Source organism: Podarcis raffonei, chromosome 13 (assembly GCF_027172205.1).
Source record: "Podarcis raffonei isolate rPodRaf1 chromosome 13, rPodRaf1.pri, whole genome shotgun sequence".
In the NCBI taxonomy this organism is placed as follows: domain Eukaryota; kingdom Metazoa; phylum Chordata; class Lepidosauria; order Squamata; family Lacertidae; genus Podarcis; species Podarcis raffonei.
Window position 1 is genome coordinate 14,079,748 of NC_070614.1, and position 286,178 is coordinate 14,365,925.

Sequence of the window (286,178 nt, forward strand, 5' to 3'; positions counted from 1 at the left end):
AAGTCTCATTACTAGACCTAAAAAAATGGAAAGGTCAGAGAAGGTGTTCCCACAGATAATCTGGACTCCGACTTTTTAGGGCAGGCATGGGGGAACCTGTGACTTGTGGTGGGTGGACATGGCAATACACAGATTTCATCATGCCCTCTGGGTCGCCTTTCAACATTCAGCTGTTCAGCGAGAAGCAGCTGAACGACTCTGATGTGCAATTTCAACTTCTTCCATATGCTGATGGACTACAAATCCCATCACCCCTGAGCGTCAGCCATTCTGGCTAGGACTGATAGAATTGGCAGGCAAATAATATCTGGAGTGCCACGGTTCTGCATCCCTGCTCTACACAAAGACATAACAACAACAACAACAACAACAACAACAACAACAACAACAACAACAACAACAACAATTTATTACTTATACCCTGCCCGTCTGGCTGGGTTTCCCCAGCCACTCTGGGCAGCTTCCAACAAAATATTAAAATACAATAACCTATTAAACATTAAAAGCTTCCCTAAACAGGGCTGCCTTCAGATGTCTTCTAAAAGTCTGGTAGTTGTTTTTCTCTTTGACATCTGGTGGGAGGGCGTTCCACAGGGCGGGTGCCACCACCGAGAAGGCCCTCTGCCTGGATCCCTGTAACTTGGCTTCTTGCAGTGAGGAAACCGCCAGAAGGCCCTCGGCACTGGACCTCAGTGTTTGGGCAGAATGATGGGGGTGGAGACGCTCCTTCAGGTATACTAGACTGAGGCCATTTAGGGCTTTAAAGGTCAGCACCAACACTTTGAATTGTGCTCGGAAACTGTCCCTGCAGACTTGTGTTGCTTGCAAATCTACAAAAAGCAGTCTACGCATTTCACAACTGCATTCATGCTATCTTCAGGAGGCAATTGCATTTTGAAGCAAGGTTTTAAACAGATGTAAGGCAGAGCTTGTTCAGTTGTGTATTTACCTTATTTGCTTTCTTCTGCTGGGATCACTCAGTTTGTTTCATTTTTTTTGCAGAGTCAGGATAGATAATAGGTTCTGAGCTGCTGCTGCTGCTTCATACTTTGTACACAAAAAAAGTCTAGAGAGAAAACGGAAGGTGAAATTTGAGTGGCGTTACTAATAATTGAGCATATGACCTTGTTTCTAAGGCTGTATGCCTCTGTGCATGTGTGGTTTTGTGTATCTCTTAAGGTTGTGATTGGGACTGGGACTGGGGCAGGCCCTGTCCACTTTAGGGTCTGGCCTTGGCAAGGGTTGGACTAAATGATTTTTGGGTCCCTTCCAACTCTACGATTCTATGACTACTAGAATGCGGACCCCCACAGCTCTCCACTAGGTTAATGCAGTTCTTGGCCCGAAAAAGACTTCTCACCCCTGGTTTAGGACTTTAAAAGTTCAAGATCAACACCTTAAATTGAGCTGGAAGTTTAAAACATGCATTATACATTTGTGACAGCTTAGGCTTGTCAGCAGCTGAGCAACCATATTCTGAACCAGCTGAAGTTTCCAGAACATCTTCAAGGGCAGCTGCACATAAAGCTCATTAAAGTAATCTAATCCAGAAGTCACCAAAGCATGAATGACAGTAGCTGATCCCAGTCTTCCTGCAGCGGGAGCAGTTGCCATGCAAACTGAAGTTGAGAAAACCCATCCCAGACCACAGCCGCTACCTGGGCCTCCAGGAGCAATGTGAGCCCTCCTGGCCCCTGCAGTGCGGTGGTCCTGATCCCCAAGGGAGGGGGCATGACTGTCAAGAACGAATATTTCTCCCACCAACCACTAGTCAGCTGTGCCTCCTGACATAACCTCTGCCTTATTTGGACTAAACTAGTGTAGAATGAGAATGTTGTTCTTGTTCCAAGCATTACAAATAATGGACAAAATGGATTGTTTCAAGAAGTGGCAGAAAGATATATCTAAATTTGTCTGGCAGGGCAAGAAGCCCAGAATAAAATTTAAGATATTAACGGATTCAAAGGAAAGAGGGGGGTTTGCCCTGCCAGACTTTAAACTGTACTATGAAGCGGCAGCTTTCTGCTGGCTAAAAGATTGGCTGCTCCTTGAAAACACAGACATTTTGGATTTGGAAGGTTTTAACAATATTTTTGGGTGGCATGCATATTTGTGGTATGACAAGGTTAAAGCACATAAAAGTTTTAAAAACCATATTGTCAGAAAAGCACTATTAAATGTCTGGGTCAGATATAAAGATTTGCTGGAAAACAAAACCCCAAGGTGGCTGTCGCCAATGGAAGCTAAGGCAGTTAAAAAGTTAAATATGGAGTCGAAGTGGCCAAGATATTGGGAAATTCTAGAAAAGGAAGGGGACAAACTGAGATTGCAGAGTTTTGAGAAATTAAAAGAGAAGGTGAGAGATTGGTTGCACTATCACCAAATAAATGAAGTGTTTAAACTGGACAGTAAAATTGGCTTCCAGGTGGAAAAATCAAAATTGGAGACTGAATTGTTAGAATCCAGTACTAAGAATTTGTCAAAAATGTATAATTTGCTGCTGAAATGGAATACACAAGATGAAACGGTTAAGTCAACTATGATTAAATGGGCTCAGGACATTGGTCATAATATTTTGTTTGCTGACTGGGAAAAGTTGTGGACTACCGGGATGAAATTTACGGCATGTAATGCCTTAAGAGAAAATATTAAGAAAATGATTTATAGGTGGTACATAACCCCAGTCAAGCTTGCAAAGATTTACCATTTGCCTGATAATAAATGTTGGAAATGTAAAGAAAAGGAAGGTACATTTTTTCACCTTTGGTGGACGTGCCCGAAGATTAAGGCATTCTGGGAAATGATCTATAATGAACTTAAAAAGGTATTTAAATACACCTTCACTAAGAAACCAGAGGCCTTTCTCTTGGGCATTGTCGGCCAAGGGGTGTTAAAGACGGATATAACTTTCTTTATGTACGCTACAACAGCAGCTAGAATACTCATTGCAAAGTACTGGAAGACACAGGATCTACCCACACTGGAAGAATGGCAGATGAAGGTGATGGACTACATGGGCCTGGCAGAAATGACGAGCAGAATCCGAAACCAGGGAAGAGAAGCGGCGGAAGAAGAATGGAAAAAGTTTAAGGACTATCTAAAGAAATATTACAAAATTAATGAAAGTTAGAATGATGTTGGACTGGAAAGTAAATGGTTACTATTAGCAATGGTTAAGACAAGGAGAATAAGGAAGATTAGCTTAAATTCAAAGTAAAATAAGGGAAGATTTGCTGAGTAATTGATTAGAATTTGGAATACAGAAAAGGGAGGCATGAGGAAGGCGAGGAAGAAAGGTTTAAGAAATTAGGATATGAAATGGTACTTGTTTTTTTTTGTTTTGTTTTTGTTATTGTTTGTTTATGTATTTGTTGTTGTTATGTATTGTTTGTGTGATTATAAAAACTGTTTAATAAAAATATTTTTTTTAAAAAAATAAACTAGTGTAGAATGTGGCTTAAGACATGGGTGGTATATAAATGGAGGCCGCAAGGTTTTAGATAAGAGTTTACTAAATTGATAGAATTAAGGAGTTTCTAGGAAAAGGGTCCTAAAAGGTTTACCTTGGATTCTCGTAGTTGTGCCTGCACTGTGGAACGCCCTCCTGTCAGATGTCAAGGACATAAATACAGTGGTACCTCAGGTTAAGTACTTAATTTGTTCCGGAGGTCCGTTCTTAACCTGAAACTGTTCTTAACCTGAAGCACCACTTTAGCTAATGGGGCCTCCTGCTGCTGCTGCGCTGCTGGAGCACGATTTCTGTTCTCATTCTGAAGCAAAGTTCTTAACCTGAAGCACTATTTCTGGGTTAGCGGAGACTGTAACCTGAAGTGTATGTAACCCGAGGTACCACTGTAATTCTACAATCTTCTGTAGACATATGAAGGCAGCCCTGTATTGGGATGCTTTTGATTTGTGGCTGTTCTGCTGCTGCTGCTGCTGTTGTTGTTGTGTTTCTATATATTATGTTGGAAGCCACCCAGAGTGGCTGGGGCAACCCAGTCATCAGATGGGTGGTGTGTGGGTGTACACACACACACACACACACACACAGTGTGCTTTTTTCTGGGGTGATGCAGGGAATGCATACCCCTAAACATTTTGTGAATCTTTGTACTTTTGTCCATTTACTGTATGTATTTATTTTTCCCAATTTAAACTAAAAAATTGTGATTTTCTTGAGTCAAAATTAGAGTACCCTTAACATTTTTTTTGAAAAAAGCAACACACACACACACAGAGAGAGAGAGAGAGAGAGAGAGAGAGAGAGAGAGAGAGAGAGAGGAGTTTTTAAAATTGATAGAATAAATAGTTTTTAAGAAAAGGGTTTTATGTTACAGATCAGGGGTCAGCAAACATTTTCAGCAGGGGGCCAGTCCACTGTCCCTCAGACCTTGTGGGGGGCTGGACTATATTTTGGAAAAAATATGAATGAATTCCTATGCACCACAAATAACCCAGAGATGCATTTTAAATAAAAGCACACATTCTACTCATGTAAAAACACGCTGATTCCTGGACTGCCCATGGGTCAGATTTAGAAAGTGATTGGGCCGGATCTGGCCCCCGGGCCTTAGCTTGCCTACCCATGTTATAGACAGAAAAAACACCTGAACCCACCAACAGAGGGGGGACACAAATCAAAGGAAGAATTAAACCCTGCGCTCTGTCTCTCTCTCACTCTCTCCACATTCCCTAAGGCAGGCATGTCCAACAGGTAGATCACGATCTACTGGTAGATTGTGGGGTGTTCCTGGTGGATCCTGGTTGATCTCTGGTCCCTCAGCGATCTCCTTACAAAAAAGCAAAAAAGAAGAAAAAAAGAAAAAAGCCAACAACTTTGGCTCCACAAATTTGGGTGGATTACTGCCAGTCTTTTTACGATAATGGGTAGATCACTTCCAGTTTTAGTAGATTGCAGTCTACTGGGAGTTGGACGTTCCTGCCCTAAGGCTACAGACTTCCACACATCCTCTGTTCTCTGACATCCTTCTCCTGCTCTTCCTTTGTCCCCCTTGATCTAACTCTCAAAAGGCAAGTCACTGGCAGATAGAGCCTCTGGGTACTGGCTTGCAAAACACAAGTTCAAGGAAGGTTTTAATCCTCAACTCCACCTGGTCTTCAATGTATCCACATCTTCCAGTTTGTTCCCTCATAGGCGAAGTATGGCAAATTAAGCCCAGCAGAGATGCAAGATACTGTATTATATTTTTTCATAGCACAATACAGCTTATGAAAGCAAAGCCCATACAGCCTAGATAAGCAAAGCTCTTTTCCTTCACAAAGCCAATACTGAACAATGAGGAACCATGGCAGATACTTCCACAGTGTTGCTCATGTTGTTGTTGTTATTTATTAATTGTCTTCTACACACATCGTGTCTAAGCTGTGTGAACCTTCAGAATATATGTGAAAAAAGCAGCCGGAGGAGTAAGAGAGGACAGAGGGTGAAGAAAGAGCTGTGAGTCATGGGGGGCTATTTCCCCATCCTTTGGACCCCCAGGGAAACTCAACAAACCAGCTGTACTTGGAAATGGGTGTGCAGAGCGCAGCTGAATGGGACACAGCTATGAGCAGCCTAAAGGAAGAATAAGAAGAGTTTGGATTTGATATCCCGCCTTTCACTCCCTTTAAGAAGTCTCAAAGCGGCTAACATTCTCCTTTCCCTTCCTCCCCCACAACAAACACTCTGTGAGGTGAGTGAGGCTGAGAGACTTCAGAGAAGTGTGACTGGCCCAAGGTCACCCAGCAGCTGCATGTGGAGGAGCGGGGAAGCGAACCCGGTTCCCCAGATTACGAGACTACCGCTCTTAACCACTACACCACACTGGCTCTCTGGAAGTAGCATCCATCTTGGCCCTGCTCATAAAAAGCAAGTCTAAAGATTAGGGTGATGTCCGCTGAGACCAAAAACTATTATCGTTGTGAGACTTTTGTGGGTGAGCCGAGAGTTTGTTTGGACCCTGGGTGAGAACCTGGAGGCTGAGAGGGAGGATGTGTCAGAAAGAAAATGAATTGATATTATTTATTAATATATATTAGGCACTTTGCATTAAGGTAACATGTCTACAGTGGTACCTCGGGTTAAGTACTTAATTCGTTCCGGAGGTCTGTTCTTAACCTGAAACTGTTCTTAACCTGAAGCACCACTTTAGCTAATGGGGCCTCCCACTGCTGCCGTGCAATTTCTGTTCTCATCCTGAAGCAAAGTTCTTAACCTGAAGCACTGTTTCTGGGTTAGCGGAGTCTGTAACCTGAAACATATGTAACCTGAAGCGTATGTAACCTGAGGTACCACTGTATATGCAACTGGATATTTTTTTAAAAAGTATATGTAACTGGGTATTTTAAGTTGTTGGTTGTTTCAGTTCTTTGTACACTGCTTAGAGACATTTCTAATATATTAAGCAGTATAGAAATTAAATAACTCACTCTAATCTAATAAAACTATACAGTGGTACCTCTGGCTGCAAATGGGATCCGTTCCAGAGGCCCATTCGCAACATGAGCAGAACACAATCCGCGTCTGCGCGTCTTGATTTGCCGCTTCGGCGCATGCACGTGATGTCATTTTGCACATCTGTGCATACGTGAGCGGCAAAACCCGGAAGTAACCCTTTCCGGTACTTCTGGGTCGCCGCGGGGCGCAACGTGAAAACGCTCAACCTGAAGCAAACGTAACATTGAAGGGAGAGGGAAGGTATTCCCTGTATTTTATATTTAAGTAAATTGCTCTGCTCTGATAAATTGTTTTCTAAAGTAAATTGCTCTGATAAATTGCTTTTCTAAATTGCTCTGTTAAAATTGCATACTATCCTGCTTTGCTGAATTGGGAAGAGGCCCACTTCCTCTTTCTGCCGGCTAGTAGACAGCGAGCAGCGGCTTTGCAGAAAGGCCAGCTTCCTCTTTCTGCTGGCTAGCAGGGAAGCCCACTTCCTCTTTTTTTCTCTCAGCTAAGCAGAAACTGCAGTTGCGTTCTGCACATGCTCTCTGATGCAGTAACGCAAGAGAAGAACACACGAACAAGGGAAGGAGGGGCGTTTAGCTAGGCAGATAGCCATATGCCATATAAGGAAATAAGCTTAACCTTGCCAGCTGATTGGAGAATTTGAAGAGGTGGGAAGAGATGGGCAGACTCTCAGGTATAAAAATGCTTGTTTACTTGTATCGTTGTAGCCAGTCTTTGGAGAGGACTCCACTGGCTGCCTCTGCGCAGATCTCAATAAATCTCTTTTCTCTGACCAAGAAGTCTCTGGAATTGTTTTTCCCCTCTGGCCACGGGGTTGGCGGACCGCTGGACCTCCGGGTACTGCTAATCTAAGGCTTCATTTTGGGGGCTCGTCCGGGATGGGTCCCCACCCCACGAAAGGTGGACCGAGGGGCCAGACTCGACCGGGTGAGCAACCAGGACCAGCGCTCGCAATCTCCAGCGCGCACCCTGCCAGTTCGTAGGGGGAGATCGCCACGCTGTGCCTGAGCCGAGACACCCAGTCGGGAGAGAAAAGAGGACGGCCGAAGGAGGGGTCCGCAGCGGAACAGGTAACCCTAAGGGAAAGGGCGTGGTAGGAAGCCCGATCAGCTTCCCCTGGCCGTGAGCAGTAGAGTGCCGCCAGGAAAGGGTCTGGCTGTGAGCAGTAGAGTGCCGCCAGTAAGGTTGGGGAAAGGGGAAACAGAGGGAAAATTATTTTGGTGTGTTTTGTGTGTTGCATGTTGGAATTATATTGGGGTGTGTTTTGTGTGTTGCATGTCAGATACTCCAGTGGCTGAATTGTCAAGTGTGGGCCGGGGCTTAGCGTCCCCTTGGCCGAGCGATTGCAGGGCTGTGCATTTCTTGGCAACGAGAGTTCGCCAAGTCACAGTCTGTAGTGGTTGGTGTGTGAAAGGATCTTAAGCCCGGTTAGGAGCGGAGTATCTGAAAAAAATGGGGTCTGGGGCAAGCTAACGTAGTCCTCTGAAATGCTTTTTAACCAACTGGAAAGCAGCTACGAAGCATGATGATTGGGTTCAAATTGAGAAGAGAGAGGATGAGGACATTATGTGAGGTTGATTGGCCCACCCAAGGAACTAATTGGCCCTTGGAGGGCAGATTTAATTTGCAACTAATCAACCCACTATATCAAAATATCTTGAACGTCCACCCAGACCAGATCCCTTATATTTCTACCTGGAAAATCAATGTGGAAAAGAATCCACCGTGGCTGAAAGCCTGCCGAGGCGACGCCCCACAAAATACAATTTGTGCAATCCAACCGGCAGGGAAGTCAGAAAAGCCCCTGGTGATATCAGAGCCGGAAGGAGAGGAAGGAGAAGAGGGGGAAGTCATTAAACCGCCGCCACCCTATGCTCCACCAACTGCCCCTCTAGCGAATCCCCGAGGCCCAGGGCCCCAGGACCAGGGAGGAGCCGGCCCTCAGCCTGAACCCTCCAAGGTTGATGAATTAGAGAGCAAAGAGGAAGAGAATGATGAGGAGTTTATGAAGGGACTAATTGAGTTAGCAAAGAAAGGAAAAAGGTGGACACAGTATCAGACAATTGAGATTGCAACAGTATGTACAACCCTATGCGAAAGAAGTGGATGTTAGTTCCCATTTGTTGGCAGCAGCAGGATGTTCCCAAAACAAGGGAAGAAATGGCAGAAGGAATGGATAGAAGCAGCAACCAGGGCGTCCCTCCATAAGTCCCATAAGGCACAGAAAAAGGGTGGGACTGCAATGATGCCTCTACGCAGAGTGTATGACCCACCAGCCCCCCAGGACAGGGTGGGGAAGCACCACCATGCACTTATACAGTCCAACATGTGCCTTTTTCAAGTGCTGATGTGTGCAATTGGAGAAATTAGAACCCTACCTTTGAGGAGAACCCAGATGATATTGCCAACGCCCCATTATAAAGGCTGCCTTTGTAGCTCAGGCAGCGTCCGATATTCGCCAAAAAAAGAAAAAAAATCCAGAAGCCTGAGGGGTGCATCGACCATGGGCTGCAATGGATGTTGGAAATAGCTCAAACCACTTGCAATCAGAGAGATGAGGAGGCCCAGAGAAAAAAGGAGAAGTATCAAACAAGGAAGTTGATGGCATTACAGGCTACCACACCCACCCCTCAGGAAAGAGGAAGTGCCCGGGGAGGAGGGCGAAGCCGTCTTGGGAGGAATCAGTGCGCCATCTGCCGACAGGAAGGGCACTGGAAGAGAGAATGCCCTATTCTATTATTAGGAAGAGATTTGTTGGTAAAGTTGCAAGCCCAAATTACTTTTAAGCCATCGGGAGAAGCCACATTGTCCACTATGTCACTTGGGGAACTGGTTGTGGAGGCACCCCTGAGGGAGTACTGGCGCCTCATGATGGTAAAAGAAGAGGAGGGACCCATCCCCGCCAGTATTCTGGAACAAGTGAACCCCCTAGGAATGGCAAAGAATATCCCACCAATAATTGTGAAGCCCAAGCCATTTGTCAATCCTGTTGCAGTAAATAAGTATCCCATCCCACGAAGGGCGACTGAAGGAGTGTGGGTGCATCTAGAGCGACTGCTCCAACATAGGATCTTGAGGCAATGCCAATCACAGTGGAAGACCCCTTTGTTACCAGTGAAGAAAGGAAGCAGGCTATTATCCTGATACCAGAGCCAAAGAACTGCAGAGAACTCCGTGGCTTTCTGGGGTCTGCAGGATTTTGTAGGATATGGATATTTAATTACAGCATCATTGCCAAGCCTCTACATGAGTCAACCAGAGGAATTGAGAGAGACCCCTTTGTTTGAAGCACAGAACAACAGCAAGCCTTCGTGGATTTGAAGAGGGCACTGCAGCAAGCCCCAGCGCTTGGCATCCCAAATCCTGAGAAACCCTTTATTCTATTCGTGGATGAGGACCAAGGGACAGCGAAAGGGGTTTTGTGCCAAAAATTGGGAAGCTGGCAACAGCCAGTGGCATACCTATCTGAGCGCCTGACGCCTACAGAACAAGGCTTACCGCCGTGCATGAGAGCAGTTGTGGCAGTAGCCACCCTACTGAACAAAGCAGACAAATTTACTTTTGGCCAAGACACCATTTGTGTGACCCCGCATGCAGCCCCAGCTCTGCTTGACATGAAGGGTACCTATTTTCTCTCCCAAGCGAAGATGAGAAAGTGCCAGATGTTACTGCTGCATCCGCGTTTGAAGTTTCAGGTCACCACCGCCCTCAACCCAGCTACCCTGTTGACAGTAGGAGAAGGTGAGGAGCAGATGCACGATTGCATTGAAGTAATGGATATTTTAGCAGGCCTGACCTCAAAGAGGAGGCAAACCCCCATTGGCCTTCATGGTTTGTGGATGGAAGCAGCTTTGTTAAGGCTGGACAGCGGAAGGCAGGCTATGCAGTGGTAGCCTTGGAAGACCAAGTGATCGAAGTGCAGCCACTCCCGCCTGGAACGTCGGCCCGGCTGGCATAAATAACAGCGCTCACCAGAGCCTTGTGCTTGGCAAAGGGACAAAGGATAAACATTTATACTGATTCCAAGTATGCATTTCTGACTTTACATGCCCATGGAGCCTTCTGGAAGGAAAGAGGTTTGCTTACCTCCAGAGGTAACCAGGTGCCTGTTATAGAAGATCATTCCCCGCTATGGACTACCTAGGTCAATAGGATCTGACAATGGACCAGCCTTTGTCCACTCAGTTTTGCAATAACCCCCCATGCTAGTCAAAATGTGCAGTTTGATAATTATGTGCAGTTATTCTCCCGAGATTTTCTCTCTTTTTTTTAACAGGTGGACCCAGGCCCACTGCTGTTGAAGTTGCTGACCTCACCCCTTGGGTCCACCACACTTAAGTGAAGAAGGCTATTTTAGATTGGACAGTTACACCAAATCCTGATGATCCTCTGAAGCTAACCATCTCCAGAAGAGCGCCAGACAACCGCCCTGCTGGACAAGTGGATGGGAGGGACGCCCGCGGGCAGCGTCCCCAACGTAGAGACTTTTTCCCCCCAGCAAAGTCTGAGGCACCGCCAGGACTTTTGATATTGGGGCCAGAACTCTTTAATATAGTCACTCCGTATGTCAGGCCTCTGCAAGGGTGGATATATATATATTCCTGTGGGTATATGTTAATATATGTAGAGGGAGAAGCCCCTTTCGGATACAGTATGTTGGGAAGAAATCATGAGAGTATTAAGCATCCACAAGGACAGGTGGGAAAATTGGTTAAGATAATAGGCTCCTCCTCAGAGAGGTGGGACACAACCTCCCAAGAAGCAAGGCAGCTGATAGAGCACGAGTATCAGTGGGCCCTTCAGCAATAAAATAGATATGTCCCAGATAATAATGTCAGCATTTCAGCCACCATTGATCACATGGAAACAATGATAGCCAGGAACCCGCTGAAAACTACAGGAGGTGATCTATGGGGTTGGTTATATTCCTGGCTGCCTCATGGCAGTTGGCTCAGGCATATTGTGGTATTATTAGCAGGGCCGCTGTTAATCCTTCTGCTTCTTTGCCTCTGTATACCCTGCTTCGTGCAATGCTTACAAGGTGTGATGCAAAAAGAATCATGGCCCTTATTGCTCTTCCCCAGGATTATAAACCCGAGAGACCAGGACGAACCTAGGAGATAGGTTGTCCCAAAAGAAGAGGAGGGAATGAAGGGAGAGGGAAGGTATTCCCTGTATTTTATATTTAAGTAAATTGCTCTGCTCTGATAAATTGTTTTCTAAAGTAAATTGCTCTGATAAATTGCTTTTCTAAATTGCTCTGTTAAAATTGCATACTATCCTGCTTTGCTGAATTGGGAAGAGGCCCACTTCCTCTTTCTGCCGGCTAGCAGACAGCGAGCAGCGGCTTTGCAGAAAGGCCAGCTTCCTCTTTCTGCTGGCTAGCAGGGAAGCCCACTTCCTCTTTTTTTCTCTCAGCTAAGCAGAAACTGCAGTTGCGTTCTGCACATGCTCTCTGATGCAGTAACGCAAGAGAAGAACACACGAACAAGGGAAGGAGGGGCGTTTAGCTAGGCAGATAGCCATATGCCATATAAGGAAATAAGCTTAACCTTGCCAGCTGATTGGAGAATTTGAAGAGGTGGGAAGAGATGGGCAGACTCTCAGGTATAAAAATGCTTGTTTACTTGTATCGTTGTAGCCAGTCTTTGGAGAGGACTCCACTGGCTGCCTCTGCGCAGATCTCAATAAATCTCTTTTCTCTGACCAAGAAGTCTCTGGAATTGTTTTTCCCCTCTGGCCACGGGGTTGGCGGACCGCTGGACCTCCGGGTACTGCTAATCTAAGGCTTCAACATGAGGTATGGTCTCATGCGTACAGCTGCGCCCCGTCATTCTCACGCTTGGAGAACCGAGGGACATGTAATAATATTTTAAGACAGGATAGAAAATGTTTCATTCTACCCACAAGCCCTGCTATGTTCGGTGGGGTGAAGGCTGCAGTCCTAGCCCTGCTTAGCTTGGGAATAAGCCCCACTGAATCCAATAGGACAGTGGTGGCGAACCTATGGCACGCGTGCCAGGGAGGGCACTCAGAGCCCTCTCTGTGGGCATGCACACCGTTGCCCCAGCAGGGCCATAGCTTGCCATTCAAAGCCTGTGACACCAGGGCCTGCCAAAGAGCGAAGGCCGAGTAGGCACTGACTTTTGATGCGCCAGGGCCTCCAGCCAGTCTGTTTTTCCTACTCGAGAGTAAGCCGCCCTGAGTTCAGCAGGGCTTAACTCCCAGGTCAGTAAGCATATAAAGATGGCAACCTAAGAAGGGGCTGCTGGGTTTACATGTTTGCTGGGCTTTCCCGCGGAAGCCAACAGAGAAATTCATTCCGTGGAGGCTGCGATCAAATGGCAGCCGAAAAAACGGCTAATAATAATAATAATAATAATAATAATAATAATACAGTCATACCTCAGGTTGAAGTAGCTTCGGGATGAGTATTTTCAGGTTGCGCGCTGCAGCTGCAACGGAGCGTGTTACTTCCGGGTTTCACCGCTTGTGCATGCGCAGACGGTCAAAATGACATCACGCACATGCGTGGAAGCGGCGACTCGCGGACGCTGGTTGCGTTCGCTTTGGGATGCGAACGGGGCTACGGAACGGATCCTGTTTGCATCTAGAGGTACCACTGTAATAATAATATATAATTTATGCCCGACCCATCTGGCTGGGTTTGTTTGTTTGTTTGTTTGTTTATTTATTTATATTTATTTGTATGTGCGCACACAACCAGTGATTATTATCTCATATTAAAAATTGGGAGAGGGTGGCTCTTAGTGCAGCCCTCCAGTGTACACTAGTGGCCAAAATTGTGGTACCTTTTGGTATTTCCGAGGTTTGATGGCTCATAACACCACTTTGTTTTGGAGTAATACCAGTGCTTTTTTTCCTGTGGGGACGCAGGGGGACGCATACCCCTAAACATTTTGTGAATTTAACGGGAGAAGAAATTCACTGTATTTATTTCCCCCGATTTGAACTGTATTTATTTCCCCCCAGTGGTGATTTTCTTGAGTCAAAATGAGAGTACCCCTAAACATTTTTAAAGAAAAAAAGCACTGAGTTATAACCATAAAATTATATATCAAGGGAAAGATAATTTTATGAAGAATGCAATGCAGTAACTTTTATGAAGGATTATTTATGACAACAGCAGTCATAAAGAAGAAACGTGAAACACACAGAAAAAAATGAGATATATAGGTTAAATTGCCGTGTTGGCACTTTGCGATAAATAAGTGGATTTTGAGTTGCAGTTTGGGTACTCGGTCTCTAAAAGGTTCGCCATCACTGCAATAGGACTTACCAGGGCCAGCCCAAGACATTTTGGCGCCTGAGGAGAACCCCAAAATGGTGCCGCGCCCGCCAGGAATTTGGGCGGGAATAAAGATTGACATTGAGATGTGCTGGTTCTGTGGATCCTGCTACCTGAGGCAGTTGCCTCACCTGGCCTCATGGGTGGGCTGGACCCAGGATGAACTTCTGAGGAGACTTTGATAAAATTCCCCAGTCAAACGCACTGTCGTCTGATACCTATGGCTCCTTCTTCGAAAGAGCAGTTGAAGAGAGAGAAGGGGAGCCATCCAAATGTTTGCAGTGGCTACATGGGTGATGGTGGGGCGTGTACACAATCCTTGGGAGAAGCCAGGTGACATGTTAAGAGGGTTACTGTTAAGTTGTGGGTGAACATATCAGACGACACAGTGATTCTTCAAACAGCTTATGTTTATTCACAGGCCAGAACTGAACTGAACTGAAGGCTTCAGCCAGCCTGCTTATATAGAGCTCCAATACAACGCAACTGTAACAACTTTCTGTAACTATCCAATCACTGAACGTCACTTTCAATCCCTTATTTGCATATGCGGACCTGAGTGAAAACTATCTACAGTATCCCTCTGCTGGCCCAGGGTGAGAACTTCAGTACATAACAGTTACCTCAGGCGTTGGTTACCTGAACACACTGAGGCGTTCTGAAGGAACTCAACCAGAGGCAGAAAATGTTTATGAAGCATGGCGGTGTGACAGGGACAATGGAGAACAGAGACGCCCTTTTATATTAAAAAATCCTGTCTTCTCAATGGAGAAAGAAGAAGCCAAGACACTGTTTGATCACAGGGGTCAGCAAACTTTTTCAGCAGGGGGCCGGTCCACTGTCCCTCAGACCTTGTGGGGGGCCGGACTATATTTTGGGAAAAAATATGAACGAATTCCTATGCCCCACAAATATCCCAGAAATGCATTTTAAATAAAAGCACACATTCTACTCATGTAAAAACACACTGATTCCTGGACCGTCTGCAGGCCGGAGTTAGAAGGCGACTGGGCCGGATCCGGCCCCCGGGCCTTAGTTTGCCTACCCATGGTTTAATGTGTTGCAAGCAAATAGCAGGAAAACTGGGAATTAGGAGCTGGGCGAAAAGCCACACACACCGTCCTGGCTGTCGTGATTCTCAGGCCCGATTAGATTTCTGAAGTCTGTGGTATTGGGTTTGATTCATAGAGGGGTATATTAGAGAACTTTTTTAAAACATCAACAGCAACAGAACCTCCAGGGGTATTTTGAAGTCTCTTAAAAGAAAAAGAAATCAGATCAATGAGCTGCTCATTAAAATTATTATTATATATTGATGTATATATATTATATTTTCCCTGACAGGGACTCAAGGTGGCTTTCAGATAAAATAAGAACACCTTAGAAATATAAGGGGAGGGGGAATAATTAAAAACATATAAAACCACCTCCATCATTCTGCCTGGACACTGAGGTCCAGCGCTGAAGGCCTTCTGGCAGTTCCCTCTCTGCAAGAAGCCAAATTACAGGGAACCAGGCAGAGGGCCTTCTCGGTAGTGGCACCCGCCCTGTGGAACGCCCTCCCACCAGATATCAAAGAGAAAAACAACTACCAGACTTTTAGAAGACATCTGAAGGCAGCCCTGTTTAGCGAAGCTTTTAATGTTTAATAGGTTGTTGTATCTTGGTGTTCTGTTGGAAGCCGCCCAGAGTGCCCGGGGTATAAATAATAAATTATTATTATTATTATTATTATTATTATTATTATTATTATTAACCATAATGGAATTAAGACATACAGAAAGTTACAATAAAGACAGCATGGTGCCGGCTCTTTCATTAAAACAGTGAGTTTCCAAAAGCCTGGTGGAACAAGGTCTTCACCCACTGGCAGAAGAACAACAAGGAGGAAACCAGTCTAAGTTCTCTAGGGAAGGAGTTCCCAAGTTGTCTGGGAGCAGCCACCACCAAGAAGGCCCTCTCCTGCGTCCCCACCAAGTGTCCCTGTGATGATGGCAGGAGCGAGAGAAGGGCCTATCCCCCCCCCCGAAGTTCTCAAAACAGGTCAGGTTCATATGAAGGGAACAGTGCCTTTCAGATAGCTTGGACCCAAGCCATACTCAATTATGAATTAAACGAATGATAAAACCCAGGATTTAAGCGTAGCTACTACAACTGGGTGATTGCCTGCATCCACCCCCACCCCCCGACAAAAGGCAGCATAACTGGACATGAGTTTCCTTTCCAGCTCAAGATAAAAGGCAATTTTATGGAATTTTAAATATTAAAAAACACACACCCCTGCAATGGACGAGCGAGGTCCCAGCTAAAGAAGAATGGCAATTTAAGCTGATGGAATATGCACAGCTTGCAAACTTAACATATAGAATAAGAGAACATACGTTTAGAGAAGATTGGAAAATGTTTACAGTATTGAATATATGGGGGGAAATTGTGTACACTTGAAAACGTTGGCAGCATTAAGATAAACCCAACAGTGTAAATACGTTTTGATGGATGTAATAATGGAATACTGAATGGTTTCGTTTATGTAAAATATGCAGGGATATATGATATGCAAAATGAACCATCGAAAGAGAAGGGAAGTCATTGATATTTTAAGGATGCTTAAATGAGTATTTTAAATTGTAAAAAAATTAAAATATACAAACACCCTGCCAGTCCCAGGAAACTGCTCTATTTTTCTGTTGACGTTATAGTGCTGCAGACTGCGGGGGTTACCACAGCCCTGCAAGTCAGACCACCGCTTCTGTTGTAGGTCAGCCATGTGGGGCTGAAGCTCTTTCGGCCGGAAATCACAAAACACCCCCGAGGTTGCAGCAAAGGCCAATCTATTTAAATCCTCCTTCTCGCAGTCCAAACGCGGCATCCAGCCGCGTGCAAAAAAACAACAACTGGCGCATTGTTGACTTGTTGCCTGCTGCGCTTAAAAAAATTAAATTAAATTCCCTTACTCGGAACGAGACCCGAGTTAGAACGAGTAGTATCTCCTTTGCAGCCACTTCCACCTCCGCTCAAATCCCGGCTTGCCTCCATAGGCGGCCGAAGAGAACCCGGAAGTCGAGAGCCATCGCTAAGTCTTTTCCTCTCTGAGGCGTCTCTTGCTCTTTCTCTCTCTGCGCGCGCGCGCGCACAAAGCGAAACGAGACCCGCCGTCGGGCGGGCGCGCGCACGTCGAGCGGCGTACGGCCCCCGTTTCCTTCGTCGCAGTCTCCTGACTAAGGTAGAGGCGAACCGAGGCAAAATGGCGGACAGGTTCTCCCGCTTCAACGAGGACAGGGACTTCCAGGTAACCGATGTCCGGCGGCGGCGAGAGCGAGAGAGAGAGAGAGGGGGGGGAAGCCGGCTCTTGGCCTCTTTGAATCCCTCTTCTTCCCCTGCTCCTTGACTCCTTGGGAAGTGGCGAAGGCCCCCCCCCAATTTCCCCCTTATTACCCCCTCCCCCAGCTTAGGTTTGCTGAGGCCTCGCCCTAATAGGGGGTCCCTCATCTGCCCCCCCCCAAAAAAAAACTTGTTTGGGTGTTGAGATATGTGTGCGAATCCTACCCCTTTGCCTCTTCCCGAGTATTCCCCTGCCCCCCGCCCGCCCTTCTCCCAGCCAGGTGCGGTGGAGCTGGCTGGTGTTTCCCCCTCTCCCCAGGCTGGTTTTCCTCCGATCTGGGGCTCCTTCAAGGATTTGGGTGGGATGGCGAGGGATGCGCTCCCTTGTGTTGCTCCACCAGCAGCAGCAGCAAGGAAGGCGAGGCGACTCCCTGTTTTGCCGTTCCTATCCGTTGCCATAGGAGATCCGGGGAAGAAAACAGGTCTTTGGGGGGGCTTCGAGGGAGGATCAGCCGCGTCTTACTCCGCCGCCTTCCCCTGACTTTTAATATCGGAGGTTAACGTGAAAGTACCTATTTTGTTCCCCGCCCCCCACTCTCCAGCCCTAGGATTACCGAGTTTACGATGCTCCCGTCCTTCCCCTCCTTGTCACTCTCCGAGGACAAAAAAGGGAGTCTAGAATAATGAGCGTCTTCAGGCAGTTACTGCTCTTTATTGTGTAACTCCCTCCTGTAGATAGGGATATGGTGTGTGTGTTTGTGTGTGTGTGTGGTGCCCTAGCTCAACTATGGGAGTTTTGTTACCTTTCTGCTCACACACAAGTTTTATGTAAATATGAACATCTGTTTTTTGTCTTCGGTGAGTGCTTTGGGTGTCTTGTCTAATGGTCTCCTTTTTTATGTTGAGGAGGTGAGAATGGCAGTACAGAAAATGAAACGTTGAGATTGAGCGACACATGATAGAAAAATAAGGCCCTGGCCATATTGACTGGTCAAGTGGGGGAGGTCATATCTCTTTACATTAAGAGAACAACTCTCCTTTTTTTTTTTTACCTGACTCTTGCTTTCTTGACACAGAGGAACAATGAGGATGGGGAAGCAAGCCCCAGCTGTCAGAGCTCTGTTCAATACCATCCCTGCCCTGCAGGTATCTGGATGAAGGATTGCGTGCACCTCTTTTTATTTTGGCTGTTGTTGTTTTTTTCTGGCTAGACGATAATTGAACAGGCAATTTTGAGGTATAATTTCCAGTTGTATCCACTGAAATTGGAGAGAGTGAAGTTCTGTGGGAACTTCAGGATTCTCCTTGTGATTTTTGTCGCTCTCCTGCCAGCCCCAAAGGGGAAAGTGTGGGGACAGAGGGGTAGCTTAGATTGTCATTTACTGGACTTACTGAGGATACTGCGTTTGGTATGCATTAGTAGTAGTGGCTGATCTTTAGATGGGTGTTCCAGATGGTTATGGTCACTGAGTCTCATGGTGATGGCCTAATTTGACAAGAAAATCATAATTATGCATGTTGCATAATATTAGACAGGTGTCTTGACAGAGGCCTTCCTTGCAAATTACTTCTTGATAGGCTGCAAAAGCTTGAAGTAAACACAATCTGTTCCTTTGGAAATAAACATTCATATGCAAACTTAGGTTGTCCATTTGCACCGTTCAGATTTCTGCCTCTTAAAACTAGTTGGCATTTGCTAAGTTTGGGCATCTTTGCTATAGCATACTAGCACTGTGGAAAAGCATTGAATAATGCATAAATATTGGGGGGGTGGCTTTCTGTTATCTGGATGAAAACAAACCCTTTTGCAGCCTCAAAAGTACTGCATTACAGCTGCATATCCTGGTTAACAGAAAATTTGGGTCAGCGGATAGATTCTGACTGATGCACAATATTGTTGGTTTGTGTGTGTGTGCTTTTGTTTTGCTTTGTTAGATTTCAGCTTCTTTTTTAGTGCTATATGAAAATAGCAGTCATTCCAGCAACCCGATTAAGAGGGATTTAGGGATATTCAAGGTAACTGGGACAGTGCATGGAAAATACAGTTTAGCATAGATAATTGTGAAATAAGATGTCTGATGGGGGCTGGCATGCAGGGTCTGCCTATGCAGACGTTATTTTTGAAGTCCTTTCTGCAGCAGTAGGAGCTTCTGAACTTGTTTTAGATCTGAAGAAGCCATGTTTATCCTCAAGTTGAATGGTTATTTCTTTAACCCCACCCCCACCCCTCTTATCTGTCCTCCATAGGGGAGATGCTGCACAGGATTGTAGGATGATGGTAAGCTTTTTAAAGAAGTAGTTTCAATTAAACAGTTAACTTTTGAAAACACCATCAAGGTATAGGGTTAGTTCTTGCTAGAGGCAAACAGAGGAACTTATAAAGCACTTAATTTGGAAAGTAACAGAAGGATTGTGACTTGACAGGGTCCACATAATTAACTGCTGATTAGAAATTCGACTCTGGTCTTGTAGATCCAGTAGTCTGAGGGATTGCTCTCTTTGAAATATAGTATAGTGATGGAAGTAGTATACTTAAGGGGCTGTATACTGGACTGGAGTATACTGCATCCTCACATTAATCTTTTAGGTAGCTATTTTGCCACTTCTGTGGTATGATGTAATGGTCAAATTGTCTTGGAAGTCGCCTCAAAAAAAATTCTCTCTTGAATTGCTCTACTTGATGAGGCTGCAATGTCCTCATAATTCTAGTTGGAGCTTATTTATCCCAGGTTACTTCTAGTCATAGGGACGCGGGTGACTCTGTGGTCTAAACCACTGAGCCTAGAGCTTGCCGATCAGAAGGTCGGCGGTTTGAATCCCGTTGCTCAGTCCCTGCTCCTGCCAACCTAGCAGTTCAAAAGCATGTCAAAGTGCAAGTAGATAAATAGGTACCGTTGTGGTGGGAAGGTAAACGGCGTTTCTTTTTTAAAAAATAATAATATTAAAAGTTTAAAGATTACAGAAAGAAGAAAAAAAAGAGAAAGATTAAACAAAACAAATCAATACATTACAATACATGAAAGAAACAAAAAAAAACAATACATCAAAACAAAAGCAAAAACAATTAAAAACACATCCAATATTTCCATATCTTTGTCTTTCATTTACTTGTTTCATCGACCTCCTCACACCTCCCTTTTTTGTATTCTAGTTATTAATTATTTCAGCAAATCCTTTCCATCTTTCTCTGTTTTCTGTCATATAATTATCTTAATTTATTTTAACCTTATCTTACCATTAATACCATAAAACTTATTTGTACTTAACTCCTTATAACATTTCTACTAAAGCCATGTAATTTCATTCCAACATTTTTCTAACACTCATTAATTTTACAATATTTCTATAAATAAATTTTAAACTTTTTTCCAATCTTCTTCCACCGTCTCTTCTCCCTGGTCTCGGATTCTGCCAGTCCTTTCTATCAATTCTATATGGTCCATCAACCTGGTGATCTTCTGTCCGAGGCTCTTAACTCTTTTCCATGTCCCTTCTGCAGATCTTCTTCATATTTATACATACACTTTATTTTATCTTCTGCTGATCTTGTTCTTAATTTCCTTCCTTTGCCGCTGAGGAGTAGATCTCGGGGAAGCTCCAACCTAACAATGTCTTTATTCCTTCTCGACAGGTCAGCCCATTCTCCGTAGTCAAAACTAAAGTCCAAAAGATATTTCAGGACGTGTTTCAAAATCCCTCCAAAACTGAAGGCCCCCACAACTCCAATCTCCTCCTGACCCAAATCCAGGTCCCAAAAGCCAGAACATCCCTGCATAAGGGGATCTGTCCAACTTTCCTTCTCCAATCCAAGCGGGGCTCCAATCCTCAAAATCTGACTTTCTCTAAATTCAGTCATAGAAGGCAACAACTTATATTCATCAAATTGCCTCTGTAAGGCTGGGGCTCTCTCCACTTGTATTACTTGAGGTTCAACAACAACTTTCTCCCTCGCCTTCTCCACAACTTGCCATGTCAAAGTAGATTCCTGAGTAGTTTCTGTATAGATGTTCACTTTTTGTCCCAAATCAGTCACTTTTTGTCCCAGATTATCAATTTTAATAGTCATCACATCCGTCTTCTTATGAAGCTGTTCCAATGAAGCACTTATCTTGCAAAATGCAATCACTAAGGCTTCTTCTGTCGACATTCTTACCAGTCCAAGGTCAATCCCTGATTCTCACGGTCTTTTATCTCTGCAGCTGGAAAATTCCCCAGCTCCACTCCTGTAACAGTTTCAAAGGCTCCCTCTAGAGGAAACAATTTCTATTTGTATCAGTCCTTTTAAACGCAGATCCAGCACCAAAATTAGTTTCAATTTTCAGTTACTTTTGCTCCTTTTTAAGCGCAGAAGGAAACAATGGAAACAATATATTTCTCTTGTTTAACAATCTGTCAACATACGTTTTATTCACAGTTTTATTCACAGTCAATGAACTTTCCCAAAACGTCAATCTTACTGGCAGCCCGTTTCCAGGTTCAAAACGGTGGTAATTTATCTTTCTTCACTCTCTCTCCTGCAGGCTTAGGCGATCTAAAATTTCCCCCCTCTTCTCCTGCTTCCAAGGGGGGTTTAACGATTTTAGCCGATGGAGGTTTAATTCTTTACAGAAGACTTTCCAAGACTTTAGCTTGCAGCCTCTTTGCTTCAGTCTATTTACAAAAGGGGGAGGTGGACTTCCTGTTTAAAACCTCCCCGTTTCGGTGCCAAATTAAGACGTTTAAAAATCCAATTTTCCGTTCTACTCACGGATAGTTGTTTCAAGATCAAATTTTCCACAGGAAAAAGTCAGCGCTCTCCGGCAACAGCAATGCGGCTTCACTCCGTGAAAAAAGCAGTCGATTCAAAGCACCGCGCCACTCACCCCACGTCACTCCGGATCCCCGAAACTGGGTTTCCCCGCGAGTAGGGGAGGCGCAAAAGGTGCCAGCCGAATCCCACGTTCACAGGCTTCTCCCGCCTGTGGTTTTTATGGGTCCCCGCCTTCGCCGTGGCGGCCAGACCCTAAATTCCTCCCGATCAGAGGAATTCCGCCATTGTCCGGAGGCGCCAACCCGGAAGTCCGGTAAACGGCGTTTCCGTGCGCTGCTCTGGTTCGCCAGAAGCGGCTTAGTCATGCTGGCCACATGACCTGGAAGCTGTACGCCGGCTCCCTCGGCCAATAAAGCGAGATGACCACCGCAACCCCAGAGTCGTCTGCGACTGGACCTAACGGTCAGGGGTCCCTTTACCTTTACCTTTTTACTTCCAGTCATGCCTGCTTTTTAACTGGTTCCCTTATAGATGGGTTCTCCGTGTTTTCTCAAAAGAGAACCACAGCATTGTGTTTTTGTTTTGAGAAAGCAAAAGAAAGACCATTTAAATTTATCAAGCTGTATAAACGTAGCAAAAGATGTGTCGCTTATTCTAATAGAAGATCCCATTGTACTTAATGTGGCAAGGATTTGAGTGGGTGTGTTAAAGCATTTAATTATCTTTAGTTAGCCAGTTCTCACGAAATCTTTAAGCAGAAGCTCTGTGTGTGCAAATTCATGCTTAATGGAGAGATGGTACAGGGGCACAAGTTGTGGTGATAATAACGGAAGAGGCATCAGAGGATGACTGAGCTAAGATAATAATTTTATATAAGTTTTTAAATTCATGATGATCCTCAGTTGTTAAGGTTAGGAATGTAATATTTTTGTTGTTTAGTTGTCACCTTGCCGACAAAGGAATGTAATATACTTAAGGCATATACATTGCTCCCTTATAACTAAATTTGCAGGGTGGATTACAACAAGAATAAAAACCAAAAAACCAAAACTGTAAGGTAGACCAATGACAGTTAAAAGCAGCCCCCCAAAAGTTGCAAAGATAAAACTGACTAGAGCAGATTAAAAGGCTTATGAAAATAAAAAGGTATCTTCTTGGCACTAAAATAACATATTTAGTTTATTTAATTAATTTATAATACCACTATATCATTAAAAATATAGAGAAAGATATAGATAAACAGTGATAAGTGCCAGACAAGCCTCCCTGATGAAGGCATTCTGTAGCTGAGGTGCCACCACTGAGAAGGTCCTTTCCCCAGTATCCCCCTGTCATACCTCATCTCTTGGCAGGGCACCCTAAAAAGGTCTTCAAAAGATGATTTTATGGCCTAGGTTGGTACATAGGAACAGCCTGCTGGATCAGGCCAACTAAATGCCAGTGGGAAAACTGGTAGGCAGCACAAAAACACCCCCTTCCTGTGACTTCCAGCCACTGGTATTCAGAAGCATTACTGCCTCTGGCTATGGAGGCAGAGCAGAGCCGACTTGGCTAGTCTCCACACATTAATCTTTCAGGTACTCTGGTCTCAAGTCGTAAAAGGCTTTAAAGGTCAACAACAGCACTGTGCGTTCGGCCTCGAATGGACAGGGAGCCACTGAAGTTGGCTCATCACCAAAATGATACTGTATAGTCTAAGGTGCACAAAGCATTCGCCGAATCATCTTTATATAAGAACTGCCAGTGACCTATTGTAATATGGTTTTATCTGTTAAGCAATTTTCAGTAATACTACTACTACTACTCCCTCCCTCCCTGTTTCCTGTTAATTTCTTCTAGTGGTTACTAGAACGATTGTTCACTATAAGTAAACAGGTGGGGAGAGAATCTACCCTCAGTGACAAATTGGTTGTTTGGAATTTGGGATGTGGTATACAGTATATGTGTATATATTTGTATACTGTATATATATTTGTATACAGTATATATATTTGTATATATTTGTATACAGTATATGTGTATACAGTATACGTGCTATACAGTATACAGTATATATTTGGGATGTGGTATACAGTATACAGGGACGCAGGTGGCGCAGGGACGCGGGTGGCGCTGTGGGTAAAAGCCTCAGCGCCTAGGGCTTGCCGATCGAAAGGTCGGCGGTTCGAATCCCCGCTGCGGGGTGCGCTCCCGCTGCTCGGTCCCAGCGCCTGCCAACCTAGCAGTTCGAAAGCACCCCCGGGTGCAAGTAGATAAATAGGGACCGCTTACCACCGGGAAGGTAAACGGCGTTCCGTGTGCTGCGCTGGCTCGCCAGATGCAGCTTGTCACGCTGGCCACGTGACCCGGAAGTGTCTGCAGACAGCGCTGGCTCCCAGCCTATAGAGTGAGATGAGCGCACAACCCCAGAGTCTGTCAAGACTGGCCCGTACGAGCAGGGGTACCTTTACCTTTTTTATACAGTATATGATCAAATTTAATAAATATTGTCAGGATAAAGAAAGAGGCGTTGAAAAACTGAGTATAGTGTATTTGAAACCGAAGATTTAGGATCTTGTTTCAGTCATATTTGTTGGGTCTTCTAAGCATTGCATTTATTATGGTGAATTAGGTTTCTGATAAGGTTTTGCAATATATGTTTGTAGGGTAGGCTAATGCATAGAGAAAAAAATTAATGATTCGAACTATTTAAAGTTATTTGTATGCCTTTATAGGAAGCTTAAACTTTTCTATAGCCTGCCTCTGTCTCTTCATAGTTCTGTCCTTGACCTTCACTTTTCCACCCTAAGATACACAAAGGTCTCCTACTACCTGTCCTTTCTTCTTTACTTTTTCCTGTGTCTGGATAATCACCAGAAATTTAGTTGGTTCTGTGTTTTTCTCCTGCAAATTCTTCATGCATTGTATATGTAACAAAATTTATTAATATTCCTACCTTGTTACCCCCATCTTTATCATTTTACTTTTCCTTATATTGTGTCCGTCAGCGTTAAAATTGAGGAGGTAAGCTTCTTGTTCGAGGGGTCTACTGCTTTTGCTTATTTTATTGTTTAAAGCACCTACTATACTGATGGCGCTATATAATAACAGAAAAGCAAAATGTTAATCGTAGTGAGATTCCAGGAATATTGCTAGAATATGGCAACAGCTTGTATTAGGACCTTGCAGAAGAAAGTCTGCCCTTCTCCCATTATATTCCTACCTTAAATTCACCCTGCAACTACATAGTGTGGAAATAATGTGGTTAATTTGTCTGTTTTTGTCATGCATGCCAGATGTTTCTGCAGAGTCTGCGAGGCATTACCATCAATTCTGAATAGCTTTCTGGGTTACAGCGTTGTAATCTCTTGCAAAGTCTGTTGCCTAGTCTGAAAATGTTTACCACCTAAAAACTAACTTCTTCTAGTCTTTCTCTTCTTAAAAACATATTTGTGACCTTTACAAAAGAAGGCAACAAAACTTACTAGCCCACCTGCCCTCGTGTACCAAGTCGATGATTAGTGCCTAAAAGAGAATGGGGTATTTCATTTATATCATGAGCAAATAGCGGGTGAAAAATCCCTTTAGGCCAGCAAGTTTGGAAATTTGTTGTTGTTTAGTCATTTAGTCGTGTCCGACTCTTCGTGATCCCATGGACCAGAGCACGCCAGGCACTCCTGTCTTCCACTGCTTCCCGCAGCTTGGTCAAACTCATGCTGGTAGCTTTGAGAACACTGTCCAGCCATCTCGTCCTCTGCCGTCCCCTTCTCCTTGTGCCCTCCATCTTTCCCAACATCAGGGTCTTTTCCAGGGAGTCTTCTCGTGAGATGGCCAAAGTATTGGAGCCTCAGCTTCAGGATCTGTCCTTCTAGTGAGCACTCAGGGCTGATTTCCTTAAGAATGGACAGGTTTGATCTTCTTGCAGTCCATGGGACTCTCAAGAGTCTCCAAGTTTGGAAATATGCTGGCCCAACCCACAGATCATGTAACCTTGATTTCAGAAACTATAATCACAACATAAACTGGGTCAGTGAGTCAAAAGCATGCTAGCAAACATCCTGCAGGTGACCAGGCAAATGTGAGTTGCCTTCAACAGGGAAGCTTTACCCACAAAGGAAGTTGGTCCTTGCCTTGCATTCTCTTTTCTTCTGTAAGAGAACCAAACTCTGGAGGAGATGAATGTGACCCCATTGACTATCTGTTTAAGAACCTGTTTGGGCACTCCTGTGTGAATGCTTAAGAGTGGTTCTGGATAACACCAGATGATTAAAAGAGTTAAATGCATCTCTATGTTAAAAAAGCTGTATCCGTCCTACCTCTTTCAAGGATTCTCAAACTTGCCTCCACACAAGTCAAACTCAGCTCAGTGCAGATCCTGGGACCCTGCAAACAGGGACAAGGATTGCTGGAGGAGACTGAAGAGAGTGAGCTCGTGTCTTTTGGAGCCTGAGGGTATATGTGGCTGATTGCTATGTGGGAACACAGGATCTGACGGTGAGGAGTTACAGCTCAGAGGAAGCCAGGCTGAGGGAGGAGTTAGCAACCAGCAGCAGTCAAGCTTAGCTCACTGCAGATCCTGGGATCTTGCAAGCAGAGCTCATAAACAGGGGCGTTTGCAAGGATGTTTAGTGGGGGGAGTTTAAGGGGAAGGCCCAGAGTTCTGTTTCTTGGTGTGCAAAGGGCCAGAGACATGGAGGGCAAAGGAGCTGCTGCAGTGACCTGTAACACCTGTGCCATGTTTGTCATTCTGCCAGAGAGCAAGCAACAGTAGACTTGTAGCAAGTGCAAGCTGGTTGTCATGCCGGAAGAGAAGGTGCAGCAACTTGAGGCCCGTCTAACCAGACCTCAAGCAACAGGACAACATGCAGAGTTACTTGATACAACTGAGTTGACTGGGATTGAGCACCAAGATGCGATGGGGTGCCCCCAGGGTGGAGAAAGATTGCCCATTGCAAGAGTCTAACCCAGGGGTCAGCAAACTTTTTCAGCAGGGGCTGGTCCCCTGTCCCTCAGACTTTGTGGAAGGCTGGACTATATTTTTTTGGGGGGGGGAATTGATGCAAGAGCACCATGAGCCCCATTGGCTGCTTACCTGTGTCTTGCGAGCAGCAGTGGCTGGCAGCAGCGGAGGGACGATGAGCGGTGTGCAAAATGGCTCTGGAGAGGGGCTGCTTAAAATGGCGACCTGCTGCTGCTGGCACCAACAAAGCCCAGCCCCCTTCCTCCTCTAGGCAGGGCAGGGAGAAGCCAGGAGGATGGAGGGAGGAGGTGCTGGCGCTGCCGCCGTGGAAGGGAGAGGGGAAAGAATGTGCGTGCTGGCGATCCACATGGCGATTCCCGGACCGTCTGCAGGCTGGATCCAGAATGCAATTGGGCCTGATCCGGTCCATGGACCTTAGTTTGCTGACCCATGGTCTAACTCTTGGAGAAATGTGATGCACAGAAGTAGGACAGTCACAAAACACACTTCATTAGAGTTGCAAAATCGCTTCCATGCTCTTACCTTGGACATGGATTCTGGGCCAGAGGAGCTAGGACAGCAGTTCCAACCTCAGAAGACACGAAGGTGGCTGTGAAAGGTACAGTGCATAGGACGATTATTGCCACTCCCCAGAGGAGAAAGAGACAGGAGGAGATGGATTTGGAGGAGTCTTTTTCCATTCTTGATCTAACCCCATCAGATCCAAGGCTACTGATCGTGGATGAGTATGGTGATAACGTACTTGCTACCTTCCATGGAGACAACATTAGAGAAAGGGAATTGCAGCCCAGAGATGACAAGCTGGGAGGAAGAAGTAGGAAGTATTCAAACCATAAGTTTCCGGCCTTTGTAATTTATCCCAACAATATCAAAATAAGCTCCAGTAAACAAGAGGGGAAGACTCGAGAATGACAGAAGCAGACCTCAGAACACTCCAAGCAGCCTTTGGAAGGCACAGCCCATAGAATGATTTCTGCTACTCCCCAGAGGAGGAGGAGGAGGAGGAGGAGGAGGAGACGAGTGGTGGTGATAGGTGACTCCCTGTCTTGGAGAACAAGTGAGGTCCCTACAGACAAGGTGGGCAAATGTCCCCATCTTCAAAAAGAAGAAAAAGGAAGACCCAGGTTACTACAGTACTGACCGGTGAGCTTGACATCGACACCAGGGAAGGTCCTAGAATAGATAATTCAGCAGTTGGTCTGTGAGTATTTAGAAAATGATGCTGTGATTACTAACACCCAACATGGGTTTCTCAAAAATAAGTCATGCCAGACCAATCTGATTTCTTTTTTTGATGCAATTGCAAACGTGGTAGATCAGGGAAATGCTGTGGACATAGTGTATCTTGATTTCAGTAAAGCTTTTGACAAAGTTCCCCATAATATTCTCAGGAGGAAGCTGGTAAAATGTGGGTTGAAAGAGGTAACTGTTAGGTAGATTTGTAGCTGGTTGACTGACCGAACCCAAAGATTCCTCGTCATCCTGGAAAAAAGTGACAAGTGGGGTGTCGCAGGGTTCTGTCCTGGGTCTGTTGTTGTTTAATGTCTTTATAAATGAATTGGATGACGGAATTGAGGGGATGCTCATCAAATTTCCAGATGACACCAAACTGGGAGGGGTAGTTAATGCCACAGAAGACAGAATTAGAATTCAAAATGATCTCGATAGATTGGAGAACTGGGTGCAAGCTAACAAAATGAATTTCAATAGGGACAAATGTAAGGTTCTGCACTTAGGCAGGAAGAACCAAATGCACAGATATAGGATGGGGACACCTGGCTTACTAGCAGTACATGTGAAAAGCATCTAGGGGTCTTGATGGACCACAAGCTTAACATGAGTCAACAGTGTGATGCAGCAGCAAAAAAAAGCTAATGCTATTCTAGGCTTCATCAACAGAAGTATAGTGTCCAGATCAAGGGAAGTAATAGTACCACTCTATTCTGCCTTAGTCAGACCACACTTGGAATCCTGTGTCCAGTTCTGGGCACCACAATTTAAGAAGGATGTTGACAAGCTGGAATGTGTGCAAAGGAGGGCAACCAAGATGATCAAGGGTCTGGAAACTAAGCCTTATGAGGAGCGCTTGAAGGAGCTGGGAATGTTTAGCCTGGAAAAGAGGAGACTGAGAGCAGATATGATAAAGGTAAAGGTAAAGGTACCCCTGCCCGTACGGGCCAGTCTTGCCAGACTCTAGGGTTGTGCGCTCATCTCACTCTATAGGCTGGGAGCCAGCGCTGTCCGCAGACACTTCCGGGTCACGTGGCCAGCGTGACAAGCTGCATCTGGCGAGCCAGCGCAGCACACGGAACGCCGTTTACCTTCCCGCTGGTAAGCGGTCCCTATTTATCTACTTGCACCCGGGGGTGCTTTCGAACTGCTAGGTTGGCAGGCGCTGGGACCGAGCAGCGGGAGCGCACCCCGCAGCGGGGATTCGAACCGCCAACCTTTCGATCGGCAAGCCCTAGGCGCTGAGGCTTTTACCCACAGCGCCACCCGCGTCCCTGCAGATATGATAGCCACCTTCAAATATCTTAAGGGCTGTCACATGGAGGAGGGAGCATGCTTGTTTTCTCCTGCTTTGGAGGGTAGGACTTGAACCAATGGCTTCAAGTTGCAAGAAAGGAGATTCCGACTAAACATTTGGAAAAACTTCCTGACAGTAAGACCTGTTCAGTAGTGGAACAGACTCCCACGAGAAGTGGTGGACCCTCCTTCCTTGGAAGTTTTTAAACAGAGGTTGGATGGACATCTGTCATGGATGCTTTAGCTGAGGTTCCTGCATTGCCGGGGGTTGGACTAGATGACCCTTGGGTTCCCTTCCAACTCTAAGATTCTATGATTCTAAGTCCTTTTTTCACCTTCAGTTCAGGGCCGTTTTTCATCGTAGTTCATAAGTACACACTTGCTATCATTTGTATACTCAGGGCCTGTTTACCAATCCAGGACCTGCTATCTTCAGAACAATTCTTGCCTAAGCAAACAACAAATTCCAGGGTGCTTCAAACACACACCCTTACTAGCTTTCTTTCAGGATCCGTAGCTTCTCTAAGAGGCGCTGAGCTCCACCTACAAAAGGTACTAGCCCCACAGCTGTTCACTTTAGTCAGCAGAGTAAGATTTTTTCAGTTAATCTCCTTGCTCTGAACTTGCAGAAGCCTTGGGATGATCTCTGAATTGTTTAAAGAAACGTGAAGCCAAAAACAGTTCCGGGGTTATTGATTCAACATAAGCTCTCATATGGACAAGCCTTCAGCATCTCATCTCCACTAATAACTGGATCGAACCTTCAGCAGCAAGCTGACTTCCCCTGCCATCCAGATTCTGTCTGTATGTGGCTCTGTTGGACTTACTGAGCTTTTCCTGCCTAGACTATGATGCTTCCTCTCAGCTTTTTATGTCTCTTGCTGGGTTCCAGATCCCCCTCTGCTTTGGGGGAGGGCAGCAGTTGTCCTACACCTTTGACTATAAACATCAAAACAGTTTGCACTTTTACCTTCAGGCTGTGCATTGGGAGCGGCATCCCAAAACTGAGTTCTTGGGTTGCACAGTTTTCTCTGTGCTTGCAGGTTTTATGCACAAATGACTTGCAAGGGATTCCTCTTACTGCAGTGTCAGGCCTCATTCTGCCTTATTCCATTGATCAAACTGTAGAGACAGAATGTGTAATAACAGCAGAAAGGAAAGCTGCCTCCTGCTGCGGCCTTAAACCGAAACCTGATTGCTCATTATTTGTTTCCACCCAGATAACGTAACGGAATGAAGATTATATTCCTGAGGCTACAGTTATTTTTTTTATGCAGCGGTGTTAGACAATGGGAGGGACACACACACACACACACACACACACACACACACACGGCAGGGTAAATCTTGACAGATTTAGGATTGTAGGAGAATCTTCCTGCTTTCTTGGATATGATTTTTCCTCTATAACCCCATCTTTTAAGGGTACCCAAGCCTCGTTTTGAGTAGGTCAAGCTGCAAAACTCTTTGAAGCTCACATAATGCTGCTGTAGTGCAGATTTGAAATGTAGGGCAATCATTCCCCACTCCACCTTTATTGTATGCAAAGACAAAGAAACTGACTGAAGGGGACAGGTGCGGAGCAAGCAGATTGCCTCTCCATCAGTGATACCTCCTGCTGTAGCTCCCATGTTTCTTCTGCTATCTTATGACTGTCTCATTTGTTCCAGCTCTTTTCTTGCTGTCCACCCCCTCTTCCCTGCCTTGGTAGCTGCATTTGTGAAGCCATGTTTTAAGGGCTGTATAGAACTTAAAAACAACCAGTTCCCACTGAAGGGCTTTCAGCGCCGTTTAATAGGCAAGGCAGTAACGTTTGCAGGGAAGAGAGGCAGAGGCAGGCTTTGATTATTAAGCAGTGAGGATGGGCTAGGAGAGTGAAGTGAGGTGAGGGTGGCTTAAGAAAGGCTTTGCAAAGGAAGAAGAACTGTGTAAGCACTGTGTATAGGCACTGTGTAGGATAGTACACAGAGGTGGGCGTGGGAGAAGGAAACAAAGGGAGCCAACACAAGCTGAATTTGCACAGGCTGAAGGGAGTGGATAATGCCAGGAAAGCTTCATGAAGAATTGATGCTGCTGTAGAGCAAAATCAGAAACCCAAGTGAGGAGCACAGAGGCTAAAGATGAACCTCAAGAATAAAATAAGGAGGTACAGTACAGCTAGAAGGCAAGATGCCCATGGAAGAAGAGACTAAACAGGAGGTGATGGTCTGTTGAGGGATTCAGAGTGCAAAAATCAGCTTGTGGAGATTCTGAGAAGGAGGGAAGTTTTTGGCTTAGACTTCTTAGATGTGGGAAAGGAAGGTAGGCAGAAGCCACAGTGGTTGAGAATGGAGGAAAGGCTGCTGACAGTGGCAGGAGAGGGAGAGGTTCAGATGAAAATCTGAGTTTAGTCGCCACTGTGTAGCAGGCTGCTTCTAAAGAGATTTCTAGATGCTTTTCACAATGGTTTTGGGCAAAAGAGGAATGGTGAAACAATAGAATTTATTCCTAGAGAACTTAATGACTGAAGAGGATATAAGAGTTTTCTAATTTAACACATAACACCTTTCAAAAATTTCTAGGGTGGTTTACAACAATTCATAAAATGCAATAAGGTAGTGGTAATTAATTTTAAAAAGTTTGCAACAGTAAAAGAGGCAATACAGTAGAACCTTGACTTACCACTGCCCCCCCCCCCGCAACTCATGAACAATCCAACTCGCGACCGCGGCAAACCTGGAAGTAAATGCCAGGTTTGCCACGATTCGCGCATGCACAGAAGTGGCTTCTGCCAACTGCATATGTGCAGAAGTGGCTGCCGCTATCTGCACATGCGCAGGACAGCGCTACCGCCGAATGAGCAAGCACAGAACAGTGCTTCTCCCAGCGACCCTGTGCTGCACTGTGTTGGTTTAGCGCAGCGTGCAGGAACTCGCCGAGCAGGCGACTCGATTCAGGGGTGGCTCGTGGGCCGGTTAAACGACCCCCATGGACCGCTTGTGGCCCATGGGCCTTAGGTTGCCAACCCCTTCTGTAGAGCTTCCTCAGAGTGTGCTGTCAAGGCTGCGTCATCTGCAAACATCATCTCTCGGATAATGGCCTGCTACACTTTTGTCTTGGTGTAGAGACGTGCCAGGTTGAACAGACTCTCATTGCTCCTTTAGTGGATGTACACACTGTCTTCAGCTGAGCACCAGGGAGAAGAATATGTCAAAGAGAGTTTCACTTCGCTGTTTATAGGGAATGCATCCGAAATTATTTGCCATTTCGTTTGGCACCCACACCCTAGGTCCCAGGAGCCACATGGCTCCTAGCATTCCTGTCCCAGCTTCTAACACTGGTGTTGTGGTACTTTCCTTGACATTTGCTAAGGACACAGGAGAATCATGCTCACTGCCCTGGGCTCCGTTGAGGAACAGTAGGATAATCTTAAAAGATTTTTTTCAATTTTAAAAAACCATCCTTGCGACAAAACAGAGTCTTTCCACTTCCCAGGACCACATGCCACTGCCTTTGATTGTGCAGCCTGCATGCCTCATATTTGCTTAGAGGGGAATGTTTGTAAAATGAAGCACACCAAAGAGAAATCTATCTGCTCATGCAGTGTCACAAAGCAAGATCACTTGCTTGAAGACATAAGTGTCCAGAACACTCTGGAAGCAATGGCTAGTAGCTACAGAGCAGAACAGTGTCCTTTCATGACATGAAAAGTTAATGTCCAAGAGTTGTTAGACACATCTAAATTGTAACGTATTTGTACTGAATTTGTACCATAAGAAATATGATACATGATCTACTGCCATTTATAAAATTGAGACTTAAAAAGCCATGTTTTCTTGCCCTTTGTTCATTCTCTCACATCTCTCACTTTTGCTGTGAAAGTGAGATTTTAAGAATTTGATTTAACCGATGCCTGAATGCAGTATGCACAAATGTATTAGAAAATATTTTTAACACAGAGTATAAAGTTAAATATATTTATATTACATACAGATATCACTTAAACCAAGTTATGTTATTGTCAGTAGGCATATACTAGAACTGACATTTTAAAATAAAAAAGATGCAATTTTAATGTGATGATTCTCATCTGACTTTTGTTTCATTCTACTTAATCACTGGCTCTTGTCTACTCTGTGAAGTGTCCAAATATTGTTTGGCTGTTCTGTCAGGAAAATAATAGGTAAGTGTAAATGACAGGAGAGATGCACCAGGCTCCAATACTGGGGCAAGCATGCAAGAGTCAGAGTATCAGATGTCAGTGGCCAAACAAAGGTATTTTTGCATATTGATCACAGGCAATCTTCCACCCACAGTCTGAAGTAGTATAGTTGATTAACAGTTATACCATGTGTGGGATTTACTGGCCTGGTCAGGGAAAACCTGGATGTATGGGAATGCAATAGAAAAAGCAGTGAAAACAGCTAAAAAAGCTTAAAATCACTTTTTGAAATATGGCGTAGCCAGGATTGTTGGTTTTTTTGGGGGTAGTTTTTTGGGTGGGGGACTGAACCTCTGATTTGCATTGATTTCTACTTATTTGGGGGGCAGCTGCCCCCCTGACCCCCCTCCCCGGCTACACCCGTAGGGGGGCACAGGAAGGAAACAAGGTTGGGAGGGGGCCACAATCAGAAAAAGGTTGGGAAATTCTGGTCTAGACTAGGTTTTAGAAGTATAAATTGTCAAGAGACAGGTTGCTGAGACCCAGTGGATCATGTATCATGGTCCCTTTCCTGTGATATGAAATGAGACCCCCCCTAAAAGTGCCCTTGATGAGCATAACTCCTGCAAGGTGGTTCAGCAGCTTGCCTGCTCTTTCAGGAACAGCTTTGAGGCTTTAGGAGATGATAAACTGAACATGTTAACGGTGTGTTGCTGTTGTTCCAAAAGCTGCCTAAGAAAGCAGTGCAATATTTTGGTGGAGGCTTTCAAGAGATGTTTGCACAGATATATATCAGATACACTTGGCTTCCTTCAGCTATGCTTACATACAGGATGCTTTGATGTGGAAAAGGGATGTTGTAGACAAGATGATCCAGAGTTAAAGTTTGGTTTATTGGTTTGCTAAGTATGCAGTGTTTACTTTTCTACAAAAATGGTAATTGTTTGATGATGCCTGGGCTTCTGAGATAAAAGCAAAAAATGATTATTAAGTCTCTCCATTGTTCAGAGCAGTTTATTAACCTCGTTTATGCTGTGAACACAAGTCTCTCTTACAGTTCTACTAAATTAATGCTTGGAATATTTTGCTTTTTTTTCTTTTTCTTTGCCTTATCAAACAGGATGGCTTGATTTACAACCAGTGAAAAGGTTGCTTTAAATAAGTTTTAAATCAAGTTTAAACTGCCTGGGCATAGGAAGTAGTGCCTGCATCTTCTACCAGTCTGCTGTTTGCCTACCTGCAAATCCCTGAGCATTTGCCCACATGGTTTGATTTCATGGTGATGTCAGATTACTTGACGGTGGGCAGTCCCATGCTGCCCTGGCTTTATATGGGCCATCTGGTTCAGTATTGTCTACTCTTAGGAACATTGGTTCTCCAGGATTTCAAACAGGAATCTTTTCCAGTGCTACCTGGAGATCCCAGTATTGAACCTGCAGCCTTTTCCATGCAAAGCATATGTTTGTTTATTTGTTTTATTGTACAGTGGAACCTCAGTTTTTGAACATCTCGGCTGCCAAACGTTTCGGAAGCCGGACGCCAAAAACCCAGAAGTGAATGCTTCTGTTTTCAAACACGCCTCAGAAGCCGAACAGCTTCCGAGGCGCGTTTCTCAATTTTCTCCATTCACTTTGCTGACAGCCCTTTGATTTTCAATTTTCGAACGTTTCAGATGTCAAACAGACTTCTGGAACAGATTACATTCAGAAGCCGATGTTTCACTGTACTTGTTTCTTACCCTTCCTCACAATTGGAGTACAGAGGAGTGAACAATAGAGTATTATATATATGGCACAATTAAAAAATAATAATGTAACAGCATCATAACTTACAAAGTAGCAGTGTGAGCAAGATGATTACAGTCATACCTCATGTTATGTCCGCTTCATGTTACATTCTTTCAGGTTACATCCCGCGGCAACCCAGAAGTACCAGAAAGGGTTACTTCTGGATTTCACCACTTGTGCATGTGCAGATGTGCAAAATGACGTCACATGCACAAGCGGCAAATTGCAACCTGCGCATGCGCAGACGTGCCTCTGCGGATTGCGCTCTTTTCATGTTGCGAACGGGCCTCCGGAACGGATCCCATTCGCAACCAGAGATACCACTGTAATTACTTTCCAAAAGCCCGAGTGATGAAAGGTTTTTACATAAAGCCAACCCGGAGTTTGTGGGCACTAGAGAAGGCCCCTGTGGCCCCTCTGTATCTGCCGGTGTCATGCTGATGACCCTGCACCCTACAACAACTCAATCAGTACCTCTCTGCTAGATCTTGGTAGCAAAGATGGACATGGATTGAGAGGGCATGTGGTTGGCCTAACGCAGCAGTCAGCAAGGCTTACGGGGCATGGGCTGGATCACTCCCACGCAGATCCTCCATGGGCTGGACCGGCGCAGCGCGATGCCGGAAATAGCATCTGCACATGTCCACAGCGCCGGAAATCGCTTCTGCCCAGACACCGGAAATCACGCCTGCGCAGAAGCAATTTTCGGCGTCTGGGCATGTGCAGAAGCGATTTCTGGAGCCGCGGAAGAGACTCCCCGCATCGCGCTGTGCTGGTTTAGTGCAGTGCGCGGGGACTCGCTGAGCGGGTGGCTCAGGTCGGGGCGGGTTGTGGGCCGGTTAAACAGCCTCCATGGGTTGCTTCCGGCCCATGGGCCGCAGGTTGGGGACCCTTGGCCTAACTCCTGCAAACATCCATGCTGCATCATCAGGCCATGCTAGCTGAAACGGGTCCTAGGAATTCTGAACAAACAGTTCCTCAACACCTCCGCTAGAAGCTGTGGCATAGTGTTTGGACTGCATGTCAGAGTCTTTGCCCTCAAGGTGGTTTTACAGAACTTGGCACTGCCAAGTTTTCAGACGACCTCTCTGTGATTTAAGAAGTCCTCTCACTGCTCCAAAACTTTCTGCTGGGTGGTTCAATGAGGATGCAGTGGAGCTGGATAATTAAGCCCCCCCCCCCACTGCCAAGCTCCTTCCAGAAGATTAGCTTGCGTAACACTATTAATAACCATGTTCTGTAAAAGCAGCTGTACCTTGTCTTAAGCCACAAACGGGCATGTGGTCTTTGCAAGTATGCTAAGTTCATGTTGCTCCCACTGCAGACAAGGCTCTCTTCTCCTGTAGCAATTCGTGCTTTGTACACCACTGTTTGAGTGGTGTATGCCATGGTAAACGTGGAGGGGAGATAGGCATTCCCAAATACCCAGGAACACAAGGCATGTGTGTACTTGGCTGCCACAGTTGGCCATGAGTCTCCGGCAGCTTTCCATTGCTTGTTGGAGACACGTATCTCCTTTTTATACGATGTTCATCACAGCAATCGCTGTGAAATTTCAAATGTGAGTTAGCTCTGGGGGTGCATTGTCTAGTCATAGCTCATTTGAACTTGCTGTTTGCTTCAAGCGCAAAGCTTTCTGCTTCTAAGGGGTACAAGACGGTTCCTGTAGGAAACAACTTCTGTAGATAGGAAAGAGGGTGCCTTAAAGAATTTAGACCCCCCCACACAAAGGAGAGGGAATGGTCACTGTATATGATATACGATGTACAAAACTAGATGTATCTAATTAAAACAGTATTGCATTTCTCCCCTATCATTTACAAGTACTCTCATGTTAGAATATAATGAAGTTTTCTAAACAGAATCAAAACACTGCTGAGTTCATGAATCTTCCAGGGTTTCATTTTTTTTCTTGCTCCTTGAGGATTTTCATGTAGAGCTGGAGCCTTGGGGGGAATTCACAGCTTGATTCTCATGATTTGGTGGCAACTATTTTATTTTGCCTTAGAGATCTTTCCATGCAAGAGTCTATATTGTGGATGTACAGTGCAAACATGCATAACGTAGAGACATGTTCAGTTCTGTGGAAACTGTAATGTAATGAATGAACAAACAATTTCTTCAAATGAGGGGTGTTCCTTTGTGCAGTGGACATCTCTCTCCTGCTTTTGCCTTACTCCAGAAAAAAAAAATGAAGACCTAGGTGGAACAGCTGAGCATGCTTCCCTGTTCCAGCAGACAAAAGAAAATCTCCTGGCTTTTACAACAGCTTAATTACAATGCTGAATTCTGCCCTTGAGAGAATCTCTTCATTTGAAAACATTCTGGATCATTTTCTAATTTAAACAGTCAATGCATTTGAAAGGTAAATTATTAGCTTCTCCTAAATAAATATACATGAAAATGGGCACTTTTAAGTTGGCATTTGGCTCCCAACCTATTCGCTGAGTTGTTTTTGTTGAATTGAAGTGAGCATCTTCAAATGTTGAAGTACCCTAGAAATGTAATTGCAGTCTGAAAGTAGGGAGGCTGGCAGTGGCATTTAGAACGGCTGACTAACATCCATTTCACAGACCAGTTCTCTGGTGGGGTGGGGGGTTGGTTGGGCATGTGCTGTCAGCACTCAGAGCAGCTCAAGCCCAGGCAAGTGTTTGCTTTAGCATGGTGGAGCTTCCACCTAGATTTCTTTGAATAATTGACCCTCACACCATATCAGAAACCCATGCAGAAGTTCCAGGGGTTGTTTGAGTAGCTGCTGTTCAAGAAGAACATATGTGGAGCCTCTTTGGACCCACAGAATTAAGTTTCATGGATCTTTGGGACCAGGCAGGACTTCTGTAATGCTGTGCTGTGCTGGTAGTGGGTTGCACTCTAAGGCAGGCATAGGCAAACTCGGCCCTCCAGATGTTTTGGGACTACAACTCCCATCATCCCTAGCTAATACTGTATTGTTTTAATTAGTGTTTTTATGGAGCAGTCAAGTAATTTCGTTGTCCCCGAGAGGGGGCAATGACAATAAAGATATTATTATTATTATTATTATTATTATTATTATTATTATTATTAAACAGGACTAGTGGTCAAGGATGATGGGAGTTGTAGTCCCAAAATATCTGGAGGGCTGAGTTTGCCTATGCCTGCTCTAAGGTTAAAGAACCTGGAGGATAAGGAAGCAAGACCTCTTCTGCACTTCTTCCTCCTTACATTATTAGAGTTACATGATTAGAGATGGGTATGCTTAAGTCACGTGCCTTCACATTGCGACTTTAGAAGATACAGTGGTACCTCAGGTTAAGTACTTAATTCGTTCCGTAGGTCCGTTCTTAACCTGAAACTGTTCTTAACCTGAAGCACCACTTTAGCTAATGGGGTCTCCTGCTCCCACGCCGCTGAAGCACAGTTCCTGTTCTCATCCTGAAGCAAAGTTCTTAACCCGAGGTACTATTTCTGCATTAGCGGAGTCTGTAACCTGAAGCATATGTAACCTGAAGTGTATGTAACCCAAGGTACCACTGTAAATGGAAAATGAGTTGAGCTTTGTTGCATAGAGACACTTTATTTAGAGGACCGTTTCCATGTCCCAGCAGCATCTTAGCTTGGTTGGCTCTGATTATTCTTCATAAGCTACATGAGAAGCAAGATGCCCACTAAGGGAGCTCTCCAAATGCTAATGCAGAAACGGAGCAAATCCATTGCCCTTCATTGTAGAACTTTCTTCAATTTTCTGATCCCTCAGATTAGAAGATCAATGCAATGCACTTTAAGACTTTCTGGTCCCTATTAGCCTCCATACTCTAGTCCAGGGACCAACATATGAGCAGAGCAACATGGTCCTCCCATCTGGTTTCTCACATTTAACTACAGAAACAGAAATGGAGGAAAGAGATGCCTGCAATTTTATTGCATGGCATGCTGCGAGAAGCAGGATTGGCATAATCCCAGGTGTCTTATGTTGTTTAGACTTTTGAAAGTTTGAGTCTGGTGTCTGTAAGAATTTGAAAGTCCCTTTCTGGGGCTTTTCCTTCAAGATATGCATTACATTTTTTATGTTCTGTATGTCTTCCTGTTAATAAAATCACAGCTCTAGGCTTGACAGGGAGGTGGAAACCTTGAACAGAAGCAGAGGGGTGATGCTACTGCTGTTTGCTGCTTCTCCCCATCCCAGCCTTTGCTAATGCTTCATGTCAGAAAGGAGCTGAAAGTACCTAACTGGCATGAGGCCTGCTTCTAGGAAGGAGAAGGGTGAACTGGCATTTGTGCCAGTTCTCCATTTCCATTTTCCAGGTCTCTTGTCCCTTTGTTTTTCTGTGCATACACAGCCTTTGTGTACTAATGAGCAGACTTGTTGTGGTCAAGTATTGTACATTTTAAGTGCCTGTCCTTTCTGATATAAAGCAGGAATGATTCCATTTGTAAATTTCAGCTTTTTTGCGTGCTTGATAGTTTGGCAGCAGAGTAGATTTAATAGCCAGATGTTTATGGCTAGAGGGTTGGTCTGGTCTTGTTACTTTTGGAGCTGAACCTGCATTCAGCATGTGTGCTGCATTGCTTAAATTTGCAGAATGTATTTGCACCACAAAGCAAAAAGCCTGTTGTGCTTCATTTATTTTGGAAATAACTTCGAGGGGCCTGTCACGTAGGCTGATTCTTGCCTTTGTTGTCTGGGATTTTGGCAGTTAAACGTGATAAACAGGCCAACTGAGCCATTTAGCATGACCCTTTGTGGACAAAGATAATCTCACAGTGTGCTTGGTTACCAGTGAAAGCCTTTTTGGAGCTGTGGTGCAACATTCTGTTTTCTGTGCTGTTATTTTGCCCTAAATTTCCCTCAAATCCTAGTTCTAAGATCCAGAATTGCATGGGAGCAGCATTTATCCACAGTTACCAGACCTCCAAACTCTTCTGCATCATGAGGGTCTTGCTTACTTTTCTGGGTACGGTCATTAAGATACATGTAATAGGCTGCTGGTTCTCTTGTTTGAGTTTTTGGGAACTAGTGGAGACAGAAGATGGCCTTATGTGTTACCTGAATAGAAACTCAGGTGCTTGACTCCATCCTCAAATTTAGATTAATGTTAAAGATTATATATTACAGATTTGTCAACCATAATAATGTGTATGGGGCAAAACCTCATAGAAGCTACTGTGCTGTATTTTTTCTACCCTGCCTACCCACCTGCTGCAATGTCAAATAAACAAGTCTGGTAAAATAAAGGTTCAAGGGGTATTTATCCCTCTTTTCCCTTGGCTTGGGTTTCAGCTCCTCTTCTCTCCCATGCATGCTCAAAAGAAGGGAGGGAGATGGGATGGGCAAAGTGCCTGTAGCATTATTCTGTGTTTCCATAGAACAACACTGATAGCACCTTTGTGAGGAAGAAAACAGGTTAAACAGAGTTGCATGGTGGTGGTTGCCTAAGGAGCTACCTTTGACCTCTAATCATAAAGAACCACCAGCAGTTTAAGGCTGAAAGGATCACAGGGACTCAGTTATTGATAGGAAACTGCTGAACATCGTGTCCCCTCACCACATAGAAAATACCAGCAGGCTTGCTCAATACAGTGGACGCTCGGGTTGCGAACGTGATCTGTGTGGGATGCACGTTCACAACCTGCAGCGTTCGCAACCCACGTCTGTGCACACGTGGGTTGCAATTTGGTGCTTCTGCGCATGCGCAATCACCAAAACCTGGAAGTAATCCGTTCCGGTACTTCCGGGTTTTGGCGGTCTGTAACCCGAAAAAACGCAACCTGAATCGGCTGTAACCCGAGGTATGACTGTATTCTTTCCCACCCTAACCTCCAGTTTTTCAGATTGCCATGGTCATGGTGCACACATTTCTCCAAAGCTTTTTCTGTGTATCTAAAATACTAGGAACCTTGTTCCTTTTTTTAAAAAAAGAAAAGGTGCAAGGTTCTGTTCTTAACTTGGAATTGTAAGTTCACAGATGGTGAAATAACTCTGCTTTTTTAAAAAAGTGCATGCAGCATGGGAGTATTCAAAGAGATAATGCAAGCTTTTGGGGTTGTTTTTTTAAACTCTCTCCATCTTGGGGCTTGAACAAAAAGAAGCTTACCCATTAAAAGTGCTCAGTTTGCCTATTTTCTGGGAGAAAAATTGCCTAAAAGCATAATATAGCCTTACTATTCTGAACATATGGTACATCTTCAGCTGATATTGAGCTGTCTGTTTTGCTGTTGAGCAGCTAATATTGAAATGTCAGGTGATCTCAGGACATTTCATATCCAATAAAAGCTGCAGATGAAATGGTTTGAAATGTTGCAGCCTCTTCATTACGTCAGTATCAAGGCAAATTAGTTTAGAAGCCATGGCTGTGCTTTTTCTGAGTATCTAGAACAATTCTGAAAATGTCTGGGTGCTCTACCTTCAAGTAATCACCCCCCATCCCCACTGAAAATGATGCCCATGAATCCTTCCTTGTCCATCTCCATTGATTCCATATATGATATATATACCCTATATGGAATATATGAAAAAGGTAAAGGGACCCCTGACCATTAGGTCCAGTCGTGACCAACTCTGGGGTTGCGGTGCTCATCTCTCTTTGTTGGCCGAGGGAGCTGGCGTACAGCTTCCAGGTCATGTGGCCAGCATGACTAAGCCGCTTCTGGCGAACCAGAGCAGTGCACGGAAACACCGTTTACCTTCCTGCCGGAGCGGTACCTATTTATCTACTTGCACTTTGACGTGCTTTCGAACTGCTAGGTTGGCAGGAGCAGGGACCGAACAACGGGAGCTCACCCCGTCACAGGGATTTGAGCCGCCAACCTTCTAATTGGCAAGCCCTAGACACTGGTTTAGACCACAGCGCCACCCGCATCCCGTGAAATATATGTAACATAGAGCAAATACAGAAATATAGCATGATCAGCTAAGGAAGGAGGTTCTATATGTCTGGGCCTCGACTGATTATAAACTTTTAGCACCAAACCATGCAGAACTGTTTGTCCTTTATGCTGAAAACAACGTTTTGTTCTTCTCTTGCAGGGTAATCACTTTGATCAGTATGAAGAAGGCCACTTGGAGATTGAACAGGCGTCCTTAGACAAGCCTATAGAATCGGTAAGAAATCAGTTTTCATTCTCAAGCCCCGAGCAAGTGCAGCTCCACTAGCCAAGTTCAGATCTTACATTTAGATTAAGGAACTCAGGGATGTGTTTTAGTATATTTGCATGCCTTATGTTAACATTAAAAATGAGGCAAGTCACTAATCAATCTAATCTGAAATGAGAAGAAAAAGCTATCTCACCTCAAATTGAAATAATTTATAGCAGCTGATTGTGCTAAATGTTGAAAACACATCTTTTATGGCCCGAGTGGATATTGAGGAGTAAAATATATTTTGCTCTTCCTTAGTTCACATTTTCTTTGGCACAAGGAAGAAGACTGTAGAGCAAAGAAGCAGCATTAAGAAGAATTTAGTATAAATAGGTTGCATAGGATTCTTTTTAAAACTGCCTATGGCATTAATAAAAATGTTGGTGCAAATCTCCTTCTACCTGAACTTCCTGGTGAGAGACTACAGACAGGAAAGAGAAGAGCCACTTGGCTTGCTTTCCCTTTTAAACATGTCAGGTTTTTGAACTCTCTTAATCATACCACATTTGTGTGTTCTCCCCCCCGCACCATGGAATAGCTGTAGTTCAGCTGCCCAAATGCCCCTTTGAGCTTCATTATTTAATATTTGTGTTGGGCTGTAATGTCATTGGAGTTGCAGTTTAAAAAAAGATGTGATGGATACATATAAAGTATTATGGATAAGGCTGTGGAAATGAAAACAAAACAAATCCCCAGCATTTTCAGGGCTGGATTAAAAGAATTATGTCTGACCCCTTTACAACATTCTGTCCTGCTCCATCCTCTGAATTTTATGCCACATCCTTCCTTGGTGTTTACTCTTTGAGGATCCTGAGATGCCTTTTGCCTTCTGATCTCCTCTTCTTTTGAGCCGTCTCTAAGGCAGTGCAGAGCACGACAAGGCTCCACCTCTCTCCCCCACCTCAATTCATAATCACCCTTGCAGTTTTACCCTGTGGGATGAGCTGTAGTGTAAGCAAGCATGGTAGTTGAGACTGTTGCGCACCTGCTGGCCACCCCTAAAGTAGCAGTTCAGAAGGTGAGCAAGCCCCCTCTGAAACTTGAGTAATGTTGAACCAATCCCACATCAAGAAGCTGTGCATGAGTTGAGTAGGTTTCCTGTGCCAAACACAAACAAGGGAAACATATTGGTTGAACAATTCCTACGACCCCACATGTAAGATCATTGGGTCCTGGAATCTTCCTTAAGAGCCTTGGAACCTATGAATCCTCAGGATGTTACTCTTCTTTTGTGTTCTCCAAAGTTGCAAAGGCAGTTTGTCTAAAAACTGTTCTTTGCAGGTGTAGAATAAGGGCATATTGACATTTGTATGGTAATAATGTCAAGAATGACAAAGCAAATTGACCCCCATCAGCATTCTAGTGCTTGCAGTCGGCCCTTGTCACAACACAGCACTTGCTCCTTGCCCTTTCCTACATGTTCTTATTTTGCTCTCTTTCTACACGGTGTTGCTCTTTGCTGATCAGCCCACGCGGCTTTCACCGTGATCAGTAGGAACCTCACCTGTGAAGTTAATCCAGCCCTGTTAATGCTTTGTATACAGAGACTACTGGCTGTAGGCTCTCTGGAGTCCCAATTTAGGAGCACTAAAAACCTTATAAAAAAATAGTGTTAGGAACGAAGCAATATACATATATTTGCTTTCCTGTGTAGTAGATTGGTGTTTGTGTGTGAGTATTTGTGTGCGTGTTGAGATGTTCACAGAAATTTACACAACTTGGGGTGTTCGACGTTTTTTCTTCCACAGCAGTTGGCCCAAATTAGCTAAGCAGCCATGACCTGGTTTGTATTTGCACGGTCTGCATTTTTAATTTCTTTTCTAGGGTTTCCTCTCCTCCTTTCTCCTCTCCCCCCTCCCCCATTTCTTATTTCTGTTCTTCTGGTCCAGTGAACACTGCATTCAGTATCTACTGTCTTATTGTGCTGGCATGATGCTAGAATTAGGCATGGCGGTCACTGATGACACATGAAATAATGCTGCAGAGGTGGGTGGGAAGGATAGTGGTGATGCAGCTGCATTTGATTCTCTTGAATTATTCAGCGTTGTTTGTGTGTACATGCACACCAATTGAAATGCGAAGCCAGCTTCCCTCTTTGCAAATGTCATGGAACAGTATTGCGTGCCATGCTGGCGATGTTCGTAATAAGACAAATGACGCTGTGTTCCATAGTCATTCATGCTCACAGGGTTCCCTTCTCTGCCTATGCCAGAAAGGGACTGTGAGCCCATGAAACCCCATCCCCTTTCATAGCTAAGAAACTGGGGCTTTCCTGTTATCACCAGAGACCTGTCTCATTGATTGCATTGCAATACAGCAGCTGTAGAAAAATCTCCAGTGCCTCAATGTTTGCTTCTGGACCACAGATCTACAGAATGAACCAGTTTCTTATTTTTCTAAGCAACATGCCCCAAAGTTGTTTTTTTTAAAAAAAAATGTTCTGAGTTGAACACCCTCCCGCCCATGTTAGTGGAGAGTTTAAAATCAGCATGTGGTCCTTTCAAGGTGCAAAATGCTTTCACCTTGATGTTTTTTGTGCAACAATCTGTAATTCTCCCCCCCCCCCACCTCAGTTAGAGCCATGTTGGTTTAGTTGAACTCAGGTAGCTCTTAGAAATCAATGGGGCATGCTAGTTGTGGGTTGACTTAAAGGCCTATTGATTTCAGAGGGAACTAAGTGCCGCTCACTCAGCCTGGGTTCAGTTTGTTATCTTTAATTAAACTTAAATCAGATTTACAGGAGAAAACCTCAATAAATGGTTTAAGCGAGTTACCTGATGAGGAGCAGTTTAGATCCAGGTCATGGAAGTCACAGCCCACCTCCACTTGTTATTATCATGCTGGTGTTTTAATTCCTATCCAAACTTATTATTTTCTTTGCCCAGTTTAAATACCCAGATTTCCATTTTAGGTGTTGCATCACCTATCTCTTGGAGCAAAGCTTTTTGTCCAGTGTCATAACATGATGTGGACTCAGTTTGGCTGGGAAGGGGGGGGCCAGGGCCACCATGGAATCTTAAAGAATTCCCATGTCCACCAGGTGGAACCCCCACAAGTGCGGGAGGTGTCTTAAGGCAAACCTGTATTTCAAATAGGACTGAATGTTTGACTGGAGAGAAAAGATTTAGTCCATCATCTGGCTGTATATTGTCAAATAAGTCAAGTACCTCAAATGCATTAACTTTATTAGAACAGCAAGAAAGATTTTAGTTTTCCCGATCTCTCCATCTCCATAAGCTGATGTGCCATTGCAGCAGTCTAATGTGTCTTCAGCTCTTTCAGCAGTAACTGTTTTTGCATACGCGAATCTTATCCCTCACAAGAGTGTGGCAAAGCAGACAGCCAAGTCACCTGGAGGTGATACTTCTTGGTACTTCCAGCAAAATGGAGTCGCGGGCAGTCCTAGGTAGCAACCTTTGTCACTTATGACTGCTTGTGTTCTTGTTCTGACTTGGAGGTGCCAACAGCAGTTATAGCAGGTGGCCAATTGGAGAAGACTTGCTGTGCTGTTAGGTTTGCCCTAATAGGGGGACAGCTAGCCCTTTTCTTTCCATAAAGAAAGAAAATAGTAAGCTGTCACCTACGCAGTGACATTCTTAGTTTCATTAAATAGTTGGCAATATGTGAGCATGAGTGGCAACCCTAATTGCAAAAGGAGGCAATAAGATATGCAGTTAATTTTTTTAAATGTATTGTCCACTCACAGACTTATTCAAATAACTGAAATAGCTTTAAAATTTCCAGAGAGCCTAGATCAATAGTTCCCAAACAATTGTGGGCCACTGCCCCCTTGGTTTCATAAACTCACCCCCAGTGCCCCCTACCCCATAAAAAGCCTTATTCAGAATAGTGGTTTGCATGACCCGCTAAGGAAGATAATAACTCAGTAAAATTCAAAACAGTAACAATTACACATTTATTCAAATGCCCCCCAAAGCTGTTTTATTTAATTAATTCATCAACTTGATCTAGTGATACCAGCTTTTCATTTATACCTCCAGCGCCTTCAGCTGCCCTCTTGCCTCTTAGCGACCCCCTGGATAATCTCTCTGCTCTCTAGAGAGTGATACTAGAGAGATTCCCATTTTGGGAAGCACTGGCTTAGATTGTTGAACACTCAGGCTTTATTCAGGTTCTTGTTGTGTTGTTGTTTTTTTAAAAAAATACTGGTTAGATCAACGAAGCGGAAAGTTTTAGTCTCTCAAAGTACATGATTAGGGAAGATGTTTGTCCAATGGACTCTCAACAGCTACGGACCGTGTTTTGGGAAGTTTATTTTCCAGCATGACTAGAACAGCTGTGAGTGTATATGAGGAAAAGTGAAACACTTTGAAAGGCTTAGTGCCGGAATGTGCTCTGATAGCAGTCATTGTTGCTAACATTTAAAAACACAGTGCTTAAAGCATTTCTGCTCACCCTTGGGAAGCAATATAACACAGAACATTTCCTTTTACCATTCAATGTTGAAAACTGATTTTTTTTCTTTCCAGCAGCAAATAAAACCCAATTTTCAGCTGGAAACGTAAAGTGGATTTACCATAAGGGCTTAACGGTAGTAAGTAAAGCCTTCTAAAACATAAGTGGATTTAAGTTTCTAAAGAGCTGTTGAGATCTCTTGGTTCTGGAAGCTATATAAAGCCCAAGGGATACTCCTGGAAAACTCTGGGGAATGGCTTTGCTTGGGAACACAGCTGAATTCACATGTGGCTCTGCAGCATTATCTATTGAGGAGATCCTTACCTGTATTGCTACAACATGGAACTTGATAGTGACTGGAATAAACTTGGTTTGGGAGTCTACAGATCTTTGCATTAGTAAAGAACATGATGCTGTTTACATAATTCTTCAGCAACTGGTGGCCAGAATAGAAAATGTCAACATTCTCCCTCACTGGGGATGCTTTTCTCCCCAACTGCTCTATCTCAGGCTAGTGTTTCAGCCCCACACACTTCAACACTGCTATAGCCTCTATCATGTAGCCAGCAGGCCAAAAAATAAACTAGTTCAGGTCTTTTCTTTAACAGTTATTGCCGTGTGTAATGAATCCCTCTTTGGGGGCATTCTCATTAGAGTTTTGGGGGTTCATGGGACCTTGACTCATCTCTAAATATCTTTGGGCATGTCATTTCCATCTTCTGTTGGTACGGTATCAGGTGTCGTGACCTCAGAAGTTTGATGGCGATGATTAATTAGACAAAAACAGAAAAATAAATTGCACACTTAAATTGCTTTGAAGGACCAGGTATTGAAACATTAGAACATGTCCATCATGAATGAGAGATAGTTGATGTGGGTGGAAGAGAGTTGGCAGGTTGGAAGATGGGAGCAAGATGAAGGTGATCTGCTGCAACAGAGTCAAGTTGCTGCTTGGAGGACGTGTGTCAAGGAAGTTTCTTAAGAGTGAGACAGTACTACATACTATTCTGGCTTATCTGGTCTGGCTACTTTTCTTGAGGTTTCCTCCTGTAGTTGGAGCTGGACCCCACATAACGTTTCTCATGACATCCACAATTTTCCTGGGAGTAGTTTGCAGACATCCATAGGGTTCCTTTTGAAGATAGCCACCCAAGAGAGGAGGCTGAATTTGCCTGCACCACAATGGTGTCCTCAAATCTAGAAAGAACTACTACAGCAGTCCCTATCATCTCCCACTTTCTTGCAGAAAGCAGGGGACTGCCTCCAACCTTCCTTCCATCCCTGTCCTTAAAGTTAAAAATCTCCTGTTAAGTCCAGTAGGTGTAGCCTATCCTGGCTTACCTGCTGTCCTGCTGATGTGCCACAGGAGTTGCAGCCCAAAGGTGGTCATGTAGAAGACAACACAGTGGAGAAAACTTGATAGAATTGTCAAGACTTGTCCAAATATTTTCCTTGGCTACAGTTCCAATTTTCTGTGCACTTAATGTTTATCCAATTACAGCAATACATGCATGGGGGAGGAAGGCAGTAAGAGGCCCAGAATAATTAGACAAACCATACCTTTTCTGTCCCATTGATGTGTCACAAAAGGAAAACAGCTTCTCACCATTTTGGATGGGAAGCAAGGTTGCCTTAAGGCCTGCTTTCTTTCTAGTTCTATCCCCTTCCTCTCTACCCTCACCAACAAAGATGCCACTGTGCATATTATTAATCTGTGTCTCAGGGCTGTGTCTTGAGAGCTGCAGGCGAGTTGATGCTGGCCAAAGTTAACTTATTCCAAGCACACTCTGATGAGACTTGGTTTTTGTCACATTGTATATCTCTACCGATCTGTGGACTCCCCAGGTTCCAAAGTATGTAACTTGACACGGCTGCCAATTTGACATTTAGCAGCAGCCTGTACGTTGCTGAGCACTATAAATACTGTGCTTTCTAGAGAAGCTGAATGGTGTAGCACTACTCTTGGACTATTCTCTTTCCTTCATTGTGTCATATGCAGTAAGCTCTAGGTTTTTGTTTTGGGGGATCTTTTTCTTTTCTTTTCCTTTATCTCCTGTTTTGCATGGGATCACCCTTTGTAGCACCTAGTCTTCCTGCTTATGGGTTCTTTGATACACAGTCAGCATCCCTTATGGAGCCACTCAAGAGATAGCGATACCTGTCAGTCTTCGTCGGGTGGGACAGGGGCCTTTTGGGGACAAATTTGACATGGACTCTATTCACCTTCTCTTCTTTCTTTCCTTAAATGTCAAACTACTCATGGACACACCACTCATCACAGCCTCATTAAGCAGCTATACATACAGCCTTTTCTGAGGAAAGGGTTATGCCTCTGTTGTTACCATTCCTGAATGATCATTATATCCAATGAGGAGGAGTATGACACCCGAATGCTTGTGGATCATCTCAAAATCCCTGGCTGGTCCAGTTTGATATTTCATTGCTGCTCATTGGTTAGCCCCTGATTTACTCCTTGAACAAACCAGGGTGATCATTCTGCTATAATGGGCTTCTGGAAGGCTACCCAACCTTTCCTGTTGGTTGACCTCACACATGGCAGAAGCCCCTCCATAAATCTTAAGAGGAAGTTGCCTTCAAACCACTCCCATTGGCAGTGGCATTGAAGGAGAAAAAATGGGGAAGGTGACGGCTGAGAAGGCAGCTAGCCTCACTTTTGCTGCTTTGGTGCCTCATACGTTGAGCATTTGACATTATTTGGAAGAGAAGAGGACTACATGTTGAGCATGGGGATGATGACAGGCTCGAAGCTTTACCTTTTCATATATTGAAAGGTGCTCACCCTCTTGAGTGGCTTGGAAAGTGTGGTGCTAATGTGTATAACCCTCCTCAGGTTTTTTCCCCCTCCTCCTTCCCCATGTCCCCCTCTAACGTTTGTTTCTCCTCCCGCCCTTCACTGTGTCAGTCACAGCGCTCTTAAAACTCCCAGCTGGTCTTGTATTTATTTTATGCTTTCATTCTTCTTTAATAAGTACATTACTTGCAAGCAGTGAATTGAAAACAAAGCAAACGAATTAAAAACAAAAACAAATTACCATTAGTTGGTTGGACAGTTTCTTACTTTGTGTTACATTTAACTGTTCTTTTGACAGCCCAGTTTTTAAAGCCAGGTTCGTATGGAAATGCTTTCACTCCACCTGCACCGCTTTTGGAAATAGCATAACAGCTTCATTTGTCTGTTTCTTTTTAGTGCATTCATAACACAACACATGGAGCACAATGTCTCATCTGGGCGGTAGCTGTTTCCTTTTGCAGGAGCGGGAGTACGAGCACAGCTGTTTTTCTGTCAGAACTTCTTGCCAGCCTGATGTTGACATTTTTTATTGAATAACTTTCCCCATCTTTGCTGCATTTTTCCATATTAAAAGCCATGGAAAAGGTTTTTTTTTTAAAAAAAATTATTATCACAGCTACATATTCCACGCCACCCCGAACAATCTCAGCATCCATTTGTTGACAGAAATAGAGCCAAGCGGAGTGGTATGGGCATATTGAAGGAATCACAAGGTCTTCAGGAACACACAAAAAATCTAAAACACACTCCAAATGAGCTAACCCCTGGCCATGTAAAGCCCAATTAGGATTGAGCATGTTCAGTTGACCAAAAAATGAGTGCCAGTTGAAAAACAAATGGAAAACCAGGGAAAGAGGGGTTTTAATTTGTTTTCTCTGGCTCCTAATAGTGTATCCAGGAAAGGTGTGGCTGGCTGGAACCCTGAACAGGAGCGCTCCTGTTAGGGACGGAGGATATGCTGCAGGTCACACTGTTATTGAACAAAACCAAGTGCCCATTAACTATCACCACACTGACAGCGGAGTCCTGTACATGTCTATGTAAAAGTAAGCCCCGTGCCGTTTAGTGGGACTCTCACTCAGGTGTGCATAGGATTGCCACTTAAAATACACATGAACATACCCTCTGCACTCACGTATGAAGCTGCCTTGTGCTGGATCATATCATTGGTCCAGCTAATTAAGTATCGTCCACTCTTAACGGGCATGTGCTCGCCAAAGATTCAGGCAGAGAACTCTTTCTCAGCCCTACTGTCTGAGACCCCTGGGATCTTGTATATGCAAATCATGTGTTCGATCATTGAGCTATGGCCACCCATGGACATTGTGGTGGGGCAGCACCATTCAGCTGACTTCCTGAGTTGCTGCAGCTTACTGGGAAGGAGAGAAGCAGGGAGGTTGGGTCATGCAAATACACCAGGCCAGAATGGTTCCACTCAACTTTTTCTACTGTGCTGACCTTCTCACTGCCTCACCCATCCCTCTAGGCAGCAACTCAGTTGTCAGGAGGTCAGCTGAGTGCCACTGCCCCATCATTCTGCCTGCTATTGGTTATGGCCCCAATTCCAGGGGTTTTCATTGGCTTATGCATAAATTTAAATGGCTTGAGGATTGTAAAAGATAAGACAGTAAAATTTTGGTGGGGTTTTGTTAATACTTTTTTCCCTTTTTGTTTTTGCCTCTGCCGAAAGAGTTTTCCGTTTTTCGAGGTGCTTCACCAGACGAATTTCCCTATGGGCTTGCTTCGCAAGAAGAAAGCCCATAGGGAAATCTCCGGGGACAGCGGGCAAGCGCAGCGCGCCTTCGCCTCTGTCACCGGACCTCGTGGGGCAGCAGGCTGCTATCCGCAGCTTGGAGAGCCCTGCGGGGAACTCCTGCAGGGCTCCCCAAGCTACGGATGTCTGCCCCACGCGAGGGGCGCTCAGAAGCAGAGCGCCCCTCGTGCGGGGTAGCAGGCTGCTATCCGCAGCTTGGAGAGCCCTGCGGGGAACTCCTGCAGGGCTCCCAAAGCTACGGATGTCTGCCCCACGCGAGGGGCGCTCAGAAGCAGAGCGCCCCTCGTGCGGGGCAGCAGGCTGCTATCCGCAGCTTGGAGAGCCCTGCGGGGAACTCCTGCAGGGCTCCCCAAGCTGCGGATGTCTGCCCCGCGCGAGGGGTGCTCTGAAGCAGAGCGCCCCTCGCACCGGGCAGCAGGCTGCTATCCGCAGCCTAGGCAGCCCTGTGGGAACTCTTCTGAAGGCTGGCGGCGGGAGAAGGGCTTTTCTTCCCACCGCCAGCCTTCAGAAGGCTGTTCTGAAGGCTGGCGGTGGGGAGAAAAGTCCTTCTCCCCCCACCAGCCTTCAGAAGAGGTCCGGGGACAGACTGTCCCCGGACCTGGTCTGAAGGCGGTCTCCATAGGAACGCATTAGTTGATTTTCAATGCATTCCTATGGGAAACCGTGCTTCGCAAGACAAAAAACTCGCAAGAAGAAAAAACTCGCGGAACGAATTAATTTCGTCTTGTGAGGTACCACTGTAGCTCCATAATATGAAACAAAGGAGGGCTTCTCATCCTTTCAGAAAAGGTTTGAGCCATTGTGCTCAAATCTGTTTTAAGAATTGCAGTGAAACAGTAAACTTCCACAAGACTTCACAAGACACTTTTGGTGACTACAAAGGAGCCATTTTCTAAAGTGCTCTGAAAATCACTTCATCGATGTGCCCTATTTTTCCTGTAAGAATTTTGTAAGTCCTGAGCGCTGAATTTGAACAATTGGCTCAGCTCCATAATGAATGAAGCAGGTTATCTGGAAAGTTTCTTCTGGAAAAAGAGGCAAATTTCATTGCCTAAGTTTGAGCTGAAACTTTGAAGGTGGAGCTAAATGTTACCTCAGCATGTGGATATTCCCAAATCTGTGTCAGGAGATGATGGTGAGGGTGAAGAGGGGTGCTTGGTCTGTGCCCTCCCCTCTCTGTTCCTTCATATAGCCATTTTTCTCTTAGCTGGGTTTGCTTCTAGTTTTGGAGCCTAGCTGGGGGAAACTCGGTAATTAACTAGCAAAGGAGTCTTGCCTTGGAAGGGTTAAACACCCACAAATTGTTCCCTTCAAGCCCCTCTCCCTCATATTGACATTACGTAGGATTGGGAATCCTCTGTTTCCCTTGGTACGTCTAGCCACCTTAATTATGTATATCCTAGATCAGGGGTGAGGAACCTTTCTGGCTTCATGGATCAGATCCTCATCAGGATCATTCTCAGTGACCATATTTGACAGATGGGCAACGCTGTCCATCTGTCAGTCCTGTGATGTCATTGTGACGACATGTGATGGACAGGGAGACAGCCTTGCCCACCTGTAAAAAAAATCCCTTGTGCAGTTCTGCAAGCCTCCTCCCACCCATTTAAACACTCAGTTAGGAGTTTTAAAGAGGAGCATGCAAAGACTTTGAAAGGGTCTCCCCACTCTCCCCCCATAAGCGCCTGAAAGGGGAGTGTGAGGAGACTTAACAGAGGCTTCAAGACATCCCTATGCTCTCATTCTGAACTCTCAAGGCTGAAATGTGAGCCTTCCTCAAGCTAAGGTTACCAGATGTTCCCGTTTCCCGGGGACAGTCCCTGGATTTAAATATCAATCCCCATACAAAATCCATTAAAGTTGAAAAGTGTCCCCAGATTCATGGGGGGGGGGCTGCCTTTAAATGTGACGACTTCGTTAAAGCGCTTTTAAAAGTGCTGTTTGAAACAGCTTAAAGGAGAACTGTGAACTGTTTCAAACAGCACTTCTGCAAAGAGCTTTAATTCCTGCTCATCGGCTGAGTGGGGATTCAGTCCTGCTGCCTCGGCTGCTCCCTGCTGATAGCGGGTGGGCATGTCTTGAGGGAAATGGCTTCGCAGGCCATATTGGACACCCTGGTCAGCCAGGATTGGCCCAATGGCGAGAGGGTTCCCACCCCTGCCCTAGATTATGTGGGATTCGTGTGATTTTAATTCTACTGCTGTTGGAATAGCTCTGGACATATGATGAATGCAGCTTCCTCTCAACTTTGCTTCTAAAGTAATCCCCCAGGTATCCAAGCAAACTCCTTCGATACGCCTGGGCCCCAGGGCTTTCCTTGTTATAAATGCAGCACTTATCCGCAGGAGAAAACCTTTTTATTTTCTTTAACCGTTGTGCAAATAGCTGACACTGAATTGCTGCGGTACTTTCCCCTCCACCTACATTAATTTTTGACCATTTTGATTTTCTTTTCAAAAGATGAGACATTATGCTTGTTGTGTTTTCTCCCTACATGCACTAATGGTTCCTTGCTGTTTTAACCTGTTGCTAGGCCTGTTCCATTCTAACATCTTAGTACTTCTGTTAGCTTACATGTGAAATGCATCACCCAGTTTGTGCTTGAGCTCATCTTATTTTATATTTTAAATTCCTTTTAATCGGTTAATATTTTCAATTTGTTTTGTATTTTTTTTTTACTAACCTCACTGTATATTTTCAGTTTAACAATTGGCTGCATGCTAATATATATATCTATATACACATATATGTATATTATATATCTCTTGTTATATAATATATATATTATAGTTGATTTATTTTTATTTTTAAAGAAAACCCAATCAAGTCTAGCCTGGATTTTGCTCTGATTGTGTTTTGGTTTCTAGTGGTGGGGGCAAGTCTGACACTTAACAACTTAACTTGGTCTCTTTAAAGTCTGACACACAAACAAGTTTAAAAAAAAAGAAAAAAAGCAGACTAAGCACATCCGTTAGTTTTTCTTTGCACAAATCAAGTGGTGCTCTCTAGGTGATGGATATGATTGTATAAAGTAGCTTGATTTTATGCTTTTTAAATGTCATTTTTTTATTTTCTCCCCCATTGCTTCCCCTCCCCTTGTTATGCACAAAAGTTGCCCAGCACACCATCAGAAAGTGTGATGACCCTCCCTGAAACCCTGTTCCTGTGGAAAAATCTTGCCAGCAGGTGTTTTTTGTTTTTGTTTTTTTTGTTAATTATTTTTTATTATGTAAATATCTTTTCCCTTTTACTGGGCATATATTGCTCGTAAGTAGTTTTTATTTTATTTCTTTTGCATGCATATATGTAGAAAAATGTCTTGTTCATAATGTGTTTCTGTGGAAGAGAAGAATATATTATTGGAATATTTTTGGTTTGTTTCTCTGTTCTGTCTGTCAGGATAATATTGGACACCGCTTGCTACAGAAGCATGGCTGGAAGCTGGGCCAGGGCTTGGGGAAATCTCTCCAGGGTAAGTAAGAAATCTGATTTGTTTAAAATGCTCATTTTACTTCTGCTTACATTTCTAGATTTCTCCCCTTCCCTCAGCCCTCTGATTGTACCCATTGAGTTTTATGTTTCTCATATTGCACTCAGTTTCTCTTAATACACACAGGTCTAGTATTGGGTTTATTCTGTGAAATGTAGTTTTTATTTAACGCAGACTGAAAGCAAGGAGGACAGTACAGTTGGAGTCAACTTAGAGAAATTTGTATGCTGTCCTCTTGATAGCTGACCATAGTACCACCATGATTTTGGTTTGCAGATGAAGGCACAACCAAAAAACAAAGAAAGAAGAAGATATGAACTGTCTCAACTAGCCAGAAAATGGTTCTTTTGCTGAGATGGTATGTGTGTGTGTCCCAGAACAATGTGATTTGAAACTTGAGACAAAGAGGATGTAAAAGACATTAGCCTTAATTTAGTCAGGTTGCTTGTTGAGAGGTTAAATATCTTGATTTGACTAGTGTTTGACAGTTTCTAATTCCTTCCTTTTCCTGTTGTAACCTTTTAATTTGGACTTTAAAAAGATTCATATGAGAGAATAACTGATATGAGAGTTTTACCGCATTTGAGCTCTGGGGTGCTGTGTTGGGTAACCAACTTTTCAATTCCAAATTGGAGACTCAGTGAGTCATTTGCAGAGTGTGATATAGGCAGCCAGAGGAATAAAGAGACAAGTTTTGTTTTCTTCCTGGAAGCAGAATCCAGGCAGCTGTTGGTACCTAAGAATTACTGCATTGTCATACTGGTTATTTGGTTTAGCTCACTGTTAGGAGTTCTCTTTTGGTAAGTTGCATGATGGGAGTATTGCCATCAAACTCCTGATGCTCACTGCCTGGCTAGCGTGTGTGTATTTGTTTGTTCATTTTACGTGGAATCACTATGTGGAATGCACCACAGAGGGTAATGCAGGAATACACTTGTATTCATTTAATTGATCCTTCTATGCAAGCTGATACTCCAGGTCGAGTACATGAACAGTCCAAACAAAGTATTCAGTGCTGTCCTTTATACTGTTTTCTGCAAGCCAAGCCGTGAGAACTTTCAATATTCATTTGATGACACCCACAGTGAAAGGGCCCCTATTCAGATAAAAATGGGGGGGGAGCAGTTCTCCCTGTAGTCCAGTTTACAAGTAAAGTTTAAATTGTGTAAAATGTTAAATGGGGTGTGAAGGGCATAATATGATTTGAGAGGGATGTACATGCTAATTTTCTTGAGTTCTGGGGAGACTGGCTCCGGTTTCAAAATATGTTTGACTTTCATCTGCAGAGCTACAGTTTGATTTAACCTTGTGTTCCTCAGTAGGGTTCACAGGGCACCATGAGACCCCCAGCCCCTGCTGCCCGGCAAGCTCTTGCGTCTCTTCCAGTTTTTTTCATAACAGTTGGTTGTCAGGGATGTTGGCTGTGGTTTCTTTTTGTCTTTTGTTTTAGTTGGGTGTTTTTTTTTGGTATAGATATTCCGCTTGGTTTCTTTGCTGGGGGTGCGGGGATGGGAGCAGATTCTAAGCCATGGGTAGGCAAACTAAGGCCCGGGGTCCGGATGCGGCCCAATTGCCTTCTCAATCCAGCCTGCGGACGGTTCGGGAATCAGCGTGTTTTTACATGAGTAGAATGTGTCCTTTTATTTAAAGTGCATCTCTGGGTTATTTGTGGAGCATAGGAATTAGTTCATTATTTTTTCCTCCCAAAATATAGTCTGGCCCCCCACAAGGTTTGAGAGACAGTAGATTGGCCCCTGCAGAAAAAGTTTGCTGACCCCTGTTCTAAGCATCAACAGTTTATCTTTTCTGAAATGGGTATTTTTATGGTGACATGATGTCCTCATGTGCCCCCAGGCCCAGAAAGACTGGGGACCCCTGATTTAAGCTATTTTCCCACCAAACATTTTCAGCATGGCCTCTTTCTGGACTGCTGCATGCTAAGATGCAGAATCTTCACATACACGCTTACTATATTGCAACCAGCTGTGATGTGCGTGGACTGGATGGGAGGTTGCCTGCTCTTGATGGGGTTACACTCCCTCTGAAGGAGCGGGGACATAGCTTGGGGGTATGCCTGGATCCTTTGTTGTTGCTTGAGGCTCAAGTGGCCTCAGTGGTGCAGAGCACCTTCCTGCAGCATTGGCTGGTGGCCCAGCTGTGCCCACCTGGACAGAGATAGTGGTTGTCTATGCTCCAGTAACCTCTAATTAGATTACTGCAACACATACGTAGGGCTGCCTCTGAAGATGGATCAGAAACTTCAGCTGGTGCAGGATTCAGCAGCCAGGTTGCTCACCAGAGCAAGACGGTTTGAGCATTATTACATTGGTCCTGGACCGACTGCACTGGCTGCAAAATGGTTTCTGGGTCCATTTTGACCTGTTGGTTTTGACCTGTAAAGCCCTAAACAGCTCAGGACTGCAAAATACCTCCCTCCATTTGAACCTACCTAAACCCTGCAACCATCATCTGGCACGCGGGTGGCGCTGTGGGTTAAACCACAGAGCCTAGGACTTGCCAATCAGAAGGTCGGCGGTTCGAATCCCCATGACTGGGTGAGCTCCTGTTGCTCAGTCCCTGCTCCTGCCAACCTAGCAGTTCAAAAGCACGTCAAAGTGCAAGTAGATAAATAGGTACAGCTCCAGCAAGAAGGTAAACGGCGTTTCCATGTGCTGCTCTGGTTCGCCAGAAGCGGCTTAGTCATGCTGGCCACATGACCCGGAAGCTGTACGCCAGCTCCCTCAGCTAATAAAGCAAGATGAGTACCGCAACCCCAGAGTCGGCCACGACTGGACCTAATGGTCAGGGGTCCCTTTACCTTTACCTAAACCCTGCAACCATCATCTGAGGCCTTTTCTGCTGTGCTCCCCATTAGTGGAATGCTTTTCCCAGGGTATCTTGCCTGGCACCTTCATTGCATATTTTTATGTGCCAGGTAAAACACAACTTTGGCTGGTTAACTAACATTATGTGCCTTTTTAAATGTGTTTTTAGGAGGAGCGTTATTGGTTTGTTGTTTGTTTCGTTACATATTTTTTATTCTTATTTTTCTGTTGTGAACCGCCCTGTGATCTTCGGGTGAAGGGTGGTATACAAATTTAATAAATAATAACAATAATCCTGTGTTGGTATTGCAAGAGAACCAAAATAGGGTATTCCAGATTTCATTCTGAAACCTCCAGGGAAGAAGGCAAGAGGCAGAAGACTGTTGTGGTCGTTGTGGTCAAAAGCTGTCACGTATTCAGTCCCTCTGTACCTTCCATGTTTGTAAATGCTAAGCTAGGAGAGATGTCCCTCTGGTATTTTTTTGTATAGGATCTTCTTCTGTGCATGCATACCCACAAACACACACACATACACACATGTGTCATGGAAGGCACCCCACAGTGTGAGAACTGCTGGTTTGCACCATTCTCTCTGCATCATCAAGGGATGCGGGTGGCGCTGTGGGTTAAACCACAGAGCTGTGGGTTAAACCACAGAGCCTAGAGCTAGGTCGGCGGTTTGAATCCCCTCGACGGGGTGAGCTTCCGTTGCTCGGTCCCTGCTCCTGCCAACCTAGCAGTTTGAAAGCACGTCAAAGTGCAAGTAGATAAATAGGTACCGCTCTGGTGGGAAGGTAAACGGTGTTTCCGTGCGCTGCTCTGGTTCACCAGAAGCGGCTTAGTCATGCTGGCCACATGACCCGGAAGCTGTACGCCGGCTCCCTCGGCCAATAAAGTGAGATGAGCACCACAACCCCAGAGTCGTCCGCGACTGGACCTAATGGTCAGGAGTCCCTTTACCTTTACCTCTACATCATCAAACAAATGAATTTTTTTCCAGATTTCAGTTTTGAAATCTGGAGCCAGTGTGGTGTAGTGGTTAAGAGCGGTAGTCTCGTAATCTGGGGAACCGGGTTCGAGTCTCCGCTCCTCCACATGCAGCTGCTGGGTGACCTTGGGCTAGTCACACTTCTTTGAAGTCTCTCAGCCTCACTCACCTCACAGAGTGTTTGTTGTGGGGGAGGAAGGGAAAGGAGAATGTTAGCCGCTTTGAGACTCCTGAAGGGGAGTGAAAGGCGGGATATCAAATCCAAAAACTACTTGTGCCTTTCCTCCTGCTATTGAAAGCTCCAGTTCAAAGCTATTCTGTTAACTTCCACTATTTATACATCATTAGAGGTGTGAACTGCAGCTCCCTTTGTCATGAAAAGAATATTCTGAGCTCCTGCTGCTGGAGCTGTGCCTAGAAGGCATATTTAAAATTCTGGCATAATGAGGATCAATTGAACTTAGTCCTCTTATCACCACACCCAGCCTCTTGTGGAATGTTGAAAAAGTGAAGAGCACTCCGATGGATTCCAGTTCTTGTATGGCCAAGGAATAGTGTCCTGGCCATTCAAGAGGTGAGGGGAAGGGGGTTGCTGCCCGCAGACATTTTTTCCCTCCACCGGTGCATTCTGGGAACTTTCTGCCATTTCCTGCAAGGCTTTGAACAATCTCCTTGTGTGTTTTTTGAATGGCCACTTGTATGAGAAGAATACTCTTGCTGCCTGCTTGTTCATTCAGTCGGCCTGTTCAGCCCAGTCTGTCTCCAAGGCCTGTGTGTAGAGAGGCTTTATAATGGTCAGTAAACAGCACACTGCAGCATCTTTGGTCTGCAGCGTAGCTGCAGCACCACAACCCCCAGCAAATGGGAGCTAGTTGAGTGGAATGATTGTTAATATTGGTTTGAAATACTGGTTTGAATAATCTATAGACATGCTCTTGAAATAATTACATTCTGTGTCAGCTTCCTACGGTACAATGTATACAGCAGAGCCATTTTATCAAGATGTCTAAAGAGAGACAGCTCTGACTGAAGAATCAAATAGCTTTTCTAAATTCCTTTTGTAAAACAAAACATCGCCGCACTGGTGTCTTACGTAAATACAGAGGGTGAGGGGAATCAAACTGGTTTAATCGTAATTATTGTGGCCCCCACTGTCCTCACCTAGAGTGGTTGGCCGAGAAGTGCTGTCATAGATGCAGCTGGACTGTCTCTTGTCAACTTCCTCCTTCCAGCTCACCCGTATAGCTAGGCCTTCCTGGGTGCAGGTATTTGAGAGTGTGGGATTGTGCTGAATAGGTGTGTCCAGGGAACACTCTGTACATTCCAGAGCACACTTGCAGGATCAGCATGGGTGGTACATTGCCAATTGCACCAAAGCCCCACATTAGAAATGTTGGTGTAGTTCCTGAAATCTAGTGCATGGTTTGGGTTTTGAAATGAACAAGAGAGGCAGGCTGCAGTTCAGGGTAGCTTGAATCCCCGCCCCCCACCCCCCAAAAAACCTGTGCATGTTTGCTGGCTTTACACAATCTCCTAGTTAAAGGCAGAGAGCTGAGATGGATGACTATTCAGAGGTTGCCATGGGTATGGCGGTCTTGCAACTCTCATTGGGATTTAGCAGCAGCTACCAATTCTCTGCTAACACAGTATAAACTCTACTTAGATGCACTCCACTGACTTTGATTCTCCTATCTACACATCTGGTTGTCAGAATATCAAGGCATTTGATACTGATGCCAGAGGAATTTAAATGTATTCAGTCCTGTGCGGAGAGCTAGGAGGTAAAAATGTAACATTGGCAGCAAAGGACATCCATGAGATCTCCATTTCTCCCTCTCCCAAATTAAAATTTAATTCTCGCACACCTCTCTTCTTGTTAAGATTCTGTATATTTTCTGAGTGCTGAGGCTGAAACAAAATCACCTATTAATCAGGAACAGAGGGAGAGAATCTGCACTTCCTATTCAAATACCAGTCTTCTCCTTCCACCTTCATTTTAGCAATTAAATACTCCTCCTGCTCACTGTGTGTAGGTTGTCACTTGAGTGAAGATTAAATTAATGTTCCTCTCTGCTCCATGTTGAGCAGACAATGAATTACTATCCCATATTCCTCTGCATTGAATGGGAAATGTCCCCAGTTGAAAAGTGCATTTTGAAGAGCCGTATCTGTTCTAGAGGACCAAACTCTCAACTCCAAGGCTGTCCATGCTTGCTTCTTTACCAGTTGCTTCTGGAAAGCTCAAAATGATTGCTGGATTCAGCTGCTACTAGTCAAGTATACAAACTCATACAATAAACTTGCCAGTGATACTCAGTAATTATTGGTCTGAAGGCTCCCACAAGTTAGTTAGAGACAGGAAGCCTTCCTACCATTAATGGTGAGGAAATGCTTTATGTTCTGCAGACGTGCTTGGGAATGCCCAGGCTTCTGGTAGCATCTGTACACCCCTCAAATCTAAAGCAGGTGTAGTACACATCAAGGTGTTACCCTACATTCCTTTTTAGCAGCCTTAGTGTGTGCATTTGAAATGGTGATGGTAGCCTGGAAAACTAAGCTGCTGTTGTCTACTGAGTGTACCAACAGAAAGAATGCTTCCTATTCCTGTGTGTTTTTCTTAAGGGTGGTACTCCAGATGCATTTTCCTTCCTTTAAATGGAAAGTCTCCTTTTCTCTTTTCGTGTTTGGTTATATGTAATGCAATCTTAATTTTGGCTCACTTGCTTCAGGAAATAGCCATAGCAGCTATTTCTGTATTAGTGTGGTGCACTCTATGTGGGGATGCCCTGGAGTCTGATCTGGGAGCTTCAGCTAGTGCAGAATGTTGTGGCTAGACCGGTGCTGGGAGCGGGCTACTGCCAACACATGAAACTGGTGTTAAAACTCTTGCACTGGCTTCCCATCTGCAACCAGGCCAGGTTCAAGGTTTTTCTACCAGTGTACAGAGCCCTGAATAACTTAGGCCCAGAATGCCTTTCCCTGTATATGCCAAATTGATCACTGAGATCATCTGATGGAGCTTGGTGGTCATCCATGGACCAGAAGTGCAACTCATATGAACGAGATTATGACTTCAGTGTTGTGGGCCCAACTCTGGAACTCCCACCAGAACTCAGGCACTGTCCCTCCTGAGTTTCAGATGACTGGTTAAAATCACTTTACAATATTTCAGGAAGCCTTTGCATCATGAATGCTTCTCTGATGTTGTACAATTTTCTGATGTTCTTTGTTTAAATTTATGGGGTTTAATTTATTCTAAATTTTGCATATTTTTATTGTTGTAAGCTGCTTTGAGACCTAGATGCTGAAATGCAGGATATAAATTTTAACAGCAACAATGTTTATAGGATGGACTTTTAATCATGGGTCATTTTAAAAGGCTCCGTGAGTTAGGTCAAGAGGGATTTCATCACTGTTTTCACACATGGTCTGGTGAGGAAAAGGAACACTGTTGAACTGCCTCTTGAGAAAATATTTGTTCTTCATCCTATCCCAGTTAAAGGCTGCATCTGATAATAACAAAGTTTGTTTTATTGTTACGTGAACAAGCCATGGGCATAGCCACATGGAGGAGAGAACAAGCTTTTGCTGCAATTAACCATGGTTTAGTGTTTATCTGAAACTGGGCAAACTGTGACTAGTCTTAACTATGGATTACTGAAACAAGCCAACTTAATAAACCATGGCTTAAAATCGGTTTGTTTCAGAAAAATGCTTTTTCTGGGTTTAGATGATAAACTGTGATCATTATAGCTGACCATTATATTCAACTGCAGCCACTGATTTTGGTCAGTGTTAAGCTAAAATACTCAGTTCTGCTCCTGTAACAGTGTAATGGCAAGTGCAAAACTGTGCTTAAAAAGTTATTGAATTGCATTAGAGTGGGTGAAACAGTGCTAAGCAAGCATTGTTTCCAGACCAGTTTCCCCAGATCACTCCACCGTTTCCAATGATGGTGGGCAGCTTGGGTAGGCATTGTAAGAGGATGGGTACATTTTTCCTCCAAGCATATTTCAGAGTGGCTTCTTTGTCCTCTTGTGTTATAGTGTTCTATACAAGAACAGTGATTCAGCCTTTTCTGAAAAGCAGAATGGAGCCACTTCAGCTGCTTAGCAACACTTTGTCCTTGTTAGTGAAGATGTAGCAAAATGGTTATCTAGAGAGCATAGTACCTTGATTTTGTACAAGTTTAATAGGCAGCTTATTCCCACCCCAGAGCAGAAAGTGTTGATTAGATGAACTGTATAAGGGCATGGCTCAACCAGAAGTGTTGCTTGTGGTTGAGAATGTGCTATGGGTGCCTGAAGTTGCATTCCTAAAGGGCAGGTCTTTGCAAAAGGCTGAACACAGATCCTGCTTAAGGTCGTCCTCTGCCAAGGACCACCACTGAAATGACATGGCACTTCAAAGCTAGACCCATTAGAGGGGTCAGGCTTCTTGGCACCAGAAAGGATGGTTAAGTCAGGTCATGTTCCATTGCTTGGCTACCTCTGGGCTACTGACCTAGGTTTGCTTGGGGATCACATGGCCCCTTCAGAGTCTTCCCACAAGGAAGGTGTTTGGTTTCTTTAGAAGGGGCAGATAAATTAACCCTTATTTTCAGCTGGTTGGCTGGGAGGTACAAGTGAGGTCTCTTCTGAAATCATTTGTCTTTGAGTTGCTACCCAGTCTCTGCTTCTTCCCATCCTACTATAGTGGCTTTCATTATTTCCCTAAAATGTCCCTTGTCTATGCTTGACTTGTGTCTACAGCATGAAAGTCCACTTAGATAATCTGGTTGGTCTGCCTTTTGATAGTGCTACAGACAGGCCAGATAAGATTGGCCCAAACCTGCTCTCTACAACCTTCCAACCTCCAGTGATATAGTTTATTACCAATTAACTCATGTATGAGAGGTACCCAACCTGTTCTGGGGACAGTTGCACTTCTGCTAAAGGACCTGGTTCATAGCTTGGGGGCTCTCCTGGGTCCATTATGTCACAGAAGCTACAAATGTCCTTGGTGCTATGTGTCTTTTACAAGCTTTAAGACATATCTGGGGGACTAACCTATCTTGATGTAGATAACCTGGCTTTTGTGGTCTGTGGTCTAGTAAACGTCTGCCTGGAATTCGTGCAATGTGTTATTGTGTGTGGAGCTGCTTTTGAACACAGTTTAGAAACTTCAGTTGCCGCAGAATGTAGTGATGAGGTTATTAATAGGGACAGGGCATTCTGACCATATTATGCCAATCCTTGCCTGCTTGTGCTGGCTTCCAGTTTGTTTCCAGGCCCAGTCTGAGTGCTGGTATTAACATCTAAACCAGGGTGGTCCAATTTGCGGCCCTCAATATCCTTCCCAAATAACAACAACAACAACAACAACAACAAATTATTATTTTTACCCTGCCCATCTGGCTGGGTTTCCCCAGCCACTCTGAGCGGCTTCCACAAAAACCAAAAATACACTAAGATGTCACACATTAAAAACTTCCCTGAACAGGGCTGCCTTCAGATGTCTTCTGAATGTCAGGTAGTTGTTTATCTCTTTGACATCTGATGGGAGGGCGTTCCACAGGGCGGGCGCCACTACCGAGAAGGCCTTCTGCCTGCTTCCCTGTAGCTTTGCTTCTTGCAATGAGGGAACCACCAGAAGGCCCTGGCGCTGGACCTCAGCGTCCGGGCAGAACGATGGGGGTGGAGACGCTCCTTCAGGTATACTGGGCTGAGGAAAGTGTAGTGTTGGGCTTCAGGAAGGAGGCATGAGGGCTCTGACAGGGACCCAGAGTCCTCCTACCTCCTTCCCAAAGCCTACCTAGCACTTTCCCAGCTTTGGGAAGGAGGTGGGGGGGGTCTAGGATTCTTTCAGATCTTCATGTCTCCTTCCCAAAGTCCAGCACCTTGTTTAGCCGGCTTTGGGAAGCCAGTGGGGGGGGGCTGGAGGGTCTTCAAATTTTGGCCTCACTCCTCACCCCCAATCAACAAGGCAGTGTGTGGCCCGTGAGTTCTGTATCAAAGTATTCTTGCAGCCCACTTGATGTGAAAATTTGGGCTGCCCTGTTATAAACTAAAGCTTACACAGCTTAGGGCCCTGTTACCTGATGTAACACCTCTTTTCACAAGGAACTACCCAGGTCTTAAGATCATGTACAGAAGCCCTCCTCCTTCTGAGGTGCAAAGGGTGGCAGTGAGAGGGTTGTCAGTGATGACCCACTGCTTTGTGGAATGCGTTCCCCAACTCATCTGGCTCCTGCATTAATGCCATTCTGACACCAGGTGAAGATCTTTATTTTCTCCCAGGCTAATAACAATAACATAATAATCAATCTGTTTCAATATATGTTATTATCTTGTTCCCTATAAATGGACAGTTGGCTTTCATTTGCATTTACTGATTATTAGGTGTATTATAATCACCTACCGTATAATCAAGATTACGTTGACTTGTGTTAACTTTTTATCGTACATCACCTACAGTTTACAGTGTTAGGCAACTGTCAAGTTGAAAATTATTATATATCATATATCATATCATATTATATATCAATAATATGGATGGAACTTTCCTTCCTGTCAAGATGAATGTGGCACAGCGAATAACAATGTATATGCTGCCATATTTTAAATATAGGAAGAAATCTAGATGTTTTAGGCCAGGTATTGTTTGAGACGTGTACACCTCAAGGTGAAAGTCCTTTGTGAAAAAGGAGAAGGATTCCATTCCTGAAGAGCAAAGAGCTACTTGTGAGGAGCCTGCTATAAGTCAGCCTGATATTTTGTTGTACCTCTTGGCTTATAAAACCAGTTGTGCAGAAAGGAGCGTGACTGGCATATGCTTTCATATCTGGGACCAGATGTTGGAAGACAGCAAGGAGGAGGTAAATTATTCATAGTGAAACCAATGCATGCAATAATAGTTGTACTGGTACAGGAAAGGAAGGTGGCAGGAACAGACAATGAAAGCAAAAGATCACATGAATATATTCAACAGGAGAACAAAGCAGAAAGAAAGAAACTAAAAATGAAGCTAGCTGCATAAATGAGGATACCAGTATGACCAAGTACTTGTAGCATTTTATTGCCAGCAAGAGAAGGCAGAGATTGCCACACTGGAAGTCAAATTATAGCTTTCATCATAATTGTTCAGGGTTGAGGAACCTTGGCCACCCCCATCCATGTTTTTATCTGCCCTTTTGTGACTTCCCCATTGTCCTTATAAATATTGATTCTCTGCTGCTTCTGGAAAAGCTGTGCCTGCATTGGTACGGGCCATTGTTAACATGGGGGGAATGTTTATGAAAAATTACACTTTTGCCCATACACTTTTGTGTCTGTGTGCATGGGAAAAGAGGTGACAGGCCATATTCAGGCTGAGCTATATAACCTGGAAAGTACAGTGGTACCTCAGGTTACAAACACCTCGGGTTACAGACTCCGCTAACCCAGAAGTAGTACCTCGGGTTAAGAACCATACCTCAGGATGAGAACAGAAATTGTGCGCCGGTGGCACGGCCACAGCGGGAGACCCCATTAACTAAAGTGGTACTGCAGGTTAAGAACGGTTTCAGGTTAAGAACGGACACCCGGAACAAATTAAGTTCATAACCAGAGGCACCACTGTATATGTGAAGCATCCAAGGACAATGTCTCACTTTTTTTTCTGAGATCCAGTGCCAAGGGCCTTCTGGCAGTTCCTTCATTGTGAGAAGTGAGGTTACAGGGAACCAGACAGAGGGCCTTGTCGGTAGTGGCGCCCGCCCTGTGAAAAGCCCTCCCATCAGATGTCAAGGAAATAAGCAGCTATCTTATTTTTAAAAGACATCTGAAGGCAGTCTTCTTAGGGAAGTTTTTAATATTTAATGCTATATTGTTTTTAACACTCGATTGGGAGCCGCCCAGAGTGGCTGGGGAAACTCAGCCAGATGTTGTTGTTGTTTAGTCGTTTAGTTGTGTCCGACTCTTTGTGACCCCATGGACCAGAGAACGCCAGGCACTCCTGTCTTCCACTGCCTCGCGCAGTTTGGTCAAACTCATGCTGGTACCTTCAAGAACACTATCCAACCATCTCGTCCTCTGTCATCCCCTTCTCCTTGTGCCCTCCATCTTTCCCAACATCAGGGTCTTTTCCAGGGAGTCTTCTCTTCTCATGAGGTGGCCAAAGTATTGGAGCCTCAGCTTCAGGATCTGTCCTTCCAGTGAGCACTCAGGGCTGATTTCCTTAAGAATGGAGAGGTTTGATCTTCTTGCAGTCCATGGGACTCTCAAGAGTCTCCTCCAGCACCATAATTCAGAAGCATCAATTCTTCGGCGATCAGCCTTCTTTATGGTCCAGCTCTCACTTCCATACACCACTACTGGGAAAACCATGGCTTTAACTATACGGACCTTTGTTGGCAAGGTGATGTCTCTGCTTTTTAAGATGCTGTCTAGGTTTGTCATTGCTTTTCTCCCAAGAAGCAGGCGTCTTTTAATTTCGTGGCTGCTGTCACCATCTGCAGTGATCATGGAGCCCAAGAAAGTAAAATCTCTCACTGCCTCCATTTCTTCCCCTTCTATTTGCCAGGAGGTGATGGGCCCAGTCGCCATGATCTTCCTTTTTTTGATGTTGAGCTTCAGACCATATTTTGCGCTCTCCTCTTTCACCCTCAATTTCAGCCAGATGGGTGGAGCATAAATAATAAATTATTATTATTATTATTATTATTATTATTATTATTGTTGTTGTTGTTGTTGTTGTTGTTATTATTATTATCATTATCATTATCATCATCGTCATCATCATCATCATCATCATCTAGTTACAACCCCTGGAGATTGAACGTCTCCCTTGAAAAGACTTTGCTACACTGCAAGAAAAGTCACCCTTTTCAGAAGTTTGAAAGAAGCCCAAGAGGACACTGTTAACACCTTTTTGTTGAAGATAGGTGTACAAGCAGTGGGTTCAGCTAAGGCAAGATGGAGCTGGTGTAGCATGATAGCTAAAGGGTATGAGCTGAGGATTCCCTGAATCACCTTGACCATAAGCTCACCCGACTGCCATCTGTAATCCTCCATAACTCTGACTTGGCAGTGTGGGTGTGACTTAGCCCTAATTCACTTGGCGCCTTTGTTGCATAATTTTAGGCACCAAGTAAAAATATCTTCTCCCAGGGTGTATTTTGTGTGTGTTTGAATGTTATATATTTTTGTGTTTCCATATTGTAAAACACCCTGTGATCCTTGGATGAAGAGCAGTATAGAAATTTAATTAATAATATTAGTTATTATAATTATTTCTACAGCTCTCTATTCAAAGCATGGGTGCCATCCTGATATTGCTGGACTAGATCTCCTATTATCACTGACCATTGGCTATGCTATCTGGGGCTGATAGAAGTTAGAGTACAACAACATCTGGAGGAAACCAGGATAGCTATCCCTGCAATTAAAAGCATTGTAGAAATGCGGAATGTGACTTTTGGGTAGATTTAGTGAAACTTTGTAACTAGTGTTCTAGCAGTTGGAGCAAGTTTCCTTGGTTCCGTAAAAAGTTGGCAGACGCTAACAGGGCTTGCTTTAGAATCAGTTCAGCAGGATGCACATATTCACAGACTCTGGATAACCGGTTCCCAAATATTCCCATAAGAGGCTCTTGCTCATATGGCTTGTTTGTTTTTTAAATAAAGTATTTTAAATCTGCGATATGCTCATACGTCACTGAAGCAGTTCTGAAACAGTCTGTCTGCACACATCTTTCTGTGCATGCTCATGGCTGAACATCCAGCTTAGTTGCTGTTGAAGGACCATCTAGCACAGGGGTCAGCAACCTGCGGCTCCGGAGCTGCATGTGGCTCTTTTACACCTTTGCCGCGGCTCCGGGGCGGATACTAGCGAGGCGAGGAGACGCATTGTGCGCCCCGACACTCCCCACTGTGGCGGGCGCTGTACTGGCTGTGACGTCACATGGGGGCGGTGCGTGCATTACTCACGCACCGTCCCGACGCCACCTTCCCGCCCACTGTCAGATCGCGGCTCCGGAGATATATTTGTTTTAAATGTCGCAATGGTTTTGCGGCTCCCAGTTTTTTTTCCTTCGGAAACGGTTCCAAGTGGCTCTTTTTGTCTTAAAGGTTGCAGACCCCTGATCTAGCAAGACATGTGGAGGTGGAGAAAGAAAGCAGGCTGTGTGAAGCCTCTGGGTCAGTCCCAGCAGGTGTCCTTTCTCTGAGTTCTCACATTTCCTTGGGATTTAAAGAAACAGAAGTCACGAAGAGTCGGACACGACTAAACGACTAAACAACAACATAGTTTGGGTTTGCACATAATGCTAAAAAAGGTAAAGGGACCCCGACCGTTAAGTCCAGTCACGGATGACTCTGGGTTTGCAGTGCTCATCTCACTTTACTGGCCGAGGGAGCCGACATTTGTCCGCAGACAGTTTTTCTGGGTCATGTGACCAGTATGACTAAGCCACTTTTGGCACAACGGAACACCGAAACCAGAGCAGCGCATGGAAACGCCGTTCACCTTCCCACCGGAGCGGTACCTATTTATCTACTTGCACTGGTGTGCTTTCGAACTGCTAGGTGGGCAGGAGCTGGGACCGAACAACGGGAGCTCACTCCGTCGCGGGGATTCAAATTGCCAACCTTCTGATCGGCAAGCCCTAGGCTCAGTGGTTTAGACCACAGCGCCACCCGCGTCCCTGCACATAATGCTAAACTGTGATTAATCTATTAAACTATTAGCACATGCTTCCCTCCCTTTCTCATAGCCATGACAAAGCCAGAGCAAGAGAGGGAGGGCAGAGTATGTGAGCTTGGAGCATACATTGGCTCATCCTTGTAACACTAAACCTGGGCCATTAATCCTCTGAGATCTCCCTCCCATTAATCATGAGATCACAAATGTTACCCTTCTCCAGTGCTTTCTTTTTTTGGGGGGTACACAGGGATATGCGTACCCCTAAACATTTTGTGAATCTTTGTATTTTTGTCCATTTACTGTATTTATTTCCCCCGATTTGAACTATAAAATGTTGATTTTCTTGCGTCAAAATGAGAGTACCCCCTAAACATTTTTTAGGGGGGGAAAGCACTGCCCTTCTCCCTGAAAAGTACCTAACAGCTGAAGCAGGAAATCAAACTACTCCTTTCTGCTCCTTTTACAGCTCTGTGTAAGTCTCAGAGCTCTTGAACAGAAAGTGGAGAAGCCAAGAGCATGGAAAGGAAAGAGCTCTGGGAGACTGTGCGGAGGAAAACAGAGAAACTAAGGGAAGAAAGTGTGCTGCTGCAAGAGTCAGGAGAGAGAAGGTGTGCAGGTGCACACACATGTTGGATCCAGTACAATACACACACCCATTTTTTTTGAAATTGCACCCCCACTGGCTATCTCCTTTCAGAGCCCCTTCCAACACTCATGCTGCCAGCAAAAATGGTTTTTTATTATTTGTAAGCCAAGATGCATATCTTGATATATGCATGTATTTTCTATATTAGCACTCCCCCCCCCAAACAACCTGCAGCAGGAAGGGGCTTTTGTCAGGCTCAGACATCCATTCCCAGCTCTTTATCCCCTGACTAAGAATTATAGTATCCTGCAGGATCAGTGCCTTAGACTCCTTCACTTGGTGCTCAGGCCAGTGCTGGGCAAATCATAGTGTCCCTGGACCTCAGGTGTTTGCATGATGTCACTGGTCTTCCTGGAACAAATAGAGAGAGGGATTTCTGCAACTCAGGGCTTTGCTACAGAGCATACAGTGCATTGGTCCTTGCTGCACAGCAACTGAAAACATAGGCCTTGGGTTGATCTTATTGACATCCAACACCCTTTTAGTAAAGGTAAAGGTACCCCTGCCGATACGGGCCGGTCTTGACAGACTCTGGGGTTGTGCGCCCATCTCACTTAAGAGGCCAGGGGCCAGCGCTGTCCGGAGACACTTCCGGGTCACGTGGCCAGCGTGACAAAGCTGCATCTGGCGAGCCAGCGCAGCACACGGAAACGCCGTTTACCTTCCCACCAGTAAGCGGTCCCTATTTATCTACTTGCACCCGGGGGTGCTTTCGAACTGCTAGGTTGGCAGGCGCTGGGACCGAGCAACGGGAGTGCACCCCGCCGCGGGGATTCGAACCGCCGACCTTTCGATCGGCAAGCCCTAGGCGCTGAGGCTTTTACCCACAGCGCCACCCGCGTCCCATAACACCCTTTTAGAATGTGGCTTTGGGGGGGGTATTGCCTTCGGTTTGATTTTATATGTTGTGGACTTGTTGTGAACCGCCCCGAGACCTCCAGGTTTAGGGCAGTGTATGAGTTGAATGAATAAATATAGCCCTGCTCCTTTTTTCTAATGCAAAGTTTTAATGTTCAAAAAGCACTTCTGTTTCTTTAAATCCCAAGGAAATGTGAGAGCTCAGAGAACGGACACCTGCTGGGACTGACCCAGAGGCTTCACACAGCCTGCTTTCTTTCTCCACCTCCACATGTCTTGCTAGATTATCTTTCAGATATTTGCAAAGCTTAAGGCAGGTGCTGTATAAGGAATGCAACTTGGAGTTCCTCCTTTAAAAAAAAAAAGGTTAAGCATGTGTTTCTGTCACGGGTGTGCAGATGGCATGGGGTGTATGTGGAGTATTTAAGCTGTAGAATATCAAGCCGTAAAGATACCATGTACATTGTTTAAAAAGCTATCTCGGTTTTCATCTTAAAAGGGGTTGATGTTTGGACAGGAGCAACTTCTTCTGCAGGCTAGTAGTTTCCCTTCTTGCCCTAAGAATCAGTAATCCCCTTCCCTTCTCCCAAGCTCTGCTATGTCAGAACTGCCAAACAACTTGACTAAAGAGAGGAGAACATGACAGAATCTTCTATAGTCTTTGATTTCCCCCCACCCCAGAAGAGAAATAAGGAAGAGAGGGAGGGAGAGGAATGCAATATAGATGGTAGTAGCTTATTTAGTCAGTAGAAAATAAAATTTAATGTGTTTTTATTTCAGCTGCTTTGGGGACCCTTTTTAAGGCCCCCAAAGTGACGCACACATATTTATTCAAATGAATTTTATTTATAGAACTTGGATGATGTGGAAATTTGTTGGCAAGATACTTGAAGGGATTTTGAGGCTTAAGTAATGGCAAATGGGGAAGGGGCTTAGACGATAAAGGGGGAGTTGACAAGGGAAGATTGGTGCTAGTGCTGTTGAAAGGATTTTGGCAGGCAGTACGTGGAAATATTGCTTGAATGATGAGGGCTGGGATATTTCTAAACACACTCTCTGCTATTGGTGATGCAAAAATATGTGTGTTGCCTCTGGACATATTTATTAAGTGAGCATTTTGACCTTCTGGCTCATCTGAAATTTAACATCTCTAGCCTAAAGGCAACTCATTGTCTGGCCAGCACCTTGAGGGGAAAGGAAGACAGCCTGGGTATTTCATTATATGCAGCTCTGAGCTCCTTGGAAAAATGTCTCCCCAAAGAAGGCATGAACGCACCATCTGCTTTCCTCCCCCCTTCCATTTTGCTAAGTGAGATTTCGCCAAGCATTGCTCACATCTTAGAAGTCAAGCATTTTGAAGAACAACTTATTCTTCTTACAAATAAGACTGAAATGGTCTCTTTCACACATAAACGGAAGAAGTTGTTAACAGCTTTTAACTATTAATTGCTTTGCCTGAATCAATCAATGAACGTGCTGTATTGGAGAGCTTGCTGTTAGTGATGGGGTCAGTCTGCATCATCCTTTCCTAATGAAGCAATACGAATCTCCTTCCAGGTGGTACCTGTTAGAATCAGGTGCTCCCTGTCATAGAAGTTGGAATGGATTCTGAGGATCACCCAGTCCAACCCAAATATGCAGCTGTACCATACAGGGATCGGAACTGCAACCTTAGTGTTATCAGCACCACACTCCAACCAACTGAGCTATCCTTAGGACGTGAAGCATCACTCTATTTCTTAACACTGCATCCCTGGAAATACTTTGCCTCACTATACCAAGAAGTATAGTTTCTGCTTTTTCAGAAAGGTGATTCTGGAACCAGGGGGAAACAAACCATTCAACTGTGTGCTAATTAGGCAAAGGCAGATAAAAGTTATTAGATGATACAGATCACGTTGAGACATCTCATTCTGGTTTCTGGGCCCAGAGACTGAGACTGCATTGGTGGACAGCCTATGCTGGACTAGGGAGTACACCTATGTTCTCTTGGACCTTTCAGGCCATCAGCCATGGTATTTTTTGGGATTACCTGGCCAGTCAGGTGCTGGGGAGGGCAGTGATTTGTGCTGTTTCTGGTCCTTCTTGGAGTGCAGGTTTCAGAAGGTGGTCCTTGGCCATTGGGTTGTCATGTTCCCCGTCTTCCATCCTGTTTGTCATTGGAATGGAACAACGGGGAGGGGGATTGTCCAGAGAATTAGAGTGTGGGGTTGTTTGTATGTGGATGACATGTAACTCAAACACTGGGATCTTCTATGAAGGCAGTTGAAACCCTAAACTGGTGCCTGGGAGCAGGGTGTAGTCTAACAACCTGAAAAACCAAACAAGACAAAATTATCTTGGTCAGCGAGAAAGATTGTGTGTTTGACCTGTTTTTGGAGGGGAAGCACTCTCTTCGAAGGGCTCAGGTTTGCAGTTTGAAAGTGCTTCTGAGCCTGGCTTTTTTCCTTGGCTCCTTTTAGCAATAGTCAGAAGTGCTTCTGCATAGCTTAAGACAGTGTACCATCATTGCCTTTTCCTGGAGAAGGCAGATACAGCCACTGTCACACATTTGCTCATGTTCAGCTTAGACAACTGAAGTTTGTCTCAGAACTGGCAGCTGATGCAGAATGTTGCTCCTAAGGTGCTGATGAGGCCTCCCATTCAGAGCATGATATTTTAGCACTCTTTGATCTATACTGGTTCCTGGTTTATTTCTGAGCCCAATTTTTAAAGTGCTGGTTATCACCTTCAAAGCTAATAAATGGTTTGGGTCCAGGGTGCATTGAAGGACATACTCCCTTATTATCTGGCTTTTTGTTGCAGATGCTTGATGTCTCTTCTGTAATTTATTTCTATTTATTTTTTGCAGCTTATTTCATTCAGTTTCTTGTCTTAAAATAACTTAAAATAATAATGATGTAAGCAGCTCTTGGGTGACATTTTTTTTGGCCCCCAAAACACCACATAAATTTTAATGTAATTGAATAAATTGTGCTTCAGTTTGGCAGTGTAATTAATACATTTAGAGACAGGTGTGTAGAGTTGACAGCCTTTGCCCTTATATTTGAATTCTGGAAAGGAAAGGATGACTTTACATTGGGGTCTGGAGTAGGGGCCATGGTGGAAGTTGTCAAACGTTCTTACAAGGAAACTGCTACAGCTAGCTGTGTTCTTGTTTTGTGACACATGTTCCGAGTCTATCCAGATTCTCAAGTTGCCATAGCGGCTAACTAGAGAATTGGATCAGTTTAATTTCTTCTCTCATGCATTGTTTTCCCAGTATAAATGAACCACCTCTCCCTGCCTGACCTGCTGGTCCTGCTGGGAAATGCATACAATCGATTGTGATATGGGTGTGGGTGGCGGGAAAATTTAACCCCCCCCCCACTCTGTCCGTCGTTTGTCATTCTTATGAAGTGTCCCACACTCTCCTGGCTGAACAACTTAACATAGAGCACAAGTTGGAAAATTAGATCTTCCACCTCTCATTTAACTTGCCCCTTAAGTGGCAAATGTCATCCAGGTGGAAACATGTGATTGAATGCTTCAAACCCCCCCCCCCCAAACATGCCCTCACCATAGAAAACTAACATGTCAGGGGAAATAAGTTGCAACATATAATCTTTTCACTGACATACTAGTTTTTCTTTTGTGAAGTAATAGTTTGTCCCCTTTTCTGTGAGACTTCATGCAGGGGGGCACGAAGCCAGGCCCCCTCTTCTTCCAGCACCAGTCTAGATACTAAATGGCGCCATCCCATAGATTAAGAGGCCCCATGTATCAGACCTTCACCCTAAAGCTCATGGGGGATCTAGATTAGCCTTTCTCAACCTTTGATGCCCAGATGATTGTGGACTACAGCTCCTATCATCCCTAGCCAGCAGGACCAGTGCTCAGGGATGATGGGAATTGTAGTCGAACAACATCCCGGGACATGTTCTCGTTGTCAATTTACAAAAAACCACACCTTTGTAAACCAGAGTTGCAGCTTGTTCCCAGTTTCAAGAAGGGTGGGGCGGGCGGGCAGGAAGTCTTAGGCGCCACTTTCATTCCTTCCCCCTATACATCCCCCCTGCCCCATAGGCCTGTTTTCTGTCCCTGACAGTTTCCTGCCTAACAAATGGTGTTTCTTTTTTACAGCATAATGATCCGGGACTTGTTGTGGTGATGGTAAACTTAGTGGTAATTTTTAATTTTCAGACTGAATTTACTTCTTTTTTTGTCATCAGAGCACCAAATATGTTAGGCTTACTTTTCTCTGTTGTAGCCTTCATCTTTTCTGCTTGGTCTTTTCATTTCCCTTTTTTTCCTTTCCATTTCTTCATGCACTCTTTCGTGTCTGATCCTTGTTCATTGAGGGGTTAATGCTCAGAAGGGATGTTTGTGTTAGAGCTGCCAAAAATTTGTGGAGAATCACTTCAAATATCAAATTTCTAATATTGTCCAAACTTGATTTCCCGCCTCCCTTCTCCCAACATGTGGTGGGTGTTGTTAGCAGTTGCTACGGCAATTTTCTAGCTAATTGAAAAACTAAAAACTTTGACTGCCTTAGAAAGCAAAAGTACTGATGCATTCTTCATATTATGAAGGAGCCCGCCACAATCACAAACTTGGATACAACAATCACAACTCTTGAAGAAAACAAAACAAACATTTTTGGGGGGTAGGGAAATGTGTATAGTTTTTTAATAAGCTATCATGAATTTGGTCCTTTTGCTCAAAATTGCAGTCACTGCTTCTTATACCATTGGGCATAAAATCCCCTCCCCACCCCCCTTTTTACTGAAAATGTGCATATCCCTATATAAAAGCTACATTGGTGGAAAATGCTATTGGAGAGACCAGTTTTTCCAGATTTGAATCTTTCAGCCCCACATTCCAAATTATAAATATATTGAAAATGGTTCTTCTGTGTAAGACACTTGTTTGGTTTGGAACCATGCTGATATTCATTCCCAAGTTAAATTTATGTCTGGGAGAGTCTGGAATTGGTTTGTCTTTGTTTTGATGGCACTTCAAGTGCAAAGAACTCTTCAATAAAAAACCCCTCACAATGATCTTGTGAGGAAGGCCACAATTCATACTGCAGAGATAAGGAGCAGAGGCAAGGCCACCCGAGTCCTTTGACAGAGGTGAGATCTGAACCCAGGTCTCTTAAGTGTAGCCCTCTGTCAGCTGGACTACACTAGCTCTAAAAAGTCAAAAGGTGTTGATAGCCAACTTTTTGAGACATGGGTTCTCTAAAGCAATACCTCTTGTGCCATGTGGATTGGTTTTGACAATCTGGTCTCCTTATTTTGGCACAACTCGAGCTTGGACATCTTTTGGCCCAAGGGTATAATAATATGTGTATTTGTGTGTATAACAAAGAGAGTATATTATTGACACCGATCCCCCCAAGACAGATAATAAGGGAAGTAAACGTTCTGTTTTTTCACTCAAGGTATGCACCGGATAAGGTAAGTAACTCCTTTTTTCCAGTGGCCTTACATCACAACTCACAGCGCATGTTGTGATGTAAAAATAAACACCCCCCCCAAAGGCTGTGATAGTCAAAGTGCTCGTCTGCCCCATTTTGCTTTGTTTGGCTGGTTATGAGTGAATTAAAAATACGTACGGAATCTTCAGCATAGTTTGATTAGTTTCAAAGTCAGTTTTCTTCGCAACTAGTCCTTTTCACAGCTTACAAGTAAAGGATAGGACACCCAGAGTGGCAGAATCCAGGAGGCCCATTTTTTGGTTGAAAGTCTTAAAGCTTAACATTGCAGAGGGAAGAATTCTATCTTCCTATTCAGTATTTTGTTTGTAAAGCTAGACTTGCTGGGCATTAATGCATTTTTATTAACTAGAACATTTCTGATCTTCAGCCAAGATCATTCAGGAATACCTAGTATTCTGTTTCATCACCTGAATCTCTCTTTTGTGGTCTTCCTCCATGCCCATAATTATTTTATCTTCCAGTGTGAGGGTGTTTGATCTCACTGTAAAGTTGCTAGAATATCTGGGCTGAGAGCTGCGGCAGCAAGGGCTAAAAGCAGAACAGGTCTGGCACCCGAAATGTGCGGGCTTGTGATTGTAAGCTGTGAGAATGGCTTGTGTTTGGTTCTCTGTAGCTTTCTGGTCTCTGCACTCCAAGGCAAGATCTCTAACCAACCCAAACCCAATGTGTACAAAGCGACTCACCAGAGGCTGATCATTCTCCCCACCCCACCCAACACACCCCTAACCGGTTTTCTTCTCTTGCAGGAAGGACAGATCCCATCCCGATTGTCGTCAAATATGATGTCATGGGTATGGGACGGATGGAAATGGAGGTAAGTGATCTACCATTCAGTGTACAGTATGTGTTGTTGTTGTTGTTTAGTCGTTTAGCCGTGTCCGACTCTTCGTGACCCCATGGACCAGAGCACGCCAGGCACTCCTGTCTTCCACTTCCTCCCGTAGCTTGGTCAAACTCATGCTGGTAGCTTCGAGAACACTGTCCAACCATCTCGTCCTCTGTCGTCCCCTTCTCCTTGTGCCCTCCATGTTTCCCAACATCAGGGTCTTTTCCAGCGAGTCTTCTCTTCTCGTGAGGTGGCCAAAGTATTGGAGCCTCAGCTTCAGGATCTGTCCTTCCAGTGAGCACTCAGGGCTGATTTCCTTCAGAATGGATAGGTTTAGTCCATGGGACTCTCAAGAGTCTCCTCCAGCACCATAATTCAAAAGCATCAGTTCTTTGGCGATCAGCCTCCTTTATGGTCCAGCTCTCACTTCCATACATCACTACTGGGAAAACCATAGCTTTAACTACACAGACCTTTGTCGGCAAGGAGGGCTATAGAGATGCTTTATACAATAATAAAAATGCAGTGCTTCTGTACATATGGAGCTCCTTGGGGGAGGGGGGTGCTTTTTGAAGATTTTGAATATCTTGAATGACTTGACATTGAGAACACAGACTCCTCTCTCCTCCTCCTCCACTTTTCTTTTCCTGGAAAGAAAGTTGTATATTAGCCTTCAATCAGCAGATTAAAATTTAATTGAACATTTAACAAACATATTAATTGGGTCTGTTACTATTCTTGTGCACAAACGTTCACCTATCCCCTAAAAACTTCCCCACACTTGTGCCATGGGAAAGGTTACTCAGTTAACGCTGTTGATGATGTGAGCAAAACTCGCCAAATTTAGGAAAGTAAACTAATGAACTGATGGACTACAATCATGTCGGAAGAATGCAGCATATTTTGATTGCTGAGCAGACTGGAGAAGTAGTGGTGACTTCTCTGCTTTGTAGCTGATGCCAAACATCCTACCCCAGAAATTCCCAAACTGTGGTCCGCAAGCTTCACTCTGGTAGTCCATGACATGTGTGTAAAACTATAATTAAAAATCATACAGTCTCTAGCACAGTGCCTTACAATTGCTACAGTTGTCTTCTCAAAACATGAGCCGGGGCCATCCATTGGAATTGCCGGCAGATTCATGGAAATTCAGAAGTACGTGGCATCAATTTCTGCTAGGTGTGGTGAATGCTGTTCATTTAGAAGGCTTTAAAAGGGACCAGACAGATGGATGGTGGTTTCATGCTGCTATTGTTAGTAGCTATCAGTTATAAAAATTAAATTTGGGGTTTCCAAAAGTTCAGAGTCAGTATAGTCAAGAAGGGACTCTAGCTTTGTGTGCTGAAGTTTCCAGGTTCTCTTCTTGGCACCTCCAGTTAAAAGGCTCCCCAGGACTAGGAAAAATTTCTGCCTGAGACCTCGGAGAGTCTCTGTCAGCCAGAGTAGACAGAATTGGCTCTGAATAAGACAATGCAGTCATTTATTAGACTGGGTTGGCATAAATTTTGAATGCTGCTTTCTTTTTTAGGGATTAAGCTTTGAAGTATTGTGGGGGGAACTGTCCTCCTTTTCTTTTTCTTTCTTTCTTTTTGATCCTATTGAAACCTTAATGTCAGGCTCCTAGTTTTGTGCATAGGTAAAGGTAAAGGGACCCCTGACCATTAGGTCCAGTCGTGACTGACTCTGGGTTGCGGCGCTCATCTCGCTTTATTGGCCAAGGGAGCCGGCATACAGCTTCCGGGTTATGTGGCCAGCATAACTAAGCCGCTTCTGGCGAACCAGAGCAGTGCATGGAAATGCTGTTTACCTTCCTGCCGGAGCGGTACCTATTTATCTACTTGCACTTTGACGTGCTTTTGAACTGCTAGGTTGCCAAGAGCAGGGACTGAGCAACAGGAGCTCACCCAGTCATGGGGATTCGAACCGCCGACCTTCTGATTGGCAAGCCATAGGCTCTGTGGTTTAACCTACAGCGCCACCCGCGTGATGATTGCAGGGTTTAGGTAGGTTCAAATGGAGAGAGGTATTTTGCAGTCCTGAGCTGTTTAGGGCTTTACAGGTCAAAACCAGCACTTTGAAATGGACCCAGAAACTATTTTGCAGCCAGTGCAGGACCAATGTAATATGCTCAAACCGTCTTGCTCTGGTGAGCAACCTGGCTGCTGAATCCTGCACCAGCTGAAGTTTCTGATCCATCTTCAGAGGCAGCCCTACGTATGTGTTGCAGTAATCTAATTAGAGGTTACGTGCTTTTGAACTGCTAGTTTGGCAGGAGCAGGGACCAAGCAACGGGAGCTCACCCCGTCGCAGGGATTCAAACCGCCAACCTTCTGATCAGCAAGCCCTAGGCTCTGTGGTTTAACCCACAGCGCCACCCGCACCCCAAGTTTTGTTCATAAATCTTGCTAAATCAAATAAATAAAACTAATTTCCTTGAAACAAAAATCTATTACTTAGCATCTGGTGTCCCTACTGGGGGTTCGCCAGCATGGAAATATTAGCTAATTGTTTTGTGTTTTGTTCTCACTGTGGGGACGAGCAGACTCACATTGGAGAGGAATCAGTGGCATGTTTGCTACATGTGACGTTTTCTTGACTGGTTGGGAAACGCTCGATGTGCATGCATGGCTGACTGATCTCTCTCTCTGCTTTTGTTGATTAGCTTGATTATGCCGAAGACGCCACAGAACGGAGGCGGGTCTTGGAAGTGGAGAAGGAAGACACCGAAGAACTGAGACAGAAGTACAAGGTACCCCAATGAATTCCCTCTGCTGTGGATGAAACGTCTTTGTGCAGACTCATTTGGTCACACATGCACAAGACATGAACTTTATAAACCAGTCAAGGGACAGGATCCATCAGTGGACTATAGACCGGTTGCTGGAATTCTTGCAAAGGCACTGTACTAGCAGAATGCGTTTCAAGTCCACCCAGTTTCAGTTATTAAACTTAATAGCCAGTTCCTTCTGAGAAGCCTTCCACTGGCCCTAGATCACATGGCTGATGGCAGAGGCCAGAGCCTGTGCTTCCCTTCAGTTCTTCAGTCGCAGGTAACTGACAGATTGGGAAGGGAACAAACTCCCTGCAGCTGCTCCTTCTTTGGCCAATAAATGGGGCCGGGTTGGTCTCCCTCTTGCCATGATGATCGTTCCTGGTAGCAAGAGGTGCAGCCTCAGGGACCCTTTGTGCCTGGCCAGTGGCAGAGGCCTCTTGGATTCTGCATTCCTATGGCAACTCGCGGCTTAAAAAACCAGTACAATGGTACCTCCGGTAGCGGACGGGATCTGTTTCGGAGGTCCGGTCGGATCCAGAGGTTTCCGCAACCTGAGGACCGCTTCTGTGCATGTGCGTGCGGCAAAACCCAGTAAAATACTTCTGGGTTTGCCGATTTCGCATCCCGAAGTTTATGCATCCAGAGAGTTACGTAACCGGAAGTACTGCTGTATACCCTAAGCAGTGAGTTGAAAAGTAGCGGCTAAATAGACTGTTGCCAGTAGGCTTTTTTAATGCTTTCTAGACCTTTCCTGACCATTTTGTTGTTGTTGCGCTAGTTAAACAAAGTGTAATAGACTCTGTCTGCTGTTACAGGATTATGTGGACAAAGAAAAGGCGATTGCCAAGGCCCTTGAGGACCTTCGAGCAAATTTTTACTGTGAGCTCTGTGATAAGCAGTACCAGAAGCATCAAGAGTTTGACAACCACATCAATTCCTATGACCACGCCCACAAACAGGTAAATGGGCAGCCTATTGTCTGATGTGGTTTGATCATCTTCTTGTGGGGAGAGGCAGTAGTTTTATCCATACAGTGACTTTATTTTCTGTTGTCTGCTTTGCCGTCATCTTCCCCACAGTCTGCCTTGATGCCCCATGGTTTAGTGAATGATTGCAGCTGAACTTAATCCTAGCATCAAGTGTTAATTTTTTTTCCTGACTTGGAAGGAAATTTAGACAGCACCTGTTTTGGACTTTGGTAGTAGGTTATTAGCTTAAAGTTGGGGGGGGGAGTATTTAGTGTTATGGAAATTGATATAGTTATAAATAGTTATAGATTTTGTGTAAATATGTCAGGCTCGAAGGCTTTCACATCTAATGTAGGAGGTAAACAGTTGGAAGCTTTTGATAATGTAGAATGGACAACATTACACAATAGAAAGAAAGCTCATTAGATCATTAGTGCCATTTTGATATTTTTGGCAAACTGTAACAGGCAGAATGATCCTCATTTACTGGCCAAGTCTTTTAAATCATGTTTGCCTGATTTTTGCAGTAGATAAAAAGTGTAAAAAGCAGGTGAAGGGGCTCAAGTTTCCTTTGAAGCTCCTCTGACCTGTGTAAACCTAAATGTGAGACTGTAGAAGACTGTGATCTCACTTTGTGGAGTGATCTGAATTCTGGGCATGCTCAGAAGCATTCATGTTCTAAGGCTAGGATTATCAACATGAGGCCCATGAGATCACGGACACCCTTGAGAGCTTGACCTGGTGCCCATGAGGCCTCTGAAAGTCTTTCCTATTTCCTCTTTCAACTCCTTGTGTTTTTCAAAGTTCAGTTTGGCATTTGAGCAGCAGAGAGCAGAGCAACAGAGATGTTAGAAGGGAAAGGAGGAAGAAAATAGAGGCGCAAGGAAAGATAAGGTGCCAAGGAGGGTGGATGGGGGGGGGGAGAATAAATTTGTGCGAGAGGAGGCATGTGCAGGCATTCACACATGCCTGTGTCAGATTCAGAAAAACGGGTCTTCTTAGAATTGCGTGTTTTCTTCATGTTTCCTCTTCCCCCCAACAATCATCAAATTGCAGGTCATACCTGCCTCCATTGACTAAACTGTGAAAATCATACATTCAGTTCTTTTTACTGTGCAGTTTGCTACGGTGCAGTTTGCTACTGGAAGCTTCAATTTAGTGGGGTTTAAGGGGACGCTGTGTAAAATCAGACATACTCAAGTGGATCTGTTTTTAATTCTGTTAGATCTCATACTTACCCGGACACCTTGGAATAGTAGAGAGACCCACATGCATGTACTTTTGCTCTTTCTGTTTGTCTAGCAGAGGGAAAGGGATGGAGAGGTGGCAGGATGGTGCTCACAGCACTCTCTCACATGGGCCCAAAAAGGTTGGCAACCCCTACTTATGTCAATGCAATCAAGTCCCAAAACTGAGGCTTGGGGAGTGCGGTGATACTTCAGTCAATCTGACCTCGTTGCTTTTATTGTTTTGTTGTTTTCTGTGGTTTTGAAGTGTTATAGCTTTAATTCAATATTGATTTTGCCTAGGCTTTAACTTCTGTTTGCTGCTTTGAATTTCAATAAAGGAGGGGGATAATATTCATAAAATAGGTGCTTCAGGTTTGAAAATTTAGATTTTTTTTTAAAAAACATAATCAATAGTTCATGGGAATAGACGGGCATTGGAGGAAACAGCTAAGATTGCAAAATAAGGTTGGAGCCTGCAAGTACTTTGTGTGTATTGGTAGGAAACCTTGTAAAGTTTTGAAGACAACGTCACCCCACTGGATATTAAGCTTCTTGCTGATTTTTGAGTTTATATTAAAAATTGCTAGATTATCTTCCAGGTGACACACACAAAGGCTAGAAAATTTGTTGAGCAGAAATCTACTTTTTTAAAAAAGCTGAGATTGCCAAAATGTCAAGTTTGTAATATGCCATTTTTTTCTGGGGCGTACTGCCTGGTATATGAACCTTAAGCAGGCTGAAATTGTAAAGTCTTGTCAGTGATAGAAGATTATTTGCAAAAAAATAAAAAGCGCAGCTATTTAAGAAGGGGATCTAGACTGTGATCTCTATGGAGAAACTGGAAATTTTGGTTGATGGGACAGCAACATTCTCTCTTTTAGGAGTTAAATCAATGAATTATACAACTTACATTTTTCTTATTTCCAGATAAGGAATTTTCTGTCTGTGCTAGTTAGAAAACATTCACTTCTCAAAAAATCGGGAGGATTTTGAAAAACTGTGTTCAGGCACAACTCCTTGTCCTCTAAAATAGCTGTATCCTAATATGCATTAATACTGCAAGTGTAAAATATTACCAACAGAAATGGGGAAAGTCTCTGCAAAGGCAAATTCCTCCAGAAGTTTGATCTTTCCGCTTTGAATGTGGAAATCAATTTGCCATGAGCTCCATGTTGAGAGCTGCTTGAACTGTATCCATACAGCAATGCAATGACATCTGACGTCTCAGAACTTAGGCAAGATCTATGAAGTTGGCATTCATAATTGCTTGTGCTGTGCCAGACATGAAGCAGATTTCTTCCACTTGAGGTAGACATGTTATAGAAGCTCACACATTTTGGAAAATGGTTGCCCATCATCCCTTATTAATGTACCTATGGATCTTAATTTTATGCCAGATTTAGCCTCCAGAAAGAAACACAATGTACGTAGTATTAAATGTTCTGGTAGTACTTGCGAGACTGGTTTCGTCTCATCATTAGAAAGTAAGGTGATACCTTCAAAACAAGAATGGCTGCAAAAAATTGTAGCATTCCATTTCAAATTCATTAAAACATGTTAATAAAATAAAGAGCCCAGGAGTCATTTTTATAAATAACTGTCATTGGGCTATGACTAATTTGGATGATTAAACCCTATATAGAGGGGATAATCTTTCTATTGTAAAAGTATTTTCTCTTATGGAAAGGTGACTTTTGTGTGGAGTGTATGTTTTGATATTTTTGTACATTTTGATACTTGTCTCAGAATTCCTGGAACATGGTGAGAGTAGGACACAGTTCTGTTTAATCACCTCATATTGGTCCTAGTGGCAGCATCACCCTTCTCTTGTGGAGTGAGAGAGAAGCCCCTCAGTCATTTGGGGCAAAATTATACGGATGTCACAATGAAAAGAAAACAGGAAATCATATTGTAAATGTATTTTGCCAACAAATATGCTAACTGCTGAAAGCACACTTTGAGTTGTATCAGAATTCTTGAAGCTTAGGAGTACAGAGCATAACCATTAAAAAATGAGATCATGGTGGTTATGTATGCTAATATAAGCCTAATCTTTAGAGCACCAGAAAGTGTTCCAACTCGGGGCTGTTCATTGGAGAGATTGTGTCTAGAAATCAGGAAACTCAGTGTCTACCTTTTGCTTTTTTTCACAGTTCAAGAAGGAAAGCATTTGTGCTTCAAGGCATTTTTGCTTCACACCTTTCTTAAAATAGAGCAGGGATGAGGAACCTCAAGCCCACAGGCTTAATGAGGACTGCCAGGCCGTCCCTGCCATTCACCTGATATCATATAAAACGTCAGGTGTGGAGCAGGGAAATGCCTGGCTCAGCCAAAAGGTGAAGGGGCTAAGCCCTTTTTCAAATCATTGGCTCAAGATCATGCTTCAAAATGAGTTTCTGAAGGCCCTTGTGAATTGAAGTCACCTAATATAATAGTGATGTCAGTTGATAGGCAAGTGGGTGACTTAACCCACCCATCAGACATGGACTGTGAGGAAGGTGGAAGCTACTGATTTGGCCCTCCTGCCTGATCCAGTTCCCACCCCTGAAATAGAGAGAAGCAGCTTCACTTGTCCTTTAGTTAGCTGAGCTGAAGATTGGTTTGAAAGCATGCTAGGTCAAAAGGTAAATTCAGGTCAGTGAGAGGATTTGTTAATTCACTCCATCTCTAAGTTGCTCATGGCTTACATTTTTCATCTCTTCCTCCAGCCATGTGCATCCTCCCCCTCTTCCCCCACCATGATCTGTGCCAAGATTTAATTTGGACTGCAGCATTTCACCAGCGTTCAGTTGGAGATCTGCTGCAGCAGAACCTTTTTTTCCTGACCCTGCAAGTAGTCCACTTTGCAGTGGATGTCAGCCAACAACCTCTTAGCTTCACCTTCGCCTGTGGAAGGAATGCATGCTCACTTATATATACACACTTAACTTTGGGATTCATTGTTGATGAATCTGTCAAGGAAGCCAAGTCGAGCACCTGAGCAAATCCCCTCTTGGAACATGAAGAAATGACTTGGTTATTAGTGAGTTAAGCTGACCTTGTGTTTGAAATAAATCAAGCACAGGCAATTTAGATGTTGGTCCTATGTGGCTTGCTAGCTTGCCTTCACAACAACACTGCAAAAAAAAGGAATCTACATTAATATACCTTGAATGGGGAAGCTTATAACATGTTAGAAAGCTTCCCTCTTGATGTATTTCCTCCTTCTACTTCCCTTAGCTGCTTTTCCTTCTCTAGTCCCCTGTGGCTCTTGAGATTCTTTTTTTAGAATAATTTTTATTAGATAGGGGCTTTTGAAAAATTGTCAATTTACTTGCAGTCCTTTTGCTCTAACTGCATTCCTGCCAGCTCAATTGGATTTTCACCCTCAGCTTTCCTCTCCATTCCCACCCTGCTATTCTTCCCATGTCCCTTGAACCCACACCACCCTACTTCATTGCTCCTTCCCCTAAACGTGGCATCGTTATCCATGTCACTGTCAACCCCACCCCCCGAAAAGTCATGACCAGGTAGAGAAGACATGGTTGTTACTCTTCAGGAAGGAATTAAACTTCAGGAATGGCATCTTCAGCTATTTGAGCTGTTCAGCACTAGTACAAGCTGCCCAAGGAGACCTTGGAATTTTCTTTATTTGAAGTTTAAAGAAAGGAATGAGTGTGGTAAAAGGTGGTTAAAGACAGGACCCTCTAGTGATGAGGATTGCGTATTGGAACCACCTGGTCCCAGTTTGCTGTTCTCATGGTGACAGGCTGGGAGCCAGATTGTGGTGCATTTTTTTCCTGTGGTCTTTCAAAATAATGGGGCATAAAAAGAACTACACTTTGCACCTACTTATTCACCACTGAATCGCTGTTATTTAAAATTAACTCAAGCTGTAGGTTGGGATCCTTCCTTTTGGAGGAGCATAGGACAGTTTTAGGAGAGTCCTAGGTGCTGGGACTGTAAGAAAGATCTGATGGAGCAGGAAGTTGAGTAGAACTGGGGTTCCTCTTTCTGTGTTGCACCCCTACAATGGGAAAACACTGCATGTTACCACTGGGGAAAGAAACTACTTCATTTTACTCATTCAGGTCAGCGTCCAGAGCATCCAGACCTCTTGCTCGAGGGAGTGGGGGTTTTGGGAAGGAAATAGGAGCAATCCTGCTCAAAGAATCTTTCATTCACCCATTTTTAAACCATATTGATAAGAAGACTCTACAGTACCAAAAAGGTATGCTGGCTTGGTACCAGTTCTGGACTGTCAACACCTTCATTCATTCCTGTAAGTTTTGGGTAGCCTCTCATGCCAGAATCCCCCTCCTTCTCCACATCACCATGTAGTTTGCTTGCTTTCATATCTCAGTCCGCCCACTTTGCTGCTAGTTCCTTCAGTTCACCATCAGACCTCACTGCTATCAAAACTGAATGCTGCCCTTTGATATTTTCTTGGTGCCAAGGGTTTTTACAAATTACATGACAATTATTGCTGCTCAGTTGGTGCCGTAAAGGTTTCTAATTTCTCCCTCAGTACATTTGGGTGACTGAGTCATATTAGGGAAACTAAATCAGTCACGAACCAAGGGCTCAGTGTCACTCCAAATCAGTGTTCAAATGGGAACAGTGAGGAGGAGAAGGTAGAGAGGCCCTTAATTCAATGCAAAGGTCCCACCTCCTGCTCCCTACAATTTTAACCAAATTGTGGCTCCACTGTAGTCTTCTTAAAACATGCTATGAAAGCCCTATGATTCAAGCACCAATCTCAGCCTTTTAGATGATCTCTGCCTAAGCATCAACAGACACCCATTTCAGCAGTGGAGAACAAAACAAATAACTTTTCATCAGTTTAGTCCTCAGCTCCTTTCTCGGCAGGATCACTCTACATTGAGACTGAGCCTTATGTATTGTGTCAGACCAGCAATAGGTGAATTGCAGACTTCGTAGCTGGCCCTGAAACCTTATGCTGCTTTAAACCTGCTGAAACAGGTTTGTTTATTAATCAAATGAAATTTATTATAAAAAATAAAGCACATATATCTGCTCGGTCATCAAAGTTTTGTGTGTTAGCATGGGGGGTCAGGTTTCATAATACAGTAATACAGTAGCTACCTTTAGCTTTTATTGTAGGAGAATTTCTTGTCAAGTGTCTGCAGGCTCTGATTCTCACTTCCTTTTGAAACAAGGCTCAGTAAGAGAACAAAGATGGGAATGTAGCTTCCCCACATTTTCCTCTCTAGTCCTCAAATAACACCCTAAACTTGAAAGCAGAGCAGTCTGAGAAGATTAGAAACTGCATTCCACATGTTTCTGATTCTCCGTTAGATTTTGTGGGCCAGATCGTCCTTGCTAGCATGCTATAATGAGCAGAAATATTTTTGCAAGTGGAAGTTTCCCCCCGCATCATATGGCTGCGCATACAGGCTTGCTTTTGAGCAGAACTCTTGCACCTCCAACACATTTTGTGTTCATGGTTTTGCTCCTCTGTTGCTTTGATAGCTCTTCCTTAGACATAAAATGCTACCCAGTGTCACCTTTGGTGTTGTTCGGGGTCACTTCTTACAGCAATTGATTCAGAAATTGCTTAAGTGCCCACGCAGTGCATTGCCACAGAGAGCAGCACTGCCAGAGGAAGGAAATGGAAGCCAGCAGACCTCTGAAAGAGCCCCTTCATCCGCAGGCTTTCCGATTCTGTGCTCACATCACTACAAGTGTGTGCATTCATGTGACTTAGGCATGCTCCGCCAGGCACTCCCACATACAAAGCCAAACCATGGAACTCCCTCGAGTAAGGAGGAGGAAGAAATGCGTCTCAGCATGCATCATGTCAGCCTTCAAATATGCTGAGGCCACTGCTCAAGGCAGGGAATGTCAACAACGTTGCTGGATCAAACAATTGGGAAGGTTCTGTGAAGAAATGCCAAGGCTGCTTTGGTCACTGCTGAGAAGCTAAAGATTATCTGTAGTCCCTTTGTGCCTGTATTGAGGGTGAGCAGGGTGGGGCCAGGCATGATCTTTAGCCAAATGTGCCAAGAGGGATGAGGTGGTGCCCCCCCTTTGGCTTACCCAACATGTGATATGCAATGCTTAGTGGGAAACAGGCTGTTGATGCTGCTAGATAATGTGTACAACAAAGTTTATAATGCCTACTTAGCAATGAAACTCCCTGGTTTGCATGCCTTATATTAGTGGGCTGTTGTGAAGAGCAGATGAGGGAACTTGCATACCTTGGAGGAAGGCTGGGTATAAATGAGACAACTATTTAAGGACTCTGCTTCCTGATGTGTAGGAGCGCCCTATATTTCACTTGAGACGCACAACTCACTTGTGGAAATATAATTTAAAAAATTGTCTGGTAGCACCTTAAAGACCAACTACTGTATTTTTTGCTCTATAACTCACTTTTTCCCTCCTAAAAAGTAAGGGGGAATGTGTGTGCATCTTATGGAGCGAATGCAGGCTGCGCAGCTATCCCAGAAGCCAGAACAGCAAGAGGGATTGCTGCTTTCACTGCGCAGCGATCCCTCTTGTTGTTCTGGCTACTGAGATTCAGAATATTTTTTTCTTGTTTTCCTCCTCCAAAAACTAGGTGCGTCTTATGGTCTGGTGCGTCTTATAGAGCAAAAATACGGTAAGTTTGTTCTTGGTATGAACTTCTGAGTGCATGCATACTTCTTCAGATGACTTCAGATAACTCACTTGTGGTTAATAATGAGCTAGCTACCGTCAGGGTTTCACAATTTCAGCTTGGGTCCAGCAGTTGTCCTTCTGCCAGTCAACTCTGGCAGAACTCAACATTTTCAAAGCAGATACCAGTTTAATCAGAATGAGAGCATGTGTTATTAATTTCGTGTTATCTTCTGCACTAAACATATGAAATCAGGTTTCCACAAATTGTGGCTAAACTTCCCAGATAATCATCGTCCGAGGGTTAGCTCCAAAGCCCAATCTTACCATAATTTTAGTGGGTCTTCCTTCGGCAGAAATAGGATTACATCCTAAATGGTTTGTGAGTTGTATTGAGATGCATAATAAATCCAGGTTTATTTGAAATTTAGTAGCACTCAGCTCAGTAGGGCTTATTCTCCAGTAAGTGTACGTAGACTAGTAGTCCAAGTAGCCAAGTAAATTACTTTCCTTTTGTGTGCAAACTAAGCCATTTTACAGTTTTTACCAAGCAGAAGTTAAAAATACTTTTTCCTTTGTTTGGTTTCCTATAAAGCACATGGTCTCTTAGTTTAATTAAACCTCCAGAAAATACATTATGACTTTAAGAGCACACAGCAGCTGACATGGTTGTGAAGTTTCTCTAAAAAGCTCTCGCAACGACCAATTGGATATGTATGGCTTTGAGGAGCTCAGTTTGGCCCATCTGCATGGGCTGAGGCAAGCAGGAGCCATAAATGGCATGTGAAGTGGCTCTTCTTCTACTTCAGCAAATGGGGGGGGGGGAGAGAGAGAGAGAGAGATGTGTCTGCCCAGTTCACGAGAATCTGGGATAGGGATGAAAAGCAAACTCCCATCTTGGCTGCAGAGAGCATTCACTGCTAAGCCTCTGGCTTGCTCTGCAGGGGAAGAAAAGGCAGCACAGTATGCTTTGCATGTCACTTGTGTCTTTGTCTAATGGGTCCAACAGGCCCCTTTGCTTGCCAGCAAATCTCTGTCTGCCCATTTACTGCCTGAATCTATGCTTCTTTACTCAACAGCATGTCCTCCTGAGTTCAGTGGAGCTTCCTCTTCAGTAAGCTTGCATGCTGCCACAGCCTAGACATCCAAATTAGCAGCTATGGTTACATCTACAAAGCTTTCGCCCTGAGCAGCCTTGGAGCACCATATTTTTAAGCTGTGTGTGTGTGTGTGTGTGTGTGTGTGTGAGAGAGAGAGAGAGAGAGAGAGAGAGAGAGAGAGAGAGAGAGAGAGCATTCACTGCTTTTGGGAGTTTGCAAAAGCAGTCCTTTCTCTTAGTTTCAGGCAGCAAATTGTTTATACAGTAATTACCACACTTAACCCCCCCCCCCCAGGTAGCTTATACAGTCATACCTCGGGTTACAGATGCTTCAGGTTGAGTTTTTTTGGGTTGCGGACCGCCAAAACCCGGAAGTACCGGAACGGGTTACTTCTGGGTTTCGGCAGTCGCGCATGCGCAGAAGCGCTAAATTGCGCTTTGCACAGGCACACCGAATCGCAACCTGCGCAGGCACGCTGCTGCGGGTTGCGGACGTGCATCCCGCACGGATCACATTCGCAACCCGAGCGTCCACTGTAAAAGAAAACCATGAATATAGCAATAAATAACAAGACTAAAGAGTGAAACACAAAAGCGTTAAAAAGAAGATAGTCGAAAACATTACAAATCACTTATAAATTGGATGCTGAGAACTCCATTTTTAAATTCCATCAAAATGCTAAGAAAGAGAAAGCTTAGTGGTGGATTGGTGGGGCAGGGAGAGAATCGCTACCCATCAGCAACACCCAACTCCCTGAAGGTTGGGAGAATAATGCCTCACACATATTTCTACTTTCTCTGCCCCTTCTTCCTAGAAGGTCGGCTTCTGTGGGAATTGAGTGAGCTTTTTAAAAATTGAGAGCCAAGTAAGATTTTTGTAATTTGTTATTCCCGGCTTCTGAGATTCCCTGGAGCAGGGGATGATGATAGCTCCATTTTCTGATCTGATCCTCGAACAAACAATTTAACAAGCTAAACAGGCCATTAGGCCTGCTTGAAAGGAATCCTCTTGCCCTAGGTCTGCTTGTTTTGCTTATCTGGCAAGTCTCAGAAAAGCCCTTAGGTGCAGACTGAATTGGCAGGCAAATCTCCCTGCAGTCCTCTACTCCCTCTACTGGGACTCAGCTATTCCTGTGCATTTGCTGCTAAAGCATTTTAGAGGCCTCCTGAACAGTACATTTTGCGAAGGGGAGGGAAGACGCACACCCCTACCTTTGCATGCTTCAGCGGAAGCTGGGGTGGTGGAGGGAACTTGCCAGAGCAAAGGGGAACACAAGCTCTCTCTGTCCGTGTGCCAGTGCAATTTATATTCAGCTGAAGCAAAAAGACCTGGATGCCTTACTCAGCCTGCCTCCAAGTGTACTTATATTCCATGCCTATTGTTGGTCTTGCTTTCTGCAATTTGTTTTAAAGGTAAACGAACCCCTGACCATTAGGTCCAGTCGTAGCCGACTCTGGGGTTGCAGCGCTCATCTCGCTTTATTGGCCAAGGGAGCCGGCGTACAGCTTCCGGGTCATGTGGCCAGCAGGACTAAGCCGCTTCTGGTGAACCAGAGCAGCGCACGGAAACGCCCTTTACCTTCCCACCAGAGCGGCACCTATTTATCTACTTGCACTTTGATGTGTTTTCGAACTGCTAGGTTGGCAGCGAGGACCTAGCAACGGGAGCTCACCCCGTCGCGGGGATTCGAACCGCTGACCTTCTGATAGGCAAGCCCTAGGCTCTGTGGTTTAACCCACAGCGCCACCCACATCCCGCAATTTGTTTTACGTTTGCAAATAAAACAAAAGAGCTGGAAGTTAGAGCATGATAGTATTCAGAGCTGATGTTGTGGGGTGTGGGGGGAGGCCAGGATGAAAAAAGCTCCGTTGGGGTCTAGAACTTGAAGGAGCAGGAAGCTTCTGTATTTTAAATAGGGAAACATCACAGGCTAACTCACCCTCTCTTATTAACTATTCATACTGTTTTGAAACAAGTTTTTCCACCTGAGCGGATATTTTTTTTATAGTTGTTTTAAACTGCTTCCTTTAATTATGGCACAAGCTAAATATGTTGGTTTCAGATGCCTTGTTATTCATCCTGCACTTTACCTGCCTTATTGCACTACTCAGAACAGGAACTTGTCTGGGAAAGTTCCTCACTTCCGAAAGTTAGGGAAGGCAGCAAGGGAAATAAAACCAGTGGTGAAGACTATTGTAAAGTGCAATAGCTTTTAACCACCATGGGTGACTTCCCTCATATTTAATGGCTGGCGGCAATTCTTTATTTAATGCATAATTCCAGATTAAGGTGGAGTGCAGATGTAAAATTTTAAGCATATAGATGTTTCTGCTGCAGGGTGCCCTGGCAGCAGAAGCAATGGTGTCTGAGCCAGAATTCAGAATGGTGTCTGAGCCAGGGATCAGGTAGCAGAAGCTCCATGGCTGAGTTCCTGCCCTTTTCACTGACTAGCAGGACATAATAAATGCAGGTTTCTAAAATCGGCTTTCTTGGTGCAGTTACTTTGGTGCAAATTGCAAGGCGTTCACTGAGAATGTGCATGCCTCTGCTAACTCTACTACCCTCTTGCATGTATTAAAAGTGCACTATGCCAAGGGATGTAAATTTGTGTCTTACGGTACTCTGCTCCTGCAAATTCGAAACACAAAGCAAGCCTCTGCAAAAACAAAACAAACGAGCAAAAACCCCACCTTTCCTGTCATCCAGTCTAATAAATGCAGCGCTATAATCATATCGCAGCTCATGCCAAACCGCTACAGATGAGCCCAACTTGTCGCACTCTTTGTTCTCCACACTTGTCAAAGTGCTAAGCAAGAGGCATCCTTACGGCCCATCGTTAAAGTGGGCTATAATTTTCTTTAATAGCAGAGCTCTATCATGCACACGGGGCTTGCTGCAAGAGCCTTCCCGCTGCTGGGGGAATCTGTGAATTTTAGTGCTGTCTTCCCACGCTGCTGGTGCTTTTGTTCATTCTTGTGAAGACTTGGTTTTCCCAGCTGTGTGTATTCTTAAGATGGGCATGAACAGGATTTGACCCATCTGTGGGTCCTGTGGCTGCAACAGGGGAAGGTAAATCTAGAGGTCTTTTGCATACTCACTCATTTAGAGGTTTTTGCATATGCTATTTATATACCACCCTTACGTTGAACATTTTCAACTGAACATTACAAGAGTGGTTCATGCGAGGGGTTGAAGGAGACCAGTGTTTCATGCAGGATTCATTCCAAAATGAAACTGGTTCCATGAATGCTTCCAAAGAACCTTGGAAATGGTTCTTTATGGAGGGATCCGGTTTATGAAATGTCAGACTTTCATAGATGTACCGGTACTTGAAAGCCATTTGGTTCTCTCAAGGCTTCTCCTCCAGCTTCACCTTTCCTGTAAATCAGGGCTGGGGAACCTATGGCCTGTCAGATGTTGTTGGACTACCAAGCTCCATCAGTCCCAGCCGCATGGCCAGCAACTATAGGAATTGTGCTCTAACATAAATACCATTAAAAGCAACATCTGGAGGGCCCCAGATTCCATGTCCCAGCTATAAATGCTGCTCCTTTCACATTCCAGGGATGCTTACTTGTTTTGTGTTTCCTCTCCTCCGCTCAAGGCAGCCTCGTAGAACCAGTGTTTGACTATGTAGTGACCCACCCCAGCTTATTTGTCCTGGCAAAGTTATTAGTCTTATCCTACTTGATGAGAGTCCTGTTCCTCTGTGCCTTCTTAGCTGTGAACCAGTTCCATATCCAATAGAATAAGCTTGCAGATATTCTGAGCGTTGATGTTAGTAATGGTTGCCCTTTTTTTCTTTCTCTCTCTCTTCTGCTCTCATGTATTTTTTTTTACCTCCCCCCCCCCCACTCATGATATGATATTGTCAACTGATATAATGAAAGCATATTATGGAGGCCAGATCATAAGAGTGAGTTTTTTTTCCTACTAGTGTCTGTAGCTCTGTCTTTCTGTGTGCATGTCTGAGAACGTAGCTATGCATTCCGCTCCTCTTCTTCCACTCTCAGTTCGGTGAAACCATAACCCCATTCAATGATGTCTTACTAGTTTTGGAGAACCCATCACCTCCCCTCCCCGCATCATCTCATCTCATTCAAAGTGGTGTCCATTTTCAGCGGAGTAATGCTAGACTTTAGTCTGCTCTGGGCTAGGGGCAAAAACTCGAGAGATCTGTGCCAAAGCCACAGCTTCCATATTGTGGCCGGGGACAAGTCCATATAAGCCGATTCTTTCTAAGGGCGTATTCTTCACCTGATGCATTTAGTTGCTGGGGCAAAACTTTCTTCCTGCTTTCTGCTATGGATGGATGCGTGTGGGAGGGGATGGGTAGCTGTGGCTGCAAAGAGCACAATTTGAGATATGCTAAGCCTAAAAACAATTGCAATATTTGAACAATTGCTGTGTCACCAGACACAATTAGATGGGTTTCAATGCTTGCTGTAGCAAGAGCACCCCACTCCCAGTCTTTGTTCAGTCACTGGGATTTCGCAGCAAGGTTGGTTAACAAATTTAGCCCTTAAGCCTTTTCCGCCAGTTTTCCTCTGAAAAGGAACCTGCAATTCTAAGCATCCTGGATTGTATAGGGAGATAGAACTGTTCCTCCCTACTGCTCTTGAATACCTAAATATAGTATCTTCTTCCTCTCTTAATCCTTTCTCAGAAGTGCTTCAATGCTTCTTGCTTATACTCTAAAATGGCTACTCTTTGGAGACTTTTAGTGAGCCCACCCTGTGACTATATGGTCTGCTATTAAGTCAGGCCACTGAACTATCTAGCTCAGTATTGTCTACTTAGAGTGTTCAGGGTCTTGGGCAGAGATCTTTCCGAGCCCTCTTATCCGGAGATGCCAGGGACTGCATCTGGGACCTTCTACATGGAAAGGATGTGCTCTATATCAGTGAGTTCAGGGAGCACCTCTAAATTCTCTAGTGCACAGGTGGGAAACCTATGGCTCTCCAGGTGCTGCTGGATTACAGCTCCCATCATCCCCGATGGCCATGCTGGCTGGGGCTGGTGTGAGTTGGAATTCCAACAAGATTAGGAGAGCTGCTGGTTACTCACCCCTGGTCAAATGGCGCAGAATGGGTTAAGGATGGCCAGCTGGGAAACTCTAGCAAAACTTGAAAAGGTTCACAGTTCCATCTTACTCCCTTCTATTTTCCTTTTCTCTTGCTTTGCTACAGAGGTTGAAGGATCTCAAGCAAAGGGAGTTTGCTCGCAATGTTTCCTCGAGATCCCGGAAAGATGAGAGGAAGCAGGAGAAAGCCCTCCGTCGTCTCCACGAGTTGGCTGAGCAGAGGAAGCAACCTGAATGGTAAGTGAATGGGCTCCTTGTGCCAGCAAGTTAGTTAACTTAAACATACAGTTGACTTCCCCTTTTAGTCAGGCTGTTTTTAAAGGACTGGATAGCAAGTTGTTCTTCAGATTTTTGTAAAACATAATTTATTCTCTCTCCCTCCCTCCCCCCCCCCAAATGAGGAATGCTTAGCTCACCAGTGGCCAGTCTGCAAGTTCAATTCCTCATTCCCCCTCTTCACCAGGAACAGATTTTGGAAGGGCAGTGTATGTGTCATGTGAGTGGAGGGAGACAGATTTAATTGAACTAACTGCTCTAGTGAACAGGATCTGAGTTGGGAAAAGCTTCAGGCCTGAAATGGATGAGGCAGCCCTTACTTGTGTGCATCAAAACCTTGCGATGTTTTCGTCTTGATTCTTCTATATAACCAGGAAGGCTTGAATCTTAAGACACCTTTTTTTAAAAAAAATAATCACAAATACTTGAATTCTGTCAAGGATGTGCTGGTTGGAGCACATGAATTATTCCGCGTACAATACAGTTGAATAGGCATGGGTAAAAGATAAAGGTGAAGATGTTAATGTTAAGCAGTATCTAACTATTGTTTCTCCCTCCCCTTTACCCCTGTCCCATTTCAATCCCCCAGTGCTCCAGGAAGCGGGCCGATGTTTAGAACCACTACTGTGGCAGTAGACGAGGAAGGAGGAGAGGACGACGTCGATTCAGCAGCTCCCAGCAGTTGCTGCTCTTTTTCACCAGCTCCTGGGCCAGTTGCCAGTATGACCACAGACAAGGGTGTTGTTTGTGCCACTGGGCAAACTAGTAGCAACATCGGGCTTGGGCAGGTGCCAGTCCAGGTACCGCAAGCCATCAGCTCAGGGGTTAACCCTCTGAAGATAGGCGTGTCTTTCTCATTTGCCAAAAAAGCCCCAGTGAAACTAGAGTCAATTGCCTCCGTCTTCAAAGACCATGTTGATGAGTCCAGTTCTCCCGATGATGAAGTCAAAGCGGATGAGAAAGCCCAGCCCGATCCTGGAGCCTTGGGGAAATTTGGGGAGGTCGAGGGGACAAACAGCCCTGACAGCAAAGGCGACGAAGAGGAGCAAGCGCACGAGAAGGAAGGTCTAAACACCACCCTGTCGAAGCTGAAAAAGATGAAGCGAGAAGACGGCCCCATGGCACTAGAGCCAGAGTATTACCACTACATCCCACCTGCTCACTGCAAGGTGAAGCCGAACTTCCAGTTCCTGCTGTTTATGAAGGCCACGGAGCAAGTCGAAGCAGAAGCCATGAGCAAGAAAATGGCTCGCGAAAGGAAGCGGAGCAACTCCCCAAAACCCAAAGCGGCAAAGAATGGTGAGAAGGTTTCGGCAGCAGAGTGTGCCACCCACCAGAAGGAACCGAGTCCTTCCAGCAAAGGCAGCAAAACTGAAGTTAAAGACCCTCCAGAAGAGGCAGGCGGGCAGGAAGGCAAGCCACTCAAGGGAAGCGGTTCTGCGGAGTCTGAGGTCGCCAAAGAGCTTCCCCAGCTTGCGTCAACCAGTAAAGAAGGCACAGACGGGCCTAAGCATTTGACAGGACCTTTCTTCCCAGTGCTCAGTAAAGATGAGAGCACCACCCTCCAGTGGCCTTCCGAACTGCTGATCTTCACCAAAGCAGAGCCCTCTGTGTCGTACAGCTGCAATCCCTTGTATTTTGACTTTAAGCTGTCTCGCAACAAAGACATTAAAGCGAAAGGGGCGGAGAAACAGAAAGCTGCAAGCAGCCTTCCCAAGGAGAAAGCACCATCTGCTGAAGAGGGCAGCAAGAGCAAAGAGGTGGGCGCTCCTGCGGGCACCTCCACAGCAGCGCCGGAGAGCAAGTCCCTGTCTGTCTGCAGCAAGCAGGAGTCCAATCCCGTGTCGGCTGGCAAGGGCGAGGGGCCAGAAGACAGCAGCAAAGGCAGCCTTGTTGGCCGCAAGGACAAAGTGGGGAAATCCCACAAGCACAAGAAGAAGAAGAAGCACAAGAAGTCCACAAAACACAAACGCAGGCGCAAAGGCGAGGCAGAAGACAAAAGCAGGGATGGGGACCTGGCAGAAGAGAAATCCAAGAAGCGGAAGAAACACAAACACAAAAAGAGCAAGCCGTCCTTTGCCACGGAGCTGGAGCGGACGCAAGGGGCCGACGAAACTGGCCACCTCAAGAAAAGAAAGTGGTGCGCTCAAGACTCTCAGCGGAAGTCTCTTTCCACCGAAGAAAGCGGCAACAAGAAAGAGGACGGCGGCACCTCTTCCCAAGATCACGGTGGTAAAAAACCCAAAGGGGACCCGCAGCAGGCGTCATCCACCACCAAGAGACGGGCCTCCACCTCCGCCCACTCCAGCCACAGAGGCCGGCAGAGCAGCGGTGGCTACGAGAGCGACGAGGACTCCTGCCACAAGCACTTCCGGCAGAAGTCCGCTTCGCAATACAGTGACGATTACGACTCTGGCAGCAACTGTTCCCGAAGCCGCTCCCGGTCAGGGCGTCGGCATTCCTCCCGAAGGTCATCCCAGAGGTCCTACTCAACGAGTTCGTATGCCTCCTCTGACAACAGCCGGTACAGCCGGCGGCGCAGCTACTCGGAAGACAGCTACAGTGACTACAGCGACCGCTCTCGGAGCCGCACCAAGCGCTCCCACGACTCGGAGGACGATTCTGACTACGCCAGTTCCAAGCGCAGGTCGAAACGGCACAAATACTCCTCTTCGGAAGACGACTACAGCCTGAGCAGGAGCAGATCCCGGAGCCGCAGCCGAACCCACACCAGGGGGAGGTCGAGGACGAGAAGCAGGGGCAGGACGCGCAGCAGCAGCTGTAGCCACAGCCGGGGCAAGCGGCGGAGCCGCAGCCGGACCGGGCACAGCTGGAAACGGAGCAGAAGCTACAGCCGGGAGCGCAGCCGGAGTGCCAGGAGCCTCTCCCAGCGGTCTCTCTCCAGGAAGGGGTCCCGTGGCCACGAAAGCCCTGGGGAGAGGAGATCCGCACGGCGAGACTTTATCCGCTCAAAGATCTACCGCTCCCAGTCCCCCCACTACTTCAGAGGCAGACCAGGGGAAGGGCCTGCAAGGAAGGAGGAAGCGAGAAGTGATGAAGCGACAGGGACCACTGCCAGCCTCTCCCAAAACAGCGGCAACTCCAGCCTGGGGAGCAACTGCAGCTCCGAGGAGAAGAACTCCGCCACGGCTAAGCTCCTCCTGGAAAAAGTTCAGTCCAGGAAGGTGGAGAAGAAGCCCAGCGGCAGCGAGGACTCCCCCTCAGGGTCTCACAAGGTTGGGATCAAGCTGAAAGATCCCCCGCAAGGCTACTTTGGCCCTAAGCTCCCTCCCTCCCTAGGCAACAAGCCAGTCCTTCCCTTGATCGGGAAGCTGCCCACAGTCCGAAAACCCAACGCCAAGCAGTGTGAGGAGTCTGGGTTAGGATTGGGGACTGGGGAGGAGCTGGAGCTGTCTGAGCTCGACGAAACCCCCCATGATGGCGGGGAGGCAGCTGCAGCAAGCCAACCCACGGTGGACGAAACCCTGGTGATGGAGACCCAGGAGAGCCTCCTGGGAGATCAGAAGCCAGAAGAAGCGGGCGTGGAGATGGCTCCCATGCCCCTGGAGCCGCCAGCCCTCCCGGAACACTTTGGATCCGGCGACCTGCCCGTGCTGCACCCGTTCCCTGCCCCTACAGAAAGCGAAGCCGCCGAGCCTCTGGACGGCAGCGCCCAGCCCGTCTCCCTCGAAGGCAGGATGGTGCCCCTGGCCCCCGAAGTGGAGCCCTTCCCCAGCTACGTCCCACACAGCGCAGAACCGAGCATCAGCGGGGAGCCGGAAGGCAGCGAAGACTCTTCCCTGGCACCACTGGAAAGCCAGCCCATCACCTTCACCCCGGAGGAGATGGAGAAGTACAGCAAGCTCCAGCAGGCCGCCCAGCAGCACATCCAGCAGCAGCTCCTGGCCAAGCAGGTCAAGGCATTCCCAGCCTCGGCCGCCCTGGCTCCAGCCACGGCTCCTGCCTTGCAGCCCATCCACATCCAGCAGCCAGCCGCAGCCGCAGCCACCTCCATCACCACCGTGCAGCACGCCATTCTGCAGCACCACGCTGCCGCCGCGGCCGCAGCCATTGGCATCCACCCCCACCCTCACCCGCAGCCTCTTGCGCAAGTGCACCATATCCCTCAGCCCCACCTGACCCCCATCTCCTTGTCCCACTTGACCCACTCCATCATCCCTGGGCACCCCGCCACCTTCCTGGCCAGCCACCCCATCCATATCATCCCCGCTTCTGCCATCCACCCGGGTCCTTTCACTTTCCACCCCGTCCACCACGCTGCCCTCTACCCGACCCTCCTGGCACCCCGGCCAGCGACAGCGGCTGCCACGGCGTTGCACCTCCACCCTCTCCTGCACCCCATTTTCTCAGGACAGGATTTGCAGCACCCTCCCAGCCACGGCACATGAAAGAACGAGAGAGGCAGCCTCTATCGGGGAGGGGAGGGTTAGGGGAAAGAGAGGACAGGGGCATGTCTGTCTGTCTCTGTGCGTGTGCATCAGTCTCTCTCGTTCTCGGGAAGGCGGCGGCGGCTGTCTCTGGACCTGAGAACAGCCCAGGAAGGGGGAGGATTGGGCAGAGGCAGGGAGGCTCGAGGGAACAGGCCTGTGAAAGATGGGAGAGCTGTGCTGCTGGTGGTTTGCTTGTAAGGCTATTCAAGGGCTCGTGCGCCCAGGGAGGTGGCTTCTTCAGGGATGTGCAGTCCTTTAGCAAATGCAGCCCTTTTTTATTTCCAAGTCACGTATTAGAAATCATTTACTACCCACTCTGAAGACCTAAAGTGGGTATACACATCTATCTTATTTGGGCATCGATATCAAGTATAAAGCGTGAAAGTTAGTGATTTGAATCCACCTTAAAGCTTAACCCGAGCAACAGAACCAAGGAATACTCAGCCCTTGATCCATCTCCTCTTGTTGCCCTCTCCCCTCTCTCCAGCTCCTATTCGGGGAACCATGTTCAGCAGCCCCCACTGAGCACCACAAACTGGGAAGTTGCTTTTCAGTGACCAGTTTCCACCCCCAGACCAGCTTGGCAGTGCTCTCCTTTCTACACACCCTTTACGGCGCTGCTAAGAGAGCAGAGAGCAATTCCTTGATCAGTCCTTGAAGCAATATGTTGTACTGGAGTCCTGTGAACATCCTGAACATGACTCTGTAACTTGTACTCTTTTCCTCTGTAATATTGATGGTTCCTTATTAACTTATGATTTTTTTTTTCAGAAGAAGAAAAAAAAAGAATTTAAGAAATTGCACTGAACTCTGTACATGTCAATGCTGCTTTTTGTAGCTCCTCTGACAAATGTTCCATATTGATAGTATACCGCAATAACATTTTTTACAGCCCGTTCATTGAGTGGTACTCGTTCAGGTGGCTTTAGTTATCTATACATTTTAACGTAGTTGGAAAGGAAATTCTTGTCAAAGGTTCAATGCTTCTAGTTATGGCTAGGGCACAAAATGATTTCAAGCATGTATATTTTAATTGAGCTCATTTTTTTTAAATGTACCATAAAAAAGAAGACTTTCATTTTATAGGAGAAAATGTCACAGGGTTTGGAAATAAACAAAGGAGCAGTGATCTGGACTCCTTTGTCCCATAACTAACAAAGTCCATCCTGTGTAATGACATCTCTTGTAATTTCTGTGAAAAGGCAGGTTTGTGAGGCAGCTGAGGTGTCATTCACTGTGTGCTTCAGTCGGTAGCCAGGCCCCTTAAGTTTGAGAGGAACAGTCCGTTCGTTTGGCAAAGCAAACAGTCGCTTTCTGGTCGCAGGAATAGACAGGACCCACCAAAAAAAAACAACACCTGAGAGCCCAGCTATTTTCCCTGGGATTCAACCACTTGTTTTGAGTCATTGCAGCAACAACATAGCTTCTAGGTGTGGATGGGTGTGTGTGTGTTAAGGCTCTTTGTTTTCAAATATGTGCCTTTTTTATGTTTTGGAGAGGTTTTGAGTGGTGTGTTTTCGTTCCGAATCCCTTTCTTCCCCCCCCCCCTTGGGGTTTTCTTTTATGGGATGCCCTTTCCTCACAGCTGCCCCTTGAAAAGTCATCACCCAGTTGCCACTCCCCAGGGTGCGGCCCCAAAGTGAACTAGGAAGCAGGGGCTCCCGGTATCTCACGGTTCTTTTGCTGAGTGCAAAAGGAGGCCGAGATCCTGCAAAGCAGCGGCTGTTTTGGGACACATGTCCAGACCCAAAGGGCGCGCTACTTGCTTGTATATCCTGAGATGCGGCCTCCGTTTTCAGAAATTCAGAAATAACCACTGCTGGCTGCTGCCCTGAAATGGCAAGACTATGGACTGCTTTTAAGCTTCCTTACCCTTGGCTACGACGAGACAAGCACTGGAAACTGCTGCTGTGACAAAGGGACTCGGTTCTTAGTAGTGGCTGTAGATAATTCAAGAAGTAACAGTATTAATTTCTCAGTGCTTCATTCCCTTGAGGTTCAGATGGGAGACACGGCGCCCCAGCAGGGAGGAGGAGACTGGACTTCCACAAGAGTGCTTACCACAAAAGAGAACGCACTATTACTTCAGTATCGGCAGGCTATATTTAACTTTTGTCACATAAAAAGTATATATATAAATATATATACATGCTGTAAAAATGAGGAAAATAAACTTTCTAATAAACTAGTAATTTGGGGGAAAGCGTGTGTGTACTTGTTTCCCAAAGGGTCAGTTTGTTAGTCCTCATGTTGTGACTCTTCCCACTGCCGTCACCCCTATTTATGGCCCCGCATTTATTCGCTGTTTGCACAGAGCACCGACTGATCTTCCCACCCCCTTTGTTCTCTTTGATCCTCCTAGCTTCATGCCATGTACAGTGGCCCCTTGGTTTAAGAACAGCTTAGTTTATCAACAACTTGGATTAAGAACACTGTAAACCCGGAAGTAGGTGTTTTGGTTTGTGAATTTTGCCTTGGAAGCAGAACATGTTCCGCTTCCTGTTGAGTGTGTTCCATTTGTAAACTGAAAGCCCCGCTGCTATGGGAAAGCACGCCTTGGTTTAAGAACGCTTTGGTTTAAGAACGGACTTCCGGAACGGATTAAGTTCGTAAACTAAGGTACCACTTTATCATGTTTCTTTTGCTGGGGGGAAAACATCCCTATCTGTCTTCAACCCTTTTAAGATTCCCTTGTTGCTGTGATCCATCTTCCCTCAATTTGCCACTCCCAAGATTGGACCATGTTCAAGCGAGCAATTAGCTCATTGAATTGATGCAGCCCAAGTCCACATTTCTGAGATTCTGGAACCCTCGTCTCCTGATCCTCGCTGAATGCTTGCAGGATAATGATCATCACATTCAGTAACATTGGTATGACCCTGTGTGTGTTAGCTGAGGTAGTCTTGGAAGCCGGAAAAGAGTTAAGTCGCAAAGAACATAATCCTGATTTGCACATTGGTATTCAAGATGAATCGTGTCCCAGCAATGAGGCAAGATCTTCCTGTCCTCATGGTCCCTCTTGCCCACCAGCTCAAATGTTTTATTAAATACACTTACACACTTGCCCTTCAATATACGAATTAAAAATCATATATAATAAAAAATATTTAATAAAATACAAAATAATGAAGTATGCATCAATTTATATTTCAGTATTTATTCTTTTTAAACTTAGGAAAATGAGGCCTTTTGCTTGCCATCAGATGGACATTATGTAGCAGGCATCAGGCAAGCTTCCCTGGGGAGTGTTCCACAGATGGGAGTGCCACCACGAAGAAGGCCTTCCTTGAGTGCCGCCTGCTGCTTCACCGGAGTAGCAGTTTGAGAAGAGCCTGTGAAGTTGAGCTCAGGGCAGGGAAGCAGAGACAAGAACCAGGCAGTTTTTCAAGCACTTTCCAAACTTGTTCAAATCCCAAGCATGAAGGGCATCAGCTGCACTTTGAATTCAGCCTGGAAACTGGTAAGGAGCCGTGGCAGCTGCTTAAGGACAAGTGAGAGATTCCACCAGCAAAGCTGTCTTCCTATAAGGGCTTGAAATTGCCTGCCAGCTAGTAGAAGGCAGTCCATTCCATGGAAGCCACCTGAGCCTTCTACGGCAAAGCAGAATCATTGAGTGCTCCTGGGCTGCAAATCTGATTATTCCATCTGTAGCAGGTGGACACCACTGGGAATAAAAGAACCACACGTAGCACTTCTATCTTGTCTGCATCGAGCCTTAATTCATTGGTCTTATGGAGCCCAGATAATGGTTCAGCACTTCCATTGCCTCAACTGAATTTGATGTATAGGAGAAACAGGAGCTGTGTGCCATCATAGCTGGTAGCACAGTGCAGGAAGCAAAGCCAGGAAGTGTGTGCATTGGAGAACATTACAAACTGAGCCTAGTTTTGCTGGCGAATTAAGAAATTGGTTCAAAGGATGAACTCACCCCTGTGGCCATGTCACCCATTCTCACTTTTCCCTCTAAACAACCACCATGCGGGGTTTTTTTGCTTATGTTTCCTGATAAGGCCTTTGCTGGTTTCCCCTGCGGTCAGGGAGGGGTGACTGTGCTTGGCTGATAAAACATTCCTACATGCGAGTGGGATAGAAAATAGGATGTCCTGAATGCTTCAGTGCTGGGGTAGGCAACCTTCTCAATCCGGCCCACGGACGGTCCGGGAATCAGCATGTTTTTACATGAGTAGAATGTGTCCTTTTATTTAAAATGCATCTCTGGGTTTGTGGGGCCTGCCTGGTGTTTTTACACAAGTAGAATGTGTGCTTTTATTTAAAATGCATCTCTGGGGCATAGGAATTCGTTCATTCCCCCCGCCCCAAATATAGTCCAGCCCACCATATGGTCTGAGGGATGGTGGACCGGCCCACGGCTGAAAAAGGTTGCTGACCCCTGCTCCAGTGCATCCAGTGGGAAAAAGGCTTTACAAGCTGGGTCTTTGTAGCCTTCATGCCCTGTAAACTTAAAACATTTCAGAATGTTTAATGGTGGTGGGAGGATTTGCTGTACACTCTGAACTGGTCTCTTGCAAGTTTCTGGGTTGCCCCCACTCTTTGAAAATGCTTTCCTAGAACCCAACTCTCAAAGCTCCACATACGTTTCTAATCATATGTTGCAACGCATTGAGCCCTGGTGCTTGAAAACGGCTCTGACTCATAACTGCACTTTAAGAACCCTGCAGGATCCAGTAAAAATGCTTACCCTTACCACTGTGTGACTGTAGCTAATCTCAAAGCATTCCAGACTAGGAACAGGAGCTTTCAGAGCACTTCCTGAGGGTCCGTCTCATCTCATGTGTTTCTGATCTCTATGCCCCAAGGACAGATGGGGTTGGGAGTTGTGTATGGAAGACCACAGCTCATACTTGTGCACACTAGCCTGGAAATGGCAGTGGTGGTTCCCCAGAGGTGTCTTGTCAATGGTTGATCCTGCCTGTTACTGCTGCCAAACATCACTGTTCCAAGTGGTCATCGCTGCGCACACCCAGGGAGTTCCTGTTGGGAAATTCCTGAGAGACTTCTGATAAATGTTATCATCTTCAGCTGAAGAGGCTTCAGCTGGGGAGGAAAAGCGTGAGGAAATGTGTCATGTCTGTGGTCACTATTATGAGCACAGAAGAGACAGCGTTAATGGGAACACTCAGCATTTGGAGTGGGAAGAGGAGGGAGATGCTGGTGATGGCAAGAGGAGGTCATTCCTTGGGCCTGCTTGCCCCCCTCTTGCGCTGGCTGGTGGGGTTCTTGCTCCTCTGTTCCTCAGTATGGAGCCTGAACTTGGATGCAAGTTCACCAACAGTGTACTCTGGGCCCAACGGAAGCTATTTTGGGTTTGCCTTGGATTTCTACCGGGACAGCAAAGGCAGGTAGGACAGCACTGGGCATGGCGGGAGGGAATGGTGCACTCCTCAGGAGGTGGACAACGGGGACTTGGAAGTTGACAACAGATGTCTTGGGAAAGGCCAACAGCCTATTTGGCTGGCAAGATGCACGACAGCAGTGCATGAGGCTTTTATCTATTGAACCTTGACGGTGCAGGCACCATGCAGATGTTCATACTTACCGTATTTTTCGCTCTGTAGGACGCACCCGCCCATAGGACGCACCTTGTTTTAGAGGGGGAGAACAAGAAAAAAAAATATCTCCCCCTCTCTCCTCCCGCTTGGCTGAAGGGGTGCTGCACAGCCCTCTCTGCTGAAGCCAGGAGAGTCTTGCTTCAGCAAAAGGAACCTGAAGCCTTCAGAGTGCAGTGGGAACTCACGCTGCGCTCCAAAGGCTTCAGGCGGCTATCCCCTCTCGCTCTCCAGGCTTCAGCGAAAGCAACGCAAAGCCTCCAGAGCACGGAGGGAGCGCTCCCTCTGCGCTTCGGAGGCTTCGCGTAGCTATCGCTGAAGCCAAGGAGCCTGCATTCGCTCCATAGGACGCACACACATTTCCCCTTCATTTTTGGAGAGCGAAAAATACGGTAAATGGTATATTAGACAAGGTCTACAGAGCTCTATAGCAGGAGTCTAAACAAAGGCCCGGGGCAGGGGTTGTACTAGTTCAAGAGTGCCAGGGCTGTGTCAATGCTGGACGGGGGGGAGAGGGCGCAATAAATTCACTATTCCCAGATGCAGCACAATACTCATCCAAATATTAACATCTGGCAGCCAGAGGTACCCCGTCTTCAAACAGATGCATCAGGAGCAGTATGGAAAGGGTGAAAAGGGAAGGGCTGGTCATTCTTAAAATGCAGTAATTGGGGGGAGGGAATTAGCAGTTTGCCCAAGATGAGGCAATAGGAACAGCATTTGTTCAATCATAATTTGCAAGCTGGCATGACCATTGATCAGGGATGATGGGAGTTGTAGTCCCAGAACAACTGAAGGAGCCATAGGTTCCTCATCTCTGCCACAGAATGTTAATAACGGCTGCTGGTATGTGTGGCTTTTTAAATACAGCAGATCTGGTGCATGTTGATGGCAACAAGTTATTTCCTTGCGAAATAAAAGCCTTTCCTAAGTGAGATGTAAGTTCAGTTTCGGAAGGTTGAACCAGGTTATTTTTCGATCAGAAATTCACATATCCAGTTACTTTAAAAAAATTGGCGGGTTGGAGCTAGATTTGTGGTTCTGTAAGCATACATGCCCAAGCAAAGGACTAGTGCAAGACCCTGGTGGTCCAGCTGGGCTGAGCAGCCAGGGCTACTGCAGAGGCTTGTAAAACATTCCTAGCAGGGAGATTCTTCCAGCTGGTGGTTTGCCACATGAGGCTGCTGTGCACAAACATTTGTGATTCTGTCCCTAGTAGGGAAGGTGAATAGGGCCAGAGATAGGAAACTGGAAGCAGGGATGAGGTGTACTGGCTCCCTGCCTTGTATCCTACCAGTCCCAGACTGACCTTTTTCCCCACCCTAGCATGAATGTGGTGGTTGGTGCCCCACAGGCCAACAGCTCGCAGGCTGGTGTGATGGAGGCGGGTGCTGTCTATCTGTGTCCCTGGGCGCCTGGTGGCAGTGCCTGCACCCCCATTCCGTTTGATACCAAAGGTGAGTGATCCCCCGTGATTTTGGTGTCATTATAGGGTCTATACAAGCACGAAAGGGCAGTCTCACTCAAAATGTCAACAGGTGAAGATATGCCCATAATTGTGTATCTATAGTAGAAATGTTACCTTGTTTAATTTGTGCCATCCGCAATGGTGCGAGGCATCATTCACTTTGTTTCTTTACCTGTATTTCTTGTTGCAAGCTGCTCCTGTCAAAAAAAGAACTAATCTGTTCAGCAGGGATTGGGAAGATCCTTCTGATTACTTGGCAGCAGTGTTAAATGCCTAAGCATCCTTTTTTAAAAAATAAAATATTATTGGATAATAACAAAATTTATTTTGTTATTTATTTAAATTTATTGGATAATAACAAAAACCACAAAGCAGAATAACACACAAAAACAGAAAGGGGGGGGGAGAAAATACATCAATGAACAAAAGAAAAAAAAGGAACAATAAACAGATAAAAAATAACAACAAACTTAATTCTTTACAAATCCAACCTTTGAAACATCTTGGTTGACTTCCTCTAGTCCCTCCCTTCTGAGTTTCCTTGTAGTTGAAAGTAACAGCTTTCCAATATCATTATTGAACTAAAACAATTTCCAATTATAGTCCATCTTATTCACATTTCTTAATCTAAATCCCATTTATTTAATTATAACTTAGTTTAATGCTAGGCCTATTTGTTTCTTTCAAGTAATTTCTAATTTTTTATATTACAATATTTATTCAAATAGTCCTTAAATTTCCTGCCTAAGTATCCTTAACAAGAGCAGTGCCTCTGTATGTGCCTAATAAGCCTTAGACTGTTGCTTCCATGCTTTGGCTATCCAACTTTCTTAATAGATCTCTGATTGATTTACTTTTTTACGTGAAAGCTAAGAGTCCAGGTGCCCTTTTATTTATGGGGGTGGCTGAGCAGGAATGAAGATGGACTACGAGTCATTACCCAAAATGAACTTAATTCACCTGGCAACCATTTTCAGAGATTTCTTGCATTTCAGTGATGTTCAACTGAACATTCCAAGCACTGGTCTCACTGCCAGCATCAGTAGCACTTGTAGGGCATGGGCATGTGTGAGCCAGTCCCAAGATCAAAAGGAAACTCTTCATGGAATCACTGTATGTGTGGATGTGGCTAACATCTGCAACTGCAACCTCAGTTTAAACTGAGGCAGGTAGGAGTTGTGATCACAGATAAAGGCAATGTTGTCATGTACAGGGATGGTGTGCACGACCAATTCACACAGCTTTCATGAGATCAGCGAGCAACCCCAGTGACAGTGCATCATGCATGCCTGTCTTACACATGTGTGGCTACTGCCGCCACTCTGAACTTGCCCTGCAAGGTCCATCTCCTACAAACCTTCATGGCTTAGGACCCTTGTACCTACGGGACCACCTCTCCCGGTATGCCCCACAGAGAGCCTCAAGCGCCATAAATAGCAACACCCTAGTGGTCCCGGGCCCTAAGGAAGTTAGATTGGCTTCAACCAGAGCCAGGGCCTTTTCAACTCTGGCTCCGGCTTGGTAGAACGCTCTGTCTCATGAGACCAGGGCCCTGCAGGATCTGATTTCTTTCCGCAGGGCCTGTAAGACAGAGTTGTTCTGCCTGGCCTTTGGCTTGGAGCCAATTTGATTCCCTTCCCCTCTTTCTTTTTTCTTTTTCCTTTCTCCTCCTGTGATGAGGCTGCATTTTAATATTTTAATGTTTCAATATTTTAATGTTGTATTTTAATCTTGTTTTTAAGTTGTATTCATTCAACTTGTTTTTATTATTGCTAGTTAGCCGCCCTGAGCCCGGCCTTGGCTGGGGAGGGCGGGGTATAAATAAAAATTATTATTATTATTATTATTATTATTATTATTATTATTATTATTATCCCAAAAGGAGATGGAAAATGATGCTTGTGGTGGGGAGCCATGTGAAATTTGGGGGTGCGAAAATTGGGGGCTGAGGATGAGATCCCGGCTGAGTCATGAACCTGAGGTGGGCCTGGGAGAAATAGGAGTTACTTGGAGGTGGGCATCTAATGGGATGTGAGGAAAGAGCTAATGGAATCCTGTCTGCATGTACAAACCTGCAGTCAGACTGACTACTCATGAATGGCATGGGGCTGAGGGAGGGTGATATGGTGGGTCAGTAGCTTCGGCCTTCAAATCTGACTCCTCTCTTCCTTCTCCTATGCTGCTGCTGGCCAGGTGATGAGGTTGAGCAGCTGCACAGTGTGGTTCTGAAAACCTTCAAGACTAAACAATGGTTTGGAGCTTCTGTGAGCACCTGGAAAGACACCATCGTGGTGGGTACAATAAACAGACCGTCTCAGAGAAACTTCAGAAGCAGAGAGGGGTGGAATTAAACCGAGCCTCGCTGCAAACAAACCAGAAGGAACACTCAATAAATTTTAGATGTTGTACAGCCTCCCCACAAACTTTGTGCAGGCAAATCGGGACGAATACTCAATAAACGGGTCGCCTGGAAGCAGCTTATAATTGTTGGAAGAGCAACAGCAGGGCTCTTCCTATTAATAAACGAAGGGTTAAAACTGGCTAATTATGTTAAGAGTTAGTCAACTAGCCAAGGGGTGGGAGGAGGTGTTGCTTAGCAACCAGGCAGAGTGGCATGATCTTCACTGAGGGAGCACAGGCTCTGATTGGCTGGTTAGTTCTGAGGCAATTTGGCCTGACCTAAGAAAGTCAAATCGTCTCTGCTCCTTTCTCCTCAAATTATGCACCGTTCTTTAATTCAGTTTTGCTTAGTGTAGTGTTAACAAGACTTTTTCTCCCTGGACGCATTATTTAAGCGACTTGGCTAATGATAATTTCAACAGACGTAATACATCTCACTATAGTGAGGAAGACTTGTGACCAGAAAAACCTGTCTGCTTTGTTCAGTCTGCTGCCCAGATGTTAAGTGTTGTTGGGCAGCTTAAAGGCCCCTGCTCTCCCTCCATAATATTTTTCAGCCTTAAACAGCAGCCCTTCAGAGGACACCTTCAAAAGTCAGAGAGTCATTTGATAGCCATATAAATATAAATATAGGTAGGGTGAACAGCCACCCATCCTCTGCAATTACGAGGTTGTCCCTCCTGGAGGGGTGTGATTGTCAATGATACAACATCCTGCTCACCCCAGTTTTTCACCCTACCAGGCTTGCGCCCCTCTCCAGCACTGGAATGCCATTTCTGGCCAAGAGGAGGCCACAAAGACCCCCACGGGCAGCTGTTTCTTAGCCACAAGTGGCCTGCAGCGCTTTGTTGAATTCTCGCCATGCCGCAAAATCCAAATGGAATCATTTTACAAGTTGGTAAGATATGGTGAGTGCAATATGCAGGTGGCACGGAATTTTTGCCCAGAAACTTTGCCTTTGAATGAATGGCACCCTTGTTTTGCTTTTCAGACCACTCTAGTCTGCTCAGATTCCATGTCTGGCCTCGTGTAAACGGCTGCTGAGTGGTTTGCCCCATGCTCCTACATGCTCAATTGCAAACAAACAGCATGTGTGGCTTCACTCAAGCCACAATGGTGACAACAATCCCTCCCCATTCTAGAAGAAAGTTGTTTGGGTCCTTCTGAAAAACCAGAGCCTTGCAATGTCAAGTGGAGGCTATTCCATTAGGGATACCTACCTACAACCAGCACAGTTTGTCCTCAGGGGCACTAGGAATATAAGCCGTTAAAAACTGTTTTACAAATCATTTGTGCAAATTTCAATAATAAAGCATATAAGCCCAACTTAACATGTCAATTTTTATCAAATGGGGGGGGGGGATGTTTTGGAAAAGGCTGGCCAGATTATTTATACTAAATTAATAATATGAAATTATTTTGATATGAAACATGGATAAGTAATTGGTGATGTGAATGTATATTTAACTTAGGTTTTCTGATTACAGTTCATGTTTTGGTAAGTTAAATATACATGTACATAACCAATACCAATGCTAAGAAAATAAATGTGGTAAGAAGACCATGTTTAGGCAGCCCAGTCTGAAGTTGAAGGAGGAACGGAGTTTGGGTATGGTGTCCTGGTATGTGCACAAAGGGGAGTTGTGGGGCTCCAAAGGCCGCTGGACTACAATTCCCATCATCCTTGACCTCTGGAAATGCTTGCAGGGGCTGATGGGAGTTGAAGTCCAGAGGGCGCAGGCTCCCCATCCTTGATGTGAGGAGTCTTCCCCACACTGTCGCCCAATTGATTTACATGGCTTTTCTGTTTCTTTGCCTTCAATCAGGAAACGACCACCGCTACTGTGAGGTTGGATTCAGCTCTGCCATCTCTGAGGTGAGTTTTGGGAGAGAGAAGGGCATGGCCCCAAGAAACATGGCTCCCCACACCTGAGACACAATTTCCAGAGTGATTTAACAATCAATCCCTCTACACAGAGAACTCTGGGAACTGGAGCTCTGTGAAGGGAATAGGGGCCTCCCAAAAACTCCCAGCATCCTTAACAAACACCAAGTCCCAGAATTATTTTGGGGAAGCCATGACTCTTTAAAGTGGTACCATAGTGCTTTAAATGTATGGTGTTGTTAACGGAGAAATCTGAGGACTCCCTTGGACAAAAAAACAAGGACACCAGCCAGGAATACCAGAGCAAAACAGCAGCCAGTAGGCTTGGTCTTTATTGAAGACTGTCGCGACAGGACTCCCACCTGCCACAAAGTGGAACAAGATGGAAGTCCCGGACAAAAGAGCCCCCAAACTTTTATTAGTTGCCAATCCCCATGTTAGACCCCCCCAAACTACATAGAATCATAGAATCATAGAATCATAGAATCATAGAATCATAGAGTTGGAAGAGACCACAAGGGCCATCGAGTCCAACCCCCTGCCAAGCAGGAAACACCATCAGAGCACTCCTGACATATGGTTGTCAAGCCTCTGCTTAAAGACCTCCAAAGAAGGAGACTCCACCACACTCCTTGGCAGCAAATTCCACTGTCGAACAGCTCTTACTGTCAGGAAGTTCTTCCTAATGTTTAGGTGGAATCTTCTTTCTTGTAGTTTGGATCCATTGCTCCGTGTCCGCTTCTCTGGAGCAGCAGAAAACAACCTTTCTCCCTCCTCTATGTGACATCCTTTTATATATTTGAACATGGCTATCATATCACCCCTTAACCTCCTCTTCTCCAGGCTAAACATGCCCAGCTCCCTTAGCCGTTCCTCATAAGGCATCGTTTCCAGGCCTTTGACCATTTTGGTTGCCCTCCTCTGGACACGTTCCAGTTTGTCAATGTCCTTCTTGAACTGTGGTGCCCAGAACTGGACACAGTACTCCAGGTGAGGTCTGACCAGAGCAGAATACAGTGGCACTATTACTTCCCTTGATCTAGATGCTATACTCCTATTGATGCAGCCCAGAATTGCATTGGCTTTTTTAGCTGCCGCGTCACACTGTTGGCTCATGTCAAGTTTGTGGTCAACCAAGACTCCTAGATCCTTTTCACATGTAGTGCTCTCAAGCCAGGTGTCACCCATCTTGTATTTGTGCCTCTCATTTTTTTTGCCCAAGTGCAATACTTTACATTTCTCCCTGTTAAAATTCATCTTGTTTGTTTTGGCCCAGTTCTCTAATCTGTCAAGGTCGTTTTGAAGTGTGTTCCTGTCCTCTGGGGTGTTAGCCACCTCTGGGGTGTTAGCCACCCCTCCCAGTTTGGTGTCATCTGCAAATTTGATCAGGATGCCCTTGAGTCCATCATCCAAGTCGTTGATAAAGATGTTGAATAAGACCGGGCCCAAGACAGAACCCTGTGGCACCCCACTAGTCACTCTTCTCCAGGATGAAGAGGAACCATTGATGAGCACCCTTTGGGTTCGGTCAGTCAGCCAGTTACAAATCCACTGAGTGGTAGCATAGTCAAGACCGCATTTTACCAGCTTCTTTACAATCACTTCTTTACATCACTCATACATCACGGTTACATCATGAAAGGGGAGGTCTGGTGGCAGTAATCTGAGCATCCTGGACCCTGCCCCATGGTTCTCCTTGCCCTATCTAACCAAACACCTATCAAGTGCAACAAAAAAGATATTTACATTTCCCTGTTTCCCAGCCAAGTTAATCAGACCCTTTTGTCTTCATCTGGGTTTGTTATTTCTGGAATGGTTACCTGTCTGGCACTCAGGTATCAGGATGCCAGGGATTATCACTCAGGCAGAGGGGCTGCTGAGTAGCTGAGCTCACATGTCTATATGAATGAAGTTTTCCAGTGAGCCAGTACATAGATACATTTATCAGTGAATTCTTACATTTGGTATCGTGCAGCAAAGGCCCTTTGAATAGATAGGAAGAAACTGTGATGAAGTGTTTTGTGGGGACAAATCACAAAAGTCACAGAAGTGATTGTGCTGGTTTTGGTAGTGGGCTGCATGTGCATGATATCTGCTGGAGGGGCAACCCTATACATAAATTCCTGCAACCTATACATAAATTCCTGCAACAGTGTGAACGGGGACCTTAGTCATCACTGGAATTGCCAACATTGCTCAGTGGGGGGGAAACAAGCTGTAAAGAGGCTATGCCTATTGTTTTAGGTTAGCGGGTAATTGCTGATGTCTTCTGAGTTGCAAGTAGGTGGTGTGTTCAACACACATCAGGCTGTGCCTTTTTTTGTGAAGCAATCAGCTGCCAAAATGCTGGCCACAAGCTTTGGTGTCACACATAAGTCATCCTTGGGTGTGCAGAGCAAAGCAAAAACTGTTTTCTGCATGGCAGATGGAGGCAGATGTTTGCTTCTCTGGTTTTGTAGAAGTGTGTGTGGAGCTGGCATGACACCCTCTAGGTCTCGTGGGCGGTGGGCAGCTGTTCACAGGGTTTCTTCTAGTCTTGTGTGGCTGCTGTTTTGTGACTCTGACCTCCTCTCTTCTCCCCACAGTCTGGGAGACTTTTACTTGGGGCTCCTGGTGGACATTACTTTGGAGGTAAGTGCTTTCATTCCCTTCCCCGCAGCAGACAAAGGACTCTCCAGTTGTTGTTGGACTATACCTCCCATCTTCGCTGACCCTTGGCCATGTTGGCTGGAGGTTGATGGGAAGCATCTGTAGCGCCACAGGCTCCCTGCCACTGCTGTAGGCCGAGAGCTCCAGGAATATGGGGATGCCAGTTAAGGCCATCAGTAGCTACGATCCCTGATGGATATGTTCTTCCTCTTTTTATATAAAGGGATAGAAAGATTATTATCTATTATATTTTTATCAAGACGTTTAAATAAAAAGAAAGCAAAGAAAGGGGATAGAGCAATAGAGAAAGGATAAAGGGGAGAAAGAAAGAAAGAAAGAAAGAAAGAAAGAAAGAAAGAAAATACAAAACTTCCCATTCTTCATCTGTTCGCTACATATAAATGTTATTCAACTCAGTCACTCCAACATAGGTAAAGGTAAAGGGACCCCTGACCATTAGGTCCAGTTGTGGCCGACTCTGGGGTTGCAGCGCTCATCTCGCTTTATTGGCCGAGGGAGTCGGCGTACAGCTTCCGGGTCATGTGGCCAGCATGACTAAGCCGCTTCTGGCGAACCAGAGCAGCGCATGGAAACGCCGTTTACCTTCCTGCTGGAGCGGTACCTATTTATCTACTTGCACTTTGACGTGCTTTCAAACTGCTAGGTTGGCAGGAGCAGGGACCGAGCAACGGGAGCTCACCCCGTCGTGGGGATTCGAACTGCCAACCTTCTGATTGGCAAGTCCTAGGCTTGCGCCTAGCGCCACCCATTTTCTATAAACCAACATTATCTTCAATCCTCCAACCCAAATGTCATTAGTTCATTTTGTTTTTCACGCAAAGCGTCTATGAGAGGTTTCCTATCTTCAGTAAATGTTAGCAATGACTTTTCTCTGATTAAGCAGGTCGGTTTCGCCATCTCGGCTAAGTCCACTAATTTTAACAACCATTCCTCCATGGTTGGTAACGAAGAGTCCTTCCATCTTTGTGCATATAAAAGTCTCACCGCCATAATCACATATTTAACAAAGCTCCTTAGTCCTTTCCTAATTGTATGGATATGTCCTTCCTCCACTGTCAGAGGCAGCATGCTTCTGAATACCAGTTTCTGGAAACAGCAGGAGGGGAGAGTGGTGTTGCACCAGGTCCCACTTATGGGTTTCCCTTGGGGACCCCTGGCTGACCTCTGAAAACACAGGATGCCAGACTAGATGGGCCACTTGCCTGACCCAGCAGGCACTTCTTATTGGAGAGTGTGAGAAATCCATATTTAGCCTTTGCTTGCTCCTCATTCACTACTATTCAGCAGGGTGAGGCAGACCCTGTTCAGTTGACCGCTGTCCTTGTGGGAACAAATGAGGGGACGCAGGTGGCGCTGTGGGTTAAACCACAGAGCCTAGGACTTGCCGATCAGAAGGTCGGCGGTTTGAATCCCCACAATGCGGTGAGCTCCCATTGCTCGGTCCCTGCTCCTGCCAACCTAGCAGTTTGAAAGCACGTCAAAGTGCAAGTAGATAAATAGGTACCGCTCCGGCGGGAAGATAAACGGTGTTTCCGTGCGCTGCTCTGGTTCGCCAGAAGCGGCTTGGTCATGCTGGCCACATGACCCGGAAGCTGTACGCCGGCTCCCTCAGCCAATAAAGCAAGATGAGTGCTGCAACCCCAGAGTCGGCCACAACTGGACCTAATGGTAAGGGGTCCCTTTACCTTTACCCTGTGGGAACAAGAGCACAAATTGTCCGTCCTGCTGCCTCTGCTGCCTCACGTAGGTGGTCCCAGCCTTGCCGAGGGACTGATGCCTCTGCCTTGCTCCTCTTCCAGGGCTGATCTATTCATCCAATTTGTCCACGATCCTAGCAAATGCTCCTCTCAAACATACCCTTTTGTGGTCACTGAATGAGCTGCAACTCACAGATTTCACCGCCTTATACTACGATGAATATCGAGGTAAGGGGACATGCATCTTCATCTGCAAACGCTGGAGGGAGAGGCAGAGCTTATAAGAGGAGTTAAAAGGAGTTTGGGAATAGACTAAGGAAAGAATGCAAGGAAGCCTTTTACCCCCCCAAAGCCACATCCCCTTGGGGAGAAATCTTTTGTGGGCTGCACACCAAAAGTGGGTGAGACCCCGAGGGACCTCCCTCTTCCCCTGCCCCATACATCTCCTGCCCATCTCTTTCATTGGACTTTATCTCCAAGTTGACAAAGACTGTTCTAAGGCCTCAGCAAGGGGGAGAATGCCTGTACCTTCCCCCTTTTGATGCTACTGTTATTGAGGTTATGAATACTGCACATGTGGTAGCCGCTGCATGAAAAAAAATATGACTCTCATTTGAAATAAAAATTAACCAGTCCAAAAACAGGGTTCAAAAGCTATACATACAGAACTTAACTCCAAAACAAGTTGAAACAAATAAAGCTACTTCCAAGTAGATGCATAGTTTCTTATACTTGTCCTAAAGTAAGGCATAATATCTTAGATTGCATATAGCTTGCATCCTGAGCTAAAAATTAAAGCTCTGTCTCTTCCCCAAACAGCCTCCAGTGGCCCGAGGCTCTTTACTGGAGGACAGAGGTAAACACGTCCATTCTCTTCAGTAGCTTAGAACAAATTACTCGCTCTACCCAAGATGGATGCCTGCAGATTAGCATATGCTAATTAGACCTTTAATAGGATCTCTTTCATGTGACTGATCCCGGGGAGATACAGTCCCATGATAGATCCCCACTAATGAGTAACCTGTTTGGCTGTTCTTCAGCTTCAATTGAATTTTACAGTCTTGCTTCACAGTATTTAATATAGGCACATTCTATATTTATTTTGCATTTCAATGTACATTAAACAATCATACTTAACAACTGTTCCTTTTTCCAGGACTGCAGCTAATAAATGGTACCCAAGCATACTGGCTCCCAGCAGCACCCCTTCTTCCCCAGTGACTGACCCTGTTCCAAGTGGTTTGGGGGGAAGGTCATCTAGATGGGACAGAAAACACATTTTGGGAAGGGGATGGGAATATAACTCAATCAAGTTAAAAACAAAACAAAGCCTGGTGCGAAGATGCTGCACTGGTTGTGCTTCTCGTCCTCTCGTCATTGCCCTCCCCATTCTGGCTTGGCCCTTTGGTCCAGAACTAGTCCTTGTGGAAGGAATTGTCTATAGATGAGCCTCTAAGGAAGGGCTTCCAGTGTGCCCTAGAAAAGATGAACTTTCTATCCAAGGGGGGAAAGAAATCTAAACTATGTCAGTCATGCAAACTAAGCAGACTTGCATATATTAACACATACTATATTAATACATACTTTTCATACTTGGTTCTACTTCTGCTGCTCATGGGTAGGAGCACAGCGAGTCCTTCTTAGCTTTGGAGATTTTGCCAGATGACTAAATCTTCTCATCCTTCCATCCCCGCAGGGTATTCAGTGGCTTTTGGGGAGTTTAATGAGGACCCTGAGTCGCCAGGTAAGGGAATGAGTCTTTGCCAGGGGTGGTTTTTCGGGGTGGAGTAGGGTGGGGTCTGGAGCTGAGCAAAAGTCATCTCCTGAAATTCTCCATCCTTATAACGAATGGCAAAATTGGAGAGGGAAAGGAAGCCATTAAGTCAAATATTCTCAGGGGGAGTAGAAATTCTCTGATAGTTCCTCGGAGGTGGGGGATCACCATTAGCAGTGGCACGGCTACTTCCTTCCCCCCTCCTAATTCTCTCTAGCTACCCTAGCTTCTGAAAGTGGCAATTGCATGTTGGCATCCTCAACATCATGGGTCGGCAAACTTAAGGCCCGCGGGCCAGATCAGGCCCAATTGCCTTCTAAATCTGGCCCCCGGACGGTCCAGGAATCGCCAGCGTATCCGTTCTTTCCCTCTCCCTCCCTCTCCCACAGCGGCAGTGCCTCCTCCCTCCCTCCTCCTGGCTTCCCCCTGCCCTGCCTAGAGGAGGAAGGGGGCAGGGCTTTGTTAGTGCCAGCCCCTCTCTGGAGCCATTTCACGCGCCACTCATCGTACCTCCGCCACCGCCAGCCCCTGCCGCTTGCAAGACACAGGAGCCACAGTTGGCTGAGTGACCCTCTCAAGTGACTGCCATTTAAAGCAGCCTCTCTCTGGAGCCCTTTTGCATGCCGCTCATTGTCCCTCGTTCATAGTCCAGCCCCCCACAAGGTCTGAGGGGCAGTGGACCAGGCCCCTGCTGAAAAAGTTTGAGGACCCCTGCTCAACATCCTAGCATTGTTTGGGTATTGTGGGGAAAACCTGAGAGCTTCCGTTTTCATAATAGGGGAAGTAATTGGAGGACAGTCAGCAGAACTGCCCCCCTTTAACTCTTTTCAGAAATGTTGGCTCAGCTCTAGGGTCAACAGGGGTACAGTAGGTACCCCTGGCTTTGTGGCTTGGTTAAGCTTAACTTTGCTCAACATAAACGACTGGCTCTTATTGCTAGGCATTTGAATTGCCGCTGCATAGCGCAGACAACAGTATACATTTAAAACACATTTAAAGCACAGTTCCCTACCCTCCCTCCCTAAAAGAATCCTGGGAACTGTAGTTTGCTAAGGGCACTGGGAATTGTAGGTATGTGAGGGTTAAACCCAGAACTATTTGTCTGGGGGAGTGCCTTATGGGGTGTACCCAAGCCTTAGTCATGGACTGACTTTGTGACTTTAGTCCAATCAGTGTCTCCCAGCCCCAGCTTTCCCATCTGTAAAATGGGAATTATACAATTAATGTACTTTGCCAGGCTGCTGTACGGAGCAACAGAACAACATACTGCTGCTGTTCCTTGCCTACAGTGTGGGGCAGGGGCCTTTTATCTTTTATAATATAATAATAATAATAATTTATTATTTATACCCCGCCCATCTGGCTGAGTTTCCCCAGCCACTCTGGGCGGCTCCCAATCAAGTGTTAAAAACAGTACAGCGTTAAATATTAAAAACTTCCCTGAACAGGGCTGCCTTAAGATGTCTTCTGAATGTCAGGTAGTTGTTTATCTCTTTTACATCTGATGGGAGGGCGTTCCACAGGGCGGGCGCCACTACCGAGAAGGCCCTCTGCCTGGTTCCCTGTAGCCTCACTTCTCGCAATGAGGGAACCGCCAGAAGGCCCTTGGCGCTGGATCTCAGTGTCTGGGCTGAAAGATGGGGGTGGAGACGCTCCTTCAGGACCTTTTAACATTATCAGTAAGATTTTATGAGGTTGCTAGGGCCATCCCTTCTCGGCCACAGTGTTCCAAACTAAGAAAGCGCTTCCCAAGTCTCCAAGCTCAGTCTTCAGGACGTTTTAGCACAAACCTCATGTCTGGCATGTTGTGAACTTAGCCTACTGGGTGATTCACAACCTCTGAGACGGCTCTTCTCTTTGCAGAGTATGTTGTGGGCGTTCCTAACAAGAGCCTGACAAAAGGAGCGGTGAGTCCTGTGCAGGAGACCTACATTTTTTCTTCTGCGCATCTGGAAAGAAGTGCACAGGCTGTGCTGAATTCCAAACACAAGGTTCCAGGGGCGTCAGGCCTGTATGCTTGTGTTGTGCCCTCCATCTAATCCGAAACAAAAGAGCCATGCATGCTCAGAGACACCCTTGTCTTTACTGTCGTTTCAGTATACAGTGGTACCTCTGGTTGCGAACAGGATCCGTTCTGGAGGCCCGTTCGCAACCTGAAAAGAACGCAACCCGCGTCTGCATGTCTGCACACGCGTGGGCCATGATTCGCCGCTTCTGCACATGCGCGTGACGCCATTTTGCGCGTCTGCGCATGCGTGAGCGGCGAAACCCGGAAGTAACCCTTTCTGGTACTTCTGGGTCACCGCGGGATGCAACCTGAAAACGCGCAACCTGAAGCAAACCTAACATGAGGTATGACTGTATGTTCTAGGGCTGAGAGCAGTGGCACCTAGCTTCAGAGGACGGGGTGTGTGCTAATAATGTGCCAAAATAAACCCTGTGCCACTCTGCCATTATTATTTTGCATATTGCCTTGCATTGAAAGCAGGTTCTGGGGGTCTTGGGAGGAGTTATGACACAACCATGTAGGCTTTGCTTGCCACTGCCCCAATGCCACCCTGATTTGGGGCTCCATCTTTGCTATTCTTACCCTGCCCTGTGAAGCACACTGTGGTCACTCTCAGCAATGGAGGGCGGTGGTTGCTTTCTTACCTCCACCTTCTTGAGAAATATGAAGGGTGGGATTCACTAACCCTTGAAATCTCCCTGACTCTCTTATCCCTGTTCCCCATCCTAGGTGCAAATTTTCACCTTCAAGCATGCCTTCCGTCTTCTGAGGTCCCTCCCCAGTGAGCAGGTAACGAAGCCTTGAGCAACATGGTTCCCTTCCCTCCTGCCTCTTCCCTGGCATGCTTTTCTCAGCCAGACATAATGCCAAAGGGGTATTATGAAACCTGACACAGGGCCTTCTCAGTGGCTGCACCCAAACTTGGGCGCTCCCTACTGAGAGAGGCTCAGCTGGCCCTTGATGACCTTCTGCTGGCCAGCAACCCATCCTTTTTATTTATAAAGACAGTTGGCCTCTTGAGATTATTTGTTTTTCACTGTATTTAATCTGTCATTTTTAAATTGAATTGTGTGTCGAAATGGATGCCTCTTGCTTTTATTTGGTTTTTATCTGCACTTATTTGATTCTAATATGGTCTCATTTCAGTATTGCTTATTAAGATATATGGATTGGCTATTTTGTATTGTTGCCTTTACTATTACTGGCTGCCAGGATGATGATGATGATGATTTATTATTTTAGTAATATAAAAAGTGGGAGGTGCACACTGTTTTTCACCCTCTTACCTCTTGCAGGTGGCATCCTATTTTGGGCACACAGTTGCGGTTGCAGATATCAATGGCGATGGGTAAGGCCACAGGAGTTAGCATTGCAGTTGGCAGTTGGTTTGGATTTGGAACAGCTCTGGTCAAACTAAGGACCGCAACATTAGTAAAGAAAAAGCGTTTTATATGTGTTATAATACTGTGACACCAGATGGCGCTGTGCAGTCCTGTTTTTCACTAATGTGATTTCTTGCTATGAGGTTTACAACACATTTTCCTAAATCTCCTTTTTGGTGTGTCTAGATCTAGCCAGAGTTTTAATCTATCTCCCCCCTGCTATAAATATGGCTTCAGGTTGAAGGCCTCATCCCCCTGCACTCAGATCCGAACCCTAACATTAGGGCTTAAATTACAACCCAGTGCACTGGGAGGGATATTAATTATTGTTCCAGATATTAATAGTGCACAGTTTGAAGGTATTGGAATCATAAGAACAAGCTCCTTTTGGAAGAAATAATCATCCAGGCCCATAAAAATATTATTAAAACTTTTGCTTGCAGAACTCTTTAAAAACATAACATAAGCATCAAAGATACACCCCAAATACAGTGGTACCTCGGGTTACAGATGCTTCAGGTTACAGACTCCGCTAACCCAGAAATAGTACCTCAAGTTAAGAACTTTGCTTCAGGATAAGAACAGAAATTGCACGGTGGTGGCGCGGCGGCAACAGGAGGCCCCATTAGCTAAAGTGGTACCTCAGGTTAAGAACAGTTTCAGGTTAAGAACGGACCTCCAGAACGAATTAAGTTCTTAACCCGAGGTACCACTGTATCCATACGATGTCTTGTGCTCTCTGGAACAGGCTCAGCATCTTGGAAATAAAAGATATTGGCAACTCCCAAAATCAAAATGGTGTCTCTCTCCCCAATTCCAGCCTGCCTTAGCCTGCCTAAGGCTATGCAACTCTTTTTGGAGAGTCATTATCACATCCTTTTGTTCTCTGCTGTTCTGAGAAAGACTAAATAGGCAACTCCCTTAAAAACCGGAGATTTGCAACTCAACACCTTCATCACATGATCAAAGGTTCACTCTCAGCACAGAGAAACAATCAACAGGTGATCATTAACTAGTTACAGCTCAGAGTCCTTTAGAAACTTACTGTAGAAAATGTTAACCCAACGTTAGCTGTAGAATTTAGGCATTTTAAAACTTCATTAATACACATACATTTTTCATTTCCGTGCCAATTAAACCAATTTATACTTAACAGGGATGTGGATGCTTTAGAACAGACATCATCTGGCGGCTCATGGGACCAGACCTGGGCCCCTTAGAAGTACCATGTGCTAAAGCAAAGGCGAGAGTGGGGGGCTGGAGTGGCTATCCCAAACGGCCCTTCCCTCCAGTTTAAATGGTCACACAGTAAAACTGCTACTGATCACAATTTAAAAATAATTCAGAAGCATACATCCTCCCCAGTGAGCCCTCTGATTAAGAGTGCTGTTTTAATCTAGAAGCTTGCACATCCCCACACCCCCCAAAAAAGTTAATTGAAGGACAATGCTTTACCTCTGTTTCCTTTCCTTTCCCGGTGAGATCTAGGTCCCCACTTTTGGAGTCTGCTGCCATCTCTTGTCAGTTGGCTGCTCCTGCAGCCTTGGCAAAAACAAGCTTAAGTTTTACCCTGATATAAGTAAAAAAACTGATCCTTTTCTCTTATGGGGTGCCCATATAAAGTTCTTCTGCAGTTGTGATGTTCTATTATGCTATTGCTATATATAGTTTGCAAGCCGCTTTGGGATTCATTTGAATGAAAAGCGGCATAGAAATTCTATCAATTGGTTCCTACTGCCTGGGTCACTGAGCCCTGTGAGTACATTTGGGTGAACTCCAAAATCGTAGAACTGCAGACTTGCGAGGGACCCCTTGAATGTCATCTAGCCCAACCCCCTGTGATGCAGGAATCTCAACTAGTTCATCCATGGCAGATGGTCTCCAACTTCTGCTTAGAAACCTGGCAGGTCTGCAAATCTATTATGAAGCAGCCTGCCTGAGTTGGTTAAAAGAATGGATTGCATTGGATAACCCTGGACCTAGAAGCAGCAGCACCTCTCGCTGGAGTCTGACATGAGCAGAGCTCTAAGGGAACTTTTCTGTTCTCCCCCCTGAACCAGAAAAGATGACATCCTGGTGGGGGCCCCTCTCTTCATGGAGCGCCACTCCGACCGCAAACTCTATGAAGTGGGAAGAGTTTACTTATACCTGCAGCAGAAGACCCCCACAGCTTACAGCACCCCCTGGCAGAGACTGACGGGCACAGATGTCTACGGTCGCTTTGGCATGGCCATTGCTTCCCTGGGCGACATAGACCAGGATGGATGCACTGGTAAGGATGCGATGGAAGGCCACCCCCCTTTTTCTCCCTCTCTTAACCCCCAATTTCCTATTCTCCATTCCCTCACCCCACAATCAAGTGCTCAAGGTTGACCGCCAGAGCTTCACTTACAATCACAACCCGTTCCTCACCATAGCATGGGCGGAGAGTGTTTCAACCCGAGGGCCGCAGTCCTTTTCAGGGGCCACATGCCAACAGAGGACAAGGGCCAGAGGTGAAATTGAGCGGAGCAATGGATATTGATTTTGCCTTTGTATGGCAGACTTGTATTCTGTTAATGATAAGTTTGTGTTGAAGAAGTTTGCCCTCAGCAGGCCCCGGCAGTTAAGGGGGGAGATGGGAGGAGGATAGCAAAATAGGAGAGAGGGAGAGACAGAGAGAGATAATGTGAGGAATGCAAATGGATGTGATTAATAAAAAAAATCTCCTTAAGAGTCACTGAAATGTATTACTCATAGATATTACACATTTTGTGTTTTGATATTGTGATTTTATGTGGTAATTGCCGAGAGACCTGTTGGGTATAGGGTGGTGTACTAAGGGCGTAGATACAAAACCTTGTTCCTACTCATACTTACACATCCCTCTTTATCCTCCATGGAGGCAAGCAAGAAACATTTTCAGAAGCATTCTGAAAACTGGAAGAAATTTAAAGACTATTTGAATAGATAGTGTAACATTAAAAATTAGAAGTTACCTGAAAGCATCAATTAGGCCTGGATTAAATTAGGATTTAATTATTAAATGAGATTTAGAAGGTTAAGAAAAGTTAAGAAACTTGACTATAATTGGAATATTGTTTTTGAATAATGATATTGGAAAACTGCTACCTTTAGTTACAAGGAAATTCAGATGGGAGCGACTAGAGGAAGTCAAGTAATATGTTTATAAGGTTGGAAGTTTAATTAATTATTAATTTGTACTGTATTTGTGTCTTTGTTGTTTTATCTTTTGTTGTTATTTGTTTTATTTCTCTTTCTATTTTTTCTTTTTCCTTTATTGGTTTTTTTTAGTTTGTGTTATATTTGTAAGAAGCTTAATAAACATTTTTTGGGGGGGAAATAACGTTTTCAGAAGCATTCTAGCCAAGCAAAAATGCCCAAGGATGGTTAGACAAAGAGACCCAGAGAGCCGTGTTAGAATTCACAGCCTTCCCAGAGCCAAATGTGGGAGTACCCAGAAAACCCTCAATTTAAGCCTCAGGTCCTCCTTCTGGTATTTGAATCCTGCCTTTTCTGGGAGTGGGGGAGACCTTTGCCTTCCCCACCACACAGACGCCTTTTCTGCCTGACCTGTTTCTGCGTCATGGGCTTTTCCTCTGCCTCTCTCTGTTTCCCCGCCATCTTTTCTGACCAAATGGGTGACTTCACCTTATCGATTTGGTTCCGTCGCGTTTACATCCCCATCCTTTCTTTCCTTCCACAGACATAGCCATCGGAGCCCCCTTCGCCGGCCAAGATGGAGGTGGCCGTGTTTACATCTACCGAGGGCACCGTGAGGGCTTGAGTTCATCGCCATCCCAGATCCTTGAGAGTCCCTTCTCTGGGCCGGCTGGGTTTGGCTTCGCCATACGCGGGGCTGTGGACATTGATGCAAATGGCTACCCTGGTAACGTACAACGGGAGTAGGCAGCCACTGGGTTTTAGCACTGCCTGCGCAGGCAATTGCCATTTTAGGCATGTCCAACAGATGCACGATCGCTGTCACACAGATCCTTTCAGTCCCAGAAGCAGGAGGAATGAAGGTGGGGCACAGCAGAGTGCAGCACACTTATGTTTGTGGGGGCTGGGAATGAGACCCCTATGCAAATAGGTTGCCGCCTGTATGGGTTTATCCATACTTAAACTTTGCCCCGCTCTTTCCCCTCTCTTTAGTATTTGTTGTTGTTGTTTAGTCGTTTAGTCGTGTCTGATTCTTCGTGACTCCATGGACCAGGGCACGCCAGGCACTCCTGTCTTCCACTGCCTCCCACAGTTTGGTCAAACTCATGCTGGTAGCTTCGAGAACACTGCCCAACCATCTCGTCCTCTGTCATCCCCTTCTCCTTGTGCCCTCCATCTTTCCCAACTTCAGGGTCTTTTCCAGGGAGTCTTCTCATCTCGTGAGGTGGCCAAAGTATTGGAGCCTCAGCTTCAGGATCTGTCCTTCCAGTGAGCATTCAGGGCTGATTTCCTTATGAATGGAGAGGTTTGATCTTCTTGCAGTGCATGGGACTCTCAAGAGTCTCCTCCAGCACCATAATTCAAAAGCATCAATTCTTCGGCGATCAGCCTTCTTATAGTCCAGCTCTCACTTCCATACATCACTACTGGGAAAACCATAGCTTTAACTATACAGACCTTTGTTGGCATTTAGATCGGAGCAAACATCAATTTGGGTTTCCCGTAGATTTCCATTTGCTCCAATTGAGCTTCAAAGAGCAGGTTTTCACAAGAAAAGGTTTGTAGCAAGGAAAGGGGGGGGGGCTTGGACACTAAGCTTTAAAAGCAAGGACCGTAACTGGAAACAAGTAAGGGCTTATCCACACTTTCCTCCACACTTTCCAGGTACGGAAAGAATTTTGACTCTTTCAAAAGGCTATGCTAGATGTCCTGTACCTAGAAGAAAAGAATGAGACATATAATTATTTACGTTTATTAATTGCCTTGGCGTTCATGGAATCCACTGTCATGACACAAAGCTTCTCTTTTATATTTGCTTCTTTCTTTGGGTGATCCTATCTGGATAGCATAACATATATTAGCTGAAAATCATTTTATTTTTTAAATAAAAAAAGTCTAGATTTTGCAAGGGTTGGTTTAATTATTAGCTGGTTTCAAAATTTGCTTGGGTTTTGTAGAACTTAATTCCTAAATGCATCAGTGGAGTGAGCAGAACTGGGAACCCGAGGCTGCTTGGGGAGATGCTACAACACTGAATATAGTAGAATAATGGAAGTGTAGAGTTGATAGGGACCCTGAGGATCATCTAGTCCAACCCCTGCAATGCTGGAATATTCATCTGTCCCTTAGAAGGATCAAACCTGCAGCCTTGACATTATCAGCACCGTGCTCTAACCAACTGAGCTATTGGTAGACTGCTAACTTTCTTTGCTTGTCTTGTTCCCTTCACAGATGTGCTGGTTGGAGCTTTCAGAGCCAGCAAAGTGACTGTGTACAGGTAGGTCAAAGGAGCCCCAGACCAGAGGAACGAGATTTCCCTGGAGACCTTGTTGTCTATAAATGCTCCCCCACACCTCCCAGTTTAGGCCCCTGCTTTTTGGAGCAACACCCCTGTGCTTCCATTCCAGGCTCTTCAGCCAACCAGCACTGAAAGGGTTAGGAGGGAACCACGATCGTTCCCCTAGTTTGGTAGAGGTGGGGGAAGATGGTTGTAAGAAGAAAGATCTTTATGCCTGCGTCACCGTGAGGATTCACTCGATGCCCTCCTTCGCGTGCCTCCTCCTTGAGAGGTTCATAGGGTGGCAACTCAAGAACGGGGCCTTCTCTGCAGTGGCTCCCCGTCTGTGGAATGCTCTCCCCAGGGAAGTTCGCCTGGCGCCTTCATTATACAGCCGTACCTTGGATCTTAAACGCCTTGGCTCCCAAGCAAATCAGCTCCTGAACAATTGAAACCCAGAAGTGAGTGTTCCCGTTTTCAATTTTCTGAAGCTGAACATCCGGCGCAGCTTCTGTGACTTCTGATTGGCTGCAGGATGCTCCTGCAGCCAATCGGAAGCCACGCCTTGGTTTCCGGGAGTCGAAGACCAAGCTAAAACTGTACACCTTTAGGCACCAGGCAAAAAAGTTCCTTGTTAACCAGGTCTTTGGTTAATCCGATTTACATCCTATGCCCTTTTAAAATGTGTTTTTTGTGTGGGTATTGGGTTGCTGTTTTTATTTTTATTAGGTATTTTGTGCTTTTATATCTTGATTTTATTCCGTGAACAGCCCTGAGACCCCCAGATATAGGGCAGTATATAAATTCAATTAATAATAATAATAATAATAATAATAATTAATAATAATGCCTTGACATCTGCAGAAGTGACCATATTTTATCTACCATGTGGACAGAAAGAAGGGGAGTTGGTGACAGTCACTAGCTCATTTTCAGTTGCATATATCAGATGCTGTTGAACTGCAACTCTAATGCTGACAGAGGGTGATGGGAAATGGGGCCCAACATCTGGAGAGCTAGAGCAGTGACATTTCTCGTAGAGGAACATTTAGGGCCAGAGGCACCAGCAATTGGGGGGCGTGTGTGAGCATCACGCCTCCCTTCCTAAGTCGGGCGGAAGCTTTCCAGGCTTTGGGAAGGAGGGGACTAGCCTAGTCTCCCTAGTCTAATAATAATAATAATAATAATAATAATAATAATAATAATAATAATAATGTATTTATACATCGCCCATCTGGCTGGGTTTCCCCAGCCACTCTGGGCAGCTCCCAACAGAATATTATTATTAATAATAATAAAGCGATAAAATATCAAACATTAAAAACTTCCCTAAACAGGGCTGCCTTCAGATGTCTACTAAAAGTCAGATAGTTGTTTATTTCCTTGACATCTGATAGGAGGGCGTTCCACAAGGCAGGCGCCACCACTGAGAAGGCCCTCTGCCTGGTTCCCTGTAGCTTCACTTCTCACAGTGAGGGAACCGCCAGAAGGCCCTCAGAGCTGGACCTCAGTGTCCGGGCTGAATGATTGAGGTGGAGATGCTCCTTCAGGTCTAATGGGCCAAGGCCTTTAAAGGTCAGCACCAACACTAACTGCGCACCACAGAGCTACAGGTTCCTCAGCCCTGTTGTTGCGTACTGAATCCACCTCCTCAGCCGACCAAAGGTTTCCTTCTCCCTGAAATGAGCCACCTCATTCTCGCTTGCTGCCCTATATACATGGCACCATCTCTCAGGACACCTGTTTGACCAAGCTGGGCATCTAGCAGGCCGCAAGGTGACCGACCCTTATGTACAAGGATGCATTTCAAGTTAGGGTAATTGCTTTAAAGGCAGGATGAGCTTTGACGTGATAAGGTGTTCTAAGCCCCTCGGAAGCTGTAGATTTTGCCGCACGGAGGTCTCGTGCATTCGTCACCAACACTTTGCCAGTGCTGTTTGACTAAGGAATCAGCAAATGTTGCTGTCACTCTTGGAACTTACTGCCTGCTTACCCTTGTTCACTATGTTTTTGTTTTTGGTCCTTCTCAGAGCTCAACCGGTCATGTTTCTCAAAGCCCAGATGGTCCTGCCGGGTGCGCTGAACCCAGAGGAGAAATCATGTACGGTAGCAGGAGTACAAGTCAACTGGTGAGCCGGGTGGGAAGGGCATTGAATCCAGATCCTTTTGTAGCCTAGGAGATTCAGGTTCTGTGCTCAAAATCAATGAGACATGTCAAAAACAATCAAGGTATGCCATTGGTTTTCCTGTTTGCAGGATTTAGTTTGTTTTTGGAAATTGGTTTTGGGGATCTTCTTGGAACCTTAATAAAATGATAATTGAAATTACCCCTAATTTAAAAATCTTCTTCTTTGACGATCACTCGTGGCCGAGTAAGACTGTCTTCCTTAACACAGTTTTAACAGTGAGTCCGTAAGTGACTGTGGAGGCCAATTCTGGATCCACACGTCCTTCCACAGTGGGGACATTGGTTTCCGGGAGGGAGTTGATCATGGTGTGGATTTGCCAAGCGTGCCTTCCTCTTAACACGTTTCTCCCTTGCGTCCTGAGTTCGAGTGTCTTCAAAGCCCATGACACCTTTGGTAAAGGCTGTTCTCCAACTGGGTAACTAGTAATAACCATCTTCTCTAGAAAGAAAAAGTTCAGAACACAACTGGGCATGGGTGGGGAGAGGACATATAGCATAAGAGGAACCTGTTTAAACCAGCAGAGGGGGAAATCACAAATTACTTGTTTCTGGGTCCATCGAAAAAAGTGTAAAGTGTGGCCAGCACATGTTTGCAAACAAACAAGGATCATTCAGGGAGGCAGAGTTGGTTGCCGGCTCCCAGTCGATTGTACACTCAGCAGCCACATCATGTGTGAAACAGTCCTCATTAACTTCCTTCTCTTCAATGCAGCTTCACAATCCAGATATGTGCCGAAGTGTCAGCAAAGAGGATTCCTCAGAAAGTCGGTGAGTGTTGCATTGACTGTGGGAAGAGGTGGAGGTCTTGTAGTCAAGCTGCCGCAGTACTGGGGAAAATGAGATTGGCAGAATGGACTAAACTTATAGATAATAGCCATCTTTCTGTCGGAGGCTGGCTTGCCTCTGTTTATGAATGATAGGTTTTACAGAGGTGGAGGCAGTGGTCAGGCATCACATGACGGTGTATGTTTTGACTCCACAGAGTGGGAAGTGACGGAGACAGGATGTTTGTGTTACTGTGTTCCGTGAAGTGGGGCTATTGTCCTTTGTTCTTTTTCTCTTTGCTGTCTGATGCTAGAGAAAGAGGGAGCCATGTTGCAGAGCTCCGTGTGTGTTTATATGTAAATAAAGTAGATTAGCCAAAATGCTGAGTTGCTGAGGTCTGTTACGCAACTACGCAAACTCTGCAGATCCCTAAGTGTGCTGGTGTCTGTTGGCATCGGTCGCTGTGATGTTCGGGCTGAAGAAAGCTTATGAAGCTCCCGAACGATCGACCAGGAGGGAGGGAACATGTCAGTCGGGCATGTGTCTCTGCCAGGGTCCTACTCGAGTGTAGGCTGAACTCCTGACATTGATATCCAGCTAGTAGGAAAGGTGTTATTTTGCTATCCCAGCTAAGGGTGCAAAATTAGCACGGGTTGTGTTTGTTTATTTTATTTTCCATTTTTTAATTTATAAACTGCTTAATTTTTTTTTAAAAAGTATCTGAAAGGTGTACACGAGACAGTAAGAAATTATCAACAATACACAGACGAGATCAGCAAAAATGTAACAGCAAATGCTAAATTAGATAGGATGGTTTAAATATAAAAACTGCATTTAGCAGACCCCTAAAACAATATAAATATAAAACAAAAGGGACCCAGCTGGCGCTGTGGGTAAAACCACAGAGCCTAGGGCTTGCCCATCAGAAGGTCGGCGGTTTGAAACCCTGCGACGGGGTGAGCTCCCGTTGTTCGGCCCCTGCTCCTGCCAACCTAGCAGTTCGAAAGCACATCAAAGTGCAAGTAGATAAATAGGTACCGCTCTGGCGGGAAGGTAAACAGCGTTTCCGTGCGCTGCTCTGGTTTCCCAGAAGCGGCTTAGTCATGCTGGCCACATGACCTGGAAGCTGTACGCCAGCTCCCTCGGCCAATAAAGCAAGATGAGCGCCGCAACCCCAGAGTCGTCCGCGACTGGACCTAAGGTCAGGGGTCCCTTTACCTTTACCTAAAACAATATAACAAGCGTGTCTGCCTAATGTTACCATTTCTCGCTCTCGATCACCCCCCACTGTGTTTGCTTTCTGCTAATTCCCTCCCCACCACCATTCTGCTAGACCTGAATGCCGAACTGCAGCTGGACCGCATGAAGCAGAAATACGGGCGGCGGGTTTTGCTGCAGCAGACCAGCCAATCGAGCCAAACGTTCCTGCTGAAACTGTCAAGAGCGAAACCCAAAACCTGCCAGGATGTCGATGCCTACCTGCGGGTATGAGACATGGGCAAAGCATGGCACTTCATATATTTTTGGAGGTGTGCAGGGGGAAGCCTTAGGAGTAGTAGATTTATACTGGACGGTTCTCACCTCGTTCTGCTTTGTTCTGAGAGCCAGTGTGGTATAGTGGTTAAGAGCGGTGGACTCGTAATCTGGTGAACCGGGTTCGCGTCTCTGCTCCTCCACATGCAGCTGCTGGGTGACCTTGGGCTAGTCACACTTCTTGGAAGTCTCTCAGCCCCACTCACCTCACAGAGTGTTTGTTGTGGGGGAGGAAGGGAAAGGAGAATGTTAGCCGCTTTGAGACTCCTTAGGGTAGTGATAAAGCAGGATATCAAATCCAAACTCCTCCTCTTCTTGTTCGTTGTTCTGTGACACTTCCCCCATGTTACTGCCTTATTGCCATCTGGAGGGGCGCTCTTTGCCCTATAGCGCAACAAAGCAGGACAAAAGACGAACTGGAACATTTGCGGTATAAAAAGTGACCGGTTTTCAGCAGGAAGTTGTGGGACGTGTGTTAATTGGAAGGGAAGCATGCACTGATTGGGAACTTTGGCAGGCACAAACAGTATGGAAAGGGAGGTCATGTATAAACGCCCCAATGCCGCCATGAGTGCAATTCACCATGAATGAAGAACAGGTCCCCCATAAATGCAGAGGAAGCATAATGAAAGATGCTTCTGAGTACATACAGAGTGCATTGCTCCCCCTCCTCTGTATTGCGAGATCAGCCACAACCTATACTGGGACCTGCTGGCAAGGTGATCTCAAACCTACCACTTTTTGCAAATCTGGCTTGTGAAACTAAATGGGAACACTCATTGGCTTTTCCTGTTTAGGGAAGCTTTTAATGTTTGATGTATTACAGTATTTTAATATTTTTTTGGAAGCCGCCCAGAGTGGCTGGGGAAGCCCAGCCAGATGGGAGGGGTATAAATAATAAATTATTATTATTATTATTATTATTTCCTTGTTTTGGGGGCAAGAGATCCTTCCTGAGCATTCCTGCCACCTTTGCTTCTGGCAAGGCTCCTCTAAGACACCCCAAAATCTCTCCCCATCTTTGGAGCTCCATGCTTGCTCTTGTTACAGTGATGCCACGGGGAAAGGGAAGGAACTTGGGAGATGGAATGTGTGTGAGTGAGGTCATTGTTCCTGGTGCTGGTGCTGGATGAGCATCACTTGTCAAACTGGCAGCTTTCTAATAGGCTGTTCACCAATAGGATGCATTAGTGAAGATAATAATAATAATAATAATAATAATAATAATATTTATGCCCCACCCATCTGGCTGAGTTTCCCCAGCCACTCTGGGCGGCTCCCAATCGAGTGTTAAAAACAATATAGCATTAAATATTAAAAACTTCCCTAAACAGGGCTGCCTTCAGATGGGCAATTCACCTGCATGGCGTCGTGTAAGAATATGACGTAGTTCTGCAGTTTGAAATTGAGACAGCCAGTCAGAGGGTAGAGAGCAGTGGCTTCAGCTGGGCTGGCAGCCGTCTGGGTGAGTTGCTGGGGTCCAAGCAATTGCTTTCCCGGGATTTGACGTAGGGTAAGTGGCTGCGATACCTATTGAAGGAGGCTGCACACTATACATTCAAAGCACATCCACCCTACCTCAAAGAATTCTGGGAACTGTGGTTTGTCAAGGGTTGCTGAGATTGTAACTCCCTGAGAGGCAAACTACGGTGCCCAGAATTCTTTGCGGTGGGAAATAAGTTTCAAAGACTGCTTTAAAGGTATAATGTGAATGTATTTGCCTCCGTGGGGTAAATAAATATTGCAAAGGCCAGGGCCAGCTCAGGGTGCTTTGCTGCAAATGCGCGCTTCCCTGCTGAAGTCAAAGCAAACTCACAGATTACAGCCAAACTCTGGAAATCTTGATTTTCTGGGTAAGCATGAAAGGGCATTAAGGCTGCCCAAGTAATTTTTGCTGCAAATTGCAGAAGTGCCTCTTCCTGGCAGGAAAAATGCAACCCTAAGAAATCAAACAACTAGCCATTTGCTGCCCTTTCAAAACAGCCGAGACCAGCTGCCTTGAGTCAGTTGTCTCTTATTTAAAGGTAGACTTCACGGTGTGTCCTCAGCTAAAATGAAACCAGACCCTTGTGAAACTGCCGTTCGAAAGACATATTGGCACCACACACACAAAGCGTGAGAGAGATGGCTGTTTTATGTTAGTTTTTTGTTACTTCAGATGTTGCTGGAACCAGCCCCGCAACTTCTAGGTGAGCGTTGGAGAGATATTTTTAAAACATCCAAATTTTAAAATAAAAATTCCCTAGTGTGTTTTCTTCCAACACACCCACGAAGGAGGGCATCATGCATGCTATCGTCGAGTGTATGCCTGCATATTCAAACCATTTCACAGACCCCAGGTAGGGATGACATTCCAGGTCATAGCTGTCAACTTACAGATTTGAAAATAAGGGACCAGCAGCCTCGAAAATAAGGGATCAGCAGCCAAAATAAGGGATTTTGCTTATCTTATACATAAATCCGGCACTGATGGAGCCATGCTGCTCTTGCATTTATGAAAGAGTTATGAAAGGGATGTAGAGGGGGACATCACTACATTAAGATGCTGCACTGGTTGGAGGGTATGCTAAGCAGCACGTCGGGGCTGCCGTCGTCCTGGCGCGAGGAGTTCCATCGGCCCTTCCCCGCCTGAGAGAGGGGGAGGGAGAGAGACTCTCGCCCATGCCGCCTGCGAGCCCGGCATGAGGTGATTGTGGCGCTGCCGCGGCCGCTGAAGCGCCGCCCTTCTGCGTCCCTCCCCATCTCCTCCTCTTCCTCCTCCCTCAGGCTGCCTCCTCAGCCGCCACTGCTGCTGCCGCCTCAGGCTTCCCCTGGCAGGGCGGCGGAAGTCTCGCAAGAGAGGGGCTGCCTGCCCGTCCTCTGCCACCCGTCTCCTCACGACGTGCTCCTGAGGGGGGAAAAGGAGAGACGGAGACGCGGCAGCTCGTGTGCACGCTCTCTCTCGCGGCGGAGGACCCTGAGCCACTGCTTCCCTCTTGAGCTGGGGGAGCATGAAACCCAGGAAATTTAAGGGACATCATCAATAAGGGACAGCAGCGGGACATGGCGCTGGGATAAGGGATTTTCCTGCCAAATAAGGGACGGTTGACAGCTATGTTCCAGGTGTGGCCACTGGCGTTTCCACCTTTTAATTCTGGCAGGTGCCTTGCCATTTCTATAATCGTGCGGCATGACACGCAGTAGTTCCAGCGAGCTCCGTTTCTGCATCTGGGCAAACTGCGGAGATTTTATCCCTGTTAATGCCAAGCTGTTGTGCTTTGAACAATTGAAGTGAAAAGATGAGCTAGCCTTAGGGGGAATCTCTGAGCCACTTCTCTGCCTCCCACAGGATGAGGCCGATTTCAAGGACAAACTGAGTCCCATTGTCGTGAGTTTCAACTTCAGTTTGGCATCCGCATCTGCAGACGGGGAGATGCAGCCTGTGCTGTCTGGCCAAACAATGGTCCAGGATCAGGTGAGATACCTCAGCAGCCTCAAAGCTTTGGCATTGTATGACTTTGATTCCACTGTTTCAAAGCGGCTGACTGCTTCTGTATTTCTTTTGTGTTCTGCTATTTTGATTTTCTTCCTTTGCTTTTTTGGGGGGTAATTTTAAGCCACCTTGGGAGCCTATTGAAGCTGAAATAAGCTAGCAAACAGAATCATAGAATTGCAGAGATGGAAGGGACCCTGAGATCATCTAGTCCAACCCCCTGCAATTCGCAGCTGCCCCAAATACATAAACAAAATGGTCACTTAGTCAAGTGCTAAAATGCTTAAATTTGAATCGCATCCTCTGAGCCAGAAACCAAGCTTCCTGATTCCAGGAATATGAGCCTGGTTGTGTGTATGAAATTGTAAGGAATTGCCCTTTGCACATGCTCAGGGAGCCCTCTCCCTCACAATGCTGAAGACTGAATCTGAGCTTTGAAAGCATGATAGCCAGAACCAGGAGGGGTGGGTGTGGGGGGTGGATATAAGCACTGACATTTAGATTTTCTGGATTCTATCCCCGCTAAGCACTCTCAACGGTTAATGCTGTTAGACAATTATAGAGAGATCGAATTGTTTACAGTGGTACCTCAGGTTAAGTACTTAATTCATTCTGAAGGTCCGTACTTAACCTGAAACTGTTCTTAACCTGAAGCACCACTTTAGCTAATGGGGCCTCCTGCTGCCGCTGCGCCACCGCTGCACAATTTCTGTTCTCATCCTGAAGCAAGGTTCTTAACCTGAAGCACCATTTCTGGGTTAGCGGAGTCTGTAACCTGAAGTGTATGCAACCTGAAGCGTATGTAACCTGAAGTGTATGTAACCTGAGGTACCAATGTATCTGAATGACAGATAACCACGTTGATTTCCAATCTGCGCTGGAGGGCCATGGGATCCTTCTGCAATCTTTCATGTTGAGCTTGAACACATCACTCCCAACCCACATCAGGGCTCTTCCACACTTCCTTCCTGCCCCATGTTTTCTAGGCGCTTTAAGGCTCTGTATCTGAGCCCCGTTTTCCCCAGTAAAACCCACTCTTTAATGCTGAATTGGAACAAACCACGTTTCAGATTTTCCGTGGACTGCTGTTTGTTCCAATTCTGTGGTAAAGAGCAGGGAAAGCGGTGAGGCTCCAGACTGGGATTGCTCATTACTCAGTCAAAGCTCTGCCTGTTTGTTGCATTCCACAGACCCGTATCATTGTGGATTGTGGAGAAGACAACATCTGCATCCCAGACCTCCGACTCTCCGCTCACACGTAAGGACCTGCTCCTTGCAGCACCAACAGCTGTCTCTTCTTGAGTCTCAAGAGTGCTAGTCCTGGTGATCTAACCTAGGACTGTCATCCAAAACGAGAAAGTTCAGGGTTCAGATCTCCCTTGAATCTGGAATCCCAGTCCTTTTAATTATAGAAGTGTGGTATGTGAGAGGCTGTGGTGGCCCAGGGCAGTGGGAGGGCAAAATGCTCTGGACATTATTTTATTTATTTTATTTATACTACCTTTATCTTCCAAGGATCTCAAGATGGTGCACATGGTTTTACTTTAAAGGCCCATTTAAAAGACAGAACTGACGGGACCAAATGTATGTCCCTTGGAAGAGAGATCTACAGTTATGGGGCCACCACTGAGAAGGCCCTGTCTCTTGTGCCCACCACTCTAGCTGACCTTAATGGGAAACAGAAGAATAGGAGTTGATACTGATCTGAAGGGCTGGGCAAATTTATATGGTGTGATACAAACTACAGCTACATTCACCGTGTTTCATTTTGGGCTCCTTCAAACCACCTGCTTATTTAGCAGTCATCACACTCCTCTTACACAAAGCATATGCAATGGTTAGACTGTGTCCAGTGAGCAGTCGCTTTCGTTTGTCTGCAGGACAGTTATATGAAAATGATTTGCTTCACCCTGATTTGCTTGCGGGGCGGTTTGCACATCTTCCTACTCATCGTTCGCTCATCATCCCACACTTCTCAGACAATTTCCCCATTACTTTCCTAACTGCAGAAAGCCTCTCTCTGTGTCTGTTTCTTGTGGATTTGCTGCACCAGGCCAAGAGAGCGTTTAATCTGCTTTAACTTTGCAAACCTAAAGATCCCTCCTGCAAGATGGTGACAGCCTGGAGGCACACGGGGTGAGCTGTCACAATTGCTCAGCTGAAACAATAAAATATAACCTGAATCTTGCAGCTCCCTCTTTTTCATACAGTGATTTCCTAATGCACAGCAAAAGGCATTTCTTATAACTTTAGCTCTGTCTCTCTCCCCACATCCCATCCCTGCTATGCGGTTGTGTCTCAGGAATGAAGGCTCCCTGCTAATTGGGGCAGAGAATGTGCTTCTCCTCCAGACCACGGCGATGAATTCTGGTGAAGGAGCCTATGAGGCAGAGCTGGTGGTGGAGCTGCCACACGGAACTTACTTCCAGACAGCTAACAGCGACGGGCAGGTAAGACCTTTCACTCGTAGCTGGTCCACACTGCTGAGTTATAGTTGTTGGGAAACTGTGTACGTGCAGCTACTCACACAGAGTCAGTTAAGGTTTGGCAGACAGCCAGAAGGCAATCTGAAGGAGTAAGTCTGCCTGGTGATAACAGAGACACGGAGACAACTCCCTGATTGGTCAGTGTTCAGTATTCAGAGGTTCAGAGTTCTGTGTGTCAGTGTAGGAGTTGTGAGTCGTGTCAGAGAGAGCTAGCTAAAGATCTGTGTTCTGTTCCTGTAAATAGTCCACTGTATATAATAAACACCTAACTACAAGTTCCTGGTTCCTGCTTCGTCTATCCTGCCTGCAGCCAAGTCGCCAATTGCTTCCGTGGATTCTGTGTGTACTCTGCTAGGTCTTGCTAAAGTCCTGCAACTAGTCGGAAAGTTGCGAAACACCAATAGGTTTTGCCAGTAGTCCTTTTATTGAGCCAAGCCACAAAATACAGCGTACATATTTTCATCTTCTCAGTCACCCCCTTCACAGAAGCGTCCTTAAGATATTATTAAGGTACTTCATATTTCCTCTATTCCTGCAAATTCTGGGGAGGAGTCTAGGCTGCCTGGCAGCTTCCTGCTTGCCAAACTTATCTCTTTTAACTTCCAAAGAAGGAGGAAAGAGGTCCGAAAGGACAAAGTGGTCCTCTGCAGAATGGTACAGCCCTTTCAGAACTCAAAATTCTGACTGAGCGGGTTAGAAAAAGCTCCAATACCCTTGTTTTGTAGCTTGGCTGTGGTCATGAATATACCGATTGGTGGCCCAGGTGTAATTCTTCTATTTGCAACAATAGGAACGCTCTCCAGGTCATTGCCAGCCTTTCATATTGCTCATTCACCTGGCTGACAGTGAAGTCACCTGTGCTCTCTCTCCCTCTCTCTGTCTCTGCAGAAGTTGATTTGCAACACCCGTAAGGAGAACGAGACCCGCTTGGTGGCCTGTGAAATTGGCAACCCCATGAAATCCAACACCATGGTATGTGGCTGATTTCTTAACCAGGGCAGTGCCATACTCAGGCTTACAGTTTTCTTGGAAGCAACAAGTATCCAACCTCTCCCCCTGTCTGTCACCTTTTTTACAGATCCAGGTAGATGTGGAGCTAAGTGTCAGCCAGCTGGAAGAGGCCAGTGATAACATAACTTTGATGCTGCAGCTAAGAAGGTAACAGTCAACGCTGCTCCACTCTCCTGGACCCTTGAAGCCAAGTCCTCCTACCAGGAAACTCACAGCCCCATCTCTGGCACAGCCAGCAACCTTCCAGTACTGTATATTGTTTTGGGGTTCTTTTGAAAACCAAACCAATTGAGAAGCTTTCTAAATAAATAGCAGGTGAAATAAATAAGCAGGCACCTTCCCTGTTTAGCTATTCTCTCCCTACCCCCAAAAAAGATATAATAATAATAATAATAATAATAATAATAATAATAATAATAATAATAAAAACAAACAAACAAACAAACATTTTATTTATACCCCGCCCATCTGGCAGGGTATATAAGGGGAGCTGTCTTGTATATGTGAAGTTGCCAACTTTTTCCCCAAGTCAGGGCTCCTCCCGTCTGATGTCAAGGAAATAAACAACTACAGTGGTACCTCAGGTTAAGTACTTAATTCGTTCTGGAAGTCCGTTCTTAACCTGAAACTGTTCTTAACCTGAAGCACTACTTTAGCTAATGGGACCTCCTGCTGCCGCCGTGCTGCCGGAGCATGATTTCTGTTCTCATCCTGAAGCAAAGTTCTTAACCTGAGGTACTGTTTCTGGGTTAGCGGAGTCTGTAACCTGAAGCGTATGTAACCTGAAGCATATGTAACCCGAGGTACCACTGTATCTGACTTTTAGGAGACGTCTGAAGGCAGCCCTGTTTAGGGAAGTTTTAAATGTTTGATGTTATATCGTGTTTTTACTATTCTGCTGGGAGCTGCCCAGCATGGCTGGGGCAACCCAGTCAGATGGGAGGCATACAAATAAAGTTGTTGTTGTTGTTAGCCACCCATCTGATGAGGTTTCCCCAGCCACTATGGGCGGCTCCCAACAAAATATCCAAAACACAATAAAACATCAAACATTAAAAAATTCTCTATACAGGGCTGCCTTCAGATGTCTTCTAAAAGTCAGATAGTTGTTTATTTCCTTGACATCTGATGGGAGGGCGTTCCACAGGGCGGGTGCCACTACCGAGAAGGCCCTCTGCCTGGTTCCCTGTAACCTCACTTCTCGCAGTGAGGGAGCTGCCTGAAGGCCCTCGGAGTTGGACCTCAGTGTCCTGGCTGAATAATGGGAGTGGAGACACTCCTTCAGGTATACAAGGTCAAGGCCGTTTAGGGTTTTAAGGGTCAGCACCAACACTTTAAACTGCTGCCAGGCAGAAAACTACAGGCAGCTTTCCCAAATTGCTGCATCTCTGTTCCTCTGTTCCTCTTCCATATCAAGACTTTTCATGTCCAAAGCCTGGACTCCAGGCTTTGAGAAAACACTATTGTGGCACTCACTCAATAACTCCCACCTTCTCCTGCAGCAAGAACAGCAACAACCCCAATAGCGCCGTGGAACAATTGCAGGTGCCCGTCAAGGTTGCTGCAAGAATGGAACTGCTGGGGTGAGTAAGTCACATGGATGAGGGGAGATTTGCAGATAGATGGATTTCTGTCAGTATTAACTTATATGTGTATATGTTTATATATTGTTGCACGCTTGTATATATGTGTAAATAGACCACATATCATAAAAGACACCCCAGTCTCTGAGCGGTGTGAGATTCCAGGGGTTCCAGGCGCTTACACAGGGCCTGTGTTTCCTTTTTGGAAATGAAGCACAGCACAGCCCGTGGTGTCTTTATGATAGATGGTTTATTTACACATATATTCAACCTGAGCCTACAATGGAGGGGTTCACAGCATTTCTCCCATTGCTGCAGTCCTGGATCTAAAAAGAAATCAAACACGGCCCTCTGTCCCTCTGCTGAGCTTGCCGCGTTTTACAGACTGCAACTATTTTATCTCTCGGCTCACATCTTAAGCAACTGAAATTCTAAAGACAACTCCTTCCAGCTCTAAAACTCTACTTCTTGTCTTTCTAACTAATTCTGAGTTGATGGTGCATTTGCCCTCCCCATTTGCCCTCTGGCAAAGAGCCATTCCAGTACCAGGCTGGCTCCTGGCTTGCATTTTAACATGCTAAATCCAGTGTCTGGCACCCAGGAATTAGAAGGGGGATCTGTGCACTCCACAAACTCATAACAATGTGTGTGTGTGTACACAAACACACACACACACACACACACAGAGAGAGAGAGAGAGAGAGAGAGAGAGAGAGAGAGAGAGAGAGATGCATATATATGTAAGCCAATGGAGGCTGACCTATAAGGATAAATGGGGTATTGCCCCACTAACCTCATTCCTCCCCCAGCCAGCCTGCACTTGCCTGCCTTCATATTTACAACCAGACCAGCGATATCAACTTTCTCTTCCTTAGTCTCAGGGCTCATCCACACTTCTGCTCGTCCCACCACTTTTCATCGGGAAAACCCGCTCTTTGCTGCTGAATAGGAGCAAACATCTGTTGGGTTTTCTGTGGATTGACATTTGCTCCAATTCAGTGTCAAAGAGTGGGTTTTCCCAGGGAAAGTGGCAGGGCAAACAGAAAACCACTTAGATCCGTGCACAGAAAACATAGGGCATGCAGGAAACCTCTTGGATTTGTGCTTTCTATGCGCAGGACAAATGTGGACGAGCCCTCAGTGTTGCCCTTGTGGAACTCAACAGGGAGAAGGCCAGGGACAAAACTTGAAAGAGTTGGCTGCCTGTTGTTGGCTCTGGCACCACCTGCTGTTAGGCTCCTCGCCTTCTACCCAGTGGCCACCAGCTGCTACAGACATACAAACCCAGCCTGATGCGATAATAGTGGGGGGAAAGCTTTCCCACCTGATTCTGCTGGTCCTACAAGGTCAATCCGGCTGCTTTGGCCTTGTGGGCAGGAGGTGTGGAGTGGAGCTGCTGGGAATATCAGTTGGGAAGGACATTTTGCTTCAGGAGGAAGCGTGTATGTGTCCCATGACAAGAGGGGGCGATCACTTTCATCCTTGCTCTCTCCATGCTCTCCTCCCCAGGAGGTCTGCCCCAGATGTCGTTGTGGTCCCACTGGCCTTTGGGGACTATAAGAACACAAGCAAGGACATAAATGACTATGGACCAAGAGTTGAACATGTTTACCAGGTACAAAGAAACTCAGGTTGGAACTGGATGCACGTGGGGGTGTAGAGACAACACGCCAACCCACTGCATTCCCTCCAATATTCCTCAGATGAAAATAGGGACATATTCTTCATCAGAGTGTCCCCCAAACCTGGACACCTCCCCTTAGCGACTGGGGCAGAGATGCAGATGCCGTGGCTGAACAAAGCAAGCCAGAGTCAAGTGACTGTCATGGCTGCTCTTTGGCACTCACTGAGGGCCAGGAGGTCAGCTGGCTAGCCCCTGCTGGGCCGTTCCCTTCCAGCCGTCCCGCTGCGAAGACCATCACCTCTGCTCCGACGTAAATCAGTGACCTGGGCTTCTGAGCCAGGGCACACTATCAGCAGATCGAACTCCGCACACAGAATAGGCGTGAGGCTTGTGGAAGCATACTATAACTACAGATTTATTAAGCATAAATCAGGACAAAGAAACATGTCGTCTCTTTCTCAGGTCGTCTCAGAGAGAACAGCAAAAAGCAAAAGCTATACACAATGGAAGTTCCCAGCAAGCTGTGCTGGAATGTAAACAGACATGTGACACGTAACAATCCCATGTCTGTTCCTAAGGTGGAATAGAAATGTCAACATTCACAACCCCTTGGTGCGCCCTTGCGGACAGGCCATACCCCCTTCGCTCCCCCAACGCCCCACTTTCTTTAGGGGAGACCGACGGACTGGGGAGCGGGGAAACAGTGAAAATCTTTCTATGGGGCATTAAAGTGAATTGGATCTTGTTTTCATAAAAACACGCCATATTGAATGGGGAGGAAGGGAGCAGGGTGGGAGGCATAAATCTAAGAAATGTGTTAGAGGGATGCACAGATCTGAACTTCCGGTAACACGTTGAAATGCGGTACTGAAGGGAAAAGGCCCCTTCGGAATTCGGAACACTGTGAAAAAGTGAGAGGCCGTGATGGCTTCAGGGTTTTTGTGGTGATCCCAGTATTTTGTGGGGGGCAGTTGGAAGGCATGCCACTGTGAATATGTCTGTTGTGGAATTCTACTCATTATTGATCCAGAGCCGATTCCAGCGTATAGTTAGCAGAGTAAAAACTTAAACAGGTTGCAGAATTCCCCCCAAAATAGACCAAAAGCGATTAATATTTCATCCAGCAGAGCTTTACTGCTACTGAAGGCAAATGAGCATAATGGTCACAAATCCAATACATTCAGGATTGGCCCTGCCCATAAGAAATCCTGTTGCAGCAGACATAACTTAAACTTACAATAACTTATAAGTCTAAACCTCAACACTAAGCATACTATGTACAGAACACCACACCGGAAGGAAGATAGATGGAAAGAGAAAGTGAAACCCAGGCTCCTTCTGGCCTATTTTTGTAGTCAGCATGACTTGACAGAAAGAGATAACAGAACCAGTTTAAGCCAGCTGCAGTCAGCTTCTCTGAAGGAATAACCCAAACATCATGAACCTTCTGTTTGCTTCTTTCACACAGAGAAGCTTCTAGAACCCTCTTGAAATAATTAGAATAGGAAAGATCTCTACACATCAGATCAATACTTTCTGTACTAAAAATGCAAACCGACAACGTCTTCCCCATTGCTGACCCCTCTTCCTTCCTTGTCCTTCTCTAAGTTGCAGAATGCTGGCCCTAGCACTGTATCTGGGGCTGAGCTTCTTGTGGACTTCCCCAGCCACTTCCGGGAAGGCTTCCTGCTTTACATCGCAAGGGTGAGCACGGAAGGCAACATTGCCTGTTCACCCACGAACGACACCAACCCTCTGAAGGTAGGAGCAGCCTCTGGGAAGGGGAGAGCAAAGTATGGAGGGCCTGAGAACACCTCTATCAAATCTTCTCTTTTTTTTTAGTTTAAAGTCCCAAACGCTGCAACCTTTCCTCCTAGGAGAGTTGCCCCATCCCCTTTATCTTATCAGTTGCCTTTTTTCCTGGTCTGTTTCTGCCTTAATAATAATATAATAATAATAATTTACAGTGGTACCTCGGGTTAAGTACTTAATTCATTCCGGAGGTCCATTCTTAACCTGAAACTGTTCTTAACCTGAAGCACCACTTTAGCTAATGGGGCCTCCTGCTGCCACCGCGCCGCCGGAGCACAATTTCTGTTCTCATCCTGAAGCAAAGTTCTTAACCCGAGGTAATATTTCTGGGTTAGCGGAGTCTGTAACCTGAAGCGTATGTAACCTGAAGCGTATGTAACCCGAGGTACCACTGTATTATTTGTACCCCACCCATCTGGCTGGGTTTCCCCAGCCACTCTGGGCGGCTTCCAGCAAAGATTAAAAATACATTAAAATGTCACACATTAAAAACTTCCCTTCAATATGGCTGCCTGCTTTTCACCTGAACGCTATTTCTTTCCTCGTAGCTGAAAGTCCAGGAGCCCACAACTGCTCCCAGCTATAATACGACTGCCCAACCACGGCGCTTGCGTGAGAGGCGGGATGTGAACTCAGCAGCGCCGCAGGAACCCATTGTGGTGGTGAGACTTGTTGGGAAATGGGACGGACTTCATAGTGTCATTTAAAGCACTTGTCACCGGATCTGGGTTCATATATCCCTGCTGCTCATTACTTGGGCTAATCCGCAGTTGTCCAATCTGTAAACTTGGAATGAGTGACTTACCGCGCAAAATTGTTTTGAAAATGAATGAGGCAAGCATTCTGCTCATGTAGAAGCCCCCATGTAGTAGGAGTTCAGCATAGTGTGATTGAAACAGCTAGCTGAAAACCTCCTCTGCACTCAAGAGATCTAGGAACTTGATTGTTTTTAATTTCAATACTTAAGATGTCATAGTTACTAAATTTACACTTTCAGCTTGAGCTGAACAATTATATGGTCCCACTATGCCATTGGGGCACTTATTTCCATACATTTAAACCTCACGAGTTCCCCCAAGAATCTTGGGAACTGTAGTTTATCCCAACAAAGCTGACATTCCTAGCACCTTAAACTACAGTTCCCAAGAGTCTTCTGGGAGAATCATGCGCTTTAACTGTATGGTGTGTACGCAGCCTAAGTGTGCATAATGTGATGCCAGAATAGTTTAGCCACATGCTACACACCCTGTGGCATCCAACCTATGGTCTCCCTGCCAGAGGTGTCTATATTGCTAATAGTTTCTGTTAGTTGGTGCAGAATTATCCTATGATCTGTCATGGCCGAGTGGGCAGTTTTCTTTCCCCCTGTTCCTCTCCACTGAGTTAAATGGGTGGTTTCTGGCATGTACCACCTCTGCAATATCCATGGCTCTGAATTTCCCCCGGCAGAGGCATATCATTTGACATGGGATGGGCCAAAAATATGATTCGGTTCGCATTTTAAAGGCAAACCTACCTAATTTTCCCTTTCCAAGACAAGACATGAACTGAAGCACAATCATCCTTTGGAATTCCCCCTTCCCCAGATTTTTCAGTGCAGTTCTCCAGCCGAGCAAAGTTTACCGAAATGCAAACATCAGAGGTAAAGTGTGCATAGAAATGCGTATATAAATGACATACAAGCATCCAGTATATTAGGGGAACTTGCTTTGCAAATAATAATAATAATAATAATAATAATAATAATAATAATAATAATGTATACTAGGTCAACGTGCCTGCAAAAAATGTGTATATTAGCAGAAATTCGCTTTGAAAGCTAATGAATCTTCATTAAGACTGAAACCAGTTCAAAAACTGATGTGAAAACGTAGAAGACTGAGCAATGAAGAAATGGGAAACAGAATTCCATAACTTCACACACATACAAACACCCACACATACACATAGTTTGTATCTGGAGGTTAGGATTGCACCCTGTGTTTATCCACAGGTTATATACATCCTGCAGTCTGAATAACTCCCTCAGTTTAAATTAACTCAACTCTCTTGATCCAACCTGCCTGCAGAACTGTAGTAGCCAAGACTGTGCCGTCATCTGCTGCCAAGTGGGGACTCTGGAGAAAGGGCAAGGAGCCATGGTGACCATCCATGCAGTGCTGTGGCTGCAGACTTTCCTGGAGGTAAGGAAGGAGCTTCTGTGCAAGGGATGGGGAGGCGGAGAGTTCCCTTCCTAGAAAACAAGACTGCCTTGATTTTGGAATATCCCGTCTCTGGAGAGGCTTGCCTGGCTCCAACATTGCAAGCACTTCAGTGCCTTTGGGAAATTTTAATTGTTCTCATTTTACACTTTGCTTTGAAATATTCTATTTGTTTTGGGGGGGCATGTTTTTAATATATATGTATTTTTATGCATGTGTGTATATCTATATCTATATATCTATATCTGTATCTCTATATCTCTATCTCTATCTCTATCTCTATCTCTATCTCTATCTCTATCTCTATATCTATATCTATATCTATATCTATCTATATCTATCAGTGCACAACTTCCTGTAATCCAGACAAGATGAAGGGTAGCATACATTTTTACAAGATCACAAGATGCAGTTATGATTAAGAAGTGGCAAACAGTTTGTGATTTATTTATTTGTTTATATGGCACCATCCATATGAATGGAGCTTGCTTGCTTGCTTTATTTAATTTCTATACAGCTTTATATTTTTAATAAAAACCTCAAAGCGGTTTACAGCATATTAAATCAATAAATCAATAAAACATTAGCTGGGCGATGTTCCTCCAGCCTCAAGAACCCCTTGCCCTGAGGAGCTTCTAATCTCACATTCTCCATGGAGGAAACAAGACATGAAGGGAAAGGGGAGCCGAGGATACGCAGGGAACGGCGATGTGATTGTTTCAGTGATACAGTGGACGCTTGGGTTGCGAACGTGATCTGTGTGGGATGCACATTCGCAACCTGCAGCGTTTGCAACCTGCAGTGGCGCATCTGCACACGTGAGGGTTGCAATTCGGCATTTCGGCACATGCACAAAGCGCGATTTAGCGCTTCAGCGCATGCACAACCGCCGAAACCCGGAAGTAACCAGTTCCGGTACTTCCAGGTTTCGGCGGTCCATAACCCAAAAAAACGCAACCTGAAGCATCTGTAACCCGAGGTATGACTGTAATGTACTTAGGCTGAGTTACAGCAGGGCATGGTAACTGGAGAGAGAGGAGCCAAAGATTTCGTGACCAAAGGTGGATCTGGAGGAGGGATTTGAAGGTCGTAAGAGAGGTAGTCTGTGGCAACATTCACTCTGTATGTTTAAAGTGCTATGATACCGCTTTAAACAGTCTTCCCCCAAAGAATTATGGGAGCTGTAGTTGTCAGTTTTCATTTCTTAGTACAGAAAGTATTGATCTGATGTGTTCTGCTTAGTTCAGGAGGGTTCTGGAAGGTTTCTTTCTATGTGAAAGAAACAGGCAGAAGGTTTCTGATGTTTGGGTTATTCCTTCAGAGAAGCTGAGTACAGCTGGTTTAAATTGGTTCTATTATCTTTCTGTCCAGGTCCTGCTGAATATAATAGTCAGGCCAGAAGGAGCCTGGGTTTCACTTACTTTCTCTTTCTAGCTCATTGTTCTGGTGTGGTGTTCTGTTCTGTATGCTCTAGTGTTGAGGTTAAGTCTTATTATAAGTTCTTGTTAGTTTAAGATAAGTCTGCTGCAACTGCATCTTTTATGGACTGTGCCAATCCTGAATGTATTGAATTTGTGACCAATATGCTCATTTTCCTTCAGTAGCAGTAAAGCTCTGCTGGATGAAATATTAATTGCCACTGGTCTATTTTTGGGAACTCTGCAATGTGTTTAAGTTTTTCCTTCACATGCAGCGCGTCAGTAGTTTGTGCCCCCCCCCCGTTGCTATAATTTCAAGATTTCTCTATGGAGAGGGATTGACTGTTAAATCACTCTGGGAACTCTATCTTTGTGTGTGGAATAGGGATCTCCTTACAACTCTCAGCACCCTTAACAAACTAGGATTATTTAAGGGAAACTGTGGTTGTTTAAAGTGGTATCATAGCAGTTTATATGTAGCGTGTGAATAATAATAATAATAATAATAATAATAATAATAATAATAATAATAAATTTTATTTATACCCCGTCCTCCCCAGCCAAGACCGAGCTCAGGGCGGCAAACACCCGATATAAAACAATTGATGGAAATACAACTTAAAAAACAAGATTAAAATACAACATTAAAACATCAAAATGCAGCCTCCTTTCAGTGGAAACTCAAATCAAAAACTTCTTTGGGGATAAAATGTGGCCCGGGTGTCACGGTTGAGCAAGGAAAGAAGTCTAGAATAAACCCCTTCATCTAGCAAGCATAGTCTGAGTCCAGGTTCTTATTTCTAAGAGTTGCAGACCTCTAAACACCACCCAACCCAGAAGCCAGCGCCATTTGGGGGCGCCAAGTTTTGGCCTTGCACAGGGCATTTCAAAAGGCCACCCAAGCTCGCCCTTGATGGCAGGTCCATAAGAAGGGCTCAGGTAATTCATGATGGTCTCTTCTACCACAGCACCCCATGAAGGAGCAACTCCTCATCCAGTCTCAGGCCCGATTCAACACTTCAGGGATGCCGTACCGCATTCAGCCGGAAGTTCTGCCAAGCGGATCCTCTCTGGTACGTCAGTGAATCATTGCAGCCGAAACTCAACTTTGCATAAGAATGTCAGGCCTGCTGGATCAGGCTAATGGCCCCTCTAGACCGGCATCCTGTTCTCAAGCAAAACCTGAGCACAATAATAATAATAATAATAATAATAATAATAATAAATTTTATTTATATCCTGCCCTCCCCAGCCGAAGCTGGGCTCAGGGCGGCTAACAACAATAAAACAATACAAAAGTACAACACAAACAACACTCTAAAATCATTCATTATAAAATTAATTAAATTCAAGCCACTGGCCACTATTGGGCCAGAGCTCCGCGAAGATTGCCGAGGGAGGGAGTCAGGCTGTGCCCTGGCCAAAGGCCTGGCGGAACAGCTCTGTCTTGCAGGCCCTGCGGAAAGATGTCAAGTCCTGCAGGGCCCTAGTCTCTTGTGACAGAGTGTTTCACCAGGTCGGAGCCACAGCCGAAAAAGCCCTGGCTCTAGTTGAGGCCAGCCTAACTTCTCTGTGGCCTGGGACCTTCAAGATATTTTTATTTGAAGACCGTAAGTTTCTCTGTGGGGCATACCAGGAGAGGCGGTCCCGTAGGTACGAGGGTCCAAGGCCGTATAGGGCTTTAAAGGTTAAAACCAGCACCTTAAACCTGATCCTGTACTCCACCGGGAGCCAGTGCAGTTGATATAGCACCGGATGAATGTGATCTCGCAGCGAAGACCCCGTAAGGAGTCTCGCTGCAGCATTCTGCACCCGCTGGAGTTTCTGGGTCAGTCTTAAGGGCAGCCCCACGTAGAGCGAGTTACAATAATCCAGTCTGGAGGTGACCGTCGCGTGGATCACAGTGGCTAGGTCAGGGCGAGAGAGGTAAGGAGCCAACTGCTTAGCTTGGCGGAGATGGAAAAATGCACTTTCCCCTTCTGTGGTTTTCTGTGGCTCAAGAATAGGTAAAGGTAAAGGGACCCCTGACCATTAGGTCCAGTCGTGGCCGACTCTGGGGTTGCGGCGTTCATCTTGCTTTATTGGCCGAGGGAGCCGGCATACAGCTTCCGGGTCATGTGGCCAGCATGACTAAGCCGCTTCTGGTGAACCAGAGCAGCGCACGGAAACGGCGTTTACCTTCCCGCCGGAGCGGTATGTATTTATCTACTTGCACTTTGATGTGCTTTTGAACTGCTAGGTTGGCAGGAGCAGGGACCGAGCAACAGGAGCTCACCCCGTCACAGGGATTCAAACCACCGACCTTCTGATTGGCAAGCCCAAGAGGTTCAGTGGTTTAACCCACAGCGCCACCCGCTCAATAAGATTTCGGCTTATTGAGATGAACAGGGCCTCGTTGATGTTTTAACTAAGGCGTACCCAGGAAGCAAAAATAGGGACAATGATTCACCAGGGACAAGGCCCAGAAGACTGTGTCTGTCCCTCCTACCCAGGGACAGTTGAAGTATAGGGACATGAGGGTATATTATGGGTTTTGGCAAGTCATAAAGCCAAGTGGGTTGCGTGTGAGGTGGATCCACAGGGCTCACTATCTGGGATTCCCCATTATGGTTTCTGAAAATACCTGATCATTTGGTGAAGTCAGTAGCTGGAGCCTGATGGGGTTTTTTTTTGGTGGAACAGAGGTGAGACTGCAATAAGAATTCTTAGGTCTCAAATATAGAATAAATGTTCATGAATGCACAAGGTAAACACATATGCATAAGTATACAAACCACATGCCTGAAATAGTACACAAGAGCAATCCTGAAGCCATCTTGACTTGTATGTATGATGCATTTTGGGGTTAAGGGGTTGGGCAATTGTCTTGCAAGGGGCTTGCAGACCTCTGCAAGGAGAAGGGGAACTCAGTCGCAACAGAAAATAAAGATCTTCCTTCTTTTCACTGGATCTTAAGGTAAAGGTAAAGGGACCCCTGAGCATTAGGTCCAGTCGTGGCCGACTCTGGGGTTGCGGTGCTCATCTCGCTTTATTGGCTGAGGGAGCCGGCGTACAGCTTCCGGGTCATGTGGCCAGCATGACTAAGCTGCTTCTGGTGAACCAGAGCAGTGCACGGAAATGCCGTTTACCTTCCCACTGGAGCGGTACCTATTTATCTACTTGCACTCTGACGTCCTTTCGAACTGCTAGGTTGGCAGGAGCAGGGACTGAGCAGCGGGAGCTCACCCCGTCGCGGGGATTCGAACCGCCGACCTTCTGATCGGCAAGTCCTAGGCTCTGTGGTTTAACCCACAGTGCCACCCGTGTCCCTTCACTGGATCTTACCTGCATCCAAAATGGGCTCAAAATGCTAGTTAAATTCGCAAAGTGTCCAGTTCCAAACTTTAAGGCCGAAGCCTGAAAGGCAGTTAAATAACTGGTGTTTGACAGCCCTACAAGAATCACCTGGATCTGGTGCCAAGGTAGAGGAGCTCAGCCATTTTGTTATCTGCGTTGGGGATAAAAGACTTGCTTGGGCATGAAAACCCCTCCATTATTTCAATCGCATCAGGGAGAGGAGGGTTCAGCTCACATTGGCTTTCTCTTTCCTATCCCTCCCCCCTGCCCCACCCAGACGAAGACACTGGTGGAGTGGGTCGACCCGGCTGCCGAGAGGGATATTCCTGTGTGGTGGATCATAGCAGCTATAGTGGTCGGACTTTTCCTCCTTGCAATCTTCATTATCGTTCTTTGGAAGGTAAGCGAAACCTTGGAGCGGGCAATTCTGGGCCTACAGGCAAAGTGGACCAACCACATGGAGTGCCAAGATTCCAGTGGTTTTGGCTTCAGCTGGGGCTTAACAAAAATAGGAGTGCCTCCGTCCCCTGCAGAAAATGAGCCTTCATGGGAGGTCTGATGTCGCAGTAACTAACATGCCTCATTGGGGGGGCAGTGGTATAAAGAATCATAGAATTATAAACTGGAAGCGACTTCCAAGTGTCTAGTCCAACCCCCTGAAATGCAGGAATCTCAACTAAAACTTCCATGACAGCTAATAATAATAATAATAATAATAATAATAATAATAATAATAATAATTTATTTATACCCCGCCCTCCCCAGCCAAGACCGGGCTCAGGGCGGCTAACACCAGGTATAAAAACAATTGATTAAAATACAACTTAAAAACAAGATTAAAGTACAACATTAAAATGCAGCCACATTTCAGTAGAAACTCAAATCAAAAACTTTTGGGGGATGAAAACGTCAAATCTTCACCAAGGCCAACTATCCAGACTGGTCCTACATGGGCCAGAAAAAAGCCAGGGAAGTCCCCAAATAGGAGTTGTTGTTGTTGTTTTGATCAGATCAGCCAACCGCAGCTTGCTTCTGGGTGCCTTATGTGTTTATTTTGAGAACAGCAGCCCAATCAAGGCTTTCACCAGTTCAAAGAAGCCTATTTCTTTTTTTTTAATAGACGGGCTTTTTCAAGAGGAAGCGACCACCCACAGAGGAAGAGGAACAATTGTCCCAATGACCCTGGGGCAAAAACATCTGGGAAGGAGCAGTAGTGGGTGATCCTCACACAAACACACGCCCGCCAATGTGATCTCATTTCTGCCTGGATCCATCCCTCCCTGTTCCCAAGGAGATGTCAGCTAGACCCTTTTTCTGAGCTAGACCCTCTTTGCTCTGCAATTTAATACCCTTCCTCAGCTATACTTCTGCACGCATCCCATTCTCTTGCTAAATAGATGCCCGCAGTAGGCAGTATCCACATTCATGGTTAGCGCCATAGAAGAGTGATTCCTTCACCCTTAAAAACAAGGTCCTGACTGGAAGACACGGGCCATCCGTGAAATTAAAAACAAAACAAAAGCTCACTAATTCTTAAGTGGAAAAAATAGGGCTTGGAGAAAGAAGTAGGGAGGGAAAAAACCCAGCATTCTTTTTAAAAGTGCAGAATTAATTCCATTAATATACATAAAGGTAAAGGTAAAAGGACCCCTGACCACCAGGTCCAGTCATGACCGACTTTGAGGTTGCGGTGCTCATCTCGCTTTATTGGCCGAGGGAGCTGCGTACAGCTTCCGGGTCATGTGGCCAGCATGACTAATCCGCTTCTGGCGAACGGAAATGCCGTTTACCTTCCCGCCGGAGTGGTACCTATTTATCTACTTGCACCTTGAAGTGCTTTCGAACTGCAGGGGCAAGGACTGAACAATGGGAGCTCACCCCGTCGTGGGGATTCGATACACCGACCTTCTGATCGGCAAGTCCTAGGCTCTGTGGTTTAACCCACAGCGCCACCCGGATTCCTATTAATATACATAAAACATGCCAAATAGACTCGATGCATCATGAAAGCAGTCAGAAGAAGGATGCCATTGCCGCCTATACTCTGTTCAAAATTTGGTAATGTCCATTCCACTCATCATGTGCCACATTTCCCTGTCATTCTACAAGAGGCTGCTCCGTTCAGGCGCTTCCGAGTTATTCTTTAGGAGTGAATCTTAACAGGGGTGTTAACTCTCCTAGAGATGATCGGTAGATTCCATATGATCAAGGAGCAGTGCCCATTCCTGATCGATGCCCCTCAGCTCCCCAGTTGTGACCATTTCCTCCAAGACACAAAGATGATCTTGGAATTGTCCCTCTTGCACTAGCAACGTTGCCTTTCATCTCCTCTTTGTGGCCTCAAACAAGTCCAAATCTTCAGCAGGAGGGGAGAACCATTTTGGGCTGATTCCCAAAGCTGGGGAGCTGGAGGGGCAGAAAAGGCTGCTGGTGATTCTATTCCTCCATGCAGTGCCACACCCTGGGATCTGCTGAGCTCATACGGAGGCTAATGAAGGCATGGGACATATTACATTGAGTGTAAAATGCATTTTGCTGTTTAATAAATGAAAGATACCATTTAATCCTCGGGGTTTTACTTTTACCATGTTTTTCCACCAGCTTTGTGTCAGGAAATACTTTCAATTACTGTAACATGGGAGCTATAATTGCCTCACCAGTAGTTGGAAAAACAAAAGTACAGTGGTACCTCAGGTTACATACGCTTCAGGTTACAGACTCCGCTAACCCAGATATAGTACCTCGGGTTAAGAACTTTGCTTCAGGATAAGAACAGAAATTGTGCGGCGGCAGTGGGAGGCCCCATTAGCTAAAGTGGTGCTTCAGGTTAAGAACAGACCTCCAAAACGAATTAAGTACTTAACCCGAGGTACCACTGTATTGTGTAGGATCCAGGTTTAAAGGATTCATTTATTTATTTATTTCAAACACTTGTATACCACCCTTCATCCAATAGATTCCAGAGCTGTGAACAAGGTGTGTGTGTGTGTGTGTGTTTGTGTGTGTGTGAACAACTTCATGGTGATTACTGGCACCTTTCCCCCCTATATATAAAAAAGCACTGCATTTATACACAATTAAAGAACCAAAAAAAAATTAACAATGTTATGAAGCAGCAGCTAAAACCAGATGCATGAGCAATGAAGGCAATCACTTCACCTGCCTGTTGTTCTTCATTGTTAGAAGAAAGAGAAGAAACCCACCATAGTTTCAATGCAGAAGCCAATTGTCTGCTAGCTTCGGATGTACAGTAAATTGAACGACAAATCAGTCTGGGCCCTTCAAGATTTCCGAGTCTCCTGCTTGTTACTTCCTAACAACCCCTGTATATTTTGGGAGTGGGGGAAGCTGCTAATCTGGGATTAAGCCTTTCTTTATTTGTTGTGCCAATTAGCTGATTAAAGCTCGAAGCCTTTGTTTGAATGGGCAAGAGAACATGGACCTGTTGTTGTCCTTGTTGTTAATTCTGGGAGACATGGCATCCTCAGGTGTGGGGAGGCATATAGAACATTTCTTGCATGTAGCAGACAGACCAGGTTTGCTGGGATTTGTTAATATTTTGAGTAGGACATATGAAAGCAAGATGATATGACTTCTGCTCATAAAACAAATAAAAACACAGGGACAGCTTTGAACCATCAAAGAATTGTAATTTTGAGATTTTTTCCCCCTGGTCATGCATGTTCAATACGTTGGCTCCACATGCCCCAATATCTGAAAAGGGGGTGGGGGGCTGTTGACTCTCCTTCCTTGGGGGCTTTTCAGCAGAGGTTGGATGGAAATCTGTCATGGATGCTTTAGCTGAGATTCCTGCATTGCAGGGGGTTGGACTGGATGACCTTTGGGGTCCCTTCCAATTCTACAATAATGTACACATTGGCATCGTAAAGGTAAAGGGACCCCTGACCATTAGGTCCAGTCATGGCCGACTCTGGGGTTGTGGTGCTCATCTCGCTTCCGGGTCAGCTTCCGGGTCATGTGGCCAGCATGACTAAGCCGCTTCTGGCAAACCAGAGCAGTGCACAGAAATGCCATTTACCTTCCTGCCGGAGCGGTACCTATTTATCTACTTGCACTTTGATGTGCTTTCGAACAGCTAGGTTGGCAGGAGCAGGGACTGAACAACGGGAGCTCACCCCGCCGTGGGGGATTCAAACCGCCGACCTTCTGATCGGCAAGTCCTAGGCTCTGTGGTTTAACCCCCAGCACCACCCGCGTCCCTTATTGGCATCTTATTGCTGTTTAGTCGTTTAGTCGTGTCCGACTCTTCGTGACCCCATGGACCAGAGCAAGCCAGGCACTCCTGTCTTCCACTGCCTCCCGCAGTTTGGTCAAACTCATGCTGGTAGCTTTGAGAACACTGTCCAACCATCTCGTCCTCTGTCGTCCCCTTCTCCTTGTGCCCTCCATCTTTCCCAACTTCAGGGTCTTTTCCAGAGAGTCTTCTCTTCTCATGAGGTGGCCAAAATATTGGAGACTCAGTGTCAGGATCTGTCCTTCCAGTGAGCACTCAGGGCTGATTTCCTTAAGAATGGATAGGTCTGATCTTCTTGCAGTCCATGGGACTCTCAAGAGTCTCCTCCAGCACCATAATTCAAAAGCATCAATCTTAGAAAGCTGCTAAGTCCCGCTACCCACCAACCCTCCGCATTTGAAGACGCGTTGAACATCCAGAAAATAGCCTTGGAGAGGAAACGGAAGAGGGGAAAGCCAATCCACAGATAGGGACCTTTGAGCCCTCCGGAGAGGGCGAGGCTTACTTGGAACCATCTTCACGTTCTGCACATGCTCAGAGGCACAGTGCACCCCTCCCTTCCCCTGAACTTTTTAATCCCCCTCCCCTTGTCCAGGACTATTCCCTGGCATTGGACACAGTTTCTAGGTGAGGTAAGCTAAAGGCGGAGCACCCGGGAAGAAGGAGGTGGAGGAAGAAGAAGAAGAGGAGACCGAGGGGGCGGCGGCGGTGCTGGCTTGTTCCAGCAGGTGGAGCCGTCGCAGCTTCTCCCCGCCGGGCAGGAGGGGGCTGCCGGGGACGAGGAGACACAATCGCCGCCGCCGCCGCCGCCGCGTAACCGGATCCCGCACAGCCCAGTGCGCCCGACTTGCCGCCGAGGCTCCTCCGGGCGCGCCATGGCCGGGTAGCGGGGAGCCGGTGGGGGCGGCCACAATGCTGCGGGCGCCGGCCCTGGCGATGCGCTTCGCCCTCCTGCTGCCGCTGCTGGTCGGCCCCGGCTGGCCGGCTCGCGGCAAGGCGCAGCCCGGGGAGCCTCCCAGCCCGCAGGGTGAGTGGGCGCGCGGGGGGCGCCGGAGAGGAAGGAAAGGGCTGCGGGGGTCTTGCATGCAGAAGGCGGGTAGTGGCGGGGCGGGGGGTGGGGGTGAATCGAGGGAGCCCCCCCTCCTGCGGTGGGAACCGGGGATCTGGCTGGGTGGGTGGGGCAGTTTGGGGTGGGGTGGGGGCTATTGCTCCGTGCCATTTATGCGGGTGCGAGAGCTGTTGGCGCGCGGTGGCGCATTTCCAGAAAAAGTGGGGTGGATGGGTGGGAAACGGAGGCATATCTTTAGCTGGATTTCAAACCCCCCCACCTCCAGTTTTTGTGTATTGTGTGTGTATGTGGCTGCTTCTCCCGCCTCCGCCTTTCTGGATCGGGTGATGGTCGGGGGTGGGTTTGGATGGGTTTCCCCCTCGGCTCTGGTCTGCTGGTTCCCCAAAAGGAGATGGGCGAGACCTTTTGAGGACGGCGGCGAAAGAGATGCGCCGTGGGGCAGCGGGAATTGGGGAGGGGGTGCGCGGTGGGTGGGTCCGCGCCGATTCCTTCCACTCGATCACGCACACAACCCCCCCCCTAAATATTGCGCCCCTCTCTCGATATTGGTTCTGGGATGGGACCCCCCAAGGCTCCATCCCTCCTTTTCATAGACAGGGAAGAGGTGGGGAAAGGAGGGTTTTGGAGATGGGGGCGCGGGGGGCGCGCAGGGTTTTTGTCTATTCTTACGCCCGTTCCCAGCCCCCTTGAGCTCCCTCCACCTTCCATCTGCCAGCCCCCTGCTCGCACCATCTCTTTCTCCTCCCATCCCTTTGGCTGGCCATCTCCTTACATGGCAATCTGTTTATTTCAGGGTCTTTTCTTCTACTGCTGCCCACCCTGAACCTTTTGTCTGCCTCTCTGCGGTCCCCATCCTTGAGCCACCGTCTCTCCCCCCCCCCTGTTTCACCCCCTCTGCCTCTGTCTGTATACCATCTGACTGGAATATTGCCTCTCTCGGTCCACACCCATTTCTCCCCCTGCACATCCTTTTTGACCTCTGTCGGGTGTACCTGTTGTCTGACTGCCTTGCATTCTGCTTGTTGATCTCATGCATTTCATAAAGACACACACCTCTGCTCCTACACGCATGCACAGTGCTTGTGAGCTGTGGTGTGTGTGTGTGACCTGCCCGCCTTGCGCGGCATTGTGTCTGAAACAGCCAGAAATCTCCCCATTTGTGGTGTTTGATCTGACATGACGTGTGTGGACAGGGCCTATCAGAGGTACATAATTCTTCCTTTAACACATTCCGTCTACCTGTTCCTTATGCAGTGCCCTTTTCTGTTTATCGGTTTCACTCTGCCCCCCCCCACTTAGATGTATTTTCCCAAGTGCCACCATGCGACTTAATTCCCCATCCCCACCCCCGGCTTGGCGCCATACCTTCCCTTAGGGTATCCTTGCTGGGAACATGGCGTTTGCCTTGGAGACCTTGATTCTGAGCTGTTGCTGCGACGGAGCGCTGTATCCTTGGGGGGGCACCTCCCTCCTGGACCCTGGAGATGGGCTGGGTGGGGGTGAGGGGGAAGCAAGGGTGCACAGGGACCTCTCCCCATCTGTGGCTTGAGGGGTAGCCAAGTGAATCCCACACTCCACGCTCTTCTTGTTTAGTGTCTTGGGTCCATATGGCAGCGTGGAGACAGAGGGCCTGTTTGTTTGTTCTGGATGATGGAGCTGGAGAATTGGGTGGTGCAAGCATATTAGCAATTTAATATTCATGTTGTGCTTTAATTGTTGTGACCAGCTCTGGGACCTTAGGGTGAAGGATGGGTAATAAATTGTAACGCGCAATAATAATGATAGTCCTTCTTTCCCAGGTTTTGTGTGTGTGTTGGGTGGTGGTAAAGAGAAATGGCAACCCCTCCCTGTGCACTGTGCTGAGAGATCTGCCATTTCAGCTTTATTCCGTTATAGACCTAATAGACTCTGACGTTTCCAGAAAACTGCTTGTCTTCCCTGGAACTGTCATTGCATATTGGGAGTGGGAGTGGGGGGGAAAGGACTCCACCCTTTCACCTGCTGCTTGCCCCATGCACCAATTAATATGTCAGCAGCATCTCTGGCAAGTTTGACCAATGAGCTCTGCCTCTTCAAACCTGAACTCGAATCACATCATGCCTCTTTGTGTGTGTGGAGCACAGGGAAGAAGGTACCTGGGCAAGATGTTGTGGCCCAGCCCTGTTTAAAAGGGAAATGCTCACCTGTGCATACACATGCTAATGTCCTTGATTTGGTGACTTTGCCAGTCCTTTGCTTTCACCACTTTTGTTTTGCCCCCCCCCAAAAAAAAGACCAATGAGCAGAGTTCTGTGCTCCCTTTGCATTTGGCAAGTTCCTGCTAACATTTTTAGATTAGTTTTTAATATGTGTGATGCTTTTCCAAAAACAGTTGTGCTCAAAGCAAGTGGCAATTCACAAATAGCAATGATTCAGCAACAACAATCCCTTTTTGTATTTATGTTTATTAAATTACAGCTTTTCACATAATTATTGCAAGACCCAGTTTTAAATATTTTTCCTTGCATTTGACTAATTCCCTTTATATCTATCTATATCTATCATCTATCTATCATCATATTTTAATCATTCTGGCTTTTGCATAAATTCCTCGTTAAAAATTTAGGCTGTTTTACTTTCTGACACAGCTTCTTACTTTTAGGCTAAACTGTGTTGCTGCTTTTAAAAATGAATATGTCCGTTTGGCACATGCCAGCCTAACTTCCATGGCTTTGAGCCTACAGTTCTACCTACCTGCTAACAAAATTACTCCTGGCAGTGCCAGTCCTGGCTGCCAGTTTCTTTTCTCTGATATCTTCCAGACAAGTTTTTTAGACCCAGCACCTCTTTTATCATGAACAAACTGATCCTGCTTCATTTTTTTTTTATTTACTGTGTGGTATTCAACTAAGTCCAACTCAGAGTATACCCATTGATATTGATGAACCTAAGTTAGTCATGTCTGTTTACTTCAGGGGTCAATGCCTGAATTTTTGTTGGAAGCTGCCCAGAGCGGCTGAGGTAACGCAGTCAGATGGGTGGGGTATAAGAAACAAACTATTATTATTATCATCCCCCTCCTCCTCCTCCTCCTCCTCCTCAGTTTCCCCCCACTAAGGAGCCTAGAGCCAGGGGATCCTGACTGACCTCCCTACTTAGGCAGTGTCTGGACTCAGACACGCTTAACTTTATAAGGCAGCTTCAAAATAACTCTGGTTTCACCATCACTTTTTAAAATCAGCTTTCCCTTGGTTTCCGATAAACGAAAAACAGATTTTTCTCTCGTCTGCCTAATTTTTGAGCTCTGGAACAGAAAGAGCCTAAAAACACCCTGAAATCTATTTCAGGAGACCTTTGTGCCTCTTGGTTTCCACTAGCAGACTCTGTATTCTTATTCTTATTATTGAAGAGTGTTTTATACTATTTGCTATTGTCAGACAGTTTGGTAATGAAAGAGATATGGGTGACGATCAAGGTCACCCAAGAAGGCATAGAGTTGCCCAGTCACTATCCTCTTGAGTACCTTTTCCTGGAAAGGGTATACAGTGGTACCTCAGGTTAAGAACTTAATTCGTTCTGGAGGTCCATTCTTTTATATATATATATATATATATATATATATATATATATATATATATATAATATTTTTATTCATTTTCCACACAAAAAACAAAAAAACAAAAAACCATTTTTTATACAATCACTTCACATTTTATCACACCTTCATCTGTTTTTTGACTTCCCTCAGCTCCTCTGCCGATCTTCCGTTTTCATCAATATTATTAACGCATTTCTTTACTTAGTATTGCCATTAAATATCTCCTTTCCTCATCTTATTTACTTTTTAACAATATTCCTCTGTTTTTCACAGAGTCTCTTGAAAACCCACAAGCGTTATCTGTTCATCACATATGCCTTTCAGATAATCTGTAAATCTTCCCCAGTCCTCGATAAACTTTTGGTCTCGTTGATACCGAATCTTCCCTGTTAGTTTGTCCAATTCTGGAGGTCCATTCTTAACCTGAAAATGTTCTTAACCTGAGGTCCCACTTTAGCTTATGGGGCCTCATGCCGCTGCCGCGCGATTTCTGTTCTCATCCTGAAGCAAAGTTCTTAATCCAAGGTACTATTTCTGGGTTAGCAGAGTCTGTAACCTGAAGCGCATGTAACCTGAAGTGTCTGTAACCCGAGGTACCACTGTATTGGTGACTGGTATCCTGCAGTTTGGTCAAACTCATGCTGGTAGCTTCAAGAACACTATCCAACCATCTCATCCTCTGTCGTCCCCTTCTCCTTGTGCCCTCCATCTTTCCCAACATCAGGGGCTTTCCCAGGGAGTCTTCTCTTCTCATGAGGTGGCCAAAGTATTGGAGCCTCAGCTTCACGATCTGTCCTTCCAGTGAGAACTCAGGGCTGATTTCCTTAAGAATGGAGAGGTTTGATCTTCTTGCAGTCCATGGGACTCTCAAGAGTCTCCTCCAGCACCATAATTTAAAGCCATCACTGCCACTGCTAAATACCCTAAACCACGATGGGCAAAGGCTGAAAGCAGACAGGGTAGGATGAACTTTGTCGACATCCCCAAGACTGAAATTCACCCAGTGATTCCTGATCAGACAGTACTCTGGGTGTATTGAGAGACTGCGAAAGCTGCAAAGTACAGTGGTACCTCAGGTTAAGTACATATTTTTTGCTCTATAAGACTCACTTTTTCCCTCCTAAAAAGTAAGGGGAAATGTGTGTGCGTCTTATGGAGCGAATGCAGGCTGCGCAGCTATCCCAGAAGCCAGAACAGCAAGGGGGATTGCTGCTTTCACTGCATAGCGATCCCTCTTGCTGTTCTAGCTTCTGAGATTCAGAATATATTTTTTTCTTCTTTTCCTCCTCCAAAAACTAGGTGCGTCTTGTGGTCTGGTGCGTCTTATAGAGCGAAAAATACGGTACTTAATTTGTTCCAGAGGTCCATTCTTAACCTGAAACTGTTCTTAACCTGAAGCACCACTTTAGCTAATGGGGCCTCCTGCTGCTGCTGCGCTACCGGAGCACGATTTCTGTTCTCATCCTGAAGCAAAGTTCTTAACCCGAGGTACTCTTTCTGGGTTAGCGGAGTCTGTAACCTGAAGCGTCTGTAACCTGAAGCATATGTAACCCGAGGTACCACTGTAGTTGTAGAGGCAAGCAATGCTATCCTGAAAAGCAAATTGGAAACCACGAACCTATGAAGATTCCTTGACAACATCCTGCTAACTCTGATATGAGCTGTTCCTTTCAAGGCTTGTGCTGCAGATCCCAAGTTGCAGAGGTGATAAGGACTTGCCAGGAGCTCGGTTTTGTTTTGCAGTTTTATAAATTTCTATAGGACGCCGCAGGGAAGACATAAACATTTGGAGCCTTTCGGATGGAATGGAGCACAAGAGGAGCAAATGGCTGCAGAGGTTGAAAAGAAGTGGGGACATGCATTAAGCTTAAGTAGAATAGGTAGAGACCAAATCAAATTATGTGAACATCCTCCTTCCTCCCCCCACCCCAAAAAAATATCCACGTCTGGAGAAGCCTGCCATGGATGCTGATCCAGTTTTGAGGGAAGCAGTCATGGCTAAGGGAAGCAAACCTAGCAGAGGGTCCTTGATCCTTCAGCCAGATAAAGCCAACCAGGAACTGGATAGGAAACTTTGGTCTGTGCTGTATCCGGATTCTTGACCGGCAAGCGAATTTGGCAGGATTTCCTCTGGCGGATGAGGCAGCTAGGATGGGGAAACAGGGTATGTGATGGTCATAGGATGCTTGCTGTCTGCTTGCCTGGAGTGTGGCTGTGCTCATTTCTGAAAATCTCCAATTTTTGTGCGGAATAACCGCTTGGTCTTCTCCATCTCCAAAGATCTCACATCTGAAAAAGCCGGAGGCAGGAGAATTGTGCCTGGATCCTCTCAGGAGGTCACACAACCAAAAGCAGATTAAAAGGACACATTTTGAAGGCCCCACAGCTGTGTTGACCTCTCTCCTTGCCTGGTTTTGGCAGACCTCTTGAGCGGGGTTTCCCGGTGGGCTGATTTGTGGGTCACAAATTGTGCAGGCCTGCTCCAGACCGTTCTTCTGCTTCTGCTGTGGTGAATGACGAGCGGCTTTGTGGACGTAGCTTTTGTGCGGTCCGGCCAAGAAGACCCCCGTTCCTGCCAAGCACAGACCAGGCCTGATGGACAGTGCCAAGTTTTGAACCTGCAGGACAGCAGCTGCTGCAATGCTAGTGTGTGTTAATGCAACGCTTGGCTGTTTCTCCTCTCCCAGCCTGTCTTGGCTCTTTTGCACCCCACTCTCTTCCTTGAATGTGTGTGGGAAGGTCAGGGTCCCCCAACCCTTCGCTGGATTTGGCTTCTCTAGAGCCTGTCCTGGAAAAGGACATCAGGCTATGCACCAGCGTTGGCCAACAATATTTTGCTTATAGTTGTGGAAAAATGGGACATCTGGAAAACATCTGGATCCAACAGCATTCCTCAGCTGCAAAAATCCAACTGCTGCATAGTTGGGGGTGGGGGTGCTCCTGGATTTAATAATACTCTTTTTTTACCTCAGGGACTATTGCAGCCTGCAATGTATTACGTATTTGTCCTAGACGCAAATGACTTGTAGAAACTACAAGCTCATTTGATGGCAATTACTTCCTCTTGAGGAACTTTGACGATAGCTGTCTTGAGAGAGGGCACAGTGCTGTCTTGGCCTCTCACACCAAACACTCTATTATTACTAAGAATCCCGGGCCGGCGTCTGGGAATGCGCTGCGACATTTTGTTGTTGGTCCCTGCTTGTTAGCGTCATATTAGCAAAAGCCAAGGGGTTGGAAGCCACCCAAAAGTATGAGAAGGGGTTTGTATCCTCTGCGGTCTCTCTCAGAAGTATTCAGCATTGTAAATTAAAAGAAAAAGAACTTTTTAAATTAAAAAATGCAGTAACAACAAAATCCTGACAAGGCCACAGAATGCTGGTTGCAGCTGAGGAAGGGGCGGATGGGGGTTGAGATCTAAATAAATCAGGTCAGGCAGAGGCAGATTGTGTGAGTTCATCAGATAAAGTAGGCAGTGGTGGAAAAATAGAATATTGCCCACCCACCCCCCCCAAAATTGCTAGAGAAAAGAAGGAATTGACCTGCTCAAGTCCATGACAGCTTGTCGTAAGTATGGAGCAGGGTGGGGTGGGGGAATAAGGTTAGCGAGTTACCTTCTGTGAGGTTTAAAAAAACCCTTCCCAGCTATGCTATAAAGGGATGTTTCAGGACAAAGGAAAGACAAAGTACAGTTTTCTCTCCTTTTTAGTGCTCCAGGAGTCCTGCCTGCTATAGCAGTGCAAGAAGTTCAGGTGTGTTTTGGCCAAAGAATTGATGCTTTTGAATTCTGGTGCTGGAGGAGACTCTTGAGAGTCCCATGGACTGCAAGAAGATCAAACCTCTCCATTCTGAAGGAAATCAGCCCTGAGTGCTCACTGGAAGGACAGATCCTGAAGCTGAGACTCCAATACTTTGGCCACCTCATGAGAAGAGAAGACTCCCTGGAAAAGACCCTGATGTTGGGAAAGATGGAGGGCACAAGGAGAAGGGGACGACAGAGGACGAGATGGTTGGACAGTGTTCTCAAAGCTACCAGCATGAGTTTGACCAAACTGCGGGAGGCAGTGGAAGGCAGAAGTGCCTGGCGTGCTCTGGTCCAGGGGGTCACGAAGAGTCGGACACGACTAAACGATTAAACAACAACAACTACAGTGGTACCTCGAGTTACATACACTTCAGGTTACAGACTCTGCTAACCCAGAAATAGTACCTCGGGTTAAGAACTTTGCTTCAGGATGAGAACAGAAATGCGGCAGCGGGAGGCCCCATTAGCTAAAGTGGTGCTTCAGGTTAAGAACAGTTTCAGGTTAAGAACGGACCTCCGGAACGAATTAAGTATGTAACCAGAGGTACCACTGTATATAGCTCAGGAGGGGAAGATTGGGGTAGTTGTGTGTGTGGGGGGGGGGCAAGGTGCCCTTTATCCCCTCCCCGCTCTTTATAAAGTCTCCACTTCCTTGATCGGAGCTCTCAGGTGGTTGGGGGCACGCTGCACCATTTTGTTGCAGCAGGTCCCATTTCTTCCCTCTTACTCCCTGGCCTGTTCTGTAGGAACATTTCTCCAACTGCTATATAACAGTCGTGTACAGCACAGCAAAGGGATATTTAGGAACAAACTGGGGGATGCAACAAACATTGCCACATATCCCCAGTCTCAGTGAACTGGTACAGCCAGACTGGAAAAGGAGCTTTGTTCTGCTTTGAGGGAATGTCCGCCCTTTCAAAAGCCCTCAAGGAAGCCCTGGAACAGCAAAACAAGGTTTCATTTCCAGGTTGGCTGGGCCCCAGAGCAGAAGATTGATTGTTGAGGGCTAAAGATACACAGCAAGATTTTTGTTGCATGTCCCCACTTGTTGTTCTTAATCGTTCTGATCTATAGAGCACAGTGAGTTTGCCAAGTTGCTTGAAGTCTTTACCCCCCCGTTTATTTTCACCCCGTCCTCCTTGAAGTGGGTCAGTTTCATTCACACACACACAAACACACACACACATTTTTATTAATTTTTTAACATATCAGTTCCAACAGTCATATAATATAACTTCTCATCTTATACAATATTTTTAGACTTCCGTCAACACCTCTGATGATTTTCGTTTTTTATCACTTATTATGCATTTCTTAATTTCATATTACCCTTAATTATCCTTAACTGATAATTCTCATTATCTTTCTTGCAATATTTCAAATAATTCACCTTACAAAACTTCTTGCAAACACAATTGCTTTTCAAATAGTTCGTAAATTTACTCCAGTCTTCTGAGAATCTCTGGTCCCGCAGGTTTCGAATCCTTCCTGTTAATTTATCTAATTCTGCATAATCCACCAGTTCCATCCTCCATTCTTCCTTCGTCGGTAGTTCTTCTTGCTTGAAGTGGGTCTGTTTCCATGCTTCTTTGGGACCTGCTAAGCTAGTGTATGATCATAGTATATGAAAATGCCCAAACTGTCATCATAAACAGAGAACAGTGATGTAAGTGCCTGAGGTAATGTTGGGAGTATAGAGCCATCAGCCTTTTCATTCCTGGTGCTCCTCCTCTATCTGGAGTGACTCCCATCTAAACTTTTTTTGCATTTTCTTCCCAGCCTTTGAAACCGTGGTTGGTAGCTAAATGCTCTCACCAAGAACCCCTCCTTTCTTAATCCCACACATGTATGCAGATAGCAGGGAATTGTCTCTTGTGTACTTAGTGGGGATGGACAGTGGCACTCTGCACATCCTTAGAGGCAACCTTGCAACACACATGGTGTACCAGCTCTGGCGTTCAAAATAGGCCCGAGAGCTCCACCTTGGCTCAGATTATGTCCTCATTGTATGGCCTTGGGAAAGTCCAGAGAACATTTTCTCTTTCCGGTCTTGTTTGGTCACAAGAATAAACAAAAGCTCCACTTTCTTGGCAAAGCGTTGGCTTCCGTAACAAAAGGATTGTTGGATTCAGACCGGAGTAGAACTCTTGACATGCAAGTTACATACATACTATACCAGGGGTCAGCAAACTTTTTCAGCAGGGGGCCAGTCCACTGTCCCTCAGACCTTGTGGGGGGCTGGACTATATTTTGGAAAAAATAAAAATGGACAAATTCCTATGCCCCACAAATAACCCAGAGATGCGTTTTAAATAAAAGCACACATTCTACTCATGTAAAAACACCAGGCAGGCCCCACAAATAACCCAGAGATGCATTTTAAATAAAAGGACACATTCCACTCATGTGAAAACACGCTCATTCCTGGACTGTCCACAGGCCGGATTTAGAAGACGATTGGGCCAGATCCAGCCTCCGGGCCTTAGTTTGCCTACCCATGTGCTATACCTTTAAAGCACACTCAAAATACATTCCCCCCCCCAAAAAAAGAATTCTGTGAGCTGTAGTTTATTGATGATTGCTAGGAATTGTAAGTCTCTGAGGGGTAAACCATTGTTAGCCAGACTCCAGGCATGTTTTGCAACTGGCGCAGTTCCAATTGTGACCGCACAGATCTCTGGATCTGGCGACGGGGGGAAACAAAATGTCACTTAGAGAAGAATCTGAAATACTTTTCTCAAAAGCTTGAATTTGTTTTATTTTGGATTGTTTGATGTTTTAATTTGTTGTAAACTGCTTTGAGCTTTCTTCTTTAAAATATAAAATGGTATAGAAATGAGATGATGATGATGATGATGATGATGATGATGATAATCCACTGCAAAAAGGCATCTAGACATTCCATTGTGGTGACCATCATATCTAGGTTTAAGGTGCCATTTGGCAATTAGATTATATATCCGAGCTGCAAACACAGGCATAAACTACAGTGCCCAGAATTCTTTGAGGGAAAGAATGTGCATTGAATGTGCTTTAAAGGTATAGTATTGCATGCAATGTCTTCCAGAGGTGACTTTCTATAGCAATGTCTTCCAGAGGTGACTTTCTCTTCATCATTATCAGTCTATTGAAGCATCATAAGGTGTAATAATACACTGAACTAGCAACTGACATGGGCTTAGGGTCTGAGGAAAGCTATTTGTCTCTGTGGACCTGGAACACAATGCAGACCATGTGGGGACGGAGGGTTAGGAGAAGCAGGTGCAGGATTGGGCGAATCAGAGAGAAAATCGATGTCCTGCCTGGAGGGAAAACACAGGAGAGGTTGGCAGCTTGGCAATAATGGACAGGGAATGTGTCAGGAGGTGACCTGAATTTGGGTGGCTGCGTGACGCAGCACTGCCCGTTTGAGAGAGGAGACAATTTATAGACTTTAAAGAGAGTTGAAAGTGGGGTCACTGCTCTTGCTGGGCTTGGCTCCGCCTTCTTTGGCTTTGAATAAACAATATTTTTCGGAGTTTAAAATTACACAGAAACCTTCAAGACTTGATTGGCCAGAGGCGACAAGGAAAGAGAAGAAATGCTTCTACTTTCCGGGGAGCAAAACCTCCCTCAAACCACTTCGGACTCTTTTTGAAACTGGGAAGGACCATGGTTCAGATGCAGAGTACATGGTTTGCATGCAGAAAGGTCTAGGTTCAATCCTTGAGCATCTCCAGGTCAAAATGGGATTGTCCCCTGTCTGAAATCCTGGAGGGCCGCTGCAATGCTGACAGCAAAACTGTGCTGGATGAACTAATGGCAGCAATAAGGCATATATAAAACCAGATTCCTATGTTCCATGGGCTTGTCTGCACTGGAGTTTAATGTGGATTTGAAGCTGGCTGGTCTTCCTTTGTGGCATCCACACATCCTCATCCAAATGGTAGCCGCTTCCCTCCCTCCCACTAAATTTAGATTGTCCCAATCCACTGATAATCCAATAAAGGAAGAAAATCCAATATAAAATCACACGTTACCTGACTGCAGACACACTGAAGCGCATTCTGTGTGTTGTTTTTGTTTTTAACGTGTGGTGACATTTCGCTGGGTGCTCTACAATTGCAATCTCTCCTGACTTCCATTTTGTTTCCATCAGTCCCTTTTAGCCTGCCTTTTCCCACCCCTTGTTTCTGAAGGACCATTCGTGTTATTTTTAAAATCACTACTATTGTTTTATTTCATAAAATTTATACACCAACCCCCCCCCCAAAAAAACCTCAAAGCGATTTGCAAAAAGATACAGCCATAAAATTGGGAGTGGGGAATTACAAACACAAGACGTTAAAATACTAAACAGACTGAAATTCACACCATCTTTTCTAAGCCTCTGAGTAGCCTTGACTAAACAAGGCACCGAAAATAATACAATGAAGGCACCTGCTTGATATCAATAGGGTGGGAGCTGCAAATTGTAGGTGCTGCCACACTTAAACGATTGCGTTCCTACAAATGCGGAATGCGTATTATGTGACACCCTTTAGTAGTATCAATTCTGCCAATCAAAGCGGTCAAGTTGGGCACATGTGGGGTAAGGTGATCTCGGAAATACACTGGTCAAAAGCTGCCAAGGGCTTTAAATGCCAACCATAACACCTTGAACCTGGCCCAGTAGCAAATCGGCAACCAGTACAGCTCTCTGAGCACAGGTATTATATGCTGACAAGGCCTCACTCCTGTCAGCAGTCGTGTTACACACTAACTGCAGCTTCTGGGTCAAGTGTGAGGGAAGCCCCACATAGAGCACATTGCAGTAATCCAGTCTTGAATTAACCAATGCATGAACTACTTTGGCAAGGCTTTCCTGGTCTAGGAATGGCCATAGTTGTTGAACCAATTGTGGTTGTTGCTCTAGTGTGTGTGTGGGTTTTTTTTTTAAAGAAACTTGTATAGAACAATAGTATTGAAATTAAAAATAAAATTTGCTCTTGCAGGGAAAAGGAACAGAAGTGGCATTCTTTCATGCAAGCGTCTCCAAATCCTTCACTGGCTTGGAGCTTACACCTTTTTCTAAAAAAAACAAAACAATTGCTCTGGTATATTGAAAAACTTGTGTTTAAAAAAATACAATAAAATTTTTAAAAAGCATGTGCACACAGGTAAACAAATGCCCATAACAGACCTCAGGTTTCTGGAATTCAAGGAGGGTAATGAAGGACTAACTGAAGGGAGGCAGCGACCGCACAAATATATCCCACGAAGCACTTTCTCGGTGTGGTTGGGAAATGTCAAGGTAGATATTGGAGGCATTAAACTGAAAGTGCTCATGTGTGGATGAAGGTGCACAAAGACACACAGAAGATGCAGCAACCCGTTAGCAACATAATGTGGATATAATCCTAGTCCCTCATCTTCAGTATGCAGCATTCTGCGTGCACGGACCAGGGCTTGTCCCCCGTGGTTAATTTCTAGTGAGAGAGATCCAGGAACTCAAACCTGCCTGGAAGCCATACCTGAAAGCTCTGCCATAAACAAACAAACAAACCCTCATATGAAAGTTAAGAAGAAGAAGAAGCCTGGATAGGCCTTTTTAGTGGTCAGAGAAACAATTCTGTGCATGCTCAGAGACATTATTATTTTGTATGATACATGCCCAGTCCTGTCATTAATTTTACACATGTCCAGAGGAAAAAACCATTTCTCTCTGCCTTAGTTGAAGCAGTGGTTTGTGAGTTACGCATATCCCAGTGCCCAACCACCCCAGCATTGAAAATAGATTCTATCTAGGACTATAGGAAGGGTTTTTGTATAATTTAAGAGGACAGCGGAGAGAGGCTTTGACTCCCAAATGTTCTTTTTTATTCATGTATCTATATGCATTCACTTAATTAGAAAGCCTTGAGGTGTCAGTATTGTGCATTGTAAAGAGAGAACCTTTTCGCTCGTCTGTGTGCAATAAAAGCACAGCGAGGGAGCATGGTGGAATTGTGTCCTTTTGCCACCATCAGCGCTACCCTGGTTTGGAGCACAACAAGATGGTTAAAAGTGTGTGAAAGGGCAAGCCGAGCATTTGTTGGGAGGGGGCACTGTTCTGGCACCAGCGCCATGGTAACCCATGGGCCTGCTGAAGGATGCGGGCCTAGGCCTTGCTCTGTGCAATGGTCCCCATGGCAACAAACTCCAGTGATGGGAAGGAGGTTATTCACATCACTTTGCTTTCTAGGCCTCAGTGGAGCTTGGAGGGAGGGGGTACTTTGTAGGACAAATGAGGCCGTTGCCACGGTGACAGGACCGCAATCCAAAAAGGGGGAGGTTGGTTTGACTGCTGAGGGCACAGGCCTTTGGACGGCAGGAAATAATCATGGTGTTTTTTTAGTTGGGGGGTGGCATGGGACCCCAGTGTCTGTACTATGGGTAAAAAAACAAACCCCACAGCTTTTTCTCAGAGATGCATGGCAGGCAACTTGCTACAGGCTGCTGTATGAACCATGGCTGGTCAGTTTTAAACAGAATTCATGTTTGGAGTTTTCCAGGGGCTCCATTTCCATAAACATGGGCTACGCAGAGGGCCTTCTTGGTAGCAGCACCCGTCTGATGTCAAGGAAATAAACAACTACAGTGGTACCTCGGGTTACAAACACTTGGGGTTACAGACTCCGCTAACTCAGAAATAGTACCTCGGGTTAAGAACTTTCCTTCAGGATGAGAACAGAAATCGCTCAGCGGCAGCGGGAGGCCCCATTAGCTAAAGTGGTACCTCAGGTTAAGAACGGTTTCAGGTTAAGAACGGACCTCCAGAACGAATTAAGTTCTTAATCCGAGGTACCACTGTATCTGACATCTGAAGGCAGCCCCACAGAGGGAAGTTTTTAATGTTTGATGTCTTACTGTGATTTAATTTGTTGGAAGCCGCCCAGAGTGGTTGGGGCAACCTAGTCAAATGGGCAGCATATAAGTTGTTATTATTATTACTATTACATTTATTATTATTCCTGTCTATTGCACCCTCCCTTCACACTGGCACTCCCAGTGCGGACAGCAGCAGAATGGACTTTGGCTTTTACAGCCTTTCCTTTAGGCACCTCAACCTACTCCGTTCCATTCCTTTGTGTCTTCTACATAGCAGTGAGCAGCTGAGGTGCCTAAAAGGGGAATATTTTACAGAACTTCTGTTGCCGCTCACACTGGGGGATTTGGGCCTCCAGAGCCCTTTGTCTCCTTTTGAAAGTTGGGTTGCTCACTGATCACAAAAGAAAACCAAACAACATTCCTCCTCCCAGCCAGCCTGTTTTCAGGTCAGATGCCAGAACAGTAAGGGGAAAGGAGAGCTGCTGTGTGTTTTGTTTGTAGGTGAAGGGGCTGTGGGGTTGTGGGGTTTTTTTACCATTTGTCTTAGGTGATTAGTCTGATTTTACATTGCCAAAAACTACTGGGAGTGCAGCTGCTTGAGTCTGTCCCCTGATCTGCCCTGTGTTCTAGTCCTCCGGACCAGAGGCCTGTACATCTGTGCCCTGTCCAATAAGTTGGTTTTTCCCCAAGGGTGGTATCTTGTAGCTCAAAATGTTTTAAGTCAAAAATAGCTTTGTTTTGGTGGGGTCTTTTTACACAATGGCCTTTGATTTTTCCAAATCACACGGTAACAGGAAGTGCAAAGGAGTCGCGCTCCGTATTTCAAATGTTATTCTAGCTGTGCAAATTGAGGGGTGCTAGCTCTGCTTCCTCTTCCCCTGCAAGCAGCTACTCTCTGAATGCACTTTGTGAGCAATGACTGACCCCAGCTCCACCTTGATTTTGCGTGGAATCGTACCCCCAGCCCTTCTTTCAGGCAGCCCGTTGATGGAGAGAGGAAGCAGCCATGGCCTCCCTCCAGTTGGAGCTTCCTGGTCACCAGGGAGCTTACATCCAAAGCCAAGTGGAGTTGAATCAGCCCCTCTGTCCGGAGGTCTCCTTCTGTTTGCACGCAGGGTGAGGAGAATATGTCAGGCAGCCAGCCAGCAGAGGAGATCTTTGCCATGTGTGACCAATCCTCAAGTTTGCACATTGTTGGAATGGACTGGGGTGATGGGAGCCAGCTCCGCTTGAGCTGCAGGGAATTGCACAGCGGGAAATACAGTGAGACAAACCTTTTGCTGGGGTTTAGTATTCTTGAACGGCTCAGTGAGGTATCCCATTTTTACTTCCCCTTCTTGCTAGCACTACTCCACTTTCACTGTTCTTCTGTGTCTAAAGTACGTTTCCCATCACTGTGGAGTGATCTTTCATTTATTTGGGATAAACAGATGGCTATAAGAATGCATGTTAATGTCTGCCTGTTATTCCCCCCCCCCCTTTTTTGGTCTTTTGAGTTGCATCATTCTGCTATGGGAATATAACTTGCATAAGGAATTCTACATATTTCAACTAGATTTCAAACTAGAATTCCTGCATTGCAGGGGGCTGAACTAGATTGCCCTCAGGGTCCCTTCCAACTTTATGATTCTATGATTTACCAGCCTGCTTTGAATTGTGGTCACACAGAGGACTTGGGGGAGAACTGAGGTCTTATTTGTTCCTGAGCAGTGTGAGAGAGTCAGGGGTGGCAACTTGAATAAAATAAAATATTGGGGTGCACAAGATGTGATGTGCACACAACATTTGAATGGCAATGCCCATCAACTTCGGTGGGGCAGCCTCATAACATGAAGGGATCTTGGCCCTTAGGAGTTGGTTCCACAGGATACCCTGCTGGTTTTTCCATTCTTCAAATCTAGGAAAAAATAAAGACCACAGCCCTCTCCTAAGCCTTCCTCAATTTGCAGATAACTCAGGGGAGAAGATTCTGTGCGGGCATCAAGGAGGGGAGTTACCAGAGGAGGAGGAGGAGGAGAGACAGTTGCCATTGGCAACTAGATGTGTGGAATCCTGATGCCCACAACATTGCTTTTCACTTGTGTGACTCACATATACACAAACCATTACCTGAGTGGTTGTGATGTTCCTGTGCATTCACAGGCTAGCAAAGAGCGCATGCCAGACACAGAGTGTTGAAACTGGGGCAGCTGCAGTGAGGGAAGCGAGGAGTTGGATTGCCGGAGAGGAAATCCTCACACGCAAAGGAACAGCGGGAGGGGTTCTGTGTTGGGAGCAGAAATGAGCGAAAGATGATACGCTGGGTAGCCAAATAGGAAGAGGGCTGAGGAGACAATACATCTTAAGGACAATGGACCAAATAGGGTGGCTACAGGAAGGTCATGGAGGCCTTAGAGGTGGAAAGGAAACTGAATGGCCCTTGTTGTTCAAATGAACTGGCAACACGAATGCCAACTAAGGAGGGGAAAGGCCACTGGGAAACCATACAAGTTACTTTTGAGTTGGGGAAAACATTGGGGGCGAGCTTGCTGTCCTCACACACCCTTTCTGTATTCTCTCTCTTCCCTCCAGAGGTGGTCATCAAGGTCCAGGTGTATGAGAACGGCGACCTGTCCCCACTGCCTCAGGCAGCCGTGGAAGTGTATGGCAACCAGACATCTCTGGCTTCAGGCGCCACCGACCATGAGGGTGTCAGCATGCTCCCCATCAGCTACCGCCTGGGCACCTGGGTCATCGTCACAGCCTCCAAGCGTGGTTTTGTTACAAACTCTGTTCCTTGGCGCGTCAACAAGCTGCCACGTGAGTTGCGGTGTCCAATGGCTAGGAGAGAGTCTGGGTGGCTAGAAGACCACTGATTTTTTTGGGGGGGGCCCTGTCAGTGCATGATGGGCAGTTCATGGGTGGGGGGGTCACAAAGGATGCAAACTTTTATCAGCTTTCACCAATGTAACTTCTGTAGGAATAAAGGAATATGTGCTGCTTTGGTAGGTAGAAGGAGGTCACTCCTTCTCGGTGGAATGGTGGTGTTTCTCAATATTTTCATTTCACTTGGATGATGGCACGAACCCAGCATCTCAGTGTCATATGGCTAGATTCCACTCAGCATGTACGAATCTCATATCATAGTGTGTGTTCAGTACACAAGAACATATACAAGAGCACTGCTGGATCTAACCAAAGGTTAATCTCAGTGCTGGAAATTTGCCAGGCATGTTGTGTGACTGGGGCGGGTCCAGTTGCGACCACGTGGAGATCTCTGGATGCTAGGTTGGCGACTGACATCTCCATCAGGCTGGCCCTTCCAGCTTTCTTAAGCAGGCCAGCAGAAGAGCTTATTTATTGCATGTATAAAGGTAAAGGGACCCCTGACCATTAGGTCCAGTCGTGAATGACTCTGGGGTTGCGGCGCTCATCTCGCTTTATTGGCCGAGGGAGCCGGCGTACAGCTTCCGGGTCATGTGGCCAGCATGACGAAGCCGCTTCTGGCGAACCAGAGCAGCGCATGGAAACGCTGTTTACCTTCCTGCTGGAGTGGTACCTATTTATCTACTTGCACTTTGACGTGCTTTCGAACTGCTAGGTTGGCAGGAGCAGGGACCGAACAATGGGAGCTCACCCCGTCACGGGGATTCGAATCGGCGACCTTCTGGCAAGTCCTAGGCTCTGTGGTTTAACCCACAGCGCCACCCGTGTCCCTAGATTGCATGTATAGATCACTTTTTTCTCCATGTACTTGGTTCACACACCCCCAATCATCCTACAACGACCCTGTGTGGTAGGTTAAGAGGCTGTGACTTGACTCCAAGGTCACCCATTGAGCTTCATGACTGAGTGGGGATTTGAACCCTGATCTCCCAGACCAACAGTTTAAGCACTACACAACACTGCCTTCCTAGCATACTTCTGCTATGGGGTAGCTTATTTCGGGGGGGGGGAAGATAATTTATAGTGAAATAATTAAACCATTTGGGGTGTGCAGAATAAGATGGAGAGCCCTCACCCCCTTGCAAATGAAGCAAAGCGCACATATTATGTGTGAACCCTTAGTGTGCACTGGCAAAGACTAACTGGCGCTGGAAATAAGGTCACCTCATTGACCCACCCTGGGGGTTGGAAGCGAAAGTCACAGCTGGCGTATAACACTATCAATAATTTCTGCCTGTAGGCAGGAAATGGGAGGCAACCAACACACACATGCATAAAAATATAGATGTCTTGTGTTTACTTACCTATTTGGACACAGGAGACGGCCAGAACAGGATTTTGAATTAAAGTGCATGCACACTGTGTTTCGGAAGCAGGTTGGATTAGCTTCCAGTTCACATATCTCAGTCCCTCCAAGCGGCCTTATTTTCCAGGGACAGTCCCGGATTTACAGAAGTCGTCCTGGTTTCTGATTTGATCCCGGAATGTCCTGCTTTTCCTTAGGACATCCCTATTTTCCTCGGAGAAATGTTGGCGGGTATGGAGTTAGGTGATCACCGAGCCAAGGAGATAAGTAACACTGCAATCTTTAGAAGACATCTGAAGGCAGCCCTGTATAGGGATTTCTTTTTAAAAAATGTTTAATGTTTTTATATGGGACGCGGGTGGCGCTCTGGTCTAAACCACTGAGCCTCTTGGGCTTGCCGATCAGAAGGTTGGCGGTTCAAATCCCTGCGATGAGGTGAGCTCCCGTTCCTCGGTCCCTGCTCCTGCCAACCTAGCAGTTCGAAAGCACGTCAAAGTGCAAGTAGATAAATGGGTGGGAAGCTAAACAGCGTTTCCTTGCGCTCCTCTGGTTCGCCAGAAGCGGCTTAGTAATGCTGGCCACATGACCCAGAAGCTGTCTGCGGACAAACGCCGGCTCCCTCAGCCAGTAAAGTGAGATGAGCGCCGCAACCCCAGAGTCGTTCACGACTAGTCTTAACTGTCAGGGGTCCTTTACCTTTATGTTTTTATATATGTTGGAAGCCGCCCAGAATGGCAGGGGCAACCCAGGTTTAGAGAGAGCCTAATAGTACCTATCATGTCAAGATGTTAAATCTTAATCACTGGTGTTAGACTGTCACATACATGCTCACAGTTGTTGTCCTGTCTTTAGGCAGGTCCTGTCTTTAGACAGAGCAAGCTGGAGGGTGGCAGAAGCTGGTCTCCTGGCCACTCCCATCCTCCTGAACCAGTGTGGTGTAGTGGTTAAGAGCGGTAGACTCGTAATCTGGTGAACCGGGTTCGCTTCCCCACTCCTCCACATGCAGCTGCTGGGTGACCTTGGGCTAGTCACACTTCTCTGAAGTCTCTCAGCCTCACTCACCTCACAGTGTTTGTTGCGGTGGAGGAAGGGAAAGGAGAATGTTAGCCGCTTTGAGACTCCTTCGGGTAGTGATAAAACGGAATATCAAATCCAAACTCTTCTCTTCTCCTGAGCTTCCACTCGGGTGGCAGTGATGCATCCTTGTGGCTGGTCTGAGCTGCCTCACCTGGTTGCTTTCTCCTGATGCGTCACTTATAGTATGGTTGGGGATGGCTGTGACTGAGCGGGCAGACAGAGGGGGAGCCAGCCAAGGCCACGCGCCCCAGCAGACATTGCACTCGCACACATGTTGTGGTGATGCTGCACTGCGGCATATGTTGGCACAGGTAACAAGCAATGCCAGGTGGAGTGGTGAGTAAGGTCAGAGCTTTGGGTCCCATATGGGACCTGCCCCACATCTCCTAAGCTAGCCTGCTGCCCTTAGGTGTTGTGGTGCAGGATCCTGCCCTGTCCCCCGCATTGGAGTAAGACTCTAGTGTTAGTGCAGCTGGCTTCTGCATTTGGAATAGCAGCAATCCTTTGATACAGGCAGCAAAATGCCTTTGGCTGGCCCTACTATGAGCATGATATGGCAATCTCCCTGCAGCCAGTGTGTCATTGTTGCACAAAGGTTTTGTGGTGCATATTTCAAGTTTAGTTTTTCCCCCCAAATTTTTTTATTGGTTTTTCCAAAAAAAAATAATTGAACAAACAAACATAAATCTCCACTATATTTAAATCAAACTTAATAACATTGTAAATGACTTCCTCATATCTCCCTAGTTGAATTTCAGTGTATATCATTTTAACCATTTTCCAACACCAATATTCTTTATAAAATTAACTTATTCACTTTACATCTTTCTTTCTTTTCAATTCAGCATTACAACATGTTTATTCATCATATTTCAAGTTTTTAACCAGAGGGTCAACCTCCCAGAGATTTCTTTTCTTTCTTTTATTTAAGGTTTTGGGGCACTTGGCAGAGGCTTATTCTCCAAGCAGAAAGTGAGGAGGAAGATTCAGGTGTTCACTTACACGAGTGAACACCAGAGCCTTCCCTCCTCCTCCCTTTTTCTTTTTTTCATTTGATGTTCTTTCCCGACCACCGTTTTTCATTCTCCCCAGGGTTCTAGTTCCTGTTGCTCATCAACATACCATGCCAGAGATGCCGACCGTGATTCAGGGAATATTTCAGGGAAGCAATTCAGATTGCTCAAGCCACATGCCAAAGGGGAATGCAGCTCCCAGCCCTCTCGGAAACCACTAGCCAGTCAGCCCTGTGAAAATTCCTTCTTGCCATCAAATTTGGAAACTTTAAGTAAACATCCACTCATGAGTTTACAGGCCAAACCTCTTATTGGCCTGTAACATCTTTAAAACTAGATATTTATGTATGTACCCTTCAGGAGAAAAGGCTGAGGAGTAAACCCTACACAAATCCGAAGTGGAGTCCCTAAGATGGTTGGAGGGTATCTTGTATGCCTCCTTCCAGCAACTCAAGCAAGATGGGAGGCGGCAGTTATGAGTTACTGGTCTCTACAGCCACAGCAAGAGCTGTGGTTCTCCAGCCGTTTGACTTTGCCCCTGGAGACACACTCCTGAGACAAACAGATGTCTGAAGGAGTGTCTCCACCCATCGTCCAGCCTGCACACTGAGGTTCAGCTCCGAGGGCCTTCTGGTGGTTCCCTCACTGCGAGAAGCCAAGTTACAGGGAACCAGGCAGAGGGCCTTCTCGGTAGTGGCGCCCACCCTGTGGAACACCCTCCCTTCAGATGTGAAGGAAATAAACATCTGACTTTTAGAAGACATCTGAAGGCTGCCCTGTTTAGGGAAGTTTTTAACTTTTGATGTTTTATTGTGTTTTTAATATTCTGTTGGGAGCCGCCCAGAGTGGCTGGGGAAACCCAGCCAGATGGGCGGGGTATAAATAATAAATTATTATTATAATATTATTATTATTATAACAACCCTTCAGAGTTCTGTGGGGGAGGGTGGGAATACACATACTTATTTTACATGTAGGAAATACGAGGCTCATGGTATTATAATTAGCAAGCCATAAGTGTTATTTTCCCCCGGAGTCTGGTTTATTGCTTCATCAACATTTTATAATTTAGTTCAAAATAGTTTTCTACAGCCCAGAATGAACAGTGTAAAATAATGATGCCAGAAAAATCTATTTTTTTTATTGTTGCTATACATTTTGCTTCTGAACTGCATCCCCACACCTTAACATTTCAAAACTGTTTGCACCAGACCAGCTTTCTTGGATCCAGTTTCCATGCAAGCTACTCCCTCCTCACTCTATCTTATATAGGCTAACAACAAACTTGCTCTCAGAATGCAGTGCCTTATGTATCCAAAATGGTACTATCCATGCTCCGCCCCACAGGAAGGCATTAACAGGGCTCATAGGAAACCCTCGTGGGATTGGTAGAAGTACGGGAAACTCCAAATCAGGCTGTTGACAACTGTGCATCCAGTGACCACAGAGCAATGACTGATGGTTGAAGTGGGAGGGAACAAAAAACCCAGGCGGGTTGAGTATGGAGTGGGATAGCTTATCCTGGAAAAAGAGACAGCAAGCTCTTCAAACTCCTGTGTCTCAGATTGTGCGTGAGTCGTAAATTGGGATGCATTGGGGTTCCAAGAAGCCATGTTAGGGACCAGTTAGGTCTGTCTCCCCTGGAGAGTGAGGAAATCGGAGTTATTTCAGAGTTATTTCTACTTCTCATGTTTTAGGGTTGAACTCTCAGATTGAAACAGATTGTAAGGCTGAGCCTGGGCTCAAATTATGCTCTAGCTGCCATCCTTGGTGAGAAGGGGAGAGGGCGGGCTGTGACAAGCCTTGCCAGATGTGCCTGACAGAGCCATCTGTCTAGCACCCTCCAAGTTTTCCTCGGTTTCGGCCATTTGTCTTGGCTCTGGAGGCCTTGGCTGCTCCAGGATGCAGTTGTGGAAACACTTGTTAGAGCTGGTTGACAGATTTATTGAAGGTGAACAGGTTGAAATCCTGCCTTCTAGGAATCTTAAAAAACAAGGAAACTCGGTTTCCACGAGGTCCACCATCAAACTTGTCATAGAATTGTAGAGTTGGAAGGGACCACGAGGGTCATCTAGTCCAACCCCCTGCAGTGCAGGAAACTTTCACCCAACATGGGTCTTGAACCCACAACCCTGAGAGTAAGTCTTGTGCTCTAGTAAAGGTAAAGGGACCCCTGACCATTAGGTCCAGTCGTGGCCGACTCTGGGGTTGCGGCGCTCATCTCGCTTTACTGGCCGAGGGAGCCAGCATACAGCTTCCGGGTCATGTGGCCAGCATGACTAAGCCGCTTCTGGCGAACCAGAGCAGCGCACGGAAACGCCGTTTACCTTCCCGCTGGAGCGGTACCTATTTATCTACTTGCACTTTGATGTTCTTTCAAACTGCTAGGTTGGCAGGAGCAGGGACTGAGCAACGGGTGCTCACCCCGTTGTGGGGATTCGAACTGCCAACCTTCTGATCGCAAAGTCCTAGGCTCTGTGGTTTAACCCCCAGCGCCACCCGCATCCCCTTGTGCTCTACCGAGCTGGTAAACGTATCTCTCCCTTCCTGATCACTGCTACTTGACCCACAATAAAAGCCATGAAAACTGTGAATAATATAATAATATTTACTTTAGTTCAGATCCTATTCCTGCAACTGTGATTTTTTAAAATACAAAAATCAAGCTTTCTAAAATTGCCGTGCTATAAGGCTGAATGAACCACGTAGACTTAAAAAGTTTTTACTCTGCTTTGCTATGTGGACTTGCAAATTTACTCTTCGCTTGCAACGAGATTCAGTTCAATCTAACAGCTTCAGTGGTTGTTAGCAATAATTTCCAGAGGATAAGAGGACTTTCTCCTGCCCAAAGGGCTTAACAATCTTGTAATTCAACACAGGGGAAACCACAGAGGAATGGCTGGGAAATCCAGACAGAATGAATGGGAAGAGCATGTGTTTATATATCAATTACATGCGGTTATGATTAGTTACAGCACAGTATTGCATCTAGAAAAGGTGGGTTTTGAGAAAGGATTTGAAGGAAGGAGGAGCTGGCATTGCAGACATGCTCTGGGAGGCTCTTCCAGACATAAGGGGCAGCAAGGAAGAAAGGGAGATAAGCAGGAGCTGGATGAGCAAAGATCACAGGTAGGGTGGGATGCATTGAAATGTAAGAGCAAAGAGATAAGTTGTTGTTGTTTAGTCGTGTCCGACTCTTCGTGACCCCATGGACCAGAGCACGCCAGGCACTCTTGTCTTCCACTGCCTCCCGCAGTTTGGTCAAACTCATGCTGGTAGCTTCGAGAACACTGTCCAACCATCTCGTCCTCTGTCGTCCCCTTCTCCTTGTGCCCTCCATCTTTCCCAACATCAGGTCTTTTCCAGGGAGTCTTCTCTTCTCATGAGGTGGCCAAAGTATTGGAGCCTCAACTTCAGGATCTGTCCTTCCAGTGAGCGCTCAGGGCTGATTTCCTTCAGAATGGAGAGGTTTGATCTTTTTGCAGTCCATGGGACTCTCAAGAGTCTCCTCCAGCACCATAATCCAAAAGCATCTATTCTTCGGCGATCAGCCTTCTTATGTGGGGGCAAAGCCACGGGGGGTGGGGGTTTTGAATAAAGAGCCTGCACTGGGGCCAGAAACAGCAAGGCAGCCAAGTGTAGGGGTATAAGGTGGGATGCCTTGTGGTCATGTGGGACACAGGTGGTGCTGTGGTCCAAACCACTGAGCCTCTTGGGCTTGCCGATCAGAAGGTCGGGGGTTCAAATCCCCATGACGGATGCCTGTGCAAAAATCTTTTTGTCCATCTACAAGAAACTTTCTACTGGGGCGCAGGCCCTCCTTCCCCAATCTTTCCCACCCAAGTTATAACTGTTGAGATGCTGCACTTCCAGACAGCCACTGGGAAGAGGCAGATTGCTTGGATAACATGGTGCCCAGGGATGGGGCAGTGGTGGCGCTGTGGTCTAAACCACGGAGCCTCTTGGGCTTGCCGATCGGAAGGTCAGCAGTTTGAATCCCCGTGACGTGGTGAGCTCTTGTTGCTCTGTCCCAGCTCCTGCCAGCCTAGCAGTTCAAAAGCACGCCAGTGCAAGTAGATAAATAGGTACCGCTGTGGTGGGAAGGTAAACGGCGTTTCCGTGCGCTCCAGTTTCCGTCACAGTGTCCCGTTGCGGTTTAGTCTTGCTTGGCCACATGACCTGGAAAGCTGTCTGTGGACAAACACCAGCTCCCTCGGCCTGAAAGCGAGATGATCACTGCAACCCCATAGTCACATTTGACTGGACTTAACCGTCCAGGGGTCCTTTACCATGTGGTCAGAGCAGCAAGAGGGGTGAATTATTTTGGCCCCAGAACACTTTGTAAAGGTGAAGGGGGACCAAGATAAGATAATGCAAGGCTAGAGAGGAAAATGGAGTAGCCAGGTGAGAGATGACTAGGGGGTGAACCGGGATGGAGAGAGACAGGTACAGTGGTACCTCGGGTTACATACGCTTCAGGTTACAGACTCTGATAACCCAGAAATAGTGCCTTGGGTTAAGAACTTTGCTTCAGGATGAGAACAGAAATCGCGCGGCGTCAGCGGGAGGCCCCATTAGCTAAAGTGGTGCCTCAGATTAAGAACAGTTTCAGGTTAAGAATGGACCTCCAGAACGAATTAAGTACTTAACCCGAGGTACCACTGTACATTTCCCCCAGTGTAAAGGAGGAAGAGGCAGGGCATGGCAACAGACTGAATAAAGAGAGAGAGAGGAGGATTTGTATCTATCCACCGACGTGAGTGGTGATGCCATCAGTGTCTAAGGAGAGTGTACAAGGAGGAAAGATGAGAAGTCTTGTCTTGAGCATACGAAATTACGACCAAGTATTCAAGTGGAAAGATTGGCTAGGATAGCATAAGCAGCTGGAGATGCAGGTTTGGAGGTGAGGGAGGCCGCTCTAGTCTAGAAAGAAAGTGCTGGGTTTCCTCAGTGTACAAGTCAGAGGCAGGGAGCCTGTGGTCCCCCAGCTCTTGTTGTACTCTGACTCCCATCAGCCCCAACAGCATGGCCTGTGGGCAGACATGATGGGAGTTGTAGTCCAGCTACGGTTTCCCCACCCCTGGTCTTGATGGTACCAAAAGCCGTGGGACTTAATGAGGTCCTTCAGAGACAGTGGGGGGGGGGGGAGAGCAGAGGTCCAAGAATAAGAGCCCCAAAAGACCCCAGTGGAGAAGGGGAACGTGGAAGAAAAGCTTCTCCTTGTGAAAACATAAAAGGAGCATTTAGGTAGGAAGAGAACCATGGTTAAGAGATGAGGGGTGCCTTATACATGCCTTCCCCCTCCTCCTCCTCCTCCTCTTCCTCTCCACCTTCCATTTCTCAGTTCTCTTTTGTGGGGCAGCATTATATCTCCACTGAGGTTATTCACAGCATGTTTAGATTTAATCAGGGTTTGCAAATCCATCTTTAAATTATGGTCCGGAGATGAGCAGATTTTGCAGCTGCGCTGACTCATGATGGAATTGCTATCTTGGGATAGGATAATCAGAAATCATTGCGTATACTATCAGTATTCCCGCTCCACCATTAGTATCTCCATTAAACTCCCCACCCCTCTTTATGATGGACCAGTACTAATAATAAATTAGCGGGGGGGGGGGGAGCAAGCAAACTCCTCTAATGAGTGGCTCTTAAGAGAAAACAAGCAAAATGGTTCAGTTCAGACATCACACCAAGCCTTGATTAATGAAGCTAAATAATAGTTTGATGTGATGTCTGAATAGTTTGTGTTTGGCTAGCAAATCACAATTGGAGACCACTTTCTAGAATGGGTTTGGAAACAATGGTTTGTGTTAACAGTAAATCACCATGAAAGGCAGGATGCTGATTTAACTAACTAAGGGCTCACCCAAACTTGCCCTTGCCCCCTGCTTTCCCCCAGGGAAACCCAATCTTTACTGCTGAATTGGAGCAAATATCAATTGGGTTTTCTCTGATTTATCACTAAAGAGTGGGTTTTCCCGGGGAAAGCAAGGGCAAAACCGTTCGGACTCTTGTCTGCAAGCACGGGACAAGCAGAAAATAACCCATGCTTTCTAGGTATGCGGCAAGCGGAAGTGTAGATGAGCCCTCGGGTTTGGTGTGATGTTTAAATTAATAAACAATACCTATGACTAGTACTTTGGAAGCTATTCTGCCTTGAGACTGGAGTACTGAGCAGACAGATAACCAAAGAAGAAAACCAGTTCTAAACTATGGTTTGCCAGTTGTACACCTGGAAGCTCAAGTGTTTGAGTTCGAAACTAGGATTAGTGCAAGCCATAGACAGACTACCGTATTTTTCGCTCTATAGGACGCACTTTCCCCCCTCCAAAAATTAAGTGGAAATGTGTGTACGTCTTATGGAGCGAATGCAGGCTCCTTGGCTTCAGCGATAGTAACGCGAAACCTCTGAAGCGCAGAGGGAGCGCTCCCTCCGCACTCCAGAGGCTTCGCGTTGCTTTCGCTGAAGCCTGGAAAATGAGACGGGTCAGTGCGCACCGACCCCCTCGCTCCCAAGGCTTCAGGGATAGACTCTCCTGGCATCAGCGAAAGGAACCTGAAGCCTCCGGAGCGCAGCGTGAGGTCCTGCGGTGCTCCAAAGGCTTTGGGTTGCTTTCGCTGAAGCCAGGAAAGCAAGACTCTCCTGGCTTCAGCAGAGAGGGAGAGCTGCGCAGCGCCCCTTCAGCGAAGCAGGAGGAGAAATGGAAGGGGCTCTGTTTCTCCTGCCGCTTCGCTGAAGGGGCGCTGAGCAGAGAGGGGGAGGTTTTTTTTTCTTGTTCTCCCCCTCTAAACAAGGTGCATCCTATGGTCGGGTTCATCCTATAGAGCGAAAAATACGGTACATCGTGAAGTTATCAGGAAACTTGCTGCTAGGCGCAGAAAGACTTTGAGTAAGTCTGATTATTTTTTTCTCTCTTCCCTCCCACAATTTCCCTTTGCAGTCTATGCCTCCGTCAGCCTCTATCTGCTCCCTGAGCGCCCTGCAACACTCATCCTCTATGATGACCTGGTACAGATCCTCCTTGGCTCTCCAGGTAAGTCCTCAGTTCCATTAGCCAGAAAGTGAAGGGCATGTGGCCGGCACCCAGGGAGCCAGCTTGGCTGTCTGGGGATTGGGGATCCCACACAATCGCTAGTGCCATCTTCTGGGCTGCAGGGGATGCTGGTCCCTGTTTAAGATTGCAGAGCACATTACTACCCTCTGTGCACAGTACTGGGAAGTAAGTGGTGGTCAGGGGAGACAAAGGGAAACGTTGGCTTGCTCTGTGCAAACTCTGCACCTCCTCCAAGGCCTCTGGCAGTCTGTGCCTGCAGGGGGAGGCAGTCTTCAGCACCATGCCAGTTCGCAGGGGGCATTTGGGAGAGACGTCTGCAGCCCAAGGGTCTTTTTGAGCTGGGCTGGATGATGGGAGGAGGGAAGTAGGAAGGTCAGTGTTCTGGGCCTTTGCTAGAACCGTATAAGCCAGGGATGTCCAACAGGTCAATCGTGATCTACTGGTCGATCCACGGGAGGTTTTGGTAGATCGCTGGCTGCTCCATCCAACCCCATCCTCTAGATTGCTAGTGCGGAAGTTGGAGTTTTTGCAGCAAGGCTGACTGTCTCATTTGCCATCTCTTGGTGGGGACTTTTTATAATTTACTTGACCTAATCCCCAAAATTAAAGCTTAAGAACTTTGACCTGAGCCCCCCCCCCCCCAAAACGGGATGTACTTCCCTAATAAAAGCTCAACAGCTTTGACCTGGACCCCTTAAAAAATGGGACGTTCCTCCCAAATAAAGCTCAAGAACTATGACCTGAACCCCCCCCCCCAATGGGAGGTTCTTCCCTTAAAAAAGCCCAACAATTTTGACCTGAACCACCCACCAAAAAGGTGTCGATCACTGCCAGATTTTAACTGTGTGAGTAGATCGCAGTCTCTTGGAAGTTGGGTGTCCCTGGTATAAGCGAGTGAGCTGAGGAAGTGACCCTGGGTCTGGTGTGAGCTGGTCAGGAGTCTGCGGGATCGAGATGGGTTGCTGTGCTGTGAAGTGGTGAATGAGAGAATTAGGGTGGTGGGTGCTCTCGGTCCCTGGAGGGAGATGGTCAGTGACCTCTGCTCTGATTTAATGGGCTCAGAAAGAGAGATGCCTCCATAAACTTGCCAAATGAGGCAAGTCACACTCATATTGCTCACCTTTCATAATTTCTTGCCTTCCTGTTATCCATGAGGAGGAGCCGAGCATGGTTTGCTCAGCATACTGAATCCTCTTATGAAGGGCTAAATTCCAAGGGCTAAATACGTTTTAAAAAGGTGAATTACAGTCAATATAAACTCACAAAAACTGGCATACATACAGAGCAACGCAACAGGATTCAAATTCCACGGGTTGTCATGAATTTGAGCAGCCCTAAGCTATACAGAGCATAGCTGAGTACAGTGGTACCTCAGTTTTCTAATGTAATCCGTTCTGGAAGACCGTTTGAGTTCTGAAACGTTTGAAAACCAAGGCGTGCTTTTCCAGCCGACAGGACTCAACAGCCGAGAGGCTCTTGCACTCAGCAGTAGCCACCTCAGAAATTTGACTTCCGAGGCATGTTCGAAAACTGAAGCATTTACTTCTGAGTTTACGGCGTTCAAAAACCGAAACATTCGTCAACAGAGACGTTCGAAAACCGAGATACCACTGTATATTGCTGACAGCGGCTCTTGTTTCCTGAATGGTGAGCAGAAAGCACTCTGCGCATGCTCAGGGATGCTTCCTTGCATTTACCAGGCCGCATGTCCACAATAATCTCAGGTTGCAAACTGCGAGATCGGGCCGAGCTGCACCCCACGGTTTTCTGTGTGAGTGCTGCCTCGGTAGGCCGGCAGCTGAAATGGTTGATTCTTACAGGGGCCAAGAGCCAGCCGTGGGCTCAGTTCCAGCGCAAATCCGCCCGCCTGCCCCGCAGCTCCACCTACAGCCAGCTCTCGGCCTCCCTGACCGCCGCCAGCAGTGGGCCGGATATGAGGGGCTTCCCATCTTTCATCGGGGCTGAAAGCAACGGCAGCGGTAAGGGGACTGGGCCCAGATCCTGGGTGAAAAATGGTGAGGATGCGATACGGAATGTTGAAGGCTGTGGAACCAGCCCTTTGATTGCTCAGAGGGATAGTTGTCTGCCTTAAAGCAGTGGATTTGGGGGGCAGCAAACAGATTGCAGCCGCCAGATTTCTGGCTGGGGTTCTGTTTAGATCTCATAGTGTCCCTTTTTTTAAAAAAAGCAGCAGCTGCATCAGTGGCCAGTTCATTTCCAGACCCAGTTCAAGGTGCTCACATGAGTGTGTAAAGCTCTAAAAATTATCTAGGCCCTCAATACCTCAAAGACCACCTCCTTCGCTGCAGACCCTTTTGGGTGCTGAGATGGACGAAGGGGCCCTCATGGTAGTTCCTCTGCCCTCAGAGGCCTGGGAGAGGGCCTTACCTGTGGCGGCCCCTAAGCTGTGGAACTCAGAAGTTCATCCTTCACTTTTATTATACAGCTTCTGGCAAGTGCTGAAGGTACACACCTCTTTACCCTGGATTTTGTGACACGAGGTGCGTGTTTTTCTGACCCACCTTATTTTTCTGATCGTTAAGTTGTTTCAAACTGTTTTTAATACTGTTGTGTTTTGCAACTTGCCCTTAGGGTGAAGGGTGAGTAATTAACAACAACAAGAAGTTTGTTAGTACAGTCATACCTTGGAAGTCGAACGGAATCCATTCCAGAAGTCAGTTTGACATCCAAAACGGTCAGAAACCAAAGCGCGGCTTCTGATTGGCTGCAGGAAGCTCCTGCAGCCAATCGGAAGCCCCGTCGAACTTTCGGCTTAAAAGAATAGTTCGCAAACCGGAACTGTCGCTTCTGGGTTTGTGGTGTTAGGGAGCCAAAATGTTTGAGGACTAAGCTGTTCAAAAACCAAGGTACGACTGTATAGCTTTATCAGCTGGACAGCTCAGTTGGTTAGAGCGTACTGCTGTTGACACCAAAGTCGCAGGTTCGATCCCTGTATGGGACTGCTGAATATTCTTGCATTGCAGGGGGTTGGACTAGATGATGCGCGGGGTCTCTTCCAACTCTGCAATTCTGCGATCATTGGGGGGGGGGCTGCATGGGGGGGGTGCTTTAGTTTTTTCTGCCTTGGGAACCAAAGTATCTTGGGATGTCTCTTGAGGCGGAAGCAGCTCTTTTCCCTAACCCTTTTGTCCCCTTGCAGCCAACAGCACATGGCTGGAGCTGGTGCCCATCGTCGCTGTCAGCGTCCACCTCTTCACTGGCAACGGGACAGAAATCCAGCTCTCTGGCTCCGTCCACCTCTCTATCCCGCTGCCGCCCGACACTGCCGCTGCAGCAGCCACCAGCGTGCCGGCCTGGCGCTTTGACCTCAAGAGCGGTGAGAGCGGGCAAGATGCTCCTGGTCTGCAGTCACATTCGAACTGCTCAGTTCTTGCCACATTCCCCAGGCACACAAGGCAGGGAGCAATGTTGCTTCCGTCGGAGAAAGCACCCTGCATATGTATACAAGGGTCTTATGGCGGGGGGTGCGCCAGCCTCTTTCCAGACCCCAAACAACTCCCCTGTCACCCATGGCTGTGTGGTGCCATAAAACCACCTAAGTGCTTATAAAAGTCCCATTAGCGGGACTCCAGGGGTAGGGAAGGAATCAGGCCACATCTGTAAATGGAAGCCTGGTTGGGAGGGGGCCATGCTCTTATAAGGGGGCTATTATTGCTGGTGTTGAAAGTATTTTGAGTTGACGGCTGGCTTTCTGCTCCCACTTTATGATTCCAGTTTGGGACCACCCGTCATTTGTGGCTGAAAGGAAGGGGATTATATGGACATTGTTTCTACGGTGCCCTGCTTGCTCCAATTTGCCTGGGTCTTCTTGGCTCATCTAATGAATGAGCTCTATTGAAACCTCTGTAGCAGCGCATAGTGGGTTCATGAGGAGCCACTGGCCTGTCTGAAATTGGGGGGAAAGTTCCTGAGGTGCCCAATTGGGGCTGGGGGAGCCATAGAATCAAGAACTATGCCTGGGACCACATTGGTTCTCTAGGTTGCCTCTTCCTCCTTCGCATTTCTTCTGCACAACAGAATATGTGGCCTGCTGTGCTATCTACACACTCTCTCTCTCTCTCTCTCTCTCTCTCTCTCTCTCTCTCTCTCACACACACACACACACACACACACACACACACCTGCTAGCCTAGCTGTATAGCTCTGTCCTAGCTTATGCCAACCTAGCAGTTTGAAAGCACACCAGTGCAAGTAGATAAATAGGTACCGCTGTGGCAGGAATGTAAACAGCGTTTCCATGCGCTCTGGTTTCCATCACAGTGTTCCAATGTGCTAGAAGCGGTTTAGTCCTGTTGGCAACATGAACCAGAAAGCTGTCTGTGGACAAACGCCGGCTCCCTCAGCCTGAAGTGAGATGAGCGCCACAACCCCATAGTTGCCTTTGACTGGACTTAACTATCCAGGGGTCCTTTACCTTTTACCTTTTATAGGTTTTGCAGGTTAGGGATGGGGCTGGTGAGTGGCCAGTCCTTCGTCTGGGAAAGGGCTTGGTCCAGATGTCCTTTCAGGTTCCTTCTGATTCAGCAGTTCTTCTTTCTCTCAGGTCTGTGGATTCGGAATGGGACGGGCCTCATCCGCAAGGAAGGGAACCAGCTTTACTGGACGTTTGTCTCCCCACAGCTGGGCTATTGGGCGGCTGCCATGCTGTCTTCAACAACAGGTAAAGTATCACCACCAAATTCTTAATTACTTTGCTGAGGAACCAGCCAGGAAGGTGCTAGCAGATCTCTTGTGTTAGCAGGAGTGCACATTCTCTGCACACCTGTGGGAATTTGCTTGGAATGTGGTATCTTGTGGATTACGAGTTCCTGAAAAACGAGTGCCTCTCAGTTTGCACGGAGTGGTTGCCACACAAGCACTGAATAAATGCAACCAGGGCTGGGGTGGGAGACATGCTCAGAAAAGCATGATAAAAACTGGAAAAAATGCAATAGAAATAAGTCTGGGATTAAGGGAAAGGGCATCTAAGGAGAACCAAAATGAATATGGGGAATAAATCCCTCCCTGCATAAATCTGCTCATATTTATATTTGTAGATATCCAGTGCTATTTTTCTAGAAAAGAGGTGCTGGAACTCACCATGAACACCTCCCTTGTTCTCTTGCAATTTCAATGGCACCGTTCTGGGAGGTCCCAGCGAGTTCCTGCTGGAAAAAAGCCCCGTATATAAATCTGCTTGAAATTATATTCTGCTCATCTGAGCATTTTTAATCAGTCCCATCTTTTGATGTTTTAATAAAAAGAAAGCCACGCACGAAATGTTTAGTAATTAGAAAAAAATGCCTTAAAATTATAGGCATGACTTTAAATCAAGCTTTTAAAGAGCCCCTGTGCCTGGTTTGGAAATATATATATAAAGTTGGGATTAGATTAAAACACACACACACAAATTAGCTACATCTTTATGCCCTGCTGGATCAGATCCATGGTAACCCCATTTAGTACGTCACCCCATTTCCAACATAGATGCTTTAGGGAAACCTTCAAGTCAGCCCATAAAGAGGTCTCTTCGTTGCAGGGCTGGCCAGTGCAGTTGGAGGCATAAAGGACATTGCCACCTACCACACAATTTTCTTGCTCACCATCCTGGGTGCCCTGGCATTGCTGGTCCTCATCCTGCTCTGCCTGCTTATCTACTACTGCAGGTGAGTGCTGCTTGCCCAACTTCCCACTTCCAGCCTTGTCTTCTCAAACCCTCTTTCCGTCACACATTAATTTTTCTAAAGCTCGCCCTCCCTATCGCTGCAAGGGCTTATTTGCTGTATTTTTGCTTTCATTTCATCTGGGTATTGTGGGGGTTGGGAACTGGCAGCCCGCAGGCTGGATCTGAGCCAATGGGCCATTTGAACCGGGCGCCAGTTGAGGGACCGTTCTTTCTCGAATGGAACCGCAAAAGGACTTCAGCTACTGGCACTCTGAGTGGTAGCTGAAGAGGGAGGCAGATGGAAACGTTTCAGGCATCAGAGGAGATGAAGGACAAATCCCTTTTCTCCCCAGTGACCCCTTTAGATACAGCTCACAGCTGCAGTTTCTGAAGGTTTCTCTTTTCCCCTTCCCTCTCTCACCTGGAAGGGTGAGGGAATTCAGCGAAGTTGGGAGTCAGTGCCTCAAGTCGCCAAGAGTGTCACGAAGCAGGTTTTGTTGTAGGTGATAAACATATACATATACGTATAAATACACACACACACACACACACACACACACAAACATACATACCTACACATACACACAGTGGTACCTCTGGATGTGAATGGGATCCGTTCGTTCACATCATGAGCAGAATGCAACCCGCATCTGCGCGGGTCGCGATTCGCCACGTCTGCGCATGTGCGTGACGTCATTCTGAGCGTCTGTGCATACACGAGCGGCGAAACCCGTTCCGTTACTTCCGGCTCACCGCGGGACGCAACCTGAAAAGATTTAACCCGATGTGACTTTAACCCAAGGTATGACTGTACATATGTACATGCACACACACACACACACACACACACACACACACACACACACACTTATCCTTGGAATGCTTCAGAGGTCTTGGATCTGGGAGACCCGAGTTCAAGTCTACCGCTAACATAATCTGGCTCTGTTCCCCATCAGTAAAATTGGAGTTATAGAACCTTGCGCCCCAACATTATTATTCGCGGGAAGGAACCACACTTTGCAAATCGAAGCCCTCTTGCAAATGATCTGTTCTAGTAGGGCCCAGGCACGAGGAAAGGCAGCTGAGCTGAGGATTGCAGGAATAGTCCTAAGGAATTTGACAGCTGTTGCAAGCACTTTGTTGCAAAATGTCAGGCAGCCTCTGGCCGATTAGTCATGGCTCCATTCCTTTCCCCTCCCACTCTCCCAAGGTTCTGCTCCTTTGCTCTTTGTCACCCAGCCCTATGCCCTAGCGAACACTTCTGTGTAGTAAAAGAGGACAGCAGAACCAGAGAACAGGCATCCAGACACACATTGACCTGGGAATGGGGAAGAGGGAAATTTCAGCCAGAGGTACCAGCAAGCACCTTTCACTTTAGAAATTAAGTGCTTTGCATTACTACTGGTGGGTCTCAAACCCAGCTTGCTTGTGTCCCGGGGAAGAGGGTTCATTTCCTTCAGCCCCGAATGCCTTGACATTTAAAATTCTTTAACAGTCCATTCACTCTTTTACTTTTATAGAATTATACAGGCAGAAAGAGCTGAGAGATCATCTGGGAAATTCTCTTCTCACACCCCCACAGCACACAACCCTACGTCCAAAAGGCAGGAGCATCCAATTATTAGTATCTAAATTTGTATACTGCCCTTCATCTGAAGATCACAATGTGGTTCATTGCGAGGTTACAGGGAACCAGGCAGAGGGCCTTCTCAGAAGCTGCGCCTGCCCTGCCGAACACCCTCCCATCAGATGCCAAACAGATAAACAGCTATGCGATTTTTAAAAGACATCTGAAGGCAGCCCTGCTCAGGGAAGTTTTTAGAGTTTGATGTTGCCCTGTGCAAGGCACATGGCTCTCCCCTGAGCTAGAGCACTTCTGCTATGGCTACCTGTGAATTTATCTGCACCTACATTATCTTCTTCTTCCCCCCCTCCTCCTCCTCCTCCAGTGACAGTGTGGTGTAGTGGTTAAGAACGGTAGACTCATAATCTGGGGAACTGGGTTCGCGTCTCTGCTCCTCCACATGCAGCTGCTGGGTGACCTTGGGCTAGTCACACTTCTCTGAAGCCTCTCAGCCCCACTCACCTCACAGGGTGTTTGTTGTGGGGGAAGAAGGGAAAGGAGAATGTGAGCCGCTTTGAGACTCCTTTGGGTAGTAATAAAGCGGGATATCAAATCCAAACTCTTCTCCTTCTTCCCCCTTTCCAGGAGGCTGTGCCTGAAGCCACGTCAGCAACACAGAAAGCTCCAGCTCTCTGGGGCTCTGGATGCCTCCAAGAAAGACCAGGCCACCTCCATGTCCCAGATCAACCTCATCTGCACCAGCCACCTGGAGACGGCCTCTTCCAACGGGGACACGGACGTGCACACACCCATCCTCAAGTCGGCCTTCTCCTCCTCCCGGGAGTTCGAGAGCTCCCGGGAAGAGTTCTTCAAGCAGGTGTCCAACCAGAAAGCCCGCCACGCCAGCAAGGCCTCCATGGCGGACACTCTGAGCCAGCGGGGGGCCCTTAAGGACAGCTACGCTCAAGTGGCGGAGGGCTACTCCCTCAAGGCAGCCCGCTCCATGGATGTTCCTGGTGCCCTGGAGCCCCCTCTCCACGAGGATTACAAGCGCGGCTATTCCCACCAGCGCCCAGAGGACAAGAGCAAGCAGGCGCGCCACGACAGCAAGGGCTACTCGCAGGAGCCCCCGTCACCGCCGCCTCTCCCACCTCCCTTTGACCATTACGGGGGCCACAAAGGGGAGCCCAAGCCGCCCGAGTTCATGATGTCGCAGTCCGTGGACCACCTGGCCCGCCCCACCTCCCTGAGCCAGCCCGGCCAGCTCATCTTCTGCGGCTCCATCGACCACATGAAGGATTCCATGTACCGGAACGTGATGCCGACGCTGGTCATCCCGGCCCACTACATGCGCCTGGCTCCCTCGGACCAGCCTGCGGGGGGTTCCGAGAGCCAGCCGGACCTGGACCCGGGCGGCATGGGGATCCCTCACCAGTTCGTGTCCGGGGAGCAGCAGCAGAGGCAGCAGCAGCCCTTCCTGCAGCAGCAGCTGCAGCACCCGCAGTTCCAGCTGCAGCAGCACCCGGGGGAAGAGGCCGAGGGGAAGGGCTGGGGCCCCCACACACAGTCCGTCAGCGGCTCCGTCACCATCCCGGTGCTGCTGAATGAGTCCACCATGGCCCAGCTGAACGGGGAGCTGCAAGCCCTGACGGAGAAGAAGCTGCTAGAACTTGGTGTGAAACAGCACCCTCGCGCCTGGTTTGTGTCCCTGGACGGGCGGTCCTCCCAAGTCCGCCACTCGTACATCGACCTCCAGGGCAACGAGAGGAGCCGCAGCAACGACGCCAGCCTGGACTCCGGGGTGGACGTCAACGAGGCCAAGCCCCCCAAGAGGCTGAAGGAGGAGCGCTTGGCGCCGCCCGCTATGGGCCCCGCTTACTCCAAGCTGGTCTTCGCCGACGCCGACACGGAGCCCAGCAGCAGCGAGAGCCGCACCGCCATCTGCTCCCCCGAGGACAACTCCCTGACGCCCCTCCTGGACGAGAACGCCGACCACCGGGCGGCCACCATCCCCCGGCGCGGGCGCAGCCGCGGAAACAGCTCCCGCAGCAGCAACAGCAACAGCGAGCTGCGCCGCGACTCCATGACCAGCCCGGAGGACGACAGCAACGAGCCCTCAGAAGGGACGGACGACCAGGGGGACAAGAAGAGCCCCTGGCAGAAACGTGAAGAGCGCCCGCTCATGGTCTTCAACGTGAAGTAGCGGGCGGAGGTGTGTGGGCGAGGAGGCGGGCGGGGGGGTCGCTCTCGTTGCACAGTTGGGGGAGGGGAGCGGAGATCGCGCGGACCACAGAGGTCAGGCTTCCCGCACGCAATCTTGGCGCCACTTCCTGCCCTCTCCATCTCGTCAAATGCTTGGTGGAACAGGAGCCGCCCGGACTTTTGACAGGACAGACTGATGGCGCGAGAGGCGGCTTGCGGCCAAGCTGTACTCTGTGTTCTTTTTCCCAGCATGCCCCGCGACCACCCGATAATTTTGCCTTGCCCAAGGCAGGTTAAGAAGTGCTGCATCAACGGGCTGAGCGAGTTGGGCCTCTTATCCTTTTCCACCGACACCAGCCACTGTGAGCCAGGCAGCAACGTGGGGCACAGGAACTGCCGTGTGTGTGTGTGTGTGTGCCCACTTCTGGGACAAAGCAAGTTTCGCTGCTCTAAGAGACCTTCTGCCAAATCCCAGGAGGTGGACATGGCCTTGTTCTGTGTGGCTCCAGTTCCAAGAGCCCCTTATCGCCACCCAGCCTTGGCACGGCTAGAACTAGCAGTGGCTCCTTGCCCTGACATTATTGGGAGTGGAGGTGAACCGGAAGGCGTTACTGGGGCTCTTCATCCCCCCCTTTTCCTTGGGGGCGGGGTGGGCAAGTCGTACATTTCCTTAAAAAAAAATTGTCCTGTGGATTTTCCAAGCCGTAGCATGGTTTGGTTGGGAGGGGGGGTCGGTCAAGTGCCCAAAAGCTCTAGGCTGATGCCCATCATTGCCTGTCGTGCCTCAGTGCCCCCAACAACCTGGGCGACAGTACCACGGACAAGTGCGGTGGGTTTGGGGAGTGGGGGCACCCGTGTGGCAACTGTACATATGTGTGTGCATGCGTGTATGTCAGGGGGCGGGTGGGAGCCTGAGCCACGGCGTGCGTGTGGGTAAGCATGTCAGTGGTGGCCGACCTCGCTGCCAAACAAACTCCCTTGAGGAGTCACTTTTGTGCCCCCCATCTCCCCACCCCACCCCTTTGTGCCTGCAACTCCTTGGTCTCCTCCAAGTGCCTTCTGGCCCCAAACGTCTCCCCACCACCACCGCGTCCCCTCCCCACCCAGGCAGCTGTGAATGAAACCTTGGGTGTCCACAGAAGGGTACTGCAGACGGACCATCTGCTCAAATCTTCCTTTCACTCTAATCCCTCTTCTCTCCTGCCAGGGAGCGCTTGGGGATGGGGAGGGGCGGGGGGGGGAGCGCAGAAGGAAAAAGTCACCCTCGGCCTCTCTCGCAAGCCCAGCTGCCAACTGACTTAAGCCGTCAGCGGAGACAGCCTAGGCAGCTGCCCCATCCAGCAACATGGCAGCATCAGTGACCAATCTCCCAGATGAAAGGGCAGGACCAAATCGGGGTGTTTGTGTGTACCGATGGAGGGGTGTGTGTGTATGTGTGTGTGTGTCTTACATCGTCGATGGAGGGGAGTGTTTGTATCATGCTTTATATATTTGGAGGGGGGGATACGTAGCGTGTGCCTCCTCAGCAGCCCCCAGCAGCGCATCGGTGGAGGCCTCGTAGACCACTGAGGGGATACGGGATGGTTTTATTTGGGGAAGGGATAGAGGAACCACTAGCCTGAGGCTTTGTCAGCGAAACGGGGGGTGGGGGGAGCAAATGGGGAGGGGTGGGGTGGTTGGCTGCAAACCTAAAAGTGTCTTGTGGGGGGGGGAGCTTCTTTTGAAACCAATGAGTCGGGCCTGACCCCTTCTGAAGCGGTAGAGGGCCGCCGGAGAAGTCAACAGGTCAGAAACCATTTGGGAGGAGAGAGGGGAAAGGTTGTTGTTTCTGACGCACCTCAGCACCCACTGAAGAGAGTTAATAAAGCTTCACAATTCCAGCTGCAGACCCTGTCCTTCTGGAGCCCCTTCCCCACAACACCAGGGCTTGCTTGCCATGTCTTAGAAGCTGCTGAAACCCCTGGGGAGGAGTTTTTGGGGGGACAGGCGATGAGTCGCTCCATGGTCGAGATAGCGAGGCCCTTTACATACACTCAGAAATACTTTGTTCTCCGTTCACCTGTTCCAGGGCTGAGCCTTAGCAATGAAAACAGGTTCTGGGGCTGAGCCCTAGCTCAATGAAACCCTTCTCCCACCTGAGTCAGGCTTTTCAGTTTGACTGTTTCCCTGGAGGCGATTTCTACTTTTATCTTCTTTTATCTATGTTTGTAGGATTTCTCTCCTCCCACCCGCTTTTGCCGGTCCACCGCATTAGAGATAACTGTCACCTGTGGAACTCCCTGTTCCTTGATGTGGCTGTTGGCAAAGACTCTCCAGAGAGGGGACCAGCAGCCACCGGGAGCTGTTTTGCATGAGATGAAGATTTCTGCATGGAAGTCTGCATTGAAAACTGCAGAAATCCAATGTGTCATGCATATGTCTCTTTCCCAACTTGTGCACATTAATACCTTCCGTGTGTGGGGGGGGAATAATCTTCTGTGAATCAGCTCCACACCCCAGCTACTACTGTCTTTGACAATATCTATGAGTATTGGTGGAGCATCTTGGACTGGTGAGTAGCCCAGCCCAGCAGAAGAAAGCCAGCAGTGTTTTTTGCAGGCTGTAGGTGCTTAATGCACAGAGAATCCATTGAGCCATAACGGATTTCCCCGCCCTCCCCACTTTGTGGAACCCCCCCCCTTTTAAAAAACTTTTAGCCTCATGGCCAGTCAAAGAGCTGTTTCAAATGAGCATACATTGCTGCAAGTGCATTGCATATTTCAAGTGTCAACTGTCACAGTTTTCAAGGGGGTTGTGTCTGTTCCATCTCCTAGATCACGCCTTGCTCAGCCTGATCAGTACCAGCAAACCTGTCTCCAAGGTGGCTGGTCCTAAGCTACCGTTGCCATGCCGTTGAGGTATCTCTCAGATCAATGCACATCTTGTAGGAATGTAGCCCTATACAAAGATGGTGGCACTGTAGTCAAACCCACAGGAAGTTATATATAGTTAAATGCAGTGGCAGAGCCACACCCCACAAACTATCAGGACCCCCCAGAACCAGATACCTCTTACTCCTTCATGGTCCAGTGCTGTTTTCTACTACCTTTTTATAGTTGGAAATAAAAATACCTTGCACGTAAAGGGAGCTGGGTAAGTGAGGGTGGTCTCTGACACTGATGCATCTTTAACTGTGGGGAATGCCTTTGCTTTCTCTTGTGACTCTGAACTCTCTTGTTGAAAAACCTTTTTTGGAGTTTTTTTTTTAAAAAAAATTATTATTATTATATAAATATATTAAAAAGTTGGGCAAACTTGGCAAAACTGGAGACTCGGTGGCAGCTGCTGGTGAAACCTCATACTTGTTCTTTAGGATGGTATTAATATATAAACCCTCTGAATTTATCAAGGTTTCATTGCATGGTGGTTGTTTCCTTTCCTAGGCAGCAAATCCTTCCCCCACTAAGCTCGGCTGAGTCTAGAAGCGAGCTGGTTTAGACTTAATTCAAAAGCAGCCGCATACAAACGGGTGGGGGACGGGACAATGTGGATTTACTGATGGGCTTGCAAGACTCTGCTCTTACATTTTATATTGAGCTCCTTCCCTGTTGGCTGAGAGAACTTCACCTGTTGAATTTGCTGGGAGCTATGCAGCATTTTAGGGGACGCGAGTGGTCCACAGAGCCTAGGACTTGCCGATCAGAAGGTCGGCGGTTCGAATCCCCGTGACGGGGTGAGTTCCCGTTGCTTGGTCCCTGCTCCTGCCCACCTAGCAGTTCAAAAGCACATCAAAGTGCAAGTAGATAAATAGGTACCACTCCGGTGGGAAGGTAAACGGCGTTTCCGTGCGCTGCTCTGGTTTGCCAGAAGCGGCTTAGTCATGCTGGCCACATGACCCGGAAGCTGTCTGCGGACAAACGCCGGCTCCTCGGGCTATAGAGCGAGATGAGCGCTGCAACCCCAGAATCGGTCACGACTGGACCTAATGGTCAGGAGTCCCTTTACCTTTACGCAGCATTTTGGGGACCAAGCACCCACTGAGGGGGAAAAAGAATATGGCAACCTCATGTGGGATGTAAGTAGAAAGAAAGTGGGCACTGTTCAGTGTGGAAAAGTATAAATGTTTTGGCCTGTACAAGAGTGTTTTTTGTACTGCAGAATACAGTCTTTGCGAGCTACCATTTTATGAGAAGACTGGTGATAGCAAAAGTGGGTTGCGTCAGGCTCTCTCTTGGACTCCCTACCAAGCCATTTTTGCCTGAGCGGCTGTGAAGAAAGAGTGTGCTCAAGCATTTGGACCGCCTTTCCGTGCGTTGGGGAGGGAGGACAAAGGACCGTTCCCAATACAGCATGAGGGAAATGGAAAATTGGTTTGCCCAAGAGAGAGAAGATCAGAGGAACTGCAAGCAAGCTGGAAGCAAAGAAGCTGGATAAGGAAAAGAGTTTGCCCAGGGCTTGAGGCGGGACTAGGCCACAGGCCTTTGCTAAAGTAGTTGTATCATTCGGCAAGGGCAGCTGAGGTTTCCCTGTTTCAAAACAGCAAGCAGCCACATCTCTGGTCGCAGGGCTTGAACTCAAATGCTTGCAAATGCGACCACTGGAATGTTCTACCACCTCAGCATGCATGAATTCATGAAGCCACAATAGATGCAAAGGGAAATTCAGACCCCCACCCCACAGCAAACTGGTGCTGAGTGCTGACAGAAATCGGAGTCAATCACTGAAAAATGAGGCGGGTATCAATGGGCTTGGGAAAGGAACTTGGAGGTTTGCAAAAGAATGACAAACCTAAGGGAGCAGCAACAACAAGACCCTGCCCAAATGAGGACCGAGTAATGTCAGTAGCTATGAAATACTGAGAGGCAGTTTTTGGGGGTGGCCGGTGGGTGGAATAGCCTACTGACGAAGGAAATGGCTGGCCATTGGAAGTTGAGACTGCATTGCGCTTTTTTGTCCCTTCTGATAAACTCTGGTAGCCCCAATGCCTATGAGCTTGGCAAGAATTGAGCCATGCTCATTGAGCTGGTGGTCGCTGCTTAAAGGAACATCCTGGGTATACCAAATACCTAGTTTTTTTAAAAAAAAATTAAAGGGCCAGCAAAGGAAGCTGCTTTCTACCAAGTATCTAACTCTGCATTCCCAATGACGACTGACAACTGGCTCTTCCAAGGTTTTGGGCAATTCAATTCAGATGGCTTCAAAAGAGGATTAGACAGGTATGTGGAGGGCAAGATTATGGCTATATTCTGCCCCCCACTGTTGGAGGTGGTACACCACAAAATGCCCGTTGCTGGGATTCACAAGTGGGGAAGGGTGCTGTAGCACTGAGGTCCTGTTTGCTGGGACCCCAGAAGCATCTTAGCCACCATGAGAACACAATGATGGACCCACTGGCTTAATCCAGTAGGCTCTTAAGTTCTTGCCTGCCCTCTTGGAGTTGCCAGTGGTGGCTTCTAGGACCTACCAGTTGTTGAAGACAGCAGACATGGGGGTATGCCATGAAATTAGGTACCTCCCCTCCCTACGCAATATAGTGGGGTGTTTTGACAGGGCGAGAAGAGATGCTTTCTCATGCTGACTCCCCCAAAACCTTTCCTCCCATATTGCAACACAACAAGCCCCTGAGCATGAGCTCTTTATATAACACATGTAAGTTTACAGAGGATGGAAAAGAAAGCTTAAGGCAAACAAGAAGAACCTTTCCTCACAAGCCCTAAACTCCTCTTGTGAGGAGCTGGGGTCTGGGATGCAGTGCAACATTGAAATTCAAGCTAAATATTAAACAGACCCAGCTGATGTCGGATGGCAACTCCCGTCATCGCAGGTCCTGTTGTGTTTCTCAGGAAGGGAAGATGAGGATTTTGAGTCGTTGGCAGGTAAGGAGGCTGGTAGTTCTTCTGCTAGTCCACTTTTGGAACTTTAGCTGCACACTTGACGTTGCCCCATATGCCCTGGCTCCTGCTCCTCAAGCAGCCCCAGTTGCACCCCTGATCTGACACACACACACACACGGCATTCCAGGTTCTGCCTGCTGCATCTGATTGCTGGGAGATTATATTAATGCTGAGATTTTACTTGGTCAGTTTCTGGTTCCTGCAGACTTCCCCCAACCGCTGCCTTCCAGAGTGGAATTGAGAGATGTCCATAACAGTATATAGATATTATTATTATTATTATTATTATTATTATTATTATTATTATTATGCCCATCTGAGTGGGTTACTCCAGCCACTCTGGGCGGCTTCCAACAAATTAAGACATCAAACATTTAAAACTTCCATATACAGGGCTGCCTTCAGGAGTCTTGTGTAGTCAGATAGTTGTTTATTTCCTTGACATCTGATGGGAGAGCATTCCACAGGGCAGGCGTGACTACCAAAAAGGCCCTCTACCTAGTTCCCTGTAGCTTCACTTCTTGCAGTGAGGGAACCGCCAGAAGGCCCTCGGACCTGGACCTCAGTGTCCGGGCTGAACGATGAGGGTGGAAACGCTCCTTCAGGTATACTGGGTTGAGGCCGTTTAGGGCTTTAAAGGTCAGCACCAACCCTTGGAATTGTGCTTGGAAATGAGCCAATGTAGGTCTTTCAGGACCGGTGTTATATGGTCCCGGGGGCCGCTTCCAGTCACCCATCTGGCAGCCACATTCAGGATTAGCTGTAGTTTCTGAGTCACCTTCAAAGGTAGCCCCACGTAGAGCGCATTGCAGTAGTCCAAGCGGATTAAGGGTTTCAATGAGTTGTCACCAGTGTGTTTGCAAAAATTAAAAGGGGGGCGGGAGTACATAGTGGAGCTTCTAAAACTGGCCATATTTCATGTTGTGAAATACAGCAGAAAGGTTCTGCTTTCAACTGTGCAATTCCATCTGTGCTGTGGGGAACAATGTAAGAAGATTGACCTTTGATGTTACTGTAGGGAAACTTTTTTTTTTGGCCGGGTTAGCTGTGGCTTGAGATCCACACCTCTAATCTGCAACATTAACAGTGGATTACACTGTTGGACTATCATAAGCCACTGTCTCTCAACCAAAGGGTTGGCAGGTGGTGTGGGGGTGAGGGTGTGAGATACTACCTCAGGTTAAGAATGGCTTACAACAGCCCTGTAATGTTGTTCTCTGTTAATGCTGCAGATGGATTGTATGCCCTGCAGAATTTACACTGGCTGGACTTTTTTCTTAAATGAAGTTTGAAAACGGTTTAAAAAATGCCCACAAAATAAGACTGAAGTTAGAGAAAGCACCTCCTCCTCTCTCTACTGCTACATTTTGTTGTAGTGTGGACATCCTGGTAATTGACGGCAGCTGGAATTCTCTGTTGATTTCTCTGGGTAGCTCTCACTGCCATCCCTGTGGAGATTTAAAAAAGGCTTATAAATGAAAACATGGGAATTATCTACCCAGACATTGAGATGTGCTATGGTGCTCTAGAGACCTGGTACCCCCAGCCAGCAGGCTAAGCACATTGGGGAGCTGGGCCGATGGAAGTATAGCTCATTTATTGCTCATTCCCTAATTATACAATCATAAAACACAGCATGCAAAGAGTCATTAAAAGGGGGGAATCACCCACAAAATGCACTCTCAAAATGGGCATGAAAGCTGCTCTGAGCTGTTCAGAAATGACATTGACTCAGAACCCCTTTACAGCATTTCCCCTTTTAAAATTATTTGCAAAGTAAACTGCAATCTCTTCGTCCTCTAACTGCACCCACTTAAAGTTGCATAAAACACCAAGCTTCACAAAGGCACAGAACTGCTTGCAATAATAGCCAGATCTGTAGGGGTAAAGAGCCTAAACTAAGCAAAAGGGAAATTCAGATAGAACTCTCTCATCCACGCCTTTCTAATTTTTAACATTACCCCGTAGATTTCACTGTTTAGTCATTTTAGGGCTAAACCCTCAGGTGGAATGGAAGGGTACTAATTCCTAACATAATAATTAAAAAATGCATTACAGTCTGGGACTGGGGCGGTTTACTGATACTCTTTCTGCCCTTCTCAAAATAAAAATAAGCTATATCCAACTCAGCTAAGCTGAGACTCCATGAGATGGATTGCTCCACCATAGTACATTGCAATAAAATACAAATCCCCTCCGCGTAGAACATTAGCAGGGGTCAGGGAGAAGGCGGCTGCTAGCCCAGAATACCATCGATAACTCTTGTTAAGGGTGCAGGTTTATGTGAAAAACCTCTATATGTAACGGGAACACGCTGCTGATATAGCCCGATTACAGGAATTTGAGTGAAGCAGCGTCTTCACGCGCCCTCTAGAGGCCCTGCAGTTGCGCGCTCACCTATTGACTTTAAATGGCGACTTCAGAAGTTCTTTGTTAGAAGCGAGGAAAAGAACAGGAAAAGAGAGCAAAAAAATTAGTTTGCCCCCCCAAACCTGCCAGGAATATATTTAAAGATCTGCGGAGCAGCTGAACCCCAGGGATTCCAATGCTCGCTTGAAAATTGAATTAGGGAATTGCCTAATAATTGTCCAAAGGGTGTTTCATTAATCTGGATTCTTGCGCGAGGACCCAAAAGCTCTTCCCTACAAGTAATACTTTTGAAACGGCGGCTTATTCAGTCAGCACTGTATTACAGAAGCGAAACATAACTTACAAAAATAATACGTAGCATACTTGCCAATGCCAAGCAGCTGGTTATAACGCCTGTGCATGATAGAACATGAATTACACCACTGGTAACAATGTACTGCAAACAGCATGTAGGATTAAACAGACCCTTAGGAAGACTTAGTGAGGCCCAATCTTTTTATGATCCTAATAAACTTTATGATCCTAAAGCCTAATTTACACGTGTTTCACGGCAGTAACGCTGCCGTTGTGCATATGCCATACAGACATCAACAACTAGATGGGAAAGCAGAGCAGCAATCGGCACGCTCTCAGAGGCACTCTTTCTTGGTTACCACTTCCGGGGCTGAGCCCCGGCGTGGTAAACCAGAAGTTCCGGCGAGCCCGAGCCGGTGTTCAGGCTGCAAAAATGAAATTTTAAAAAAATGTTTTTTAAAAAAGCCACCCCTTCCCTTCCCTGCCTCGTCACGTGCGCAACAAAGCGCATTCGAACTGCCGGGGTCATGTGCGCGTTTTGCAAATCGACTTAAGCAACAGATCATATGACTGCCTCCCAATCTGCGGGGGGGGGGGGGGGCAAGGCCCGCGATAGCAAAGCAGCCAACCAAAAAGGGGGAAAGGAAGGAAAAGCGGCCAAACAGATTGCAGGGACAGCGGCTCGGCCAATTCCATGGAGAGCCGGAGGCGTGGCCTTGCACCCGGGGTTTTGCTTTTGGGGCTGGAAGGAACCAGCTAGCGAAGGTCCTGCCGCGCCAGTCTTATTGCGGGGCGAAGCTGGTGCAAAGGGTGAGTTGATTTGGAAAGCCCCCGGTGCCTTGGGGGAATCCTACTGCAACAGCAGAAGGGTCCCCACCCCAGGGTTATTATCAGTTGCGCATGCAAGAGGTTGGGGAGTGAGTATACAGGAAGGGAGAGCTGGCTGTTTCAGCATTGCTTCCTGAGAGCAGGCTGACCCTGTTGAAGACGGAATACTAGGCTCAATGCAAGCTTTGGTCTCATCTCAAACAGCGGAACTCCTTTGCGTTTGTTGCATTGTTGTTCTCTCTCTCCCCCCCTCCCTTTCACCTCCCCCCAGATTAATGGGAAACTGAGCATTTCTCTCTGTCGTGCGCCTTCTTTCTCGCCTTGCAGGATATATTGCAGAGAAGCTCACCAGGTGCCCTCATTACATATATTTAGGCTCCAGGAAGAAACATTCCTCTTCTCCCAGGCCTCTGGCTAATTAAAGAGTCTATGGGCTTTTAAACTGGGGGGAATTAGGCTTGGTCTGTTACTAAGTTACCTTATGTATTTTTGTGTTTTTCTATTGTAAACCGCCCTGTGATCCTCGGGTGACGAGCAGTATAGAAAATGTAATAAATAATAATAAAAAACACAGTCAGGATTTGACCCTGGGATCTCACTTTGGTGCCAAGTGCTGTCGATAATTAAGTCCTGCATTGTCAGCTCTGACAACAGCTTTAAAAGCCAGGGGTCAGCCCCAGAGGATGGTTTTTTTCTGCTAAATAAATAGCAGCAGCAATCATTCTGAGCTGTGTCAGGTGGGGCTGGTTGCTAGGCCTGGTTCTTACACTCATAGTGGTTACAAACAGCTGCACTATGCTCTGTAGAGCTGGGCAAGAGTGGCCTTTTCTGTGCAGCTGTGCACATTATTCCTGCGTTACAGAGGGTTGGACTAGATGACCCTCGGGGATCCCTTCCAACTCTACAATTCTGTGATTCTATATAAGTTGACCTCAATACCTACACCCTGAAGGTTGCTGTCCTGTCTCTGTTTATGGCTTCTTGTGGTTATTGTACAAGAGACTACGTTGCACTTCCTTTTCACAACTCGGTTTTTACTTCCTCACAAACTGAACCCAAAAATCAGTGTGTGTGCTCTCTTCTGGTTGAAGTCAACGTGTGTTGAGTTTGGATCATTGTAAGTTCTGTGTTCCGCCTCTTGTTCTGTAGGTGTGTCTGTGCTGAGATCTCAAGCAGACAGGGCAAGGCCAGAGCGTTGCAGTCTGGCATCAGTCTTCAGTTTTGCATGCAGACGTTTCCAGGTTGAATCCCCAGCTCTGGCAGGGAGACGTCTATTGTGAACCCCTGGAAAGCTGCTGTTGCTTGGTGTAGGCACTGTGGTTTAACCCACAGTACCACCCGCGTTCCCCATTTTGCAGTAGGGTGGCTCTAAAGTCTTTATTTTTCCAAACGATGGACTGCCTGTGACTGATTCTCAATTAAACACCTGGCTAGTTCAGATAACAACCATGAGCTAGGTTAAGAGCTTTGAAAACTTAAAAGAAGTTGCGACCTTTTTTTTCTTAAAGGCGACTGCTCCTGCTCAGGCAGGTTCCAGAAATTCATTCCGATTGTGCAGGTAAAATGTAACTGATAGAATTCTACAGGATGTGTTGTGAAAACAGTCCAGATCCAATGATCTCCAGACAGGCACCTTCAGATGATGGAGACGTTAGACGTCTTCCTGGAGCCTGGTCGCAAGTGGTCGAAAGCCAGGAGCAAAATGCTCTTGGCTAATTCTTAACACTGTTTAAACCTTCTTTGGCTTGGGGCCAGCGGACTTTAAAGACCATTTCCTTCTGCATGGATATGTCCAGTTGTTGAGATCTTCCCCAGAGCCTCACCTTATCTGTACTTGGTCTCCCTGCTGGTGGAGGCAAAGTAGGGGAGGGTCTGCAATTGCTGTTTTTTCACTCCTTTTGCTCACCTTCTCAGGGATAAAACTTGGACTTTGTTATCTCTTTGGCTCCAGGTGGAGACCTTTTTGTTTGCCCAGGATTTTTTTTGGATGTTGTTCACTTAAGTCCCGGCTGGCTGTAGAGTTAACATTTTAATTTTTTTATTTTTACTGTTCTGTTGTTTTATGAATCTTGGGGGAGACCAGTAGTTGTCATTCTTAGGCCTGTTAGCCAGGAATGCTTTGGGGTTGAAGAACGAGTCAAAAATGAATGAGCTGCAACCAATCCGAACTTCTTGGCTTGGTGTACCTGCATGATACATGTTTCTTAAGTGTAACGTTCCGATACTTAGGAGTGATTGTAACAAGGCATATGATCTGGTTATGCCAGCGGCACTTTAGCTCCATATATTATGATTTATTTACAGTAATTTCTTAGTCACTTTATCTTGCCCAGGGCAACTCAGAGTGACTTAAAACCAAATAGATTTTTTTGGGGGGGGGGTTCCAAATAGATTCATTAAAACCAAGGGGGAAAATAAATACATTAAAAGCATCCCACTCACTTCTAAAAGGCCACAGATGGTTAAAGACCCAGTTATGGAGGAAAGTTTTTGCCTGGCACCTAAAAATATCTAATGATGGTGCCAGGTCAGCTTTCACAAATGTGGAGACAGTCTCCGGACCTCTTGTGGAGGAGGCACACAAAGAAGGGCCTCAGGTGATGATCTCACGGTCTGTGTCGCTTCATATGGGGAGAGGCCGACCTTGAGCTACAGTGGTACCTCGCAATACGAAATTAATTCGTTCTGCGAGTTTTTTCGCCTTGCGAATTTTTCGTCTTGCGAAGCACGGAACTGCAGCTCTTCAAGCAATGCACCCTGGGTATTAACGGTTTTAAGCAAAAGGAAACAAACTTGCAAGACGTTTTCGTCTTGCGAAGCAAGCCCATAGGGAAATTCGTCTTGCGAAGCAACTCAAAAAACGTAAAACTCTTTCATCTTGCGAGTTTTTCGTCTTACGAGGCATTCGTCTCGCGAGGTACCACTGTATTGTGGTCCTGGCACTATCTTAAAGGAGCTGCATAGCTGGGAGTGCCTGAACCTTTCCTGGCTTGGCAAGATTACGGCAGCAAAAATGTCCGTCTGAGTTTCTCTTTCATTTTCCAAGTCTTTCCTGTAACAGCCCCAGAAATGCAATGTGCTAAGTGGCAAAGAAATCATTTTGCTATGAAAGAGAAATGGTGTTGCTTGGCTACTGACATGCTGTACAGAGTTAATACCCAAGGGGGCTTGGTATGCCTAATTTAAGGGTACACTGCCATGCCTTTTAATTGAAACAATTATTACTTATGAATATGTCCCCTGGCTTCAACTGTGAGTAGGGACTGCAGTGCCTTCACTTTGAGCACTGCTGCTTTTACACCTCTCATGGGGTATAATAATAATAAAAACCACCAGAGAATCCATTTTTTAGAACAACCTTGGTGATCTGAAGGTGTTGGCATAATAAATTGGCCCACAAGAGAATCTCCCACTTTGCCATTTCTTGATCACCCTCTTTTTAGACATGGAGACAAGTTTACTCAACAGGAGGGGTGAGTACCTAGAGAACAAGGGATTTGGTGGAAAAACCAACACATAAAACAAACAGATATTTGATCCATCCGTGTACATTGCTTCGACATGTCTTGCGAGATCACATTGCCTGCACAAAACTACTGCAGTTGGTGTAGATCCATACTCTAGTTGGATCATCTTTCTGTTGTGATTTCTGAGAAGTAAGAAAGTTTGGCTCCGTAAGGGATTGGCTTTTTCTTGTGTTGCAAGGAGGGGGGGCAGCAGACAGGAGAAAGAGGCACATCAGGTTCGGAAAGGAGGGCTGTTTCTCTACTGTTTCCTAGTAATATTTAGGAGCGCCAGCTCTCTGTGCTTTGCAAGAGAAGCCTAGGGCTATATAGCAGGAGGGAGTGTGTCTTTTCACAGTTGTGCAGGTCAACAAGCCACCTGTAAGCCTGAATTTCCTCCCATTTTTCAACTGCACCCCACCAGCACTGCCACAGGTTTCCATGACTCCTTCTTTTTCAGGGTCTGATTCTGTGAGTGTGTGATGGCCAAAAAAAAAAGTACGAGTTAGATCAACAGGACATCTTTTTGAAGAAGCTGTGACCTGCACACTCCTGCTCATATTTATTTGCACATAAAAGTTAAGGGACCCCTGGATGGTTGTTGTTGTTGCTTAGTCGTTTAGTCGTGTCCGACTCTTTGTGACCCCATGGACCAGAGCACGCCAGGCATTTCTGCCTTCCACTGTCTCCCGCAGTTTGGTCAGACTCATGTTTGTAGCTTCAAGAACACTGTCCAACCATCTCGTCCTCTGTCGTCCCCTTCTCCTTGTGCCCTCCATCTTTCCCAACATCAGGGTCTTTTCCAGGCAGTCTTCTCTTCTCATGAGGTGGCCAAAGTATTGGAGCCTCAGCTTCAGGATCTGTCCTTCCAGTGAGCACTCAGGGCTGATTTCCTTCAGAATGGAGAGGTTTGATCTTCTTGCAGTCCATGGGACTCTCAAGAGCCTCCTCCAGCACCATAATTCAAAAGCATCAATTCTTCGGCGATCAGCCTTCTTTATGGTCCAGCTCTCAGTTCCATACATCACTACCTGGACAGTTAAGTCCAGTCAAAGGTGACTCTGGGGTTGCAGCGCTCATCTCGCTTTCAGGCCAAGGGAACCGGCGTTTGTCCACAGACAGCTTTCCGGGTCATGTGGCCAGCATGACTAAACTGCTTCTGGCACAACAGAACATCGTGACGGAAACCAGAGCGCATGGAAACGCTGTTTGCCTTCCCGCCATAGCAGTACCTATTTATCTACTTGCACTGGCGTGCTTTCGAACTGCTAGGTTGGCATAAGCTAGGACAGAGCAACAGGGGCTCACCACCGTTGAGCGGATTCGAACCGCCGACCTTCCGATCGGCAAGCCCAAGAGGCTCAGTGGTTTAGACCACTGCGCCATCACTGCCCCATCCCTGGGCATCATGTTATCCAAGCAATCTGACTCTTCCCAGTGGCTGTTTGGAAGTGCAGCATCCCAACAGCTTTCATTTGTCGTTATAACTTGGGTGGAATAGATTGGGGAAGGAGGGCCTGCGCCACAGTTGCAAGTTTCTTGCAGATGGAGAAAAAGATTTTTGCACAGGCATTCACAGAGGATGGTTTTCACATGATGTGGATATTTGATTTTGGTTACCCTGTTTCAGGGTGCCACATGATGAACATGCATTTAAAACCATTCATCAACACCTGCAGGTGAATTGGGGAACTAGTAATTGCAAAGAAGGAACTAGGTTCAGCCTTGTCAAGGTCAGCTGGTTCTCTCATCCTTTCTGTTCCTCTATAGCTGGGACAGAGGGGAAAACCCTAGACCTCCAGCTGTTATGGAACTTGGCTGATGGGAGTTACGACTCCTATCCTTACATCATGACTCCTTTATGGAGCAACTGCTGAAGAAACCAGGCTTCCTTGCAAACCCCATCAGATTTCTGAAGCCAAGAGATTGGGGTGTCCCACCATGATGAGTATGAAGTTTAGCTGGTCTGGACTGGCTACTCCAGATTGAAGTGCATATTTCTCCCAAGCCGCTGTTGCTCAAATCTACGTCTTGCATTGTGCACACTTTAGATACTAGCTGTCCTCAGGTTTAGCAAAGTACCCTAGTTGTCCCTTTGGCTAATTGACTCCTCCTGCTAGCAAGCTGATCTGAGAAATCTTTAGATCTGTAAATCGCAGACTTAACACCTAATTCTACAATTCCTAAACTACTGTTTCTGGAGAAAGGAATGGTCTTCCTGCTTTATTGCGGTTAACTGCTTTTTGTGGGTAAATGAAGTTGGCATCAGGTGAATCGGAGGATAGAGGTAGGAATTGTGATTTTGTATTCCTGGCGGCTAAGTTCATTTTATAGGCTGGAAAGGGTAGAAGTTGACTTTGGAACTGGAGTGCAGAGCAGGCTTAAGTTCAGGTGAAACCCATGTCAATTCAGATGCTGTGCTTTCTAACTTGAACGTTAGTGCCTTGATTTCTCTCTAGCTCATGCATTTTATGGAATCTGCTTGTTCTGCCTCCTCTTCTTCCTCCCTGAAAGTTTCGTTTCATGAAAGTTTCGTTTCAAGTCTCTCTCTCTCTCTCTCTCTCTCTCTCTCTCTCTGTGTGTGTGTGTGTGTGTGTGTCAGTCAGTCACAGAAGCTGCAGACCAAAAGTTTCCATTTCGGTTGCAGGGACACATAAATTTCAGTTCCTGATTGCGGCTGCCAATTTGGCTCTATTTTGGACTTCTGTGGCAATAAAGAGTTGAGAAACAAGGGCAGCAGCAGACCCACCTGCGCACCCACCCTCAAACCCCCTAACCTGGCCAGCGACCTCTTTACAAGAGGCACTTGCTTCAGGCAGGCAGAGCCTTTCTAAAACTCAGTATGGGTAGATATTGCATATTATGTCATAGAATTCTAAAGTTTGGAAGGGGCCCTAAAGTTCATCTAGTCTAACCCCCTGCAGTCATGCTACCTTTCAGCCAAGGATCCCCTCGGGGTTGGACTGCAAATACAGAATTCAAAAAATACAAAGTTTTTTATTTTGTTTTTAAATTAAAACAGCAACATAGCAATGCTTTTTTCTGAAGAGGGACTGGGGACGGGATTCATATTTTCTCATGCTAGGCCTGGTGGTAGTTGTGGCTACTGGTCTAGCCCAATGTATTTTGCTGCCTGAGGTGAAGGGTAAGCAGACATCCCCATGCCCTGCGCCATTCCAGTGTGGCGTGGTGGTCAGACTGTTGGACTCAGGTCTGGGAGACCAGGGTTCAAATCCACACTCGGCCATGAAGCTCATCGGGTGACCTTGGGCCAGTCACTCTTCCTCAGCCAACCTACCTCTCAGGGTTGTTGTGAGGGGAAAGTGGGGAGACCAAGTAGGCCACCTTGAGCTCCTTGGTGGGAGAAGGTAAAAGGTAAAGGGACCCCTGACCATTAGGTCCAGTCGTGGCCGACTCTGGGGTTGCGGCGCTCATCTTGCTTTAGTGGCCAAGGGAGCCGGCGTACAGCTTCCAGGTCATGTGGCCAGCATGACTAAGCCGCTTCTGGCGAACCAGAGCAGCGCACGGAAACGCCGTTTACCTTCCCGCTGGAGCGATACCTATTTATCTACTTGGACTTTGACGTGCTTTCGAACTGCTAGGGTGGCAGGAGCAGGGATTGAGCAACGGGAGCTCACCCTGTCGTGGGGATTCGAACCACTGACCTTCTGATCAGCAAGTCCTAGGCTCTGTGGTTTAACCCACAGCGCCACCCGCGTCCCTTCCTTGGTGGGATATAAATGTAATAAATTTAATCTGTGTGCAGTAGGTAGCTGGACTGGTAGTTACCTCAACACTGGAATGGAGCAAAATCCTGCTTCTCACCTGAGGGCACTCGGCTAGCTCAGGAGGTACAGCGCTGGCCATGGGGTACACACAGCTCTGTACGCCAAACCAGGGTGGATTTGATTTAAATCAAATCGATTTAAATCACAATATAAAGCACTAGTCAGTAAGACTTGATTTAAATCATCTTTTTACAGAAAGACTCATTCTTGCTGGTATAATCTTAATTTTTACAACCAGATAAAGGTTTCATTTTTGGAATAATAAATTTTCAGAGTAGTTTTTACAGCTATAAAAGTTACTGATTTGGTTATACTATTAGAAATACATAGATAATTATGAAATTATTGTGAGGTTTAATAAGTTAACTGTTTATATTTGGACAACTTTTCTGCTGTATTGGAAGGAGAAAAATAATCATTTCCTCAATAACAATTTATTTAACTAAAACAATAACATTATAGCATATGTTTCCATGTTTGTTAACTGATGTGGTTAAACAATTTTTTAAAAATTAGACCGAGTTTTAGCACATGAAAAACTTAAAACAAATCCTTATTTCCTGATGAATAGCCTTTGGACTATAATGTAACTTAAATAGAAAACTATCTTTAGAAAGGTTTTTCCTCCAAAAACATTTAATTTTTAAAAAATCATTGATTTTTTTTAATCCACACTGCTCCCAACACCTCATCGCTGCACCCTGCCCCTCGGCATCTGCTGTCTGAGGTCATCACCTCATTCTGCCTAATGGTAGGGTTGGCCTTGCTTGCTTTGAAGACTTCTTGGGCAGCGGTGGGAGCTCAGTGACAACCACCCAGGCCTTTCCTTCCAGCCTGCAGCCGGCAACTCTTTGGCCCAATGCAGCGTTGACTAGAACTTCCCGTTACCGTCTCTGTTCACACCCAGAGCTTCCTCACATGATGTTGTACAAAATGCCTGAGTCACACGAGGGTCAGTTAAGTCAGCTGATGACCCAGCTGAGTCATGTGATACTCCAGTAGGTCAGAGTTCTGGGTCACGTTTTTGATGCACATGTTCTCGTTTATGTTTGGGTCTGCTTCTTGGCATTTATTATTATTATTAATTAAATTTGTCAGTCACTTTATCTTGCCCAGGCAACCCAGATATCATGGACTTCCCCCAGGGGAAGAAGGCTCAGAGCCTGGGGGTGGGTGGTGGGAGGACCATGAGTGGTAAGAGGTTGAAGACGGGGAGGAGGAGGTGTCGGAAGCTGAAGAGACAACAGGGTTTAGGAAGCGGGGGGAGTCTGTGGCAGAGAGAAGTCCAGACTCGGGGCAGAAGCTGAAGCAGTGGAGGGCAAGAGGCAGAGATAAGTCAGGCTGGTGAGAAAGCTGGGCTGTTGTCATTGTCCCCCCTTGCTGCTGTGACCCCCCCTCCCCTGCTCCCTGGTCTCCCAGGACCAGAAGAGGTATGAAGAGGGAGAAGCAAGGACATGCAAGATGAAGGCGCCTCCGATTGCTTGGATTCAGGGGAGGAGGAGATTTAGGCAACAGTGGGAAGTCAGAGACCTTCAGACTCCCCACAACTGCCTCACAGGAGCAAGATCTACCAGGATGAGTCACTGTGCCCACTAGGCCGGTCCTCCTGAGTCCACCTTGTTTCCTTGAATATAGACTTAACTTCACTGACGCCCTGTGATTTATTGCCAACCTGCTTTCTCACCAAAACAACTTACAACCAAACAGACAGTAATCCCCCGTAGATACATTAAAAACAAGAGGAAAGAGGAATACATTAGAAACATCCCACCCACTTCAAAAAAGCCACAGATAGTTAAAGGCCCAAAGGCCTGGTTGTATTTCACAGTGGTGTAGCAGGAAGACATTGACTTGCCTGTAATTAACCAACACCTGTCCTTTTCTCCATCTTTCTCTTCTCAGGTTCTTGGCCAAGATGCGGTGGGTACAGCTGTTTGTGTGCCTGGTGCTCGGAGGGTCAGCTTCTTCTCTGCAGTGCCCCGATGGCCATAGCTGTAAGGGAACCTCCGTTTGTTGCAAGCTCTCTGGAGAAGATGGATATTCCTGCTGTGACCAGCCTCAGGTGAGAACCAGATTTGCACCTTCCACAAGTAGGTGAAAAGCCAAGTCTTTGTCCCTCTCCCAACTTCGTAAAGGCAGAGCTGTTTCCTCCCTTCCATTAAATGCACTGTTAGAAACTCAGATATAATCTAGGCACCAAATAGCTCCTTAAACCAAGGCTGCAGACGCCAAACAGAATGTCCAGTTGCCATTTTGGGGCTCTAAAGTCTCATTTTTTCAAACAATGGTCTGACTGATTGATTTTCAGTTAAACATCTGGCTAGTTCAGATGACAACCTTGAGCTTAGGTTAAGAACTTTGAGAACTTAAAGAAGGAAAGTCACTTGATCCCAGGGGACAGTTCTCATATATATTGGCCTATTCCAACTAGACATTCCGATTTGATGACCGCAACCTTCATTTAAGGAGCCATTTGGCGCCAAGCTTATATATCTGAGTTTCTAACACGGAGTAGAACCCTAGAATCATGGGATCATAGATTTGGAAGGGACCTCAATAGTTATCTGGTCCAACCCCCTGCAATGCAGGAATCTTATGCCCCCTGTGGGGCTCAAACCCACAACCCTGAGATTAAGAGTCTCGCGTCCTACTGACTGAGCTACGTGACACCTCCCCGCCCCCCACAGCTCTGGATCAGCTGTTTCTTCCAGGGAGGTCTTGGGTCTGTGTGGGTATCTGCACAGGGCCAGTTCTGCTTCCCCCTTTCCACTTCTTCTTTCTGTTTTCAGTTCACAGCTGCCTCCCTGCGCATGTTCCCTCCGCAAGACAACTCTCTCCACCAGGTGGCGGAGCCCTCTGGTGTTGCGTGCTTAGACGGCCGTGTGTGCCCGGCGGAATACTCCTGCCTGCGTACTCCAGACGATGACTTGGCCTGCTGCCCCTGGAAAGAGGTGAGACACAGAAGAGAACAGGGGAGGGTGTTCCTGCAAGGTGCAGGTCTTTCTCCAGGACTGTTTCGGGATAGCCGAAAGGGACAGTTTCAGCCTCCATGTCCCACACCTTGTAGTCTCAGCCTGCCTTCTTCCCTTTTGTGCTCCGTGCTGAAATAAATCTCAGAACAGATGTTCTAACACTTAATAGATCTCTGTTTCCATTTGGACCCTGCTCCTAACTGGGTGAGGGATGCGGGCGGCGCTGTGGGTTAAACCACAGAGCCTAGGACTTGCCGATCAGAAGGTCGGCGGTTTGAATCCCCATGACGGGGTGAGCGCCCGTTGCTCAGTCCCTGCTCCTGCCAACCTAGCAGTTCAAAAGCACGTCAAAGTGCAAGTAGATAAATAGGTACCGCTCCAGCGGGAAGGTAAACGGCGTTTCCGTGCGCTCCTCTGGTTCTCCAGAAGCGGCTTAGTCATGCTGGCCACATGACCCGGAAGCTGTACGCCGGCTCCCTCGGCCAATAAAGCAAGATGAGCGCCGCAACCCCAGAGTCGGCCACGACTGGACCTAATGGTCAGGGCTCCCTTTACCTTTACCTAACTGGGTGATTAAAAAGGAGAAGAAATATGATTTTCATATTGAGCATCTCAGAAAGGTCTGTGCCAGAGTTTGTGGGTAGGGTGCTTTTTAGTTGTGAAGGCAGCAGAAACCTCTCTGAAATCTCTTCCTGTCCCCAGCCACGACTGCAAGATTTTTCAGTCAATCTCTCCTTTGAGTAGGTGAGCCACCAACCTTCTGAATCGACCTCATGATCTCCGCTTAACCTGAGCACTGTGGAGCAATGAGCACAGAAGGAGGGGATGGCAACTGACTGTAGTCCTGGAAAGGGGTGGAAGGAAGGCATCCCACTGAGTGACTTCAGCCAGCTACATGGCTGCCATGCCTCCCTGTCTAGTTCATGAGCAGACTGGAGTCCCCAACACCTCTGCGTAGAAAATACTCGCCCTGCGTGGTCCAGGCAAAGGCAGGTTCCTTCTGAGCCTGCAGTCACCACCCCCATCTCTTGTGCTGAATGTCTTTTCCCCTGACATTCCCCTCCTCTCCATAGCTGTCAACCGTCCCTTATTTGGTGGGAAAGTCCCTTATCCCAGTGCCGTATTCCGCTGCTGTCCCTTATTGATGATGTCCCTTAAATTTCCCAGGTTTCAAAGGAAGCAGCTCCTCTCCCTCCCTCCCTGCCGGCCAGGAAGGAGGGAGGCTCCAAATGTGTTGCTTGGCTGCCCGGCCCGCCCCCCTCCGGCCTCCTCTCACCAGCCTCAGCCCCCGGGAGCCCCTTCCCGCCGGGACTGGTGGGAACCTCGGGCCCTGCCGCCAAACTGAGCGTCTCTGCCTGGGGTAGCATCTTTGTAGCTTGGACTTTGTTTTGCGCCAGAAGTGGTTGCTGCTTGTAGTTCTTTAATTGCAGTGTTTCATCAACTTGAGCAGCAACCTCTGGAAATGAAGGGCTAAAAACCGGCGCTGTTCTCCAAAATTATCTGGTCCCTTTTAACTTTGTATTTCAGCTGGTTGACTAAAATCCCTCATTTTGGCTGCTGGTCCCTTATTTTCGAATCTGTAAGTTGACAGCTATGCTCCTCTCTTACAGGGCATCTCCTGTGCTGGCGGTCACTATTGCTGCCCTCTTGGCTCCCGCTGCAGTCCTGATGGGAAATCCTGCTCTAAGAGTGAAGGTACCTTGGGGCAGGGTGATGGAAAGGAGAGAGGGGTGGTCACAGCCGGAACAATGAACTGCGAAACCTGGCAAGAAGAATTATCTAACTATCCCAGTGGCTTCCTCTGAATGCCAGGCTTTTCGAAAATCGTCTAGAACTTACTTTTAACATGGATTTTCTCTTGCTTTTGGCTTCTAGTTCCAACCTTTCCTGCCAGAGTCGGTGCTGTTCAGTGTCCAGATGGGGAATCGGAATGTCCAAACGAGTCTACTTGTTGTATGATGCCCGATGGAGTCTGGGGGTGTTGCCCGATGCCCGAGGTATGGGGGCCCGGCAGATGGAATCGTACAGTTGGAAGGGACCCCCAAAGGTCATCTGTTCTAACCCCCTGCAATGCAGGAATCTCGGCTCAATACACACCAGAATTGCCCGGTTACGTAAAACATGTTCAGAACACCACAACACACATGTAACTGGCTGTAAAGCAACATACATTACATATAATAAAACCGTAATCGTCATGTCAAAAATTTGCAAAGCACAGTTCCTGGTGGCAATAACATATCATATCACTGTTAACCTTCTATATGTTTTTATTGTCATAAAGTCCAAGGATAGTCAAGTCCAAAGATTATCAAGTCCAACGATTACACGATTACAATGGACAGTTCCTGTTGGCAATGCCATTTCATACTGATATCTTCCTTCTGCATCACTAGCCTATAAAAATCAGTGCCAAAGAAGCTTAATTCTGCAGTCTATAAATGATACAAGCATCTTTCATTTGCATAATTTGTCCTTTTGTGGGTGTATATATATATATATATATATATATATATATATATACACTTCACTTGTTAGCACTTTGTGTCATTTTTATTTTCTCCTAATTGCAAGCCACACTGAAGGCCTAGCACCCCACTCAGCCACCTTTCTTCCTTCTGAGATTTTAACATGTTTCTTGTGCGCTTTCAGCCATATATGTACAGCCCAAGACTAGAAACTTGGTTTTAAAGTGAAGAGAGATCTGGATTCCCCACCCAGTGTTCCCTTCTGTGCTTTCCCTGCAGATGCTTCCGCAACTCACAAAACACTTAGTATAAGCAAAAGCTGCAGAGAACAGTGGGTTTTTTCCCCTAAAGTTAAGGTATTAATTGATTTGATGTCTAGTCTTTGGGTGACTAACAATCTGAAAACATGTCGTAAATTATTAAATCTTTAGCTTGCCTTTTTCCTGACCGCTAAAAGCCAATCTGATGGAAAAGCAGAGGCTTCTGAAGGGCACCTGCAGTTGTCTTGAGACCTTGCGGGAGCCACAGCACCATGACTGAGCACTTACTGCTGTCTTCTCAGAGTAGACAAAGTGGTCGAGATCAGAGGCGGGTGGACTTCAGGCTCCCACGTTCTGCTTTGCTATTGATTAGAACCCAAAGATCTGCCAGCCAGAACCAGACACAAAAGGCCAGCACTTAACAATTAAATAATTCTGAGCCCATGAATGTGAGTAGCTGAACCGAACTGAGTCCCAGTCCTTCCGCACACATAAAATTCAGTGGTGGCTGGTGCATGTTTGGGACTGGTAGAGCAGGAGACAAGGAGCCCAACAGCAGGTGGCGCCAGAGCCAACGCCAAGCGAAGCCAACTCAATCTCCTTCTGTCACCATCTTGCTCTCTGGCGAGTTCTGCAAGGGCAGCATTGAGACTGAGGAGTAGAAAGCAGATAAACCAGAGCTGCCCTCTGGAAGAGCGAGGTTGGTGGGGCAGTGCCCCTTCTACCGTAATGGGGTTCCCCTCCACAGAATACAATCCTCGTCACCCGCCCCAACTTCCTGCACTTCAGCAGTTGTACTGGGTGTGTAGTTTGGTTGATGCTGTTATTAAACAACAGAGTAGGAAATCCCTGTTGATCTTCCAGGTTGCCCCAAGATCCGCCTTTGGATCCCTCACTGCTTGGGTCTGACTTGGTTTTAAGTTCATGTATTGAACAGGAGGTTGTGGAGCAACTTCTGGGTCACACCTTGTACCGTTGATACCAAGTGTATCTGTGCAGCTTGAATCCCTGAAGATTCCCAGAGGGGAGAGTGGGTGTTACGGGGTAACAAGACCCATTGACTAGCTGGGGGGTGGGGAGGAGTCTGTGCAAGAGAGCAGGTGCACTATAGAACGGCTCCAGGTCATGCAAAAAGAAAAGAAAAACTCGAAAAGAACCAGGGGGCAAATTCGTGAGAGAATGCAAAAAGCAGAAATGGGTTCTCCAAAGTCCACATCTGTGAGAGTTTCATTATAGCTGAATGCAGTATTATAGCTGGATGTGTTTCAGAACTGAAGCTCCTCCTTAAGTAATTATGCTGGGATGCAACTTGACACCTCTTAAAAAACCTAACTAAATATTTAAAAATGTAAAAAAAAAACCTCAAGAGAAAGCCATTACGAACTCAACATCTCAAAGACACAAGTGCTCTTGAACTTTCTGATGCCATTGGCAAAAGAGTCTGTGTAATATAGCTGCTAACAAGCTTGAGGTGGTGCTTCTTGAAGGAAAAATAATGTGTTTGTTGATGTACTTGTGAGCAGATAACTTAGAATTAGGGCCAGGTAATTGAGGTGTGTGTGTGAAGCAAGCAGCAAATCAAATCAGGCAGGGATGGGAAGCCTGTGGCTGTTATCTGTGGTCATTGGACTACACCTCCCATCATCCATGCTAGACTAGAAACTTGTTTGGGTATAAAAGGCAATAATAAAAGCACAATCTTTGGGATACATGATCAGGGTGGCTTACAATTAAATATTGAAAGAACCATGAACCCCTAAGCTAACAGCAACATGAAAATTAAAATAAAATCAGTTGAAATAATGGATTTTGGGCTTGCTGTCACATTCCTCGCCTCTTTTTCTCCCAAGGCATTGTGCTGTGAAGACAAGATCCACTGCTGCCCACACAACACAACTTGCGACCTGCCACACGCGCGGTGCTTTGCAGCCTCCGGGGAGCACCCTCTTCGGAAGAAGTTCCCAGCGACCAGGCGAGCAGTTCTGTTGGGTACGGAACGGGGAGTGAAGGATGGGATGGACCTGGAGTTGCTGCCCATTCAGTGCAGCAGTTCTTCATTCCCCTTCTGACAAGGCAGCGCATCCTACCCTCTTAAATTCCTGTCTCTGAACCTCCTCTGCAGATTCACCTCGGAACAGTCTCTGCCCAGGTAATCAGTCCAGCTGCCCGGATACAGACACCTGCTGCATTCTCCCGACGGGCCAATATGGCTGCTGCCACCTACCCAATGTAAGCATCAAATTCAGAAAGACAACTGGATGGGATTGGGTGGGTCCAGTGGAAGGGGCCAGTGTTGCTGTGTCTGCGGCTCTCGCTAAATTCAAATTGTGGCAGCTTTGTTTTTTGACCAACATACAGTGGAACCTTGGTTCTTGAACTCAATCTGTTCCAGAAGTCCGTTTGACTCTTGAAACTGTTCGAAAACCAAGGCGTTGCGGAGTCGATTTGTTCGTCAACTAAGCTGTTCGAGAACCAAAGTTCCACTGTACATTGGATTTTGGCTGTGGGGGTGAAGCAAGAAATCACCTCCCTCTTTCATTTGCCCACTTCCCTGAGGCTTGTACTCCACTCTAGCGCTGGGCGATGCCTGGTTTTCGACATCGCAATTTATCACAAGCTGAACTTTGCGAGATACCAATATACAGTGGACACTCGGGTTGCGAACGTGATCTGTGCGGGATGCACATTCACAACCCGCAGCATTCACAAACCGCATCTGCGCATGCGCAGATTGCGATCCAGCACTTCTGCGCATGCGTGACTGCCGAAACCCAGAAGTAACCCATTCTAGTACTTCTAGGTTTCAGCGGTCCGCAACCCAAAAAAACGCAACCTGAAGCGGCTGTAACCCAAAGTATGACTGTATCACAATGTCTGAAATAAGGACAGAGCATTGTAGAGGCATTGGCTGGCTTCACGGTTTCCCCCACATTGTGACTTTTGCACAGAGCATACACACACACACATCGTGATTCGCGATACATTTCCAGGTCAAAAATTATGAAACCAATATCATGATATGGACTTCAAACTGATTTTGGACGATATATTGCCCAGTCTTACTCTCAGCAACACAGATCCACCAGTGCAGCTTCTTCTGAGGACCTTGACTCCCCAACACTTGATTCATTTTAGGGGAGCTTTGGGGTGTCTGTTGGCCCTCTTTTCCGTGAAGCCTTGCTGTAAATTAGCACTTGTCCTCTGGGCTTGCTTGCCCGTACCAGCAAGATATGGAAAAGATGCAGCCCTCAAAACAGAAGCATGGGTTGCAATGTTTGGCATGAACTGGTGCCCTCCAGCCCACCCTGCGTCCCAAGCTAGGCAGATGCAGGCAGTGCTGTTGTGGATCTAATGCCCACAACCTTTCCTCGCCTCCTGCCAGGCTGTCTGCTGCAGGGACCACCTTCACTGCTGCCCACAGGGCACCACGTGCGACCTGGAGCACTCGCGATGCACTATGACCCCGCAGAGGTCATGGCCCATCTTGCACCTCGCTGCGGACCTCCGCCAAACAGGTGAGGCAGGACTCGGTGTGTGGGGGGTGGTATTCTGCAAAGCAGCAAGGGAGGCGAAAATTGACGCCTGCGCACATTATGTTGAATGGGGATAGCTAGCATCATGGTGTCAGAAGTGGTTGGGAGGTGTAGGTCAGCTGCTTCAGAAAGGCACCAGGTTGGCTCCCCATGATGTAGACTTTTGGAGAGGGGCTGCTGCTTATTGGAGGAGCATCTGCCTTGCAAGCAGAAGGTCCCAGGTTCAATTTCTGGCATCTCCTGCAAGAAGGGCCTTTACACTCACCAGAAGCTCGGCCCTGCCCTTGCTGGTCCTGGAAGGAGCCTTGAAAAAAGTCCCATACACTGAGACTTTGCGCCTCTTCATTGGGGGAGATAGGAAGCCCAGAGCACTTGTTCTTTAGATGCCCCTTTTATGAAGAGGCACGTAGTTAAGACCATTGATCCCCTACTGGTGAGGCTCGCTGACCTCTCAGAAAAGCAAAAATTCGACCTATTCCTGTTAGGCAAAGATCAGAAGACGACCCGGATGGTCGCCAGATTCTGTGTACAGATCTGTAGGCACAGACCATCTCCCAACTAGTTCGTTAAGAAAATCCCCAAACTCGGTTCTATGGGTGACTCTGGGTCAGCTCGGTGCGGTGGTTTATTGTTGTGCATTGTTTCAATTGTTTGTTTTCCTTCTGTGACTGTACCCCCAAGTGTGTTTTATAAGCTGGTCTCCGACCGTAATAAATTATCTATCATCTATCTATCTATCTATCTATCTATCTATCTATCTATATCTATCTATCTGGCATCCCCAGGTTAGGGCTGGGAGAGATCTGTGTCTGAAACAGTGACGAGACACTCCCAGTCAGTGTAGACAGTCCTCAGCTAGATGGGCCAATGCTCTAGCGCGGTATAATGCAGCTTCCTCTGCTCCTAAGGGAGTGAGACCAAAACTTGATACTCCTCACCCCTCATGCTGCCTTCCCCATACCAGCTAAGCAACACACCAGGCTTCGGGAAGGAGGTGTAAGGCTCTGGCAGTCCTAGAGCCCTCCCACCTCCTTCCTAAAGCTAGGAAAGCACTACTAGGCTTTGGAAAGGAGGCAGGACGCTATGACTGCCAGAACACCATACCTTCTTCCCAAAGCCCAGCACCTCACTTACCCGGCCTTGGCAAGACAGTGGGGGGGGGTTCAGGGGGGGAGTTAATTGTTGCCAAGGGCTGCCCAAAACAGCCTTGAGGTAGGGCATTCTTGGTTCCCATTCCGATGAGCCTCCCTCTCCTTCCTGTAGTCGGTGTTGTCCAGTGCGACGATGAGCACACCTGCCCAGATGGGAACACCTGCTGCCTGCGAAGCCCAGGCGAATGGGGGTGCTGCCCATTGGAGGAGGTAAGAGGAGCGATGGATGAGGGGACAGGGGTGCAGGTGGTCCAAGACTCAGTCTCTGGCGCCTACAGGGTCCCTTCTGAAATCCCACCAGTCCGTCCTGAACTTGGTGGACCAAGACAACTTCCTTTCTTCCTTCTGTGGGGCAAGGGTTTTGACTCAAGTCAGGAAGTGGCCATAGTGGGGGGGACGGGACAGGACAAATCCTATAGTTTAAGGTTACCAGTTCCCCCCCCCCCCCAATGAATCCGGGGACACTTTTCAACTTCCTGCTAAATAGATGGATTTTGTCAGGGGACTGATATGTAAATCCGGGGGCTGTCCCCAAGAAACGGGGACGTCTGGTAACCTTACTATAGTTTTGCCTGTGGAGGGTACCAGGCCTTGTCACCGGTACCTGCTGTTAAAAACGTGGTTTCGAAAGGGGGCATTACTGCCCCCTGGTGTTAGGGGGCACTAAGAGGCAAGGGGGTGGCAGGGGGCGCTGGAGGTGTAAATGACTATCAGACTTGGATGAACCTGATACCCAATGACACCAGCTTCTCCATTTTTGTTGAACTAATTGAACGAAGTTCAATTTTGGATTTTGAACAAATGTGTAGCAGATGGTTACTGCTTTCAATTTTACTGTGTTGCTTATTATGTTCCTTAGTGAGTAGCCACTATTCTGCATGTTTTTATATGGCAGGGGTAACTGGGAATAATCATCATTATCATTATTTATTATTAATTTATACCCCAGCCATCTGGCTGGGTTTCCCCAGCCACCTGGCTGGGTTTCCCCAGCCACTCTGGGCAGCTTACAGCACATAAAAAATTGTGAAACATTAGACATTTAAAATTTCCCTATACAGGGCTGCCTTCAGATGTCTTTTAAAAGTCTGGTAGTTGTTTATCTCCTTGACATCTGATGGGAGGGCGTTCCACAGGACAGGCGCCACTACCAAGAAGGCCCTCTGCCTGGATCCCTGTAACCTCACTTCCCGCAGTGAGGGAACCACCAGAAGGCCCTTGGAGCTAGATCTTAGTGTGTGGACTGAAAAATGGGGGTGGAGATGCTCCTTCAGGTACACTGGGCCGAAGCCGTTTAGGGCTTTAAAGGTCATTACCAACACTTTAAATTGTGCTCAGAAACATACTGGGAGCCACTGAAGATCCTTTAGGACTAGTTACAGTGGTACCTTGGGTTAAGAACTTAATTTGTTCTGGAGGTCCGTTCTTAACCTGAAACTGTTCTTAACCTGAAGCAGCACTTTAGCTAATGGGGCCTTCTGCTCCCGCCACGCCGCCGGAGCACGATTTATGTTCCCATCCTGAAGCAAAGTTCTTAACCCAAGGTACTATTTCTGGGTTAGCAGAGTCTGTAACCTGAAGCGTATGTAACCCGAGGTACCACTGTATATGGTCCCAGCGGCTGCTCCCAGTCACAAGCCTGGCAGCTGCATTCTGAGTCTCCGTGAGACCCAGGGGATGGTGGCCTGAAAATGTTCAGGTACCTCTATGTCGAAAAGGATCTCTGCTAGCTGGGCTGGTGGGGAGGGTCTTTCTTCCATGGCTAGGTGGCAGCTCCTTGTGCCCTCTCTGTGTCGACTGCTCCACAAATGAACCTGAGAGCCTTCCTTGTCCTTTTCCAGGCTGTCTGCTGCTCAGACCACGTCCACTGCTGCCCAAAGGGCTACACATGCAACGTGACCGCTGGGACCTGCGACGAAGGCGGCAGAAGCATCCCGTGGCTGGCAAAAGCAGAGCCACGCTCCCCGCCTGCGAGCTCTGCGGGCATGGCAGTGCCATGCGATGCCCACACGGAATGCCCAGAAGGGCACACCTGCTGCCGTCTGTCATCGGGTGCGTGGGGCTGCTGCCCCTTGCCAGAGGTAAGAGGAGGGTGGGGCAGGTTCCATCTCTTCCTCCCTGCCCCGAAAATTGGGTATTCTGCCAGGGCCGGCCAAATCAACACTCACTGCCAAATGCCACAGTGGCCTGTGCGCTCCAAGTGTCTTGGCTGTGGAACGGAAAGGGGGGGAAGTGGGTTCAAGCCTGGCTGTGCTGGGAGTGTGCTCATGGCCAGAGTTTTGCTGTCTGTAAAATGGGAACAAGCAGAGCCCATTTGTGGGGTGAACAGCAGATTGCATAATGCCGTTACCCAGCAAGGAAGTGCATCTTGACAACTAGAAACCAGTGGCTTTTGCTCGGTGAAATTCAGTCTCCCCCTCGCCAATCGCATGCACACGAAAGCTCATACCAATAACAAACTTAGATGGTCTCTTAAGGTGCTACTGGAAGGAATTTTTTATTTTTGTTTGACTACGGCAGGCCAACACGGCTACCTACCTGTAACCTGCCCTATGGTTTGTGTTGTGGTCAGTGATATTTCTAGGCCCCTTCTTTCCTTTTCTTGGGCTCCTTTCCCTCTCTGCTTTCCCAAGCCTTTTCAGTGTCGAAGCCCAAAGCGCCTGGAGAGAGGGATATGCGGGGAAGTAAAATATGGGCTGGCAAGTTTTCAGCCCGGCTGTCTCCCCTGCGTTTCCCATTTAAATTGGTTCTCCCACTTTTTGCAGGATGGCAGCAGCTCCCTAACCTGATGCAATCCCATCTAATTTGGTTCTGGCTTTGCATTTGGCAGCTGGGGGTGCCCAGTGATTTGCCAGATTAGTAATAATTTCATTACTTTGTCCCGATGGATCGGGAAGGGACTCTTCTGCCCTTACATGCCATCTAGCACTTCCCCTGCACAACTGCTCTGTCCCTGGGGCTTCCAACACATTTGGAAGAAAAATGTGAGGTTTCATTAGCAATGAAGGAAAAACTCATCTGGTCAGGGCCTCCCCCCCAGCATATAATGCCGTTCCCCCACCCCATGTATTCTTTTGAAAAACCTACAAAATCAGCCTGTAATTTGAAGCTGACTAGGAACAGGAGTGGGATGCGGGTGGCGCTGTGGGTAAAACCTCAGTGCCTAAGACTTGCTGATCGTATGGTTGGCGGTTCGAATCCCCGCGGCGGGGTGAGCTCCCGTCGTTCGGTCCCAGCTCCTGCCCACCTAGCAGTTCGAAAGCACTCTTAAGTGCAAGTAGATGAATAGGTACCGCTTTATAGCAGGAAGGTAAACGGCGTTTCCGTGTGCTGCGCTGGTGCTGGCTCGCCAGCTGCAGCTTCGTCACGCTGGCCACGTGACCTGGAAGTGTCTTCGGACAACGCCGGCTCCCGGCCTCTTAAGCGAGATGAGCACGCAACCCTAGAGTCGGACACGACTGGCCCGTACGGGCAGGGGTACCTTTACCTTTAGGAACAGGAGTAGGCTATTCCGTTGATTCCCGTAGCATCGTTGACTTGGGTCTCCAAACAAAATCCCATTGAAGACTTGGTGAGACCAGAGACCCTGCCACCATTCAGAGTCAGGGATTGTAAATCCTGTCCCCGATTCCTTCCAGGCTCACGAGTTCCTTCCCCCCCCCTCTGCTCCCCCCCCCCCCAGGCCATCTGCTGCAAGGACGGCTCCCACTGCTGCCCTGCCAACTACCAGTGCAACTTGTCGGAAGGCACTTGCACCAAGAACGGAAGCAGCATCCCTTGGCTGGAGAAGAAGCCGGCCGTCGTTGGCTTCGCCTCTTTGAGCAGGAACGTGAAATGCAACGACGAGTTCAGCTGCGCAGATGGGCAGACGTGCTGCACGGCCGGAGCGCTGGGCTGGGCGTGCTGCCCTTTCCCACAGGTATGTCGAGCGGGCGGGTTTATCCCCAAAATGTGTGTGGGTATGTCATGGCGGCAGCGGTTTCTTTACAGGTAAAGAGTGGTTGATTTGGGGAGCTGCCTATAGGCCCCTGATGAGGGGCGAGTCCTCACCCTCCCTTCCTTTCCTCTGCAGGCCGTCTGCTGCTCTGACCAAAAGCATTGCTGCCCTGGGGGCTACACCTGTGACGAGGAACACGGCTCCTGCGTCCAAAGCAGACGGCCTTCCCGGCAGGTCTCGATGGCTCTCATTCAGCCGAGGGAGGTGAATGACATCAGGTGTGACGACAAGGCGAGCTGCCCAGACGGGCACACCTGCTGCCGGATGCCCTCGGGCGAGTGGGGGTGCTGCCCCTTCCCAGAGGTAAGCTGGGGTGGCGGAAGAGTCCCCAACAAGTTGCTATCAAGTGTGAAACTAAAGTGACGGTGCTGTTCTGTGCAGTTCAAGAAAAACCTAACTTGAACTCTCTTTTTAAACAAAGGGGAATCCTTCCCCTGCTGTAATATGCCTTTGTGGCAGGCAATGGTTCTCAAAAGAGGAACCTCTTTGGTGGCTCACCTTCTCCCCATTGGCCAATCCAGCTGGGAAAACGGTTCCTGGGGTTCAGCCCTTGTAGTCATCGTCTCCTAAAGAGCTGGTGCAGCATAAGGGACTGAGCTCTGACCCCAGGAAGTCCCAGATTCAAATCCTGCTCCTCTTTCTTGGCCTCTTGTGAATTCACAGCGATGCCCGAGGCCAGTGGTTCTCAGACTTTTTTTGTCGTTTTGGTCTCTGATCTGTTAAATCTTGCCAGCTCCTATTCTTGTATCTCTCTCCTGCCTCCCCTGCAGGCTGTCTGTTGCCCAGACCGTGTCCACTGCTGCCCCAAAGACTACACTTGCGATCCAGGTCAGAAAACCTGCCAGTCGCCGCAGCACTCTCTACCTTGGGCTCCCAAGCATCCTGCCGGTGTGACTCAGAACCGTGGCATCCAGTGCAACGACACAACCAGCTGCGAGGAAGGGCAGACCTGCTGCAGGGATGTCTCGGGCGGGTGGAGCTGCTGCCAGCTACCCAACGTGAGTGCAGCCGGGGCTTTGCATAAACTTAACGTGGGTGGCGCTGTGGGTTAAAACACAGAGCCTAGGACTTGCCGATCAGAAGGTCGGCGGTTCAAATCCCCGCGACGGGGTGAGCTCCTGTTGCTCGGTCCCTGATCCTGCCAACCTAGCAGTTCGAAAGCACATCAAAGTGCAAGTAGATAAGTAGGTACCGCTCCGGCGGGAAGGTAAACGGTGTTTCTGTGCGCTGTTCTAGTTCGCCAGAAGCGGCCTAGTCATACTGGTCACATGACCCGGAAGCTGTCTGCAGACAAACGCCGGCTCCCTCGGCCAATAAAGCGAGATGAGCGCTGCAACCCCAGAGTCGGTCACGACTGGGCCTAATGGTCAGGGCTCCCTTTACCTTCTGCCCAGGTGCCAGCACAGAACGCTGAAGCGAAAGCATGCCAGGGCACTGGGCGACTGATTTGACATGCGGGAGGCAGCCTTGCACTGTGTGATGCTGGAATAGACTGTGATCTATTAGGAAATGGGGCAAGCGGCTTGGGCAGAGGCAGCGAGCAGGGCAAAGCACAGAAAAAGATGGAGCAGGTGGCAGGAGGCAGAGCTGGAGGGTGCTGGTCAGAGAAGCAGCAGCTTGGTTTCTGCAGGGTGTTGGGTGCTATTCAGGCACCCTTTGTGAACTCTGAGGTATGTGCAACTAACCTGAATGCTGTTCTGGGAAAAATAGTTTTGGCAGTCAATAAATAAATGTGTGATTCACTAGCCAAGGGAGATGGCCCCAGCCCCCTTGACTCCTGCTCACCCCCCCCCCAGTAACCTGAGAACACGCCCAAGGTTTTTCGAGCCAGTGTGGTGTAGTGGTTAAGAGCGATAGACTTGTAATCTGGTGAACCGGGTTCGCTTCCCCGCTCCTCTACATGCAGCTGCTGGGTGACCTAGGGCTAGTCACACTTCTTTGATGTCTCTCAGCCTCACTCACCTCACAGAGTGTTCTGGGGGAGGAAGGGAAAGGAGAATGTTAGCCACTTCGAGACTCCTTTAGGTAGCGATAAAGCGGGATATCAAATCCAAACTCCTCCTCTTCTTCTTCTTCAACGCTGTCTCCACAGCTTTAAGGTCTAAAAACTTGAGTTCGTGTAAAACGAAAGCGGAGATTTCTCAGGGTGCAAGTACCGTATTTTTTGCTCTATAAGACTCACTTTTTCCCTCTTAGAAAGTAAGGGGAAATGTGTGTGCGTCTTACGGAGCGAATGCAGACTGCGCAGCTATCCCAGAAGCCAGAACAGCAAGAGGGATTGCTGCTTTCACTGCGCAGCGATCCCTCTTGCTGTTCTGGCTTCTGAGATTCAGAATATTTTTTTTCTTGTTTTCCTCCTCCAAAAACTAGGTGCGTCTTGTGGTCTGGTGCGTCTTATAGAGCGAAAAATACGGTAATTCTTAAAAAGAGGCGCACATTTCAGTTTGTCAGCCATTCCCTTTTTTCCACCCCCTTGTTTTTGTTCATTGCACAGCATTTGGCCATGTCTTCTCCACTGGGGAGACGTTGGTTTATAACAGAAACTTGTATCCTTTTTAGCAGTTAAAAGCAAACCCCCTTTCACGTATGGGCAACGCTTTGGCTAGGTCATCGAGTGTTGCGGCATCAGGACAGACGCTGAGGACAAAAAGCTTTTCTCTCTCTGCTTCTGCAGGCTGTTTGCTGCGAGGATCACAAACACTGCTGCCCCTTGGGCTACACCTGCAACGTGGCAGCTCGGACATGCGAGAAGCAGTTCTGGCCCAGGCTCCTGCCTGCAGGAGCTCTGCTGAGTTCCTCGCGCGCCGCCACGTCCGGCCGGGATGTGTCGTGCGGTGATCAGCACTACTGTCACGACCACCAGACCTGCTGCAAGTCCAGCTCAGGCGGATGGGCCTGTTGCCCTTACGACAAGGTCAGTGGCTGTGCTGGGGGGCAGGGGCGGGGTTGGTTGCAGGTTCGAACTGGTTAGCAGGGAGGACTTGTGTGTTTGGCGGGGTGCCGACTGGATAAGATTTTGAGCAGAGGTCATGGGAGGGTGGCTATCTTAGTTTGAAAGATCCTGAGAAGCAGGATCGATGGCTTAAAGGGAGTGAAACACGGAGGTAGAAAGCAGGAGGGGATTGTGGCCATTGCTGGACTACAACTGGGAAGTCTTGTATCTCATCATCAGCCATGTGAGTTTTCTGGGAAATTCTGAACAAAAGAAAAATTCCTGTGCAAATTTATTTTTATTTTGCTTGTGTTTACTAAACAAAGCTACAAAAAACCCAAACCGGCCACCTTTGAAACAGCCAATATCACATTTCCAATTGGCATCCAATCACTGTTACCAGTGAAGTTAGATGAATTACTGGAAAAATTTCCACTCTGCAGCACCAGTAATGACGATCGTGCTTTCTTATGGATGATGCGATTTGAGTCTTGCCTTGCTTCTTGTTGGTGTGGCATTTCTCCCTCCCATCCTCATGAAGCTCCTCCTGTTCCGAGGGGAAGGGGGTATTACTTTGTAATAATCTCAACAAAAGTATAAATATAAAATAAAAAAGGCAAGAGAATAGGTCGTACCTTGGAAGTCGAACGGGATCCATTCCAGAAGTCCGTTCGACTTCCAAAATGTTCGGAAATCAAAGCACGGCTTCTGATTGGCTGCTGGAAACTCCTGCAGCCAATCAGAAGCCCCGCTGGACGTTAAGCTTCCAAAAATAGTTTGCAAACTAGTACAGTCACTTCCAGGTTTGCAACATTCAGGAGACAAAACGAGCATTAAGCTGTTTGAAAACCAAGGTATGACTGTACATTAAAAAACCCTTTTAAGAAGTACCGTATTTTTCGCTCTCTAGGATGCACTTTTCCCCCTCCAAAAATTAAGGGGAAATGTGTGTGCGAATGCAGGCTCCTTGGCTTCAGCGATAGCAGTCTGAAGTCTTCGGAGCGCAGCGCGAGTTCCCACTGCGTTCAGGAGGCTTCAGGTTCCTTTCGCTGAAGCCAGGAGAGTTTGGTCTTTGAGGCTGGCAGTGGGGGAAAGCCGCGCTCCCGTGCGCGGCTCCCGTGCGCGGCTCCTGTGGGCTTTTGCGGGAGGTGGGGGAATTCCCCCACCTCCCGCAAAAGCAGGGAGAAGGTCTGCGAGAAGCGCATAGGCTGTGTGCAGCCTGTCCGCTGCTCCCAGAGCTGGGGGGGAGGGGAGAATAATATTTTCCCCCTTGATTTCCCCCTCTGAAAACTAGGTGCGCCCTATGGAGCGAAAAATACGGTAGTTCAATAATATATACTATAGTTTTTTGTAGTCTTAAGTATATGTTAATCCATGTGTTACTATGGTTTTGACAAATATTAAATTCTCAATGCGTAATCTTTGTCTGAGGCTATCTGTACATGGGCTGCAAGAGTTATTACTTGTCTCTACTGCTATCCTGTCACGGGGGGTCCAAGTGGAGGCTGGCCCATGGGGGTAAATGGGGCTGCCCCACCAACCTCTGTCTTGAGTCCTTTATCCCTCCTCCTTTCTTACTTGCAGCTAATCCAGGGGTGGCTCTGAACCTGCTTCCTCCATGGACTTGTTGGTGCTGGGTTGTCACTCCTTTTTCCACCAATCTTGATGGGTTTTTCAAATTCACCAGCCTCCTCGAGGGTCCAAGTAAGGCCTCTTGAGACAGAGCAGAAACATGAATAAACATCCTAGTACCGTCTTTTCAGTGCCTTGCAATCTTTTAAACAGGAAGTTGTCTAGATTTTCTAAGTCTTGAGTACTCCTTTCCGACAGGAAGTATCACCCCATCATTTTTGCCTCTCTCTTTGTCTCCCCCTGCAGGGCTCCTGCTGCTCTGACAAACGCCACTGCTGTCCGTCTGGCTTCCGTTGTTCCTGGAGGGGCACTGAATGCATTAAACAGAAGCCACTCCGCTGGGACACAGGTGCCTTCACCCATCGCTCTACCCAAGCCCATGCGTTGCTCTGAATTGCCTTTTCGTGTCTGGGCTCTCCCAATACTTGGGCACTGGAGCGAGCTCTGCTTTTTTTCAGGGAGGGACATTTGTAAGCGTGTGCAGGAGAGCTGGGCGACTTCTGCCAGTTTGCTGTTCTGATCATGAAGGGGGTTCCTGCTGCCTTACGCTTGCCCCCTACGTGGAGGGAATACTCTCTTCTTTTGAGGCATTGCCAGAGAGAATAAATCCACTCTCTCCCCCATCCTCCAATGCCCACCCGGGACCCCTGGCTTCACTGCCATGCCCCAGTCGTAGCTGCAGCCTGGAAGGGTTGCCATCTTTGGCTTCTTGTCCTGGGCCAAGATTTATGCAAGCTTGGGGGTCTTGCTCTGTTCCTGCAGTCCTCTTTACCAAAATTGTTTTTGATTACTTTTGTGCTGTTTCTTTAAAAAAAAGAAGAATAAATCTTGACACTGGATTGGCAGTTGTTTGCTGCTGTGCTTACCAACCATGGGTGTCTACTGTCTCATTTTGGGTTTCTTTGCAGCCATTGTGTGTGTTGCCCCTTCTCTCCTTCTGTATCCTGTATAGAAATGAAATAAATAATAATAAGCACAGCCAGAATTTGACCCTGGGATCTAGCTTCGATGCAAAGTGCTGTTGATAACGGGAGGCCTGTGTCGTCAGCCGAAACAATGGCTTTAAAAGCCGGGAATCGGCCCCAGTGGATGTCTCTTCTGCTAAATAACGGAAGCGACTACTCAAGTTAGGACTAGTTGCTAGGCCAGGTTCTCAAAAGTGGTTAAAAACCACTGCACTGCGTTCTGTATAGCTGGGATGAGTGGCCTTTTACTGGCCGACTGTTGGAAGAGTTTTGTGATGTGCAAAATCCCACACATTATTCTTTCACTGCAGGGGGCTGGACTAGAAGACTCTCAGGGTCCCTTCTAACTCTATGATTGTAAAAGCATCCCTTCCTCTTTGCAGCGATTGTATATTTTACTCTAGGAGACTTAGTTTGGTCGGAATCTAGTCTACCCTGTCAGAGTTAACACTAAAGACATTACTTCTGGTAAGCTGAGCCACGGTGGCCACTAGAGGGCCATAACTTTTTGTCTCTGGTTTTTTAGATTTGTTTACCCATGTACTGGAAGGGACGTGGGTGGCGCTGTGGGTTAAACCACAGAGCCTAGGACTTGCCGATCAGAAGGTTGGCGGTTCGAGTGACGGGGTGAGCTCCTGTTGCTCGGTCCCTGCTCCTGCCAACCTAGCAGTTCAAAAGCATGTCAAAGTGCAAGTAGATAAATAGGTACCGCTCCGGCGGAAAGGTAAACAGTGTTTCCGTGCGCTGTTCTGGTTTGCCAGAAGCAGCTTAGTCATGCTGGCCACATGACCCGGAAGCTGTACGCCGGCTCCCTCGGCCAATAAAGCGAGATGAGTGCCGCAACCCCAGAGTCGGACATGACTGGACCTAATGGTCAGGGGTACCTTTACCTTTACCCATGTACTATCTGAAACCAAAGGGGTGCATTGGCTGCATATATTGGCATTATTTTCAGCTCTCCCACCCCCAGTATTTGTTAATTTTAAGTCAGCGCACTGAGCAAGAAGAGTTCTGTGGAAGATGTGTGTTCATCAACCCCGTTTCCCACCATCTGCCTATAAGAAACCTCCTTTCTCCAGTGATTACTGAAAAACCGTAAAACCAATCCTTGCAATGTTCCAGTTTGAGATTACAAATGTTGATTTTCAGCTGACAGAAACTCTGACCAACTTTGATATTGTTCAATCTTGGAAATGTAAAAATCCACCAACATTTGCAGAACAACCAAAGAAAAACTTGGGAAACGGCCTTGCAAATAAAGACAACGTATAACAGAAAAACACTATTTATCGAAGGATGGCCCATGGTTCTACATTTCTGGAATGACAAAGAGCAGACACCTCACAATATATATTTTCTCTACTTTCCCTTCTGTTTTCCTAATCCTTTTGTATCCATATTTTGTCCTCGTTTTATTACTGTGCGTTAATATTAAAATTCAATTAATTTTAAAGTTGGGGAGGTTTCCGTAGCTACGACGCCAGGGATTGAACCTGGAGCCTTCCAAATTGCAAAGTGGGCTGTCTTAATCCTGTGCTCTAGCCATCTCTAAACCCATGAGGTGCGAGTTACCTACTGCATTTAGGAGGTTGGGAATGGTGCTGAAGGAATCTTGATTCGTGAAAAATGGAGCTACGAAAGTGAAGAGGGATGCTTCAGCAAGCACAATTCAAGAAGAGTGCCAAAGCAGGTGGGTTGTCAAGGTAACAGTGACCTGCCCACCTTTATGACATCTTTTGCGGCTGCTTTAAAAGTCACCAACCAGGTGTCCAGGGTGGGAATGAAGAGAGTAAATTTTGATTATGGGAGAACGAGTTTGTACATGTAGAAGTGGAGGTTTTGTGTTTTGGTTTGCTCTGTTACTTATATTTTTTTTACCTATATTTTTTTTCTATTTAATATTTATCTTGTAGCTTTATACCTTCGTATTTCATGTTTTATTAGATAGCTAGGGGTAGGATTGGGAGTTGAGGCAGCTTAAGTCGGATATTTAGGTAGGTGAAAGAAGAGTTCTACTTATTTTTTTTAAGAGCGGCTCTTGCGAGAAGACAAGCTTCGTAATCTTAAAAAAGGCAAGGAGGATTTATTCTGCTTCTACTTGTATCCTGGGGTTAAGAGCCCAGGATTCCCCCCTGGCCCTTGGCGGCTGCCAGGCCAGTTGCTCTGCTGAGTCCAGTACCTACTGACCAAGAGATCTGTAGGACTCTCTCTCTATAGCAGGCACCCCCAAACTCGGCCCTCCAGCTGTTTTGGGACTACAATTCCCACCATCCCTGACCATTGGGTCCTGTTAGCTAAGGATGATGGGAGTTGTAGTCCCAAAACAGCTGGAGGGCTGAGTTTGGGGGTGCCTGCTCTATAGCCTTTATTTGGGAGACATGGAGTGAGGGACGAACCACACCCTCCGAACTACACAGGTCAAGTCACTGCCCCAACTCTCCACCCAAAGCAAAAATGGGCTGGAAGCGTGCAATAATCCCACAAGTACCCCATTAATTGGATTACCGACGCCAGGATGTCTGTGTTAGCAGTGCCTGATTGTTCCGACTGGCCATTATAAACTGGACATGTTAATCACAATGCTGTACTTTTCTGACCTTGCTTTCACCATTCTGCCCAACCAGGTATCCACCCACCCATCCATATCTGCAAATAGATCTATGTTATCTATCTATCTATCTATCTATCTATCTATCTATCTATCTAAACTTATGATAACATTCCATGCAACCGAAGAAGTAAATTTATGGATGCCATAATTAAATTGACTAGTCTTTAAGGCACTACCAGCCTTTTGAGGTGTCTTTCCACTCCACCCACCCAATCAAAAAAGGCCCACTAAGAAAATTAACACCCCTTCGAAGTACCACTAAGTTTTTTGTTTCAGTTTTTTATAAATTGTATAATTTACCATTCTTATGCAAGGTAATTTACTCCCACCAAGGATAAGCCCATCTACAATTTTCAGATCCTTTAATTCTGAAAGAAGCACGAGTCAAAAGAGAAAGGAAAAGTTAAAAAGGATGTAGAATACCAGTAAGCTTGGCCCATCATCCCTGCCCCATCAGCTATGCTGGCTGGAGCGGATGGGAACTGGGAGTACAATGGCATCTGAATGGGCACAGTTCTCCAACCCCTGTGCCCAGCTTGCCTCCCAGACATTATGACCTGTTATGTAAGATGGGGAGGGGTCTAGGTAGCAATGCAGAAGATGGCCATGAAGGCCAGACCTGGGCCTCTTGAGGATGGATGCAAAGACCCCAAAAAGCATTAGCCTGCAAGACTAGCATCACACCCAGTACTGACTGCCTCTCTTTACCAGCTTAGGCAGGAGCAGTGCACTAGCAGAATTCTGAACACCTCATTTTTAAGTGCATCCAAACACATTGAATCATCCTAGCATTGTAGAGTTGGAAGGGACCCCAAGGGTTATCTAGTTCAACCACTGCAATGCAGGTAAAGGGTAAAGGGACCCCTGACCATTGGGTCCAGTCGTGGATGACTCTGGGGTTGCGGTGCTCATCTCGCTTTATTGGCCGAGGGAGCCGGCGTACAGCTTCCGGGTCATGTGGCCAGCATGACTAAGCTGCTTCTGGCGAACCAGAGCAGCGCACGGAAAAACCGTCTACCTTCTCACCTGAGCGGTACCTATTTATCTACTTGCACTGGCATGCTTTCAAACTGCTAGGTTGGCAGGAGCAGGGACCGAGCAATGGGAGCTCACCCCGTCACGGGGATTCGAACCGCCGACATTCTGATCGGCAAGCCCTAGGCTCTGTGGTTTAACCCATAGCGCCACCCGCGTCCCCTGAAATGCAGTTATCTCAGCCAAAGCATCCATGACAGATGGACATCCAACCTCTGCTTTAAAATCTCCAAGGAAGGAGAGTCCACAACCTCTAGAGGGAGACCGATCCTTTTTCGAACAGAAAGTGTTTTCCCTGATGTTTAGTCAGAATCTCCTTTCCTGTAACGTGAAGCCATTGGTTCAAGTCCTCCCCCTCCAGAGCTGGACAAAACAAGCTTGTTCCCTCTTCCATGGGACAGCCCCTGATATTTTGGCGACCATATGGCAATTACTGGCAGGATCCATAGGGTGCATTTCTCCCCTATCTTCTCACTAAAGGTCCTTTATTCTGCTCCTATTGCTGCAGAAAACATCAGCCTGCAAAGACAAATCCTCAAATTCTCCAGCAGCTGCTTGCTTTTGTGTGCCCTCCCATGGTGAGCTAAAGGTACTACCATGGAAAAAAATCAGACACAAAACTGACAACTAAAATAAATTCTGTGGTCACGTCTGTATTCCATCACAAGGCATCTAAAGAGGCAGTAATCAGGTGTCCCCAGCGGGACTTCTCACCTCTTCGTAGGGCTTTCCCCTTTCTAAAAAAAGAGTGAGGTAAACCTACCTGGAGATTTAGAGCAGTAAATTAAAATAGAATGACAAAAAGGAAACAATGGGTTGGTACCAAAGCAAGTTGATTTGTTATGTGGCCTTAGTGCACCGATAGGTGCAACACTATTTATTTTTAATTTCAAGCTGTAGTGAGTTGCCGTCTGGATGCAAATGGGAAACCTGCTTAAAACTGGTTCAGTTGGGAATTGTGGGTAGGAAGGTGGAAATATCTAAATTAATGGTTCTTATTAGCCTGAGTAACACAGAGTTAGAAACAAAAGAGGAATGTAAATGGGTAAAATTGATGGTAATTGCAGCCAGACAGGTTATAGCGAGTAATTGGAAAAATGCAGAAGAGCTAGGGGTGAACCAATGGAAGGAAAAATTGAAAAATATTATAATCTTAGAATATCTTAACTGTGAAGATACATAACATGAAAGGGTTTAAGGTCAGTGAGAAGGAGGAGGCTTGGTTTGAGAATAAATTGAATTATTTGGGCAGGTTTGAACAATTTGGGGCAATTAAAATGTTAAAAGTTAAATAAACCTTGTGGAGGGAGAAGTGTTAAGGTATATAGAATTGTACATATGGTTGTTCTGAATATGTTATTATTGATTATGTAAACCCAATGTATCAGCCGCCTGGGGGTTTTCACTGTTTGTGTTCACTGTTTGTTTTTTTACCAACAACCAAAACACAACCAAACTGGTTCAGCGCCCCCCAAATCTAATAAAAATTATAGTGTGTGTTGTCCCTTTTCCCAATAGAGCATCTCAGACTAAGGACCAGAAACAGGAAGCCAGCCTGAGCAGTGGCCCATCAGAAAAAAGGTAACCGAAGATAAAATCACACTGCGGTTAAAAGAGGGTTCTTCACTCCTCCTGGTAACCCTCCCCACCTATATAATATATACATTCTTATATTCCCTGCAGGCCAGGGTGCACACATACATCTTTCTAGATATGCAGTTGGCTAGCAGCTCCCTGGCAGCCACCGAATTCTTGGTTGCCTAGGAGGCCCAGGCAAGTCCTCAAATGCAAGGTTTTCCAGCTTACCTCTCGGTCGTGGCCATTTGCGTGTGCTTTCAGCCTGGGCTTTCCCGTTTTGCCTCTCCTGAAAAGCAAGTGCAGATCACTTCATTACTTTCCTCCATTGCTGTATTTTGAGGGGGGTGGGAGCGAAATCTGAACACTGGAAAAACAGCAGCAAAACTGACCAGCTGCAGTGTTTTGAAATACCGTATTTTTCACTCTATAGGACGCACCTGACCATAGGATGCACCTTGTTTTAGAGGGGGAGAACAAGAAAAAAAAATCCCCCTCTCTGCTCGGTGCCCCTTCAGCGAAGCGGCAGGAGAAACAGAGCCCCTTCCATTTCTCCTCCCGCTTGGCTGAAGGGGCGCTGCACAGCTCTCCCTCTCTGCTGAAGCCGGGAGAGTCTTGCTCCGACCCCTCTCGCTCTCCAGGCTTCAGCAAAAGCAACGCGAAGCCTTTGGAGCGCGGCACGAGCGCTCCCACTGCGCTTCGGAGGCTTCCTGTTGCTATCGCTGAAGCCAAGGAGCCTGCATTTGCTCCATAAGACGCACACACATTATTTCCCCTTCATTTTTGGAGGGGGGGAAGTGCGTCCTATAGAGCGAAAAATACAGTACGTTGGGTGAATGACAGGTGCCCCACCACACCTGGTTGGTCCTTGCTGTGCTGGAAAGTTTCAGGATTCCACCCCTTCCTGCCACCCCGCTCTGCCCCCCAACGTAAGAAAGCACAGATGTCTTAAAGGCAGCAAGAACCCTTTGGAATCTCTCCTGCTACATTTAAGGGCCTTCTCAGTGGTGGCTCCGACCTGGTGGAATGCTCTGTCCCATGAGACTAGGACCCTTCAGGATTTAACCTCCTTCCATTGAGCCTGTAAGACAGAGCTATTCCGCCTGGCCTTTAATTTGAATTCAGCCTGATCTTTTATTTCCCTTCTCTTCCTTCCCCCCTCCCCTTTTATGAAGCTCACCCGCTCTGAGACCCCACAGCTTATTCTCCCCTGGCCTCCTCGCTGGCCCAAGTAGGACCAATTCAGCCAGCTAGCCCTGAGGATTATCTAATTGATTTTTTATTTTTATTGTCATTCATGTTTTTATACTGTATTTTATGCTGCTTTTATAATTGTTTTAAAGTGTTTTAAATTTGTTGTTAGCCGCCCTGAGCCCGGTTTTTGAACTGGGAAAGGCGGGGTATAAAAATTTATTATTATTAATTATTATTATTAAAATGTTTCATCCCATCTTTACCCCACACTGTCAGTGTGTCCTTCTGATCTTCCAAAGGGTCCATCATTCTTCCTTATTAACACAATGATCTTCCTCTCTTTTCTCTATCCCTTCAGCCCTTCATCTTTGGCCCAGGGACTGAGCTGACTTTGCAAAACGGTTCTGAAGATAAGGGGTGATGAGGGACACAGAGACCGGGGTTTCTGAAGTTGCTGTTAAGAGAAAGAAAATTTCCCACGTACAATACGATGCTTGCAGCTTAGAAGATGAGACACAAATAGTCAGAGAACTGAAGATGGCAGGGGAAAGATCTGGATTACATGCTACAGAGATCTGTACAACCCTGTTATCGTGCTATGTTTTAATTTCAGAATCTGCCACTTGCTATTTATAAAAGTGCCCTGGAAACAGCTGAAAACGATGCACCTTTAAAAACCACAAAAACTATAACAAGCAGTGAACCAATCTAATTGGTCCCATCCTTTTGTCAGAAACAGACCTACTTCACACAAACTTTAATTCCTTCTGAACGGCCACAATAATACAGTGGTACCTCGGGTTACATATGCTTCAGGTTACATACGCTTCAGGTTACAGACTCCGCTAACCCAGAAATAGTACCTCAGGTTAAGAACTTTGCTTCAGGATGAGAACAGAAATCGTGCGGCAGCAGCAGGAGGCCCCATTAGCTAAAGTGGTGCTTCAGGTTAAGAAGTGTTTCAGGTTAAGAACAGACCTCCGGAACAAATTAAGTACGTAACCAGAGGTAGCACTGTACATTGATTTTCAGTATTCTTTAGACACATTAACAAACACACAATACATTTATTAGTGGATGACATCTTACCGATTCTTTCCAACCTGGCAGAAGCAACCCTGTGTTGAAGACTATACTAGCAGAGTTTGAAAACATTGCAAATCTAGGAACTGATGACATTAAATCTGAGATAAGGTGCCTCAATATCCCCCATGATCTGGCAAAGGCACCTTCAGAATATGTTTTACATTGAAAATAAATAGCTTTGAATATTCAGGTTTACAAGTTCCCTGAAGGAATTCTGGGTGTTGAGTCATGTTCCTGGAATTTAAATATTTGCTGGCTAGATGCAAGGACCATTGTAAAGATGGCGGTTCTCCCGAATTTCTCTTGCCCGCTCCCAGTATTACCAATAAGGAACCACTAACTTATTCTCCTAAAATGGCAGAAAATGTTGGAAGTCTTCTGCAGTGAGGATAAGGGATCGGGAAGTGGCAAAGGTTCCTTATGCAGGAAGTGGAAGGATTTAACTTGCTAGGCCTTAGAAAGTGAGTGTTCCCAGTCAGCTGACGGAACAAAAAGGTTTCTGCTTACTTTTGGACTCGCGTGGCAACGCCAACAGATTGAGAACAAACCTAGGGTTTTGGTTTCAAAGAGTCTGAATGGAAGACAATGTGATCTTCCATACCTTCATTGCAATTTGCAAAATGCCTTTGAAATTAATACACAGAGGGCAATCCTAGCCCTGTTCATTATAAAAACCCGGTGCTGAGGTTTCTGTACCACAGTCTTGTGCTGCTGAAAAACCTTTTAAGGGGCTTTTGGTTATGCTGAGCAGTTTGGTATTGGTTTGTTTTTTTAAAAGCCAAGCTACCAAAATCCCTTTCTGTTCTGCATTTGTCCCTAACTACTATGTGCTTCTGACGCTGGGAGCTGTTGCAAACCCAAGAGTACCACAAACTGCTCTCCAACCATGCTGGTTTGCATTACTTACCGTCTCCCGACGCCTGCAAGTTTTGGCTTCCAACCAGCAAATTTCCCTTCTGTCTCGAATGCCTTTCTGTTAGCATCACATTGACCTTCTGTTTTTCCGTCATAAAAGCACAATGCATCTGTATATTTCCAGGGTTTAAATGTGAGCACAGGGCTCCCTAAGCTTTGGAACATGGTTTGCGGAATGCCCACTCAGCCCTGGAAGGAACGAAAGTGATTGATAAAATGAGTGTTTTTAGAGCACATGCAGAAAGCCTCAGGATAAAGAGTGCAAGTCTGCATCACATGACGTAAAAGTAAAATGAGCTAGGGTAGTGTAATGGCTGGAAGAGGAAGTTGCAGATCAGTGAGTTCCAGGTTCGAATCTTGCCTCTGCCAGGAACTCACTAGGGTGGCCTTAGGCAAAGCTACTTTCTCTCATGCTTCATTCTGCCCCTTCCATCTGCAAAATAGGGGAGCATAACTTACCTCTCAAGGCTGTTGCAAGCATTACAACATCCAGATATTGCACATGAAACACACGGAACACTTGAAATGTTTACAGGTGTTATGTCGTATAAAAATTATATTTAACACAAGTCTTTAAACTTGCTTGTGACAAGGAAGGAGGCTTCTATTTTTAAAAATCAAATTTTGACTCCCTTTTTTCCGCTGTAGGGCATCAGTGACTGATAATAGTATATATAGCCAATGGTTTGTTTTTTAAAAAGACAATAAAATGCTGAGGACTAGTAACTTTTCTGGATTTATTTGCAAGCTGACAGGAAGCCCTAGCACCCACTTCTGCACTGGCCATGCCTGAGGACGCGGCTCTCTCATTGTCCTCAGAGCAGACTCTCCAGTTCCGCAACCACAAGAGTGGCTTCTGAAAAATTCATCATGAAACGGAAGCATGCAAATCTATCAGATTCCGATGCATCTTGTACCTCTAGCCAATAGCAAGCGGCCTACTATGTCGCAGGAGTTATTGCATCTGTGTTCAATACCTGCAAAAACTCACAGCCTGCCAACAAAAGAATAGCAAGTATTAGGCGTATTTTATTCCAAGGCCCTTCCTGGAAGCCACATACTACCCTATGAGAGGATAGCCTGTCCCATAATATTAAACTTGATAAGCTATAATTATTCAGCAGCGAGGGGAAATGTATTCTGCACATGCTTAGGGACACTCGAGCACTGTTGCTTGACGTTTTCCTAAGCTGACAATGACAAGGAGCTCCAGGGCAAAAGCCCGGCTTCAATAGAAAAAATCATCTAGTCCTTTTCCTCCCCAACAAAGAGGTTTTGAGAACTTGCCGTGTGACGGCTCGTCGGCATAAAAGAAACATCCACTTCACTGGAAGCCACACATGCTCCATTTCAAAGTAAGATGAACTCTCCTTCTTGCAGCTAAAATGAATATGAAACAGCTATGGAAACAAGGATTTGGAGCTCAAGTCACTTTGCATTTGGGGGGAGAAGTTTAACTGCTGGCAGCAAAAGTTTGCCTCTTTTCCTGCGCAAGTGCAAAGGAATGCAAATGATTGTCACAGAGAGAAGCAAGCGGAAGCAAGCCCAAGAAACTACTGTCATAAAAAGGTAAAGGGACCCCTGACCATTAGGTCCAGTCGTGGCCGACTCTGGGGTTGCGGCGCTCATCTCGCTTTATTGGCCGCTTCTGACTAAGCCGCTTTTGGCGAACCAGAGCAACGCACGGAAACGCCGTTTACCTTCCCACCGGAGTGGTACCTATTTATCTACTTGCACTTTGACGTGCTTTCAAACTGCTAGGTTGGCAGGAGCAGGGACCGAGCAATGGGAGCTCACCCCATTGCGGGGATTTGAACCGCCGACCTTCTGATCGGCAAGCCCTAGGCTCTGTGGTTTAACCCACAGCGCCACCCGCGTCCCATACCTTGGGTTAAATATGCTTCAGGTTGAGAGTTTTCAAGTTACTGCTGGGTTTTGCAGGTCGCGCATGCGCTCAAAATGACATCACGCGCATGCGCGGAAACGGCGAATCACGACCCGCACAGATGCGGGTTGCATTCGCTTTAGGATGCAAACGGAGCTCCAGAACGGATCCTGTTTGCATCCAGAGGTACCACTGTACGTGGACACATGCAAAAGTGGTTTTCCAACTTCCTGCCTTTAGGGATTCCCTTCCTGCCAAGTAATTTCTCTGCATCCTCAGTAGAGGCAAAGGAGGCACTGCCCCACCAACTTCCCTGCCCTCAGCCAGGTTGCCCCTGCCTTCTTACAACTGGTCAGGGGGTGGGACCTGCCTGCCGTTCGCTCTGGCTCCCCCTACTGTTGGCCTCCCTGGTATCCACCCTACCATTGGACACCAGCAACCACAGTGTGTCGCAGAAGATTCTGCGGCTTGTCCTACAATGAACCAAGCAGGGCATAGGCCAGGCCTTCTGGCCTTTACATGGCTTCAGGGGGACTGCGGGCACACTCTAGTATGCAAACACCCACATCCCAATGCATACTGGGAATAATGGGCAAGTTGTCTCTCCAACTCTTTACTTTACTGGTCCTTCTGGGTTGTTCAGAGGTTTTGAAAGCTGCCGTTTTCAGCTTGTCAAGGGATGTGCCCCATTCCGCCCATCGCTTTGCCTGTGCAAATGGGCTGTGCACACACAACAGCTGTTGCACACACCCCTATCTTGCGCTGGGTGCCGATACATCTGGGCAAAAAGGTAGAATTCAAGACCCGTTTCTGTAGTCTGAAGGCAAGCACTGGACATACCAGCATCCACGTCAGGAAAAGGCAATTCTTGGCACCTCAAATGGGTCTGCCTGTGCAGCTGCCATCCATTTTTCAAAGCAAATGGAAACAGGCACCCATGTATACTCTTCCTGGTGCCACTGTTGGCAGGCTTCCCATCCGCAGTGCTGGTCAGGTATCATTCTGCATCTACGTCTAGAGAAGGGTCACAAAAGGGAGATGGACAGTTTACAGGCTCCTTCCTCCTGCTCCTCTTTCACCTGCCCCCTCCCAATTGCAGCTTTTAAGGCATCCGATAACCTTACGTCTCAAGAGCCATTTCCGATCAAAGAGTCAAGGAATAGTCAGATAAGCCAACTTGCTTCAGCTCAGATGGGTTAATGATCAAAACTCATTCTAAGGTTAATGAAGATATCCACAGATAAGGTTTTTCGAACTTCCCATCGCGGACAGAAACCATCCTCAGGGGAATTTAGACATCCAGCATGTTTTTTCAGCCCTCTTCAAGGTTATAACAACAACAACAAACAGATAGGTGCTGCCTTTTAAAAACCAGAACCATGTATTTATCTAAAGTTGGTCCAGAAAGGTTGGTAAAGATTATGACTATCTTCTTAAAACTTTCGGGACAGTCTCTTTTGCATTCGAGTCAGCTACTTTACTAAGATCTTCAGAGAAGTCACTGATCCACATACAGTCGTACCTCATGTTACGGAAGCTTCAGGTTACGTGTTTTCGCGTTATGGACCGCAGGAAACCCGGAAGTACATGAATGAGTTACTTCCGGGTTTCACCGCTCGCACATGCACAGAAGCACTAAATTGCACTCTGCGCAGAAGCACCCGGCGCAGATGCAGCACTTCAGGATGCGAACGCTGTGGGTGTGCCTCCATCACGGATTACGTCCGCAACCCGAGGTTCCACTGTACTCAATTATTCTCCTCTGTTATACACCCAAGTCCTATCCTTTAGACGCCTTTAAAAGGCAGCGCAGGCATGTATTTCCAAGGAAGCTGTGAAGTAATGGATCCGAACTTCCAGAATGTAGTTTATATGGGTTGGATACCCTGCTTAAGAGTAGTCAGGATGACTAACTTAAGTCTTGTGATTTCAAAGGATCTACCCTAAGCATGACTAACTCTGGAGGCAGTCCTATCCCTCCGCCAAGATTTGCATACTTTGAGTTGCCTTGAGGGGTTTTTTGGGGGGGGGGAGTTGAGAGAGAAAGATGGAAAGCTGGACGTTTCGGAATACATCCAAGTAGGTTTCAGCCTGGCCACCCCTGACTTCCATACCTTGGGAAGAAATCATAGAGCAGTTCCACGAAGAATAGCCCCATACCACCAGAAGACAGGGAGCAGAACAGAACAGCACGGCCCTGGATGTGTAATACATTATTAGTTGAAAGTAGTGTACACTGCACATCAACCTCTCATCTCTGTTCTCCCTTGCCCTTGCCAAAAAGGCATCACCGAAGGCACTAAACATTGCCTTCTCTGTTGTCTAATTATAAACCTAAGACAAATGCCAAAATCCGACTGGTCTCTTGAGCAAAACAAACTCTGAACACATCTCTCCCCTCCGCCCCTAGAATTCGTATTGCTCTGAGCAATGAGAAAAATGGGAAGCCATTTAATCAGAACAGCCCTGTCATTTAGCAACAATGAAGAACCCTTCAAACAAGGCTGTATGCAAAGGATCCTTTTTCGGAGATTTGGAGGCGAAATTATTTTGCTATACTTGCCTCCCAAATATCCATGTGCATGAATTCCGCACCTCAAATGACTATGGTTCTCTGGTTTAAGCAGCTATTTCAGTTCTCACAGCACTTCCAAAAGCTCAGAAAAATCTGTTTGTCCAGTGATGAAGGCGGTACAGCCTGGAGTTGGTTAGTGAGTGGGTGTTGATAATGCCAAGGTTGGAGGTTTGATTCCCATATGGGACAGCTACGTTATTCTTGCATCGCAAGGGTTTGAACGAGAAGATCCTCAGAGTCCCAACGCCACAATTCTGCGGAGAATTACCGTATTTTTTGCACCATAACACTCACTTTTTTCCTCCTAGAAAGTAAGGGGAAATGTCTGTGCGTGTTATGGAGCGAATGCCTGCGGGTGGCGGGGGGGATCTGCTGCAGTCGTGAGCAGAGGATCCATGGTTCCCCTTCCTTCCCTCCTCCATGGTTACAAAGCATGGATCCACATGGATCCTCAGGATTTTTGCATTGGGCTACTCCAAACTCACTGTCAGATCACATGTCTGTGGCCACAGCATGAACCACAAAAATCATATATCCACTATTTCGTTTAGAATATTTTTTTTCTTGTTTTCCTCCTCTAAAAACTATGTGCGTGTTATGGTCTGGTGCGTGTTATAGAGCGAAAAAATTGGTATATTAGAAAGCTTCATAGCCTACCCCCTTTAATTCTCTGAAAAGCTATCACTTCTCTACCATTTCAGTTCCTCCCATGTTTGAAAAACTAGTGTAGAAAAAAATAAGCACACATCGGAAGTTAAAGAAATGATAAGCTAAATATCCAGATTGTGACACTCCAGGCAAGCGCTAAATACACGGCTGGTGTAAGGCTTTCTTACTGCTGCCAAGCCACAGTCCCTCCCTCTCTCTTAGTTAAGCAGTCGCTGAAGAATTGTGCTAGGCATCACACTTTTGACACTTTTAAAAAAATAGTCCAATATTCTCATCCCTGTTCATGAGCTTCTCTAACTTTTTTTTTGGGGGGGGGAAGCACCTCATTGTCAAAATTCAGGAAAATCTAGGGTGAATTTTTTTAGATCTGCAGGCCTAAGGGGAGAAAAACACCTTACAAAAACACCCAGAATTACCAACTTTGTTTCCTTTTAATATAAAAAGTATAACTGAGATATCCAATGTACAAATACCAAAAATTGTGCATAATAAAATGTACCATAATGCTGTACACACAGTGTAAACCGTTCCAACGAGAATGATTGGGTTTTTAAAAAATAAAAAAATAAACCCGGGTCTTCTCCTGACCTGGAAGAAACAAGAAATAAATGTTCTGGAAACAGTGGAATGTGAGCACAAACGCTTCTTCTCCCCCCCGCCCCCGCCCCTTTGGAGAGTGTCCTTTGGCAGCCCCAAACACCCCTGAACTTAAACAAAGCCAAACATTTTATTTATGGGAATTCCTTCGGCAGCGAGTCTGCTGGTCGGCGTAAGCAGCGCAGCGTTAATTCCCAGGCGGGGCAGTGTCAAATCCAGACCGAGGTTTTCCCATCCCCCGACTTGCTGCTGCCGCTGCTTTTATTTGAGCTGCCCTTTGGCTTCTTCTCCTTGGAGCAGGTTGGGTTGTTCTGGTTGTTGTAGGCTTGGATGGCGAGGTCTAAGCGTTCCTGGGCGACTTTGATTTCCCGCTGGAGGGTCTCCAACTCGGTGGGGATGTTCTCCTCGTTGCTGCCGTATTGCTGCTCTTGGGCGATGTTCGCCTTGTTCTGCTTGTAGGCCATTTTGGCGTTGGACAGTTCCGTGTACTGGATCTGGTCGGGCTTCACCGCGATGTTGTAGCCCGGAGGCGCGGACGGCGTGTTCCAAGTGAACGGGTAGTTGTAAGTCCCCGAGTCCTCCAGCTCTTTCTGCTTATTGTTCAGCGTGTCCCGGATGGTGCCGAACCCCAAGTGGAGCATTTCCCACACGTTCAGAAGTAGACACAGGCAGCTCACGCCGTACATGATGAGCAGGAAGATGGTTTTTTCCGTAGGCCGCGAAATGAAGCAGTCTATCGTGTGCGGACACGGCTTCCGGCTGCAGAGGAATCTCGGGCTCACCTCGAACCCGTAGAGGAAATACTGGCCGACCAGGAAGCCAATTTCAAAAACAGTCCTGCTCAGGAGTTGCAGTATATAAATCTTCATAAGGCCGTCCTCTCGGATGCGCCTCCTGCCGTCGTGCTTCACTTTGGTCGGAGGCGGGTTTTCCTTGTTCTCGCTCTCCAGCTCGATCTCTGGGTACATCATCGGGTCCTCTTCGTGGTCGTCCTCGGCCTCTTCCAAGCCCCGGTGCTGTTTCCAGCGCATGGGGAAGGGCTTGCTTCGGAACTTTCTCTCCGTCTCGCCGTGCTCCACCATCCGGGCGATTTTGTGAATGGCGTAGGCCAGGTACATCACCGAGGGAGTGGAGACGAGGATGATCTGGAAAACCCAAAAGCGGACGTGGGAGAGCGGGGCAAAAGCGTCGTAGCAAACGTTCTCGCAGCCCGGCTGTTCCGTGTTGCACACGAATTTGCTCTGCTCATCGTAGTAGATGGACTCCCCTCCCACGGCGGTGAGGACGATGCGGAAGACGATCAGCAGCGTCAACCAGATCTTCCCAACGAACGTGGAGTGGTTGTGGATTTCTTCGAGGAGACGTGTCAGGAAACTCCAACTCATGGTGGTCAAAGGCTGTTAGCTAAGAACAAAAAAAAAAGGGGGGGGGGAGAAGAGAACATGGCTATTAATATCTCGATATAAACAAAGCAAAAGCCCTCTTAATCCCGAAGCCACTTTGCAAGAGTGCAAGGAATCTGAAGCAGAAATACCGCAAGACTGGTTAACGTGCAAATAGTGCAAGGAAATAAGGTTTGTCCTGTTGTGCAGTGAAATATACTACGAAAATGCACCTAAGAATAAATTTCTGGCTCTGCGAAACTTTTGTCTACCAACATTTTGCATATACTTGTTTCTACCATTGCATGTTATCCTGTACTTATATACTTGAATATTTTAACCATTTCTACATTTCCAAAGACCAGCATAAAAAACCCCACATTACACCCCAACTAAGGAAAAGGCCGGTTCACACAACGGAAAGGAAAATTATTGCCAAGTGGTATTTTGAAATTAGCTGCTGCTGCTATGCTTTATCTATTTCACTTTGTGTTTTTAAACTATGTACAAATGTGGATTTGAGTGTGTGTATTTACTCACAAGCAGGGCATTTATATAAATCACAGACTGATTTAAATTATTACAGTGCTACCTCAGGTTACAGACGCTTCAGGTTACAGACTCCACTAACCCAGAAATAGTACCTTAGGTTAAGAACTTTACCTCAGGATAAGAACAGAAATCACGTGCTGGTGGCGCGGCAGCAGCGGGAGGCCCCGTTAGCTAAAGTGGTACCTCAGGTTAAGGACAGTTTCAGTTTAAGAACGGACCTCCAGAACGAATTAAGTTCTTAACCCGAGGTACCACTGTATTCAAATTATTATTTAAATCAAGAAGGAGGCTGAAGCCTCCAACATTCCAATTAACGTATTTCCTAAGTAAGCACGTTTAACTAATTGGTAGTGTAACCATTAAAACGTATCTGCTTATTAAAGCATTTGTACTCCTGGGCTCCAGGCTCATGCAGCTGAGGGCCAGATCTCAAGGGGATCCATGAGGCTTTGGGTCCAGTGGATCCAAACGGCTTAGCAAAGCGTACTCCTTGGCTTAAGGTTCTAAGTGAACAAAGCAGTCTATATCTGAACTGCCCTTAAGGAAATGCTGCCTGGGTGTCAAGAGTTTAAAAAGTCGTAACTTATAACCCCAAAAGGCATGTTATTTAACATGTGATAACTCAGTTTAAAGCAGGAATGGGGAACTGCAGGACCAGGGGGCCAAATGTGCTTCTATCTGGCCCTGAAAACTCTCTCCAGGCAATGCGCACCCCATCCTGTTCTGCACCCTTCTCAAGTAGTTCTTCCTGGTTGGAAAACATCCTTGAGCAGTGATGCCGCTTGCTTAGATGGAAAATGCAGAGAATAGTCTTGGTGTTGTGGGGTGTGTGTGTGTGTGTGTGTGTGTGTGTGTGTGTGAAGAAAATTAATTTTGCATGGCTAGAATTTAGCCTACTGCAGGAGTTCCCAAAGTGCAGGGCGCACCAATGTTCCACAGACTTCATTCAGGTGGTCTGCACTGGTAACTCTGCATAGTCATGTGCTTGGGAAGCTGTGTACAGCAACTGCCCCATTGTTCTGACAATCAACAGAGCCATTAAAAAAAGATCCTATTTAAAATTTTAAAGTCTGGTTTTAAAATGCAACTTTTAAAATCATTGGGTTGTATTGTTTTTTTTAACCCACCCTGGAACAGGATGTCCTACTGCTGTATCCCATCCTCTGGTTTTCAAGAATCTCCCCAGCTGGGAAGTGTTCAACATGGTTTGAAGGTGGTTAGGGTAAAGAGACCTCTGACTGTTAGGTCCAGTCGTGGACGACTCTGGGGTTGCGGCGCTCATCTCGCTTTATTGGCCGAGGGAGCCGGCGTACAGCTTCCGGGTCATGTGGCCAGCATGACTAAGCCGCTTCTGGCGAACCAGAGCAGTGCACAGAAATGCTGTTTAGCTTCCCGCAGGAGCGGCACCTATTTATCTACTTGCACTCTGACGTGCTTTCGAACTGCTAGGTTGGCAGGAGCTGGGACCAAGCAACGGGAACTCACCCTCTTGCAGGGATTCGAACCGCCGACCTTCCAATCAGCAAGCCCTAGGCTCTGTGGTTCTGTGCCCCTAAAGAATCGTGTTCACAGTTTGGACCCTGCACTGTTGCATGAGGCAAAGGCGGCATTGGTAGCTCAGAGTGCCGTTAGGGCTGGGCGATATATTGTCCAAAAACAGTTTGAAGTCCATATCATGATATCAGTTTCATGCATTTTGAGCTGGAACTATACTGCAAATCATGGTGTCTGGGGGTGTGCTATGCAAAAATCACAATGTGGGGGAAACCGTGAAGCCAGCCAATGTCTCCATCCTTATTTTAGACATCGTGATATATTGGTGCATAGCAATGTTTGGCTGGTGATATAATTGCGATGTTGAAAAGCAGATTATTACCCAGCCCTAAGGGCCGTTTATCAGCACAGAAGCACAGCCAACAAATAAAGGAAGTGTATTAGTGCTCTTCATGGAAATTCCACCTAGCCAAGTGGGTCAAAAGTCAGTCTGGTGTAAGTACGCAAACTCTTAATCTAGGGAGACTTGGTTTCAAACACCCATTCAGCCATGAAGTCTATTGGATAACTTCAGATTGAACCCAACGCTCCCTCACAGACTTGTTAGGTATAAAACAGGCCTGAGAAAACTGTATGTCTTCCACCTTGAACTCTGTGAAGTTACAGATGAGCTAAAAATAATAAATAAACAAGAGCTGTGAAGCTGTCCAATCCTTCTCTTTAAAAGAAAAGGGGAAAAAAGGCTTAACATGTATGTACCGTGTAGGGAAAACATTACAGTGGTACTTCAGATTAAGAACTTACTTCGTTCTGGAGGTCCATTCTTAACCTGAAACTGTTCTTAACCTGAGGTACCACTTTAGTTAATGGGGCCTCCCGCTGCGAGTGCGCAATTTCTGTTCTCATCCTGAAGCAAAGTTCTTAACCCGAGGTACTATTTCTAGGTTAGCGGAGTCTGTAACCTGAAGCGTCTGTATCCCAAGGTACCACTGTAAGGCCAAGAGGCAATCCAAACATGGATATGGGCAAGTTAACCTTCTCCAATCCTAGGCCCTTATCTCCCATAGAGTATTATTGCTTCAGAGCTCAGAGAAAGTCCAATGACTCTTTTTTTAAAAAAAGACAGAGAGACAGAAATATCTTTCAGGAGACAGGCCAACACGCCTTATTAGGAAAAAGATTATATTTATGGGAGAAACCCTTCCCACTTCTAAGGCTGTTTCAGCAGAGGAAGAAGCTGCCTAGGGAGACTGCAGAGTCAGTCTCCTTCCTCTGGCATTCACCCCAACCCTCAAGGCCTCACGCTCTCCTTACCATTTTAAGGTGTCCGCATACATGGAGATTAAAACAGTCTTTTTTCCGTAATGGGAGGCTGTAAAACCTACAACCAGGGTTGAGTTTCCGTTCCGCATTTTATCCCAAATGAGCTATGTTCACATGCGCTGCTAAAAAAATAATCTTGTGTGTGCATGCATATCTCATGTGAAAGGTGTCAGGCAGAACAGTCGTAATGGAGGCAGAAAGAGCCAGCATTCCTCTATGCCCACAGAAGCTGGTGCAGAGGCGAATTGCCCACCATCCTAGGTAAAGGGACCCCTGACCATTAGGTCCAGTCGTGACCGACTCTTGCGGCGCTCATCTCGCTTTATTGGCCAAGGGAGCCTGCGTACAGCTTCCGGGTCATGTGGCCAGCAGGACTAAGCCGCTTCTGGCCAACCAGAGCAGTGCACGGAAACGCCGTTTACCCTCCCGCCGGAGTGGTACCTATTTATCTACTTGCACTGAGTGCTTTCGAACTGCTAGGTTGGCAGGAGCAGCGACCGAGCAACGGGAGCTCACCCCGTCATGGGGATTTGAACCGCCGACCTTCTGATCGGCAAGCCCTAGGCTCTGTGGTTTAACCCACAGCGCCACCCGCGTCCCTTGCCTACCATCCTAGCCACCCCCAAAACCAGAAAGGAAAGGAAGTGGGGGGGGGGGCTAGAACTGCAATCCTCGCCATTTAGATCGGCCTCTGGGAGAGGGTCTCCTCTGAATCCCATCATCAGATGGTTGTACTCTCATGTTTTGTTTTTTTGTCTCTCGGAGAAACGAACAAGCCGTTTATTCAGCATGCATCCTGACTTACACAACCCTTACACAACCCTTAAAACTACGTCTGGTTTCCGTACTGTTACAGGCCACCCCAATTTCTGCTGAGCGGTAGCAGAAGATTCCAGGGGTCTTGGCACACAACCACAGTTTCTGTTTCCTTGGGGGAAATTGAGATGCAGCAGAGACTAGTGGCTTTAAGAAATATGGTTCGTTTGCAGAGTTTTATGGAGACAGAGAACACCATGTTTACATCCCAAGAGGGGCTTGTACTTCGCAGCAGCCCAGCAATGGATATAGAGGCATCCTAAGCACCATCCACCTCTCTCTTTGCAACAGCCTGCTGCCCCTTAGTCCCCGCATGGAGTTCTGCCCACTTCCTGTTCCTTCTTCCCAGAAACCCCTGCTCCCCACACCTCCATTGTACAAGGACACCCTCTCTTCCTGTGGTGACATCACACACTCCTGTTACCCTGGCAACCTCCCAATGGGCCTTCTGCCGGGTTGATTACATCCATTGAGGGGCTAATGGAAACCAATGTTTCTTCAACGACCCATCATCACCAGGTTGGCCTCATGGGGAAGATAGCTGGTGTTATTCCCAGCCCTCGCTAAATTCACGAATGCAAAGAGTTTGCTCAAATTCTGAACCTTCACTGAATGTGGAGATTATGGGGAGTCACACCTCCAATTCATAACAGTACATACCATTTATTCTGATTTGTTTACAGGGCAGTTACATGACAGTGAGAATTGCTTGCAGGGAAGGAGCAGAACAGCTCTGCAATCCCCATGGATCATCTTAGTTGTAAGATCACCTTAAGGCTGCTTTCTCATGGTTTTGACAAGTGCAGTGATACTTCAGGCAACTGAGTCCACACTTCGGAATGATCACCGCCATTTTAGCAGTATGTCAATCCCCTCCCAGCCGCATTCAATTTTTAAAGTTGTGGTCAAACACGTAGGGCCCATATCAAAAGCACGTATATTCACGCAGCAATGCTTTAAGTTTTTAGAAACGTGCCTCAGTGCAAATGTAGAAATCGATTAGAAAAATGAAACACACTGCAAAAAATGGCACACTCATGAAGCTTTGTCACACCCAATAGTCTAAATGGAACACAAAAAGATGTACACCCAAAAGAGTGTGGACAGTCAGCGGAAATTTCAATTCCCTCTGTGCCACCTCCAAGAGAAGGCTGGAAGGATGTGACAATGGTGAAAATGGGGGGCCCCAGCCTGTGGAACACATAACAGTCTCCCCAGGGAAGTTTGCCAGGCACCAACGCTATAATCTTGCAACACCAAGTAAAGATGTTCCTATTCTCCTGGGTTCTGGGGCACTGCCATATTGGTTTTTGCAGCCATGTTTTTTTATGCTAGCAGCTGGGTTGGAAAAGATTTTTTCTTTTTTCATTTTACATGTTTGTATTGTGTACCGATATATACAGTGGTACCTCGGGTTACATACGCTCCAGGTTACATAAGCTTTAGGTTACAGACTCTGTTAACCCAGAAATATTACCTCGGGTTAAGAACTTTGCTTCAGGATGAGAACAGAAATTGTGCTCCGGCGGCACGGCGGCAGCAGGAGGCCCCATTAGCTAAAGTGGTGCTTCAGGTTAAGAACAGTTTCAGCTTAAGAACGGACCTCCAGAACGAATTAGGTACTTAACCTGAGGTGCCACTGTATTTCATTCTGCCCATAAACAGCTTCAATACTTCTTTGTAAGAAGCAACTCAGAAATTGAACAATAACAACAGCAACAGAGAGTGGAAAAAGCGGTGATTGCACAGTGCTAGAAGTTGCCAGCCTGGATAGCGAGTTCATTGTGGATTCATATCAGGGATTTCCCGATTTGTAACTCAGCCAGGTATTGTACACTAAAGGGAAGCTACAGGACGGAACTTCACTCCCTGTAGTTGTCATAATTTTGCATTACCGCTGAGAATGGCAAAGGCTTTTCTGAGGACAAAGGGGAAGTCAGAGCAAAAAGTATTATTCTTCCATTTTTATCTGTTTTCTGGCTCAGCTGCGTGGTGTGTGTTTTGTTTTTTTTAAAGCAACGTTCTGCAGCCTTGCTGTTCAGAGGTCACCCGTCCCCAGAGAAAAATGAAAGCTGCTAATTTATACAATTATCGGAAACAAGGGTGAAGCCTCTCCTGAACAGCATCATTCAAATGGTATAAGGGATGGGGGGTGGGGAGGGGGAATCATATCTGAAGAAGTCCCTGCATCCAAAAAGCTAGCATGTCAGGGAGAAGAGCCCAGCCTGGTCTCCTCTTCTGACAAACTATTTTCCTAGTTCTGGCTCCATGTTCAGCCACGGACGTGCAGAACACACACACACGTTCAATGTCTACGTCTGGGTACGGCTGCCCAAAGGCACGGACGGTGTGCAAGAAATGCACTGCCATTGCCAGGATTGTGTTTAACATTCCACCACAAACCACAGCAGTGAAACGGGAAGCTCCATTACAGTAGTAGTAGCAGTGGCGACTTAAAAAAAATCAAGCAAACCGTATGCCTATGTAAGAGGCAAGAAAAGAGCAGGGGAATATATCAAACAGATGGTGATGATGATGATGATGATGATGATGATAACAACAACAACAACAACAACAACAACAACAACAACAATAGTAATAATTTATTATTTATACCCCGCCCATCTGGCTGGGTTTCCCCAGCCACTCTGGGCGGTTTCCAACAGAATATTAAAATACAATAGTGCACCAAACATTAAAAGCTTCCCTAAACAGGGCTGCCGTTAGATGTCTTCTAAAAGTTTGGTAGTTATTTTTCTCTTTGACATCTGATGGGAGGGCATTCTACAGGGCGGGTGCCACAACCGAGAAGGCCCTCTGCCTGGTTCCCTGTAACTTGGCTTCTCGCAGCAAGGGAACCGCCAGAAGGCCCTCAGCACTCGACCTCAAGCAATGGCAAGCAAATTGTCACAAAATTTACCTAAGTATGAGACTCATTCCTGGGACTAGCCCAAGGTCACCCAGCAGCTGCATGTGGAGGAGCGGGAAGCGAACCCAGTTCACCAGATTACCGCTCTTAACCACTACACCACACTGGCTCTCATAGAATTGGAAAGGCCCACAACAGCCATCTATCTGGTCCAACCCCTGCAATGCAGGAATATTTTACCCAACATGGGGCTTGAACCCACAACCCTTAAGAGTCTCATGTTCTAGGGACTGAGCTATTGTCCTCCCAGCGTTTTGTCTGCAGCATGTGATACCAGCGGCAAGGCAAGGCAAGGCAAGGCGTATGCAACAGGAAAGGTCCACGTGGAGGCTAACCCCCTCCCCAGCTCAACCCCTGTTCTCACCTGCTGAAAAACATTCCAGCAGGATTCTTTTCGAGCCTTTAGGTACAGGCAGGTTATAAACCGAAAACGAACACATTCCTTGTTAGGGAAGGGGTAGAAAGACAGTGGAGAAGCGGGTATGTGCATTTTACAGAGCTAATAAACGAGCAATTACTAAGGATGGATGCACTCAAGGGAGAAATTCCAGCAGCGGCCACATCTGATTATGTCTCCTAAATTCAATTAGAGTCATTCATCTTTCAGGCTGCGTACGGATGCCAACTACACCGCCATCCATTTCCATGTCCTACAAAACTGGTCTGGTTTCGGGGGCAGAGATAGGGGGCCACATTTTGGTAGATTTAATTAGCAACCTAGGTTTTCCAGAACTTTTCCCTGAGAACCAGTAACACTGAACAATTCATTCAGCTCTCACTGGAAGGACAGATTGTGAAGCTGAGGCTCCAATACTTTGGCCACCTCATGAGAAGAGAAGACTCCCTGGGATAGACCCTGATGTTGGGAAAGATGGAGGGCACAAGGAGAAGGGGGCGACAGAGGATGAGATGGTTGGACAGCGTTCTCGAAGCTACGAATATGAGTTTGACCAAACTGCGGGAAGCAATGGAAGACAGGAGTGCCTGGCGTGCTCTGGTCCATGGGGTCACGAAGAGCCGAACATGACTAAACGACTAAACAACAACAAAAATAATCTGACCAGAGAAACACACACACACACACACACACACACACACACACACACAAAAGGACCCCTAACTAGTTTTTTGAGGGTGTAGAGCATGGCCAACTAGGGTAAAACTAGACATTACATGGGAGACTCTTGATCGCATCTCCCAATTTACCGGTATTTGCTTAAAGGCAGCTTGCATGAGATGCAGAGCTAATTGCCTCCCCTATCCCTCATCCCATAAGTACGGTATCTCTCTCACACACTTATTTGGAAATGGGCTTCAGAATTCAATGGGGCGTCTAAGGGAAACTGTTTAAGTGTAGGCAAGGGCGATATATCAATATATCACCCAGGACAGGTATGAGGAGCAGACTGCGATGTCAGCTTCACTATATCACTGGTGAAACCGCCACCGCTCCTAAGTCCCTCTGCTGGCGACTTCCTCCAGCGAGAAGAGGGACTCAGGAGCGGTGGCGGTTTCACCAGCAATATATCGCTGGGTGAAACCGCCATCCCAGTCTGCCCTCATACTGCACAGAGGGAGAAAGAAACTGCATCTGCAAGGCACCGATACAGCTTGTTCCTCCCTGTGCATCTTTTAACTGCTCGGCTGAGGAGCGTGCGGTTGCTGCTCCCCTCTAAGCAGGTAAGGATCCCCCAGCCCGGCACTGGCTCCCCCGAAAGTGGGGGGAGCACTGGGGATAGCCCTGCCAGGGATGTGGTCCGGGGATGCTGAAAAGCTGATGTTACCCAGCCCTACTTAGGCGTAGATTGAAAAACAGGTACAGTGGTACCTCGGGTTAAGAACTTAATTTGTTCTGGAGATCCATTCTTAACCTGAAACTGTTCTTCACCTGAGGTACCACTTTAGCTAATGGGGCCTCCTGCTGCTGCCGCGCTGCTGCTGCGCGATTTCTGTTCTCATCTTGAAGCAAAGTTCTTAACCCGAGGTATTATTTCTGGGTTAGCGGAGTCTGTAACCTGAAGCGTCTGTAACCTGAAGTGTCTGTAACCTGAGGTACCACTGTAATTCCTCACAAGTATCTACGAATGAGTTTTCTAGCCAACAACATTTCCTAAGTGCATCTCTGAAGACTCACCACTGCAGCTGCAAAGAAACTACAGTCCTGACCCTGGCTAGAGAACCGTTTTCCAGAGTAAGTGCCCCTTCCGGGAGCACCGCACATTTTAAACAGAACTGTTCGTATTTATCTGATGGAGTCCAGATTACCTGTATACAATAGAACCTCTGCTTACATTACCCCCGGGTAACGTAAACTTCAGGTTGCGAAAGCTGCAAACCCGGAAGTATTTTTCTGGGTTCCGCCACGCACGCATGTGCAGAAGCGCTCGATCATGCTGCGCGCATGCGCAGAACAGGCACCTCCGGTTGTGGAAACCTCGGGATCCGACCAAAGCTCCCAAACGGATCCCGTCGCAACCAGAGGTACCACTGTATATAGAGCATCCATCCTGATTTGCTTGTACAAAGAATGTGGGAAGGTTAAGATATTCTCGGCTATTTACTGATCATTCATTCTGATTTGCTTACAGGATGTTAGAAGGTGTTGTAGCAAATAAACGTTACCCTGTGCTTTCTAGTGCATTTTCCTTATGGCAAAAGTCTCATTCAGGGGGAACAAGCAGATTTGCTGCAGGAGAGCTCCAAATGAACTGTAATTAAGCAGCCTGGGTTTGCAGGTATGTGACTGGGTCCCACCCCAAAATAGCGACAGTCTGGAGGTGCTCTGGGAAAGCCCAGGTAATAGCCAGTTCACACCACAAAACTTGTGCCTCCAGGTCTGTGTGCCTGAATCCTAATTCAAAAATTCTATGCAAGTTTTAAAAACAAAATCTCTCATCTCTGTGCGTTGCAGGGGGTTGGGCTAGATGACCCTTTAAGGTCCCTTCGCAAGTCTATAAATTCTATGGTTCTATGGCTCTTATATAACTGCTGAGTAAGAATTCTGATACATCCCGCCCCCCCCCCTTTGCAAATGTTTTCCAAATAACGGGGGTTATTCAAAGCATGCCTTACCCATCTCATGTGACATGTTGAAAACAGAAGACGAGTTCAAAAAAAGCCACTAATGTCAATGTTGATTTGAAAACGTCTTCTCAAGAGACGTTTTGTTTGACAAGAAGCTTTTGCTCTGTTGCCTAGTCTGGGCATTTTAACAAGGCATGGCTGATCCCCAGCCCCCACATCCTTTTCCCGAAGAATCTAAAAACCACTTGTGAAATTATTAGACCTTAGATCTTTGTTCTATGCATAAAACCAAGATGTCAAAATATCTGGGGGAAGAAATCTGGGGGGAGGAGCGCAGCTATAGATCCACGGGATGTTTTTCTGCAGTCAAAAAAATTTAATATGTCAACTTAGCTGCCTTTGCTCTTTCAACAAATCCAGGCACATAAGATTGTTGGAAGACACAGAAAATTGCATGTCCTGTACTGAAAATTCAAAAGAAGCTTTCCATGCTCTCTTGCATGCTCCTACTAGCGTGGAAAGGGGAAAGGTACCAAGGAAGGGGGGAAAGCAGCCCAAATCACATTTAGCACATCCCATCCGATGTCAAGGAAATAAGTGACTATCTGACTTTTAGAAGACATCTGAAGGCAGCCCTCTTTAAGGAAGTTTTTAACGTTTGGTGTTTTATTGTGTTTTTAACATTCTGCTGGGAGCCGCCCTGAGTGGCTGGGGCAACCCAGTCAAATGAGCAGCACATAAATAATAAAATTGTTATTATTATTATTATTAGTAGTAGTAGTAATAGTCGTTTGGGAACACTTTTTAGTTACATTGCAGGAGCTACATTGCTATCAACAGCAATTGTGACTTAAACAAGGCTGGTGTGTTAGGCTTTGCACACAAATAAAATACGTTCTCTGACCTAAAACCTAACCTCTGGACAGTAATAACTGAGGATAAATCACCTGTAAATGTAAAGGTAAAGGATGGTTAAGTCCAGTCAAAGGCGACTATGGGGTTGTGGCGCTCATCTCGCTTTCAGGCCGAGGGAACTGGCCTTTGTCCACAGACAGCTTTCCGGGTCATGTGGCCAGCATGGCTAAACCACTTCTGGCGCAACACAACACCGTGATGGAAGACAGAGTGCACGGAAACGCCGTTTACCTTCCCGCCACAGCGGTACCCTTTTATCTACTTGCACTGGTGTGCTTTCAAACTGCTAGGTTGACAGGAGCTGGGACAATGCCATCCCAGCTTTGCAACTTAAGAATCACAGAATTGTAGATTTGGAAGGGATCGATCCTGAGGGTCATCTAGTCCAACCCCCTGCAAAGGCAGGAATCTCAACTGGATCACCCATGACAGATGGCCATCCAACCTCTGCTTAAAAAACTCCAAAGAAGGAGAGCTCATGGCCTCCCAGGGGAGTCTGTTCAAACAGCTTTTACAGTCAGAAAGTTCTTCCTGTTTAGTCAGAATCTCCTTTCTTTTAACTTGGTTCCATTGGATTGGGTCCTACCCTCCGGAGCAGGAGAAAAATACCCAGGCGGGCATGTGTCTCTACCAGGGTCCTACTCGTGTGTAGGCTGAACTCATGACAACAACAAGCTTGCTCCATCCTCCCTGGGACAGCCCTTTAGATTTTTGAAGATGGCTATCATATCTCCTCTGTCTCCTCTTTAACAGGCTAAACATGCCCAAATTCCCTCAACCATTCCTTATAAGGTTTGGTTTCCAGACCCCTGATCATCTTGGTTGCCCCCCCCCGCAGTAGGATGCTGACTCAGCCATGCTGCTTCCCCAAAAACATTAAACGTTGCAGCGTATCACTGCACTCTCTCTTTATCTTATCAAATTAAATTTGCAAAAGCAGCTGCAAAAACTGCTCCAGGAATGGTTGCAAAGGTGTTGGTGGGTTTTAGGTAAGAGGTGTCCTTCACAGCCAGCTATTCTCCAGTTTAAGCTAAACCGCACTGAAAACGTGCCCAAATCCTTTCATCATAGTTTATCCTGGGGCAGAATAAGGTATGTTTATATGGAGATCAGCAGGGGAACTTTCAAAGTGGCTCCACTGCTCTCAAATTGGTACATCTGTCTGCACTCTTTAAAAGAAGAAACACAGTTTAAGAACAAACGACAAACAAACAAACAGCGGGATTGGGTTGGCTCAGGACTTTTTTGGGGGGGCTAAACCTGCTTTCTTTTGCTCAAGTGAAACTGCTTTCGGAAACAGTTCTGCTCAAAGCCCACTCCTTGGGGGAAAAATCAATAACCTTGCACAAAAGAGCACGTTTCACCTATGATTAAATGTGAAGTGTGAATGGGCATGACAGTAGCAGAGGCAAGGCACGCAAACACACCCCCTGCAGGCTTTTTTGAGAGGTCACGCACCCAGGGCTTGGAGTACGCATCCAGACAGCTCCGATGTCAGCAGTGGCTGCTTCTGAAAACCATGAGCCATGACAAAGACCACTGTGACAGACTGGCACACAAACCCACAAAATTTATTCATCTCCTTACTAGTGTGCCTTTGACACACACCTATGTTACATCATTCGCAACACACCCGTGTTCCAAAAGGAAAACTAGGCACTGCCTTAGCGTCTGATTCCCTCCCTCCCCCCCCATTGTGCTAATTAAGTACCAACCGTGCATGTACACAAATGCGCACACACTTTGTTTTTCAAATATTTTCCATGCCCTGAAGTGCAGAAAAGCATAGACTCAGGCCAGGCAACTGTAAATTCTCAGCGCACTCTTTTTAATGTGGGCTGCTTGCAGAGTTTTCCTTTTTTCTTTGCAAATCTGAGGAATCACAAGGGGGGGTGTGTGGATCCGTTCAGGAGTGTGCCAGAAATAGTTACGAGCACAGCCAGAAAATAAAGAAAGCATCAAGGAAGTTCTGAGCGTGGGAAGGGGAACAGCACCAAGTCAAGAGTTGATTCACCCATCCCAAAACCAAACCACTTTTTGCAAGCCCAAATGGAGTGTTTTGAAGGCTAATGTCTCCCCTTATTGGATCATCCTTGGATCAGACAAAGCCAAATTTACAGGTGGGGAAGCATTGAGACTGGTGTCGTTTAAGCAGACTTCCTCAAACTCTGCCCTCCAGATGTTTTAAGACTACTATCCCCATCATCCCAGACCACTGGTCCTGCTAGCTGGGGATCATAGGAGTTGTAGGCCAAAAACATCTGGAGGGCCAAGGTTGAGGAAGCCTGCATTTAAGGGTAACATCATGCGGACTACTCAAATTTAACAGAAATGCAACAGCTGCAAAAGTACAGCAAACTCCAGTGTGGATAAGTCCCAAGAGTGATATATTGATCAGCTGCTTGATTTGGTGGGGTGGCAATACTGAAAAACATACAAAGGCCCTTAGGCCCCCTATAGCGTTAACCGCACAACTACGCCCCCAACTAAAAACACACAGGGCAGAAAAGAAACAGCAAACTTTTGACAAAAAGGCATTGCACAAGATCTCAACCTCTGCTTTCTTTTAAAAGCCTCGTGTTTCTACAGTGGTATCTTGGGTTACAGACGCTTCAGGTTACAGACTCCGCTAACCCAGAAATAGTACCTCGGGTTAAGAACTTTGCTTCAGGATGAGAACAGAAATTGCGTGGCGGTGGCGCGGGAAACCCCATTAACTAAAGTGGTACCTCAGGTTAAGAACAGTTTCAGGTTAAGAACGGACCTCCGGAACGAATTAAGTTCTTAACCTGAGGTACCACTGTACTGCAATACCCCCCTGAGAGGTAATTCCCTGCATTGACAGCATGCAGATCTTGGAAGAATGGGTCATCTGAACCGGGCTGTTTATATTCAGACATTCTTTAGCAACTGGTGGAAATAGGTGCCTTTCCGCTGCTATCTAGGAAACCGAGTAAGACCTATTGCACTCCACTGGGGATCAAAGAGGTGCAGACAGATCTCCAACTAAGCATGACAAACTGACCACTAAAACTGCCCAAGGAAAGATGAAATCTGGATTAAATACCTTATCAAAAGTTACAGGCTGGCATTTGGAATGGCAGTGGGTGGGCTTGGCAATCAACGCAGTGACGAATTTCTATAAAGAAAGGTGTTGGGGGAATCAGGCATGCCTCAAAAGCAGCACCCTCTATCTTGGGCACTCTGCCTTCTAAACCCAGGCAGAGGGGAGCAAGCAAGCGGCAAACATTCGGACACAAGGGTAAAGACTAAGGCATGGGTAGGCAAACTAAGGCCCGGGGGCCAGATCTGGCCCAATTGCCTTCTAAACCCGGCCCGCAGATGATCCAGGAATCAGCGTGTTTTTACATGAGTAGAATGTGTGCTTTTATTTAAAATGCATCTCTGGGTTCTTTGTGGGGCATAGGAATTCGTTCATTTCACCTAAACATTAGGAAGAACTTCCTGACAGTAAGAGCTGTTCGACAGTGGAATTTGCTGCCAAGGAGTGTGGTGGAGTCTCCTTCTTTGGAGGTCTTTAAGCAAAGGCTTGACAACCATATGTCAGGAGTGCTCTGATGGTGTTTCCTGCTTGGCAGGGGGTTGGACTCAATGGCCCTTGTGGTCTCTTCCAACTCTATGATTCTATTATTTCCTCCCCCCTCCCAAAAAAAAAATATAGTCCGGCCCCCCACAAGGTCTGAGGGACAGTGGACCGGCCCCCTGCTGAAAAAGTTTGCTGACCCCTGGACTAAGGAATCAAACCCACATCACTGGTAGCAGGCATGCAACCACTCGCTTATCCACTGAAAAGCACCTTATGTGGGGCAGGAGTAAAGTGAAGTTTCTATTGCAAACTGAACACGTGTCTTGGTGTGAGAGGCAAGCCACTTTGGGAAGGGGGTATAACCAGGCTTAAGATGTTTGCTGGGCAACACTTTTCAGCCTTTGGAAAAGCAGGTGCACTTCTCTTCATTGCTAAATGTCAGGCCTGAGCCAGAGATACTGATAGTTTGCTGAAATTGTAGAACCATCAGATTGCAGAGATGGGAAGTACTGAGAGGGTCATCTAGCCCAACCCACTGCAGGAATCTTTTGCCCAATGCGGGGCCCGAACTCACAACCCTGAGATGAAGAGTCTCATGTTTTACTGACTAAGATAAGACTGTGGCCACTTAGTGCCTCCTCTGGTCTACCACATTGCTGTAGGGTTAGTGTTGCGTATGAACCCAATACGTTTATCTCCCACAGGCAAACCACAAGCGGTTAACCATGGAACAAATCTTAGCTATACAGCTTGTGGTTTTGTTTAGAGTGAGATAAATCGCAAACCCAGCTTCTGGTGTGATGGTAAGCCAGTCTATAGCTTAGATCACATAGTGGGGTAGGAGACCTGAAAATAATGCAAACATATTTCACACCTGGCAACCAATGTGCCCCTTTGGTTTCAGATAGTACATGGGTTGTGGGACGCGGGTGGCGCTGTAGTCTAAACCACTGAGCCTCTTGGGCTTGCCAATCAGAAGGCTGGCAGTTTGAATCCCTATGACGGAATGAGCTCCTGTTGCTCTGTCCCAGCTCCTGCCAACCTAGCAGTTCGAAAGCATGCCAGTAGATAAATAGGTACCACTACAGCGGGAAGGTAAACAGTGTTTCCGTGCGCTCTGGTTTCCGTCACAGTGCTCCGTTGCACCAGAAGGTTAGTCCCAGAAAACTGCCTGTGGACAAACGCCGGCTCCCTCGGCTTCAAGTGAGATGAGCGCCGCAACCCCATAGTCACCTGTGACTGGACTTAACCATCCAGGGGTCCTTTACCTTTTTTTACCTAGTACATGGGTAGACAAGTCTAAAAAACCTGGGACACAAATGTTCATGGGCCTTCTAACAGCTATGGTGGCTCATCTACTAGAAGTAATGTATTTAGCATTAACTCTGGAAGAATATACTCAATTCTGACTGAACTAAGCCTGTTAGAGCAAAAACCTCCCACACCTGCCCCCCAGAAACAATACTTTCATATTGTCAGGATTCAACCTCAATCAGTTAGCCACAATCCACCCCCCACAACCACCTTCAGACACCCAAACAGGACATTTAGCGCCCTCACTTGTTCCGATTTAAAGGAGAGGTAGAACTGGGTATCATCCGCATACCGGTGAACATCCAGCCTAGACCCCTGATGATCTCTTCCAGCGGCTTCATATAGATGTCAAAAAGCAGGGGGGAGAAGATGGAGCCCTGAGGCACCCCACAAGTGAGCGCCCATTGGTCTGAAAACTTACCCCTCAGCCAGTGTTAGAAACTGAGATATGAAAGCTAGGAGCTGAATGGCACCTTAAACCTAGGCTATGAGCGCAACAATAGAATGTCTAGGTGTGCTTTAATAACAAGAATACAAAGCTGAAAATAAATGAACTGCAGCTAAAATATTATGTTCATTTTTCACATGGGTCTAGTCCTTCCCCTGCCCACCCTCCTAATATTCTTAAGAGGGTCTCTTCTCCAGTCTTCAGAGAGTAGCTAGAAGTTGGGAGGCTGAAAAATGTCCTCCTTTGCTTCCACTCTACAGTTTTAATCTGAATTATTAGGCACAGTACTGCGCCCAGAGCTCAGAAACTGCTCACGCGAATGAAATTCCCTGTCGCAAAATGTGCCTAGAACAATGGGAGTTTGAACACTGCCCCCAACACCACTTTCTGGACACGACCCAGGAGGAAGGAGCGGAACCACTGCATAACAGTGCCCTCAGCTCCCAGCCCCACTAGAAAAGTCCTGAAGAATACTATGGTCAAAAGCCACTGCGAGATGCAGCAGGACCAGAAACAGCTTTCTCCTCTTGTCCTTAGTCTGCAAGAGATCAACAACCAGCGTGACCAAGGTGGATTCAGTCCCATGATGGGGGCTGAGTCCCGACTGGAAGGGATCCAAAGGGTTCACATCCTCCAGACATGCCTGGAATTGTTCAGCAACCACCCGCTCAATCACCTTGCCCAGGAATGGAAGATTTGAGACTGGGCGATAGTTGGCCATAGTGGCCAGGACCAAAAATCCTTTTTTAAGAAGTGGTTTAATAACCGCCTCTTTACAGGGTTCAGGGAAAACTCCCTTGCAGAGGGAAGCATTCACCACCCCGCAGAGCCCATCGCCCAGCCCTTCCCGGCTTGCTTTTATGAGGCAGGATGGGCAAGGATCAAGGAGACAGGTGGTCAGTTTCAGTCATCCAAAAAGCCTGTCCACATACTCATAGGTAACAGGTTGAAACTGATCCCATTCAACCTGACTCAGACAAGAGCTCTGGCACCTCAACCATGCTACTATGATGGAGAGCCAGGAGTCAGCAAACTTTTTCAGCAGGGGGCCGGTCCACCGTCCCTCAGACCTTGTTGGGGCCAGACTATATTTTGGAGGGGGGGAAATGTACAAATTCCTATGCCCCACAAATAACCCAGAGATGCATTTTAAATAAAAGGACACATTCTACTCATGTAAAAACACACTGATTCCCGGACTGTCTGCAAGCTGGATCCGGCCCCCGGGCCTTAGTTTGCCTACCCATGGTGGAGACTATTCATTCTTCCAAATCTGAGCAATTTTTTCTGCAAAAAACCTTTGCAAAATAATTACAGGAGATCCCCACCAACCCTGATGTCGAAGGTGGTTCTGTTAAGACTATGAACCACCTGAAAGTATCACCTGGAACTGTTTTCTACAGGTGCAACAGAGGTGGCAAAACCTATCACCACATGGTAGGTTTTACGTTGAGCTCTAACCCATGTTTGGTCCTTTTTGGAATGAGTTTTTAATGCTATGAGCATTAATCTGGACTAGACAAATTATGTGCACACCCACACAATCCACGAACGCACAATCCACAAAATCACAAACTGGTTTCTACATGCACAAGAGAGAGGGAGAATATTGTATCCTGAATCCGAGAACACACACAAACTCCAAAGCCATAACCCATCACATCCCCAGTGGAGGCCTGGAAAAAGCATGCTCAACAAGCCTTGTGCATCCACAGGTGTGGCCCAATGCGCGTGTGACACTGTACCGCATTTATATTCCCTATTTGAATCAGGGAAAGTAGCAGCAAACCGACCGGATGTTTTTGCATATACACAAGAGATACTCCTGTCATGTAATAGTAAGCTTTGAGACAGCTTGTGTGGTTTATCAGAGAGAGCTATTGAACAAGTAGTAGTCTGAAAATCGCAGTGACTATGGGGATCTCAGAAACTCAATGGGATCCCACACAGAAAGCAACCTAGCGCACACAACAGGACTTGGGTATATACAGCTGTTGGGGCAAATATTTAAATCTGTAAGAGCCCTGCTAGATCAGACCAAGAGATGGCCTAATCCAGCATCTTTCTTCTGGCATCGGCTAACCAAACACTTCCAAGAGGCTCTCAAGTATCCAGGCAATATTCATACCCTATTGTCTGCCATAGGACCAAAGGTAAGTTGACTCATAGAGGCTCCATTTGCTTATGACAAACTGCTGGGGGAGGGGGGGGGGACCCAGTCTCCATGCATTTGTCTAATCCCCTTTTAAATCCATCTAAGTCTATGGCAAAAGGGTGGCGCTGTGGTCTAAACCACAGGGCCTAGGGCTTGCTGATCAGAAGATTGGCGGTTCGAATCCCCGCGACAGGGTGAGCTCCCGTTCCTCGGTCCCTGCTCCTGCCAACCTAGCAGTTCAAAAGCATGTCAAAGTGCAAGTAAATAGGTACCGCTCTTGTGGGAAGGTAAACGGCATTTCCATGCGCTGCTCTGGTTTCACCACAAGCAGGTTAGTCATGCTGGCCACATGACCCGGAAGCTGTACGCCGGCTCCCTCGGCCAGTAAAGCGAGATGAGTGCCGCAACCCCAGAGTCATCAGTGACTGGACCTAACAGTCAGGGGTCCCTTTACCTTTACCTTTAAGTCTATGGCCACCACTACACCTTGTGGCAGGGAATTCCATAAATTATGTCTTGTGGGACGATGCACGGTCCTTTTCAATTTACTGCCAATCTCACTGGGTTTCTATGTTCCATACTAGGATGAGAATAATGTTTTCTCTCTCTATATTTTCATATTATGCATGGTTTTCATTCACGTTATCTATGATCTCTATCATATCCTCATTTTGCGGTCTCCCCTCCAACTAAATAAAAACCCCCAAATTTGAACTTTTTTTGCTTCCTATGTCCCCAAATATACCATTTATAGTCTATGAAGAGATACACACCATCCATGATGTATGGAAGCGAGAGATGGACCATAAAGAAGGCTGATCGCCGAAGAATTGATGCTTTTGAATTATGGTGCTGGAGGAGACTCTTGAGAGTCCCATGGACTGCAAGAAGATCAAACCTCTCCATTCTTAAGGAAATCAGCCCTGAGTGCTCACTGGAAGGACAGGTTGTGAAGCTGAGGCTCCAATACTTTGGCCACCTCATGAGCAGAGAAGAGAAGACTCCCTGGTAAAGACCCTGATGTTGGGAAAGATTGAGGGCACAAGGAGAAGGGGACGACAGAGGACGAGATGGTTGGACAGTGTTCTTGAAGCTTCCAGCATGAGTTTGACCAAACTGCGGGATGCAGTGGAAGATAGGAGTGCCTGGAGTGCTCTGGTTCATGGGGTCACGAAGAGTCGGACACGACTAAACGACTAAACAACAACAGCATAGTTTTAAAGATACGTGGGTCTTCCTTCAACTTACCCACGACTTCCAAATTATTTTTAATCTCAAAGGATGTATTTGTTTTCAGAAGGTTTAAACGCACCTCTCTACCTGCAGCACAAGAGTCAGTTCAAGGGGAGCAGGTGGCAGTGCCACAATGATGGTATGTCCACCGTTTTGGCGTAGTTACATGCAGCAAACCAATGTTCACAAGCCAATGTGGGGAGGTGAGTTAAACTGGCACAAGAACACTCATTCTGAGAGTATTTGAAGCATCTGTTTGAGTTTAAGCAAATAAAACATTTTGCAGCCCAGTGACTCCATAGGGAAATGCCTCTTGCATCAACTCATCCGATTCAAATATTCCATTGCATTTCAACTTACATACATGCATAACCCCTACACCCCCCTCTTCCTATTTATTTATAGCTTGGGAAGGAAGCCCCAATTAATCTCACAGACTCACAGGGTCCACATACACTTAATTAACTGCACAGTAAAGTTAACAGTCTAGCAGGCAGGGATGTGAGCATTTCCGATTTCACAAATCGGTACTGGGCGCAGAATTCAGGACCCCAAGACTAACTGGGTTCCTTTTCCTTTCCTCTGCCTTGGTTTAAGGAACTCGGCTGCTAGTCCAAAACTCTCTGAAGGCAGATTTCAAACCAATGTGAGCAATGCCAGGTAGTATCCCAAAAGCCAGTCCTGGGGGTAGGTGATGGGCAGGCTGGGTCTTCAGCACAGCTCTAACGCCCCACTAAGTAGATCTGGCAAATTTGCTAACTACATGTCCTTTATACAAGTCACAGAATCGAGCTTTTTGTGGAGCAGAATTTGGGAGATCCTGGTGCCATTTCCTACCCTATGAAGTATACACTTGAGGAATACAACAAGAATGTATCCCTCCGGAAATTGTTATAAACAGGTGAATAGTCAACCCCAGCGTTGACTGTTCTCGCAAATAATCTTCTACTGTAGGAAAACACTGAAATGTGCACGGCAGGTGAAAACAACTTATCTTTGCTGATGGAAATGCTGGATTTCAATAGTGCCACACCACACATTTCCTCCCACCCCATGCACCACTGGGGAGACATGTGGGAATGCTTTTAGGTCAGCAGTAGCCCCTCTTTCCAAAAAGGTGCATTTAAGCCCTCTGTGATGGGCAAATGGGCCTCAAGCAATTATTACTGCCAAGAGTGTTTAGGAATCCTCTCTTAGGAATCTGGTCCTATTATTTAATCAGTTCTTCAAATGCATTACTTTGAAATTCAGCATCTGGATTTCAAATTTAGCCAATTAAAGGCAGCCCTGTATAGGGGGAGTTTTTGGTTTATTTTAATGTTCGATGTTTTATTGTGCACTTATATTTGTTGGAAGCCGCCCAAAGGTGGCTTGGGCAACCCAGTCGGATGGGTGGGGTATAAATAATAAAGCTATTATTATAATTTCTATAGAAAACAACATTTCCAGTCACTTGAGGAACGCACTGCTTGGCAGTACTTTAGTCACCCCTTGGTTTAAAAAACTTCACATAACGTTGCAAACCAGCATTCCTTACAGCGGAATCATCCTGACGGGAGTTCGAAATGTCTTTCTTTTTGACGAGGAAGACTGTGGGAAGAAGAGGAAGGTCAAAGAGGGAGGAAGGGGGCAGCCTGAGATAATGAGCCATTCATAAGAAAAGGGTAACGGACAGCGTAGCTTCATGCAAAGATGATGCAACGGCCGTCCTACTCAAGTGGTCAGCACTAAATCCAGCCACTCATCCTCTGACAAGAGACCATTGAGCCTCTGTGACACACACAAGCACTATGAAAAGAAGCAGAATTCCTGGTATAGCTTAGCTAGATTACCAATACAGCCTGGTGTGATTCTAGCAAACTTTGATCCACCGGTTTTGACTGATGTTCTGGTTTCATCTTTATGGGATTAGCTGCTGTGTTTGTTTCTCCTTTTATGTAATGATGTTTTACTGCTTTATTCTACCCTGATTTCCATTTTTATAGCTTTAAAATACCTGACGGTATTTTATTTGTTAACTGCTTTGAACTTTTTTGAAAAGTGGGGTGGGAGTGTTTTAAATGAATGAATGAAATTGGGACACTTGGTATCACTCGCTCTGCAATATGGCTGTAAAAACTATGCTCGATTTGAGATTTCAACAAGGACTAGAACCAACAGACGTTGGCATTCCCTTACGACGTATAGAGCGGAACCATGATTTTCAAGACAGTCCTCACCTCAAGCCTGACAAATCTGGAACTATGCTTGATGATAGTCTCTACTTGGGCTTTTGTTATTTTAACTCATGTGCAACTACTTAATTCTATGTCTGTCAGCCTGGATAGCTCAGTTGTTTGGAGTGCGGTGCTGATGATGCCAAGGTTGCAGGTTCAATCCCCATATAGGACAGTTGCATATTCCCTCAGGGTCCCTTACAACTCTATGGTTCTACATGCCTACTGTTTTTCATCTTTTAATTTTTGTATGTTTTTGTAATTGGTTATCTCCATTTTATATACATTTTTAAATGAAATAATAATCATAAACTTTACCCTCCCCAAAAATATGAATGAATAAAATAGGTGAAAGACTTAAAATACTCTAAAGTCCCAAAGGGCAAGGCTAGATCTAATGGACTTCAACGGACATTACAATCAACATTTTAATGTTTAAGAGCGGTTCAAGAAAAGAACTCAGCTGGGGGAGTGCGCTTGTTTGCTGGAGAAATTCAAACAGAGATTGGAAAGACGTCTGTTGGAGGAACCTTTGTTCTGAGCAGGGGATTGGACTACGACAGTCCAACATGCTCTGTCCGACTCTATGCTTCTAAAAACATTAATATCTGCGAAAGTTCCGACTTCGGAATGGTGCCAGCAGTAGGTGCGTCCACAAAACACAGTCTCAACTCATTCCATCCCACCTACCCCAAATCCCGATTGCAAATGCTGTTTCATCATATGGAGAAGGAGGAAGGATCTCCCACAACCTGGATGCCACACAGTTCCCCTAACCTAGATCCCAAGTTTGGACCTCCCTGCATTGATGTCCTGAACCCACGTAGTCCAAGGAGAACAACAGGTGGCAGTTTCATTCCTTATTGGGCAAAGCACTCAAGTTACTGCGTCTCCCAAGGTGCACACATCAAATCTACTACATAGCTAGCTGGACATCTACTCTTTAGGTCTGTGCGCTGAACTCGTCCCTTAGGTATAACGAAGTGCCTATGGTACATTAAGTTTTGTTCAGCAATCTTAACTAAGCCCCACCGAAAAGGAACTGTGGTGGTACTACCAAACCCCACGCCGAGCTCACTCAGAACAACAAAGTTTGCACAAAACATTATTTAATAATACGCAAAATTAACCTCCAAGAGGGGACAAAAATGAACGCAGCACCTCATGGACTGGGGTGGGAGGGACTGAAAACGTTTTAGAGGCTAAGATTTGGTTCTAGGCTCACTCATGCTTAGAGATGACCCATCAAGTGACTGGATGATCTTGACAAATGGAGAGCTGGGACGGTAACGGCAAAAAAGAAATTAATCCAAGGCCAAATGTGAAATATTCCACATTTTAAAATCTTAGAAAAGTAGCAGCAAAAGGACGAGTGTGGTAGGACTGGAAAAGAGCCACTGATTTACTGAATCATGAACCTTTGTGGACAGGAAATACTTGTTCAGATGTGCGGAGCAACCTGAGGAAGTGGTGAATACTCCTGAGCAACAGCGGAAGTTCAGCTGTGTGCCAAAGGTAGAATGCAAAATACAAGAATACTTAGCATGGTTACAACATACAATGCATGCATAAAAAAACCCCCAAAAAACAAAAACAAAACAAAACAAAAACCAAGATATAGTCTACACAATACGTCACCCAAAGGGTTAGGCTGTATACCAAACATTAAACAATTCCATGGCACCATAAAATCAAATGGAGTATGTAACCAGTCATTTGCTATTTCAGATCCTTAGACGTGTGGGCAAATTTGCAAGCAAAATGCAGTTCTGCAGCTTTTACTCAGTTGACCTTCTATATTTGTTTGGATCGTCCCCCTCCCCCAAACTATCAGGCTACCAAATACACGTGTACATGACAATTTAATGGGTATTTATAGTTTTATCTTTTTTAAAAAATTGAAACCCTCTTGCCTATGCTAAGCTGAAAAACCCCAACAACCGTTTTCCAAAGGTGAAGATTTATCATAAATCAGGAAGGAATAATGCAATGCTGTTAATCTCCATCTCTTCTACTCTCCATATGCCTCCCAAAACACTTTAATTCAATTAAAGATTTTGTATCAGTGGGTTCAACCCGACAAAGTTCACGGCTGCAATGTTCCCTCTGTCGAAACCCCCTGGGGGAAAAACCTACAAATCAATATCCTGTTCACACCTAGAACTTGAACTGCTTATTTTTTTTTCCCTTTTCAAAAAACGAAACTCCCATATCTGTTCTTGAAAGCCAAGCTCGCTCAAAAGATCCAAAGTTTCCCCCCATTAATGGATGCTTCTTTTGTTGAAAGGACGAGTCTGCGTCTGCATGCATCTGGTGCAAATACTTACCGTCTCCAGCCGTTTCCAGAAGGGGGGAATCCAGCTCAAGCCAAGGAGGCATGGAGAGATATGGGACGTAAAAGGACAATGAAGCAAGACAAACATCGGAACGCTTCTAAATGTGGCAGAATCATCATTAGGACAACAGGCATTCCCAGGGAAGCCGAGTGCTTTCCGCGCTCATGAGAAAACAAGTTTTGACAGCGGAAGAAAGACGTTCCAGGCTCGCTATTGTTTGAGGCAACCCGGCACAGCCCTTTTCTCCTCCCCCTATTACAGGGCATGAACATTATATGCATCTCGACCACTCAGCGGGGGTGACGCGCAGCTGTCTTTCACAGAGGCAGATTATGAGTAACAACAACCTGAAACATGTCTGTACCAACCCCTTTGCATTCATAGCCTTGCAATCTTCCCCCAGCCTACTGGGTGAGATGATTGTGTTACGGAAAGAGTTTGGGGTAGTAAAATATCTCCTTCATCTCCCCCCCCCGCAATTAAAGGAAACACCCCTCATTTGCTCAGTCCAGACACAGCTATCACAGCCAAGAACCACAACAGAAAACATCAAGACAGAAATTCCAGGGAGACAAAGGCTGCAATCCTAAACATATTTACTAGGAAGTTAAGTCTCACTGAAACTCGGTGAGATTCACTTCCTACGATACACGTTGAGCATCATTCTAAACATAAGGAGCCATATAACGCCTGATCTATTTGGGGTACACAACATCTGCTTATAGAAAATAAATCCTGGCTGTTTCTCTGTTTTGTGGTACTAGTTAGAATCATAGAATCATAGAGTTGGAAGAGACCACAGGGGCCATCGAGTCCAACCCTCTGCCAAGCAGGAAACACCATCAGAGCACTCCTGACATATGGTTGTCAAGCCTCTGCTTAAAGACCTCCAAAGAAGGAGACTCCACCACACTCCTTGGCAGCAAATTCCACTGTTGAACAGCTCTTACTGTCAGGAAGTTCTTCCTAATGTTTAGGTGGAATCTTCTTTCTTGTAGTTTGGATCCATTGCTCCGTGTCCGCTTCTCTGGAGCAGCAGAAAACAACCTTTCTCCCTCCTCTATATGACATCCTTTTATATATTTGAACATGGCTATCATTTCACCCCATAGTTATTATTATTATTATTATTATTATTATTATTATTATTACTATTATTAATTGAATTTATGTACCACCCTATACCTGGGGTCTCAAGGCGGTTTACAGAATGCTGCATTAATAAAAATAAAAATAAACTATTTAGTACTGAATAACCCCCTTGACCACTTGACCTCTTAATGGCTCTGCACATGAAAGGGAAATGTTATAGGTTACTGATCCTAAGGTTTACACCAGGGGTCAGCAACCTTTTTCAGCCGTGGGCCAGTCCACCGTCCCTCAGACCATGTGGTGGGCCGGACTATATTTTTTTGGGGGGGGGAATTGAACAAATTCCTATGCCCCACAAATAACCCAGAGATGCATTTTAAATAAAAGGACACATTCTACTCATGTAAAAACATGCTGATTTCCAGACCGTCCATAGGCCGGATTGAGAAGGCGATTGGGCCGGATCCGGCCCCCAGGCCTTAGGTTGCCTACCCCTGGTTTACATGAATGCACAGTAACGGCGGCACTATAGAGGACCTTGGTTGCCAAGCCAGATTGTGCTGGCACAGAGCCTTCAAATTCAACAGTTGCACAGACAATATACGAACTTTACCTGAAAGCCAACTCAAGAGTGGCACACAGATGCCTGCCTGCCTTTGCAATACGTAACTACTGTGAGTGTGGATCTTATGACTCCCAAATTTATTAAAGAGAAGAGGATAACTGACTGGAAATACCCCTTATGACTAGTGCATGACTTAGTCATGAAAAGACTAAGGACTCATCCACACTTTCCATTAAGTGTAGACCTAGCTGTTCAGTTTTCAGTTTGGTCCGGGACTGGTCACTCCCACTTGAGTTTCTGCCTCGGGTTTTACTTGGGGAAAGACCCCTGCAAACACACCTTTTCCCGTTCATTAATTCAGTCCGCTGTTCAGAATGTCTCCACCTCCAGCTCTGCCCACCCATGGCAGCAGGGTTGAGCAAGCACAATTCCCCCCTCAATTAAGGGTGTCTTTGCGCTAAACTTTCAGACCTGCCCACAAGCAAAGCACACGCAAGCACAGTGAGGGACTGAGTCCATGCATTTTGGATTCCTTTTTTGCACTATAACTGGAATTAATGGGGGCAGGGAGTTATACATCTTCAAACTGTTCAGCTTGTGGGATTAGTTGCCACGAGGTAAGGGTAACTGATGGTTGTCAGCTTAGAAAGCTTCGAGGGAAGATCAGAAGGTATGACTGCTAGCTGCTATTAACCGTGATCTCGAAATGGTCGAACTGTAGGCATAGAAGGGACACTAAGGGTCATCTAGTCCAACCACCTGCAAGGCAGGAATCTTAACTAGATCATCCATGACAGATGGTCACCCAACCTTTGCTTAAGAACCTCCAATGAAACTCACAACCTAGGGTTGCCATTTTTCAAAAAGTGAAAATCCAGACACAAAAGTTGTTGAGTCTTTTTGTTTGTTTTGGAGGGGGGCTTTTTTGGAGGAGCTTTTTAAAGTTTTGCCCAAAGTACTGCAAGATCTCAAACAAAAATGAAGTTTTTGAGCTATTTTTAAGGAAATTCACAAAAATCTACACTTCCAACATGGGTTGCCATATATCCAGATTTTCCCAGACATTTCAGTGATTTCCGCCCGGAAAAGGTTTCCAACAGCTGAACCCCCGCAGTATCTGGAAAATTCTGGACGTATGGCAACCCTATCACAACCTCCCAAGGAGTCTGTTCCACTGTCAAACAGCTCTTACTATCAGAAAGTTCTTCCTGATGTTTAGCTGTAATCTCTTTTTTTTGTAACTTGAAGCCATTGGATCAGGCCCTAGCCTCCAGAACAGTAGAAAACACTCTTGCTTCATCCTCCATGTGACAGCCCTTTAGATATTTAAAGACAGCTATCCTATCACCTCTCAGTCTCCTCTTTAGGAGGCTAAACACACCCAATTCTTTCAACCATTCCTCATAAGGCTTGGTTTCAAGACCCTCAATCATCTCAGCCAGCCTCCTCTGCACATGTTCCAGCTTGTTAATATCCTTCTTAAATGGTGGTGCCCAGTTGGGTGGGGTCAACTGTGGAAGAGAGGCCTGTTGCCTTCCTACTCTGCTTGTGGCCTTCCTTCCCAGAGGCATCGAGGTGGGCCTTGAGTCTCTCTCAGCAAGCCTGTCCATCCAACTCTTCCTATTATGTCCCCATACACCAGTGGTTCTCGAAGGGTGTGGTGTGCCAAATTGGCATGACAGGAGAGTATGGCAAATGTGGTGGGAAGATTCAAGGACAATCAAAGAAACATTTAAACATTTCAGTTCCCTATAGTACAGCACATATGCAGAGTATGGATTGGTATCTTTTCAAAATATATTTTCCAACCAATATGGAAGATCAGAAAAAAACAAAGGCTTCTTTGTGTTGATGAGGAGATTAGCGTTGGTTTGTCTCAAATTAGACCTAGTATAAATGAGATTACCTGGCAAAAAGAAGCTCTAATTGAGTTTGTATATGTACTTAGGGTACGGATGCAAGAGGCTTGTTTATAATCATACTTTGGGAATGATTTGGGAGAACATCCCACACAGATGGGGTCTGTGTGGAGAGGGTAACAACGTTCAGATTTTTGGGCATTGAATTACAAGAGGATCTGTCCTGGAGTGTCAACACAAGGGGGCTTGTGAAGAAGGCGCAGCAGAGACTGTACTTTTTGAGAATTCTAAGGAAAAACCATCTTCCGCAGAAACTGCTGCTTGCCTACTATCACTGTGCCATTGAGAGCGTGCTCACTTATGGCTTATGTGTGTGGTACGGAAGCTGTACTACCCAGGACAGGATGGGGTTGTGCAGAGTTGTTAAGGCAGCAGAGAGCATTGTTGGCTGCCCACTCTCCACCTTAGAGCAGATTTATGCCACAAGGTGCCATAGGAAGGCACTGGACATAGTAAAAGATCCATCGCATCCTGGTCACTGTCTCTTCGAGCTCCTGCCGTCGGGACAGAGATACAGGACGATGAAGACAAGAACGAGCCGTCTTAAGAACAGCTTCTTCTCCAGAGCGATCTCGGCCCTGAATGGGAAGCCTGGACTTTGAAAGTCATCTAATCTTCCTTGCTGTACTATACTGTATTGTTTTAATTAGTGTTTTTATGGAGCAGTCAAGTAATTTCGTTGTCCCCGAGAGGGGGCAATGACAATAAAGATATTATTATTATTATTATTATTATTATTATTATTATTATTATTCATGTTCTTATGTCATATTATTATTCAATCAATTTATAGACTGCCCTTTATCAGAAGATCCCAGGGCGATGTGCAACATTAAAAACACACTGCAGAACATCAGTGATAAAAACATAATGACAGACAGCCTAATACAGTAGTAAAATAATCTTCATAACAACAGCCCACTTCTCCACACTGTCACAGGCCAGAGATTATTTCATAGCCATAGGCCAGGGTGAAGAGGAATGTTCCTGCCTGGTGCCTAAAGACTTCTTGTGATGGTGTCAGGCAAGATGCTCTGGGGAGAACATCCCACAATTGGAATGTCGCTGCCTTGTTTTATGCTTTCGGTATGTCACATGGTCCTATTATAAAATTGTTATGCTCTATGCCAGGCATGGCCAAACTTGGCCCTCCAGCTGTTTGGGGACCACAACTCCCATCATCCCTAGCTAACAGGACCAGTAATCAGGGATTATGGGAATTGTAGTCGCGGGTGGCGCTGTGGGTTAAACCAGAGCCTAGGACTTGCCGATCAGAAGGTCGGCGGTTCGAATCCCCGCAACGGGGTGAGCTCCCGTTGCTCGGTCCCTGCTCCTGCCAATCTAGCAGTTCAAAAGCACGTCAAAGTGCAAGTAGATAAATAGGTACCGTTCCGGCGGGAAGGTAAACGGCGTTTCCGTGCGCTGCTGTGGTTCTCCAGAAGCGGCTTAGTCATGCTGGCCACATGACCCGGAAGCTGTACGCCAGCTCCCTCGGCCAATAAAGCAAGATGAGCATTGCAATCCCAGAGTTGGTCACGACTGGACCTAATGTTCAGGGCTCCCTTTACCTTAGTCCCAAAACAGCTGGAGGGCCAAGTTTGCCTATGCCTGCTATCTATCTATCTATCTATCTATATCTATAAAAGCCCTGCTAGGAGTCGCTCCTTTTTGGATTTCTTACCAATGATAATAATAATCAGTTTGGTGTGAGCCTTATTTCTCAAAGTGTGGCCCAGAGGAGAAAGTTTGAGAACCACTGCCATCCACTAGGCACGGCTTGGGGGCCCAGCTAATCACATCACCTGCGTCCTCGCTCACCTGTGGGCCCAACCTCTTCACGCTCCCTCCCTCCTACCAACTGATGCCCTCGTTTAATAAATAATAATAATAATTTCTTTTTCGCCATATCCTGTTTTGCGTCTAATTTTCTCGCAGCAGCCGACGGTACGGGTAGTTGAAGGAGCATGCTGTGAGCGCGCAGGCTAAAAGGTGGGCGACTTGCAGCCGCCACCCCAGCCCCCCTTTCTCCTTGCCCTCCGGCCACTCCGGGACCTTTGCCCTCGACCACCCCCCACTGCCCCCGCCTCCCCCCTCAAGGAAAGAAGCCTGGAAAGAAGCCAAGCGCCGGCGAGGCCTGCCCAAGCGGCCATTCCCAAGGTGTCCCCCCTCAGCGCCTCGGCGTTTCTCCCGTGCGCCCCCTTACCAAAGAAAAATGCCCCCCAATAACTCACCACGAAGACCACCCGAGACACTCGAAAGCTCACCTCCACGAGGAGAGGATTCAGCCCCCTCACGTTCACATTTCAAGCCCCGCTGCCACCCCGGGACTCCCCACAAATGGAAACCCCCCGCCGCCCCCAAGAAACCTCTCCTCTCGCTCCTTACCTATTTGCGCGCGCGCTGCCCCCATAACTCGCCGCCCCGCTGGACTCACGCGCCTTCCTCAGGCCATTTCCCCTCGTGAGGGGGATGGCGGGTCCGCGGCGGGTCCTGAGGGGGCGAACCCCGGCCCCGCTCTTGGCAGCCTCTCGTGGCTGTTCAGGAGACGGCGAGCCGGATACGACCGTCGGGATTCCCCCCTCCCCTTCTCCCTCTCTCTCCACCTCCCAGGAGAAGGAGCAAAGGGAGGGGGTAGCAAAAGCATCCCGTCCCCCCTCCCTCCTTCCGCCCCCCTTGCAACAGCGTCATTTATGGAGCCTCTTGCAAAAGAATGAAACGTTAAAACAAAACCCGAATAAGTGGTTGCCTTCGCTCTTCTTCTCCTCCTCCTTTTCCTTCCCTCGCCCGCGCACAGAGCGGCGCGACTCGCGAGCCGCGTGGCTTTTGCAAAACGCCGTGCAATTGCCTGGCACGCGCGGGGCGAATTGCAACCGACCTGCTACTATCGACGCTTCTTTTGGTTTTGCAAACTTGAAAACTCAATCGATCTACACTCATTTGCAGCAGCCGTGTTCTGGAAGGGTTTGGCCAACACGCAAAGACGCACAGGTGCAAGCATTGTCCCATTATGATCACGGCCGACTCCTTTCCTCGTGCCATTACAGAAGAGGGAAAAAGGACGCCTTTTAAAATTGCAAATGATTATTGGTATCTTTGCTACGTTTTGGATGGCAAAAAAAACGCGTGGTGAAAGTTGCAAAAGCTCCACCTCCTGTGCTGAGCTCCCGCCCCATATTATTGGAACTGCAAAACGCGTTTATTTGAATGGTTTCCGACCAGACAACGCAAATAAAGACGCGTTGCAATCAGTATGTCCTGCACCACTGATGCCCACAGCCAAAGACACGCGCTATAATGCATCGCTCGCTCATACTGGATCTGCTACATACTTATGGAGGAGGAAAGTGTTGCTGAACAACATCTGCAGCAGCAAAATGCATCTAGAATGCCGACGCAAAACAAAAATTAAATTTGCACCTACTTCTTGTGCTTGCCTGGTGCTTTCTGAGCAAGCACAGCTGTCCGATACACAGAAATTTAAACATTCAGTCCAGTATAGAGTTACAAGCACGGAATTCAAAGCACACTTTTGTTGTTGCTGGTTTACAGCCACCGCGCACTCTACAAACCCAAAATGCAAGCACCGGGTCATCTGGAGCTTCAGCCTCAAAAGTAGAAATAACTACTCAGTAAATGTCTAATCCGCATTATGTGAAGGCAGAATGCCAATTGCCTGGAATTAGCACACTAAGGTGTACAACTCTGGTTTGCATCCTAAAAAGCAACTGTGCAACGTGTGGAATTTTGCATAACCTGAATGCCGATTGTACAGAACCGACAGCCTTTATGCCAGGCATAGGCAAACTCGGGGCCCCCAGATGTTTTGCGACTGCAGTTCCCATCATCCCTGACCACTGGTCCTGTTAGGGATGATGGGAGTTGTGGTCCCAAAACATCTGGAGGGCCGAGTTTGTCTATGCCTGCTCATAGCTGTCAACTTACAGATTTGAAAATAAGGGACCAGCAGCCTCGAAAATAAGGGATCAGCAGCCAAAATAAGGGATCGACAATTAATTTGATGAAATACATATTTTGTTGCGTGCAAATGGCTTTAGATACCAATTAGGTCCATAAATTACTATATAGCATATATTCAACACAAAAAAGGCAACAATTTGTTGTTGACAAAGAACAGCTGGACATAGAAAGGGCCCCATTACCTTCAGTAGCTTATTTAAGGGACATCATCAATAAGGGACAGCAGCGGGACATGGCGCTGAGATAAGGGACTGTCCCGCCAAATAAGGGATGCTTGACAGCTATGTGCCTGCTTAATGCTCAATGCATATTACATAGCTAAAATGCCAGCATTTCTCTGCTAAAAGCCCATTATATTTTGCATAACCATAACCATACCCATGCCCCAGCGCATGCCATTTGCATGCTCAGATACTCCACCAGTAGATTTCAGCACAGTGGAATTTTGCACACTCGCATCCTCCGATTTGGATTTGCAACCGACAATCCCGGGTGGCTGGCATTTAAAACGGCAGAATTCTATTCCGTAGTGTTTAGAAAAACAGTAGCTTATCAGAAACCCGAGTCCTGTTTAAATCCCTTGTTCCATTTGCCCCCTCCTTTTGGATGCTTCATCACATCCAGCATCCCATCGTAATTTTGTCCTCTTTTCCCATACATCTTTGAACTGTGCTTATTTTGTAACACGGGTTAGTGTTGGGGTTCACACTGGCTTGGAAGTCACACGCTCTGCAGTCATACCCCTTTCTCCAAATCCAGTTGTACTGGGGCATGTGAGCACCAAGAGGAAAACATCCTTTGCATTCAGGAAGACTCTCCTTTGCCAGGCTGGTGCCCTCCAGATGTTTTGAACTATAATTCCCATCGGTCCTGGGCCACCATAGGGCATAGCCTTTCTCTGCTACCTGTCCCCTTTCCAAGGCGACTGACATCAACTCACAGCTTTCAAAACTGTCTCCCGGGCTAAGGTAGGACTCAAATTCAGCCCTGAAGACAAATCCTTCAACAAATAATTATTCTCCCCTGCCCCATATCCATATCCCTATAGCCACGTGAAGTGCCTTCCTGCTATTCACCAGTTTGCCACACTGGACATTTTTAGCTCTTTTAATCTTTTCTCATAACATCAGTCCCCGCGGCTCCGAGATCAGTCGCGCCATCGTGCACTCTTCCCTCCAGTTTGTCAATGTCGTTTTGTTAATGAAGCACTCAAAGCCCAAACCAATCACATGTTACTCTGTTCAAGCTCTGAAAAACACTCTTCTCAGCAAATCCTAGCTCAGCGCTGTGAGATATTGAAACGTGGTGAAGGAACCGGACAAAGGACTCAGTATAAGGATAACCCTTTTATTGTTCACGCAATTGCAAGAGCGGGCCCTCCGTACTCACAGGCACGAAGAGCCCCGAGCAAGCCTCTGGTTCCAACTTTTGTCCCTATTGCTGCCGCCCCTCCTTAGAGGCTTGGCTTACACTCTACCTATCATGTTTCTTCCACATTTCTAATACATAGACCAACCTACTCTCTTCTTCCAACTCATTGCCTTATATGGGGGAACTTCCTTCCTTTGTGTTTCAGTGGCCTCTTTGTTTGGAAATTTCCACTGAGCTTGAGGCACGACCTATTGCCCATTCTCACAATCCCCCCTCTTCTTGTATCTTGCCTCAAACTCACACAATAGCTCCCAATGATCCCCTCCTTCTTCCTTCTCATCCTCTGTTGGTATTGGGAGATACCGCATGGACATTAACTGAGTTTGAACATGTCTCTGTGTCAATAGAGAAAGAGAATTATTGATTGTCCTTACAAAAATCGGCAATATACATGGAATTAATACACATCCTGCAGCTATAAGCCCAATAAGGGCTACTATCGCCTGTAATCCTGGCAACTTGGGGAACCATGATCCAAACATATCCTTGAAGTTTAACCCATCCCATGTTTGTACGGGCACGTGAGCCAACTTAATCATGCGGTCGGCTATATCTTTTACTACTCGTCCACTATCATCTATTTCAATACAGCAATTAGTCAAATTAAACTTCCCACAAATTCCTCCCTCTTTTGCCAACAAATAATCTAAAGCCAGCCTGTTTTGCATAATATAAGTTCGGCTTTTAGCGCTTTCTTTTGCTAGCTTGGTTAGAGCAGAAGCAGTTTCATTAGTAATTATCTCCACTACAGCCTGTAAGCGTATTATTCGGTTTAACAAATAAATTGGGTCCCGCCCAAATGACCCCGCCGTTCCATCGTTAGCCCAAGTTGCTGGTCCGTAATACTGTATTATTCTTTCTGGGGGCCATTCGGTATCTTGCCATGTTCCTATACGAATGCCACGTCTTTTTCTTGGCCCTATTTCATCATAGACTGGCATCCCTAGTTTGGATTTTACTTTTAATGGAAGCAAAAAGAAGCTAGGTCGTAAGGTGGCTAATACGCAGGACCCTATCCAATTCAAAGGGAGCCGGTTGTACGCGTAGGACCCGCATGCCCAATAGAACCCATCAGGGGTTGTCCATTCTAAGGTGGTGTTTTGAGAGTCCTGTAAAAAAGTCATATTAGTCATGTTGGCTAAAGGCGAGGGCCATTCCCTGGAAGAGTTATCTGAGGCCCACCATTGTCTATTATTCCACTGTCCTAGACAGGGTGTATTTCCCACCCATGTTCCATTTGTATCATTTCTCATAAAACATTCCGTCCCTACTAGCTGATTAGAGATTTGCCATATCTCATTTCCCAAGTGTTGGTATGTGAAGTTTTTCTGATTCTTGTATACTTCAGTGTAATTCACTTCGTGAGCCACCCAAGGCCATTGATCCCCCATGTTAGTTCCCCCGCATACAAAACAATTTCTTACTGTGAGTTCCTTTGCAATTGTTTCTGCTAGACTTAGAAACATATTATGAGCTTTGGGTGGGAGGGGAAGATGATTCAGTTGCTGTATCTCCTCCTCAAAATCCTCATAAACAGACATGGGTCTTTTACTAGCTTTAGTAGTATGTATCTTAACAATAAGATAACCGTAGGGGTCCGTTCCCGAACCTTCTATGCCTAGCCCCAGATATATGTATTTTGGAGTGGTGGATGCGGATTCCTTTGCCCATAGGCAAATGGGATTACAGCTTCCAGTCTTACAATCCGTAGATGCCCCTTTCCTGGTAATATTGATTCCCCAGGGCCCCCGATACTTAGGGTCTGAATTAATCCCTTCTGTATACCAATAGTTCCAAGTTCCCCCTCCCGCTCCCACATTGGTCCCCCTCATCTGTTGAAACAAATATTTTCTCTCTTGGAGATATGATTGCTCCCACCCATGTGAGCCACAAGTTACTCCTGCTTGATTATTTGGTCCCTGTCCCCTGGCTATGGCAGTGCAAGCATCAAAACATACATGAACTGCCTCTCCTCCTCTAGTTATGTTATGGGCTATGTATCCCTGCCTAGTTTGAGCTGTAGAGAACATAGCTTTCTTCTCCCCCTGCTTGTTTGCGGTTCCTCCTTTGTATCCATACACATAAATGGTTGAAGTGATAGGCCCTACTGCCAATGGTTCATAACATTCTGTCTTATTTTCTTTGGTTCTGCATCTATAATACTGGGTTTGATTGTATACGCATGGTTTTAATGCTATAATACAATCCGGGGCTACATTATAATACATTAAAGTTCTTGTGATTCTATTTCCCGTCCTAGTGGTCTGGATGCATTCAGTGCACTGTGGTGGTTCGCCCCGGGCTATGCCCAACACCAGAACGGTCAGTCCCCATTTCCTTATCCAATTCATTCTGGGGGTGTCCTTTTTCTAAGATATTCTAGGGCCTGGGTTACGGTGGGGGTCTCTAGCAGTTCACAATGAACAGTTTCTAGGGTGACTCTACAATATTGAATTATTATGTCCTCTATATACACTATTGTACATTCCCTAGTACAGTGAACACAGCAGACACAGCCCTCACAATGGGAGCAACAGCAACATTCAAAAAGACACTTGCAGGTGCAGAATATACACATTACTGTCCCAAATCTTTTCCCTGGCTCCTGGTCCCTGACTTGGTTAGTTTCACCTTCAGTGGATTGTCTAGGCTTGGCGTTGCCGTCCAACTCTCAGGCGGGGCCCTTTTCACCCGGTGGTAGTGCGTCCATCCGTGTTCGCGAGTCCGTATGGCAGATTCGGTAGCCAACAGGACCTGAAAGGGACCTTCCCACGCCGGGCTGAGCTTTTCCGCCTTCCACGTTTTGATCAGGACCAGGTCACCGGGTTGGAAATTGTGCTGTTGTTCCAGCAATGGGGGTCTCTGTGCCAAGACTCCTCGCCTATGGAGAGATAATAGAGACTGGGACAATGTCTGCAGATACTTTCTAAGAAACATGTCCTTGAACTGAATAAGAGGGTTTCCCAATTGGGACAGATAAGGCCGCCCCATCATCATTTCAAAAGGGGACAGTCCTATATCTTTCCTAGGGGCAATTCGCATACGTAGTAGGGCCAGAGGTAAATTCTTCGTCCAAGGCAACCCATTCTCCAAATGTAACTTTGTCAAATGTTTCTTGATTTCAGCATTCGCACGCTCTACCTTACCGCTACTCTCAGGGTGCCATGGGGTGTGAAAATCCCATTTAATCCCTATTTCCTTCATTACCTCCTGTAATATTTTCTGGGTGAAATGGGTCCCGCGGTCCGAGTCCAGTACCTCAATCATTCCATACCTTGGGACTAGATTTTCCAGTATGTTTTTTGTCACCACCTGGGCCGTGGCCCTTCTGCTGGGGTAGGCCTCTACCCATCCCGTCAGGTGGTCCTTGAATACTAGTAGGTATTTCTGCCCTCCCCTTTCTGGTAATTCAGTAAAATCCACCTGTACCCGTTGGAAAGGCCACACTGCTAAGGGCCTCCCTCCCTTCTCTGTTTTCCTCGCCCGTGTTTTATTAACTTTCTGACAAATCAAACACTTCCAAGCGATGGCATGGGCCATTGGCCACATGTCCCTGCTCCAATATAATGACTTAACCAAGTTGACCATCCCTTCAGTACCAAAATGTCCACTTTCATGCACTTTTTCTAAAATACCCATCATGACCGTTTTGGGGAGCACCACTTGCCCTTCCGGGGTTTCCCACTTTCCTTCCCTCTCTGTCCACCCCTCCTTCACCATATATTCCTTTTCTTTGGGGGTGTATATTAAGTCGGTCGTGTCCAATGGGGTCAAAACAGGGACCCGCAGGGTACATTGCCGGATAACTTCCTCATTCGGGGTACCTCCCGCGGCCTCTTTTGCTCTTAGGTCCGCCCACGCGTTTCCCCTCTCTTCTGGACTCTTCCCTGGAGTATGTGCCGAAACGTGGACCACTGCTACCTTCCGTGGGCCGCACAGAGCCTCTAATAATCGCTCTAATAGCTTCATGTGTTCTATTTGCTTCCCATCCGCCCTAATGTATCCTCGTTCCCTCCATGTTCTCCCAAAGGTGTGCACCACTCCCCAGGCATATCGTGAATCTGTCCAAATAGTCACTTCCAGTCCTGTCCCTAGTTCTAGGGCACGGGTTAGCGCCATTATCTCACACTTTTGGGCTGACCATGTGCTTGGCAGGGCCCCAGTCTCTATTGGGTCTCCATTTTCCAGTACCACCGCATATCCTGACTTCCTCTTCCCTTCTCTCACATAACTCGACCCATCTACATACCACCGCTCCCCTGTGGGGAGCGGGATCTCCATTAGGTCCTCTCTTACTTTCGCCATTAACTGTATGTTATTTAGGCAATCATGCTCATCCGGCTCCCATTCCTTTCTTTCCCCTTTCAAGAACTCAGCTGGGTTCAGATTTCTGTCTGTCCCAATGGTGATATCAGAACTTGTTCTCAAAATGCCCTCATACTTCACAAGGCGGCCGTCTGTCATCCATGTGGACGCAGCCCCGGTCAAGATTGAGGTTATTTGGTGGGGACTATGGACTATTAGGGCTCCCCCAAATGTTAACTTCCTGCTCTCGACTACTAACTCCGCCGCGGCAGCTACTGCCTGAATGCACGAGGGCCACGCCCTTACTGTTGGTTCTAGAGTTTTGCTTAGGAAGGCTACGGGTTGATACCGCCCCCCCCTCTTCTGGGCCAGGACCCCTATTGCCGCTCGGGCAGTGGCCGTGACATACAGATGAAATGGCTGCTGGAGGTTTGGGAGAGCTAACACTGGTGCCGATATCAGGGTTTGTTTTATTTCTTCCCACCGTTCTTGGTCCTCCCTGTCCCATTTTACTTCCTCTCCCTCCATGAGCTTCTTATTCAAGAACTGGGTTAATCTAGCGTATTGATCTATCCATAATCTACAGTATCCCAACAATCCCAACATTCTTCTGACATCAGTTTTATTTTTAGGCGGTTGTAGTTCCAAAATTCCCTTTACACGATCGGGATCCAGTTTTCTAGTCCCTCCTTCCAAGATATGTCCCAGGTATTTAACTCTTCGCTCTACAAATTGGAGTTTTTCTTTAGACACCTTTACCCCCAGGGCCCCTAGCCAATTAAGGAGCCTAATTGAGTCCTGCCTGACCTCTTTTTCTTTCTCCCCTATTAATAATAAATCATCAACATACTGCACCAACCGGTTCGGACCCTGGGTTCGAAAGTCCGCCAGCTTTTCTCCTATCGCTTGCCCAAACAAAAGGGGACTCTCAGTATACCCCTGAGGCAATACTGTCCACCGGTATTGTTGTTTTCGCCCGGTGTCAGCGTCCTCCCATTCAAATGCAAATAAATCCCTACTAGCTTCGTCCAGGGGGCATGTCCAGAAAGCATCTTTTAAATCTATAACAGTATACCACCGGGTACTGGGCGGGATTCGGCTCAATAAGGTGTAGGGGTCTGGGACCACTGGGAATCGGGGTACCACTATGTTATTTATGTTTCTTAAATCTTCTACCATACGGTATTTTCCATCTTTCTTTTGTACAGCAAGAATTGGGGAGTTAAAAGGAGACATGGTGGGTTCTAACAATCCCTGCTTTACCAATTCATTGACCACTGGTTGCAGACCTCTTCTTCCCTGACGTTTCATTGGGTATTGAGGGGTCCACAAATGGGTAATTCCAGGCTTGATAGTAATCTTAATAGGACTCATTTCTAGTTTACCAACTGTTTTTCCATCTGCCCATACCTCAGGGTGTATTTGATTTTCATCTTCTTCTTTCAAAATATACATGGGGGTTCCAACATTTAAATCTATTAATTGGAAGCCTAATTGAACCATCAAGTCCCTCCCCAATAAGTTTATGCCTGACTCTGGTATGAACAATAAAGACCCCATCACCACTCTCTCCTCCCTTCTTATTTCAGTGTTTTCCAATTGCACAACTTCCTTCGGTTTACCACTAACCCCCACCACCTTTAAACTGTGTCCTGTTTTATTTACCCCGGGCGGCATTATAGATATGGAAGACCGGGCCGCTCCCGAATCCACAAGAAAAATTAACATCTTTCTAAGAGGACCCACACATAGGTTCACCAGTGGCTCATTCCGGGTCCCAAGGCCTGAGCCGGAGGACCCCTATTCATCATACAGGCTGAAGAGTTCAGCCACATCTCCCTCCACCCTCCTATCAGTTGTCCGTGGATCCGTCCTCTTCTCAGGACGGGGGTTTACCGGGATCTGGTCCCTTGGAGTGCGACATTCCCGGGCATAGTGTCCGGGCTTGTTGCACCGATAACAAATAAGTCCAGCCGGTCGGGCAACTCCTCCTCTCTGGCCCCGACTCCCTCCTCTACCTCTGTAGGCTGTATTAACTCTAACTTGTTCCTGTGCTTGATCAATTTTTCCTGGTTTAGGGCCTTCCCACGCCTTCTGGAGAGTGGCTGCCATCATCTGGCATTTCTGTTTGCTCTTTACCGCGTCCCTATTAACATAGACTTGTTGTGCAATTCTTACCAATTCTGGGGTAGTGGCGTCCTGCCAATTTGTTTTTTGCAATTTCTTTTGAATGTCCGGCCAAGCCTTTGTCACGAACTGCATTTTTAGCAGGTTGTCAAAGGCTGGTGATTCCGGCGTAACGCCTGAATATTTAGTTAAATGTTCCCTGATCCTCTGGACAAAATCTCCCGGAGACTCCTCCTTTTGTTGGTTTACCTCAAAGGCCTTTGTCAGATTTGTGCTCTGCGGAACAGCCTGTTTGATTCCCTCTATTATCATCTCTTTTAAATCCTGTAAATTTGTCCTATGGTCCTGATTATTCGGGTCCCAGTTTGGGTCAGCCAGTGGGAATTTCACCTCCCCCCCCACTGGATTTTGCCCTGCGTTTGCCACTTGTTTAGCGTCCCAATATCGCATGGCAGCCCCTCTGATCAACACTCTTTCCTCTGGCGTGAAAAGGTGTCCCAAAATGTACATCAGTTCGGTATAAGTGTACAAGTGGGGTCCCATCCACATCTGCAGGAGGTTAGCTACCTCCTGACTGTTCTCATGTAGCTTGGGTAGAGTCTGTTTTAATTCTCTAAGTTCCGAGGGTTTAATGGGGCTTACTACGTACACCATAACCGGGTTTCCTTGCGCATTGATGCCCCCAGGAGTCTCACGAAGGGGGAAATTCTGTATTGGCGATGTATTATCTACCCCAAATCTAGAACCATAAAAGGGTAGATTTTCGACGTCCCGTTTCAATTGGGCTAACTCTCTCTTTAATCCCGGATAGGGGGGCGGAGCAGTTGGTGTGAGTTGTCCACCTGCCAAGCTCTCCCATCCGGGCTCTCGGCCAGTGTCTCTCTGATCTGAATTAGGGTCAGGTTGGGACTGACCCTGATTCGGTATTACCTCAGTCACAGGGGGTTGAGGGGGAGGGGTAACTGGTCGAGCCGGGGGGGAAAAGGGAGCTGGCTTCTGTTCATCCTCCGAATCTTCCCCCTTTGTTCTAACTGGGAATTGTTTGGTCGGGGGAGGGTCTGGTCCGAAAAATTTAACATGGAACCAGACTTCCAAATAGGATTTATCATCCTCCCTTTTCTGCTTAGTTAGATAACACCGCAATTGTTTCATCCAATATACATCAGTCTCCCCCTCTGGGTCCCAATTATAGCCTCCCTCGGGACCTATTGGATACGTAGGCCATACCACCCTACAAAAATTAATCATCTTCACCTTTGATAATCCCCTGGTATATTGCTTCACTTCATCTTCATTCCATTCCAATAACACCTGACCCAGAGGACTATTTTGATCGATCGGATCCTGTTTCCCTCCATTAGATCCCTTTCTACATTTGCTCTGTCCTTTTCCCATAATTACAATGTCTCGTGTTCGCTTTCTCACAGATCCACATGGAATCGCCTGGCCGTTTCCCTCGCGGGACAACGGAACCGCAAGCTAATCCTCCCGTCAGGACTAGGTCCTGATCCACACTCACGCGTCCGTATGGAACCTCTCTTTCATACACAAGAGACGAGTCTCTCACCCCCGTCCCTTCCCAGGTCCCACTATTTACTCACCCAATTCCGTCCAGCGCCGCTTCACGCGACTAGTGAACAGGCGGGCGTCCCCGCTGGGTGCTCACGGTCCCCGACCGCGACCTGTTTTCCAGCCTAGGCTTTTGTCCTCTTATACCGGAGTCCCGTCTATCAGCCCCCGTAGACTGTCACAAGCGGCGCCAGGGCCGGGCTACTCCGAAGAAGCGGAGTGGCGCCCACCCGGTTGCCAAGGGTCGCTGCGCAATCCGTCGGGAGCCCCACGTTCGGGCGCCAAGATTTGTGAGATATTGAAACGTGGTGAAGGAACCGGACAAAGGACTCAGTATAAGGATAACCCTTTTATTGTTCACGCAATTGCAAGAGCGGGCCCTCCGTACTCACAGGCACGAAGAGCCCCGAGCAAGCCTCTGGTTCCAACTTTTGTCCCTATTGCTGCCGCCCCTCCTTAGAGGCTTGGCTTACACTCTACCTATCATGTTTCTTCCACATTTCTAATACATAGACCAACCTACTCTCTTCTTCCAACTCATTGCCTTATATGGGGGAACTTCCTTCCTTTGTGTTTCAGTGGCCTCTTTGTTTGGAAATTTCCACTGAGCTTGAGGCACGACCTATTGCCCATTCTCACAGCGCCCTGTCCCAGCATTTGCACACTTAAAAACATCTGAAAAATTGCGTGGATCAAACTCCTGGGCTGAGGGTTAGCTATCCTTGTCTTATCAGTTCAAGGTCAAAAGCAAGCGGCAAGGATGGTCAGAATCTTTAAAAAGTCCTACAAGGTGAAGAACTAGGATTTGCCAGATTGTACAAGCAACCTAACCAGTGGCAGTTTTTTCTTCTGGGGCCTCCAAAGCAAGATCACAACAGACTGAGAGATCCATTCTCTTCTGAATCCTTTAAGACTGTAACTGCATAGATTTTGGGTTGAAAGTTGCGACCCTTGGATCACAAAGCACAGCTTGGTTTACACCATTTTCTGCTTCTGCAAGTCACGGCTTGTGGCTGATCTTGTGAAAAACTTTAACAAAATTATGTTCCTGAAAAACAAAACCCGCATTTATGCTCCAAAGTATTTATAAGGTTATGA

At 46.5% G+C, this 286,178-nt stretch overlaps 5 protein-coding genes and 3 long non-coding RNA genes across 15 annotated transcripts; 5 read left to right on the plus strand and 3 right to left on the minus strand.

Annotated features, from left to right (window-relative positions):
* Nucleotides 1–16,919: 16,919 nt before the first annotated feature.
* On the plus strand, nt 16,920–101,841 carry GPATCH8 (G-patch domain containing 8). Of its 4 annotated transcripts, none has more exons than XM_053363179.1 (9): nt 16,956–17,067; nt 19,347–19,377; nt 42,270–42,344; nt 54,782–54,854; nt 77,079–77,146; nt 79,821–79,907; nt 80,747–80,890; nt 95,018–95,148; nt 95,777–101,841. In XM_053363179.1, the coding sequence occupies exons 2-9, from the start codon at nt 19,372–19,374 to the stop codon at nt 99,594–99,596; spliced, it is 4,404 nt and encodes a 1,467-aa protein (XP_053219154.1). In that variant the 5' UTR covers nt 16,956–17,067; nt 19,347–19,371; the 3' UTR covers nt 99,597–101,841. The 4 variants fall into 4 exon arrangements, with proteins under 4 accessions (XP_053219153.1, XP_053219154.1, XP_053219155.1 ...); XM_053363180.1 differs by lacking the exons at nt 16,956–17,067; nt 19,347–19,377 and adding exons at nt 44,129–44,163; nt 74,973–75,014 and having other exon boundaries at nt 42,264–42,344; XM_053363178.1 differs by lacking the exon at nt 19,347–19,377 and having other exon boundaries at nt 16,920–17,067.
* Nucleotides 101,842–102,779: 938 nt separating this feature from the next.
* Nucleotides 102,780–106,879, minus strand: LOC128399250 (uncharacterized). The gene is made up of 2 exons (XR_008327193.1): nt 106,788–106,879; nt 102,780–103,302 (listed from the first exon to the last, which is right to left on the minus strand). It is a non-coding gene; the product is annotated as an uncharacterized LOC128399250 (long non-coding RNA).
* ITGA2B (integrin subunit alpha 2b) lies at nt 104,079–151,190 on the plus strand. The gene is made up of 30 exons (XM_053360488.1): nt 104,079–104,998; nt 106,532–106,662; nt 108,867–108,964; nt 109,816–109,981; nt 110,900–110,949; nt 113,544–113,589; nt 115,428–115,553; nt 117,022–117,069; nt 118,963–119,006; nt 119,837–119,896; nt 120,403–120,455; nt 122,550–122,761; nt 124,196–124,378; nt 125,884–125,929; nt 127,960–128,058; nt 128,830–128,885; nt 130,216–130,367; nt 133,744–133,869; nt 135,078–135,145; nt 136,190–136,337; nt 137,262–137,345; nt 137,452–137,531; nt 138,887–138,967; nt 140,477–140,582; nt 142,200–142,352; nt 142,952–143,065; nt 144,473–144,586; nt 146,991–147,095; nt 149,636–149,758; nt 150,479–151,190. Exons 1-30 carry the CDS (start codon nt 104,724–104,726, stop codon nt 150,536–150,538), a joined length of 3,207 nt encoding a protein of 1,068 aa, XP_053216463.1. The 5' UTR covers nt 104,079–104,723; the 3' UTR covers nt 150,539–151,190.
* Nucleotides 151,191–154,335: 3,145 nt separating this feature from the next.
* On the plus strand, nt 154,336–193,582 carry FAM171A2 (family with sequence similarity 171 member A2). 2 transcript variants are annotated; one of them, XM_053360490.1, is made up of 8 exons: nt 154,336–154,640; nt 171,464–171,691; nt 182,158–182,250; nt 184,092–184,250; nt 185,432–185,608; nt 186,836–186,952; nt 187,811–187,937; nt 190,146–193,582. In XM_053360490.1, exons 1-8 carry the CDS (start codon nt 154,526–154,528, stop codon nt 191,701–191,703), a joined length of 2,574 nt encoding a protein of 857 aa, XP_053216465.1. In that variant the 5' UTR covers nt 154,336–154,525; the 3' UTR covers nt 191,704–193,582. The 2 variants fall into 2 exon arrangements, with proteins under 2 accessions (XP_053216465.1, XP_053216464.1); XM_053360489.1 differs by having other exon boundaries at nt 154,337–154,640; nt 184,092–184,286.
* Nucleotides 193,583–200,830: 7,248 nt separating this feature from the next.
* On the plus strand, nt 200,831–228,173 carry GRN (granulin precursor). Its single transcript, XM_053361205.1, has 15 exons — nt 200,831–201,049; nt 210,261–210,420; nt 211,148–211,309; nt 212,941–213,025; nt 213,206–213,327; nt 215,909–216,047; nt 216,181–216,287; nt 217,441–217,573; nt 218,855–218,952; nt 220,584–220,823; nt 222,425–222,661; nt 222,815–223,042; nt 223,510–223,737; nt 225,414–225,653; nt 227,550–228,173. Exons 2-15 carry the CDS (start codon nt 210,274–210,276, stop codon nt 227,694–227,696), a joined length of 2,313 nt encoding a protein of 770 aa, XP_053217180.1. The 5' UTR covers nt 200,831–201,049; nt 210,261–210,273; the 3' UTR covers nt 227,697–228,173.
* Nucleotides 228,174–228,225: 52 nt separating this feature from the next.
* LOC128399600 (uncharacterized) lies at nt 228,226–235,048 on the minus strand. The gene is made up of 5 exons (XR_008327244.1): nt 234,947–235,048; nt 233,721–233,778; nt 231,180–231,247; nt 230,774–230,914; nt 228,226–228,247 (listed from the first exon to the last, which is right to left on the minus strand). It is a non-coding gene; the product is annotated as an uncharacterized LOC128399600 (long non-coding RNA).
* Nucleotides 233,375–235,274, plus strand: LOC128399598 (uncharacterized). Its single transcript, XR_008327243.1, has 2 exons — nt 233,375–233,495; nt 235,042–235,274. It is a non-coding gene; the product is annotated as an uncharacterized LOC128399598 (long non-coding RNA).
* Nucleotides 235,275–242,225: 6,951 nt separating this feature from the next.
* GJC1 (gap junction protein gamma 1) lies at nt 242,226–274,683 on the minus strand. 4 transcript variants are annotated; one of them, XM_053361572.1, is made up of 2 exons: nt 274,546–274,683; nt 242,226–243,814 (listed from the first exon to the last, which is right to left on the minus strand). In XM_053361572.1, exon 2 carries the CDS (start codon nt 243,793–243,795, stop codon nt 242,620–242,622), a length of 1,176 nt encoding a protein of 391 aa, XP_053217547.1. In that variant the 5' UTR covers nt 243,796–243,814; nt 274,546–274,683; the 3' UTR covers nt 242,226–242,619. The 4 variants fall into 4 exon arrangements, with proteins under 4 accessions (XP_053217547.1, XP_053217545.1, XP_053217544.1 ...); XM_053361570.1 differs by lacking the exon at nt 274,546–274,683 and adding an exon at nt 274,105–274,290; XM_053361569.1 differs by lacking the exon at nt 274,546–274,683 and adding an exon at nt 274,056–274,289.
* Between the last annotated feature and the right edge of the window lie 11,495 nt (nt 274,684–286,178).

Bases quoted from the DNA above. Each gene is read 5' to 3' on its own strand.
- ITGA2B (XM_053360488.1), top strand. From the start codon at position 104,724: ATGTCTGTGGTCACTATTATGAGCACAGAAGAGACAGCGTTAATGGGA. The intron at 104,999-106,531 runs GTAGGACAGCAC...TCCCCACCCTAG, and splicing joins TACCGGGACAGCAAAGGCAG to CATGAATGTGGTGGTTGGTG. The intron at 133,870-135,077 runs GTGAGATACCTC...TGCATTCCACAG, and splicing joins AAACAATGGTCCAGGATCAG to ACCCGTATCATTGTGGATTG.
- GRN (XM_053361205.1), top strand. From the start codon at position 210,274: ATGCGGTGGGTACAGCTGTTTGTGTGCCTGGTGCTCGGAGGGTCAGCT. The intron at 216,048-216,180 runs GTACGGAACGGG...CCTCCTCTGCAG, and splicing joins CAGGCGAGCAGTTCTGTTGG to ATTCACCTCGGAACAGTCTC. The intron at 216,288-217,440 runs GTAAGCATCAAA...GCCTCCTGCCAG, and splicing joins GCTGCTGCCACCTACCCAAT to GCTGTCTGCTGCAGGGACCA.
- GPATCH8 (XM_053363178.1), top strand. From the start codon at position 17,023: ATGGCGGACAGGTTCTCCCGCTTCAACGAGGACAGGGACTTCCAG. The intron at 54,855-77,078 runs GTAAGTAAGAAA...CTTCTCTTGCAG, and splicing joins CTTGGGGAAATCTCTCCAGG to GAAGGACAGATCCCATCCCG. The intron at 77,147-79,820 runs GTAAGTGATCTA...TTTGTTGATTAG, and splicing joins TGGGACGGATGGAAATGGAG to CTTGATTATGCCGAAGACGC.
- GJC1 (XM_053361572.1), bottom strand. From the start codon at position 243,795: ATGAGTTGGAGTTTCCTGACACGTCTCCTCGAAGAAATCCACAACCAC.
- FAM171A2 (XM_053360489.1), top strand. From the start codon at position 154,526: ATGCTGCGGGCGCCGGCCCTGGCGATGCGCTTCGCCCTCCTGCTGCCG. The intron at 186,953-187,810 runs GTAAAGTATCAC...TCTTCGTTGCAG, and splicing joins CATGCTGTCTTCAACAACAG to GGCTGGCCAGTGCAGTTGGA. The intron at 187,938-190,145 runs GTGAGTGCTGCT...CCCCCTTTCCAG, and splicing joins CTGCTTATCTACTACTGCAG to GAGGCTGTGCCTGAAGCCAC.